The sequence below is a fragment of the Pleurodeles waltl genome, chromosome 5 (genome assembly GCF_031143425.1).
Source record: "Pleurodeles waltl isolate 20211129_DDA chromosome 5, aPleWal1.hap1.20221129, whole genome shotgun sequence".
In the NCBI taxonomy this organism is placed as follows: Eukaryota; Metazoa; Chordata; class Amphibia; order Caudata; family Salamandridae; genus Pleurodeles; species Pleurodeles waltl.
Genome location: NC_090444.1, coordinates 1,029,220,835 through 1,029,509,192, shown reverse-complemented (window position 1 = coordinate 1,029,509,192; position 288,358 = coordinate 1,029,220,835).

The window sequence follows — 288,358 nt, the reverse complement described above, 5'->3', positions numbered from 1 at the left end:
TTCACTGTAAGTGATCATAATTTTTCTCTTCAAAAGCAACACGTCCACACAAAAAGCAGTTACCCGTAGGGCGAGTACCATGGTATGACTACAATGGAATTGTGTGCTTTTTGAGACCAAAAAAACATTTTCCCCGGTGTTTTTTTTTACTGGTGAGGCCAGGCATCCTATACAAATGTTTAAAAAAAGCATGCAAAACAAAAACAAAAAAACACTGAAAAAACAAAAAGATGAAAGCCAATTCCTGACCAATTGTTTCTGCTAATGTGTGCTTGTTATCAAAGTTTTGATTACATGGGACTGGTGAGACAGCTAAATCTGTCTCTAAACTGAACCTAAGTATGGTTTACGAATTACACAAGGTTTTTGCCACAGGTAAACATGTCTGGCTCTTAGAAATTAAAAAAAAATACGTCAAATCTAAATGTTGAGTCCGAGTCAAAGACTGAAATGCTTTGTGAATCTTACCTGGATAGTCAAGAGTAATTTACATGTGAGACAAGAGCAAGGCTTAACTACTCAACGACAAACAGGCCTTGATATTTTGGTGTAAATCACATACACTACAGGAGTAACACAGAGCTACTCAGAGAAATCCCGTGTAAATCATTCTCCAGAACTCAGGCATGTTCTGACCTTGTCTTAAGCAACAGAGCAAGCAATATATTCTTGACCTAAACAAGCTAAAAACCTAAGTTCTGCACTTAGAACTTGACAACTGTCAGAAACATTTTCAGTTTCTGCTGTTCATGATTATTTTGATACCAGTTGAAAGCTTGTGTTATTTGCACATTTGCTCCACAGAAATATTAGCATGTGCATTATGAAGAGATTAAAATGCACAAACCTTTTGCTCTTTATGATTTGCACGTTCTGCACATTTTTCACTTTGATATTGCAGTTTTTATTGTGCATTGTTAGTTTTCATATGTACTGATATTTTTCACTAGCACTAAGGCAAATTTTGATATGCCTCATACTAGTGAAAGCTTACTTCAAAAAGACAGTTTTTGGTGTGCGTCTGACTGAGTTTGCAGGAAGAATAGCATGACTGAGGGGGTAAACTGCATCAATGACAGCGTCGCCATAATTCCCAAGGATGCACTTAATATGACCACCTCACTCCGGGTCAACCTGGACATCATCTTCAATCCTGAGATTTACCCCTACAAGTCATTGCTTTCAGGTGTGTTTGTCTAAGTAATTCACTGTAAACAAAACAAGACTACAACACACATGATGATTTTGGTTATCTAGAAAAAGTGCACTAATGGAAAGAGTGAGTGTACATTATTACCAGGAAGGAGGTACTCCCCCTAGATGCACTATGCAAACATGACATATTACTTTTCCTTGCACCAGGTCAGCTGCAGCATAAGTAACAGCTCAAACCACTGGACCTCATTGTATTGTATTCTGATTGCCTCTCTATATAACACTTACTACCCTGGAGAGGTGTTGAGCGTTAGTTGACTTTTCATATCAAAGTGCAACAGTCCCTCCACTCTGTGTTCGCACCCCCTTCTTTGACAACAAGTGAATCAAGTATGCTGTCAAAGATGAAATGACTGACAAGCTAACTTAAAGCACAAAACTCTCGATAGCACTGAGGAACTAAAAGTCAGGGTCGGCCCATCATTAAGGTGCTGGGACTCTGTGCCCCTCCTTTTTCTAAAGCATGATGAATGTCTGTCAGGCTGAGCAAAGGTCAGCCTGACAAACACTCACCATGTCAAGGTCAGGCTGCCAGGTGTTTTACATTTACGAATTTGCAGGCACCTGGCAGCTTGTCCTAGCTTTGTCAGGCTGATGATTTCACATCCATGAGGGCAGTGATCTTATCAGTATGATAAGCCCTGGGAGGTGCGGCTGGCTTCCGCGCAAGATGGTGGCTCCCTGCTAAGCTCGGTCGAGCCCACTGCATCCACAAACTCGCTTCCTGGCTCAGCAGGGTATACCAGTGTGCTCTCACGAGGATCTTTGTCCCAGCACGCTAGCTGATTGTTCCTGCTGCTTTTCTAACTTCGAGGGACCCTAGAAAACGGCCTCAAACAACCCGCTCAGGGACATGCATCCACATAAAACAGTGATACCTCTCTCTCTCTAATTGGAGGACGGACATGGGTTCTGTAAGAGCTCCCGCTCCTGGTCCCACTGAGTGGTTCCTTCACAGTGTTGTGGAACTGTTTGTGGTTCGTTGTGCCCACAGATCTTGAAACTGTAATGTGGTGAGATTTTCTGCCTAAGCAGTGCTGTGTTTGCAATATATGAGAAGTGCGTGCTGATTCTTTCCCTCCAAGTGGTCCCCTGTACTATCCCTGGGCCACGCTGCATACGGCGGACACAAATAAGGCACAGTTACTCAGGGCTGCAGTATCAAGGGGAACTGCGTCAGCGCAGCCCCAACTTTATTAAGTAAACTCGGTTCGTCCAGACACACGGAAACTGACGCAAAGAAAAGGGAGACTCTCTACATCCCTCCCACTTCACACAGAAGAGAAGAGAAATATATAGAAAACTAAAACGAAAAATGAGACAGAAATGCAAATAATAACAGAACAGAACAAAAGAATACAAAGTCTCAGGGGCAACGGCCCTCTGGCGAGCAGGCAGCGATGAACGAACATTTGCTTCCTAGGGATCCATGGTACAGACAAAGTCTCTGAGCTGGCTGTTCGGCACTGGGTTGGGGCGTAGACGATAATGTCCACCTCTGGGAATTGACTCTCCCCAGTCGGCATTTTCACCCAGAGGGTGTTGTACACTGGGCACCGTTACCTGAGCATCCTCGGTCTGTAACTCCGCAGCCGGGGGCTCAACCATCGAGTCATCGACCTCTCCTTCCTCCTCAGAGGGGACCAAAACCCCTGCTCTCCTGAAGTGTGATACGTTCCTGGTCACTCTCTGCCTGCCTCGTATGGCTGTTATCATGGTACCTCGCACACTGACGACCTGCCAGGGTTCAGGCTCAAATGGAGTTTAGAACTTTCCACCTGGCCGGCGGTTCTTCACTACCACCATATCTCTTTCCTGAAAGTCCCGATACCGACCTCGCCGTCGCTCAGTAGCTTTCCGATTCGTGCGTTCTCGGCGTTGTTGAGTGGCCTCGACATCCAGCTCTGGGGGTGTCCACTGAGGAACAGACGGGATGGAATCCTGAGGCGGAACTTTGAACATAAGTGCAGCCGGGGCACACCCTGTAGTACTGTGAGGTGTCTGGCGATAAGCACTCAAAAATTGTTGTAGACATTGTTCACTGTCTGCTCTTTGTTCAACACCTATTCTGAGGGCTCGGTTCAAAGTTTGCATGAACTTCTCGACATCCCCATTAGCCTGCAGCCAGTAGGGCATGACCTTGTGGTGATGTATGGCTAACCTTTCCAGGTAAGACTGAAATTCCTGTCCATTGAACGGTGGGCCATTGTCTATTCTGACTTCTTCAGGGAGCCCAAACATGGCAAAAGCCTTTTGAAGCACTGGCTTCACATTCTCGAACGCCGTAGACAACACAATGTCTACCACAGGGAACTTGGTGCAGGAGTCGATGAGGACGACGGTCAGCCTCCCATCCGGGAAACTCCCAAAGTCCATACTCACTTTGGTCCAGGGTTTCGTGCTAGCCAGTTCAGTGACTACTGGACAGCAGGGTGGTTCCCCTGATGTGATGATGCAGGAATGGCATTTTCCGACCAATTCGTCCACCTGATTGTCCATACCAGGGAACCACACTTTGGCCCGTAATCTTGCCTTGGTTTTCGCCGTGCCCTGATGGCCCTGATGTGCTAGTTCTACTACCCTGGTCCACAAGCTCTGAGGCAGTACAATTCTCCTTCCTCGAAGAACCAGTCCCTGACTATCCGTGGACAACTCATCTCGCACCCTCCACATCCCCTGCATTGCTAATTTGCATTCCTGATTGGCCACTTTAGTCTTTTTCAAGAAAAACTTCCACTTCCGGTGACCCAACGCTTCTTTTACCTGATTGAGTACCGTGTCCCCCTTGGTGGCATCAACAATGTCTCCTACCCCTAGGGCATTAGGACAGGCCGACTGTACCACCATGTTGCCGAACACCTTCGTGTTCTCCTCGTCGTTCTCTTGAGCGTCATCAGTCGTGATTGGGGATGGGTGGCGAGATAAGTAATCTGCAGGGTTGTTCTCTCCCGATTGATAGAGGACGGTAAACCGATAAGGTTGCAGCAGAACAGTTCACCGCTCTATTCTAGGGGGTGCCAACCGAGGGCACCCGGCAAACAGTGCAACTAGAGGCTTATGATCAGTCACCACCTGGAATTCTTGGCCATACAAATACAGGTGAAAATGCTTGCATGCCCACCGAATCACCAAAGCTTCTCGTTCTATCTGAGCATATCGTGTTTCAACAGAAGACAGTGCTCTACTGGCATATGCAACCGGAACCCACTCCTGCAGGTTCTGCTCCTGGAGAAGAACAGCGCCAAGACCTACTGGACTCGCTCCCACTACCACCTCAGTACGTCTTTGAGGGTTAAAATAAGCCATTATTGACTTGTCCAGTAGCGCCGTCTTGATGTCAGCAAACGCCCTGTTAGCCATTGGGCTCCACTCCCACCGATGACCTGGTTTGGTGAGCTGTCTGAGAGGCTCAGCCATGGTCTCAAGCTGCGGAATGAATCTTTCACAATAGGTTGCCATGCCCAGGAAGCTCCTTACTTCTGTGGGGGTTTTCGGAATCAGTGCTTGACGGATGGCATCAGCTTTACGAGGGTCCACCTGTAGACCATCTTTTGAAAAAACATAGCCAAAGAACTCTACCGACGTCTGATAGAACGCGCATTTCTTCTTGTGGAGTGTTAACCCTGCCTCCGACAACCTCTGCAGCGTAGCCCTAAGATGTCGGTGATGTTCTTCCTTGGTCTTGGAATAAATGAGGATGTCATCACTCTAATTGATCACCCCTTACAGATCTGACAGGGTCTCTCTAATCATGTTTTGATATACTTCGGCAGCTGAAGGTACCCCAAAGCTCAGTCGCTTGTATCGTCGAAGCCCCACATGTGTTGAAAAGGTGGTGATGTTCCTGCTGTCGGGTTCCAGCTCCAGCTGATTATACCCGTCATTAAGGTCCAATTTGGAGAACCACTGAGCCCTATTCAGATCCGCTATGATATCATCCATCGTAGGTGTTCTGTGCCTTTCCCTTTTAAATGCCTTGTTAGGAAGGTGCATGTCGACACAGAGACAGATGGCGCCAGGTTGCTTGGGCTTTGGCGCTATCACCAACGGTGACACCTATGGTGTAGGCCCTTCGACCTTCTCAATCACCCCTTGTTCTTCAAGTAGCTGTAGCTCCTTCTCCACCGTTGGTCGCAAATGGAATGTAACGCGTCGGTGTCTAAGGGCAACGGGCGTAACTCGGTGATCTATGTATAGCTTGACACGTTTACCTTTGAGGCGCCCCAACCCTTCAAATAGCTGCGGAAATTAGTTAATTAGGTGTTCAGCGTGAGAGTCATATACTTGTCGTGTGAAGAATACTAGTTCTAGCTCTTCTGCCGTGTGGCACCCCAACAGAGTGCCTCGGTCTCCAGTCACCACATAGAACTTTGCCTGTGTTGACACCTGCCCGCTAGACACTGCCACCTTCACTGCACCCTTTAGCGAAAGCGGATCCCGGCCCCCATAGTTGTATATCTTCATGGTAGTTGGGGTCAGAGAGGGTCTTGGGGTCAATTGCTTGAATAGAGCTTCATCCATCACATTCACCGATGCTCCTGTATCTTTGAGCACCGTCACTGACTTGCCACTGATTTGGATGTTGCTCAAGGTGGTGGTCGCCTTTTCTGCTATCTCCCACCGGTGAACGAGATCACAAAGATGTCTTCCTCCTCATCTTCCTCAAAGACTGGAGTTCTCTGCTCCGCGATTTCACCTGATTCATCAGTCTCTTTGGTTATGCTTCTGACCTTGTTGTCTCTTCCTTTCTGGTTTCCTTGCCAGCCTCTTCCTGATCTGCACACTTTCGCAAAATGATTGTCCTTGCCACACTTTTTGCACGTTTTCCCTTTTGCCGGGCACACCATAGGTGGTTTGTGTTCGTACCCACAGCTCCTGCAGGTGCGTATCCCTTGTCTGACAAAATTTGTCTTTCGTCCCGGCGGTTGAGGCGGCTGGATGGCGTCTATCTGCTCTTCTTTCACCTGGATTGGACGTGTGGTTGACGCAGCGGCCAGAGATTGTCCTCTTACTGCCGCCATGGCATCCGCCCGCACCGCGGATAGTTCGTGCGACCGTGCCAAAACCAAAATGTCGTCAAGGGGCATGCCCTGCTGGCATAGGATGAGCTTCCTTAGTGCGTTCGATCAGCATCCTTGAATAATTTGTGCTCTGATCTCCTCTTGTTGATTGAGGCCTACACATGAGCTTGCCAGTTTCCTTAGTCGTGCATAGAACATGTCCATTGACTCAACATCCGTCTGCTGAGCCTGCCGGAGTTTGAAACGCTCAAAATCTGAGTTCAGCTGTGGATCAAAATGCTTGTTCAGTGCTTCCACCGCCGCATTGAAATTCGACTTGTCACCTGTGTTTGGGAGTGCATCAAACAGTTCCTGCAGTTCATCACCTCCCATGAGTAGCATGAGCGATCTGCGCACGGCCCCGTCTGTCTCTCTTGTGGCGCAGAAGTAGTTTTCTAGTCGGTTTAACCATAGGCGCCATCTTGGCGAAGCTGTAGCCGGATCAATCAGTTGACTAAATGGAGCAGCTGGGGGTTTTCTTGCGGTGGGGCGCTCATGATGTCTCACGGTCTGCGGGCGCTTTGTTGTTGTATTGTATGTTCCTTTCTTACAGTTTCTCTTTAGACAACGGCCCCCGTCGGCCCCCTTCAGCCCAAAAAGCGGTCTACACAGTCTCTTAAGATTTAAACCCAAAATTGCACCTGATGGACTCATGAGCTCGGAGAGCAATCTGCACATGTAATGCAATGTCCCTACTCATTTAATTTGCACACTAACAACATTATTACTGCACTAATACAGTTCTAACTAATACATGTAGAAGGTATTGCAACTATAATCATCAGCAGTGTGACTACCAGCTGAACATAACTCTGTGTCAATCTTCATTAAATCAGCCCCAAAGCAGCTGTATAGATGCAGAGTGTACTGTTCAGTTCCTTTGCGATGACCCATTACACAGTCACCAGGGTCTATTAATCCAGACCAGCTCACTGCCTAACAGCTTAGTGCAATGGTGTAACTGGTCTCACTAAACCACTCTGCTCACCAATTCAACTGGCCATCGTATCCAGGGCAACCGCTAAACACAGATAACTGATCCGACAGCAGCAAGTGGGGATAAACAGGACTACATCCTTTCGCTCCAAAACACGCATAACGACTTATTCAGATACCTGTGCCCCCTACAGGGCTCACAGAGCACTCCCATGGTTCTTCGGTGCATTCACATCTTTTATAACCAAACCAGTAGACAACTGGTCAGAGCAGTTTAGTAGGGAACAAGGAACCTGACTCATTGGACAACAGGTATGAGCCATGTCCACTCTGGGAGTCTTCCATTCACATTTTGTACAGTATTGTCTAAGAAGGCTCTCAATTCAGTGGGTTCCATGAGTACATGAGTCTTGCCGTGATAGTTGAGTTGAAATTTGTACGTGCCAATAAAAGAATGCTGGATCGCTCAGTCAGTCAGTGATTTATGAGCTAAAAAGCCCTTCTTTTTGTTGATAGTGCCTTTGGTGTAGTCTTGAGAGATGGAGATCCAGGCACCCTACCAGGAAAGCAATTAAGCCTTCTTCATGTGTGAAAGAATGAGTTTTGCATTCTGGCATAGCGTTAAGGTCCGAAGATCATTGCACGTGGTGTTGAGGAATTATTGTCTTTTGTCTAAAGGAGGGCACTCTGGGCTCTCTTGAACTCAAAATATATTTGTAATGAGTTCCCAAGTGTCAAAGGTATCCAGGCTTCTAGAAAAGCAATTGTAGAAGAGGCTTTGTCTTCTGGTAGACCAATTATTCTGAAGTTGCCCCTCCTGTTGCGTCCCTCTTATTCAGTTATTTTGCACTTGAGAGATGTAAGTATATTGTCATTTTTAATTAAGGGGCACATTTATACTCTGTTTGCACCAAATTAACCCCCTTTTTTTTTTTCTCTAATTTGGTGCAAAACTTACTCCATATTTATACTTTGGCGCTAGACCCATCTAGCGCCAAATTTATGGAGTTAAAGTAATTTCTTGGAGGTGGAAACCTACCTTGCCTTAATGGGATGCAAGGTAGGTGTTCCCGTGCAAAAAATGACTCTATGGCCTTAACGCCATATTTATACTCCTGTGCAAAAATGGTGCACAGGAGGGAGGCGGGGTCAAAAAATGGTGCAAAGTTTGCTTTGCCCCATTTTTTAACGCCTGGGTCAGGGCAGGTGTTAGGGGACCTGTGGGCCTATTTCCATTTTGGAACCCCATTGAATAAGCCCACAGGGGCCCTCCTCAGGCACCAGGGACCCCTCCCCCAACACCAGAGGGACTGCAGAGGAAGGGGGACCCCATCCCAGATAAGTACAGGTAAGTATTGCATTTTATTTTTTTAAAGTGCCATGGGGGGCCTGAAATGTGCCCCCCTACATGGCACTGGGTGTAATGGCCATGCCCAGGGTACCCTGGTCCCCTGTGCTGGCCATTGGGGTGGTGGGCATTACTCCTGTCTTTTCAGGACAGGAGTCATGTAATATGGATGGTTTTGCGTCAGAAAATGACTATAGGTAGGTTAGAGTCATTTTTTTTACTCTAGCCTGCCTAACATCATTTTTTGGTGCAAAACCCCCTTCTTCCATAGCGCCAGCCCCACTCGACTAATGTCATTTTTTTTCACGCTAGCCCACCCTTTGCACCAGCTTGCACCATTCCATAAATATGGTGCCTGGCTGCTGCACAGAAATGGTGCAAGCCGGTGCTAAACTTTTTGCTGCAAAACTGCGTTAGTGCAGTTTTTCACCAAAAAGTATTAATCAGGGCCTTCGTTTTTTAAAGGGTCACCTCCAGGGTGGAATGGTTCTCGTGTTTTCCATTTTATAGGTGATTGAGGGATTGAGGATTTATGTTTAGATCTCTTCAGGACACTCTTGCTTTCCTTCTCTTTGAAGGTTTTATGTTCTTTTTGGTCTGTAATTTTCATAGCGTGTCAAGTTGATTATGTTGCGTGTGACTGAGTAATGACGCAAGTGTATGAGATGGACTTAGCCAAATGCTCGAGAGAGACACCATTACTGATTAACATACTTTGCTACCTGCCAATCCTCAGACCTGTGCATTGCACTGTTTTACCTTATACCGCAACTCATGTTCAACATAAAATAAATCCAGGATTTGTAAAGTGCGGCAAATCACAAATGAGTGTCTTAAGGTGCTGAAATGTGGTCACAGGGAGATTAAGTGATATGCCCAGAATCACAGAATGTTAAGCCGCTAACGCCAAGACTTAAACCTGTTACCCTCAAGTGCGAAGTCGGCAGCTCATGCTATTATGCCACATTCTCTCCGACATTTAACAGTTCACGTTATTATTGGAATGTTATGCTGCCAGTATCATGTTTTGTTACACAATCTTACATTTAGTATATTTTACCAACTTTGTGTAACAGATCCCCACACACCAGCTGCGATTACCAGGTCGCCAGGGTACCCCACCTCTACCGTGATCATCTCAATAGAGTCTATTTTTATCATGGTACAGCTATACCATTGGTTACATTACATATCCTATATATGTATACTGTCCCTTTTTGCAGACAGGACAATTGTATTAGGTTTTAAAATGTTTTCTCTATGCATCTGTCTCCCAACTGGGCCTTGTTTATTTATTTACTAATGATTTACTGATGTGGTGGGCTCGAGCCATCCTTATTATTCTGTTTCCCACTACTTGTGAATGACACCCGCTGCCCATTAGAACCAGTTCTTGATGGCAGATGGCTGATAATGCATCTCCAAAATAGCACTACAGAATTATTGCAGTAAACATTTATGCCCACACCAAAGATGACCCTAAATTCTGGTTCAACCTATCAGCTAAACCTGCACTTGTTCCCCCCAATGCACGGATTGCCCTTGGCGGTGATTTTAATTTGCCAGTGGACCCCATCTTAGACAGGCAATCTGCCTTTAAATATTGAATTCCCAAATCCCACAAAGCATTGCACACCCTCTGCACGGCCCATGAGCTATTTAATCTCTGGAGACTTCATTACTCCTCCGGTAGAGAGTTCAACTTTTTCTCTCCAACTCACAATACATTTTAGAGAATCGACTACCTCTTGGTTCATCTCTTCCTACTTCTTGACACCTGTTCAACCTCTATAGAACCCATTACATTTTCAGAACATGCAGCAATTTCAATAACACTTCAACTCCTTCCCACCCCACCGAAAACGAGAGCTTGGCATATGAACTTAGAAGTACTAGAAGATATCAACACGGTCGATGAGCTTCACAAAGAGATGTCACAATTCATTCAGGTAAATACAAACTCTACACCCTCTACATTAATACTCTGGGATACCCTGAAATGCGTTTTCAGGGGCCAAGCCATAAGACATATGTCTAGAAGAAATAAATAATGAAATCTTCTCTAGACAAACTAGTTTCTGAAATAAAATCTAAAGAACTGACCTATATACAAACTAATGAACCCGCTATCATGACAACATTAAAGCATCTTAAACACAAATTCTCCTCCATTATTAGTAAACAAGCACATTTATGGGTACACAACCAAAAGGGCAAAGAACTGTTTTATCTAAATACGGTTGTAAAGTCACTCACTAGCTGCCTTATTTAAAGTTTAAGTGCAACTCCAACCTTATTCAGACGATCAAAGATGATCAAGGAAAGTTATAGACCTCAACAGAGGCAAGACTCAAGGTGTTAAAAAGTTTCCAAACCAAATTATACATTCTCTTAGTCAATACTCCCAAAGACGATTGTCTGGAATTCCTTCATAACCTCCTGATTAAACAAATCTCTAATAACGAACAACAGTCCTTAACAAGTCCATTTACTAGAGAGGAAATCAGACTTGCCATAAAAGGTATATCATCTGATAAAGCACTAGTTCCAGACTGTCTTCCAATTGGCTTCTACAAAACCTTTCCCCTACAGTCATTGACCCACTGGAATCAGCCCTGTCCAACTTCATAACTTGTGGTTCTGTGTCCGGGTCTGCCTCTGAAGCAACCATCGTGGTCATTCCCAAGGATGGAGAAGACCACTAGGACCCTAAAAATGTCAGGACCACACCCCTTATAAACATGGAGGCAAAGATATACAAAAAAAAATCTGCACCAATCGCCTCCCCTTCTGATCCTTAAACTGGTCCATCCTTCCCAGGCTTTATCAATGGACACCTAGCAAGTGACAACGTTTGCCTCTTCTTTCATGTAATCGAGAAAAGCCTCCAGTCCACTCGTCCCTCCGGAAGCAGTAATATCCTTAAACGCAGAGAAGGCTTTTGACAAAGTCTTATGGCCATAACTTGAGGCTGTCCTCATACAATATAAATTAGGGGAATTGTTCACAAGATGCCCGCCATGGCTGCCCCTCTTGCCTCTATTATTCTTATAGGCCATTGACCCTCTCCTAATAATGTTTAATGAGTCTCCTTATAACCCAGGCATACCATCCAGGGATCCCATAGAAAATGCCTGCATATGCAGATGACATTTTGATATTCACAGAATCCCCAAACGTAGCCATTCCCACAATACTAAATACTATTGACCACTTTTCCCACTTCTATGGGTGCTTAAACAAAGACAAAACAGAGTTCCTGCCCCTCAAAGTTCATTAACTTTTTCGGCATCCGGTTCTGCCATGACCTCTCTGAATCCGTCTCAAATAATGAAAACAAGATGTTGAATAAAATAAAGGACTTGCTGTCTGCATGGTCACCCAACCATATTCCACGGTGGGGCAGACCCGAAACTATCAAAATGATGGCATCCTCTCTGATTAATTTTGTGTTTAGTATGCTCCCTTTCCGCCTAGCTCAAGAATTCTTCGTTAAGGCTTATGAAGTCACCTCAGAATTTCTTTGGACTAAAAAAAAAACTTTGAATCAGTCTTAAAATAACTGTGAGCCCCCCACAAGCTAGTGGTTGCAGTTTACCAAATTGGAATATCTATCAAACAGCATGCTTAGCTGCCCAAGGTTCATGCTGGTTCGAAAGTGATCCATCCAAAAAACCTGTGTGGTAAGACGTGGAATCTTCAATCAGCCACCCTTTCACTCTAATGGCCAATGTATGCCACACCATTCGTACACTCAGTCCAAGAAAATATTCACAGACACTGTTATAAGAAAACTGGGCTCTTTGCAGCTGAACGCTTCTTTTTGCACCCCATTTGAACTAATAGATGCTGGTTTAATGACTCTGAAAGTGCACTGCAACCTGCAAACCAGGTCACAGTGTCATTGTGCATTCCCTAAATTGGTAAACATGAAATTGTATCCACAATTGGCACGTACTTTACCTCCCTTATAAGTCCCTACTATAGGGTACCAGGGGTACCCAAGGCATAGGTGGTCAAGTGGTCTTGAGGGCCACAGCACCAGTCTGCGCCACCCTAGGCGACCCACATAAACTAATGATAGCAGGCCTGCCATTGCAGACTGTAGGAGCAGTGCAAACTGACCGAGTTTGTCTGTACCCTCACCACGAGTGGCACAGTCCAATGCACTGCCTTACATATAAGTCAGACACCCCTAAGGAGGGCTTCGCCAACCCAGAAGGCAGGGTACATTATATTTACAGCACAGTCATGTAAGCACGAGTCTATATGTCACTATAGTGTATTTTCCATTAAAATACAATATAAGGCTAGCCGGCCCATAGGACATCATGGGACTTTCACTAGGGCATACCTGGGTTGCAAGCTCCATTATGGTACCGCCTATATATGTCATGTTTGGTGTCAAACAACATGCCTTCTCTCCCCTGACAGGAATCTGATGTCAAGGGAAGCTGTCATGTACCCAGGTGGCACTTCAGAGGTTACCCATATGTTTACCCCAACTTCTTTTTGCTCTTGCCAGTCAGCCCGTGATTTTTCCTGACCCTGCTGCAACCAATACAGAGTTCAGCCCCCTGCCAAGTAATGTGAGGAGTTTCAGCAGTCAGATTCAAAGGTTGAGGCAGGAAGGAGGTCACACCTCCCACCCCCCAGCCGGCCTAGTGAGTAGGCACATTGTGGCAGTCAGCTTCAAAGGCTTCACTGCCCCTGACAGCCATCTGTTCTGTTCCCCAGAGGAGCAAACAGACCTCAACCTGCCTCCAGGCACATTTGCTCATGGTCATGCAGGAAATTAGACATGCAGGAGAGCGCACACCCAGATTAGACTGACAACATGTGTAGGATAAGCAGCCCGGTCTGTAAACTACATTTTGGTTTCTACCACTTTAGGAGTGGCAGATTAGAGGGTTATGGATAGCAAAAGGTGACCCACCCCACCCCACCGGATATGGTCACCTCAGCAGCGGATTATCTGAGACAGCTAGCTGTGCATTGTTTTTACAACCCTAACTTCCCAAGATCCAGGATTTAAGGGACACTCCTGACACCAGAACCTCAGATCTGATCAACCAACTTTGAAGAAGGAGTAAGTAAAGTCCTGTGTCACTGGCAACTAGACTTTGGCCACCACAACAAAGCAAAAGAGGGATACTCGGTCCCTGACGCAACAGACCGGGAACTGCATGAATGACTCATGTCCTTGCCTAAAACTCAGCACTCCTGAACAGAGGGACCCTTGTGGACACCAGATGCACCCTCAGTCTCCCTTGGACTAGTGGCACGAGTCCCCTGCAAATGACAGATAGAAGCGCATGCAAGATCCGAAGATTCACTGGCCATCAAGCTCCTCGTGGGATTGCCCAAGGTGGTCCAGTGTCTTCTGGGAGTTGTGGTCTCACCTGCCTTGAAGTTTCACGCTGCAACATCACTCCAATGGACCCCGTGAAGATCCCAAAGCTCTTTGTCTCTTTTACTGTTGTAAAGGATTGTTGGTGTCCAATCTGGTAACTGACCTGCACACTCAATGCTGTGACTGCAGGGCACACTGCACATGCTGCAGCTGACATCGCCAACCCAGCCCCAGCTGAGTTTTTGCATCTTCTTCACTGCATCGTCATGTAGGAGGTAAATCAGCACCAGCGGAAGACCCACTCAGCACTACAGACAGTCAGGACAATTGGGCACCCGGGCACCACGGGCCAGGTAAAACTGAACTGACTGGTGCGGCCTGGTCCTAGGATGTGCACAATCTTAACCCTGCAAGAGTTCCACGTAACTCGACCTCTAAGTGTTCTTTTGTCACAAGTGGTTTTCCCCAATTTACTTCAACGCAACTTTTAAATTCTATTCTTGCTGTGATTTAATGTTGCTTCAAAAATATATAGTTCCAGTTATACTTATGCAATTTTGTTTGTTTTGGTGTCTAAATTAAGATCAAAAAAAGCTCTATTTTTATAAATTGGTGTCTGATTTCTTTTGAGATGAGCCAATTACTTATGTCCATGTTGGTGCTCTGAAATGCTTAACACAATTTCCTCTAAGAAAAACCTGACTGCTCTTTGCCACACTACTAGGACTGAGCTAAGGATTTACTAGTGTGAATCCAAGGACCATCTTGCGTATTGTGAGAGTATTACACGGTGAGGACTAAGCCCCATACCACATAATATCACACTTTTCTACAACTATTTTTTCCTTATTGGCCCTGGATAAAACCCAGGAGACTAACATACATAAATCCTTTTTCATACCACTAGGAAACAATAACAAACTACAAACCACCAACTCAATGCCCATTGGCCCGATAAGGGTAGCCAAAGGCATTTCACTAATATCAAACCTTTACACAGACTCCGTACCACTCTAATTTGCTTCCTTACAAAATGAATTTGATCTTTCTACTATGGATGTCTAGGACTTCCTACAGATCAAAGCCAAAGTGTCCAAGCTAGGCCCCCTCCAGAACTCATATCCTCTCTGAAAATTGCATCTCATGTTTTTATGCGATCATGCTGCATCTAGGTTTGACAAAATTACTCACCAATTCAAAGACTTCAAGTCATACCCCACTACCATACAAACGGTGTTCGTATTTCTCTTCCAAAAAGTTCACACTCACCTAAACTATTTAGATTAAAACTCAAAGACTCTGACACGTGTTGGGCCTGCAATTCATCATCTGGTGATGAACACATGTTCTTCTCTTGCCCATGCCTGCCTTCCTTTTGACGAGACATCTCTTCCCAGCTACACAAAACTTTCAAGACCACCGATACAATATTGTTTCCACTAATCATTCTGGGCCCACACTTTGCAGATACTGTAATTGATCTCCCAAGTTCAGATCTTACTTTTACTTGATCTTCTACTCACCATTACCCCAAAAGTAATTTTGATCTACTGGAATTCCATCAACATTGTATCTTACCATACTTGGTGGGTTTGGGTTACCTCCTTGAGAAGCACATTTATAATTCAATCTCTCATTAAAAGCAATCTTATAACATTGCTATGCATATGGGAACCACTCACAGTAGGGGACTTGCTGATTGTTATTGCTTGTTCACAACAACCTGCCTGCATATATGATGAAATAAACTCTCCATCATCTCACACAAATCCCCCTCTCTTTACCCTTGCCCCTCAATTCCCTTAACCCTCTAACATGTTTGCACTTGTTATGAACATTATGTCATGTACACACTATCCAGGTCCATTCCCCAGGAGCCATCCATAAATCTAATCCCATTCACTAATCAATCATTCTTAACTCTCCTATGTTTTATTCTCCTCTTGTCACTTATGCAATCACCAATTATCATTCTAAAGTGACATATATTTGTTCTGTGACTTTTTCAATAATTAGAAGTTCTGTTTTATATGATCACCATGCTCCTATGTACCTTACTTACACATGTCTCAGTTTTTGTATTAATTTGTACCAAACTGTGTTTTTCTTTCATTTGTTTCTTGCTCTTTATTTAAAATGCCACTAAAATATTTAGAACTAACAAAATGACAAAGCCCTGTGAGGTCCTCCCTCTCATGACAAGGGGGAGTGTAAATAATAAACTCAGACCTGGGCTCTTCAGGTTTAAGCAATGAATTGGCCAGGGCTCACTCTCTAGTGATGTCGCATCACAGAGTGAGTTGGGGTCAGCAATCCTCACTGAGCCCACCCTACTCTGTAATGAGTTAGGAGGAGGCAGAGGAATGATCCATGAGCCCGTTCCCTCCCTGAAGTCTCCAGAAACCACAATGGCATTTCTGCTTCTCTCTCGTGCCACCTGCTGTCACTGCCACAGCCTGGTAAGTGTTTGTTGAATGTTGGCCGCATGTGTATATGTAAGAATATTTGTGTATGAGTGAGTGTATGCTGGGAATGGGTGATTGCTTATGAATATGCTTCTGAATGATCGGTGTATGGGTGCACTCTTGTGAATGGATGGGTGTGAGTGAGTATACATATGAAAGAGTGTGAGTAATAGTGTGCTTTTGTGAGCTGATGGGTGAAAAAGTGTGTGTCCGCCCCCTACTACTCACCCACAGTACGGGCTGCTGCTGATTAAAGTGGTGGGGCCGAGAATGAAAGAAAGGAAAACCTAGGAAAAGAAAGAACAGTAGCTTTAAAGGCAGTGTTGTAGAATCACTAAGTGAAAAAAATCAAAAAAATTGTTGCTGGCAAATCATATTGGACCTGTGATCGGCAATAGTCGACATTATATAAATAGCTCGTACTACCTAATTACATTGTCATCTCATATTTATGATCATAATCACTCCTTTGTTGCTCCAGCTGCTCTCCTCCGCTATGGCCGAGGAGCATCGCCCCCGTGAGCAGCAGAAGCTGCAAACCTTTTACCACGAAAGGATAATAAACTACGTCTATTATCCTTTAGTTGTGAAAGGGGTGGTCCATGTGGGATGATGGGGATGAGGAGTGTGTACTGTGCACTCCTCTCAGTGTGCATGTGTGTTTGACCGTCTGTCACGGGCCGGCCAAACACACATGAGCACTGTGCTGTCTCCAGCCCCGCACTGTGTTGCCGGGCTGGAGGGAGTAGGCACAGGCTCCAAGTGTGCTTGGGAGAGGCCTGGCTGGGCGCTCCCAGCCAATCTTAATGTTGCTCTGAGCACCGTCTGGATTGGCCGCAGGGCAGACTAGGAGCCTGTGCCTGCCTGCTGAGGAGACGGAAGAGCAGCGGCGCGACGCTGAGGTACATTTTTATTTTTTATTTTTTTTCCCCAAATGTAATGTTTTTGTCCCATCGCCAGCCCTTCACCGCTGTGCGTGCCGCCCCTTCAAAGCTTTCCATGCCACGACTGTGTTGCTCTCTACAAACACTAAACAAGGGCATAGATCACACGGCTCTGCTTTCATTTTACCTCCTGTTGGACCGGCCAATCACTTAAACAATAAACCAGTAAATGTTTAATACTTCAACAGCAGACCAGTTGCTTGATTGTAGAGGCTGGCTTGTTATACAAGGCCACACTTGAGAGCAGAAGATTTGCTCTTTGTGATTAATAAGGAACGAAGGTAAATGAGTGTAGCATTACAAAATCAACAGAACTGCTTAAAAGAGGCCATGTATCTGTCTATTCCACAACACATGTAAACCCAGACCATAGTCAGGTGCAGTCCTCTTTCTTATAGCAGGGCGTAGCTTCCATTGGTGCAGTAGGTTCAGTGACACGAGGCACAGAGGCCAGAGGAACCCACTGAACTCTCGTTATTGCTGTACTTTACAGTTCAAACAACAGACAGGGAGTCCATTTTCTTCTTTGTAGGAGGCCAATGACACACTGGAGACCATCAATACTTTAGTCACATACTGTTTGCACGGCCGTTATTCAAACTGACAGTAGGGGAACATATGCCAGCAGCAAGATATATTCTGGGTACTATTAATTACCAACCGTCATCTTTCCTGTTTTTAATCTTATTTGGCTTGCTTTTTTCCTCACACTTTTGGTGTACGGAAAGATTACATCTGGGTCAGAATTAACAACGTCTTTTTCTTGAAGGTGTGGTGGAGAAAATGAGTGACTGAATGAATATATTCCTATACAGCAACATACATTTGACAGGTAAGACATCTAAGGCACAGGTAAATTAAGTGCAGTGCCCAAGATAACACCATTTTTATCAGGTGGGATGTCATAAGAACCAAGGAATCATAATTCCATCGTTGACAATATAGTATCTAGGCCATATCAAAGCAACAGAAAGCAAATTAGACTAAAAATTAATATTACTTTAGTTTTACTATTGAATTATCAGTATCACAAACCCCATTGCATTTTAGTTTTAGTTTTTTTAAATTGCACATCGATTTGCTAAATCCTTTTTTTTGCACAGGGATGGTATTGTACGTTAGGCCATCCATGGCGTCACTTAAAACAATACAAGTGAGGTCATTGCTGTATCAAGAAGACAAGTGTGTAAGGACTTCATGTTTGTTTCTGGTGTCTGACAAGAGTACACCGAAAAGCACAATGCAATCAATGCAAGAACATACTGTTTAGCTAAAGAACAATGACCATGATGCTGGTCACAGTTGAGCTCTGCCAAGTCAAACATGCACTGTATCTGGAAAATAATTTCAATCTGTCGTGTTAGAAGTGTGTAGATAAATACATTGCATTCCCCGACTGCGGTGCAGTATTGGTGTTATGGGACACCGCATTAGAAGCAGTGGCTTAACATTAGCCCCTGTGGTGAGGGAGGGGCTGAGCTTCAGAGGGCCCCCTCGGAAGGGCCCAGTCACGCACTGGCAGGCACTGTGCACGGACCCCTGGCCTGAGAGCTCCTGACTAGGTCGGGGCCCCCAACCCCCTATGTACTTTGCAGGGGGGACCTTCAAGTTTTGTTATTCCACTGATTATAAGATTGGGCCACTGGTTCCATCTTGAGCAGTTGAAACACTTATTATTAGGGTCGGAAAGGTCCCTCACAGCTCCAGGCCCCTGTATCACTGCACCTGCTGTACTGTTGATAGCTACGCCCCTTTTCTGAGTCTTCATCACAGAATATTCTGTGCTTCCCCTCATTGGATCCATTAGCCTGTGTGTAGCGGCAAAAAGAAAAAACGTGTTCCAAACAGCACCAATTATTCACAAAGTGTTCATTATGCAACAACTCTTGAAATAAGAGTGTTTGCATGGACAAAAGTAGTGTGTGCCAATGATATCTACGTAGAATCTGTGTGTATGGAAGTATGTTTTAAGGTTTGTTGAGGACTTTCACAAAATAAAGAAATGTGTTTTCAGTTTTCTTTTTGCATGTAGAAGTGCAGGAGTGATCCAGAGATGTGATGAGATGTTGCTCCAGATTCTTGGTGCTGGTGCATGGATTGTGAAGGCTTGTTTCCAAGACTTAGGGCCTGATTTAGATTTTGGGACGTGGGTTACTCCATCACAACGGTAACAGATATCACGTACACCAAAATATAAATCCTATAGGTAATAATTGGATTTCTATTTCAGCAGACAGGATATCCGTCACTGTTGTGATGGAGTAACTCATCCACTGAAACCTAAATCAGGCTATTAGTGCCGGATTTACAAGGACCTTGCGCCCCTTAGCGCTACATTTGCAGCAACATTTTTACCACAAATGTGATGCTAACGGGCCACTACCATAGTGCCATATTTACAAGGTGGCGCAAACTAGGTTTGCACCACCTTGTAGACCTTTTGCACCACATTATGCATAATATATGCATGATGTATGCGAAGGGGGCGTTCTCTCATTAGAGGGTTGCTACAAATGGTGCAATGAAATCTACAAGATTCCATTGCACCATTTCTAGCATCATTTTTATTGCCTGCTTAAAGCAGGCATTAAAACGAGGCTCCTATTGATTTCAATGGGCCTCTTAACACTATACTGGATTAGCGTAATTTTTTTACACTAATCCAGTATAGCATTACAATAGCATCGAAAAAATGATGCTATTGCCCCTAACATGCGCCATGGTGTGCCGTATTGTAAATACAGCACTAATACAGCGCTATCATGGTGGTGTTAGGGGACGAAAGGGGGCCACAAGAAAACTTCCACATCACTTGTGGTGCGCCACTTTCTTGTAAATATGCCCCTTAGTCTTTTAAATCTGATTTGACAACTCAGCGATTTGCAAGATGTATTGTTACCATTTCTGTAAAATATACACAGGAATGACTTTAGATTCAGACAGAAAAGTGTTTCTCACTTACTCACGGGCTGTTGGTTGTTTGGTGTATCATTCCAGGGATGCTGTAACCGTAATGCATGATGAACTATTTTGCATCTAAAAACCACACCCAATCATTACACAGTCACATTCAGTTCATTATATCCTCTATGCATTCTGTGCAGAAAGCAAAACTTTTTTTAATGATCACCCAAGCCCCACAGGTTAAGCAAAGCCACTAGGTCTAGCTTTAAAATGCAAAACAGCATTTGCCATGCAACATATGCAAACAGCATTTCTGCTTGCTTATGGTGGTATGTGTTAGCGCATTCAAGTCAGACCTACTAGCTTTGCAAATGCCCTGAGCTTTTGATTTTGCTAAAAATATATGCAATATACTTCCTCATAGTGGATTTTAGCGAGCCCTCTTGATTCATTAGTCTGGTTCATTCACATATTTGTTCCAACTACAACAGCATAAAAGCATGGAGCATTGGGTAAGCCCACTTCAGCCTTTGGCTGCAAGTGATGGCATTATGCTGTTTCACAAGGAACCCATCTGCACACAAAGCGGTTCCCTTCAGTCACAAGGACTACGACAATATATGTTTTGGAAGCCCAGAAAATGCTTACTTTCAGCCAATGTTCATTCTTTAAGTTGGTGTCGCCCTGCAGACCACCCAATAAAACAGTTTTACAAATACCATGGCAAAGTAAGCGTTGGCAACACCAAAAGTGTGGCAGCAAACACCAGATTTCGTGGTTTTGCTTATGCCTGTTTTCCATTACAATTTATTATGTGTCCTAAAGCTCATGTATTGCCACGTAGAACTATGAGAAACAACATGTAACTGACCTACTGAAACTTCAACTATGATATTGATGTATAAAGCGGTGCCTAAGCCATAGACAACGCAATAAAGTAAATTGAACAGTCAGTATCAGGGTCACTGGAAATATGAGATTTTGTGGTCACAGCATTTTTGGCATAATTATGCACTCAATACATTCGCCACATTATCCAGCATCTGTAGTTTATCCTCAGATTTTACAAACAAATGTTTCTAGTTTGAACGGATCAAAAGTTATTACAAATACAGTGGCACGTTGCTGAGCAGTGGAAGGCCCTTGGCAAAGTTCACCGGTCACCTTTCCGTTGATTATTGCTTAATTTGGCTGTCATATTGTTAATAATGAGTTTAAACCTTTGTCTAGATAGTGTTGAGTTAAAGTGTAAAATGTTTAAATTAATGAGGTAATAGTAACACAAAACATGGCACATTATGCCAGATTAGTCAAACCTGCCGCATTAGTTGGTCTGCCCCTTCCTCATAGTTCCAAAGGTCCTGGCTAACATCTACAGCTAACACTAACACGAGTGACTGAACCACTGTATTGTGACATGATGACAAAGCAGACTTATACATTGGTGTTGTTTCACTTAAGCTCCAGTTCTTGGTCCAGTTTTCACTATTTTAGCTTGATGACAGGCTCTCTCAGGCACATAAATGCGGAAGACACTGTTCAACCAGACACTTTGAGAGACTTGTTCCATGTGAGACCCAAAGTGGCAGAGGTACTCTGAAAACTGAGACAGGCAGATGGCACTGAGAAAGACAAAGAACAGGCTGCATGTGCCCTCCACAGAAGTAACCAAAAATGTCAAATAACTACAAGTGGTAATAATAAGCATGACTATGAGACGTCCAAAAAAACAAGAGGGGGAGGCACATCATGTGAATCATGTGTAGGATTCTGACCAACCTCAGCAGAGCAAATGCTCCTTCTAACAGCTGGACCTTATTCCATGACATAACCAACTGCTGCTGTACCCCAATCAAGGTACACCACCACTTTCTCCACTTGCCTTGAAAATTAGCAGTTACAAGATGCGGAAATCCTAAATCCTTATAAACTGATAAAAGAAGTGGCTTTTCACATTTTTAATCCATTTAGTGAGTCACATTCTCTGATCCTAGCAGGCTAACAGTTCGATATATCTGTCCCCCAAATTGGGATACTGCTATCTCCATGGTTGATATCTTGTGAAGTGGATGAAGACATATTTTAGTGGAAGGATCTTAATGTTCGAGCAGTGGTTTGTAAAAACTACCAGATTTTCAAGACACCTTGGGATGTCCTCAGTTCTGCATTTCAAAGTCACTCAGATACAGTTCTATATTTTCTAGACCACTATTTTCACTGTGGGAGTTAGTCAGTCAGTCAGGAATACTTTACTCGGTTGTCATAATCATCAAAGCATACAAAAGTAAGATTGCAATTTAATCACATTATAAAACAATCACATAATAAATATATATAAAAAACATGTACAAATTAGTTATTGCTACTTAGTTATACAGTAAACTTTTCAGGTAGCACCCAGAAACTACTCTCTAAAACTTTAGTCAGTTATATATATATATATATATATATATATATATATATATATATATATATATATATATATATATATATATATATATAAATATATGCACTGTCAAGTGTTAAGACTAAAAACTATTTAAGATTCCTCAACTGCAATGATCCTCTTCATGTACAGAACAGTACACATTAAAGTGCTGGTCAATAGACCTTAAAAGAGGAGCCATTACAAACTTACTAAACTGCAGAATTACATAAACAACTTAGGTTTAATAGTCTTTCAGTGCAATAATAGCGGGTGGAAAATACACAGGGTATGAAATATCAAATCCACTCCAACATCCGACCACAAGCAGGGCCGAAGTAGATCTGTATACATCCAACCTACTATTCTAAGAGTTAACTAGGGTAAGAACATTGCACACTTTTACCATATTTTTGTCAAAATGTGGTTAACAGCAAACACAATTAAGGTTGACGTGTTGCTTTTTAGAACTCCCAGTACAATCAACTAACAGGTCACCCCCAGGTTCAATCGTACTAAGCATATCCATTTCCAGCGATAGCCAAGGTATTCCAGGTAGAAGAACAAAATGCACTCTTCTGCCTCAGAAGCCAGGCCACAAAGCAGACACAAATTGGAAGCCTGGTCCTTCTTCTAGCTGTTCATAATGGACCTCAATGGTAACTTTCCCAGTCATGAGCGCATGTCAGGCTATTGGCTAGCACAGGTGTGATAATATCTAAGAAGGGCTCATAGTAAGAAGTGATCTAAAACTCAAAAAATGATTTGTCAGCTGCTGATTACACCTGCTCACAATGTACTGTTCATGAATGTAAGCCCAATAGCAGGATTTCAAACCACCAGCTTCTGCTTTACGGATAGTTCCCAGGTCATCCAATAGTCTCTGCAGAACAAGTTGTTAGAGCTAAATTGATACAAACTGAAGCCAGGGAACCTGCATAGCAGTGTTCACGTTCATCAGTTCCCCCAGGGAATCCCTGTATTCAGTTAATTCCCCACTGACGGCTGCACAAGTGGCTGAGTATTGGTTTTTGGTACCTACAGCTGGTTGGGCTGAAGCATCAGTATAAATGATGACTCAATATTGCTCAAGAGGCAAGATGTCCGCGGCCACAGGGTATTCAAGTTCATATTGGAGAAATTCTTGGGTCTGAAGTTTTGGCTCAAAGACATAATCAACATCAGTGGCCTTCAGAGATGTTACCCATTGTGTCCACCGTGGATGCATTGTTTTTTTGATTTAGTGCAGTAGCTTTAGTAACAGCCTCAAGGGCTGGTACTGGGGTAACAACAATTAAGCATTTCCCACGGGCAAGACCTTTATGACCACCATCCAGACTGCAGTCAGTATTTTCTCTGTGGGTGCAAAATGCTGTACAGCGTTGGAGTACAAATGTATTTTGTATGCTATGGATACGGTGTCACCTTCATTGAATGTTACATAGGTGAACCCATTTGCACAAGGAATTACCCTGATGACCAAGTTTGTTTTGTTGTCACATGTTTAGCTACAAGCATGTCCTATTGTAATGCCCTAAGAATGTGTGTATGTTCAAGTGTCCAGTGTTTGCTTCACAATTCTGGACAAATTAAGTCATAGAGAGGTTATCTGTTGTGCATATTCTGGAATGTAAGTTCTGCCAAAGTTGAAAAAGCCCAGTAATGACTGTAGCTTTTTGACAGTGTTTGGAGGTTCTAATTGCACACATGTTTCTAGGAAGCGGGGTGCCAGGCTCTTTCCCTCATCTGATATCCTAAAAATAGGATGCTCCGAAAATCTATTTTTGTTTTCTCAAAATTGAATTTGCAGCCCAATTCAGTTAATCCTACAACAATGCAACCCACCCTGGCTAGGTGTGTTCTGAGGTTGTCATCTGTGTGGTAGATGTCATCTATTTAGGACAACACCTTAGGTCAGTATCATGTAATGTTGATGTTACACGGGTTGAGAACAATCCTGGACTGTTCTTATACCCTTGAGGGAGGCAACAAAATTTCCTTTCAGAGCCAAGCGCTCTGAAGGCCCTCAAATCCCTACTTTCAGGTGATAAAAGATATCCAAGGATGTTTTGTGTTTTTTACTCACTAAATTGTTATTAAGTGTTGTGCTATGTGCATTTTGTATTGAAAATGTGTGTGTGACACTTAAGATGTGTGTAAACTAAGTCTATTATATAAGAATGAATCGGTTTAGCTATGGTAAACAAAGGGTTATTCAATGGTGATACACATGGTTCAATTACTCCCTGGTACTCAAGTTGTGAGAGTATTTCTCTCACTGGTGCTTTAGCATCATGGTTAATGGGGTATTGCGGTTGAATCTGTGGAGTTGATCTAATAGGTTTAACATGGTTGGGGGACTTGCTATTTCACCCTACATGGCTGTGGTACAGTGCTGGAGCCAGCGCCAATGCCCAATCTACAGTGAAAGCTTCTTTTAGTGCATCTGAAACAAGGATTGAGAAAGAAAGCAAAATGTAATCTTCTCCTTGTGGGTAATCAAGGTCAAACTGAGGTGGCCAATCTTTTTCTGCCAGGACGATAGCATAACTAAACGTTAATCTCCCCCAAAATATAACTTAAATAGTGCGCTCTATGTCTCCCTCAATTTTGAATTTTTATTTTATAAACCCTGTTAAGTGGGGAAATGTGCCTCTACGCAGTTTCGACTTTAAGAAAATTGTTAGTTGCTGTCACATTCAGAAGCTCTTGGTGATTCTGGCGAACTATTGTGACCTTTGCTGCGATGTCTAGCAGAGTCACTGCCCATGTCCTGTCCATCAGCTTCAGCAAAGTTCTCAATAAGAGTGCCATTTTTTGCTGAAATGGCTGCAACCTTTTTTTTTTAATTAGTGTTTTTGTTGTGGAAGTTTCTCTTACTTTTTTATTGAAACTTCAGATAAGCGTTGTGAATCATTTCTTAGTTTCAGATACTCGTTTTGGTGTTCTGACCACCCTACTCTCTCACCTCATTTGTCAGATGAGTCCTGGAAGGAGCAAGATTGCTGAGTGTCAGTAAATTGGTAACTGTCAGGAGTTTTTAAAGTTTCACTATTTCTAAGAATATAGCATTTCTCAGAGGTCTCCAAATACAGAGAATCTCCGCTTTCTTTTTTTATTATCTTTGTTATGTTTTTGATTATCCCATTGTTTTTTAGAACCCTCTTGTACTTGTTTGGTAGAATCTTTATTGATTTTACCTTGTAATTCTGGTTTACCTGGTCTAGCTCCCAGACTATGTTTACCTATACTAGTATAGGTTTCTGCAACAATCTTAGGTAGCTTGCATTCTTGTTTCTATTGAGAAATGTCTCTGAGCTGCTGGCGTACTGCCAATGATACTGCTTCCCCTTTTAAGTTACTTAAAACAACAGAGAACACTGTGGCAAAATTGCCCATTAATTGCATCCCCAAGTACAGGGTTGGAGCTGCCCCATATTCATCCTGAATCTGTTTTAACACTTCCAGAAGATTTGCAAGTGTCGGTGTATTGTGTGCGGTAGTGTAGACTGCAGCAAAAACCGCATCCCAGGTGGCCCAGTTGTCCACTGAAGGAACCATCTCAAAGGGTAAGCACATTGTGAGAGTTCTATGTTTGTCTTGGGGGCCCATATTGGAAAACACTGCTTCCAGTGTGCTTATTTTTTGTGCTAGTCAAAACGGAAGTTCTTCACATTTGGTGGGTGTATGAAGTTGGCTCTGTATGTACTATTTCAAAGTAAGAAACAGCATGCACAAAGTCCAAGGGTTCCCCTTAGAGGTAAGATAGTGGCAAAAAGAGATAATTCTAATGCTCTATTTTGTGGGAGTGTTGTCGAGCAGTAGGCTCATCAGAGGGTAGTGTTAAGCATTTGTTGTACACACACAGGCAATAAATGGGGAACACACACTCAAAGACAATTCCAGGCCAATAGGTTTTTATATAGAAAAATATCTTTTCTTAGTTTATTTTAAGACCCACAGGCTCAAGATTTACAAACAATACTTTAAATGGAAGGTATTTCACTTAGGAACTTTGAATTAGCAAAATAGCATATACAGTTTTCACACAAATGGCAATAAGCTATATTAAAACTGGACACTAAATGCAATTTTCATCAGTTCCTGGGGGAGGTAAGTGTTTGTTAGTTTTGCAGGTAAGTAAACCACCTACAGGGTTCAAAGTTGGGTCCAAGGTAGCCCAACGTTGGGGGTTCAGAGCAACCCCAAAGTTACCACACCAGCAGCTCAGGGCCGGTCAGGTGCAGAGGTCAAAGTGGTGCCCAAAACGCATAGGCTTCAATGGAGAAGGGGGTGCCCGGTTCCAGTCTGCCAGCAGGTAACTACCCGCGTCTTCGGAGGACAGACCAGGGGGGTTTTGTAGGGCACCGGGGGGGACACAAGTCAGCACAAAATGTACACCCTCAGCGGCACGGGGGCGGCCGGGTGCAGTGTGCAAACAGGTGTCGGGTTTGCAATGGAATTCAATGGGAGACCTAGGGGTCTCTTCAGCGATGCAGGCAGGCAAGGTGGGGGCTCCTCGGGGTAGCCACCACCTGGGCAAGGGAGAGGGCCACCGGGGGGTCACTCCTGCACTGGAGGTCGGATCCTTCAGGTCCTGGGGGCTGCGGATGCAGTGTCCTTACCAGGCGTCGGGTTCTTAGAAGCAGGCAGTCGCGGTCAGGGGGAGCCTCTGGATTCCCTCTGCAGGCGTGGCTGTAGGAGCTCAGGGGGGTCAACTCTGGCTACTCACGGGCTTGCAGTCGCCGGGGAGTCCTCCCTGTAGCGTTGGTTCCCCACAAGTAGAGCCAGGGGCGTGGGGTGCAGAGTGCACAGTCTCACGCTTCCGGCGGTAAAAACGTGTGTTCTTTCAAAGTTGCTTCTTTGTTGCAAAGATGCTTCTTTCTTGGAGCAGAGCCGCTGTCCTCTGGAGTTCTTGGTCCTTTTAGATGCAGGGTAGTCCTCTGAGGCTTCAGAGGTTGCTCGACCCTGTGGAACGCGTCGCTGGAGCAGTTCTTTTGAAGTGGGGAGACAGGCCGGTAGAGCTGGGGCCAAAGCAGTTGGTATCTCCGTCTTCTCTGCAGGTTTTTCAGCCAGCAGTCCTTCTTCGTCTTAAGTTGCAGGAATCTAGTTTCCTAGGTTCTGGGGAGCCCCTAAATACTCGATTTAGGGGTGTGTTTAGGTCTGGGAGGTTAGTAGCCAATGGCTACTAGCCCTGAGGGTGGCTACACCCTCTTTGTGCCTCCTCCCTGAGGGGAGGGATGCACATCCCTAATCCTATTGCGGACTCCTCCATCTGCAAGATGGAGGATTTCTAAAAGTCAGAGTCACCTCAGCTCAGGACACCTTAGGGGCTGTCCTGACTGGCCAGTGACTCCTCCTTGTTTTTCTCATTATCTCCCCTGGACTTGCCGCCAAAAGTGGGGGCTGTGTCCAGGGGGCGGGCATCTGCACTAGCTGGAGTGCCCTGGGGCATTGTAACGCGAAGCCTGAGCCTTTGAGGCTCACTGCTAGGTGTTACAGGTCCTGCAGGGGGTAGGTGTGAAGCACCTCCACCCAGAGCAGGCTTTTGATTCTGTCCTCAGAGAGCACAAAGGCCCTCACCACATGGGGTCAGAAACTCGCCTCTCAGCAGCAAGCTGGCACAGACCAGTCAGTCCTGCAATGAACAATTGGGTAAAATACAGGGGGCATCTCTAAGATGCCCTCTGTGTGCATTTTTTAATAAATCCAACACTGGCATCAGTGTGGGTTTATTATTCTAAGAAGTTTGATACCAAACTTCCCAGTATTCAGTGTAGCCATTATGGAGCTGTGGAGTTCGTTTTTGACAGACTCCCAGACCATATACTCTTATGGCTACCCTGCACTTACAATATCTAAGGTTTTGCATAGACACTGTAGGGGCATAGTGCTCATGCACCTATGCCCTCACCTGTGGTATAGTGCACCCTGCCTTAGGGCTGTAAGGCCTGTTAGAGGTGTGACTTGCCTATGCCACAGGCAGTGTGGGGTTGGCATGGCACCCTGAGGGGAGTGCCATGTCGACTTAGTCATTTTCTCCCCACCAGCACACACAAGCTGGCAAGCAGTGTGTCTGTGCTGAGTGAGGGGTCGCTAGGGTGGCATAAGACATGCTGCAGCCCTTAGAGACCTGCCCTGGCATCAGGGCCCTTGGTACCAGAGGTACCAGTTACAAGGGACTTACCTGGGTGCCAGGGTTGTGCCAATTGTGGAGACAATGGTACATTTTAGGTGAAAGAACACTGGTGCTGGGGCCTGGTTAGCAGGGTCCCAGGACACTTCTCTGTCAAGTCAGCATCAGTATCAGGCAAAAAGTGGGGGGTAATTGCAACAGGGAGCCATTTCCTTAAACAAGCCCCCCCCAGCCCACAGGCCAGGAGACTCAGCCAAAGCTGGGAGTGTCTTCCTAGTCTGTCAGGCGAGGAAGAGTAGAGGAAATAGGCTGGTTTGTTGCAGGGCCTACTCTGCCTTACATCCCCCTGTTCAGGTCATTCCCTCTGGGGAACTGACCTACTTCCACAGTCATAGGACCTAGTCTGAATTGCCTCTTGTCTGTGTTTTTAATGTCTCCACCCATTCTCTCTATTTTGGGGTTAGAGGTATCCACCTCTGCTAATCTTATCTTAGCCAGGGTCACCCCTAGCTTACCCAAAGAGGTTACCCAGAGCTGGAGTAACCCCACCATGACCAACAGGGTCAGGGGGCCTAACTTGCTATTTGGCATGGGGTCAGACCACCATGCCAAGGATAGTGCAGCCATAAAGTCCAACACCCAGCAGAGGCCACTGACAGCTGTCAGTGCCCAGAACCACACGTTTAGCTCTTCACCTACAAGGGAAGGGGCTAAGTTACAGGTTTCTTTGGGTTCAGGGTGCCTGTCTGCTGTATTAGAGTGGGGGTTACCACATCTTGTAGTATACACCATTCTTCAACTCTTTCTTCTGTTAGCTGAGGAGCCACCCACTCAGGTTTAACAGTTGCCTGACTAGCCAGGACTTCTTGTAGGTCAGGTTGGACTTTACCAGTGCCACGTTTGGAGTTCTCCCCTACTGGAGCCGAATCTCCTTGGCTTGCTGGAACCTTGGCTAAAGGTTGTCCACCCTTCCTACACTGTTTTCCTTTCTTTTTCTTCTGGGGCCTACTTGCAGTTACTGCAGAGGCAGCACCTCCAGAATTCTTGGGAGAAGACTGGCACTGGACCAGTTCCTCTCTTGGGCTCTGACTAACCTCTGGGTAGTCATTTCCAAGGAGCCAATCAAGGGGGGGGGCTCTGTACTGACTACCACCCTTCTCCAGCTAAAAGTCCCACCCACTTCTATGGGCACAAAAGTCACAGGCCTATCAGTGACCCTGTCTGGGCTAACTCTTACTCTGGCAGTCTCACCTGGGATGTACTGGTTGGAGAACACCAGCCTGTCATGCACAATAGTGTGACTGGGACAAGTGTCTCTCAGGGCAGTGGCTGGGTTTCCATTCACCAGTAGGTGGTGGAAGTGTCTACTTCCCTCTGGAATCTCCAACTCACCTGTTGGGCCCTTTTTCCAGTTGAAGGCTATGAAGACCTCCTCATCTGAGGAGTCATCCCCAATGGCTACATTGGTTACCCCTGGGATTTTGTTAAGGGGTCAGTTTTTGGGACAAGAAGTGTCCTTGGTGTGGTGCCCTGTCTGTCTACAGTTTTGGCACCATGCCTTAGTGGCATCCCAGTTCTTACCCTGGTACCCACCTTTGTTTTAGGTTGTGTCTTGGGGCCCACCCACCTGGTCTGGTTTTTGGGGGCCTACAGAGGACTCTTTTTCTTTATTTCTAGTGTCACCCACTTTCTCCTGGGGAGGCTTTGTAACCCCTTTCTTTTGGTCACCCCCAGTGGAAGTTTTGGTTACCCTAGTCTTGACCCAGTGGTCTGCCTTCTTTCCCAATTCTTGGGGAGAAATTGGACCTAGGTCTACCAGATACTGATGCAACTTTTCATTGAAGCAGTTACTTAAATTGTGTTCTTTCATAAACAAATTATAAAGCCCAACATAGTCATGCACTTCATTTCCAGTTACCCAACCATCCAATGTTTTCACTGAGTAGTCTACAAAATCAACCCAGATCTGGCTCGAGGATTTTTGAGCCCCCCTGAACCTAATCCTGTACTCCTCAGTGGAGAATCCAAAGCCCTCAATCAGGGTAGCCTTCTTGAGGTCATAGGATTCTGCATCTTTACCAGAGAGTGTGAGGAGTCTATCCCTACACTTTCCAGTGAACATTTCCCAAAGGAGAGCACCCCAGTGAGATTTGTTTACTTTTTTGGTTGCACAAGCCCTCTCAAAAGCTGTGAACCATTTGGTGATATCATCACCATCTTAATATTTAGTTACAATCCCTTTGGGGATCTTTAGCATGTCAGTAGTTTCTCTGACCCTATTTATGTTGCTGCCACCATTGATGGGACTTATGCCCATCTCTTGCCTTTCCCTTTCTATGGCTAGGAGCTGTCTCTCCAAAGCCAATCTTTTGGCCATCCTGGCTAGCAGGAGGTCATCTTCATTAAGGCTGCCCTCAATGCTTCCAGAGTTGCTGGGCTCCCCTGTGGGAGAAGCAGTACCTCTGACTATCACTTGTGGAGTCAGGATTGGAGGAACCCTGGTCTCCCTAACTAGGACTGGAGGGGGGAAATTGTCTTCCACGTCACTAGTTTCCTCCTCTGTAAGGTTACCTTCAGAGGGGTTGTCGCTAGCAAACTCTGCCAAGGGCTCCTGGAGCTGTACTATGGTAGGGTTTGATCCAGTTTTTATCTTGTTAATTTTACAGAGGGTCCTTAACTCTGACATCCTAAGATGCAGGTAAAGAGTGAGGTTGAGCTCCCCCACTATCTCTTCTGTACTAGACATTATTTCTCTAAAAGTTGGGATACTTTTTAAGAATCTAAAACTATCTCTAGAACTTAATTCAAACTTTTACAAAACTTTTAAACTCTAAAAGAAATGTTAATAGGGAATAACACAAGGACCTAGCAGGACTTTTAAAAATTTGGAAAAATAGCTCAAATTTCAAAAATCAGTTTCTAATGACAATTTTTGGAATTTAGTTGTGTGATCAGGTATTGGCTGAGTAGACCAGCAAATGCAAAGTCTTGTTCCCCACCGCTGATCCACCAATGTAGGAAGTTGGCTCTGTATGTACTATTTCAAAGTAAGAAATAGCATGCACAGAGTCCAAGGGTTCCCCTTAGAGGTAAGATAGTGGCAAAAAGAGATAATTCTAATGCTTTATTTTGTGGTAGTGTGGTCGAGCAGTAGGCTTATCAGAGGGTAGTGTTAAGCATTTGTTGTACACACACAGGCAATAAATGGGGAACACACACTCAAAGACAATTCCAGGCCAATAGGTTTTTATATGGAAATATATCTTTTCATAGTTTATATTAAGAACCACAGGTTCAAGATTTACAAACAATACTTTAAATGGAAGGTATTTCACTTAGGAACTTTGAATTAGCAAAATAGCATATACAGTTTTCACACAAATGGCAATAAGCTATTTTAGAACTGGACACAGTGCAATTTTCAACAGTTCCTGGGGGAGGTAAGTGTTTGTTAGTTTTGGAAGTAAGTAAACCACCTACAGGGTTCAAAGTTGGGTCCAAGGTAGCCCACCGTTGGGGGTTCAGAGCAACCCCAAAGTTACCACACCAGCAGCTCAGGGCCGGTCAGGTGCAGAGGTCAAAGTGGTGCCCAAAACGCATAGGCTTCAATGGAGAAGGAAGTGCCCCGGTTCCAGTCTGCCAGCAGGTAAGTACCCGCGTCTTCGGAGGGCAGACCAGGGGGGTTTTGTAGGGCACCGGGGGGACACTAGTCAGCACAAAAAGTACACCCTCAGCGGCACGGGGGCGGCCGGGTGCAGTGTGCAAACAGGCGTCGGGTTTGCAATGGAATTCAATGGGAGACCTAGGGGTTTCTTCAGCGATGCAGGCAGGCAAGGGGGGGGCTCCTCAGGGTAGCCACCACCTGGGCAAGGGAGAGGGCCACCTGGGGGTCACTCCTGCACTGGAGGTCAGATACTTCAAAGTCCTGGGGGCTGCGGGTGCAGTGTCCTTACCAGGTGTCGGGTTCTTAGAAGCAGGCAGTCGCGGTCAGGGGGAGCCTCTTTCTTCCATCTGCAGGCGTCGCTGTGGGGGCTCAGGGAGGTCAACTCTGGCTACTCACGGGCTCGCAGTCGCCGGGGAGTCCTCCCTGTAGTGTTGGTTCTCCACAAGTCGAGCCAGGGGCGTCGGGTGCAGAGTGCAAAGTCTCACGCTTCCGGCGGGAAACGTGTGTTCTTTCAAAGTTGCTTCTTTGTTGCAATGATGCTTCTTTCTTGGAGCAGAGCCGCTGTCCTTTGGAGTTCTTGGTCCTTTTAGATGCAGGGTAGTCCTCTGAGGCTTCAGAGGTTGCTGGACCCTGTGGAACGCGTCGCTGGAGCAGTTCTTTTGAAGTGGGGAGACAGGCCGGTAGAGCTGGGGCCAAAGCAGTTGGTGTCTCCGTCTTCTCTGCAGGTTTTTCAGCTCAGCAGTCCTTCTTCGTCTTAGGTTGCAGGAATCTAGTTTCCTAGGTTCTGGGGAGCCACTAAATACTCGATTTAGGGGTGTGTTTAGGTCTGGGAGGTTAGTAGCCAATGGCTACTAGCCCTGAGGGTGGCTACACCCTCTTTGTGCCTCCTCCCTGAGGGGAGGGGGGCACATCCCTAATCCTATTGGGGGAATCCTCCATCTGCAAGATGGAGGATTTCTAAAAGTCAGAGTCACCTCAGCTCAGGACACCTTAGGGGCTGTCCCGACTGGCCAGTGACTCCTCCTTGTTTTTCTCATTATCTCCCCTGGACTTGCCGCTAAAAGTGGGGGCTGTGTCCAGGGGGCGGGCATCTCCACTAGCTGGAGTGCCCTGGGGCATTGTAACACGAAGCCTGAGCATTTGAGGCTCACTGCTAGGTGTTACAGGTCCTGCAGGGGGGAGGTGTGAAGCACCTCCACCCAGAGCAGGCTTTTGTTTCTGTCCTCAGAGAGCACAAAGGCCCTCACCACATGGGGTCAGAAACTCGTCTCTCAGCAGCAGGCTGGCAAAGACCAGTCAGTCCTGCAATGAACAATTGGGTAAAATACAAGGGGCATCTCTGAGATGCCCTCTGTGTGCATTTTTTTATAAATCCAACACTGGCATCAGTGTGGGTTTATTATTCTGAGAAGTTTGATACCAAACTTCCCAGTATTCAGTGTAGCCATTATGGAGCTGTGAAGTTCGTTTTTGACAGACTCCCAGACCATATACTCTTATGGCTACCCTGCACTTACAATGTATAAGGTTTTGCTTAGACACAGTAGGGGCATAGTGCTCATGCACCTATGCCCTCACCTGTGGTATAGTGCACCCTGCCTCAGGGCTGTAAGGCCTGTTAGAGGGGTGACTTACCTATGCCATAGGCAGTGTGAGGTTGGCATGGCACCCTGAGGGGAGTGCCATGTCGACTTAGTCATTTTCTCCCCACCAGCACACACAAGCTGGAAGCAGTGTGTCTGTGCTGAGTGAGGGGTCCCTAGGGTGGCATAAGACATGCTGCAGCCCTTAGAGACCTTCCCTGGCATCAGGGCCCTTGGTACCAGGGGTACCAGTTACAAAGGACTTACCTGGGTGCCAGGGTTGTGCCAATTGTGGAGACAATGGTACATTTTAGGTGAAAGAACACTGGTGCTGGGGCCTGGTTAGCAGGGTCCCAGCACACTTCTCAGTCAAGTCAGCATCAGTATCAGGCAAAAAGTGGGGGGTAATTGCAACAGGGAGCCATTTCCTTACAGTGGGTATTTTGCCCAATCCTGAATGCACAATCACAGGATTTAATCTGCTGTAGCCAAATGTGACTGCGCTGGAGCAGCCCTTTCTGGAGCGGTGTTCAAGGTCTGTATTACGAAATGTATTAAGCATCTATATACTTCTACTAAATGATTATCTAAGCGGCATATGTCTACTACTTTTAAGTTGCCTACATTAGGGTGTCGTGTATATGTGGCAAATTCCAGCCATGTAGGATCTTCATTATTTAAAGGAACTAATCTAAAGTTTTGTAGAATATGTGGTGGGTGCAATCAAGCCAATTTCGGTGTTCTTAAAAAGATAGTGGTATTTCTAAATATGCATGTGGTCTGTATTGTGCAGCTGTATTTGCTAGTGTGTAATTGTGAAATGTATGTGAATGTCCATCTACTGCTGGAAAGACGACCCAGGATTAGAAAATGATGGTTCTGTATGCATTGTATGCCTCAACCATGAACATAACTTCCAAGCCCTCATTAGTGAGCCCATGATTTAATAAAAGTTATGTGAGAGGTTGTCTTATGTTTGCTGCAGTTGCTACCTGGTGAGGGTCTGCCATTTTTAAAAACAGTTATTTCAGAGATGGAAACACCAATTCTGGAGAAATCATTGTTAAGGTTCAAGCTTGAACAACCTATAGTCTAAAATAGGTACTACCTATTTAGCTGAGGAGGCTATTGCCCTACTACCACAGATGTCTCCATTTAAGGTGATTAGGGTGCCTATAGCATGTAATGAGTCAGAGATACTCAGGGGATCTGTGAAGTTAGTGCCTAACCAACGTTGGTGGCGCTATGTCATAGGACTCTCAAAATAGAGATGAGACTGCTGATATTGGGTGCGTGTAGGGGACTGAGTCAAGCCCATACTGTTTGTCAGCTGTTAGCCTAACCCTTTCAGATAACTAGCAGCATCTCACTCAAACCTAGAAAGTAAAGGTGATTTGTGGCAGCCTAACACATGACTCTCGGACTCCTCACTGAAGTCGTGGAAGAACAGATCTTCCCCCTTTCTCTCATTAGCACACGGTCTCATACATGCAAGACAGACAAATGTAGGACAGGTTTCAATGTATTTTATTGAAGCAACTACATTCTATATAATGAAGCATGATCTGCAATTAGTAGGAAAATCAAACACCATACAACTATTATTGTGACCAAGAGTGTGAAACAAATAAAAGTCCCAGCATCCTGTCACACTAGTGAATCTAAATCCCTACCCATACTTCTAGCTTTTACAGGATAGGGTGGCAGTGTCAGCCCTTGTTTGCCCATACTAGTCTCTGAAGGGAAGTCCCAACCCCATACCTAACTAATAAGCAGGGATCATTTACCTGTTGTTTGCTGGCAGTCCTCCCAAGTGGGTGGAGCAACAAGGCCAAGTTCAGCAGAGCTGCGACAACATGGTACAGCATAAGATGGCTGGCTGGAATGTCCCTCTAACCTTATTTGTGCCAGTGTGGTGTTTTTAAAATAAAACATGTTGTTTTTTAAGAACTGGCCTGGTGTCTTTTCTGTATAAGGTACTCTTGGACAGGCAATACTTGATAGATTATCATATACAGCCTTGAGAAGAGCACAAGATGAGAATGCCACGCAGAAGGAACTAATAACAACCCATTTGTGTAAAGGCATCTGATAAAAATAATAAAACATCATAGCTAAAATGAAACCATGCTGCAATAATAAAAGGAATAAATGAAATGAATTAGGTAAAATAGGTGTGCCCAAGCATCGCGCTAAAATGGACCCACAACAGTGGCATCCCAACCCAGCTAAAGTTTGACAGGGACTACCAAAGTGGGTCACGTAAGGTAATAAATAAGTCATGGCCAAGTCAGAATGAATGTCTCTTTTAAAGGTAAGCAACTTTTACGATTTTGCCACTCTGTGCTCCAGCTAGTCCAGTGGTTTCACAAAGGCACTAGCACACAGACAGCTTTCTGTTCACTTGGGGAAATGTGCGAATGACTCCCAGGCCAGGAATAAAGGCTATTGTCACTGGAAGGTCTGACCTCCTTGTACACGATAGCTGCACATGGTGTTAAGCCAAAAGGTGAAGCCACGTTTGAAGGGCTTCTGTGACAACAGGTTCTGGCAGGGTACCTTTTGTTTCCGGCAAAAGGAGTACAGCCAGAGACATAGGATGGAAAACCAATTCACAAAGTGGTTTTCTGGGGCGTGCAGCCCCATGGTCGCCACACCTCTGGGGATTGGGCTACCAAGGCCTTAACCAGCTACCCAGGGTTGAGCTTATGGTTGAATAAATATACCTGGTTGGAGCCTAGATGGTATTTGCAGATATATTGCACGATAAGGCTACCTAGCCATATCTTATAGTACATCCGAATCCTCACAGACACAGCTCTATAGAAAATATATAACATTGACAGTTGGATAAAGTCTATATACATAAAAAAGAAAAACTGAAATTTGAGAATGTTTACCTGCTGTGTAAATGTAAATGATCTGGAAAAGGGAGGATAAGAATTAAGTTAGTATTCTTAATTTTCAATCATGGGAACATCACAGGCACAGAAAACAGAATCTAGCATGGATGGTTTATAGTCTCATTTAAAGCACCTAAAAAAAGGAAGCAGGCTTTAGGAGCAGAATGTACAAAGTGATAAACTGGAGTTTAGCATCTCGCGTCATCTATTAGAACTAGAATTTATTTTAAAAAGCTGCAATCTCCTCATTAAAATATTGATTTTTGCATACTTGTTTGTGATTTTTAATAAAGAATTTATAATTTGTGTCTTCTAGTTTGCCTGAATAGGAGGGTGTGGGATGTCCCTTTTGGTGATGGTGGACTTATTGCTCTTAAATTAATATCATATTCCTCGGAAACATAAACTGCCAAATAATTCAGCAACAATTCTGAGCAATGGCTATTATCGGTGCAACTAAGGCTACCTCTAACTGATATGGCCCTAAAAGGGGAAATGTCCTGGTTGGATTTGGCGTGGCCCAATGAATGTCTTAGGTCCAAGCACAGCTTTTAGAAAAACACATAACAGGGAAACGTGTCTCATTTCTCCCTTATTTGTTTTCAGTTTTAATTATTGGAGGTGTGGAATTCGAAAATGTTCTCTCGGGAACTGTGTAATTCTCAGAAGATTACAAATACTAGCCGTAGTTCGTGGATTTTGCCCCAGGAAAAATTGTCAATATCCATCCATTCTTAAAGTTGTGATACAAAGAGTTTTAAAGCTATCTCACAAGACAATAGCATATCCATTTCATGACCACATTACTTTCAATTAATGTTCATGAACTGCGTCAGGACATACAAGTAAGCAAAGCAGAAAACTCTATTTACTATGGGTAGGCTTGAATCATGTAATGAAGGACCACACACCCCTAGGATTACCTATCTTCGCCTCACGCATTTCAATTTCTTTCACTTCCACCTGTCAGTGTTGATTCTCACGGTACATAGGCATTTGTGATGCCACGGAATAAATTCTTAACTTTTCTGAGCTTTGCCTTACCAGTATGTTAGGGATGTCTATTTCAAATTGAGAACGAGGATGCTATAACGTCTGCTTGCTAAAGCAAGGTTGCAGAATGCCACGCCCACATTGTTTGAGTGCCTTTCTGATAACTGCTATGCTTTGGTTGAGCTGTCTCGTTATAACATGTTATCTTAATATACACTACAGTTTTCCCATGTCACCGTAAGTTCTAAAGGTCAAACCATCTCCTTGGTAGCAGTGTAAACAGTTTGCCTCCGAGCTGTGGCCTTCGGCCTTACTCAGCAGCGTGTGTCACCCATTTCCTTCAAGGTCAAGTCCTGTTAATCATCTCGGAGTTTAAAAGCTACTTCCCTCGTTGCTTCCCGAGCTCCAGCACTTTCCAGAGGAAGTATCACATATTTTATAACAAAATACTTAGAACCGCAGAACTTTCCCTAGTAAATGTGTAAGCAGTGTGGTATGTCACATCTGACCAAAGTGAAACAGAAGAAAATATCATTGCGTTTCCTTTCCCTTAAAGTAGTAGCTCTGACTGGACAATTTCACTTCTATCTTGAGCAAAGAACACTTTGGCTGCAAGCTAGCTTGAGAGGGAATGTTCCCACTAGAGATAATAAACAATAAATTGAATTATTTTCTAATTTGTATTCAATTTTCTCATTGGGTCTTCACAGGAAAAAAAATTATAATTAAAACTGCAAGGGGTGTTTTTTTTCAATACAAGCAGGCCACAGGAAAATACACCTCCAGAGAAAATGAGCTAGCTAAGACTCTATTTATTCCTAGGGTCCCTTTTGATGGAACGCTGAACAACATTTTATCATAGAATTACATAAAATACAGTGGCGGCTCCTCCGCTATAGCAGAGGAATGTCCTCCCCCACTCCCTCCAGCAGCAGCCGTCTCTGTGTTGCCAAACTGGAGAGAAAAGGCACAGGCTCCTAATCTGCCTGAGTTTTTCTTATTTTTTTACTATTCTTTATATTCCCCACCCCCTGCCCTGTTGCCACACGCCACCCTGTTGCTTGTAATATCTGCGAGCCGCGACTGGTAGAATAGTGTACCAAGGACGGATTGCAATCATTTTCACAGAATTTCCAGTTTAAAAAGCCCTTTGCACCAACAAGTTTTAGCAAAAAATGTCTCGTTCTCAAGTGGGTCGGCACAATGCTGTTTTTGCATAGGTTTGTTGGTGCAAATGTTGGAGAAAATCTGCCCAAGAAGGAAATTACTGGAAACTGGTTCCAGGATTTCATATACTTTGTTAGAAATGGGGTCTCTAGTCGGTAGTGGTTTACACCTTGTCCACATATGGACCCTTACTCTAGTCAGGGTAAGGCAGTCACATAGCTAAAATAACCACTGCTCACCCCCTTGGTAGCTTGGCTTGAGCAGTCAGGGTTATCTCACAGGCAATGTGTAAAGTATGTGTACACACACACAGTAACACAGTGAAAAAAACACAAGACCAAAACGACAAAAATCCATCATATACAAGTAGAGATGTCACTTTTTTAAGGTTTCAATGAGTCTTAATCCATAGGAATCAATGGTTCTATCCTTGTAACACATAGTACCTGGGATGCATAAAAAACAAAGACAATGTAGGTCACAGGGGAGGTGAGGCACTGGAAAAGTAAAACGATGTGTCAGTTCCTTACTACACAGGGAATCCTTACTTGCAGGGGAGGTGATGCATCAGTTCTCTCCATGCAGGAGAGGCGATGTATCGGTTCCTTACTGGCAGGGAAGGTGATGCCTCAGTTCCTTACTGGCAGGGGAGGTGATGTGTTAATTCTTTCCTCGCAGGAGAAGCGATGCGTCAGTTTCCGGTCACGCAGCCTTGGTTCCTGACTGCAGTGCGGGGTTGATCAGAAAGTGATGCCCAGGGATGATGCATGGAAAATCCAGATGCTCTGAGATGATGGAGCCACAGCGGAACCTACAGGTGTTGGGTCGATTCTTTCACCACAAGACAGATTTTTGGACACAGCAAGTTGATGCATGGATTTTCTTCCTCAGGACACCAATTTCCACTTCCAATGGCCAAGGGACTGGATTTGGAACCACTTGGCAAGTCAGGACTCTCACAGAAGAGCCCCGACACTGGTAGATGAAGTTTCTGATGTCCCTGAAACTTCTGAACAGGAAGCAAGCTCAGATCAAGCCCTTGAAGAACTTTGGAAAGCAGGATGTAGAAAGCATAGCCCAGCCCTTTCACTCCCAGAACAGAAGCAGCAAGCAGGAGGTCAGCACAGCAAAGCAACAGGCAGAGTGGTAGACCCTCCTATTGCAACCAGCTATTCTTTCTGGCAGAATGTCCTCAGACCAGAAGGATTCTAACTATGTGGTGTCAGAGGTCCAGTAACTATACCCATTTCTGTCTTTGAAGTAGGCAAACTTCAAAGAGAAGTCCTTGTAGTGCACAAGACCCTGCCTTTCCCTGCCCTGAATCCAGACACACTCCAGGGGGTTGGAGACGGATTTGTGTGAGGACAGGTAAGCCCTATTCTGGTGCAAGTGTCAGCACCTCCCACCACTCTAGCTCAGGAAGACCCATCAGGAAATACAGGGCACTCCTCAGCTCCCTTTGTGTGACTGTCTAGAGTGAATTCACAAATAGTCCAGATGACATCCTGACTCAGTCATGAATTCCACAGACATGCAGGGGCACAGAAAGGTTAAGCAAGAAAATGGCCACATTCCAAAAGTTGTATTTTTAAACTGTGAGTTCAGAGGCCCCAAACCCCACCTCTCTATCTGCTCCCAACGGGAAATTACACTTAAAAGATATTTCAAGGCAATCCCTATGGTACCCCATGGAAGAGATAGGCCTTGCAATACTGAAAGCCAAATGTAGCAGTATTTTACTATCAGGACATACAAAACACACCAGTACAGATCCAGCATTGTAAATACAATGCACCCTGCCAATGGGACTGCCTTGGGGCTATCTTAGGGGTGACTTACATGTAGTAAAGGGGAAGGTTTGCGCCTGGCAATTGGGTTCACCTGCCAGGTCGAAATAGCAGTTTAAAACTGAACACACAGACACTGCAGTGGCAGTTCTGAGACATTTTACAGGGCTACTCATGTGAATGCCACAATCAGTGCTGCAGGCTCACTAGTAGCATTTGATTTACAGGCCTTGGGCACACATAGTGCACTTTACTAGAGACTTACTGGTAAATCAAATACGCCAATCATGGGGAAGCCAATCACCAATTCAATTTAGACAGAGAGCACTTGCACTTTAGCCCTGATCAGCAGTCCCGAAACCAACATACCAAAACACAGCACAGAGTCAACACAGGATGTCAGAAGCAAAAGGTGTGTGGATAGCCCTGCAGAATGGGCCATTTCCAACACAACCCCCTCCCAGCCTAAAGCCAGGGTAGGCCACTCAGTACCTTGCTGGACTTCCCTGCTTAGAGCGAAAGGACCTGGACAATGGCCCACTACTGCAGGGGCTCTTGCCAGCTCTCAACCTCTTTGAACCCAGGTCGATCCTCTGTCTACACTCTCAGGGCCCACTGAACTAACCGAGGGGGAACACTTCTCCTCATCTGAGCACTCCATCAGTGCAGCACTTAACATTTGATCACAGATGCATCCCAGTGGGCAGACAGTAACACCAAGGCCAACACTGTGATGTTGCCCATTGCACCCCTGGGGTCTGACTTCGGTTCCCAACCTTGAGAAAACTCTGACACCAAGGACAACCAACAGAGGCCACTGATAGCTGTCACTGTCAAGAGTGAGGCCCCAGGCCATCCTGCTGTCTCCAGCCTCTGAGGTTTTGAAAAGTGGGGGGCAGTAGCCACAGGTGCCTTGTACCTTTTTTCCACTTAACCTCCCACCAGTAGAGGGGTGGTATCCAGAGACTGAACACTCAATTTAGGGTCTGTGCCCTCAGGCTGAGCAGGGGCAGGGCTGGGCTCTCCCTCCTCCTGTCACTCTTGCTGGAATCCTGTACCTTCCACTTTTGAGTGGTACCCCCAGAAAACTGAACTGTGAGAACGACTTTGGTAGCCTCTGCTCCCAGCTCCCCTGACACCGGGGGCAATTCATTCCCCAGAAGGCAGTCTATGAGCACCAGGGTTTGACCCTCCTCTGGGTCACCTACCAACCCCACTCTAGGGATACCAGGACCATTGGGTGAAAGAAGTCCTGCCCATGGACTGGTGTCCTCTTACACAGTACACATGTACTCCTCTGGGGAGATTAACCTGTCCACCTTCATGGTATGACTTGCCCCATTGTCCCTCAGAGCAGTGATTGGGACTCCATTTACTGTCAACAGGTGGAAGTGAGGGCTCCCACCCTCAGGGGTCACCGACTCACCCCACCTAGTTCACCACCCAACTAAGGGAGATCACAGAATGAACTATGACCTGCCCCTGGGAGCTACCTTCCCTTAAGGCTACATTGGCTATCCCTGTTGTACTTTCTATAAGTGGCATCTTCATACTTACAATTCAAAAACCAACCTCACCAAACTTTACATTTTTAAATTGTGAGTTCAGAGACCCCAAACTCCACATCTCTATTGGTTCCCAATGGGAAATGGCACTTAAAAGATATTTCAAGGCAATCCCCATGTTACTCTTTGGGAGAGATAGGCCTTCTAATAGTGAAACCCTATTTAGCAGTATTTCACTTTCAGGACATGTAAGACACAACAGTACATACCCTACCTTTTAAATACACTGTACCCTGCCCATGGGACTGCCTTGGGCCTAATTTAGGTTTGACCTATATGTAGTAAAGGGGAAGGTTTGGGTCTGGCAAGAGGATGCACTTGCCAGGTCGAAATGGCAGTTTAGAACTGCAAACACAGACACTGCAGTGGGAGGTTTGAGACATGTATACAAGGCTACTCATGTGGGTGGCACAGTCAGTGCTGCATGCCCACTAGCAGCATTTAATTTACTGGCCCTGGGAGCACAGTGCACTGTACTAGGGACTTACTAGGAAATCAAATGTGCCAATCATGGATAAATCAATCACCAATACACCAATACAATTTAGACAGAGAGCATTTGCACTTTAACGCTGGTCAGCAGTGAAAAGAGTGCCTAGAGTCCCAAAACCAGCAACAATGAAATGTAGCACACAGTTTAAAACAGGAGTTCATAAGCAAATGTTTGAGGATAACCCTGCATAAAGGGCCATTTCCAACACACTTTAACCTCATTTGTAAGATTAAATAAAGGGCTAAGGCATCATTCAGTGGTTCGCTGGTATTCGGCATTTGCTGAAAAATTGACAACTGACCCATCTGCCTGCCACTTGCATTCTCTGACTCATTTAGAAGTCAAGGAATTGCATTTCTCATGGCAGGTATATGTTACCAGTTCTGTCACAGAGAAAATCCTCAACTTTGCTCTACTGCTGGTGTAAATCGCCATGGAAAACTTGCCCAATGTAGGCGGATCTTCCAGTACCATGTTCAAGGTCTTTATTCCTGTCCAACCTTTCCATATGTAGCATAGTAGTACCGTAAAAGAAACAAACAAAAAGTTGACTCCACATTCTGGGATTAATCTCAAAGTATGTAGTATGTATGTACACTGTAGTTTTATTTTCTAAAGAAGGAGTAGCTCTTGACCTCCTGGGCAAAGAGCGCTCCCCCACTGCTGCATGATAGCTTACCAGGCACTGTGACTTGGCCACAGTGATTGAGTCCTCACTCAAACCCGCTTCCCGGATGATTGTTTTTCATTTTTCTGTGCTTTGTTGTTTGTTTCTGCCTGCATGGTTCATTTTTGTCATTGTCTTGCTAACTGCTTGTGCAGTTATCACTTTGTAATTGTTTTTGCTTTCTTTTTTCTTGTTTTCACCTGTTTTCACTTTGTAATTCTTGTTTCTGGCTGTTCTCACCTTTTTTCCTGCCACCCGTCCTCCCTCCTCTCTGTCATCCTCTTCCACCTCCCAGGAATACTAATGGAGGATGGTGTGCAGTTGCGTCGCTGACACACCAAAGGCCAGCTCATCTGTGCCTGTCCATGTCTGAACTGCTCTCAGTACAAGGAACCATGGATCTCCTACCATCCACTGCTACCCTGGAGCAGAACTCACCGCTCTCAACCCTGACCACCCAACAGATACCAGTGCCTCACCTTGCTCCACAGCAGGCCCTTCAACTTCTGATGATGCTGGGTCATCTGCAACACCAACTCTCCAGTGCACTTCACCACGGCAACACCCCCTGGTTACCATGACCACCCGCCAACTATGCTGCATCCTGCTCCACCTCCAGTCCCTGTGCAAGCACGCATTTAAAATATGGGACACTATCACCTGACTTTGTTTTCCTCAGAGAGAACTGGCTCAACACTACCTTGCTACCTTCGCACTCAACACCACTGAGGCTACGCCTGATAGATACACGATCATCCACCATGACAACACCGACAAATTCTGAGGCAGTATCACCATAATACACAAAGAATCCATTTACTGCACTACCACGACAGACAACAACACACCGTTCATAGAACACCTCAACTTTTAGCTCAATGTAGATTATAAAACTACCATCAAAAGGACTCTTACCTACAGACCCCCAGGACCCCGTCCCAGCTTCTGCAATGCCATTCCTGAACTCATCACCCCCCAAACCATCAACACTGAGTACTACATCTTCCTAAGAGACCTTAATTTCCACCTGGACAACCCCAATGACGCCATCATCACCAACCTCATATATAGCATGGAAATCATCAGCGTCAGGCAGATAGTCACCAACCCCACACAAACCGCAGGACACATACTAGACTTCCCCTTCACAGTCACACTGCAGAGCTCACTTGGACTGACCACTCCATGGTCCACTTCACTTACACTACAGCACCCAGCTGGAAAGCCAGGCCACCATGCACCTCACATTGTAGCTAAAGCAAGGTATCTGAAAATCAGTGGATGGACACCCTCAACTCCTACCACCCAAAAACCACACATCAAACACCAGACACCACATGGGATATCGAGAATGCTGTCAAAGATTTCCACACCTGGATATCTAACTGCACTGACATACTCACCCCGTGCAAACCTGCTAAACCCATCAGACCCTCCAAACAAGCCAGCTCGTACACACCGGATCCCAGAACAGCAAAACACAACTGCAAACAACTTGAGAGGAAATTGCGCACTTACAAACATCACAACAACGAACCACTTTCAAGAACACACTCAACCAATAACACAGACTTCTAAAATACACCAGAATACACACCCTAGCCACTCAGATACAAGTCAGTTCCAACTGCAGCAAATAACTCTTTAACATTGTCAAAGAGATTGCCAACCCTGCAGCAACTGAAAACATCACCTCCCCCTCCCAGGACCTAAGCAACTCCTTTGCCGACTGCTTCCACAACAAAATCTCAACCATCTAGAGAAATGTTGAACCACATCTCAAGGCAGCTGACACCATCCACCTCCCTAACCTCATAGACACTCCCACCAACTACAGAGTCACAAAATGGAACCAGCTCACCCCTCAAAACACCACCAACATCATGAACCCCATCCATTCAGGATACTCCATGGACCAATGCCCTCACCACATGTTTAACCATGGCAACAACACCATCCACAGCAAACTCACAGACATCCTTAACACATCCATCACCTAAGCTACCTACCCTGATGACTGGAAACACACTGGGGTCAAACCCCTCTTCAAGAAACCCCCCGCCGACCCCAACAAACTCAAGAACTACTGCCCAGTCTCCCTGCTCTCCTCCCCAGCAAAAGTACTTGAGAAAGCCATTAACCAACAGCTCACAACATACTTAGAGGACAACGATCTCCTGGACTCATCCCAATCTGGTCTACACTACAAACACAGCACTGAAACTGCCCTGATCGCCAGCACAGATGATATTAGAAACCTCCAGGACAAAGGAGACTCGGCTGCCCTCATCCTCCTCGAACTCTCAGCGGCCTTTGACACAGTGTCCCACCACACCCTGCACAAGAGACTACAACAGATTGGCATCAGAGAGAACAGAGAAATTAAATGCATCTTTCCTCAGTGGACAAAAGCAGAGAGTCCTCCTCCTTCCCTTCACCACAAAGCCCAAAGCCATCATCTTCGGCGTTCCCCAGGGATGATCCCTCAGCCCCGCCGTTTTTAACACCTTCATGACCTCCTTGGCCAACATTGTCAGAAACCACAGACGAAACATCATCTCCAATGCAGACAATACACTGCTCATCCTCTTCCTATCCTAAGACCCCTCCATGGCAAAAAACAACTTTCACCTCTGCATGAGCAACATCACGAAATGGATGAAGGACAACTGCCTGAAACGCAACACTAACAAAACAGAAGCCTTGGGCTTTCGGTTATTTGGGAACTTCATCTCACTGTGGGCCAACTCCTGGTAGCCTGCGACTTAGGTTCCTCCCCCACCCCAACAGTCCATGCCCGAAACTTAGGAGTCATCATTTCCAATAAACCAAACATGAAGAACCAGGTGAACCCAGCATCCTCTGCATGCCCTGTAAGATACTGATGTGGCTTCCCATTGACACCAGATGTACAGTCACACAGGCCCACATCTCCAGCTGCTTAGACTATGGTAACGCTCTCTACGCTGGACTCATGACACACCTCATGAAAAGACTTCAAATCATTCAGTTTGCAGCAGTCAGGCTCATTCTGGATCTTCCAAGACAAACCACATATCCCCCCACCTTAGGAACCTCCACTGACTACCTGTACACAAATGCTACTAAATCAAGCTGCTAACAGTCACTTACAAGGCCCTACACATTCAAGGACCTGCATGCCTCAACCACCGACTGAACTTCCACTGCCCCACCAGACACCTGTGCTCCACCTCTCTCTACCTCGCCCACACACCCCGCATCTGCCATAGAAACAGCACCTTCTCCTACTTGGTAGCAAAATCCTGGAAAAGACTCCTGACCCAGCTAAGGACTTCTTCCTCCATCCAGGATTTCAGAAAGAGGATCAAGACTGGGCTGTTCGATTAGGACCCTTGCAGCAGAATCCAGCGCCTGGATACGCTCATGGGTGATAAGTGCGCTCTACAAATCTGACTGATTGATTGATGGATTGAAAGAACAAACCCTTTCTTGGAGAGTTTGTCTTTGAAAAGCAAAAAAAGTGCCAATTGGTGTACCATGCTACTGAGCCATGGTATGTAAGTTGTCAGTCAGCTTTTTTGTCAAATGTGGTACTGCACAGCAGCATGAGCAGTTTCAGTGAAAAATATCAACTGAGTCAGAGCTTTTCTCTAAGTATGGTGAGTTAGACACTGCTGGGCTGGAAGAGCCAGCCATTTAGCATCTTGCTGTTTAGGCTGGAAATTAGACTTTGGGGGTTATTCTAACTTTGGAGGAGGTGTTAATCCGTCCCAAAAGTGACGGAAAAGTGACGGATTTACCACCAGCCGTATTACGAGTCCATTATATCCTATGGAACTCGTAATACGGCTGGTGGTATATCCGTCACTTTACCGTCACTTTTGGGACGGATTAACACTCCTCCAAAGTTAGAATAAGCCCCTTTATGTCTTTAGTCTTCAAACTTCATAATGATGAGAGCCCCAAAGGAAATTGTTTATGACTCAAGGGTACCCTCTCACAGTTATATTTGGCGGAGTGTGTTAGCTTTACAGGGTGAGGAACCTTTATCAAATGTATTCAAAATGGGGTTATGCAGGGTCATGTGAGGTACAGGGATGGGTCATGAAGCTGCCTCGAAAGGAGTTTCAAAACATCTTTTCTATTTTCAATTAGGTGTTTGTTCTTCGTGAAAACAGAAGGGGGCCCTGAATGACGTTTGTGAAATGGCCCATCTAAAGCCGGACTGTTACTGATCACCTACTCATTAAATTCTTGCCAAGACGGAAAGTGTCTACAGCTTTTCTGTGTTCAAGTCATTGTTGCACTCTTATCATGCATTCATGATAACAAAAAATCAGTTTATTAGCAAGATGCTTACGCAGTATGACTTCAGCAGGGTCCATACATCTTTATGATGGAAGATTTGCAGTGTCAGTGAAAACTACCTGTTCATGACCGTGGGTTTTTCTGTGCAGATTCCTTGTCATTAGTGGCTCAAATTGAGGTATACAGATTATACCAGGGGAGTAACACAGGCTCCTGCAGCCCTGTGTGGCTCAGGGCAGCCCCAACCCATCAGGGGTTCCACAACTCTTCAGCGGGGCCCTCATTCTTTTCAAGACCTATGAATATCGTTCAGATACGGAGACTCAGGGGCTCCTCATTACATACTGTAGGGGGACCATCAAATCTGGAAGTCTGAACTTGTCTCACATGTCTGCCCTGAGAAGATTGTGGAGTGGAAGTCATTAGAATTCATAGTCTACAGTTCCTTGCATTTGTGCTGTCATGCAGAACACAAATAGGGAATTAGATTGAACACTTTTCACCTTCACGAGACATTTGTATCCTCCACTGCTTACAATGTCTGTTTTTGCACTATCTGTCAATCTCTGCCATGTTAGATTTGAGCTGTCTTCCATACATCATCTAGGTACCAAGCCCATTGCAGCTGTCTTGATTAGTCCTACACATAAGGGTTCCACAGTTCAAAATCACTTGTTGGGAATGCTATGTTTATAAACAGGAACTTAAGCCCACACAAAATCATTTTTCATTAGCTTGACATCAGTAATCTGCAAAGTATGCAGTGGTGGCCTGTTCTTTAGGGCGGAGGGGCCACGCCCCCCCACCTTTTGCCCCCCATGAAGAGTGTCTGTCAGGCTGAACAAAGTTCAGCCTGACAGACACTCTTCGTGTTCAGGTCAGGCAGCCAGGAGCCGACATGCACGATTTGCGCAGACTCCTGGCTGCCTGAGCTGAACTTTGCTGGGCTGAGGAGATCACAGCTCCTATGGGCGTGACCTCCTCTGCCCAGCAAAGGTGCCTCGAGGCCCTTCTCTGGGTGACGAGGAAAGCATCACCAATTGACACTCTCCCTGGGTGCTTCAATTTAAGCCCTGAAGTTCCCAGGGCGAGTGTCAATCAGTGACACTTCGTCACAGAGTGGGGTGGGATCAGCAGTCTCACTGACCCCATCCCACTCTGTGACGAGGCTGGGACTGCTGCCTCAGGGAAGGCAGCAGTCCCAACCCTCCTGGGACCTGGCGGCCGAAAGTAAGTGTGTGTGTGTGTGTGTGTATGTGTGTGATTTTTCAAATTGAATGTTTGGTGCATGCGTGCATGTTTGAATGGTATGAATGTTGTTAATGGATGTGCGTGCGTGCATGTGTGAAAGAATGAGTGTGTGTGGTGTTTTAAAATGAATGTTTTGCGCATGCGTGCATGTTTGAATGGTATGAGTGTTGTTAATGGATGTGCGTGCGTGTCTGTGTGTGAAAGAGTGAGTGTGTGTGTGTGTGCCCCTCCCGCCCCCCTCCCTCCTAAAGCTGCCGGCCGCCACTGAAAGTATGAACGTTTTTCCTCTGAAACTTTGCATTTTTGTAAAACTTTTCAATCTTTGTGAACACGAAGACATTTACAATGTTTTAAACAAACTAGGAGAAAACTCCTACGGATAGAAACTTTGTCAGGAAAAGAACTCTGAAAAAATATCTTTTGCAGAAGAATTCTTCTGAATGGATTGCTTCTTAAAAAAAGGATTTTAAAATATATTTTTTTTCTCCAGACACTTTTCTCACAAGGGGAGTTGATTGAAGTTGAGAAATTACATCTTTAATTCAAACACCTTTCTATTAGAATGTCATTTTAAAAAAAATAAAAAAGTTAAATCCTTCTCAGACGCAACTCCTAAGATCTGGAATTGTATTTTTCCTTGGATTCATTTTTTGAATTGTTCAAAAATAGTTGTTACAGTTTCTTCTTTTTTCATTCTGCTCTATTGTCTAGCTTAAAATGAAAAGCAGAGAGAAAATGTTTGTTTTTCACACTCCTCAGATGGAGAAAAGCTAGAATCATTCTGCATGTTTCGACACATTCCAGGCTACTCTAGCTTTTTTATTTTCAAAACTGACTTTTATTGAACTGTTTTTAACAGCTGTTTGAAACACATATCTAACACAATGTTAATGTGTTAAATTTTGCGCTAGAGGTTTTATTTTTATTCTTCATGTTTTCCGAACATGCTTGCTCTTTCATATGAAAGATCTACCTGCCAAGGTTTTAAGTTTTTTGTGGGGAAGGTGAATGTGATCATCTGTTATATGGGGTAAGGTACCCCCAGCGTTCATGATGAGGATGTTGCAAGTCACGTTTTCCTCCATATGGTTATGGAACTCAGTGACATGCAATATCCTTATAATGTACGGCATGGGGTACTTCATCCTTTTTAATAAAACTTGAGAGCCTGCAATCCCGGTATAAAATCCTGTCTCTAATTTCTTTATTACAGTCAAGTTGTGACATTTCTGCTCATGTGTAATGAGAAAACAATATAACTGCTGAACTATAATATGGTATTCCTGTGGAGTTGTGGCATCATAATTCCAACTGCTAGAGCCAGGATGAAAGGAAAATCACAATCAACTGAAGTTTAAACAACAAAAAACGAGAAGTAGATTTTTTATCCTTCTGATAGGTTTTTTAATGAACTGTGATCAGCAGCAACATGGCAATGTGTTTATTTTTGGCATTCTATGGATAATTGTAGGAAAGATGGAATCTTCAGAGTGGTTACTAGCATTGCATAGTATGTGGGTACTATAAACTAGGCCACTGGAATTATGCAATAAGGGAGGGTCAAATTGTGGACAGGGTTTTCTAAATTATTAATCAAGAAAAGGCAAGTTATGTGGCGTGATGTGGGACATTCTCATTATTTTGACACTTTTATTACACTTGTCAACAGTGTCTTGGCAAACATTTCATCTCATTACTTACAGTTCATAAAAATGGGCGATCCAACAAATTAACTGGGAGAGCTGAGCCAGCGCTGAGCTGTTGTGTGTGTGTGTCTGAATGTGTGCATGAATGTGTGAGTGTGTGTGAATGTGTCTGTGTGTGTTGTGTTGTTTGCGTGTGAGTGAGTGTGTGTAAGAATGGTAAAGTGAGTGTGTGTCTGCATGTCAGTATGATTGTGTGTAAGAATGTGTGTGAGTATGCCCGGAAGTATGCTTGAATGAATGCATGTATGTCAGTGTGTGAATGAATGCATGTATGTCAGTGTAAGTGAAAGGGTGTATGTCTTATGCGTGTGGGTGTCTGTACGTGTGTATGCTGGGAGGGGGTGTGGGGTGAGGGGCGCTGTAACTGTAGTGGGGTGGGGGTTGATGTGTGCGGCTGTGGGGGTGGGGGGCCAGTTGTGTGGTGTGTGCGTGTATGGGGTGGAGGGGAGGGTTAGTTTGTGTATTGAATAGGTGGAGGGTATGAGTTTGGATGGAGGGGGTGGGGGGACATCAGGTGAGTGTTGGGGGAGCCGCCTGCCGGTGACAGGGAAGGAATTCCCTGCCACCGGTAGGGCCTACCGCCATGGTTTTCGTGCCATTTTGGTGGTTGGTGGGCACATAATGCCGTGGGTGGTAATATGTCGGTGGCCTGGGCTGGAGATAGACATCTCCGGCCCGGTGGCTCACACCGCCATGGCGGCATGAGTGGAGAAGTGGCAGGTTGGCTGCAGCCAACCCGCCAATCTCATAATGTGGCAGTATGTACCGTCAGTCGCTTGGGGGTTATACCACCACATTATACCTGGCGGTCAGAAGATCACCAGAGACATAATGACCACCAATATGTTTTTGTACAATTAGTATCCTGAACTCACATACTTGAAAGTTCTTTCCTACACCATAATGAAGAAAAAGGAGATTTGGTGAAATAAAATGTATATGGGCGGGGAAGCCGGGATTTATCCAGGTTTTTGGTTTCACTTGTACAAATCAGCAACAAAAGGGGTTGAGATGTGTCATTATATTTTGTGTTAAAGCTTTTTTTTATGTCTCTGTGCATTTTTTATATAGTGAAATCTCGAGTTTAGGGTTTTGGAGAGCTTTACACGAGTGCCAGTTACATTACAGTAAGCCACATGCATTTTTTTTTTAAAGGCACATAGAGATTAGGTGATTTACCCTGAATCACATGAAGTTGAGTGGACCCCGAGACCCGTACCTGGTTCTCTAATTCCAACATGTGCAGCTCGGGCCGTAACACCGTATCCTGCGTAGAAGGGCGGTGGCCGGCCGAAGCCACATGCAGCTCGCCTCATCATGGACTCGAGGTTCCAACAGGACCTCAAGCTGAGCCAGAGCCAAGTTTCAGGCTCAAGTCTGGCTCCAGCTTTCAGTAACTCGCCTTCCAGTTAAACACCCAAGTACAGCAATAAGCAGGTGAAAGAGAGCATGAACGTTGCAAAGGGCCTTCATTTCTGCGGCAACACGCGCCACCACATTGTTAGCAACTCTTGATCCATTTGAGCTACAAACATTTCTGGAAAATGCAGCAGATGACGTATTATGTAGCAAATGCAGCGAATCCATAACTGTTCACAAAATTAGATGGTCTCAAAAAACACACACTTCTAATTTCCTGATATTCACTAATCTTTACTCCTGAGAGCCAGGATTGGGTCTAATTGGTGCAAAAGTGTGGGAATCTTTGAACACCCACCTGAGTTAAATGATGTATTCTTCAGCTACGTCATTATCGGTTCCACAAAATCTCTGTTTTGTTTTTTTGTTTAATGCATATATCTCTGTAACAACTATAAAATGCGTCTTTCATCAGGGAGGGGAGAACTGCGTCCTTAAGTCTCTTTATATTTTGTATTCTCTGCTTCTCTGATGTCAGCAATGCTCTTGAATCACACGGGAATACATTAATCCGACTTGGAGAACGTAAGCAATACCCACACGTGCGAATCCGGGTTTAGCCTGACAGGGATATCATCCTGAAAATGAAAACAAAATCTCTTCATAGCGTGGGACCCTATTCAGCTAAACAGCTCTCATTTGAATGTAAACTTTGCTTTCGATAAAGGGCATTTCTTGCGTGCACGTCTACAGGCTGACTCAAGTCTCAGGCAGACTGCCAAACGAAAAAAAGGAGGTTATTATAATGCTAACCCCCAATGGCATGCAACTGACGTTGAAGAGAAACCACGGTCACGCCATTTCGCCTGTTGAAAGCGGACTCGGTTGGATAATTTAAAGAACCACAGGTCAACAGGAGAGCCCCTTACTTTGTGAGAAAGAACAAGGGGACATTATGTTCCTGGTGGTTATGTCACGAGCAAAGATTCCCCGAAAGTGCAATAAATTCATAACCAGTGCACATGTCCGATTAAGACATGAAAAAAAAAACGCAATGTCACTGAAAACAGTTTTAATTCCCTGGTGACACAAGATAACAGCCTACTCTCCAAAGTGCTCCAGAAATGCAAAGTCATGTACAGAAAGCACTTGGGCAAAAGGAGCCCAGAAATAAGCTGACCCCAAATTGTGTGTGCAAAAGGCCGCTTTATTGAAACAGGTGTCCATCACAATAAAGCCATTGGCATGCCGCCTTACAAAACTATATACCTCACTATACAATCAATATCCGCCTACCACCTACCCCCCGTCCCTAAAATATCAGCCTTCCCTTTAACCTTGCAAACTACCCCATGTACTACTAACTTCTGTTACTCATAACACTTGAACTTCCCCAGCGTTAACTTTAAACTCATGCACATTTCTACATGCCAACTTTGTGTGGAAATAACCTAAATACCTGCTCTCTTTCCCTTTAGAATGTGTTGAACTCCTCCTAGGGCCTGGTTCCCCTCTGTAAACTTCACTGACCTTCTGTAAAGACCCTTCCAACCTTCTGGCCATCCTCCTACTCTACACCTGTTTCAAGCGACAACCAATACAACTCCCTGCCCCCACGCACCTGTTCCGACAACACTGCCTTACCACAACCACACCATATCACCTACTCCTAACCCTTGGGGGTGGGTGGTACCTGGGCATTCCAACTCTATCACCTAGGATTTTGATGCAAAATCTAGATCTACAAAGATTGGCAGGCCCGGTGTTACATCAAAAAAGAAGGCCTCCTTGAGACAGGAGTTAAGTAAACAAAAATGTATTTAATTCTCTTAATATTTCACATTCTATGTTTGCTGCATTGTACCGAATGCATCCAATGTGTGACATGTTTTACATTGTGTCTACGCATAGGATTTTGTACTAGAAGGGTACTCCTTCAATCAGATCCTTATCACTACATTAAACTGCATTAGCAGGTGGGTGCCAACTAAGATGCCATATTTAGTAGCAAATAGCGGAGAATGGAAGGCCTTATGAAATTCTAGCACTTCTCATTCAGCTGCCAGCCCGGCCAGGTCACTTTGGTTAATCTTATTTTTGTCAGCTCTCACTATTGGAGAAGGACTGAACTTATCAAGGAACTTTGGGGCATATTTATACTCCGCCTGCGCCGAATGTGGGTCAAAATTTTTTACGCACAGTCAGCGCAAACGTTGCCCCGTATTTAATCTTTGACGTGTGCGTAAATTTTTGAATGCGGCAACCCACCTTGCGTTAATCATATGCAAGGTAGGCGTTCCCATCCAAAAAATTATATAAATGGCTGTGCGTCGTATTTATGCTTTTGGGCAAAAATGATGCACGGCCGGGAGGCGGAGCCGGAAAATGCAGCACAGCCCGATTTGAATCACAAATTAACGCCTGTGTCAGGGCAGGCGTTAAAATGGGGCAAACACACTTGTATTTAATCAGAACACACAGAAGCCACAGCAGAGCAGCAGAGCAGCAACAGGGAGACATGGAGGTGATTCTTATCCAGTGTGCACGCAGACGCAGAGCCCAGCAGCAACAACAGCAGCTACAACAACACCAGCAGGGACCCCAAAGGCAGCGCAGAAGGCAGGAGAGGATATTCCACCCCAGAACAACCCTTCATGGCCTCAGGGAACACAACATCATCCAGAGGTACAGGTTGAACTGGCAGGCCGTTCAGCAGCTGCTGCAAAACATTGAACCGCAGTTGGCCCCCACTTTGCTGACACCCCGCATAATCCCAACAGAAACCAAGCTGCTTGCCGTACTTCATATGCTGGCAAGTGGCTCTTTTCAAACAACGGGTGCCCTGGTTGCCGGAATATCACAACCATTATTCTCCGCCTTTTTGCCCAAAGTACTGGATGCCATCATTGGACTTACACCCGCCACACTGCAGAAGCAGCAGGAAACAAAACAGGGGTTCTACCTCATCAGTGGCTTCCCACACGTCCTTGGTGCAATCGACTGCACACATGTACGCCTTGTGCCACCTGCTGCAACTGAACACCTCTACTGCAACAGGAAGCACACACATTCCAGCAACGTGTAGGCCATAGTCAATCACCAGGGATTGATCACTAACACCGTGGCTAAATCTCCTGGGAGTGTACATGACTCATTCATCTTCCGTCACTGCACCATCAATGAACACTTCCAGGATGGACGGTATGGCAATGGACTACTTGTTGGTAAGTACAAAAACCTACTTGTATACACACTGCACAGCAACCCTCTAGGACACACATAACATACACCACAACAGCAACATGTGAACAGGAACACACTGAGGTCATGACATCGCTAGCCATGTTTCTTAGGTCTGCAGTGAACCTGTCAAACATCTGAAATTACTGTACAGCCTAATGTTAAGATGTCAAAGATCACAACGTGTGGAGTGGGTTGCCTAAATGTCACCTTGCAAAATGTAAGTGTCCCAATGACGTTTACATTAATCCATTGCATAAGTCTAAAGGTATGGAATGTCTAGGGTACATTGATTAGAACGTGTTAACAAAACTGTCAATTTTAACCTGGGTATGGAATTATCATCTCACCCCCAGTGAAGACACAGGGACACCTGTATCACAAGTCACAATGCTAGTGAGGGCACACTGTACTGCAAATCCCAAAACATACTGCTGACAACCGGTCAGCAGCCAAACACTCGTTCAGCCAAGGAAACAACACAATACAGATGGTACATCCTACAAGCATAGGATGCTACATTATAACACAAAAGAGTCACAGACAACACAAGACAACTACTGCCATGCAAGGTCATTTCAATAGGGCCAGCTAAATCAACATGATCCTATTCATTTTCCCTTGCAGCTGATCAGGGGTATGGCATCCAGCCATGGTTTATGACACCTATTGGCAACCCGAGTACTGCTGCAGAGCGTGCCTACAATGGTGCACATAGGAGGACACGCAGCATAGTCGAGAGGACCTTTGGCATCCTCAAGTCAAGGTTCCGGTGCCTCAACATCACTGGCGGTAGCCTTCCATATATTCCCCAGAGATGGTCTGTGAGATCATCCTAACATGTGCAATATTGCACAACATTTGCATCAAAAGGAACATTCCCCTCCTGGAACCAGAGCCACACATGCCTGAAGAGGAGGAAGAGGAGGATGCTGGCCTGCAACATGAGGGGGAACTACAGAACACGGCCGCTGGTATACGTAGGCAGCAACATATCGTCAACAATTTATTTTAAATATAATCACCTTCACCACCTTAGTTAACTAATTTAAATAAACACCTAAAATAATCACTATATCATGGTCTGGCTATTAATTTTTGCACACCTTTATCTCTACTTATCAGAATAAGAGTGTTGCCTCATGGAACATTACTGAGATACTGATTAGGACACTGAAAATCCCAGAGCTAATGTGATGCCTAACATACAATGGTCACATACACACACACTATAAATTACATCTATCATGTACATTTCTCCTTTGAAGGCCAATAGCAGAGGACCACACCTATTTCACACATACATGTTGAAATCAAGGTCCAACGCAGCATATGGCACACAACTAAGACACCATCACTCAATAAGGGGAAAACAAGCCTCATACATGAGGCAGTGGATGTGGTTTTGCATCAGTAACAGGAATGTCTGACCAGACCCTTGACAGCAGTAAGTCCAACTGCATCCAATATTTGCAAGGACTATCTGTGACCAGAGTTCCATAGAAGCAGAACATAGACAGAGCAAGTGCCACACATATGAGCAGCATTGCACACATGACATTCCATGTCAGCCCATTTCCTAACTCCTGACACACCCATGCACCTGGTCACAACCCACCTGTCGGAAGAGGTCCCTGGAATACTACGATGTGTACCCTGATATTACCTCCTCTACACACACAGACTAACAATAGCAATCCAGTGTGCTACACCCTTTCCTATGGTATGCCATTGTCATAGAACATCCGACTGCATGGACATCAGGTTAATTTATACACTGTCTACTAGTTTCAAAGCCCTGTTAGCATCTGTAGATTGCTTCCCGTGTGAAAATGTCTGTTGGCCCTTAGAATGCAAATCTCACCTACAGGACTGGTGAGAAACAGATGCAGCCCACACCTGTGATCACCTCCATGCACACGACCCATTTCAAAAAGCACTGCCCCTGCTGATGCCTGGAAAAGCATAGGAGTTGCCATTTTGTCAAATACACTGTTAAACATTGATACTAATTAAGCTGTGTAACACAGCCCTTGGGTTCATTTGTCACCTTCAAAAACTCAGGACATACACAGTTTGACATGTCAACTGTCTAGTTCGTCCTCCAAACAGTCTGAGTCAGACCACTGATTATGTAACTTGTCAAATTGCTGGATCCTGAATCACCCTGCATTCTGTCAGCCTGACTGGCATCTGTCTGTGCTTCACACTAAAGTATCCCTGTGTCTACATATGTACCGCACTTGCGTTAGCAAACCTTTCATTCATCAGGTGGTATTGGGCATGGGCTTCGTCAATGCATACCCAAATACATTGTATAGCATCATCTGCCTTTTAACTGTACCATTTGAGTAAAATCCTCTGGGAAAATAAAAATTCATGGCCCATCCCTTGTCTGGGTCTCATTTATGTATAAATGACAAAGTGTGACAGTGTCCCAGGGCCGTAGGCAGGGATTGGGTACGGGGCTTTCAGCAGAACCAGCAACCTCCGATAATGTCCATGAAAAATACACACTTGTCAGGACCATGACAGTTCACACACAGAATCGCAGTGCTCACAACATATTGATGGGCCGTGTGTGGTTAATAGCTGTGATAATAATCAGCACAGAGGCTATGATGTTCCCAGATGCAGTGGGAATTGCAGAGGCTAACCTGTGTACAAGTGTTGTAATGACACCTGCCGGAACATGACACCTGAGACATTATCTCACTCAGCACACCAAGGTTGCCCTGTTGACTGTATCATTACACGTCTTTAGTGACAGGGTGGGACCATCCCCATGTAGGTTCACATGTCCTCATCCACTTTACTCACATTGATCAACCAAGGATACTCAGTAGATACAGGAACAGCTGCCACTGACTCATGATGAGTCCTGGACCGAACTGTGACAAATTACACCCCAAACTATATACAGGATCATAATTGGACCACACACATGAACAAGACACCTATGTGCAATTGATCACTGGAAATATGTGGACACATGCTGTCTTTTATGCTGGTCCATCACAGCCACTTGATAGTTGGGGCTCACTTCTATGGCCTCAACTGTGGTGTCATCATAGATTTGAGATTCACCCTTGTCTGTCTGTGCAAACAACATGGTACCCACTTCCTCAATGCATGTGTATGACTCACTGTGGGATTCACCAACTAGTGCCTAGTAAACTGTTACCAATACTCTAGGACATAGGATGTTGAAAATGTGGACCATTGACATGAACAAGCGTCTGCCATCTATCTGGTGCATGCTTTGTCACATGTGGTGTCTACGTTACCCTAAATCTTGGGAGTCCACATTACGGATGTTGCTACATGTATGACTAACACATGCCCTCTCTCATTTCCACAATGACTTGCATCTAAGGATTGGACACATGGACGTCACATTCATACAAGCATATGTGCAATAATGCTTCATGTGATACACACACACTTGGTCAACAAATACATTAGTTGCCAAAACACACACTTTGAGCCAAAGACATTTAGGTATTGTACATATGTGCGTCACATTGCTATCCTCTCCTTATGCCAAACATGCCCAATTTGTGCAACACATATATGTAGCCACACTTATGACCATCTATTGCGTCAGCCAACCGTAAAAATACTGTGAAGGGAGTAGCGGATCATGGTCCGCTGAAGTATGATGTCACACATGTGAACATACACCATCAACACCATAGTGTGTTCAATCAGCCTATCTCTGATGTGTCCCAAATGTTACATAACAAAAAAACTGAAAAATTGCCCCAAACCAGTTAATGCACTGAAATTTTGATGTTCCTAGCATTATGCGTCATTTTTTGCCCACCAATACTGTATTTGCGTAATTTTTTTTGATGCACAGGAGTGAAAATTAGCCCTCCCCCAGATATTTGTACAGGCCATGTACTATTATTTGGATGCGGGCTAATTTTCACTCCTGTGCGTCAAAAAAAATTACGCAAATACAGTTTTGGTGGACAAAAAATTACGCATAACGCGAAAAAGGGCAGACATTTCATACAGGAAGTGATGTAATAGGATATCCTGTTTAGAGATCATGTACAGTGGGTGTACTTTCACTTTCACTTTGCAGTCTATGATCCTTCTAGACTGTGTGGCTGTGTAGAGAGTGGTGTCTTGAGATTTTGTGCTTTTTTGTCCTGAGTGCTATCTGTATTGTCCATTTGTGAAATAAATATTGTTGGTGTATACTGTACTACTGTGTTTTGTGTACATTTGTCCATTTATCTACTGTTTTTGTTGTTTGTGGGAGTCTGTTGTGGGTAGTGTTAGTTGGGGATAGTTGGGCTCTTTTGGTGGTTAAGTTTACTTTTCACCTATATTTGTATCCCTACTTTCCCCTTTTTCCCCTTTCTATTTCTTTTACCCCTATTCCCTTTCACATTTCCACCATGTCTGGTAGGCCACGTCTTGGCAGGATGGGTGAAGAGGAGTTGGGGGGGTTCATATGGCTTGTGTGCCATTTCTTGCCACTCATGATCGGGGCAGGGTGATACAGGGGTATCCAACAGAGGTGAGCAGAATCCGGTGGGGAAAGGTGCTGCATCACGTGCAGCATGTGTATGCCAGCCAGAGGAGTGACCACCAGCTGAAGCACCGGTGGGCTGACCTCATCACCAGGGAGCAGGATCTCTTGGACCACCTGGGAATTGTGATTGGTGGCACTGTTGGTGAGTACTAATCATGTAAATGTGCATGATTAAATGCTCTGTAGTGACATAAGAGGATTTGTACTATGTCTGCCAGCTAACTTGCTGACTGTGTGTAATGCTTGGGAAACATACAGGGATAATTGATGCACTATGGTAAGGATCAAAATTGCTAGCTGTCAGGTAGCACATGCTCACCAAACTTACAGTATACTTTTCCATGAAGTAAATTGGTGCGGCCTTTGTGTCAGACAACCAAACTAAATAGGAGCCAGTCATGATTATATAGGGTACTATTGGCAGAGAAGTAACGATGTACCAACAAATTGGCTAACTTTGCTGACGCAATAGCTAGACTGACTTTAGAATCACTACATGATGCAGAAAATGAGTGCTGCCTTCACGTCAATTGATAATAGCAAAGTGGTTCTGACATATGTCTCATGTGAGTCTGGTGAGTGTGGAAGGAAAGCGTTCACGGAAGTACTATGAACGTTTGGGATTATTGTGTTCCTTGATCTTTTTGGATACATGTCAGATCTAGATTTGAAAACATCGTTATATGGTGTAAGGTGCCCTAAGCTAACATCTTAGAATGTTTGTTGGAGTTAGTTTTGCCACATTCCAAATATGGATGGCAGTACAAAGGTATGCACATGGCTTCACATCTCCATGTTTGGTGCAAATCACCGTAGCTGGGCCACATCAATTGAATCAAATGTAACAACAGGAGGTCTTACAAAAGTCCCTGCCCCTCCCTCTGTACATCGTACATATGTGTAAGAACTGTGTCATGGCCACAAGGCATGTTTGTCTGGTAATGCAGTCCTCAAGTAACCAGGCTTTGGATGTCTCTCTTGGATGCACATTACACTCCATATTTTTTTCTGGTCACCAATTACGGGGCATGTTTGCAACCACATGATAGTTAGTGCCAATGTATGTGTGCAGATGTGTGTGTAACTGTCACAGGAGACCCATGCTATGTACAAGTTGGCCGTGATATATCAGACGCAGTATCATCATGTCTGAATGGCTGCCATTCCCTTATTCAGCCTACACATTGCATATGTTTATGAAATTGTTGCTCTGTGCACAGATTTTGAGCACATTTCTTCCTTCCATACCTTACAGGTGAACCAGCAACCTACACTGTGGGAGAGGTGGTGACATTTGAGGACCCCAACTACTCCAGTAAGTGTTGATATGTCTGTTATGTGTTGTGTTTGCTGTTTATGGACTCATGTGTGTTGAGCGCACAGCAAGGTGTGATGCGTTGGGCAATCATTTCTCTTGTTCCATGAGTGAGATTTCAGTTTCTCACATGTTTTGAGTTGGCCAATGCATATCCACTGGTATAATGTAGGGATTGTAGGCCATTCCTGTAGGCCCCACAGTGAGTACTGGGGTTAGTCATGTGAATGACACTTGTATCAACAAGAGTCGCACTGGAAGTCAGCTCCGATTTAGTCAGCCTGTCAGACCCACATTCTCCAAGATTGGTACAGCAAATTGCTTTCCAATAGACTTCTGCTTCCCTATTTACCAACGTAATTATGAAACTGTAGGTAGAACCTCCTAGCAGCATGTACTTCCACATGTAGTGCTACAAGTATGTGGAACTTGAGTGCAATGGCCTAGGTGTGCATGCAATTCATGATCATGGGTGTGCTTGCAACTCTGTGTCTGATGTGAGTCAGGCCTTACTGGAAGTATATGTTGTGTACCAAGTTCTTCATTTCCTGACATGTGTTGCCCTCTGGTTGGTCTAGGGTTTGCTGACTCCTAATTGTTGATAGACCTTACCTGTGGTGTGTGTGTAGAGCCAAACATGTGTGGAGTTTTCTATACACTCCTCGGTGTACATGTTGTTGGAAATTGATAGTTGTTTATCCACCCCCCCACCCTCAAACACAGGCATGGGTTTGTGAATGGGGTACCTAGTACTGATGCTACCAGTATGTTACACATACATGTGAATAAGTGACTGTTTGGTTGGAACCTAGCATACACACCTAGGTATGGCACTTGGTACTATACTGGCAAGTCCAGTTACAACTTGCAGACCATGTGGCTTTAGTTTTGCATTCCGTACACTGACATTTGTAGCCCAGGTCTTGGCGGAGGATATGCAGCATGATTCTTAGCTGATAACTGGCAGAACTCAGATGGCAAGTCAAAGCCAGTTGTTACCCATCTTGTAGGTTATGGATGTGCTATGTGTGATGTGACCTTTATAGGCTGGCCTGCCATGTACTTCCTCACGGACATTCAATGATCTGTATTTTGATATGAGCTGTTACAAGTACTGTAGATGTATTGTCTGATTACCTTCTTGTGCCATTACACACAATGCAGTTACTAATGTAGAATATTTGCATTTGTCTTTACAGCTGCAAACATGACTCCAGACCAGGTCCGTGAATTCCAGCGCCGGGCCATGAGATACCAGCACATCCTGCTGGTGGAGTTGGGGTTCAGGAGGACTGCCCAGCGATATCACCATGAACGGGCCTCTGGGGCATGGAGATCCTTCCCACAGGGTGGGCCTACTTTGAACACCACAGCCACCACCAGCACAACCACCACTTCAAGCCTGGTGGCCCCACCCACAGCTGGTACTGTTGTGCCTACATCTGCTGGACTTCCAGGCCCCAGCATTGCTAGAGGTGCAGGACAGCCCACTGGGCCTGGCTCCACACACACACATACCTCCTCCACCGGCACCCAGACTGCCACAGCTCCATCTGTTGACCCTAGAGCCTTCCACAACATGGAACAGAAGATGGACCGTGTGCTGCGCAAGTTGAGCCACCTGATCCGGGAATGTGCGCCACATTCACCGTCGTGTTAAGTCTATCAAGAGGATCCTCCGCAGGGCCAACCTCTAGACTGTATTTGAAATGGACATGATTCCCTCCCCTCCCTCCTCTTTCCTTGTTCTTATAGTTACTGGGCTTAGGGGGCTTAGTGTTAGGTTAGTATAGGCTGTTAGTTTAGTTAGTGTTGGTCGGGGGTGGGGCGTCCTGATTCTTTCTATTTTTACTTATTAAATGTGTGGGTGGGTGGGTGGGGGGCTATGTTGGGGTTCTTGTGTGTTAAAAAAACACAAAAAAAAATACACAAAAAAATACAAAAAATATATATTTGTTTAGGATAGTATAGTATTTGTTTAGGTTAGTATGTGTTGTCCTCCATGTGTCCAGTCTCATAAGGGGGGTGGGGGGCATATGTTTAGAATGTTTCGTTACATGTGATAAGTAAGTGTAGCTTAGGTTAGTTAGGGACAGTTGTGGGTAATGAGTAGTCAGGGTAGATTAGGGTAGGTAAGATTTTTCCCTCAGTTTCCTCTTCTGTGATTAGCATTTCATAAATATTTGGTTAACCCTTAATAGTATGTGTTAAATGGTACATGATCCTGGGTTTGTATTCACTGTACATAAATTTTGTACTATTACATTTGTGTCCTATGCTACAAACAAATCCCAGCTGAGCTGTACGATTGGCAGCTAGCCCAGAGCTACCTTGCAAAGTGTCCACCCTTCGTTGCAACCACCAATCACGGTTAATATGGATGACAATGTGTTTCTGTTGATAAATGTGTTTTCAAAGTCACAAACAGTGATTCCAAACTTGGTATTGGGGGAACAGTTTTAGGTCTGACTGCAGTGTGATGATCAAGGACACACTTATAAGATGAGTTCTCATTGGCACTCTTGTATTCTTGTCTTCATGACTCTCATACGTAATTTGTGACACAGTTCAGCATGACTACCTATTTGTATGTAAACTCAGACACCTTCATTTATGCAGTTTTTGTAGTGTTTGCTTAGATTAGTGTGCACTGTTATATGTGTTATTATTGCATGTTGACAACATTTTGCGGCCACTATTTGATGACTTGGATATCCCTTGAGGAAGCATTATTCTGTCCAACACAGCATGATGGTGTATGGTTTCTCACTTCATCTGATATGTCCCTCAGGATGGGCAGAGTACGATGCAATCATGGGCACTGTGCAGATTTCTCTGACTACATAATATCAGGACAGTTGTATTGACAAGCTACGTAATTTGACAGTAGGCTCATTTCAGTTATCTACTGCACAGTTGATATGTCACATTACCCAGAGACAGATTTGTTGTGTACGTGCTATTTATTGAAAAGTGCTGTAGTGCTATCTGTTCATTGTCCATGATTGTGAGTCCATTATAGTGGCATCTTACATTGTGATCCAACACAAGGGTTTACCGAAATGCTTTTGAAATGCTGGGATTGATGTTTCAGATAGTGCAGAGGGACAGAATTTGCCAATGAGTAGAAGAGAGACAATCACTGGGCTGGGTGACAAGATATACAGTGGTTTGCAGAACAGTGCTTGAGTACAGTTTTTGCAAGACTGGCAAGTTACAAAGCGCAGGACCTTGGTAATAGTTGGCCATGTGGCAGGGACTAGTGCTTCCGGGTCATTTTCCTTGTGAATGTGATCTGTCCCATGTCTTCTTCTTCTGATGTGTGTGTGTGTTGCCACCTCTGTCCTTGTTGTTGTTGGTTGTGAAGGGGCAACACACACCTCAGTGTTAGAAGACGTGGAGTCAGACATCCCGGTCGCTGCTCCCTGTGAAGGTCTTGAGGGCAGTACTGCAGCAAGGAGTATCTGCTGGTTCTTGAGAATAACAGCCAGGTCGGCCCTGAGGGGTTCAATGTTGCATTCGTGCATGCGTTGACAGGATTGCTGTTGTAGGTGTTGGGTCAACTGTATTACAGCTGTGCTGATTTCTGTCTGGGTTTTCTGCAGTTCCTGCAAGATAGATGTTACGGCTTGCATAGCTGCTGCCTGATCTGCAGATGACATCATGCACGAACGCACCCCCTCTAGGCTGGCTGCCATATTTTGCATCCCCACCCGCACCTCCTTGGCCAGCTCCCGCTCTACTCCAACTACAGTTCTCTCAAAGCTGGTGCCAGTGTCGTCTGAGTCCTCATCTGTATTGGAGCTGGCAGGTCTTACAATTGGGGTGGTGGGTGGATACTCTGCGATGGCTGCTTGTTCTGTGCTCATCCTTGTGACTGAAGGTGGGGTCCGGAGGGTTTCAAGGACCTTTTGGATAGTCTCCTGGGGAATGTTTATCGGCTCGTCATCCATGTCATCAGGGTAATCTGGGACAGGCATATCCACAGGAGATGCATCTTCCTCTGCACTGAAACAGAGTACAATTAGTGTGTCTGTGTTGTGGCAATTTTGATGTGACATGCCTGCCTTTTGATGAATTCACTTTGTGATCTTGTTTCCTGTTAATTGCTCCAGTCCTTCAGATGGGCATTCTTCCAGGCCTATGGCCCACCTGCATGTCACATGTATGTTATTGAGTTATTAGACTTGTCAGCATCATCGCCTCTAGGTGTTGGTTTAGGCCAAATAGAGAATTGCCACCTTCTTGTCCTACTCAAGCCTCCATCTAAATCCATTTTCATGGTGAGACCTTTCACTGGCTGTGGGTGTTCTAATGGCCCTGGCAGCACACTTAACAATCTGGACCTGCCCCAATCTCTGATCTTTCACATCCACTTAAATGTATTTGACATGTGGCATGGCAATGTTATGACACGATATGGATGTTGGCATTGGTAATGTGTACTGCTGATGTTGGGGAATGTGTGTTACATTGGATTGCCCTGATAATCGTATCAGTGTCCTATTTCCTCCTCTGACTGTTCAGGTGTATTTCAGTGACCAGTTACATGTGTCCCCCCCTCAATGCTGTTGTCTGAGCAGAATAAGATTTGGGATGTTGCATTGTTACCCATGCACAGGATGGACCCTGATATATGCAGCATGGGTGTGTCCTTAGTGCTGTGTAGCTCCTATTGTTGTTTACATTGGCTGATGTTTGCGACAACTATGGGCATTGACATTTGACAGTACTGGTGCCTTTGTCTTGTTTCTGGGGATTGTTGAAGTTGTCATCCTCACCCCCTAATTTAGGTATGTATGATCCATGGGGAGGTTACTGCCATTGGCTACTTGAGCTGCACACAGAGCGGAGGTGGTAGTGGCAACTGTTGTCAATGTCACATTCCAGGTGTCGGTATGGCTAGAGGTTGTTAAGAGGGCCCTAGTTAATGTAGGGGGTATGGTGGCTGACGTGTGACCGGATGTCAGTTTGACGTTGTGGCCTTCCCACCTGGCATGGCTTTCCCTTTGCTCCATCGTTGGCATGACAGCATGCCCCCATGGGACTGTTGTTGGTGTTGTGTAATGGTGTGCCCCAGGTCTTCTCAGAACGGGCCATGCCCCCATGCCGTGCCCCTTTACCCATGCCACTCCATGTATAGGATGACTTCCATGCATTTTGTGGTCGGTATCCCCCCCTGCTCACAGTTGACATTATTGCATTTTAATTCCCCATGCGACTTACCCTGCATGTGCGTTGTCTCCTAGTAGTCAGCACTGTCCTGTCCTTGAATCCCTGTAACGATTTCCTCAGGGAGGACGGCTGAGACCATCTCCTCCATGTCATCCAGGGCCTCCTGGTGTGCTGGACTCCCCCTCCAGTCTGCAGTGCTGCCTTCCTGTTCCTGGCCATCTTTTCCTTGGTCCTGCGCTTGCAGTCATGCCAGCGTTTCTTGCACTCGATGACTGTTCTGCGTACTTCAGCCACACTGTTAATCTTGTCGACAATTTGTTGCCATATAGCCTGTCTCCTACTAATTGGCAACTTTGAGGTGACAAACAGTTGGTGCTGGTGTTCCGTCACCTCTTTAACCAGAATTTCCTGCTCCTCTGCACTGAAGCGACACTTTCTTTTCTTCTTATAAGTGTCCTGGTTCTTGTGTGGGTCCTCCTGGCTGGTTCCTGGTCTGTTGTCATCTTCCTGGGGTCTGTAGTGGCATCTGGGATCCATTTTGGCTCTCCTCTGGTGAAATGGCAGTTTTCGCATTTTTTTTGTACGCTATTGCGTTATAAAACGGCGCATATCCGGTTTGCGGGGTCGTAAATCGACCCACAGTCATTTCCGCCGCGTTAACGTCATTTTGCTTTACGACTTGACGCTGCGGTGTGCGTAAAAAATAAGGACTCCCACCTGTGGTTGGCGTCGCCGTGCATCAAAGTATAAATTTGACGCCCGCACGGCGCACCAAAATGTCGTTAGCCGGCAGTAATATTTTTGACGCAAAACTGCGCCGGCGCAGTTTTGCGTCAAAAAGTATAAATATGGCCCTCTGTGTTGCTCAAATATGCCAGCACTGGTCAGTGTGTCAACGACCGCTGCTCATTCTGCCCTGATGTTCTTCATCAGGCCAGAGGTTGTTCGAGGTCATTGTTTGACTGGGCCCGAAATATCAAAGTACCTCTGAGTAAAAGTGCAAAGAGAGCACAGTTCTTTTTATTTTAAACATCTTATATGAACATTCCCTGGACATTCCCTTGTATTCCAATTTTAGATGTTCAGGAGCAAAGATATTAATGAATACATGAATTAGTAATTGATTAGCACTACTCCATGTACACAGAAATGCTTTTAAGAATCAGCCCTAAGTACCCGGTGACTTTAATTCACACGTAGTGGACAAAGGGGGAAGTTACTGACTTGAAACGCTTAAGAGTGGAAATAATGTTTTTGGAGGGAGGGTTATTTCCCTGTTTCGCTTAATGTTTAACAATGTAAAGTGCGAGCAACCCATCAGGCGAAGAAGCCCCTGTCATCAGACACTTCCTGGATTCCTTTCTTGGAACACCGCAGGCAGATATAGCAGCCCTTTGGCAGGAGATGGCAGCAGACATAAAAGACGTCAAGCGTGAAGTCAGGGAACTGGGCCGGAGTGTGGACAAACTTCAGCGGTCAAGTGACGCCCATGAAGAAGAATTGGACTCATATCGGCTTGAACTCCTGGAGCTGTGGGACTAGAATGTGGACCTACGTTGTCATCCAGAAGACCTTGAGAATTGCTTGAGGTGGTCCTACATTAGAGTCAAGTGTTTTCCTTTCGAATCAGATAACGGGAACCTGGCAGAATATGTCCGCTGACTTTTTCACCACCTAGTGCCGTACCTCGCACCTCAAGAAATCATACTGGACTGAACACAAAGAGCAGGTCACCCAACAAAGACTCCAGGGTTACCTCAGGACATTCTACCCTGCCTGCATCATTATAGGCAGGAAGAGACAATCATGACAGCAGTACGAGATTGCAATGCCATTGTGTTTGAGGGCTCTAAAATCTGGCTATACCAAGAGCTGTCTCCCATTACCCTTCCACGGTGGCGCCAGCTAAAGTAGCTCACAGACATGCTACATGAAAAAGAGATCAAATATTGATAGGGATACTCCTTCTGCCTGATTGTTCCTTGAAATAAAGAACTGCAGATCGTAGGCACCCTGGAAGATGCCTCGGACCTGTTGGAGGCTGACACTTAAGTGGATGAACCTCACCGCAAACCACCAACTTGCCATCCCGGAATAAAAGAAGTTCCAAGAAGCCAACTGTGGGGATGGCGCTTCACTCCACGGAACTGGAGAGCTGCAGGGAGAGATTGGTGCTCCTGAGCCAACTTTGCCATCGAGAACCCCACTCCGATCCAGACAATGAATCAGGATGAGTGTCACCACTCTGCCCCCATCAATGAGGTAGAATGCCACCCCGGTCAGCCATCTATTAGAGAATTCCCACTTACCTGAACAGCTGGGATCATATGGGTGGTGGAGCGCCATCTATGCTGACTGGATACACTCTTATATTTGGTGGCCATGATACAGACGCTACTCATACTATCAATCACACCAACTGGTAGGGTGTACAATGGTTATGTTTGTTATGAATGTTCTTATCAATGTTGCCTCCATTGACCTCCCATTCCTCTGTCCCCAGGCAACACTATTAAAGGTGTTTCCCACTCTTCCCGATGAGCACTTCCTGTTTACTATTTATGAGGGGGTCTGCATAATGGTAAGGGCGATTACGTCTCCCAGTCCATCCTACTTTAAATGTTCACAATAGTTAGCTATAATGTTAGTGGTCCTAATGCGCCATCTAAACACCTGGCACTGCTATCCATGCTGAAAGCCACACATTGTGACATTTGCCTGCTACAAGAAACGCAACTTTGCAAATAAGGCTGGGGATGTCTTAGATCCAGATGGTTCAATTGCCAGCATTTTTCATCCACTCAGGGGGGGGAGAAGGAGTGGCCATCTTATTGGCTTCCTAATTTCCGGGCAGGGTGGTATTCACACAAGCTGAAATACTAGGCAGGTTCCTGTCTCTCCGTATTGCATTACAGAACTATACTTTTACCCTTGCCCCTCTGAATGACCACCACGAATCCTTTATCTTAGAAAAGGTAGGGAGGGTCATGACATCTGGGGACAAGGATGATGTCCTACCGGGGGCGACTATAACCTATTAGTGGATACCGATATAGCTTGATCTGTGCAGAGGGTTGGTCAAGCGGGCTCCTTTACACCTCAAGGCCGCCATCAGCTGGAGGACTTCAGACTTGCAGATATATGGGGATGCCGCATCCGACTGACAGGGATTACACTTTTTGTAGCCGCCCACAACACATATGTAAGGATAGACTACTTCTTTGTAATCTCATACCCCTTAACAGTAGCAGACATAGAAACAGCAGCACTCTCAGGCCACCCGCCAATTAGTCTTACAGTACATCTACCCCATCTTATCCCACTACAGTGCGCCTGGCGACTCAACCACATGCTCTCAAAGCATGTACACATACTTGATGAAACATGGACCGCATCACAGATTTCTTAGCACTCTATGACACACCTGATATGCCAATAGCACTTCTTTGGGACACTTTTAAAGCGATCATTAGGGGACAGTTTAAAGCCAGTGCTGCTAACCTTAACCTTAAGCGACAGGAAAAGTGACTTGCCCTTGAGGACCAAGTGAGGAACCTGGAAAATGCCCATATATGGATAGGTTCATATAAGATCAACCATCAGCTCAACACAGCGCACAAACAGCTTATAACACTTGTTATGGATGGAGCGGAATTTGCTCTCTTACACAGCAGACAGAGGTACTACATGGGGGGGCAACAAAGCTGGCTGATTGTGCGGGGACAGGAAGTTCAACAAAGGATCCCTGAATTGGAGGGACTCTATGGTACAGCTGTCATACACAACACTCAGATTGTGCAGGCTTTTGAGAATTGTTATGCTATCCTCTACTTGGCTGAGTCCTTAAACAAGAATGAACGAAAGTCATGCATAGCCCAAGCCACAGTCATCCAGATCATGCCACAGGACAACTCCTATCTGGAATGAGACATCCAGATGGATGAAGTCCTATCAGCTATCTCCCACCTTCCAACAGGCAAATCTGTAAGCCAGGATGGCTTTACACCTGACTCATAACATTTTTGCAACCTCACTGGCCCCCATTCCCGCCCATCTCTATAACTCATTTAGTACTACTGGCTTCCTTATGGCCCCAATGAAGATGGCAACTATAACTGTCATACCTAAGCCCTAGACACTGCTCTTCCTATTACCTAATATCATTGCTCAAAGTAGACTCAAAGATCTTCAAATCATACTGGTGACCCGTCTTGCTCCACATGCACCAGAACGGAGATGTAGCAACAATACTAAGCGCCTCTGCCATTTAATAGATAAAACGCAGAGCTACCGCGTTCCCGCTATCCTACTGTCAGTTGGCGCCGAAAAAGCTTTTGACCGGGGACACTGGCCATATTAGCATCTAGTGCTAGATAGAGTGGGCCTCAGAAAACAGTTTGGAAGCTGGATCTGGTGTAGTTATGAGGGTCCCCAAGCAGTGGTCAGAGTTAATGGCTTAACATACTCTAAGTTCAACATTACATGGAGTACACAGCAGGGCTGCCTACTTTTGCCACTCCTCTTCCCTCTCTATATGGAGCCTTTTGCGGAACATATCCACAGGAACCCTGCGATAACAGGCGTTGCAATGGGCTGGTGAGATCATAAATTGTCACTCTGTGCTGATGACTTTATGCTGGCATTGTCACACCCAGTGCTATGACTACCACCATTTGTTGATGAGCTCACACTTTTCTGCAGAGCCCCAGGTTTCAAAGTTAATCTACAAAAATCACTAATTCTTAATATAACTGTCACCAAACTGGACCAACTATCTCTCAAGCGCCATGTTCCATTTGTATAGGCTAATCATGGGGTGCTCTACCTGGGTCTCCAGATTAATGCCAACATTGCTCACACAGCAGAAGCCAACTATAGCACCCTCCTTCTGGCTATTTATTCAATTATACATGCATGGAAGAGATATGCCCTTTCATGGTTGGGAAGCTTAGTAGCACTCAAATAACTCTGCTACTGTGCATTTTGTATGTCATGCAATCCCTCACTGCCGCCTCCACCATAAGCCCTGAATCACCTACAGAGCCTATAGATGACTATATATGGGCGGGCAAAAAGGCCAGGATAGCTAAAAACAATCTTACCTTCCTTCGGCGGAGGGTGGACCAGGAATTCTACACCTTGCATATTATTACCAAGCAGCAGAGCTTCAATATATGGTGGAGTGGCCAGGACCTACTCAGAGAGGCTGTGGTGCTTCATTGACCAGGCTGTAGCCGGCATAGATATTTGGAAACTGCCCTGGCTGCCTTAACCCCACAGGCCACCGGGGGTATATATTTCACCAATACTAAGAATCCTCATGGGAGCTTGGAACAAGGTTCAGATGACAAAGAGGTTGTCCACCCCTATTTCTCCACACACCACAATACTGAGGAATTCAGATATTCCTCCTACTTTGCAGGAAAACTCCTATATACTAAGGAAATAGGCTAACTGTAGGCTCATCGGATATTTCTTCGACCACACAGGAATCATGACATTTCCACAACTGCCACAGGCATATGGCCCTCCCTCCTCGGTATACTGGCAATATGTTGCAATCTGCCACTGGGTATTGTAAGCACACATACGTCCACATGCTAGCCACCCACTCCTGCCATTTGAAAAATGGCTGATCACCCAGCATATGGAAAAACATATACTATCTGACATTTATGCCTTCCTTCACAAATACACATTTTTTTAAAAACAGATTTTATTAAGTTTCAGATACAAACATTACAACTCACTCATTGGGTCCTCTTGTCAGTCATGCCCCACTGCAATAGGCTTTGTCAATGGCTTGTACAAGATGATGAGTAATTGACATAGCATTACATTTAACACTTAACATAGACACTGGCTACTTCATACCTAGTTTTTGCACAGTATCTCTAATTTACCTGATCTTGCTCGCCATTATATATGGTCCAGCGGGTAGTTCACTGTGACAGAAGCCCTTCAGAGTCTCAAACCCTCCTCCCCTCCCTCCTGTGCCTAGATGTCCCGACATATCAGGGTACGGTAGTTATCTCCGATTGCCATGCAGAAGAAGGTCCCTCATCAGTGCATGGTCTCCTCCCATGTCTCCATATGTGGCCATATGGGCCCATATTTATACTTTTTGACGCTAAACTGCGCTAACGCAGTTTAGCGTCAAAAGATTTTGCGCCGTCTAACGCCATTCTGAAGCGCCATGCGGGCGCCGTATTTATGGAATGGCGTTAGCCGGCGCAAGCGGACCGGCGCTGCCTGGTGTGCGTGGAAAAAAACCACGTAGACCAGGCAGCGCCGGCGTAGGGGGAAAATGGCGTATGGGCGTCTTAAAATGGGGCAAGTCAGGTTACGTCGAAAAAATCGTCGTAACCCGACTTGCGCCATGTTTTTTCGACGCCCATCCCCCATCAACATGACTCCTATCATTGTAAAGATAGGAGTCATGCCCCCTTGCCCAATGGCCATGCCCAGGGGACTTCTGTCCCCTGGGCATGGTCATTGGGCATAGTGGCATGTAGGGGGGCACAAATCAGGCCCCCCTATGCCACAAAAAAAAAAAAATATATATACTTACCTGAACTTACCTTAATGTCCATGGGATGGGTCCCTCCGTCCTTGGGTGTCCTCCTGGGGTGGGCAAGGGTGGCAGGGGGGGTCCCTGGGGGCAGGGGAGGGCACTCTGGGCTCATTTTGAGCCCACTTGTCCCTTAACGCCATGCCTGACCCAGGCGTTAAAAAGCGGCGCAAAAGCGCCGTTTTTGGCCACGCCCACTCCCGGGCGTCATTTTTGCCCGGGAGTATAAATACCACGTAAAGGCCTGGGAGTCATTTTTTAAGACGGGAACGCCTCCCTTGCATATCATTAACGCAAGGAAGGGGTTCACGCTAAAAAATGACGCACTCTCCGGGCACTTTGGCGCCCGAAGCGTCTAACGCCATAGTATAAATATGGCGTTAGTTGGCGTTAGTTTAGCGTCAAATTTGCGTCGAAAAAAACGACGCAAATTCGGCGCAAACGGAGTATAAATATGCCCCATGGTCTCTGTTGCTGCTCAGGTGGCAGGGTTCCATAGTGGGTGCCTGCATAGAACGCTCAGGGGGATGCCACCGCACCTTGTGGCCCCTCCTCCAAGTGCTCCAGCTCGCACACCAGTGTGCCCCAAGCCTGTGCCCTCTCCGGAGGTCCCTGGCCTCTCTGTGCTTCTCTGTGCCTAATTGCCTCCTCTGCCTTTTCCCATTTCAACACTTCGCTCCTCCATATATTCTCTCGGGGACCCTGTGTCACCTTCCAAGTGATTGCTATTTCTCTTTTAGCCAAAACCAAGGCCAAATCTTGGAACTAGTCTGTGATTTTGTGCTGCTTTTTCTGGCGATAGCCTCCAAGTAAACAGTATTTGGGATCAACAGGTATTTCTCGATCGATCGTGTCTGCGATGTGATGTGTAATCGATCTCCAGAACTCCTGTATGTTTGGACAGGACCAAATCATGTGGAGAAATTCTGCATCCTCCTCCCTGCATCTAGGACAACTGGTCTCTGCGATACCGAAGTGCCTCTTAATCCTGCCTGGGGTCAGGTATGCTCTATGCAGCATGTACATATTGATGAGCTTAAATCAGGCATTCCTAGAGACTCATGGGGTTTAAGCCAATATTCCCTCCCATTCATCATCTTCAATAGGGGCCCCCAAGTCTGTCTCCCATTTCTGTTTAAGGATTGTTAACACCTTACAGAACGCAGATCTGTTTTTCCTATCTAAGCATGTCACTTCCTTGTGTGTACCCGTGGTGCTTACCAGGTAGTGGGTCACTTCTGATAGTGGCGGCTCAATCTGTCCCACCCGCCAGTGTTGGATAATTGTTTCAGTGACTGCTCTAAAAAGCAAAAAGTGCACCACTGGAATCCAATATCAGGCGCAGAAGTCCTCAAATGGCAGGAACAAATCTGCCTCATATAGAGCCCCCACAGTGGTTGCCCCCACCGCCTCCCATTGTAAGAGTCACTTCCAGTCCCCTCTATGTGGTAACGCCAGCAAGCATTTCAGTGGTATGTCAGGTGCGTAAGGTGTGGCAGACTGTGATCTGCAGAGATGCCATAGCCAGCATCTATGCATCACCCTCAGCTCCTGGGAGCCAGTGGCAGGCAGGGGGTCCAGACGTAGTGTGACCCTAGTCAGTGAGTGAAGATCTAGCCCAAAAGGTGAAATAACCCTTTTGGGCATTGTCCGGCCAGCTAGCCATCTAGTCAGCCATTGCAGCTGACCTGCTAAGGACTATGCTTTGAAGTCAGGGACAGCCATCCCTCCTTCTTCAAGTGGGCATTGCAGAATCGTGAGCTCCAAGCGTCGTCTGCCTGTTCACCATAAGAAACCCACAATCATGGAGTTACATTTTTTGAAGAAGACTCTCGGAATCCATAGCGGGAGAGTGATGAAAAAGTACAACTGGGGTAGTGCTATTTTTTAGGAGTGCCACTCGTCCCGCTATGGATATTGGCAGTGAGGCCCAGAAAGACATATTCCCCCCAACTCCTTTCAGAGTCCGCTCCAAATTTCCCTCCAGCAGATCTAGGTTATTATAGTAGACTTGAACCACCAAATATGGCAAGCATTATGGTTCCCATTGTAGGCTCTCAAGATCCAAGGGGGCAGTCCTGCCTTCGAGGACAAGAAATAAGCTAGATGTTTGCCAATTTACTCTGAGGCCAGATATAGCCCGGAATCGCTCCAACAGACTGCAGGCCCCATACAGGGGCCCATATTTATACTTTTTGACGCTAAACTGCGCTAACGCAGTTTAGCGTCAAAAAATTTAGCGCCGTCTAACGCCATTCTGAAGCGCCATGCGGGCGCCGTATTTATGGAATGGCGTTAGCCGGCGCAAGCAGACCGGCGCTGCCTGGTGTGCGTGGAAAAAAAACACGTAGACCAGGCAGCGCCGGCGTTGGGAAAAAATGACGTTAGGGCGTCTTAAAATGGGGCAAGTCAGGTTGAGGCAAAAGAATCGCCTCAACCCGATTTGCGCCATTTTTTTACGACGCCCAGACGCCATTTCATGACTCCTGTCTTAGTAAAGACAGGAGTCATGCCCCCTTGCCCAATGGCCATGCCCAGGGGACTTGTGTCCCCTGGGCATGGTCATTGGGCATAGTGGCATGTAGGGGGGCACAAATAAGGCCCCCCTATGCCACCCCAAAAAAATTAAAAAATATATAAAATTATACTTACCTGAACTTAACTGAATGTCCCTGGGGTGGGTCCCTCCATCCTTGGGTGTCCTCCTGGAGTGGGCAGGGGTGGTCCCTGGGGGCAGGGGAGGGCACCTGTGGGCTCATTTTGAGCCCACAGGCCCCTTAACGCCTACCCTGACCCAGGCGTTAAATAGTGGCGCAAATGCGGGGTTTTTTGACCCGCCACCTCCCGGGCGTGATTTTTGCCCGGGAGTATAAATACGAAGCATTTGCGTCGCCGTCATTTTTTTAGACGGGAACGCCTTCCTTGCATCTCATTAACGCAAGGAAGGCGTTCACGCAAAAAAATGACGCTATTTGCCCATACTTTGGCGCTAGACGCGTCTAACGCCAAAGTATAAATATGGCGTTCGTTTTGCGCCGAATTTGCGTCGAAAAAAACGACGCAAATTCGGCGCAAACGGAGTATAAATACGGGCCAGGGTGTCTTCCTCATCCTGCAGGAAGAGCAGTAGATCATCTGCATACAGGGCAATGTGGTGTGTTTGTCCCACCACCGTTATGTACGCGTAAGCTCTTCCCGCCCAGACGACACAAGCCAGTGGTTCAATAGCTAAAGCAAAAAGCAATGGAGAGAGTGGACAACCCTGTCTAGTCCCCTTGTCCACTCGATAGCTCTCTGATATTGTAGTGCCCATGCAGACTCTGGCTGTCGGATTAGTATACAGCAGCTTCGTCCATGCGATGAACTGGTCTCCCAGGCTAAATCTACGGAGAACTTCATATAAATATTGCCACTCAAGGCTATCGAAGGCCTTTTCGAAATTGATTGCTAATATCACCGCCTTTTGTTTCTCGTAAGCTTCACTATGAAGTAGAGAGAAGATACTCCTTATATTCAGTGCAGTTTGACGCCCTGGGATGAACCCAGCATGGTCCACATGGACCAGATGAGGCATTTGCCGCAAAAGACGAGTGGCCAAAATTTTGCTCAGTATCTTATAATCCACGGGTAGCATCAACAGGGGCCGATATGAGGCAATGTCTGTGGGCGGTTTCCTTAACTTCAGCAGAGGAATGATCAAGGCCTCCAGGGTTGATGCCGGAAGAGTATGCTATTCTCTAGCTTCTTCATATACCTCAACAAGTCTCGGGCCCAATTTATCCATATATGTTGAGTAAAATTCGACCGAAGTCCTCACCATGCTGCTAACGGCCGCCTTCACTTCAGCCAGGGTAACCGCTGCCCCCAGCTCTGTCGCCTCGAGTTCAGAGACTGTTGGGACCACCATTAGTGATAAGAAACTGTGAATCTCTGCTGCCGTTGGTCGGACTTTGTTTTATAGAGGTCGGCATAGTAGTTATACAATTCATCATTAATCTCGGTCTGGGTGCAGACGGTATGCCCCATGGGGTTGGTTAATTCAACTATAGCTGTGTTTATATGCGCATGATTTGCTAACCGTGCTAGTAGTGAACTGGCACGATCTCCCTCTGAACACGCACACGCTATATATGCTTTGTTGTCATAACAGCGCAATTGTTAAATCGTTGCTGCTATCTTTTCTCGTGCTGTGAGGAGAGCTGTTTGTAATTCTGGGGCATCAGGGCGTTGCTGTTAAAGCGTGCACTGCGCTTGTTCTGCTTTCTGTATGTCATGTAGCAGCATACGACGTGCACCAGCCACTACTGAAATGCAGTTCCCTCTAGTGACCACCTTGAATGCGTCCCATTCAGTCAATTTGGAGCGTGTTGAGCCTCTGTTAACCTCAAAGTAAGCATCTATTGCTGCGCTAATGGTATGTGTAAAAGCTTGATCCTCCAACAAAGCCGGTTGGAGTCGCCAGGTGGGGACAGGATCACGATGTTGTGACCACCCCAGCTTAATTAACAGTGGCTTATGATCGGATAGTGTCCGGGTTAGATACTCGGTCAGGTGCGTTTGTGTATGTAGATCTGGTGAGCATGGGAATGTTTCCAGCTGTACGTGTAGATCATACACTGGTGAAAAAAAGGAGTATCCCTGCAATCTGGGTGTTGGATGCGCCATGAGTCAACCAGGCCCCAATCCCTCTGCCAACTGTGGTAACCCTGAGCTGTTCTATTAACCGGTGAAGAGGGTAGGGGGGATGCAATCTAGCCAGCATTGTATCTGCTACGCAATTGAAGTCTCCCCCCCAGTAGTACCGATCCTGTTACATGCATTGCTAGTTGTTCAGAGAGGGAGGCGAGGAATCCCACTTGGTCTGTACTAGGACCATAAATGCTGCCCAGTACTATTGCCCGCCCATCTAATTTTCCAGTGAATATAGTCCAGCGCCCAAACGGATTTGTAACAGTCGCCGTGTGTTGTAATGGTACCCCATGTTTGACCCATATTCATGTTCCTCTGGCATCAGCCGAATATGTGGCACAATAGACTTGACCGCTCCATCTTCTCTGGAGGGCACGGCTCTCTACCGCATCAAGGTGCATCTCCTGAAGCATCGCAGTTTGGACACCCTTTCTTTTGAGATATGAAAATACCTTGTGTCTTTGAGCCATGGATTCCTCTAACATTCCACGTGAGGAACTTAAAACACAGTGTGGCCTCCATGAGCTATATAGCAAAGAACCCATTGATGCATTTCGGGATCCCAAGCCCACCCCAGAAGAGCCCCATGTACATCAATATGCATATGTGACACATCCAGGCAACACAACTTAAACTGTTCTGTAACTCAAGAAGATTTTCCCCAACTCCGCCTCCCCAGGGAAAAAACAGCATGTTCTCACCCAAACAATCAAAGAACTGGAAGTCAACAATACTCATGCCCTCTAACGTTCAGGCTACGGTGTGAGTGGGGGGGTAGTTCCAGTGGGTTCCGGCAGGGTGCTCCGGGTGCCCCAGGCTCCAATTCCCCCAGCTTGCTATCAGCTCTGGAGAGTGGGTATACCTGCGCGAGAAGGGCGCCGCTGCCGAGTCCACAGGGGCAGGGCACGCCACTATCAATGGCTCCTGGTGGTAGCCAGCCGGCTGGCCGACCAGTGTGTGGAGGTCCCAGTCGAGCACCTCGCACCGCCGTGGCGCTGCGTTAATTATCTATAAGAGTTCATCTGCAGTATTAGTGACCACTGGTAGAACTACACTCGAACAAGTTGAAATTGTGGTCTCAAGCCAGGTCCACGCCTTTTGGGGCATATTAAAGAATTCCACCCCTGTCCGAGGGACCACCCGGAGCCGGGCTGGAAATTGCATGGTGTATGAGATCTCCAACTCTCTGAGTTTTTGTTTCATGGATATGAAAGCTGCCCTCAGGCACTGAACCTTGTGAGAGAAGTCAGGGAATACTGATACTTTGCTGTTGTCAACTTTCAGATCTTCCCAGAGTCGCGCCTGGCGCAGTATTGTGTCTCAATCTCTATAGTAGAGTAATCACGCTTGCATTGTTCTGGGTGGTGCTCCCAGAGGGGGTGCCATGGCAGGCACTCCATGGGCTCTCTCCAGTGCAAAGAAGGGCGAAAGTCCCTCTGGTGTCACAGCCAATTTGAGCCTTTCCTCCAGATAGCCCACCATGTTTGATTTTTTTCTGGGAGTCCAATCACCCTAATGTTATTGCACTTTGCTCCATTCTCGGCATCCTCTGCCCCATGCACTTTTAGCCGGGCTTCGATGGCCGTCATGCGCCCATCCGCGGATGCCGATGTAGGAGTCGCTGCTGAAAGTTCACTCTTCGTCTCAGTGACTCTCTCTGCTAAGCACCGATTGTCGTTGCGAAGGACGTCCAAGTCTATGCTTAGAGTGTCTATTTTTACCTGGAGTGCTGTCCGTGAGGCTGCTATGGCCTGCAGCACGTCTTGTAGGGTTGGCGTGGTAGTCGGCAACTCCGTTACCGTGGATTGTATGAGCTCCGCCATCTCGTTGGATAGTTGTGGCCGTGAGGGTCCCCCCTGTTCCCCACCCCTCTTCTTGGTCGCTTTCCCCATTTGCCTCTGCATGAGGGAATAGATTCTCTTTTTCAGGGGTTTCCTTGACGCCACAAAATGATGCCCTGTCTGAAATCTTCGCAGTGAGGCTGAACATTGCAGGCTAATGAAATTGGAGTCCTGACCCAATAGGAAGTGGGTGTAAGCTGCAGTTGTGTCCCTATTAATTGGCAATGTGCTGGCTATTTCATGGGGCGGAGCCTGTCCAGCCAGCAATTTCACGTTTGTCCCTCTTCCCATATTCCGCTCGGGATGGACTGGGATATTTCACCTTTCACAGTGCAGGTGAGAGCATGGCCTCGGATCGCCTTGTTACGTCTCTTACTCCTCTGCCACTGGGGATCACTCTCCACAATACTCTCAATATCACTAGTCTCTTTGCCAGGCATGACTCCCTTGCCAGATGTGATTCCCTAATTTGCGCTCTATCCACAGATGTTCACAGTAGTATCTATTGTCTCCGTGGCCCCTCCCCTTCAACCAGTCCAGGCCTCTCAGTGGGTCCTCCGGGGCCTCCTTGTGTTACATGCTACTGTTTGAGTTCACTTTAATTTGCCATGCAGCGATCACTGCAGCCAGGGCCCACTGTAGTTGGCCGTCTCTTCTCCAGCCAGGTTGTCCGGGTGGCCCCCCCAGGGGCTGCTCTTCCTCCGCCCTACACGACCGGGTGGCTGCCGTCACAAGCCCCCTCCATGGCGGCCCGCTTTCATGCTCCGCAGCAGGACTTCACGCTCCGTCACTTCGGCCTCTCGGAACAGCAGTTGCTGCCTCAGGAGCGCCCGTGTCCAGGGGCGGTCCGCCTCCACTCGGGCAGGGCCCCTCACCGCCACCGGAGGTTGACTGATCGCCCCAAGCGAACGATAACCCATGCGTGTACCGCCCACCGAGCCAGAACGCCCCATGGCCCAGAAGGAGGCCGGGTGCCTGGACCCGGCTGGGCCTAGCCTCCTCCTCCTCTCAGCGGTGATCAGGCTCATGCCCTCCAAATCAGCCCAAGAAGCACGGCCGATCTGACCAGCCACCATCTTGCACCGGCCGCACCGCTCCACTCCAGTCCTAAGTTTCAGCCGGTTGCCGGGTGCAGGGGACCCAATCACTGAGCCCCCGATCTCCTCGGGGGTTTAGTGCACATGCTCCGCACTTCGCCCTCTTTCAGGATCATCTGTGGGGGTTCTGATGCAGCCATGGGTCCCGGAGCTCCGGTACCCCGCCGCTTACACCATTCGCTGCTGAGCCACCCCGTCACAAACACACATACCCACGAAGTCCAAGGCACAGCTTCACTATGGATGAGAATACAAGCGTTCTTTCTCCACCAAGAACGTGCAAATATTCAGAAGAGGGCAAAACTATTGGCACATAGTGCAGCTGGTAAAGAAAGGCTCCTTAAGTTACTGCATTACGGGGACGCCTCGTATTGCAGGGGATGTGTGCAACCCGGAACACTAACTCATCTCCTGTGCCACTGCCCCAAGTTTCATCAATATTGGGCAGACATAATGATGTCAGTGGACCACATTTTTGACACCAAACTCCCCCATTCCCAAGTTACATATTACGAGGGCTTCCAAACGTGCTTACTTACTTACCCCTTGAAATCTGTGAAAGGGCATGTCATTTCACTAGCTTCTATGCAGCAAAGTAAGTCCTCTTGCCCAAATGGACCTCATAGGCCCGAAAAACCAAGGTCTGATCAAAGGCTTCTGCAATTTGCTAAAATGTGGGAACCCTGCCTATGCTACCTATTTCAAGAATTTCGGGAACTTACCTGCCCCACCTACCTATGTGTTTTGTATCTCCCCCTTGCCAGTGCCACAGGATGCCAGAACTAGATGACAGACAACATCTAACTACATCAATCCCTGTATGACACTACTCACCCTCCCCTGGGCTACACGGGTCAGAGCACTGGGTCTCACCACTGCCCATTATAGACATACACAAGATACATTTTCCTCTCTCCCTCCACTCGTTCTCTATGCTTTGTTATTTCCTCACAGAACGATGGATGCAGGTGAGTACTTTTTTATTGTCTTTATTTACAATTCAAACAATAAAAAGATTTAAACCATAAAAATGGTATTCTGAAACATATGTGAAAAATGTGATCCTTAGCCAATGTAATATACTATTTATTCTTTATGGAGGATGTGTTCCTGAGTGTAAAAATGTACGTTTTTTTGCAAGTTTTTGGTATTTTAGGGGGCTTCAACAAAGAATGCTGTTGTTGTCTACTTCAGTATTGATGGTTGCAAGTGATCCCACATGTAAAAAAGCGTGGGCTTGGAGAGGAATGGCCTTGTTATATCTCAAATGAGTGTAGGTCTAGCTGTGATTGTTATCTTCTGCAGCGTGTCACTGAGTATGTCATGAAGGACTGTGTTGGAAGATGCAGAGAGGCTGATGATGGTCAGCGTATGGTGAGTGAATTATGGGCAGATACTACTAAAATTTTATCACAATTTGTCTTGAAGAGGACACTGTAATATGTCTTGGAATGTAGTCTGATTTGAGGGATCAAAGTGGCAACAGTTTTGTATAATTGTGGCACCTGAACCTTCCCTGGAGTTCCAGAGAAGGCAGATAATAGGTCAGTGATTACCAAGAGTTGTAAAAGGGATATTTCTCTTTACAGCCTGGAATGATTGGCCTGGTTGACTGCTTTGGTAATGGACCATGCTGTGAGGGAGCAATTAAAATGCTGTTCACAGCTGTAGCAAATATGTGAGTGCATTTTCTGGCGAAAGATATTTGTTATGGCATCCTATGAAACCTAAGACAACTTGAGGGATGGAGAAAGGCTTCATCTTGGGTTGGGTTGATAAGTGATGAAGTTAATGGGAGGCAGTTGGGGATTTCAAAACAAATGGGTGGAGAAGACAGGCAACTCTCTAGTGGAGATGCTATTTTAATGTCTATTACTTACATCTTAAAAAGCGGCCTAGTCAAAGCATAGGTCTTAAATGTAGGTAATAAATGATTCATTGTGTGTGGCTTTCAGTAGAATCTGTATGTTCAGCTAGAGCCTCCTCTGCTTGTTTAGAACACTTTGGAATTTGATAACTAAAATGTCTGTTGGCAGTTAAGGGTAGTTTGCTCTAAGTTTAACATGGATTTAAGGCATACTGCCTTGCGGTGGTTTCAAAACTGCAGATGTTTGAAAGGGTTGGCTTGGGTTGAAAGTTCTCAGTTTAACTCCCCACTGCTTACACATTACATATGAAATAAAGTACCCTGCTATATATTGTAAGGATATTGCAAGTCTCAGAGGAGTTCCATGACCGGATCAGGAACGAGGCCGAAGTGTCTTGCAATATCCTTATCACATACAATATATTTTCACAATCACTTTTGCCTCAAACCACTTAAACCCTTGGTGCTTAGCTATTTCATATGAAAGAAAGAACATGTTTGCAAACACAAAGAATACAAATAGAATTTCTAGTGCAAAATTAAACATAAAAAACTGTTAGATGTTTGTTTTAATGTATGCAAAGAGGGTGTTTCCCTAACAGATTTATTTCCAACATTTTTTTCGGCACTTTTAACGCCCGCTCAGAGCAGGCATTAAAAGGAGGGACACCACTGACTACAATGGGCCTCAATGGGCTTTGCAGGATTATCGTCAACATTTTTTACGCTAATCCTGCAAAGCTCCGGACTGGCATAAAACATTATGGCGCTAGTTCCCTAACTACTGCCATTGTGTGCTGTATTTTAAATACAGTGCACAAATGGTGCTGTTAAGGGGGTGCTAAGGGGAATAAGAAAAGTGGCTCTGTGCTGAATATTTATGAAATATGCCCCAAAGTGTGTAAAGCATTCACACCATAAAACAGTAATTAAATAAAACACCAGAAACAGTTTAAAAATCCAAAACTAATTTATTTTTTTATCTTTAATTTGATACTAACGTGATTAAAATTGGAGATGGAGGTCCGGAGATATTAATTTTTAAAGAATAAATGTTCTTTAATGCATAGAAACTAAAGATGCCAATCTGGTCATCTGGTCGCACTCAACTGAGGCAAAGTCAAAATTTGAGGCTGACCGTGATGGAGCCCAGTTCGGCTAAAGCAAGCGGGAGGGCTTGGTCAAAAGTTTACCTTCAGACTTGTTTTTTTTCTTCAAGATTTTCTTTACCAGGACGAAGTCGCAGATTTGATCCGACCTACCTGGAGCCCTCTTCGAATACGCGTTGCAGTAGATCTTGGTGAAGAATTCTACCTTCGGACTTAGTTGATTTTTCAGAATGGAAATCTTTGTCCAGGCCGAACTTGAAATTGGATCCAATGTCCCTGGAGCTCTTCCCGGATACACTGTGCGGGAATCCTGGGTCAACTTTTTATGTTCAGAATTTGTCACTTTTCTGGAGCTTTTTTCTCTACGACATCAGATGACCCTCCAGAGAAAACCAATTTCAAGTCAACATCATCTGATTGCCTTTCCAAGAGCCCCTGGTGAAATCCTGGATGTTTGGGGCTCTGGAGGTTTTTAACGAGACAAATATGCAAGTAAGGCCAGGTCACGGTCACCGTCAGCTGGCTTGACTCACGACTTTGGGTCAGTCCCTTTATCAAGCTTTTTGCCAAAAGTTCTCCAATCTTTCCAAACTTCTGGATCTTCTTCCACAAGGTCTTTGAAGTTCCATTAGGAGTCCACAACTCACCCCCATGTTACTGAAGTTGTCTAGTTGCTCCTTGAAGGTTAAGACTCCAACTCCCAGAATGCACCTGGCTCAAACTCAAAAATGACCACTGGACAGTAATCAACTGGTCAGTTTCTTCAGGCTTTGATGCAGGGGACCCTGGTCAGCTATTTTCTACCTGTAGAAGGGAGTCCCTTCTTGAAGCAGTTGAAGACAGACAAATACCTTTTAGTGGTGAAGCCCAAGTATGCAGTTGGTACAGTCCTTCAGAGTGCAGTGTGCAGGTCTGGGGGCCAGCAGGGCAGTCCTTCTTCTTGTCTTGTTCCTTGTAGGGATCTGAGGTGTGGGTACAGCTCTGCCATATTTATCCTTGTACCTGGGGTGGAAAGCAGGAGGCAGCTGTCCATTCACAGGCAGGCCACAACCCTCTTGGATGACCACTTCCTGCGAAGTGTGTCAAAAATCAATCCCAGAGAGAAACATTCCTCAAAAATCCAACATGGCTGAAATTCATTCTTAGAAGTTTGGTCTGGCTGAGCCCACCCACTGGAGTGACTAAGTTCCCTTAACACACTCCTCTCCAGCCCTCTTATAATCTAATCAAGGGGGTACCTGGTTGTCTGGGTTTGCAGGAAATGGGAGAGGTCCAGAGCTGCCCCAGATGTTCTTCCCTTCTTTGAAGTCCAGTTTGGCTGCTCTCCCCCATCATGTTTCACCATCTGCTGAGGCATATCTCCTTCCCAAGCCCTTCATTTGACTTCAGCCCAGGCCACGTCACATCTCATCAAGGCAGCCTGGCCAGGCTGCCAGAGGCTGGCTAATCAAAGAAGGGCACTACAGGGCTGAAGATGGCAAATATCAGGTAGAGTTCTAAATCTCTTTACCTGGGTTAGTTATATTAAACTCAACACTGGCAAGCTGCTGGATTTATTATAACAATCAGTTTGAAACTTGAAATAGTTAGCTCTTTTTGAGACTTTATTAATTAAAAATAAAGTCTCCCCATGTTAGCCTATGGAGACCATTCACTAAAATGAAGGTAAACACATTTTCCTATTTTCTCCTTCACCAGGGCATATGAAACAACTTTTATAAGGTCCCTCCTTATAGGGACACACACTGCACTCAACTCTGGAGGCACCTAGGACACATCTGAGGGGTGATTTATATGTGAAAATAAGGTAGTTTAGGACGTTGGAAGTACTTTTAATTCCAAAGTCGAATTTGAAGGTAACTTTAATTTAAAAGCAGCCAACAAGGCAGGCCTGTCTTAAAAATTACTCTGGGCACCTCAGCAGTGCAGAGTGCACTACCTATGTTGGGGTCCCTAAACATGCATGCCCTACCGTTTTCTGGATTAAATCCTGTCAAACATCAAAACCGTGAATTAAATCTGGTTAGTGACGTTATAAAAGACCTGGGTAAAGGGAATCTGTGTGGTGTAAAAATGATCTCACTTTTATGTATGAATGTGTTATTTTATTTACTGCAAATCAGGTGGCAGGGGTGCAATAGTGTTGGCTTTGTAGATGATGCAGCAGATTTTGAAGATGGTGAGGACTGGCAAACGCAGCTATTTGAGTTTCATCAGTGTGTGACTGTCCAGTCTTTTCTTTATTTGATCACGGAATATTAAAATTAGATTTAGCTATAGAGGCCTGATGATTTGGTGAAGGAAGCCTGAAAAAATAATTCCTGGGCTTGATAAAGATGAGTTTGTAGAAGTAGTTTGAGGAATCATTCAAGAATTTTGGTTTAGCTGCCCGTATAATTTACATACTGAGAAAACAAAAGGCCACTTTGTTAATATCTAATATTCATATGGACTGCTCTCTTTTTTTTTGGGTGAACATCTTGATTCTCATATGCTAAGGGGGCTCCATTGCAGGGTTTTGGAAGCCCCAGACAAGTTACATTTTGTTGTTTGGGTGCTCCTTAACCTGTACCAATAAGGTAATTGTGAGGCCATTCCATGCAATTTGGCCTGTTCTTGTGGTAATTTATTGTGATCTCATCAGGCCATATGTGAGTGTCTTTTGGGGATTTTTGCAGTAGTATGTGAAGTGACATCTTTCGTCCCTTGTTGTCAGTTCAAATCTTGCTGTTTGTAATAGGAATCTGGACCCATTTCCTATATGGGAGACTGGTTCACCAGATTACTGGTGGGACCTATGGATGCTCTTATGAGCTGGTACATCGAGACTAGGACCCAGATTTATTATTTTTCACGCAAAACTGCGCTAACGCAGTTTTGCGTGAAAAAGTTTATCATGGCTAGCGCCATTCCAAGGCGCCAGCTGGGCATCATATTTATGTAAAGACAGTAGCCGGTGGTAAGGCTCGGCTAGCATCATAAAAAAGGACGCTAGCCGGGTGGGCGAGGCGTAGGGAGAACAGGAGGTTGTGCGTCAAAGGATGACGCTAGTCTGGTTAGAGGCATAAAAATGGGTCCCCCCATCCTCTGGTGTCCCCCTGGCGTGGGTGGGGTTGTCCCTGGGGCTAGGGAATGGCACCTGTAGGCCCATTCCATGGTCTCTGTCCATGGAAATAGGCTAAAAGGTCCCCTAATGCCTTCCCCGACCGATGCGTTAAATAATGGCGCTAAGTAATCTTAGCACAAGGGAATAAATATGGTGCTAAGGCCATATTGTCATTTTTTGCACAGGAATGCCTACTTACGCATCTCATTGACACAAGCTAGTTTCCTGCAAGCAAAAAAATCGCATTAACTCCAAAACAAAAGGCGCTAGACGGTTCTAGTGCCAAAGTATTAATATGGAGTTAGCTTTGGGCCAAATTTGCGTAAAAAAAATGAATCACATTTGATGCAAACAAGGTATAAATCTGGGCCTAGGTGCTCTGTATGGCCACAGGGCACTGTCACAACACTATAAAAAACAGTCTAATAAGAATGGGTCACTTTTCTAATCCGAGCCTGGGTTCAAGCTTCGCTATATCCAACATGTTTAGCTTCAAGTTTGTGCAGATCCATAGGTGGCACAAATAACAGAAGGGGACTGAAAGTGTTAATTGTGTAACAACTGTGATGCTATTTGATGAATATGTGGGAAATATGATAAACCTTTAGCACGTTGTGTTTTATGTCGGTGTGTCACTTTTCATGCAGATCCATCTGAGCAAAGTTAAAGGAGCATCAAACACCCGCCCGCCAAAGTAACCCCGTCGGAAGACCGCTCTGCAGTCAAAAGACCGCGAGGGTCATTCCGACTTTCCCGCTGGGCCGGCGGGCGACTGCCAAAAGGGCGCCCGCCGGCCCAGCAGGAAAGACCCTGCAACAAGGAAGCCGGCTCCGAATGGAGCCGGCGGAGTTGCAAGGGTGCGTCGGGTGCAGTGGCACCCGTCGCGATTTTCACTGTCTGCAAAGCAGAGAGTGAAAATCTTAATGGGGCCCTGTTAGGGGGCCCCTGCACTGTCCATGCCAGTGGCATGGGCAGTGCAGGGGCCCCCAGGGGCCCCACGACCCCCGTTCCCGCCATCCTGTTTCTGGCGGTGAAAACCGCCAGAAACAGGGTGGCGGGAAGGGGGTCGGAATCCCCATGGCGGCGCTGCAAGCAGCGCCGCCATGGAGGATTCCCTGGGCCAGGGGAAAACCAGCGGGAAACCGCCGGTTCCCCTTTTCTGACCGCGGCTTTACCGCTGCGGTTAGAATGGCCCTGGAAGCACAGCCAGCCTGTTGGCGGTGCTTCCGTGGTCGGAATGACCCCCATAGTAATTTGCAATGCAGTTTTGCATCAAAAAGCTTAGCACCGGCTTGCACCATTTCTTAGCACCAGCTGGGCACCATATTTATGGAATGATGCAAGCGGGTGCAAAGGGTAGACTAGCGTTAAAAAAAAATTACGTTAGCCGGGTGGGGGCAGTGATATGGGAGAAGGGGGTTTTGCACCAAAAAATGACATTAGGCAGGTTAGAGTAAAAAAAAAAAAAGACTCTAACCAGCCTAGTGTCAATTTCTGATGCAACACCATCCATACCACATTACTCTTGACTTAGAAAAGACAGGAGTCGTGCCCACCACCCCAATGGCCAGCACAGGTGACCAGGGTCCCCTGGGCATGGCCATTGCACACTGTGCCATGTAGTGGGGGCCTTTCAGGCCCCCCAATGGAACTTAAAAAGAAAAAATACTTACTTGTACTTAGGTATACTTACCTGGAATGGGGTCCCCCATCCTCCGCTGTCCATCTGGTGTGGGTGGGGGTTTCCCTGGGGCCTGGGGGAGGCACCTGTGGGCATATTCCATGGTGTTCCACCATGGAAATAGGCACACAGGTCCCCTAACGTCTGCCCTGACCCAGGCATTAAATAATGGTGCAAAGCATGGTGCACCATTATTTGACCCCTCCTCCCAGTGCGTGATTTTAGCATGGGAGGGATAAATCTAGCACCAAGGCCCTGATTTATAGTTTTTGATGCAAACGTGCGTTAGCACCGCTTTGTGTCAAAAAGTATACCGCCGGCTAGCGCCATTCCTGGACGCCAGCCGGGCGTCATATTTAAGCTATGACTCTAGGCCCAGTTAGCGTAAATATTAATAACACTAACCGGGTGGGGGAGGCGTAGGGGAAACTGGAGGTTGTGCGTGAAAGAATTGCGCTAGTCAGGTTAGAGTAACAAAAAATGACTCTAACCTGATTAGTGTCATTGTTTCCACACACAACCCCCATGGACATAACTGCTGTCTAAGTAAAGACAGAGGTCATGCCCCCCAGCGGCCATGTAGGGGCCCAAGTTAGGCCCCCCTATGGCACTTTGTAAAAAAAAAAAATACTTACCAGGACTTACCTGGGATGGGTGCCCCCATCCGTAGGTGTCCTCCAGGTGTGGGTGTGGGTGGGCAGGGTGTCTCTGGGGGCAGGGAAGGGCACCTGTAGGCTGTTTCAATGGTCTGTGACCATGAAAAAAGGCCCATAGGTCCCCTGACACCTGCCATGACCCAGGCGTTAAATAATGGTGCTAAGCAGGCTTAGCACCATTATTTAAGTCTCTCTTCCTCCCGTGTGTGATTTTTGCATGAGAGGTTAAATAAGGCGCTAGGGCCTTTGAGTAATTTTTTGCCCGTGAACGCCTACCTTGCATCTCATTGATGCAAGGTAGTTTTCTGCAGGCAAAAAATGACTTTAACTCCAATATTTTGGCGCTAGACATGTCTACTGTCAAAATATAAATATGGAGTTAAGTTTGCGTTGGATTTGCATAAAAAAAATGATGCAAATCCGGCACAAACAGAGTATAAATATGCCTCTAAGGCCATAAAGTCATTTTTTGCACCGGAACACCTACTTTGCATCTTATTGATGCAAAGGCCCTTATTTATACTTTTTGGTGCAAAACAGCACTAACGCAGTTTTGCACCAAAATGTTTAGCACTGGCTTGCACCATTTCTGTGAAAAGCCAGGCACCATATTTATGGAATGGTACAAGCTAGTGCAAAGGGTGGGCAAGCATTAAAAAAAATGACATTAGGTGTGTGGGGCTGGCGCTATGGAAGAAGGGGGTTTTGCACCAAAAATTGACGTTAGGCATGTTAAAGTAAAAAAAAAAATACTCTAACCCACCTAGAGTCATTTTCTGACACAAAACCATCCATACCACATGACTCCTGTCTTAGAAAAGACAGGAGTCATGCCCAACACCTCAATGGCCAGCACAGAGGACTAGGGTCCCCTGGGCATGACCATTGCCCCCAGTGCAATGTAGGGGGCCCATTTCAGGGCCCCATATGGCACTTTAAAAAATAAAATGCAATACTTACCTGTACTTACCTGGGATGTGGTCCCTCATCCTCCGCAGACCCTCTGGTATTGGGGGGGTGTCCCTTGGGCTTGGTGAGTGCATCTGTGGGCTTATTCCATGGTGTTCCACCATGGAAATAGGCCCACAGGTCCCCTAACGCCTGCCCTGACCCAGGCGTTAAAAAATGGGGCAAAGCAAGCTTTGCCCCATTTTTTTACCCCTACTCCCTCCCGTGCACCATTTTTGCATGGGAGTATGAATGTGGTGTTAAGGCCATAGAGTCACTTTTTGCACGGGAACGCCTATCTTGCATCCCATTAACGCAAGGTAGGTTTCCACTTTCAAAAAATTACTTTGGTGCTAGACGGGCCAAAGTATAAATATGGAGTTAGTTTTGCACCGAATTACAGTTAAAAAAAATGACGCTAATTCGGTGCAAACAGAGTATTAATATGCCCCAAAGTAGGTTTCCACATCCACAAAATGACTTTAACTCCATAAATTTGGCGCTAGATGGGTCTAATGCCAAAGTATAAATATGGAGTTAGTTTTGCACCGAATTTGCGTTAAACAAAATTATGTAAATTCAGTGCAAAACAAGTATAAATATGCCCCCGAGTTTTAGGAAAATCTATCAAGGTGAGGCAGTGCTAAAAAGGAGTACTGTGGGGAGTCAAAGGGCATTTATTTGCTTATAATTCGCACACCAAAAGCACTGCTCATGACCTTATCCCTGGTTTAATAGATAGACTCACAAATGTTGTAAATCATATTATTAAAGATGTGATTACATATCACAGTATCCCTAACTCTATGAAAGAGGTGACTATGAATGAATATTATTTAATGGTTTGAATGTGTTGTTATTTAATTATGTAGCACATTCTCTTGCAGCCTTATTTGAGAAAGAAATATTGTTGTTAAATCTACACATTATGCAGCAAATTAATTATATGGCAATGCTGTAATTTCTTAATTATGCAGCCACAAAACTGTATAAATCGATTGGCCCTCACCATTGTCGTATGAACAATTTATTCACGCAACATGAATAAAATCAAGCATTCTAATTCCAGTCAGGGCCCACTGATTTTTTCAAGCTAGTTACGCCAAAATAAACAAGTATTATAAAAAATGTGTAACATACTCTTGTATTGCCAGTGCGGATTCCTAGTGACCTGCATAAACCACTCAACCTGAGGCCTCATGGCTTATGATGCCACCAGAACCACTTGAGGGCAAAATTTTGACCATGTTACATAGTTATCCATTATGTATCCTCCTTCTTTTGCACTCTTTCTCTTATTAGACTTAAATATAACTTGCGTGTTATGTAAATGAAGGATACTGACTTTGGTTATCAATCTCTCCTCATTTACATTTATTTAGATGCCCTTTGGTACTTGTGGTATAGTTGTTCCCACGATAACCCCCCATATTAGTCTAGACTGTCTCTTCATCTAGTCTGACCTCTGGCCCATAATTGTGGATGTAAGAAGTGACGTCCACTTTTCAGTGTCAGTGGCAGTGTTTCTAAAGCCTAAAATCGTCTAACAATAGAGAGTGCTAAAAATGCACCCATTTAGGACACTTTAGCCCATATTTATACTTTTTTAGCGCCGCATTTGCTAAACTTACAAAATACAATTGTGCAAACTTACAAACTACAACTGTATTTTGAAAGTTTGCGCCGCTTTTGCGTAAAAAAAAATGACGCAAATGCGGTGCTAAAAAAGTATAAATATGGGCCTTTATTTTTTTAAAGATTTGCCCATCATGATGGTGGAATCAAAGTGATTGTGGTTCTTTTCTCAAGAAAAGACAGTTGTATTTTCAGGACAAAAGTAGATCAGGGGAACTACCTTTGATTCTTCTTATATACATTTTTACAATTAGAATTAACAATTAAAAATTCTTCTGCTTCAAGGTGATTCTGAATAATTTTGACTAATATTACAAAAACGAATTATATACGTTAATAAAATGTTGCTATCTTTCACAGTGCCAGGAAACTGGCATTTATTAAGCTAATCTGACATTTGCAGAACTTGACTGCCTTTATTATCAAACGATGCCTCACACTGTTCTGATTTTCTTGGACAGGATAAAATGCCCTTCTGTTCATACTTTGTTTACAACTAATTTTTTAGAGCTTAATTTGAGAGATTTGGCCCTTTTGTTACACCGTAAAAGCCAGATGGTACTTATTTTAAAAAGCTCAGATGGACAAAAGAATGAGTTCGCCAAGAAGCTTTTCAGGCTCGGAGCCCCTAGGTTTCACAAAAATCTCAGCCACCAGCTCTTGACTCATTGCCATGTGTCGCATGAGGGAGTCTGACAAATGACGGAAAACACATTAAAGTAAGTGATTTGGCCCTTTGTTTAATCAAATCTAGGTTACATTGAACCAAAACTGAAGTACTGACAATACAGTCGTTATAGCTATCGCAGCTGCAAAATAATCGAATTAATGAGCAAAGCTTTCTCTGTACTCTGCTAGCACTAAAAGGAAATGGTTGGAGTTCCATCTACAAAGAGTAACGAATCTACTGAAAGACAGGCAACCCACACGCATATATTAGGGCATGCATGCCACTGTGTACAAGGGACATCAAGGCAGTTCTTCGTGAACAGTGGTCCAGTCAAACAGAAACTATTACCTGGGAGGTCAGCTTGGGGTAGCTGGGGGGTGTTTGGGGTGCTATGCCCCTAATAAACGAATTTTCTGGCAATCAGTTGGGCCCAGGTGCTTTCAGTTCGGTATGGGGAGGTGTCTGTCGCATTTGGCCACAAATGTTTATATATACACAGACAAAAACGCACTTAGTACCCCTGCCATTCTGCATTCCTCTTCCTTTCCACTACATCTTCAACCCCTCTCATGCGTCCTGCCCCCGTATAGAGTATTTTTTACATTATATGACAGACCGATTGTTGCGAAAGTCTGAAGCCGACCCCCGCCCAAATTTACTCACCAAGCTATGCCTGGTTTTAAGAGGGAAAATGTCTTGCCCACTGTTGTGTTTTTTTTTTTGGATGCGATGTACCTAATGAGTGAAATCAGGTAGAACTGAGAGTCGAAAGCCCCTATGTGAATTCACACACCTGCCTCGTCCACAATGTGCTGCTGTCCGTGACTTTATATGCTCACATTTCACGAATTCCCAATGGGGGAGGCCGTTTCGGCCTTCTCAAACGCCCATTAAGGAAACAGATACATTGTTTCATGCACATGCACTTGGTTATGTTATGTTGTTTAATATGTTATGTTACTGCCATCGGTAGAGTGCCCATTCTGACTATGGTAGTTTGTAGTCAAGTGACTTTCCACTTTCCTTCTGGGGTTACCACCCCAGGCCGCAGGCTGATTTGATGTGTGATTATGTGTGTTGGGTACTGGAATCGATTTCTGTCAAGTGACTATGGGTTATTCAGTGATCTTTAGTGTATGATTTTGGTGTTTGAGGATTAGTCCAAGAGTGCTTTGCTTGTTCATCTGGTCATTAAACAGACATGCTGATTGCCTGGTAGGAAGTGGGGGTGGGAGATGCATAGAAAAGTGGTGTGAAGGGGAGGGCAGTAACGAATGAGTAAGTCCACAGGCCATTAGCCCTTCCAAAGGCCTTAGTAATGCTTAATTCACAGAAACACATTTTCAAGTTTTGTAACAGTTTAAATTCAAGTGGTTTACAACATTATCATTGTTATTTCTCATTTATCTGACGCACCAGACACTGCTGAGAAGAATTGGCAGTAGGTCAAGCTTGTTTTCTGTATTTGTTCATTGTTGGCAATAAAAGAAACTTCACACTCCTAAATACCCATCATGCCCTGTCAACAATAGAATTCTATTTCAATTTTTTAATGCAACAACTGTAATTAAAAAGGCTATGGCCAGTGGTGTAATAAAGGCCCCTGCAGCCCCTGTGGTGCCCCTGAGCTTCATGGGGCCCCCTCAGCACAGTACACTGTGCACGGTCTTCAGGCCCCGGACTGGATCCAGAGGGGGAGGCCTCCTCTAGGGACTTTGTAGTGGGCCCCCTCAAGTTGTGTTATACCACTGGCTACGGCTCATGAAAAGGATTCCTAGTTATTCTTCTATGGCCACACACTTTTTAGAAACACCCTCACATTTTTCATCTTGCTTAAAGCTCTTCCCATTACCCTCAATGTCTAGCAAAAATGGGGCTCAAAATAATTGTGTGTAGGTGTGTGTGGGGGTGTGTTTGTATAGCTTGGGTGGAGAATATTGTTGAGTGCCAGCAGCCAACTATATAGCCTAAATGCCTTTTGTTGAGTGTTTGATAGGAAATAAGTCTAGGGTACTCTGTGGGAGTCAGTGTGTTGCGTATTGTGGGGTAAGAGTTGTTACGAGTGGGGAGATAGCCAAAAATACGTTATTTTTGTGCTGTGTTGGATGGATGCATGGCACGTTAAAGTATGTGGTGCAAATTCTACAGTCGTGTGTGTTCAGACTATTCAAATAGGGTACCTGCAACAGCAATAAAGACATCCAGCCTTCTCAGATTAGCAGATATTATTTTTTTGCACCTCATTCAACAAACATGCAGTGAATGTCTTTAATTACTGCAGGCCCAGCTGCCAATCTTGTGTCTACAACAGCACTGCAAATATCCAGTCGTGTCAGCGTGGAAGGGTGCAGATTTCTCTTCTGATCCCCATTCAACACACAGGCAGTGCATGTCTATAAATTACTGTAAGCCTGTCTGCCAAGCTTGTGTCAGCAAAAACAATGCAAACATCCTGTCATACCAGCTTGGCAGCTGCAAAATTCATTTTTGCGCCCCATCCACGCACTTCCATTGCATGTCTATAATTTACTGTAGGGCTATCTGGCCAGCTTGCGTCCTAGTCATTGTTAAATGGCCATGTGATTATCAACTGTGAACTGTACATTAAAAGTTGCACAGGTTGTTCTCTGCCATCCGACGGTCTGACTCTGAATAACCAGTGTTTTTTCTTTCAAAGGGGTCAGCAGTGTTTTCACCAATTTTCCCATGGAGATAGATATGACCCGAGTGAGGGAGGACTTCCATTGGCTGTTTGAGCTAGCAGTTCTCAGTTAGGAAGAAAATCTTATTTTGTCCACTGAGCTTTTCGTTCTTTTATTGAGAATGGTTGTGCTGTTTGAGGATGACACAAAAGCCTTAAAAGATAATACTATGTGGAGAATAAACGTATACAGTCTGTCACAGATGACACAGACACTAGCTTCTACCCTTTCTATAAGGCAGTAAAGATTAACTAATATTCTACCTTGCATATATATTTGATACTTTCTAAAGTTGTCATTTTATTGCACGGTTATGTTAAACTGTACACGTCTTGCGTTGTTGGCTTATGAGAATGTACATTTACAGTGTGCACCTTGAATATTGACATCTGAATACCGATAGGACAGAATATCAAGGACAAAGTATTGAGAACAAAAATATTGACAGGTCAGTAAATCTAGATTTTCTATATCTTTCTCCATATATATGTACCTACGTAGTACATATATCTTCAAGGTACGTAGATGTGGAGTTAGGCATAGTTAATCTATACTTCCCTATATGGACTTACTTATTGATATTTTGTCCCTCGATATTCTGCCCTCAATATTCTTAAATGACGATATTCTGGTGGCTGATATTTAGTAGTGCAATCTAAGTTTACCAAATAATCCTGAGCTTTTCTTTTATAGAAGGTCTCTGCCTAGAGAAATTGAAATTAACATCAGTTTTCGATCAATAGCTCCTAAAAGACCTCAATGAGGATAAATGTGGTGTCTACACGTATGCCCGTTATATGTTGTATATGTTACACGTTTAGTTGAAAGCTAATAAAAAGTACTGCAATTGTGACAATATTGTGTTCAACTATGGGGACATGTATAATTTGTCAAGGATCTATCAACAAAAGAAAAACATATCCATTTTAACATTCTTGGTGGTGTTTAGATCACTTGTACTTATTTGTAATTGTTCATAGGTAGTAGAATTATTGCCACGACAATACTGAGTTATGAAAGTTTAAACAAATTTTAAAACCAAAATTGATTCATAAGTTTAAAGAAACTCCACATTAAGTTCTGTGAAATATTTTAAGGGTGAAAGAGACAGAAGTGTGCCCATTGTACAATAAAATCAATTATATACATGTGCAAAACCAAAAAATTTTTGATCTGCACATGCGCAGGAGTAAGGCCGGCTTTAGCACTGGTGGCACCCAGTGCAACAGTCTTTTTTTCCGCCCCCTTTTTCATGACCTCCTTCTCCATAAATTCCCTCACTACCATTCTTCAACAGTGCCCCTCATCTTTCCACAGTCCCTCTCTGACATCATTTTTTTTAAAGCACTACTTATGGTTCACGTACACTAATTTTTGTCTTCTGCCTGGTAGACCTTCCATGCAGCAGGCACATTATCCCTCTGCGCAACTTTATGATGAGTCAAAACTGCCACTAGACAAAATTTAAATCTCTCACCAGCAGTAACATTAATCACCAGAGATATCTTGACAATTTAATTGTTGCTTGAAACTGCTGGACACAAGAAAGTTCACAGGCTTTTAAACCCATAAGTTATTTTTAAACACGGCCTGGTGCAGCTGCACAGTCGCACCATCCTAATCCCAGCCCTGCCCAGGAGTGTGACATAGTAGAGCTTCATGGATTAAACACCATTCTATAGTCCATCCCGACATAACACGAAAAACCTTGTGGCAAAGTAGGATGAAATCTTGCCCATTACCGTTCTGGTAACAAGGACTTGCAAATGAGCATCAGACCAGCAGATAATGCATCTTTAAGTCAGGCAGGCCCTCCAGTTTCATTATTAACTGCTGACATGACGGTGTTTGTCTATGCATCTTAAAGCTCGCCATCATGGCACTTTAATTTCAGGTTTTGAACAACTGGCCTCATATTCATGACTCAGTGTGCTAAAATCAGCTAAATGTGCACAAGAGAAGCAGAAATATCAGAAATTGAGTATTTGCTAAGTAGATCCGCTGCAACGTGGGGGTAATTGAAAAAACATCGACCAGCAGCAACATGATCTGCAAATATTCCATTAAAGGAAAAGGAAAATTGAATTGACATATTACACTATGACTCATCAATTATAAATAGAAACAATGAAGTGGGTGAGGATTTTTAACACGGTGCTTAATAGTCCAAAATCATTATTTTAAATGTTATCCAAGCACATTTCTTTTTACAAATGTGTCCATGCAGTTTCCAATGCATGTCAGAAACACAGAAACATAATATGTTTAATTTCTCAGCCAGGTCCATGCTATTGAATAATGCAACTTTATTGAATAATTCAACTTTATAATACCAGACATAGGGGCTGATTTAAGAGACCCTAGTGCCTCCTTGTGCCACATTAGTGTCATTTTTTTTACACTAATGTGGCCCAAAGAGGCCATAATTGACACGCCAGAATTACAAAGTGGTGCAATATATGCATTGTGCCACTGTGTAACCCTTTGCGCTACATTATGCCCGCAGCAGGCATAATGTATGCAAAGGGGGCGTTCCCCCATTAGGGAGGCCACAAAAATGGTGCAAAGAAATCATTTTTTTGGCATTTTTAACACCTACTCAGAGCAGGCGTTAAAAGGAAACAATGGCCCTCAAAGGGCTTTGCAGGATTAGGGTCAACATTTTTGACGCTAGTCGTGCACAGCTCCTAACTAACATCAAAAATGTTGATGCTAGTTTCCCTAACTATCCCCATGGTGCACCGTATCTAAGTTACTGTGTACACATGGTGGAGTTAGGGGGCACTAATGGGAGCAATGAAAGTGGCACTGCACTGGGTACAGCGCTACTTTCCTGAAGTCAGGCCCTAAGAGATTTCTTCGCGGCATATATTTTGGCACACTATTGTTCACAATGGGCCTTAATGGGCTTTGCAGAATTAGCGTCAGAATTTTTTACGCTAATCCAGCAAAGCTCCGACTAGCGTCAAAAATGTTGACGTTAGTCCCCTAACTACCCACCATGGTGCATCGTATCTTAGATACGGCGCACACATGGTGGTGTTAGGGGGGCTCTAAGGGGCGCAAGAAAAGTGGCATGTTCCTTTAATGCCACTCATGCAGCACTTTAAAGAGGGCAACATCATAAACAAACCATTCCAGAACACTCAGTATGCATATCTACTGCTTGAAGACAGTATTCTGCCTCTTTCAAATGCTGAAGAAACTTGTCCAGGTAAGTAGTTCAACAGAAAGACAACAGAAAGAACGTCAGTGTAAGAAATCCTCGAGTAGTGTATCCATGAGATATTCTCTTCCTTCTTCCATTCTCCAAACAAGTAGTACACCGGCTCTATCATGCCAGCCACCATAGTAGACTGTATTACTGTGAATTATCTGCAAACAATGAAAATTGTTATCGGTTTTACACTAATAATATACAAACTAGACAAACAAATAATTCACTGTTGGGTAAGACATATTTTATATATAAACTATTTATTTATTTGTTTATTTTTTAATCAAATAAACCACCCATAAGGGAGGGGTAGGGAGGGATAATGTTAGCCTCTGTGTCTTTAATAAAATTCAGATTTTCTTTGCATTTCATTGGGAGAATGGCTATTTCATTACAAGACCAGAGGCTACCATTTATGCATGTTGATAGCCCCTGAGAACTACATTAGACATTTGCTTGATTGGTTTACAATAGTGTTTAGCAAAGGTTGAGGAGTTAGACCAATCGGCCACTCTCTGACCTGCCGCCTTTATAAAAGGACTGGCTTGCCATAGCACCAATGCCAGCTGATTGCATTGTCCATTTAACCCATTCAGCAATCGTGGCCATAGTAACCATCTTAAAAGGTTTAATAAAAGAAATCAATAGTTGGTTAGTACCATCTGGATAAAATCCAGATGAAATGCACTCATTCTGCAATCATATTCTTTCATGCAATCTACCACACAAAGCTTTTTACAGGAATCAAAATATGGATAGAAAATTTGTTTCAGACCATAATTTTTGTTCTTTTTGTAATCTTGAAGGTATCCCCAAAGGCATTATAAACTCTGTTACGTACCTCCAAGGCTTTAACATCTGACACTATTCAACAATAAATTAAGCAAAGAAAAGAGGTCAACTTCATAGAAAGTCTTTTGAGGTCCAAATACTTATTGCACGGCCAAGAGGTAAACATGGAGAGAACCAAATTAACATCCCATAGAGAACTATACCTAGATCTAGCAGGCCTTGTAAGTCTAATGCTTTTAAGCACCCTACAAGCCAAAACATCCTTGCCAACAGATCTGCCATTGATCAGACTGTGTCCCCCAGAAATCGCAGGCCTATAGCAGTTTATTGTCCTATAACTAAGACCCTTAAAGAACTGTTCTTCTAAAACATTCACTACCTCTACTATAGGTGCCTCCACTGGATCAACGTCCCTTTCCAAGCACCAACATACCCCAAACTTCCAGATTCCCCTATACCTATGGTGTGTACCCAGTGCCCGTGATTACTCCAAGTGTTTTTCTACCCCAAAGACCTAACATTAGTCTAGATCTCCTGACACTTTCCACGCAAGAACGTTCAAAGTCCCATTCAGAACCAGAGGATGTTCTTCTCCATCCGTGTTTATTAAAAGACCTTGCATGACAGACATCAAGAAGGGGGTGTTGCAAGATAGTTCAAGGCACATTGGGAACCCTGCCTGAGACATCCAAAATGGAGTTATCAAAACAAAGGATCATCTCTCTTGTCTGACCTTCCATAGAACTCTTGGGATAATTGTGAAAGGAGGAAATTCATTCATAAGGTATTTGTTTCCTTCCAAGTCTGGAGGAAGGCATTCACTGCCAGAGCACCCAGATCTGGCTTCCAAATGAAGTATCTCTGCAGCTGAAATATCAGTCTGCCTAAAAACAGGTCTAAATGTAGAGGGCCCCAGACTTGGGAAAGTCTTCTGAAAAAAATCTGTATTGAGTTCTCAATTGCTGAAATCCTGTAAAAACATTGAATTACAGCCTGTATTGACATTCGCCTTCCCAAGAAAATATTCTGCCTATATATCCATCTTTTTTCCAAACAAAATGACCAAAGCTTTTTTGCTAATGATGACAGGTCTGAAGATTTTGGTCAACCTGATCAATTGATATAAGCAATTGCACAAACATTGTCCATCTTTAGCAGTACTGCTCTGCCCTTCAAACAATCTTTGGAAATCATAAAGGCATAGGACCCTGCTGTCAACTCTAAATTGTTTATATGGTGTGACCTCTCTACATGTGACCACAAACCACCACTGTCCTATGTACCAAGATGTGCACCTCAACCAACAGAGCTCACGTCTGACACCAAAAAGAATTATGAAGAACAACTAAAAATTGTCCTTCCATTCCATGCATCTAAATACTCCAGCCACCAAGAAGTCCTATTCTGTCTTCTCCATCTAAGACTATCCTATCTCCATACCACAAACCTTCCTGAAGAGCTTTTCCCTTTATCCTCTGCAGCACCTGGTAATGTAAAAGGCCTGGGAAGGTCACCTGAATAGAGGAAGATAAAAGATCTAAGAGCCTGGCTAGTTCTTTCAGTGTAATATAATCTTGCTTGAGAGCGTTTCACAATTTGTTTGGTATTTTGGTGATCTTTTTTAAGGGTAGTTGGAGCACTAGGTTCACAGTATATAATGTGAAAACTCTAGACTCCTGGAAGGGGTAAGGACAGACTTCTCTTTGTTTACAATAAAGCCTAAATTCTGTAACAGGGAAATAGTCATATCTAAGTCCTCCAAAATCTGCGATTGGCATTGAGACATGATGAGGATGTCATCCACATAAATGATCATACGTATGCCTCTCTCTCTGTGGTAGGATGCTACTGTCCTCAGTACTTTGGTGAAACACCAGGATGCCACGGACAGGCCAAAAGGAAGTGCACAGAATTGGTAAAGTCGACCCTTACAGGTGAACTGAAGGTAAAGTTGATGCTTCCTGGCCTTTGGGATCGTAAAATAAGCATACTTCAGATCTAATTTCATGAGCCAGTCTTCTTTCAACAACATATCCCTTAGAAGATGGAGACCCTCCATCTTGTAGTGTCTGTAGACTAGGAATGTGTTTACATTTCTTAGATTTATTACAGGTCTCCATCTCTTGTCCTTCTTCTCCTCTAGGAACAGAGTACTTACAAACAACTTGTTTTCTAGAGGTACCTCTAGGATGGCTCCTTTTTGTAACATGGTAACTGCTGCTTGTTCTACGATAACCTCTTCAGTAGCTGTTAAATTCAGTGCTCATTGAGAACAGGATTGGAAGGGTTTGTCCCAGAACTCTATTTTGAACCCTTGAATGATTTCTAAAACCCATAAATCTTTTGTAACTGTTTTCCAAACATGGAAAAAGAAACTGAGAAGCTCTCCCACCTTTACCAGTAAAGACGATAAATTTGTTGTACTGACCCTGGTATCTTGATGAGGGTTGACCCCGTGCTCTGTTGCCTCTTTCATGGAAGGGACGTCCTCTTTGAGAGAAATTTCTGCCTTGATAGGCTCTGTTGAATCCCTTTCATTGTCTATAGGTTAGAAAGTGGGGCCATTGTGTGCCCTGGTTGGCAGAAAGTCCCCTTCTGTCAGCCTGTCCAAAAACACCTGTACTGAACACTTTGAGCATGTTGGTTTGTGCCTTGTCTACGGCTGTATAGGTAGCAACATACTTATTTAGCATTTTGCTCATGTCCTCTTAGAAGAGCATGCCTTTAGGGTTCTCAGAGGGTTCACGTTCTGCAAGATCCATCCTCTTAGTAAGTCAATATCCACAGGGGCTTCATTGATATGGGCTCCCTCTAACATATCAATAATCCTTGCCAGAGGTCCAATCACATCAAGGAGATGATCATGGCAAGATTTGAGAGATCCCTCAAGACCTCTCCTTGGGTCTATACCCAGTTTAAAGAGAAAGGCTATTAATTCTGGGTCAAGGCAGGGCATTAAGCAAATCCTGTCTTGAATGACAGGCTGAGAACATTCAGCACTTAAAATGTTCCTAACTCTCTTCTCAAGACAATTACAAATCCATCTCTTAATTAATTTTACCATGTGTTTCTGTGGGCACCATTCTCCATTCCTTGGGTGATTGATATTATCAGGGGAGAACATTTCTTCACCCAATGGATCTCTAATTACATCCTTTGAGAAGGATGGGAGGTCTTCCTCCATAAGAAATTCATCTTGATCAAATATGTCATTATTTAAATCTAAAACATATTCATCTAGGGGATTCTCATTAAAAGATTCAACATTGTTTGCAGCAAGGTCTTGGATGTCACCGGGAACATAAGAGTCCACTGTGGAACACTTTTCAATTTAGTGTCATGTAGGGCTCCCAATCTCTGTGAGGTGCTTAGACCTCCAATTCGTCTTGAGGTGCTTAAGACCTCCATTCTGTGTGAGATGCTTAGCCCTTCTATTTGTTTTATAGGCCATAGCCTCTTTTTCATTGTTATCAATATGCTTAGCTTTTCTTTTTCACTTACTCCATTGTCACTTTGAGCCGTCTTCTCCAAAGTATTAGGAAGAAGATCCCAACCATTATCATCTGAATCAGTACCAAACATGAACTGGTCTAGTGTCTCTTTGACACAAGAGCGCATTTCATGTTGGATCCATTTGTTTATTAAATCCTCATTAATTCTACGCTGCCAATTTTCAAATGCCTGGTCATCCCTTTCAGACATTTTACAAACTTTTAATAAGCTTGGCTAGGCTTAAAATAAGTTTGGCTCTAGCAAAGCAGTACTAAAAGGCAGATTTCAGTTGTAAAATGCCCTTATTGCCAGTTTGATAATCAGTGTAGTATTATTCAATTAAATTAGATCTGGGAAATGCCTATTTCACTAAGGGATCTGCTCAGTAGGTTGATACAGCTGCCCATGCAAAGCAGAGATTGAAACTGTCAACTGTCAAGTTGACACGTCAAGAGTTCCGCATGTCCCCGTGTCCTAACTTTAATGGGAGGACCGGAGCTCAAAGGAAAATGGAGACTAGAGTATCACGTTGGGATGGGAGACCATTGCCCAACGCATTCCTATAGCCACAATGGGGACACAAAGGAAAGAGGAAAGGGAGTCGGGCCACTTCTGAAAAATGCGGCCTGCTCGCATAAAGAACTGCTTAAGAGAGGAGCTGCTCAGGGACAAAAGCACAGTTCTTTGCAACAGTTTGGGTAAAAAGATGAGAAGTGACCTCGGAGCCCGCCCTTAGTTAGCAGCCTTGGAGGTCATTTTCGGCAGTCTGAAGTTTGAAGTGATCCTGCCACACCACTTCCTCGAAGAGGTGCAGAAGGACAAGGCTGTGAAGCTGCTGAGGTGGCACCATCAGACACGGGATGAAGAGCTCCCAGTAAGGTGCAAACTCCTTACAAAAAAGGCCAACATTCATCAAGAAAGAGGTTCTGTAAATTGGAACTTCAAACATAAAGGCATAAAAGGCCCCAAATTAGCAAGATACATGCAAGTAGTCATTGAGAGTAGTCTCTATGGAAAATACTGTCTGCATAGAGTTGAAGTGTATACTGAGTGTTCTGTTCTGGAATGTTTTGTTTATGATGTTATCCTCTTTAAAGTGCTGCATGAAGTGGCATTAAAGGAGCAAATGCATAGTGGTAGCCTCTGGATTTGTAATGAAATGTTGTGCTTCTAAATCATGTGTAATAACTTCCAAAGATTTTACACCATATGCCAGCCCATCACAAAGAGTCCTAATTATCTTATTGTATATATGAGTTCAAACAATCAACACTTTCTTATCTGTTTTGAGTCTATTATAAATAATAGCCCCAACCCCCAACCCCTGCAGACAGCCAACCCCATGCTACACACAGACATGTGGCGGGGTCGATGCCCACTCACAAAAGTAGCGGGGCAATCAAGGCATGATTCTTGACATAATCTAAACCCAGTTTGTTGTGCACAGACTTGGTGGCTGCGTACGACCCACTCCTAACAACTACCTACAAAAACAGTTCTCTCCCTGGTACCCACAATTGCCACACGGTACAACAGCACAGGTCGGCACTTCATATTACAAACCTGCAACAGAGGCTTGATAGGTTTCCTGCTCACAGCAGCAGCAAATCTAAAGAGGGAACGACAAGCTTGGTTAAATTGAAAGCAACGGTTAGCGAGACAAGGGAACCAGTTAGTAAGATGATTAAAGGTAACCCTTAAATAAGGGAAGGAGGCAAACCATTGCCATGGGCTTTCCCTTAACTAAAATGGGTCTTGGCTTAACTGATTGTTTCCCACAAACCATATAATGTGTTTTCCCAATATTCGTATCAAGTTCACGATTATCCATGAACTCTACGAAAAGACCAACCAAGCATTTAAGCCCATAAGGGGTGCGGGATAGGAGGATACCATTGTCTGCATACATCAAGGATGGTGCTGGTGATGATTTAATTTTGGGCAAATCTCTCCTATTGTCTGCCAAAAGGGAAAACAGGAAGAGAATTTGCACTAGTACACAACCCTGCCAAACCCCCCTTGGAATGGAGAAGGAATCTGTGCATTCCTCACCCTGCCAGTACATAACACACACATTAACATCACAAAAAAGGGACAGCAAAAAAATTGCCAATGGTTGCAGCAACCCAAGAGTGGGCAATGTGCCCCAAAGTATAGACCCGTTCGCCCGGTGAAAGGCGCTACTCAGGTCCATAAATGCCAAATACAGCTCTCCCTTTTTTAGCAACCACATATTTACCAATTATTAAATTTAGGTTCAGGCATTGTTCAATTGTTCCTCTCCCTTCCCTGAACCCATACAGGGCTGGACATAAAATATTGTTGTATTACACCCAGTCTTCTATGCCAGTAGATCTCAACCTTTTGACTTCTGTGAAGCCCCAGTTTATCATTGCTGGCAATCAGGGACCCCCATTGAATCATTATTGGAATCACGGGACCCCCAAGTGAGTCATTAGTGGGAGCCAGGGACCCCCGCCTAAAAATTGTCAATGATTTGATCTGAAAAACTATAAACAAAAATACAGGAACAAGGTTTCATCAAACACATACAAAAATGATAATACATTCTATTTTATTTGTGCACAAATATAAATAGAAAAAAAAAAATGTTAATATGAAGTTTGGAGCTTTTCTAAATTTAATTGAAGCTACACATCATCCATACTATATTCTGTTTGATGCACCTGCACTGCTCCCACAAATCAATTTGAGGATGCTAATTTAATTTTTAGCCTCCAATTTAAAAGTTCTTGACATTTACATTATGTTTTAAAATGTTCAATTGTACATTTAACCACTTTTTTATATACACATTATTAATCTATATTATTTAGTTTTCTAAGCAGTTGCAGACCCCTTGAGGAGGCTTCAGAGACCCCCAGGGATCCCTGGACCTGAGGTTGGGAGCCATTGCTTTATGTGATGCAAAACAAATACATAATACAATGTTTATTATTATTATTGATTACTTAAAAATGTTTAATAAAGGTTTATTAAACTATATGTCCGTGACTCTTTCATTTTACATAGTTGTTATTATTTCACTTTTGGGGTGAATAATGCGAAAATAAGTAGATAGAGAGATATATTAGTTTTTATTAAAACAAAAAAATCAGCATGTCTATGGGTCTTCCTTTTAACATCCACAGAAAGTCCATACGTGTGCTAACAATAATGCTGTGTCTGGCTACCCACAATCTGAGAGGAAAGCTGTGGCTGCCATGTTGTGCATTTTGTGGGATTCGGTTTCCAGGGGGGTGAAAGAAGGGGTCAGGGTAGAGGTACCCTGACTCCATGGGACTGCTGGGGGTCAATGAAGGACCGCTCATGGGTGGGCAAGATATTGTCCACATATGCATTTTTTTAGCATACTAGGATCCGCAGATCAACTGTGGTGCTCATCACGGCCTCTGTGTGCTCCACGCAGATCCACCGATCCATACCCCAATTAAATACACCCACTCACAGACCCACACATCTACTTACACTGACAAGCCCACTTACAAACCCACATGACCACTCACACACCCAAACAGCCACTGACACACCCATTCACAGACCCACACAGATACTCACACGCCCACACACACACAACCACTTACATGCCCAGGAAACCAATGACACGCCCACACAGCCACTTATACACCCACTTACAGACCCACAAAACTAGTCACAAATTGACTCACACACTAATGCACCTCATACACTCCCACACAACCACTCATACACCCAATCACACACCCATACAGCCATTCACACACCCACTCACAGACCCACAAAACCACTCAAACACCCACTCACCGATCCACACAATCACTAATTCATCCACTCACACTCACAAAACCACTTACACAACCACTCACACACCCACTCACACAGCCATTTACAGACCAACATAAACACTGACACATCCAGTCACAGACCTACTTAGCCACTCACACGGCCACTGACATGCCCACTCACACACCCACTTACACACCTAAATAACCATTCAAACACACACACTCACTCTCCCAGGCAGCCAGTCACACACCCACTCATTAGCAGTGATATGCTTATATAAATAGGAATAGCATATGCTTTTATTAAACATGTTATTTTAGTATTTAATGTGTGTTTTTTGTTGGAAATGGATTTGGGGTTTGTAAAATATATAAAAAAGGAAGTCTTGGTGCCTTGCATTTATAGAAATACTATATAAGTTACCTTCATTTTTTAATTTTTAGTTTTTAAATATGTACTAAGATTGAATGTGTGAATATAATGTATTTATAAACTTGTAAAAATCTATATTAGTGAACTGAATATATGGGTCAAATTGTAGTACAAATTAAATTTAAAATGGTGAAAGTCACTGAAAACCCCAAAGGTTACAGGTCGAGCTTGAAGTCTCTTTACTCCCTGGAAATCACGTAACCAAAAATGCTCACATTTTCCTCCATACTGACCACTGGGAACATTATTTAAATGTAGAAAACCTGTTCGAAAAATTCAATTTTAATAAGCTACCCCTGGCATTTTTAGACTTCAGACTACGCAGCCTGCAGAGCTGATTTAGCCACAGCTTGGAACACTGCAAAGCATGAAGGGCTTAATCATCAGCCACAGGAGTGCAAATGGGTTGTCACTGTGACCGGTACCTTCGATTTATGAGTGTTTTGACCTACTCCAAAATCAGTATCTTTTCAATAACTGAAGGTAAAAGGCAGATGAGAATCTAACACTTGTGACAGCTCAAAATGAGAATCTATAGTAACTTCCAGATTCTGTAATAAGTGTTTTATAAGAGAACTGTTCCGTCTATTACAGATGAGAAGACCTAGCAATGGTTGCTAAAAGAAGCATGAGTGCAGAGGAATCTCAGTTTTTATACAGTTACGCTGCTATCAGTACCATCTATGGCCCTCATTACGAGCTGGCCAGAATATAATGTAGTGATGGGGAGGGAAGATTTTGTTTTCCAGTTTGAAAGAATACATCAAGGGGTATATTTACAACAGTTTTACGCCATGTTGAATCACAAATGTGATGCAAATAAATGGTGAATCTTTTTGTATCTATTTACTTTCCAGCGCAAAACTTGTTTTGCACTGGAAAATCACTTACAAGCAATGCAAAGCAGTGCATAGAGCTGCTTTGAATTACTTAGCACCAAGGGGGCATTCCATAGGTGGTGCATGGCTGTTCCCATGCTACCACACAAGGTTTTTGAAGCAAACAGGGTTTTGTGTAAAAAAATAGCACCCATTCTAACTAGACGCTATCACGGACTTTGCATTTGTGCTGCACTGCACAGCATACAAAGAAAGTGGGAAAAGCTTTGAAATTAGTCTAAGCAGTATTTTGTACTGGAGGGGTATTTTTCCAGTACAAAGCCTATTCTAGACTAACGCAGACACCCTAGAACTACGGCGTAAAGGTGTGTGTGTGGTGCATAGCAGCACATTTTGGCATCGGTGCTAGGGAGAGGGGAGGAGCGTGCCATATTTCTGTGCAGCATTTTTCACTACCACATGGCACTGTTAGTAAATCTGAGCCTGAGTCTCCTATTAACATGGCTTGGTACTGCATCATCACGAGTCCACATTTATCATCTGTTATGTCCTGTCCCTTGAGGTCCTATGAGCTGTGCTGCACTCACAATTTAAGAGCTTTGTGGCATGCATGATGTCATGAGGAATTTGTGCTAATATTCAAGCAGTGTCTTTTGGCATTCCCTGATTAGGTTAGGCTGAACTACCATAAACGTTGCTCCTTATGAGATGCTACATCATTATTTAACTTGTCACTCTACTAGATCTTATTTAAATAAACCTATTTTAGATAGTTTATCTGAGTGGACATTGAAGCCTTCTTACTACTTTTCCCAAACACATTTGCTGATATAGTGCAACAATCTAGCAACATTTCTATAATTTCCAATTATGCTTGAGATATATATTTCCCAAAGTTATGCTATTACTCCATGTTGAGTAATTACGTGCCACTTGAGGCAAGAAAAGAAGCACCAGTGCCGGGGAACAATATGTACAAGCAGAAAGTCAGTGCTTGTGTTTGGTGCTTTTTTCAGTATGAAAAACACCCCTGCATCTGAAAAAGGAGAGGATGGATTTTGTACTAAAAGATAGTGCCAAATGCCAGTTTTGTATTTCATATAGTGTTTGTAAAATTTTGCATGATTATGCACATGCAACTTAGGCGAATTTTGCACATCCCCAGTTCTTACCATCCAAGGCCTGATCCCGAGTTATTCTTTGATATATTGTGGGTACTGTGCTCTGGCCTACCTGTGGTTGGGTGACAGTGCCATGCTCAATGAGCTGTCTGTGTTTAATTTTTATGTCTGATAGACTGGATGGAATATGTCTAAAGAATAAGCTCCTGTACAGGTATAAAGTTTACAAAATTACACATTGTTTCTGCTTTTACCCTGATCTGTTAGATTTGGTTCCTATTACTTTTTAGGTCTCACATAGGCAGCGCATGTACTGTCTCTCTGAGACATGCGGCATCTACTCTATGGGCTTTTAGCACATCCATCACTTTCATTGGTTCCTTCATGTGTTTTTAGAAAAATCCAGGCTTTTTAGTGGTGAATCTTGGCCATTTATACCTCCTTTTGGGCTGTTTGTCACACCATGGAGACTGGCCCTGTTGCATGGATCGTTTCACTTGAGGCCATTTATCCTACTTTCAGTGTACTAGTTTTCTCGCTGGTTCTTGGATGGAACACAAGCGATCATGTTTTGAAGTGGTGTTGGTTTCTGGCTGTAACAGGAGCGCTCATGCTTTTAGCACTCCACTGCCACCATTTTAATCTTTGGATTGGGATGCCATTGATACAAGAATTCAACTGGAGAAAGGCAATGTTATGCTTATAAATTTAGTACATTGTGGATCGTAGCCACTTCAATAAGGATACAGGCTATAGACCACTTCAAATTTCTCAAGTGGGATGAACATTTTTAAAAGGGGTTATGCTCAGTTGAAAGCATCACTGTCTTTCTAGTCTGGTGGGACTCTCTGTAGCTGCATTTCACACTCTCTTAGCTGCTGCAGTCTTATATCAAGGGGATGCATGCATCTCCCTTGCCTTGAAACTTTTGTCGAGCATTGGTGGCCCTTTTCTTTGTGAGGCCGTTGGAGCTGCAAGGACTTCACAGGCACCAAGCACCTCAGAGCATAGCCCTTCCAGTGGACGCATACTGGGCAGCCCTTCCAGTTGAAGCGCAAAGAGATAGGACTCACCCGGTAACAGGAGTGGTGCACTGTGCACAGTGTCAGGCTGTCGGCCCTCCAGATGCAGGTGAAGCAGATGCATGTGCTCCAGCTTTGTGGCAGACATGGTGGGCCTTAAACTAACAGCCTTAACACTGGACCACTGACTGAGATGAGCAGGTCCACTCCAGCAAGTGAGGAGGCACCTGTGACACTTCCTCCTTGCCAGATGTGATGTCCTCTAAGGGCTGGCAGGAACAACCTGGACTCACTTGTGGGTGATCAAATCTCTTTATTTTACTATGGCTCCTTACAAGCATCCAATACATGTTCCTCACTATCCCATTCTTACGTCACTTTCCCATTCCCCCACCTCTCCAAGCCTCTTTTACCTTGACTCAGGCTGGTCGCAGCTTTTTGGGGGTCCTAGTGCCCGACTCCAAAAAAAACTGAATAAATTGCTGCTTCTCCCACTTAAATTGAATGATCGGAAACAAATATTTTTTTCACCAAAACTTTTTTCTTCATTATCGCATTTCAAAGCACTTTCAAATATGTGAGTTCGGACTAACAATTGTACAACACTATCACTTTTAATATCTTCTTCTCAGTGCATCGCTGTAATGTTTTTGTATGACTTCAGTAGGAAACCACCACTGGATTCAAAACCTAGTTATTCACTGGTCTGACATTGAAGTGAAAATGGAGCTTCAAACAAGTGTTGAAGCGGATGATGATCTATCTGCCTTCTTTCCCGAGAACTCCAGAGACACCATTGAGCTAGTTCAATGGGAGTTGAATCCATTGAATGCCAACTCCTTCGTCCACTTCATCCCCTCTCGAGTCACCACAGAGGTAAGGAAGACTGGGGAACACAAATGCTGCTTTGGCACAGCTAATTGCTTCTTCTAGAGTTGCTACCTTTTCAAAAGAAAAATACAGGCCATTTGTTCACATTTTAAGAGTCAATAAAATAATGGTCATGGAGCTAAAAACCCAGCCAGGTGGCAAACCAACTTTTCAGCTGTCAAAGCAAGTGTCTTTAGGACCAGGCTGACAGTGATTACTGTTTGTGCAGATGAGCAGCTTTCACACAGTTGTTCTCAGCATGGCTTGGTTCTCTGCTCAAATCAAGAGAAGAGAGCACAACTTTGAACATGGAAAGTGACGGGTGATGCAGAGTTTTGCAAGATGCTGACAGGTGTTATTTTTCTCTTTGGGTGGGGTACGCTACTGCTGGGGTGACAAGGACGGTGGAAGGGTGCCAAGTACGTTTTGTACTTTGGGCACTTGAAGGAAGGGTAGCATGGAAGTGGGGCAGGGTAGCTAGTGCCATGTATTTTAGGTATGTTACATTAATAAAGTATATAAACCATCCTATCGCCCATCGCGGGTATCCTGATGATAGAAAAATGTTTTTGCCAACTGAAATGTTGTAACTATTAATTAGAAAAAACAAGACTGAAAAGCCAAAGCAAAATGATATGTTTTCATCACTTTTTGAAATGCTAAATGATTATGGAGCTTGGGAAGATGTGACAGTAGATCAATCCAAGATGTAGCGGTCTCAAAAGAAAAGGAACAACAACCAATATAGTGCAACTTACTTTGGGAATAATTTATTTTTCTAAAATATTAATAGGGAAAGGGAGAAGAGATGTAGCTGATTAGTGAAGTGCAGGAAATTAACAAGCACTGTGGTGAGGATGGCATGGTTTATATTTTCTAATTAATTGGCAGTGGAATTGCCAGAAAATGGTGCACATGGATGTTAGGACACCAAGTATGGAAGCACATGGTGGTGGGTTGAGACATATAGGGGGTCATTCCAACCCTGGCGGTCGGTGTTAAAGTGGCGGTCAAACCGCCAACAGGCTGGTGGTAAAAAAAATGCAATTCCGACCCTGGCGGAAACCGCCAACAGAGACCGCCACTTTAACACACCGCCTGCCACGGCGGGACAAACAAACAGCGCGGCGGTCACCACCAACAGACAGGCGGGAGACAATGTACCGCCCACCCTATCACAACCCACCAATCCGCCACCTTTTCCGGGGCGGTAGCCCGCCGATAAAAACACGTCGGAAACAGACATTTCAAACGGAAAACGCTCACCTCCATACACCCCACGAGGAAACTGGACAGCATGGAACCCGAACTACACATCCTACCAGCCATTGTCTTCCTGCTCCTCTACCAGGAGCACGAACGCCGGCGCAGAAGACAACGGTGAGTACTGCACCTACGACACAGGGGAGGGGGAGGCAAAAATTACGGGGACACACATATGCGACACACCCACCCTCACCCTCAACCACTACAACACACACATCAATGCATTGCAACACATCACAGTTACACCCCCAAACCCCCTGGAAGAATGCAAAGGCAAAAGGAAATGATTATAAATATAGAATTATATTGTAAGACTGAGTATAAAATATTTCACACATCTATAACTTTATATACATAAATTGTCCAGTCCGATATGTCTATCAGCCATTGTTCGTGGGCCACTGGGCCAAAACACATGGGCAAAGCCTACACAGGATACCTGCCTCCAACGGAGAGAACACTGCAGGGGCATCAGATAGGAAAACCACAGGCACCTCAGGGGGAAGGGAAGGGGGGGCACCTCAGCCAGATGAGTCCACGACGCCAGATCCACGAGGGGCCTCCATGGCCACTGTGCCATCCTGGGGAGTGCAAAGCCACAGTCTCACAAGTCTCTACAGTGGGTGGGTTGCCCACTGTGCCATCCTGGGGAGTGCAACGCCACAGTCTCTCAAGTCTCTACAGTGGGTGGCTTGCCCACTGCCATATCCTGGGGAGTGCAAAGCCACAGTCTCTCAAGTCTCTACAGTGGGTGGGTGGGTTGCCCACTGTGCCATCCTGGGGAGTGCAAAGCCACAGTCTCTCAAGTCTCTACAGTGGGTGGGTTGCCCACTGTTCAATCCTGGGGAGTGCAAAGCCACAGTCTCTCAAGTGGATAACAGTCTCCACTGGTACTGGAGGGGGACTAGTGCCCAGAGTGCTTCGTGCAGGCCTGCCCGACACAGATGCGGGCCTGCCCCTTCCGCCAATGGGCCAGCGGTGCTTGAGATGAAGGGCCCAGTTCAGCGGTGCTTGAGATGAAGGGCCCAGTTCTGCGGTGCTTGAGATGAAGGGCCCAGTTCAGCAGTGCTTGAGATGAAGGGCCCAGTTCAGCGGTGCTTGAGATGAAGGGCCCAGTTCAGCGGTTCTTGAGATGAAGGGCCCAGTTCAGCGGTGCTTGAGACGGCGGTGCCCAGCGGAGCGGTGCTTGAGATGAAGGGCCCAGTTCAGCGGTGCTTGAGATGAAGGGCCCAGTTCAGCGGTTCTTGAGATGAAGGGCCCAGTTCAGCGGTGCTTGAGACGGCGGTGCCCAGCGGAGTGGTGCTTGAGATGAAGGGCCCAGTTCAGCGGTGCTTGAGACGGCGGTGCCCAGCGGAGCGGTGCTTGAGATGAAGGGCCCAGTTCAGCGGTGCTTGAGATGAAGGGCCCAGTTCAGCGGTTCTTGAGACGGCGGTGCCCAGCGGAGCGGTGCTTGAGATGAAGGGCCCATTTCATCGGTTCTTGAGACAGCGGTGCCCAGCGGAGCGGTGTTTGAGATGAAGGGCCCAGTTCAGCGGTGCTTGAGATGAAGGGCCCAGTTCAGCGGTGCTTGAGACGGCGGTGCCCAGCGGAGCGGTGCTTGAGATGAAGGGCCCAGTTCAGCGATTCTTGAGACGGCGGTGCCCAGTGGAGCGGTGCTTGAGATGAAGGGCCCAGTTCAGCGGTGCTTGAGATGGCGGTGCCCAGCGGAGCGGTGCTTGAGATGAAGGGCCCAGTTCAGCGGTTCTTGAGACGGCGGTGCCCAGCGGAGCAGTGCTTGAGATGAAAGGCCCAGTTCAGCGGTGCTTGAGATGAAGGGCCCAGTTCAGCGGTTCTTGAGACGGCGGTGCCCAGCGGAGCGGTGCTTGAGATGAAGGGCCCAGTTCAGCGGTTCTTGAGACGGCGGTGCCCAGCGGAGCGGTGCTTGAGATGAAGGGCCCAGTTCAGCGGTGCTTGAGATGAAGGGCCCAGTTCAGCAGTGCTTGAGACAGCGTGCCCAGCGGAGCGGTGTTTGAGATGAAGGACCCAGTTCAGCGGTGCTTGAGATGAAGGGCACAGTTCAGCGGTTCTTGAGACGGCGGTGCCCAGCGGAGCGGTGCTTGAGATGAAGGGCCCAGTTCAATGGTTCTTGAGACGGCAGTGCCCAGCGGAGCGGTGCTTGAGATGAAGGGCCCAGTTCAGCGGTGCTTGAGACGGCGGGGCCCAGCGGAGCGGTGCTTGAGATGAAGGGCCCAGTTCAGCGGTTCTTGAGACGGCGGTGCCCAGCGGAGCGGTGCTTGAGATGAAGGGCCCAGTTCAGCGGTGCTTGAGATGAAGAGCCCAGTTCAGCGGTTCTTGAGACGGCGGTGCCCAGCGGAGCGGTGCTTGAGATGAAGGGCCCAGTTCAGCGGTGCTTGAGACGGCGGTGCCCAGCGGAGCGGTGCTTGAGATGAAGGGCCCAGTTCAGCTGTTCTTGAGACGGCGGTGCCCAGCGGAGCGGTGCTTGAGATGAAGGGCCCAGTTCAGCGTTTCTTGAGACGGCGGTTCCCAGTGGAGCGGTGCTTGAGATGAAGGGCCCAGTTCAGCGGTGCTTGAGATGAAGGGCCCAGTTCAGCGGTGCTTGAGACGGCGGTGCCCAGCGGAGCGGTGCTTGAGATGAAGGGCCCAGTTCAGCGGTGCTTGAGACGGCGGTACCCAGCGGAGCGGTGCTTGAGATGAGTGTCCTGGTCAGCGGATCCGGCCCAGGCATGGATGTCACTCGCCACCTGACCTGTGGCTGGCGGGGCCTTCCTGCCCATCTGTCTGGTGGCTTGCGGGGCCCTCCTGGGCTGCAGTTCTCGGCCTGTGGGTGTCCTCCTGCACACCTGGGACGTGGCTTGCGGGGCCCTCCTGGGCTGCAGTACCGGGCCTGTGTGTGTCCTCCTGCACACATGGGATGGGGCTGGTGGGGCCCTCCTGGCCAGCTGGTCTGCTGCCGGACTTGTCGGGCGTGCTGCCCTTCCCACCCTTCCCTGCAAGCTTGTGGCCCTTTCCCACCTTTGGCGGTATGCCAGGTGGCACCCCACTTCCTGACGGAGCCAATGTAGGGATTTTGGTCCCTGGGGTCTTTGGTCGCTCACGCCGGCCACTGGCAATCTTAGGATGCTTTTCCGGTGGTGGGCTGGCCGTGCCTTGGCTCCTAGCTGAACTGGATGCCCTTGAGGGTGGGGGACTCCACAGTCCATGGACAACAGTCTTCACAGGTCCCGGTTTTGTGGTGGCTGAGGTGCTGATTGGAGTCTTATGAGATGGAGGGGGTGGGGGAGTTGTTGGAAAGAGGTTAAGGTTGGCAAGGAAAAGCAATTTGGAAAGAGAGGGACTGGTAGGTGTAGTGGATATGGGAGTGGAGGAAGAGGATGTGGTTGTAGGAGTGTGAAGTCTGGTGTCTTTGGGTGCAGGTGCTTGGGCTGGAGGCTGTCGTGAGGTGGATGGCTGTTGGGTGGGTGGCTGCCTGCCTGCGTTTGTGTAGTTTGGAGGAGGGGGTGACAGACACACTTGGAGAGGACACAGGGGACGTGTAAATGGTAGTGGGGGTGGTGACTGCACGTGTGCGGAGTGTTCTGGTAGGTGTGCTGGTGATGGACGTAGTGGCTGAAGATGTTGTGCATGCAAGTGTGAGTGGAGACGTCACAGGGAGGGAGGAGGGAGACGAGGAGGAGGGGGACACAGTGGAGGCAGTGGCTGTTGGTATGTCTGCATGTGGATGTTGCTTGTGTGAATGCTTGTGTGATGTGTGGTGCTTATGTCTGGATGAGCTTCCCTTGGGTGTTGAGGTGTGTGCAGACTGGTCTGTAGGTGTGTCTGGGATAGGCAGAAGTACAGGGGATTGGGTCTCGGCGGAGGAAGTTGGAGGGGGGAGGCTAGAGACAGGGACAATTGCTACCGTCAGTGCTGAGGCCAGAGCGTTGAGCGATCGCTGATGGGCAGCCTGACCCGAATGAATGCCCTCCAGGTATGCATTACTCTGATGCACCTCTCTTTGTACACCCTGGATGGCATTCAAAAGGGTAGACTGCCCAACAATGATGGTCCTTCGGAGGTCAATGACCTCCTCACTGAGGGCAGCAGGGGTGACAGGGGCAGGGCCTGAGGTGCCTGGGGCGAAGGAGATGCCCACATTCCTGGGTGAGCGGGCACGGGCAAACGCTGAGGGGCTGCTGGGAGGGCGGTGCTGGTGCGCTGGGTGGCGGCTGTACCTGTTGTTGCGGGGGGCACGGATGTTGCTGCCACCACAAGGGAGCTCCCTTCAGAGGACGAGTCGCTGTCACTGACATCAGCACGAGTCCCCGCTGTGGAGCTCCCCTCGCCCTCCGTCTCACTGGTGAAATCCGAGTCAGTTGCATGGCCCGCCATGGCCATGTGAGATGCAGCTCCCTCATGCTCCGATGCCACTTCTCCTCCGCCTGATGATGCTAATGCACACATGAACAGGAAGACCACAAAAAAGGGGGGGAGTAGAAATAAAGACATGTTGAGTGCATGGATTACAGCTACCGTTGGCGGACAAGACAGACACAGAAGCCCCCTGCACTACGCCGCGCACTTGGGGTCCACTACGCAATCCGTGGGACATGGCCTACAAGCCTATGGACGACAACAGCACACATAGATGACACAGGGCCATGGATACCTGTACTTGGCACCCTACAGAGGTGGGGGGTGGGGGCACAGGGCCATGCCTTACGGAGGGGCCTAGCCTACAGAAATCGCCCTGGCCTAGGGATACCCACAGCCCTCCTCCCCCACCCAGACACCTCCACTGCGCGCAAAGTCAGCAGAATGTATTTGTACTCACCCCCTTGTGTCTGCTGTGATGTCATCACGCGCCCATCCAAATCGGGGTAGGCCACCGCCAGGATCCGGGATATCAGGGGGGTCAATTGACGACTGGCACCCCTCCTACGTTGGGAGGCCATCCCCAGCAAAGCCTCCGCCGTCTTCCTGCTCCCGCGTCGGATGTCCTCCCACCTCTTCCGGCAGTGGGTGCCCCGTCTGTTGTGGACCCCCAGGGTCCGGACGTCCTTGGCGATGGCATGCCAAATCACGACTTTCTGGTGGGCGCTGACCTATGTGACATGTACAGGGAGAGAAAAATTGTCATCACCTTCTGCATGCTCGATGTGAGTGGCCCCACATCCCCACCCTTGCCATGTGGCACATGCTCTCATCTGTCGTTTGATGCATGCCTCAATCGCTCCCCTCCCCACCATCTTTCATCCACCCGACTCAACCCAGGCATTGCCCACTAAGCATTGTCCCAGTGTACTTACCTGTTGGTCTGGAGGACCGTACAGTAGCGCATACTGGGGGAGGACCCCATCCATAAGTTTCTCCAACTCCTCCGCAGTGAAGGCAGGGGCCCTTTCCCCAGTCGCATGAGCCATTGTCTCTTCCAGACCGAGGTCACAGCAGCACTTGCAGTGTAGGTCCTTTCCTGTCGAAGATCAGGTATCGAGTGATTAAGCAGATAGAAAATGGCGGTCACGCCCGCGGCGGTGCGTACCGCGGCGGTGCGTACCGCGACCGCCGGCGCACATCGTCATTGGCTCCTGAAACCCATAGGGTTCAATGTTAACCAATGCGGCTTAGCGCCACGGTCTTCGACCGCCTACCGCCGCGGTGTGCCACGCCAGCGCATTGACCTCACATCCCACAGTCGCACTTCACAGGTCAGGCAGCTGCCATTTCAAGGGTCCACATGGCCTAATTACCAACTGCGTCACACATACCTAGGCCATGCACCAACACTCATACAAGCCATTCAATGCATTGGGAATCGTGCTATGTGCAAGCTGGGGTTACGTACCTGTGGGTTGCTTGACTCTGTGCTCGCTGTTGTCCTTCATAGGCACCGTCCGCTGGGACATGCGAGGAGATGGAGGAATCTTCCCGTGTACAGACCGCTGGTGGACCTGTCGACAATGGAGGAACGACATGTCATACTGACATACAGGCTTGACCGAGCCACTATACAGGAACTGTGTGCCCAGCTGGAGCCAGACCTGATGTCACCCATCCGCAAACCCACAGGGATCCCCCTCTAGTGCAGGTGCTGTCAGTACTCCATTTCTTAGCAAGTGGGTCATTTCAAACAACAGTGGCCATATCATCAGGGCTGTCCCAGCCTATGTTTTCCAAGGTGTTGTCCAGAGTGTTGTCTGTCCTGCTGAAACACATGCGGAGCTACATCGTTTTCCCTGAGGTGGGGGATTTGCCTACAGTGAAGGGTGATTTCTATGCACTTGGACATATCCCCAACATCATAGGTGCCATTGATGGGACACATGTTGCTTTGGTCCCCCCCAGAAGGAGTGAACAGGTGTACAGGAACCAGAAGAGTTATCGTTCGATGAATGTACAGATGGTGTGTTTGGCTGACCAGTACATCTCCCATGTTAATGCCAAGTTCCCTGGGTCAGTGCATGATGCCTACATCCTGCGGAATAGCAGCATCCCGTATGTGATGGGTCAACTCCAGAGGCACCGGGTGTGGCTATTAGGGGACTCTGGTTACCCCAACCTGTCCTGGCTACTGACCCCAGTGAGGAATCCCAGGACAAGGGCAGAGGAACGGTACAATGAGGTCCATGGGCGGATTAGGAGGGTGATCGAGCGAACCTTTGGCCTCCTGAAGGCCAGGTTCAGGTGCCTCCATATGACAGGTGGATCCCTAATGTACTCACCAAAGAAGGTGTGCCAGATCATCGTGGCCTGCTGTATGCTTCACAACCTGGCTTTGCGCCGCCAGCTGCCTTTTCTGCAGGAGGATGGTCCAGATGGTGGTGTTGTAGCAGTTGTGGAGCCTGTGGAGAGTGAAGAGGAGGAAGCCGAAGAGGATGACATAGAGAACAGGAACACAGTAATATATCAGTATTTTCAGTGACACCCAGTTAAGAGTAGACACCGGCATATTACATTTACTTAAAGACTCCTACCTCTCTACTGTCTGACTTTTTCCCCCAGTGTATGCTAACTGTGTTGTGACTTTCCCTTCCGTTATCAGAGCTGTGGGCCCCACTGCGTGACATCTGCTTTGTTTCCCCATGGACTACAGCTGTGTGACAGCGGTTTGTTACCATCACAAAGTGAATGAACATTTTGGCACGGTCATGTCTAATACATTTGTTCTAAATCACAGCCAGACTCCAGATTGTTTTGTGCAATAAGTGTTTTTATTCAAGTGCTCTAAATTGGATGGGTGGTTTCAAATCGGTGAGGGGTGATGGTGGAGGATTGTCCATGGCAGAGTCCAGACTATCAGTTTCACAGGTGCATTGTCCAAATGCCTGTGGGAAGTGGAGCAGGGGCAGTTTAAGGTTGGACAGGGTGACAATGTGGGACAGTGGGTTGACAATCAGGGCGGTATCCTTTGCTGGCGGGGGTCTTGACATCTTACTCTGTCTTCTTCCTGGATCTCAGGACCCGCTTGCGGGGTGGTTCTCCTTCTGCAGGGGGTGGGGTTCTGGTGGCCTGTTGGTCTTGTGTCGGGGCCTCCTGTCCACTAGCGCCGGCGGAAGTGGTAGGCAGTTCTTGGTGCATGCTAGTGTCAGGGGCCCTTTGAGGTGCCACAGTGTCCCGCAATGTTGTGACTACCTCATTCAGGGCCACTACGATGGTACCCATGGCGGAACTGATGTTTCTTAGTTCCTCCCTGAACCCCATATACTGTTCCTCTTGCCGAAGCTGGATCTCCTGAAACCTGGCCAGGACCGTCGCCATCGTCTCCTGAGAGCAGTGGTATGCTCCCATGATGGAGGAGAGGGCCTCGTGGAGAGTGGGTTCCCTGGGCCTGTCCCCCCCCTGTCGCACAGCAGCCCTCCCAGTTCCCCTGTTTCCCTGGGCCTCTGTCCCCTGGACCGTGTGCCCACTACCACTGCCCCCAGGTCCCTGTTGTTGTTGGGGTGGTGGGTTAGCCTGTGTTCCCTGTAGTGGTGGACACACCGCTGATTGACGTGTCCTGGGGACAGAGATATGGGCCCGCTGGGTGGGTGCTGTGCTGGTGTTCCCAGAGTGGGGAAGGTCTACTGTGGCCTGTGGCTGTGTGAGGGGAACCGACTGTTCCGAGGTCCCCGATGGACCGGGCTGGTCATCTAGAACCAGGGAGACAGAGCTGCTGTCCTCACTGTGGGCCTCTTCTGGGGGTGGAGGGGACATTTGTGGACCCTCCTGCGCGGTGACATGGCGTTCGGGTCCTGCAGGGGTATAAAAGCATGGTTATTGCTTCTGTGCGTGTCATAGCGTGCAATGGGTGGGTGCCCGTGTACCCCAGTGCTGGCATTACTTTGTGTGGGCTGTTGTGACGGTGGTTGGGGGGGGATTGTATGTGTATGTGCAGTGGGCATGCTTAGGTGATGGGTGTCCATGCTTTGTGGACGCATGCAGGGCTAGGTGTTGGGATGGGTGGGTTGTGATGGTGAGACAGTTGCAAGGAGTAGGATGTGATGGGGGTGAGGGTGGGGGTATGAGTTGGCATGCAGGTGGGGTGGGGGGGAGAAGTAGTTAAGATTTGCCTTACCAGAGTTCATTCTTCCGCCTACTCCTGCGAGGCCCTCAGGATGCAGGATGTTCAAGACTTGCTCCTCCCATGTTGTAAATTCTGCGGGAGGAGGTGGGGGTCCGCCGCCAGTCTTCTGCACCGCGATGTTGTGCCTGGATACCATGGAACGCACCTTCCCCCGTAGGTCGTTCCACCTCTTCCTGATGTCGTCCCGATTTCTTGGGTGCTGTCCCACAGCGTTGACCCTGTCGACTATTCTGCTCCATAGCTCCATCTTCCTGGCAATGGTGGTGTGCTTCACCTGTGCCCCGAACACTGTGGCTCTACTCGTACAATTTCCTCCACCATGACCCTGAGTTCTCATCGGAGAACCTGGGGTGTCTTTGCGGTGCCATGGGGTGGTGTGGGTGATGTGTAGGGTGGATTGTGAGGTGCTAAGTGTGGTGATGTGTATTGTTGTGTTGTGTGAAGTGCGTGCAAATATTGCTGGGTGACAGTGAATTGGGCGTCTGGGTGCTCGGATGTCTTTTCTCGGTGCGTGTTCACGAATCTCTAGGAGTGGAGGTTTGTGGGTGATGTGGGTGTGTGTTTTATATTTAATTGGGTGTGTGGGAGTGGTGTGTGTATGTGTCTCAGGTGTGTGTATTTTGAATTGTCCAATGTGGTTGTATTTTGTAAGTGTGTGTGTATTTTGAGCGCGGCGGTGTGTACCGCCAATGGAATACCGCGGTTGAAAGACCGCCGCGTGGATTCGTGTGTCGTGATAGTGTGGGCGTATTTCTGTTGGCGTGACGGTGGAGGTTTGGTCATCGCCAGTTTCTCGCTGCCCTTTGGTGTGGCGGACTTTTGTGGATGTCTGTATTTTGGCGGTTTGCCTGTTGTGGGTCAGAATGACTGTGGCGGTTTACAGCGGCCGCGGCGGTGTTATGGCGGTCTTCTGAACGGCGGTAAGCGCCTTTTACCACCGAGGTTGGAATGACCCCCATAATGCCATGTTGTGCATAATTCCCAAGATTCATCTACTCCTGCATTGCTCATCTGCTTGGGGAAGAGGACATTCATACAAAAATAACATTGTAGATGGTTAGCTGTCAATAGCATCGAGAAGTGCACACTGGGGATCCAGAGGCCATTTCTTGCTATCTTTTTAATGTCACTTGGACCCCTAAATGGAAAGCATTCCACTTTTGTGAATGTTACCCATCATTTTTGTACATATTCAGCATGGCAATTGGGCTGATGTTGCATGGCAGGCTGACTGCTGACCCCAAATGCAACTATATATTTCACATTTAGGAAAAGGCCTCAATGATTATTCTAGGGGAACATCAGTAGACTTCACACGGATTACAGTTTGTCTAAATGTAAGAGATTTATAAAGTGACACAGACGTGTTATTTTTTATCTTAGCACATCACATATCAGATGACAATGCTGAAGATTTTTCAGAAACACAGTGAAGGATGATGAAAATGTTCCCCTTCTTAGAAATATTTACAGTAACTATAACAAAATCTAGAATATACGTGAATACTTATATGTTAACAATGGTTAATGACAATAAAGTCTTGGTCACCCCAGTGGCATTGTGTGACTGTTATTTATGTAGCTTGTTTCTTGCAGGTCCAGATTCAGATATTTATTTGGTTGACATTCAAGCTTTTAGTTTGTAGGTGAGCTCTAAACTGGTCATCTACAGTGTTGGGAAGCCTAATAGGAGACAATGAGAACACGTATTGCTGAGAGACATTCTCTGCTTGAACCGGACTCCTCTTAGTATAACAACCACCTACTCAGTGAAGGTTTCTCATAGATGAGGAGCATGCTCTTATAATTAGTGTGGATTAACTAATTTGCTGAAGAAATCCTTACTGAATCTATAGATTACAGACTAAAATAACAAACGTTACAACACTGCTTTTATACTAAGGAGTATCTAAAAAAGAGCACCGTTCAGCTTAGTTGCATAGTGGTAACACTGGCCTTACTTAGATATGTCATTATGTCTGGATAAGCAATGGCTTTTGTAGGGAGGGGAAGTTTGTAATATTTTCATTGGCACATTTCAACTGGAAAAGCATGTTGAAGGCAGCAGGAGACAGGGGTCGTGGAAGACAGAGCATGTGTAGTTTCTACATTGCACCTAGCATTTACATATGCTTATTTATAGGTGTACTATGAACTTCCACACTTTAGAAGTTCTTAGATAAAAACATGACCAAAGCCCAACAATAATCTTTTTTGAAGCTGCAAGTACTTTCTGGAACTCTCTTCCAATGGATTTAAGGGCCCAACATTTTTGTCTGTTGGTCAAACTCTGCTGCTGGTACGGGCCAGGGCACGACTAGAAGAAATGCCAGTGGAGCGTGAAGCGAGACTGTAGCCGAGAGATTCTGTCCGACCCCGATTTTTAGAGCCATAAAGTGTGTTTTTCTCATCAATAATTTAAGTAACGGCGGACGCCTGCATGGGGAGAGTTGTATACCCCTCTTACTCACAGATGTTCTCCATGCCTTGTGTGAGAAAGTAACACACGCTCCTTATACTGTCCTGAAGCAGGTAATATTCACCAGGCCAAAACATGTCTTGATTATAAGGAGTCTCCACCAAAAAGCCAAGATATTGTAAAAAGAGATTACAGACTAGAAGCCACAATCCAAAGTGTGTGTGAGACAATTGGGACATCTGGGGATAAGGTCTTTAAAATATGAATTAACTTACAGATGGACCAAATAAGTTAGACTGTATATATTTGGCTGTCAATTTTGAATTTTTTTAATATAAGTAACTGCGTGTAAAAGTGTATGATTTTAACATATGCCTGTTGTACAAATAAGTGGTGTTTTCTGGTCTATAGTACTTGCTTAAGATAGCAAGGGTTTAATTTTTTTCCATACAGGGGCTTGGATTATCTTGGTAAATACAATTTAAATATAAACAGATAATAAAAATTAATTTGATCCAATAATAATTTAGATATTATTGTTGATGAAAAGATTGGGGTATTTATCCCTCTTTGGTCAGTATTATAGTTATTACATTGTTAGTTACCCACGACTTTAGATGGGTAAATTGGGTGGCCCTTAATGTTTCTACATAAAGCAGACCTCAGCAACTACCACCTATGCATCAAGGAAGCTAAGAAAGCAGCCATCACAGCCCTCATCTGCAGCCAACCACATGAAGGAGCTCTTTCCAATAGTCAAGAAATTCTCCAACCTGACAGCCACAGAGAACACCATCCACCCCTCCCAAGAACTCTGTGACTCCCTCTCAGAATACTTTCACACCAAGGTCACCTCCATCCACAACAATTTTGACCCCTAACCCTCATCTCTCAAACTCAACCACGTCAATTAACCAACTCACACAAGCCAAATTATCACCACCTGGTCTCCACTCACCACTCAGACCTCCACTGCCTTCATGTCTTTCATCCACTCCTGTGTGCCACAACCCATGCCCTGACTGACTCTTCATCCTCGGAACCATCCCAATTAGCGCCAAACTCACCGGCATCATCAACGCCTCCATCGTAATGGCAGCCTTCCTGGACAGATGGAAACACGCAGTGGTTAGACCCCCTCCCAAAAAAAAAAAACACCACCAACCACAGCGATCTCAAAACATAGCAACTGATTTCCCTTCTCCCCAACCTGGCCAAAGTACTGAAGAAAGCCATCAACCAACAACTCAAATAACACTTGCAACAAAAACACCTAATTGACACCTCACAATCATGTTTCTGAACCAACCACAGCGCTGAGAACAAGTTGATCACTGCCACAGGCTACATCAGATCTCTCCTTGACCGCAGAGAAACTGCGGCCCTGATCCTCTTTAACCTCTCTGCTGCATTTGACACACCCTCATCAACAGACTACTACAACATCAGCATACAGCAAAATGCCCTCGAGTGGATCGCCTCTTTTTTTTACAAGTTGCATTCAGAGTATTCGGCTGCCTCCCATCATCTCCAAACCCCAGGACAGCATAAGCAATATACCACAAGGATCATCTCTCAGCCCCACCCTGTTCAACACCTACATGACTCACAGACATTGTCAGATCTCACCGACTCAACATAGTGTCCTATGCTGATGGCACTCAACTAATCATATTGCTCACTGAGGACCCCTCCAACACCAATACCAACTTCTGCAATACCATGACCGATGGAGCCAACTGGATGAGAGACAACTGGCCCTGAGACTCAACTCCGACAAGAAGGAAGTCCTCATCTTTGGGAAGAGCACCTCCTCTTGGTACCACAGCTGGTGGCCAGCAGAACTTGGACCAACACGCACACCCACATACCATGCACCCAACCGAGGCATCATCCTCGACAACACGCTGAACATGAAATGACAAGTCAATGCACTTGCCTTCTCCCGTTGCCACACTCTTCGCATGCTACACATAATCTTCAGATGGATCCCAGTCAACACCAGGAAAATCGTGACCCAGGCCCTTGTCATCAATCGCCTCGACTACCGCAATGCTCTCTACTCAGGCATCTCCTGGCAGCTCCTCAAAAGACTTCAGATAATACAGAATGCGGCAGCCAGACTCATGCTGGATGTCCCCAAATTAACCCACATCACCATCCACCTCAGAATCCTCCATCCAGAAGAGATGCCAGTTCAAGATCCTCATGCAAGATTTACACAATCAAGGACCATCCTAAATCAACTGTCGACTGAACTTCCATCTACCCTCTAGACACCTGTGCTCCTCCTCTCTTTCCCTCATGCACACTCCACTGCATTCATTGTAGCCACAGGGGGGGCGTTCCTTCTCCTACATCGCCGCAAAGACCTGGAAAGACATGCCCTCCCCCCCCCAACTCAGAACAGCACCCTCTCTGGCTGAGTTTGCAAAGAACCTCAAGACCTGGTTGTTCGACAGAGACTTGCCACCCTCAGTGCCCAGATACCAGTGGAGGTATGTTGTTTGGGGTAACTGATTGCTTGCTGACATGAAGTAAAAAAATGTGTATTCATCAGCTCAAGTTTGGATCAAACGATTTTGGGCTTCGTTTAAGAGCTGGAGTTTGATTGCACTTTTGGATTTAAAATGACGTCACAAGGTTGGATGTGACTGTGTGTTTGGAAAACTATTTGTTTACCTGTTGTTGCCTATTGCCAGGTACGCCTAACAACCCTAAGCCCTGTATGTTGACCGCTGAACCTTTTTAAACATTTAACTTAACTATTTTCTTTTTAATTCACAGAACGTATTGTTTGTTGTGAAAATTACCGCCGTTTAACCTGGTGTCTTCTGCAGTGCCCACTCAGTTTGCATCAAAAAACACAAACGTACACCAGAAGAAATCTAACATTTGGTCGCTGCTTTTAGAAGCCAGGGTTTAACAATTACACTAACAGCTGGTAAATTATTTCTATTAAAAAATAATGTTGTACGTGTTTTATTGTATTTCTACTGTGTTTTACAGCAGGGTATGCAACCGACTACTTCATTTTTAGGAAGCTATACAGGCACATAGTAAGGTCGTTTTAGGTCATATTAAAGGTAACCGATTGCCTTTCCATACAGGGAATTCAGAAATGGCTGTTCTAGTTTGCATGGTATGGGTGGGCCAGGGCTGCATGCTGGCACTTGTCGCAGTTTAGGCATGTAACACTCTGCTGAAGTCGAACTCGAACATTGGGAACTGCAAAAGTGAAAACGTCTTTCCTATTTTTAGCGCTGCTAACGAGACAAGGTGTCTAAAAAAGCCAATTTGTGTGTAAAGAAATGCCCAGTTATGCATTTACAACGCAGATTGTCCTAACGCAAGCAAATGCGAGGCCTAATGCATGCAAATACTTGTTTTTATTTTTAATCTAGCAATCCTTAAGAGTGGATGTTTTTACAAGCCCACTCTACCCCTACCCACCCACCCACTTGCCACCCTTGCTATTTGAACTGTCCCTCCCACCTGCTCCTGCTTTGGTGTTGTCATCATATATAAAACATTGACAAGGTCAATACATTTCACATAGGGGAAACCTATTGGATTTGCCAATGCTTATTTCTATGTATGTGCAAGCTAACAATTCTTACCTCTGTGCAGCCCTTGCTCAAAAGACAGTGCTTCTTTTTCATTACATTTTTGTGGTAACGTAGTGGATTCGTGAACATTTGGTACAAAGAACCTCTCATGTCTGAGTACTAACATTCAACAGTGACTCTATTTTTCTTCTGTCTATTGATATTCAGGAAAAATATAAATGATGACAGGGCCACAACGGCGCATGTGATTTTCTCTGTTGCCATACAAAAAGACTCTATAGGCACAAGTCAACCCTGATCTCTTCGAACACTACTCCTTGCTCAGCTGGTTGTGTGTTCATCCTGCTGCTATGAATGAATGTAATGTTGAACAGTTCTTGCTCAAGGAACCCAGGCCCAGATGTCCTAACTTTTTTAATGCAATGCAAAGCCACATTCAATTTTGCTGCGTTGCCCAAGAGAGACAGCGGCCCAATTGCTTAAAAACAAAACTGTCCTGCAGGTGGTGTCATCCAGTGCACTGGTTTACTAACTAAATGGTGACTAACTAACTAACTAAAGTGTGACACAACCTTACACCATGGTGCAGAGGTGAGTGTGTGGTGTCCAGCATAGGAGTTGTCCTGAAGGCAAATTCCTATGCCTAGACAAACTCAGAGCTCACCATTAAAAGCCTACCCTTGGACATCCTAAGTGAGGCCAGGTCGCATTTTAGAATGATTCAGTCTTTCCTCCACACAAGGCAGATAAAATGAGCCCAAGAACGGGAGCGCTGAGTAATAATAATAACTCTTGTTATTTGCAGCACCACGAAACACAGAAAGTGTAGTTTAAGATGCCACTCTGAAGATGTATTTTGATTATTTGCCAATTGTTTATTTAGCTGTCCATAGTAATTCAAAACTAGAACTCCCTATAGTGCTTCAATGTGCACAAAAGGGGCCATAAGAGAGACCATATCACCTACAACCTAAAACTGTACATATTGTGTGTTTACTCAATGCATCGATAAATAGTAAAGTGCTGCTTCGGACAGACCCAAAATACAAGACCACTGCCGTTGGTGTACCTATCATTAGAGCAGTAGGTGCAGTGCTACAAGGCTCAGGGCTGCCCGTAGCACACGCCTGTGCCCTGTGCGTCAATGATTGTGGGCGCCCCCCAGTGACCACCTCCGCCACAGATTCCCTCATTACTACTCTTCAACAGTGCACTTCAAGTCTCCATAGCCACTCTCTCTGAGATGCATTTAATTAGTTTTGTAGTGCCACTCATTCCAGTGTAGGGTATCAGAGTTCTTTACATCACATACACATTACACAGGGGCAATCAATCATGAGTGTGTAAATCAGTGTAGGAGTAATTTTCAAAAGACAGAGCACTGCAAGATGTGAGAGTCACATGTCATTCTCACTGTTAGGCTGCCTGGTTTAAGAGTGTTTGGCCTGGAGAAGCACAAACTTAGAATTTGAAATGTAACACAATGGTTGGGGGTTTTCTTTAATCAAAAGAACTGATTTATACCCAATTAAACCATTTTTGCAATATTAGAATAACGAAAGATTGGGGAAAAAATAACACCATAATCTATACCTTGAGGAATGCATGCCGTTCTTTGATGACAGTTAATAGTTTACTGTTCTATATTAGTATGTTAACTTATAAACTTTAAGTAACAAAAGAATCTCTGACAAAAGCAGTAACCCACTTTGCGTTATATGCACTTTGTGAACTGCATGGTACACTTTCTTTGCAGGAGGCATGTTAACACCCTGCACTACCTTAAAACTTCCACTAGAGAAAACTCGGAAAACTCTCCAGGCAAAACATTTATCAACAGAGCTATATTGACATTTTTATTGTTGTCTGAAAATTACTGTAGGCAAGGAATGCTGCAGTAGGTGGTTTAAAACTATAATATACTCGTAAACAAGGCACCCCCTCCCAAAGTCAGCACCCTGTGCGGTGGCATCAGTTGCACCACCCTAGAGCTGGCCCTGACAAGGCACATAGGTGGGAAGGTCCCAGTATACTCTAAATATGGCTGCCTTCTACTACCCAACTTCGGGGCAGGAGTCCAATTTCCTTGCTTTCATTAGCACCAATATTAAATAATGGGTAAGGGCTGCACAAATGAGCCAAGGGAAAGCTGGGTAATTATTGCTTATTGATACAAATCAGTTCTAGTTTCTGTAACAATTTAATGTGAGTAAATCACACTTCGACTACTTAGTATAGCTTGTAAGTATGGCGTATAACAAACAATAGGTGCTACATAAAGTAAGCAGTTTATTAATTTACTCTCCAAGTGCTGGAGAAATTACTCAGTGCCTAAAATGGGGTAGTTCACACGCAGAGCGTTGAGGAAAATACATCAACAAATATGGAAATAGGTGATAAATCACGTTGCAAACATGAAAAGAGCATAATGGTAATTTTATGAAGACCCTCTTTCAAAGTAATATGTGGATTACTGATATCGTGAGTGGCTTTTTAAGTGACTGTTCACCTCGTGTAAGCAGTGGGAAAGTGCCAAAGTGCCAAAGCCAGCAAAAACAAAGTCCAGCACACAGTCAAATAATAGGAACCAGAGGTAAAAAAGACAGGGGAGACCAGGCCAAGGACGCCGGGTCTAACAGTCTAACAGCCATGTTTGAGTGCATCAGGCCTTTACACTCATGGACACTGGTGCCAATGCACCTGCTGTTACTTAAACCTCCTGAATGTACACAGGCCCTGTGATTTTAAAAGCCAGAGTAGAAGTTGCACCATAGTTTACATATATCAAGTAGTATACCAAAGTAAAATGCCATGAGTACTGGAAGTGAACTCAGGCACACTTTAACTTCCTATTACCACCCTTTTGGTTTGAACAGTCACCTATTAGCTGGTGACGGACTAAGGGAGGGCAAGGGGTAAAACGAATAAAAAGCAGACTGGTTTTTACGGCCCTGTTTACTCTTTATTCCTGTCGCTGCCTTGCTGCCCTCCAAGATCATAGGTTGGAAAAGCAGTGGCAGGGGTGCCGTCTGTGTGTGTGTGTGCATGTGTGTGTGTGTATTGGTGGGGGCAAAGAGCAAGCCATGGGGCAGCAGCTGTTATCTTCGCTGTCCCTAATTGTGTTCCGTGTGTAAACTCTTACATAATTACATTAAATTCATAGTCTGGGTTACAATTCAATTGAAGTCGTTTTTGCAAAACATGTTTTGTCACTTGAGGTGCAATATTTCGCATACAAATGCCAGCTGTTCCCAGACGGGTAATTTTCTTCTTTCACATTGGTGTTAGGATGAGAGGTCTGCAGAGAGGGTGTACCGTTCAGGGCGCCCTTCTGACCTTTCAAGACACCGATCGAAAAGCCAGTGTTAGCAGAAGACTGACCTGCTGCCCTCAACTCCATCACATGACATCCTATTAATACAGTGCTAACTAGGTCTAGCCCAGCTGAGCCCACTTAAGAGCTTGAATCCTGACTGGACAAGACATAACTTTCCAGCCAGTCAGAAAGTAGTTCCTGTTCTCTGCTCTAGGTAACATGATGAGAACGTTCTCCTTTAATGAGAACTTTCCTTTGTTCTTCTAGTGGTATGAAATAGTTTCCGTCTCTCGTCTGCTCTGCATTTAGGTTTCCATTAAATACCAAAGCACTCCGCATCACGCGTGGAAATATACACCTTCCACATTCCTATGGTGTTCTGTGTCTCGCCAGAGATCATAAGGCAGTAAGATAGGTCAGTGGGTACTGTACTTGCTCAGTTTTAGAAGCACAGCTTTGAATCCTTGCAGCCCCATCGAACATTTCTATACCTCTTTTATTCGATCACGTAATTATCGTAAGGATGAACCCGCAACTGACAGGGTATTTGCCTCCCTGCTGCTGGTGCCTCCTTTAGAGCTGCGATCTGTTACCATGGTGCCAGCTCCCAACTTTCTCACAGAGGGACATATTTACATGCCCCTAGCGCTATCAGAGAGCCACTTTCAGCGACGCTCCAGTGGCGCTGTGCACAGTGCCATATTTACAAGGTATTGCTAAGCCACTTTTTGTGGTTTAAAGCCGCCTTGTAAATATGGGCTACTCTTACGCAGTTTTCTGCAGCAGAGGGGTGTGCAATGGGTGTTGCTGTTGGTATTCCACAGCAACACCCATTGCTTTTGACACTGCCCAAGATTTACAAGGAATCGTAAATCTGAGGCAGCACCAAAAACCAACAACACCCAAGGGGTGGTGGTAGCATGGAGCAACAAGGAGAAATACTTTTATTCTCCTTGTTTTTGCTTTTTCTATGTGTGCTGCAAGTTGCAGCACACATAGAAAGAGCAAATGGTGTCCCGTCCTGCACATAAACAATAATTCATTTCAACGTAGACACCCTTGTGCTATAGTGCAAGGATGCCTGGTTTGGCTCTGGCAGCTAAATTTAGCGCTAGCTCTAGGGGAAATCAGAGGGGTGCGCTGTATTTTTGTAAATACAGCACATCCTTGCATTTCAGAACTGACGCAGGGAGGGGCTACCAATTTTGGCACAGTGCTGCACCAGTTCCATGTAAATATGCCCCACAGTGCAGAAAAACATAGGGCAAGAGGTGGAGGGAAGGCATTGAAGGGTGGGAGGAGGGTTTCAGGATGTCACATGTTGATGAAAAAATATTAAAGGGCGGGTGAGTAAGAGTGGCAGTGTGGCAGGATACCACAGTTGCCTTTGTATGTATTGGTTGGTGGAGGGTGCAAATGAGATATTTGCACATTAGGGGGACCCAGGTAGTGCATGATCCCTAATTACTCTTTTGTAAGCTCATCACCTAGGACATGGAAGAAGGTGGAGTTTGCTTTTGTTGAGGACGAGGTAGATTGCATAGTATGTGGTGAAGCTGTGAATAACAGTGTTTCTTGTCCATTGGTCAACTTGTCACATGATACACCTCAGAGGGAAACAACCTTCTTATTGACAATAACCGATCTATATATAATTCTGTGTGCATTCACCACAAGATTCTAATCCTGATTAATTACTGTGCTGAAGGGAGTTGAACAACTAACCATCTAGTTCACTGCTTTTTCACTAGAGTGCTGGGAACAGGTTGTGTTGCTTTTCATTTATCACCTCACGTTGATTGTCAGAAACCAAATTAAGACGGTAAAATAGTGGGCGATGCTTTGTTGTCACCACCCACTAGTTCCCCTGACTCGCCCAGGCATGGATGAGCCACAGGAGCCCTATGATCTCAGTCATGCTCAGCAAAGGCTAAATATGACAGCCCCTACTGTGCTTAGTGTCTGCTGCGTGGGATGTCAGGGCAAAGGAAAGCCATACAGCACACTGAATTATTCTTAAAGTATGTGTGGGGGCGAAGAGGCTAATGGAGTAGGATGGCAAGACTTCCTGGGTTCCTTTAATATTTTTTCCTTTCTTTTTCAGATTTTTTAAATACTGTGAACTCAACCCCAAAGGTAATGTAGTACTTTTCACAAGTTTTACATTACACAAGGACACTTTTTTTTTGTTTTATTTAGGCATGGGGAGATTACATGATTTGCCCAGAATCATAGGATGCTGAGCCGATGCTGAGAATCGAACTTGGGGCCATATGTACAAAGCATTTTTGGGGTCGGAAATGGCCTGATTCGCAGAATCAGACTGTTTGCAACTGCAAAAATGTTTTTTTGAATATATGAAAGTATTAATTGTCATTTTGTAACACGTTACCTAATCACAATTTCTGTTGGAGATTCGGTATTTGGAAGGGGCGTGTTCAAGGCGTCTCTTACAAATACCAACTTGCAGTGCCTTGTATGAATGTTCTGTGACTGAATTATGGTTGTAAAGTATTCATTTTTTACATGCACCTCAAAGGAGGTGGTAACCCTTCACAAATGAGAAGGGGTCCCCAATGGACCCCTTCCACTTTGAGAATGTAGAAAAACAGTTTTCTAAGAGCAGGCAGTGGTCCCAAGGACCACTGCCTGCTCTTGAATAATGAAATTCCAGAGTTTCAGTTTTTCTTTTTAAACACATCCCGTTTAAGGAAAATGGGCTACATTTTTAGAAAAATAAAATTGCTTTATTGAAAAGCAATCACAGATAAGGTGGTCTGCTGATCTCAGCAGGCCACCATGCCTTTGATGGCTGCAATTCCTAAGGGGTTGCAAACTGTGACCTACCTTCTTAATATTCATGAGGTAGGTCGATTTGCGACCCACTAATAATAGCTATTTGAGAGATATACATTTTTGTAGTTTAGGAAATTGCAATCTCCAAATTTTGTAAAAATGGCCGTCGGTTCCTCAGTTTCAAAGTCGGTAGCCTTGGCCCTTCCACTACATCCTCTCCCAATTCCAAAGTAAACAGGGCGAGAGAGACGGCCTCAGGAATGTTGGAGGGTAGACACCACAACAGGTATTCATTTATACGTTTAGTTGAATCAGTGCAGTGATAGTGTGACGGTCACATGATGGTCATGTAAGGGGAGACACCTTTTGTATGAGTTCTTCCTCATCTGGCCCAGTGGATCATCTGGGGCGTGGGGAATTTTGAGTAAGAGGCATAAAAGTACATGAGTTAGGGTCAACAAAGAGGAGTTTTCCATCTCTGATTTTAACATCATGCTTATTGTAAGTGATTCCACTATTAGCCTGTCTGTGAAGGATAATCCCTTTATTGATATCCACTCATCAGGGCTTCATTTCTATACTGGAGCTACAACCAGAGAAAGTTATCAAAGTCATTCACTTCTACAATGTCACAATGATGAGGAGTGGTGCTGCTCTGTCCCAACCCCGTTCCTAAGGGATCCAAGGGAAGCAAATATGGTGAAATTAGATTTGTCAACTTTGCAGCATCTTCACATACTTCAATGATGTGCTAAAAAGACGCATGGTGATTCTCTGCCTTTGCCTCCCTCTGTTGGAGCTCCTTGAATTGGAGAGAAGTAATGAAAGGGAGATGTTCTCCAGGACTTCCACCCGCAGTCTCCATTGTTTTCGGTGGACTGCACATATGCACGGGAGACAACAGATGTCTGCCCTGCTCAGCAGGAGGTCCTTGTGACAGACTGCTGCTTAGAACATCTGTCCTGAATAGGAGAGGGCTGGGAACAGAGGATTCAGAAAGCGAGCAAGGAGGGTGAGCTAGGTGACATGATTTCAAGAATTTCTAGGTCTGGCATTAGCCATGACTTTTTGAGTACACTAGGATTGTATGCATAATATAGGGGTTTCAGGCAGCAATCTTTGTCCATTGATCTGTTATTGTGTCATTCACACTTTTCAGCTCCCCACTACAGCATGCAGCATGGGGGAGCCCAAATCAGCTATTGGCAGAGTCACTGTGACTTATGGCATTCTGGGCCTAATTACAACTTTGGAGGACGGTGTTAAACCGTCCCAAAAGTGGCGGATATACCACCTACCGTATTGCGAGTCCATTATATCCTATGGAACTCGTAATACGGTAGTCCATTATATCCTATGGAACTCGTAATACGGTAGGTGGTATATGTGAGAAAGTAGCCTCTTTCTAGCCTTGGTACCCCCACTTTTGGCCTGTTTGTGGGTGTATTTTCACTGTCTCACTGGGATCCTGTTAGCCAGGGCCCAGTGCCCATAGTGGAAAACCCTATGTTTTCAGTATGTTTGTTATGTGTCACTGGGACCCTGCTAGTCAGGACCCCAGTGCTCATAAGTTTGTGGCCTATATGTATGTGTTCCCTGTGTGGTGCCTAACTGTCTCACTGAGGCTCTGCTAACCAGAACCTCAGTGGTTATGCTCTCTCATTTCTTTCCAAATTGTCACTAACAGGCTAGTGACTAATTTTACCAATTTACATTGGCTTACTGGAACACCCTTATAATTCCCTAGTATATGGTACTAAGGTACCCAGGGTATTGGGGTTCCAGGAGATCCCTATGGGCTGCAGCATTTCTTTTGCCACCCATAGGGAGCTCTGACAATTCTTACACAGGCCTGCCACTGCAGCCTGAGTGAAATAACGTCCACGTTATTTCACAGCCATTTTACACTGCACTTAAGTAACTTATAAGTCACCTATATGTCTAACCTTTACCTGGTAAAGGTTAGGTGCAAAGTTACTTAGTGTGAGGGCACCCTGGCACTAGCCAAGGTGCCCCCACATTGTTCAGAGCCAATTCCCTGAACTTTGTGAGTGCAGGGACACCATTACACGCGTGCACTACATATAGGTCAATACCTATATGTAGCTTCACAATGGTAACTCCGAATATGGCCATGTAACATGTCTAAGATCATGGAATTTCCCCCTCTATGCCATCCTGGCATAGTTGGCACAATCCCATGATCCCAGTGGTCTGTAGCACAGACCCTGGTACTGCCAAACTGCCCTTCCTGGGGTGTCGCTGCTGCTGCTGCCAACCCCTCAGACAGGCATCTGCCCTCCTGGGGTCCAGCCAGGCCAGGCCTAGGATGGCAGAACAAAGGACTTCCTCTGAGAGAGGGTGTTACACCCTCTCCCTTTGGAAAATGGTGTGAAGGCAGGGGAGGAGTAGCCTCCCCCAGCCTCTGGAAATGCTTTCTTGGGCACAGATGTGCCCAATTCTGCATAAGCCAGTCTACACCGGTTCAGGGGACCCCTTAGCCCTGCTCTGGCGCGAAACTGGACAAAGGAAAGGGGAGTGACCACTCCCCTGACCTGCACCTCCCCTGGGAGGTGTCCAGAGCTCCTCCAGTGTGCTCCAGACCTCTGCCATCTTGGAAACAGAGGTGCTGCTGGCACACTGGACTGCTCTGAGTGGCCAGTGCCACCAGGTGACGTCAGAGACTCCTTGTGATAGGCTCCTTCAGGTGTTGCTAGCCTATCCTCTCTCCTAAGTAGCCAAACCCTCTTTTCTGGCTATTTAGGGTCTCTGTCTCTAGGGAAATTTTAGATAACGAATGCAAGAGCTCATCCGAGTTCCTCTGCATCTCTCTCTTCACCTTCTGCCAAGGAATCGACTGCTGACCGCGCTGGAAGCCTGCAAAACTGCAACATAGTAGCAAAGACGACTACTGCAACTCTGTAACGCTGATCCTGCCGCCTTCTCGACTGTTTTCCTGGTGGTGCATGCTGTGGGGGTAGTCTGCCTCCTCTCTGCACTAGAAGCTCCGAAGAAATCTCCCGTGGGTCGACGGAATCTTCCCCCTGCAACCGCAGGCACCAAAAAGCTGCATTACCGGTCCCTTGGGTCTCCTCTCAGCACAACGAGCGAGGTCCCTCGAATCCAGCAACTCTGTCCAAGTGGCCCCCACAGTCCAGTGACTCTTCAGTCCAAGTTTGGTGGAGGTAAGTCCTTGCCTAACCTCGCTGGACTGCATTGCTGGGAACTGCGACTTTTGCAGCTACTCCGGCCTCCGTGCACTTCCGGCGGAAATCCTTTGTGCACAGTCCAGCCTGGGTCCACGGCATTCTAACCTGCATTGTACGACTTTCTAAGTTGGTCTCCGGCGACGTGGGACTCCTTTGTGTAACTTCGGGTGAGCACCATTTCACGCATCCTTGTAGTGCCTGTTTCTGGCAGTTCTTCAGGTGCTACCTGCTGCTAAGAGGGCTCCTTGTCTTGCTCGACGTCCCCTCTACCTCCTGGTCTAATTTGCAACCTCCTGGTCCCTCCTGGGCCACAGCAGCATCCAAAAACGTTAACCGCACGATTTGCAGCTAGCAAGGCTTGTTGGCATTCTTTCGGCGGGAAAATACTTTTGCACGACTCTACAAGGCGAGCTGGATCCGTCCTCCAAAGGGGAAGTCTCTAGCCCTTTGCGTTCCTGCAGAAACCGCAGCTTCTTCTGTCCAGTAGAAGCTTCTTTGCACCCGCAGCTGGCATTTCCTGGGCATCTGCCCATCTTCGACTTGCTTGTGACTTTTGGACTTGGTCCCCTTGTTCCACAGGTACCCTAGATTGGAAATCCACAGTTGTTGCATTGTTGGTTTGTGTCTTTCCTGCATTATTCCTCTAACACGACTTCTTTGTCCTTAGGGGAACTTTAGTGCACTTTGCACTCACTTTTCAGGGTCTTGGGGAGGGTTATTTTTCTAACTCTCACTATTTTCTAATAGTCCCAGCGACCCTCTACAAGGTCACATAGGTTTGGGGTCCATTCGTGGTTCGCATTCCACTTTTGGAGTATATGGTTTGTGTTGCCCCTATCCCTATGTTTCCCCATTGCATCCTATTGTAACTATACATTGTTTGCACTGTTTTCTAAGACTATACTGCATATTTTTGCTATTGTGTATATATATCTTGTGTATATTTCCTATCCTCTCACTGAGGGTACACTCTAAGATACTTTGGCATATTGTCATAAAAATAAAGTACCTTTATTTTTAGTATAACTGTGTATTGTGTTTTCTTATGATATTGTGCATATGACACTAAGTGGTACTGTAGTAGCTTCACCCGTCTCCTAGTTCAGCCTGAGCTGCTCTGCTAAGCTACCATTATCTATCAGCCTAAGCTGCTAGACACCCTATACACTAATAAGGGATAACTGGGCCTGGTGCAAGGTGCAAGTACCCCTTGGTACTCACTACAAGCCAGTCCAGCCTCCTACATTGGTTGTGCAGTGGTGGGATAAGTGCTTTGAGACTACTTACCACTCTTGTCATTGTACTTTTCATAAGAGAAAAATATACAAAACAAGGTCAGTGTATATACACATAGCCAAAAAGTTTTGCATTTCCTCTTTTCACTCTTTTCTAAGTGCTGAAAAGTACTTCTAAACTTTCAAAAAGTTCTTAAAAGTTAAAAAAGTTTTTTTTCTGTCTTTCTAAAAAGTTCTGAAAACTTTTTTCTCTTTTTCTATCACTTTAACTCTCTCTAAAAATGTCTGGCACAGGCCAAAATGTTGATCTGTCCAAACTTGCATATGACCACCTTAGCTGGAAAGGAGCAAGGAGTCTCTGTGTAGAGAGAGGTTTGAGTGTAGGGAAGAATCCTTCCTTGGAATTGTTACTTAACATGCTTAGAGAACCAGATAAGGCTATAAGTGCCCCATCTGTTGAAAAAGTACCTAATAGTTCCCAATCTGATTCAGGGACTCCCCCAGGAAAAGATTCAGGAAATAAACTTCCTAGCCTGCCCATTACTAGACAGTCTAGTATAGTTGGTAATGATGATGAGCCACACCATACAAATAGTGTTGTCTCACATCATAGCAAAAGCATTTATTCTCACCATACTGGTAGTAATGTTTCTGTTAGCCAAGCTGTTAGGGTGGCTTCTGTAAGGGACAGGTCTCCTTCTGTTCATTCCCATCATACCTCTGTATCTAGGAATGTCCCTCCCACCAACCCTGATGACAGAATGTTAGAGAGGGAACTCAATAAGTTGAGGGTGGAACAAACCAGACTGAAGCTTAAAAAGCAACAGCTGGATTTGGATAGACAGTCTTTTGAACTAGAGAAGGAAAGACAGAAGTTGGGTTTAGATACCCATGGTGGCAGCAGCAGTATTCCCCATAGTCATCCTGCAAAAGAGCATGATTCCAGGAATCTGCACAAGATAGTTCCCCCTTATAAGGAGGGGGATGACATTAACAAGTGGTTTGCTGCACTTGAGAGGGCCTGTGTTGTACAGGATGTCCCTCAAAGGCAGTGGGCTGCTATCCTATGGCTATCATTTAGTGGAAAAGGTAGGGATAGGCTCCTTACTGTGAAAGAAAATGATGCCAATAATTTCCAAGTTCTTAAGAATGCACTCCTGGATGGTTATGGCTTAACCACTGAACAATACAGGATGAAGTTCAGAGAGACCAAAAAGGAGTCTTCACAAGACTGGGTTGATTTCATTGACCATTCAGTGAAGGCCTTGGAGGGGTGGTTACATGGCAGTAAAGTTACTGATTATGACAGCCTGTATAACTTAATCCTGAGAGAGCATATTCTTAATAATTGTGTGTCTGATTTGTTGCACCAGTACCTGGTAGACTCTGATCTGACCTCTCCCCAAGAATTGGGAAAGAAGGCAGACAAATGGGTCAGAACAAGGGTGAACAGAAAAGTTCATACAGGGGGTGACAAAGATGGCAATAAGAAGAAAGATGGTGAAAAATCTCAAGATAAGCATGGGGATAAGGGTAAAACCAAATATCCCACTTCAAATCTTAAACACTCTTCAGAGGGTGGGGATAAAACTAATTCTTCCTCTTCTTCTCAACCTGCACACATTAAAAAGCCTTGGTGCTTTGTGTGTAAAAACAGAGGCCATAGGCCAGGGGATAAGTCCTTTCCAGGTAAACCCCCTGAGCCTACCACCACTAATACATCAAGCTCTAGTGCCCCTAGCAGTAGTGGTACTAGTGGTGGGACTGCTGGCAACAGTCAAGTTAAGGGTGTAGTTGGGTTCACTTATGGGTCCATAGTAGAAACTGGGGTAGTTAGTCCCAAGACAGTTTCTGTCACACCTAGTGGCATTGGCCTTGCCACACTGGCTGCTTGTCCCCTTACAATGGATAAGTACAGGCAGACAGTTTCAATAAATGGTGTTGAGGCCTTGGCCTACAGGGACACAGGTGCCAGTATCACTTTGGTGACTGAAAACCTAGTGCACCCTGATCAACACATCATTGGACAACAGTATAAGATTATTGATGTCCATAACTCCACTAAGTTTCTTCCCTTAGCTATAATTCAGTTTAGTTGGGGTGGAGTTACTGGCCCTAAGCAGGTGGTGGTATCACCTAGCTTACCTGTAGACTGTCTCTTAGGTAATGACCTAGAGGCCTCAGGTTGGGCTGATGTAGAGTTTTATGCTCATGCAGCCATGCTGGGCATCCCTGAGGAATTGTTCCCTCTCATTTCTACTGAAATGAAAAAGCAAAGGAGAGAAGGCCTGAAAACTCAGGATCCCTCTCCAACAACAGGTAAAAGGGGTATCACAGTATCCCCTAACCACCCTACCATTCAGGATACCATTCTTGTGGTGGGAGAAACCTCTCCTGGGGTGGCACCTGTTCCAAGGGAGTCATTAGTTGGCAAAACTGTACTCCCTGAGGTAGAAGTACCTCTCTGTGGGATAACTAACATTGGTGACAAAAAGAGCACCATTTTAGTTAACATGGAGCATCCCTCCAACCCTCCCAGAGAAACTTTAGTGCAGAAACCCTGCACTGCCTCATAACACTTAGGACAGCATCCCTGCCCTAGTGTGGAGCTCATAGGACAGCATCCCTGCCCTGCTCCAACTCAAGAGAAACAGCATCCCTGTTCTCTCTTCCAGCCATATGGACAAAGTTTTTGCCCAGCTATGGCTTTTCTGAGACAGCATCCCTGTCTGGCATTTCCATCACTACAAATATGTTCAGTGGACAATTCCCACTGCTCTAAACTAAAACTTACTGATAGAAATTCTGAAAATACATCTTCACATTGTTGCTTAGCTAAAAAACTTCAAACAGGGTGGTTTACATCCCCACAGGGAAGTAACCATATAGTGGATGATAAAGGGAGTAACCAGTTTATTGCAGAGCTACTCTCTACTTATCACCACTTAGACAATAAAGTCTCAACTGGCCAAGGTTAGCCTTATTGTCCTTCGTTTGGGGGGGGGTTGTGTGAGAAAGTAGCCTCTTTCTAGCCTTGGTACCCCCACTTTTGGCCTGATTGTGAGTGTATGTCAGGGTGTTTTCACTGTCTCACTGGGATCCTGCTAGCCAGGGCCCAGTGCCCATAGTGGAAAACCCTATGTTTTCAGTATGTTTGTTATGTGTCACTGGGACCCTGCTAGTCAGGACCCCAGTGCTCATAAGTTTGTGGCCTATATTTATGTGTTCCCTGTGTGGTGCCTAACTGTCTCACTGAGGCTCTGCTAACCAGAACCTCAGTGGTTATGCTCTCTCATTTCTTTCCAAATTGTCACTAACAGGCTAGTGACTAATTTTACCAATTTACATTGGCTTACTGGAACACCCTTATAATTCCCTAGTATATGGTACTAAGGTACCCAGGGTATTGGGGTTTCAGGAGATCCCTATGGGCTGCAGCATTTCTTTTGCCACCCATAGGGAGCTCTGACAATTCTTACACAGGCCTGCCACTGCAGCCTGAGTGAAATAACGTCCACGTTATTTCACAGCCATTTTACACTGCACTTAAGTAACTTATAAGTCACCTATATGTCTAACCTTTACCTGGTAAAGGTTAGGTGCAAAGTTACTTAGTGTGAGGGCACCCTGGCACTAGCCAAGGTGCCCCCACATTGTTCAGAGCCAATTCCCTGAACTTTGTTAGTGCGGCGACACCATTACACGTGTGCACTACATATAGGTCAATACCTATATGTAGCTTCACAATGGTAACTCCGAATATGGCCATGTAACATGTCTAAGATCATGGAATTGCCCCCTCTATGCCATCCTGGCATAGTTGGCACAATCCCATGATCCCAGTGGTCTGTAGCACAGACCCTGGTACTGCCAAACTGCCCTTCCTGGGGTGTCACTGCAGCTGCTGCAGCTGCCAACCCCTCAGACAGGCATCTGCCCTCCTGGGGTCCAGCCAGGTCTGGCCCAGGATGGCAGAACAAAGGACTTCCTCTGAGAGAGGGTGTTACACCCTCTCCCTTTGGAAAATGGTGTGAAGGCAGGGGAGGAGTAGCCTCCCCCAGCCTCTGGAAATGCTTTCTTGGGCACAGATGTGCCCAATTCTGCATAAGCCTGTCTACACCGGTTCAGGGGACCCCTTAGCCCTGCTCTGGCGCGAAACTGGACAAAGGAAAGGGGAGTGACCACTCCCCTGACCTGCACCTCCCCTGGGAGGTGTCCAGAGCTCCTCCAGTGTGCTCCAGACCTCTGCCATCTGAAACAGAGGTGCTGCTGGCACACTGGACTGCTCTGAGTGGCCAGTGCCACCAGGTGATGTCAGAGACTCCTTGTGATAGGCTCCTTCAGGTGTTGCTAGCCTATCCTCTCTCCTAAGTAGCCAAACCCTCTTTTCTGGTTATTTAGGGTCTCTGTCTCTGGGGAAACTTTAGATAACGAATGCAAGAGCTCATCCGAGTTCCTCTGCATCTCTCTCTTCACCTTCTGCCAAGGAATCGACTGCTGACCGCGCTGGAAGCCTGCAAAACTGCAACATAGTAGCAAAGACGACTACTGCAACTCTGTAACGCTGATCCTGCCGCCTTCTCGACTGTTTTCCTGGTGGTGCATGCTGTGGGGGTAGTCTGCCTCCTCTCTGCACTAGAAGCTCAGAAGAAATCTCCCGTGGGTCGACGGAATCTTCCCCCTGCAACCGCAGGCACCAAAAAGCTGCATTACCGGTTCCTTGGGTCTCCTCTCAGCCTGACGAGCGAGGTCCCTCGAATCCAGCAACTCTGTCCAAGTGGCCCCCACAGTCCAGTGACTCTTCAGTCCAAGTTTGGTGGAGGTAAGTCCTTGCCTCACCTTGCTGGACTGCATTGCTGGGAACCACGACTTTTGCAGCTACTCCGGCCTCCGTGCACTTCCGGCGGAAATCCTTTGTGCACAGTCCAGCCTGGGTCCACGGCACTCTAACCTGCATTGCACGACTTTCTAAGTTGGTCTCCGGCGACGTGGAACTCCTTTGTGTAACTTCGGGTGAGCACCGTTTCACACATCCTTGTAGTGCGTGTTTCTGGCACTTCTCTGGGTGCTACCTGCTGCTAAGAGGGCTCCTTGTCTTGCTCGACGTCTCCTCTACCTTCTGGTCTAATTTGCGACCTCCTGGTCCCTCCTGGGCCACAGCAGCATCCAAAAACGCTAACCGCACAATTTGCAGCTAGCAAGGCTTGTTTGCGTTCTTTCGGTGGGAAATCACTTTTACACAACTCTACAAGGCGAGAGGGATTTGTCCTCCAAAGGGGAAGTCTCTAGCCCTTTGCGTTCCTGCAGAAATCGCAGCTTCTTCTGTCCAGTAGAAGCTTCTTTGCACCCGCAGCTGGCATTTCCTGGGCATCTGCCCATCTCCGACTTGCTTGTGACTTTTGGACTTGGTCCCCTTGTTCCACAGGTACCCTAGATTGGAAATCCACAGTTGTTGCATTGTTGGTTTGTGTCTTTCCTGCATTATTCCTCTAACACAACTTCTTTGTCCTTAGGGGAACTTTAGTGCACTTTGCACTCACTTTTCAGGGTCTTGGGGAGGGTTATTTTTCTAACTCTCACTATTTTCTAATAGTCCCAGCGACCCTCTACAAGGTCACATAGGTTTGGGGTCCATTCGTGGTTCGCATTCCACTTTTGGAGTATATGGTTTGTGTTGCCCCTATCCCTATGTTTCCCCATTGCATCCTATTGTAACTATACATTGTTTGCACTGTTTTCTAAGACTATACTGCATATTTTTGTTATTGTGTATATATATCTTGTGTATATTTCCTATCCTCTCACTGAGGGTACACTCTAAGATACTTTGGCATATTGTCCTAAAAATAAAGTACCTTTATTTTTAGTATAACTGTGTATTGTGTTTTCTTATGATATTGTGCATATGACACTAAGTGGTACTGTAGTAGCTTCACCCGTCTCCTAGTTCAGCCTAAGCTGCTCTGCTAAGCTACCATTATCTATCAGCCTTAGCTGCTATACACCCCATACACTAATAAGGGATAACTGGGCCTGGTGCAAGGTGCAAGTACCCCTTGGTACTCACTACAAGCCAGTCCAGCCTCCTACAGTATATCCGTCACTTTTGGGACGGTTTAACACCGTCCTCCAAAGTTGTAATCAGGCCCTCTGTCTTGTGAGAAGCAGCGCATCCACAAAGTAGTTCCCTTCAAAGCCTGGTGCTACTACGTCAATGTATACTTTTTGGTAGAATTAGTTTTGCTGTAGTCATTTGTTTCTAAATTGATGATGGCCCACAATAACGTTTTGCTAAAAATCTATAACATTTCGCTAAAAACTATGGCAAAAACACAAACACAGCCAAAATACTGACACTTAGCAGCAGACGTTATGGCTTTGCCAATGCTTATTTATATTTATGGCAAGAGTAGGGTGAGGAACACCTGAACGAGGTGGTGGAAGGCGGTAAAACAACAAGCATCACCATTATAAATAGGCTGAGTCAGAAGACATCAATCATGGTTGATCACATCAGTGCATAAGATACTCTGTACCTGGGTGAGAGAGAGAGAGAGAGAGAGATAGAGAGAGAGAGAGAGAGATAGAGAGAGAGAGAGAGCGGGAGAGAGAGAGACACACAAACGGGTCACTCTGCCATTGCTGTTCCACATGGGGAACACTCCTTTACAGATTCCACCCAGAAGAAAGGAGTTGCTTCTCTCTGTGGCAATATGACTGCAGGGTCTCACGTATCACGATTTTCCATTGTTAGCAACATTTTATTAGGATAAAATGGGCCCTAACGCACACAAGGAAATGGGGTCCTCTACCTCCTACTCCAGTTTGTATTTGGAGTTGCGTAGGCCCCGGTACAACTGCACCTATTGGGGTATTGATAACAATATCCTGCATGACAGATTAATATTAGATAGATAGATAGATAGATAGATAGATAGATAGATAGATAGATAGATAGATAGATAGATAGATAGATAGATAGATAGATAGATAGATAGATAGATTTATATATGAAGCATACGCACATTCAGTTGATAATAGCTTAGAGCTGTGCGGACAAACTGAAAACAAACTGTTTAATATGTTTATGTTTAGAGTTTTGTGTTATGTTGGCATTATACATGTTCATTTCAAAGGAGAAAAGGGCCTTCTGTGAAGCGAGTGTGGCACAATAAAACACAGCTACAAATGGAAGAAGTTCAATAAGGATGAGAAGAAAGAAGAAAAAATGAAAGTAGTGAAAATTTATTATTTTAATAAATGGGGGTTGACAAACAGCTATTATGTCAGCCACCTGCATAGATTGTCCACAGGGGTATATGTAACTTTGCTGGTTTTCTAACATTCATCACAACACTGAGAAAAAACAATAGTGGTCTCTATCTCTCTGGAATGAAGCATGAAACAAATAAGTGTTTGCTTTGTTGTGTGACTTGGCATGCCTGTCCCCCGACAGTCTCACATGTTCTACTGAGACCTCAGTGGCTCTCGCACCTACCACATCTCATGAACTAAAAGGTATATTAGGCAAAGGCAAAGATGCATGGGTAAGTAAGAGGGTCTAAACCTTTTGCATGTCTCAAGAGTCAATCAAAAATCAGGATCTCCTTTGTTCCTGTGGTAAGAGCTATGAGTTGTTTTAGGTGGCCTTAAACCCCTGGACCACAGACCAGACTTCCACCTATATCCAATATCTCTGACAAGAATTGTCGCATCAATAGTAGTGGCTCGCTCTGCATCACCAACCTATTGCCTCGAGCGGAGCCCAGAAAATGAAAGCTCTAATTACATCTCATCCACTCTAAACAAGTCCTTGGCTGCAGAGAAGAATGTGTGGAACCAGAGAGGCACTAAGTCATCTGGCTTCCAGTGGCATAACTCAGGCTACTGCTTCTCTTTTTTGCCAATAGATCTAGAAGTGGCCTGTCCCTTCCTCTTTGTGGCCTGCACCAGGCTATCACATCCTGCCACATCAGTTGTGTATGCAACGTTGATGGATTCCCAGTTCAGCAGAACTGCAATGCATGGAGCCTCCTGGCAAAAATTGCTACTCCTGTTTTTACATTTTCTCTTCGAGACATGTTCATCCACACCCCTAAACACAATAAGCAACTTGCATTCACTGTGACTCACACCAGACTGAACATAGCCAGGACTCTCATCTTATCTCATGTGGTCAGCTTACAGCATACACTAGCAATGGCACTCTACAACTGAACTGCAGAAATGATGCACTCCTGTCACCATGCATAAGACCTACCTCCAGAAACAATTTCTCTTACACTCTACGGTGCAAACTCCTCAAACAATGGGCATAGAAGATGCAAACCACTGTGATCAGGGAATCTGTAGGAAAATATCCATTTATTTTGAATAACAGATTCTTAACTGAGGAAACCAGTGGAAGACAGGTCAACCGCCCCCATCATGATGTCAATTCTTACCAGAATTTACTCTGGATACTATTGATAATGAGTACAAGAAGATCGTGGCACACTAATATCAAACTGGATTCAAGCTAGCCTGGCTGATGAATGGTGATACCCTAAACCGGTCCCAGGATGCTTGTTTCCGATCCAGGGAGGACCTGGTCTGGCAGTTTGTGCTGGACTGTTCCCATGAGGAACAGTGTCAAGACTGATTTGCATATAGCTGGGTCCAAACTGGGGTGGCATGGTGAGCAAAAGAACGATGGATTAAACCCAGATCTGTGACTGGGGGTGAATGTTTGCATTGTTCAGCACTTCGTCCATCATCCATTTGTGTTGCTAAAGTTGCCCTTAGTGGGAACGGTATGCCCAGACGTGGGCCCTGTTCTCACTGTGTCAGTGGATTCAAGGTAGCCTGGTTGATGAAGGGTGATACCCTAAAACTCGTCCCAGTATGCTTGTTTCTAGTCCAGCGAGGACCTGGCCTGGCAGTTCAGGCTGGACTGTTTCCATGAGGAATAGGGCCAAGACTGGTTTACATACGGCTGGATCCAGACTGGGGTGGCATGGTGAGCAAAAAAACAATGGATTAAACCTAGGTCTGTGACTGGAGGTAAGTGTTTGCATTGTTCAGCACTACATCCATCATCCTTTTTGTGACACTAGAATCATAACCAAAACATCAAGGGACAAAATATTGAAAAGTGCATACAGGGAAGTACTATTTTAACTTCACAACTATGTACCTTAGCGTTATGCATTTCATCAAGGTACATAGATATGGAGTTAAAGAAAATCTATACAAATGTGCCATTTCATATTTTGTTCCTCTTAATTTGTCCCCCATATTTGTGTCCCACAATAACTTGTATTCGAAATTCAGGATCCTAACCATGTTGCCTGAGAAATGCTTGAGCCAGTTTTAACTCATTTAACACCAAATAGCTAGCATGCAGTATCACAACTGTTTTGTAAAAATGAAATCCAAAATGCAGGAGAACCAGACCAAAGACTGAAGATAAAGTTTAAAATAGCTGTTGAGAGCACAACAGATCGAAGGACACTGCAAGACAAGAAATCAAATTATGAAAGAAAAAGTGGAATTCAGGCTACCTAAAAGTAAAAGTAGTTTTGTTGAAAGGATGAAATCACCTCAGAGATACTGTTAATTAGAATGGAGTTGACAGTGGTATCAATGTGACTAATAGAAAGAGGAATAGCAGGATAATTTCACCTGCCTTTCAGGGGTTGTCTAGGGCAGACAAGAGAACCCACTCAACCTCTTTGACTGATTGATAGCATTGAAATCTGCTTAACAAAAAGGTAGTTGTAACATTCAACAAGATGGTGCTGATTTGCCACATGGTGTTAATTCCATGAATATGGGAGCCCATTAATTATTTCTGATGCTTGGGGCTGCCACATTCTACAAGGGGCCCGGGTCACAACATAATGCTCCAGAAGGCTGACCCTAAATATGGACGGTCTTCTGATGCACCGTTGCAGATATACAGCTGTGAAATAGATTTCTTATGGCAGAGCCAGCTGAGATTTTACTGTGGGACATCTAGAGTTTCACTTACCCAAAATGATTCCAGTGGAACCATGTCTTTAAAAGGGCAGAGGGCCTGATGATTTTAGGATGGTATCCTTTTGCTTTGGCCTGTGAAGCTACTGGTAAGTCTGTCTCATTGCAGTGTACAGGCATTCCTTTCAGAAGTTCCAGGTCAGACGACAGTAGACTAGGGAGAATGGCATTGAATGTTTCTATACAGGAGATTTCCACTTACAGGACCACAGTTATGAAGTCAGAGTTATGAAATGAGGGTACCGTTTCCCTAAAGGAAAATGTTGGAAGTTGGCTGATTGCTCACGTTGATTTGCCCACTATCTGTACTTCAGGAATTAGTTAGATGCAGTAAGTAGGACAGGATAACCTAAGCACAATATGTAGTTCAGGACAAAGTTATGTACAAACCATAGTGATATAGGACAAACTTCAATCAAAGGGAAGGGCTATCTGTGGCTAGAATATTGATCCATCACTCATTATTTGTGAGTTGAGTTCAATGCTTTCTAAACAAGCCAAGAGTAAGTTTGTGCTATTCATTGCTGTAGACGGTAACCATCTTTTAAGGAAGTCAGTTTTGCCAGAGCATTTTTTTCCTTTGCAGTATTCAATGCCCGACAAGGTCAATGGATCTTTGGACCCAGCATAAGGGTGTGGTAAAAACAATCAACAAATTTCAATACAGCCCACTTTCATTACACAGAATGACCCATGTGGCAATGTAAGGAAAACTTAAGTTGGGAATAAAGCAAGGGGTTTTTATTACAAACGTAAGCTCAAAGTCATGTAGGTAATTCTCAAGACAAAGTTATAAAGATATAGTATCGTCCAGGGTTGACCAAAGCAAAAAAATAAGTTCAGCCAAACTAACATTAAGAGAAGTAAATACTCAACAAATGCGACACGAACATTAGTAAAATTATCTGATGAACAGAAAACAAATGTTGCTCAGTTTTAATAAGCATTAAGGCAATTCAAATCATCAAGGTTCATCCAGTGTGGGCATGGGGAAAACACTATAGCTTAACCAATCAGGGAATAACATGTGCTGGGCGGAACACATGCAGACAAAAGACAAAAAGGACAAAAATAATTTGGAAAAGGGTAATCTCGGGCAACAGGTCACTAACTAAAATGGGCAAAAAATAAGTAAAAAGGGAAAGCGTCAGTATATCCGAACCTCGGTCAAGAGTCTTCTTCTTTGGGTTAGGGAGAAATCTCTAAGTCTCAGCAAGGTATTTCAAAGAGGCAAGAGGACAATACCTCCTAAGTGCAAAGGATTCAGCATGAAGTATATAAGGCAAAAGGATAATGCTTCTTCTTTTCAAGGATTCTGCTTGGATCTCCATGGATTTTTCTCTTGGTTCTGAACAAAGTCCAGCTGTGCATATAAATAATAAAGTTCATGGGTCAAGATGATTCATCAGTTTATCACTCCACCTGACATTGAAGGGGTAACATCCAATAGAAATCGATCATGCGACTCCAACTTGAAACATTGGTATGGTTTCCCAGGTGTGTCATGAGAACGGTGTCCATCTCTACTCTTCTATGCAAGAATGAAAAAAATATATAAACCATGGGTACTCACAACCATTTTCTCAAGGGCCCCAAGTTTGGTCTGAGATGTGACTGAGGGCCACATTAATGGCAGCAGGGTAGCAGTCAAAGGCATTCATGGGCAGTTATGACACTATGGTGGGGCTAGAGGGCAGCAAAGCATACACACCTAGTGGTTGAACTGCACAATGTGAAACTAGATAACCTGTGATTAATCCTAGCTTCCAAACTTTACCTAATTGTGTGATCCAAGACAATTGGTCTATTTCACTTTCTCCCCATTTTCTTCATTATCGTATCTAAGAGGACCTCACAATACCTGATGTCAAGATGTGCACTGTACAAAGACTTCTCCTTTGTTTGATTTAACTTTAATGTTATTCATGTATAAGAGGTAGCCAGGTCACCCAAAAAGTGCACATAACAACTGGCTTGCTTCTGTTATATGGTGGGGAATAAATGTTTCTGAATTCATGTTTGAAAACTATCACTTTAAAAAAATACTTCTCAATGCCCTGGTATAATGTGATGTACTAATTTGAAGTGGTTCTGCATGTTAATTAAATATACTTTTTGAGGTTTTAAGAGACCTTGTCATATCTTTACAGTTTTACTGCAAGATAAGAATGAAGGTGTTCCTACAGTTAAGCAGTGCAGGACAATCTAGTTAGTTCCTTTCTTTCCATTAACATTTAAATAAAGGACTGCCTGTTTATTTAACATTTTTTAGTGTTAGTGCTGAGTCAAGTAAACAGCAGCCCAGTGCTGCTGCTGTCCTGGGGGCTGGACGTAAAGGTTAGGAGGGCTGCATGCAGCCCCCGGGCCACGCTTTGAGTATCACTGGCATCAACTGTCACTTTACAGTCTTGGATGATCCATCCTCACATACATTTTCTCATTCTCTCTATGTGGAAAACAATAGGTGTCTATTACCTAGCTGGCATTCTCGAAGGAACGAAATCTGGAAGAAAGGTACACGTTAGCAAGTCACGAATACAGGGCCTAGCAGGCCTCACTGAGATTCATGCAAATGAATTAAAACATCACATGAATCATTCAAATAAAACATATTTTAATACTCAAACTACAAATTCAGCATTATTAAACTTTCATACGCATTCATGTTACAGTTACTTTAAAAGAAAATGAATTTGTCAATATACTTCCATTACTGTGGTACAGAACTGCATTTCACTATTTTAGCATACACATTTAAAACACTTATCTTCAAATGTCTAATCTCATTTTAATGAAAACTATTAATTTGAACACCAAAATGTAACATGATGATAGATTAATTCTCCAAACATGTAATTACTCTCTGTACCACCTAGGCTTCTGTGACTAGTCTAAGGTTGATGCACACTAACATGGCTTCTCAGTGCATGACATTACAATCAATCTATTAGTACTTTGATTAACAATGCATAAACTGTCACGTCTAGATAATCGCCGTGACATGAAGGACACTACTAAAATTACTGCTACATGAGTTTCATAGAAGGTTGTGTGGCATCTGCGAGATGATGGATACAGTTACCAAGGGTCTATGTTATGGCTCCCAGTGGATCCATTCACTTGTTAAATTGGAAAGGGAGAACACTGAACCCTGAGAGGTACCACATTAAATTGAACAAGTCAGGATGGGTTGGGAGGATGTCCATCCAACCTCAGCAAATTTTGTAGATTGATAGAGAATGAAGGGAATATTCATTTGAAACACTTTGATCCTCTCAGTGCCATAGCTGATGAGTTTGATGCATTTTTCTTTGGTTGGGGGTATATACTTCGAACACACAATTGGCATCTTTAATTATTTCAGCTATGGTAATGGGCTTAGAAAGTACAATGTACACTTGATCTTATCGAGAACTAGATTTGGTCTGGTGGTTGTAATTCGTGCAGGCGCTTATAGACAATCAGAGATAGTAGAAAGGAACAGGTGTTGGCTTAGATCTCTATTGTCGCATTCATCTTTTATTGATATTTTTGTTTGTTCCAAAGCTAAAAATGTAGTCGTTTCATATTTTAGTATTTGCAGGAATGAGAAGGGGGCCCTGCATTATCTTGAGGTTTATTTTTTACTAACAGTTTGTTTTTATCCAGCACCTCTTAGTCAGTGCTTAATTTGTAAATGAAAACGTGCTGGTGGCCAAAGCCCTCCTCTTGAACACACAGCTGCTGCTTTTAAATGTGCAGCACGGAATACTGAGGCAGCGTAATCCTGAAGCCATTTTAGGCCTCTTCAATCCATTTAAAGGACACTCCCGGCCCCTTTAGCTGACTCTGGCAGCTTTCTGTTTTCTACCTTAGTGGCTCTTCTTTTCCTCTTCTTCCGTCTTTCCCAAATGTGTCTTTTGCTCGCAGCAAATGCTTGAGGCAGAAGAATAAGCCCCGGTCCTCAAAAATAAGTGCCGGTGCTCAGCACCGGAAACAACAAGCACAAATTAAGCACTGCTCCTACCGAAGTTTCACTACTTCTGTGAATACGAGGCGTTAGTGTTACTGAATTTAACTGTGCAAAGCATGCCGACCACTAGAGATCGGAGCTGCTGGGATCTGACCTTGTGACCTGCATGTTATGGCAGACATCATCAGGGAGTATTTTAACCCCTCAGCCACTTTAGTGACCCCCATTAATTTATACAGTCACAATCAGGTGGTCAAGGCAGTGAAATTATGTCAGGCGACTGCATAGTTTAGATATCCATCCCTACTTGATCCCTGCTCGCCACCTCCACTGGTAGATTGGTCAACTATTCACCTGTGCTGGTGAGTGGGCATGGCTCTCCCTGACTCATTGCAGTGCACCATCAATAACCCTATTACTTATGCTCGTGAAGAATGAGAATTCAATATGTCATATCTTGTTCCAGAGGTGTCATTGCAAAAAAATCTGACAGTTATTGTTTATGTCTTACAGCTGAAGGAGACAAACAAAAGATACATGAAAGGCGAGACTGGCCGACTAACCTTCTGGAATAACAAATAAACCGGTAATACTTGAAAAACAGTGCCATGTTGTTTTAATTCGCGTGCTTCGTCATAAAAGAATGCTTGATTTTCAAGCCTCCTACAACACCATGTTATCGGGTTCTTCTTTGTTTACGTTTCCTGATGGAGCCTTCTTTCAATCCTGAACATTGAATTCTCTTGTTACAATGCTACAGGGCCGCCCTTGTATTTTAATACTACAGTATAATGCTATACCAAGCATAAATCCCTTTCATTTCTCTCCTCGCAAGCGTGACACAGCAAAAAAAACAAAAAAAACAAAACACATCAGTTAGTTCCAGTATGGAAACCCGAGCTTACTTTCACCATAAAGGTGGAACAAATTACTATGTGAGTTTCCTGATAAAAAAGCAAAGCCTCCACATCCTAGTTGAACCACAAATTATTGAAATTTGCGGATGTTTTTGATCTCCGAACCTTGCGCTATTTCTTTTTTTTTATTTCAAGAGTGTTTTATAGGGATTTTATACAATAGGAACATGAAATGACATAAATGACAAGAAATTACATTGTATGGTACTATCAAATCAAATGTAAACAGTAGTTTGGGTATATAGCATGAGGAGTCGGTCCACATTTATAAAAGTAGAGGGTAGAGATAAGTGTATTTGTTTGCAATGGTGAGGTTAATCACTGTATGTATTGTGATAGAGTGGTTTTTGATGTTGTGGTGAATGATTAAGGTCCCTCAGTTGTAGATGAATAAGTCAGAGTAAAAGAGTGGAGACGAGAGAAGAGAAGAAGAAAGTGATGCGGTGAAAAGTATGGAGTACACGGGGTAGGGGGATGGGTATGGAGAGGAGGAGGTGGGAGAGTGAGTGAATGCATGAAAGATTGAGTGATCAGATGATCATGGTTACACAGTCAAGTGAGACATAAAGTTACCTAGTTTGTACAAGAGTTTAACATTCTTCATTGGAGTTGTCATCAAGTATAAGTTTAGTGAGTTACAGGCAGTTTTGGTGAATTGGACCCATTCCCACCATGTGATGGGGGAATAGTCTGGATGAGTCTTTCCATTCATTGAAGATAACTTTAAAGGCTAGTTGTGACTAGAATGTTCTATTGGAGACGGTCCTCTTTGTTTAATGCCTGTTTAATGTCAGTGGGGAGGATGCTCAGTGTAATAGAGGCTAAAGTAGGAATCCATTTTGTATTACGTATCTGAAATACTGTTTTACTGATGTCCTGCCAGAACTTTTTGGTGGAGGTGCCCTCCATTAACATGCTTTTTAAGTCTCCTGTTTCCATCTCACAGTTCCAGCATGCGTCAGAGGATCGGAGGCTTAGTTTATAAAGTTTGGCCAGAGTCCAGTGGGCATGTTGGCAATCCTGTATCTACTTTGTGCTAGTGATGGAGTTATTATGCTGGACGTGAAGTTATGCCAGGTAGATGGTCAGTCCGGTGAAATCTTCAGAGTGTTGTTGGAGTCTGATAGTAGAATTTCCCACTTGTTTTGTGTTGGTTTATTTAGTGAGTTTTTTGTGGGGGGATATGAGGGAGTACAGTTTGGAAGCTAAGTGACTGCCTATGGTAAACTTTTCTAATGTATTGGGTGGGTCGGGGGTTGGAGGTTTATGCTTGGCTATAAATTATTTTATTTTAAGGAAATGGTAAAGGTCTAGGTTGTTTAAGTCAAATTTGTCAAGAGAATGATATATGTTCTAAGGGGGTTCCGATATCACTCATCAGGAGAATATATTTTTCTGCCCATATCTGTATATACATGATTCCCACTTCTAGTTTTAAGTTTTCATTATGCCATAGTGAGGCTAGTCATAAGTGTTTACTTTTGTTGGGTAGTTTGTTGTCAATTTTTCAGAGTGCCTGTGATTTGCTGGATAGAATGGTTATAGAGTGGTGTGTTTAAATATTTTTGACAGTTAGAAGTGAAGTGAGGGATAAGGGGTTAGCGAGAGTGAATTTAAAAGCATGCCATGGTGGCGAGCGGTTGGTGGTAGTTAGGAACCAGTGACACCCCTGTTTTACTAGGTGGGCATGTTGGTATCTCTGGTAGTTGGGTAAGTTTAGGTCACTAAGTTTTTTAGGAAGCCTCAGTTTCTTTAGGGCAATTCTGGGCTTTTAGACTTCCAGAGGAATTCAGTAAGTAAGGTGCAGATTTTAGTAAAAAAAAAGGTGCCTGAGAGGTATATGGGGGACATGCTAATGAAAAAGTTAATGGGGGAGGTAATCATCATTTTGATAGACTCTATTTGTAGGAAGTTGGCTCTGTATGTGCTATTTCAAAGTAAGGAATAGCATGCACAGAGTCCAAGGGTTCCCCTTAGAGGTAAGATAGTGGCAAAAAGAGATAATACTAATGCTCTATTTTGTGGTAGTGTGGTCGAGCAGTAGGCTTATCAAAGGAGTAGTGTTAAGCATTTGTTGTACATACACACAGGCAATAAATGAGGAACACACACTCAGAGACAAATCCAGCCAATAGGTTTTGTTATAGAAAAATATATTTTCTTAGTTTATTTTAAGAACCACAGGTTCAAATTCTACATGTAATATCTCATTTGAAAGGTATTGCAGGTAAGTACTTTAGGAACTTTGAGTCATTTCATTAGCATGTATACTTTTTACATAAAACACAATAAGCTGTTTTAAAAGTGGACACAGTGCAATTTTCACAGTTCCTGGGGGAGATAAGTTTTTGTTAGTTTTGTCAGGTAAGTACTTCACTTACAAGTCTCAGGTTTGGGTCCAAGGTAGCCCACCGTTGGGGGTTCAGAGCAACCCCAAAGTTATCACACCAGCAGCTCAGGGCCGGTCAGGTGCAAAGGTCAAAGAGGTCCTCAAAACACATAGGCTTCAATGGAGAGAAGGGGGTGCCCCGGTTCCAGTCTGCCAGCAGGTAAGTACCCGCGTCTTCGGAGGGCAGACCAGGGGGGTTTTGTAGGGCACTGGGGGGGACACAAGTCAGCACAGAAGGTACACCCTCAGCAGCGCGGGCGCGGCCGGGTGCAGTGTGCAAACACGCGTCGGGTTTGTAATGGTTTTCAATGAGAGACCTAGGGGTCTCTTCAGCGATGCAGGCAGGCAAGGGGGGGGGCTCCTCGGGGTATCCACCACCTGGGCAAGGGAGAGGGCCTCCTGGGGGTCACTCCTGCACAGAAGTTCCGATCCTTCAGGTGCTGGGGGCTGCGGGTGCAGGGTCTTTTCCAGCCGTCGGGAAATGGAGTTCAGACAGTCGCGGTCAGGGGGAGCCTGGGGATTCCCTCTGCAGGCGTCGCTGTGGGGGCTCAGGGGGGAAAACTTTGGCTACTCACAGTCGTAGAGTCGCCGGAGGGTCCTCCCTGAAGCGTTGTTTCTCCACCAGTCGAGTCGGGGTCGCCGGGTGCAGTGTTACAAGTCTCACGCTTCTTGCGGGGAGTTGCAGGGGTCTTTAAATCTGCTACTTGAAGCAAAGTTGCAGTTCTTTTGGAGCAGGGCCGCTGTCCTCAGGAGTTTCTTGTCTTTCTCGAAGTCGGGCAGTCCTCAGAGGATTCAGAGGTCGCTGGTCCCTTGGAAAGCGTCGCTGGAGCAGGTTTCTTTGGAAGGCAGGAGACAGGCCGGTAGGACTGGGGCCAAAGCAGTTGGTGTCTTCTGTTCTTCCTCTGCAGGGGTTTTTCAGCTCAGCAGTCTTCTTCTTCAGGTAGTTTCAGGAATCTAAATTCTTAGGTTCAGGGAAGCCCTTAAATACTAAATTTAAGGGCGTGTTTAGGTCTGGGGGGTTAGTAGCAAATGGCTACTAGCCCTGAGGGTGAGTACACCCTCTTTGTGCCTCCTCCCAAGGGGAGGGGGTCACATCCCTAATCCTATTGGGGGAATCCTCCATCTGCAAGATGGAGGATTTCTAAAAGTTAGAGTCACTTCAGCTCAGGACACCTTAGGGGCTGTCCTGACTGGCCAGTGACTCCTCCTTGTTGTTCTCATTATTTTCTCCGGCCTTGCCGCCAAAAGTGGGGGCCGTGGCCGGAGGGGGCGGGCAACTCCACTAGCTGAAGTGTCCTGCGGTACTGGCACAAAGGGGTGAGCCTTTGAGGCTCACCGCCAGGTGTGACAGCTCCTGCCTGGGGGAGGTGTTAGCATCTCCACCCAGTGCAGGCTTTGTTACTGGCCTCAGAGTGACAAAGGCACTCTCCCCATGGGGCCAGCAACATGTCTCTAGTGTGGCAGGCTGCTGGAACCAATCAGCCTACACAGATAGTTGGATACAGTTTCAGGGGGCACCTCTAAGGTGCCCTCTGGGGTGTGTTTCACAATAAAATGTACACTGGCATCAGGGTGCATTTATTGTGCTGAGAAGTTTGATACCAAACTTCCCAGTTTTCAGTGTAGCCATTATGGTGCTGTGGAGTTCGTGTTTGACAGACTCCCAGACCATAGACTCTTATGACTACCCTGCACTTACAATGTCTAAGGTTTGGCTTAGACACTGTAGGGGCACAGTGCTCAGGCACTGGTGCCCTCACCTATGGTATAGTGCACCCTGCCTTAGGGCTGTAAGGCCTGCTCGAGGGGTGTCTTACCTATACTGCATAGGCAGTGAGAGGCTGGCATGGCACCCTGAGGGGAGTGCCATGTCGACTTACTCATTTTGTTCTCACTAGCACACACAAGCTGGTAAGCAGTGTGTCTGTGCTGAGTGAGGGGTCTCCAGGGTGGCATAAGACATGCTGCAGCCCTTAGAGACCTTCCCTGGCATCAGGGCCCTTGGTACCAGAGGTACCAGTTACAAGGGACTTACCTGGATGCCAGGGTGTGCCAATTGTGGATACAAAAGTACAGGTTAGGGAAAGAACACTGGTGCTGGTGCCTGGTTAGCAGGCCTCAGCACACTTTCAATTCAAAACATAGCATCAGAAAAGGCAAAAAGTCAGGGGGTAACCATGCCAAGGAGGCATTTCCTTACACCACACCCCCCCCCCAAACGAAAGAGGATGAGACTAACCTTTCCCAAGAGAGTCTTCATTTTCTAAGTGGAAGAACCTGGAAAGGCCATCTGCATTGGCATGGGCAGTCCCAGGTCTGTGTTCCACTATAAAGTCCATTCCCTGTAGGGAGATGGACCACCTCAACAGTTTTGGATATTCACCTTTCATTTGCATCAGCCATCTGAGAGGTCTGTGGTCAGTTTGAACTAGGAAGTGAGTACCAAAAAAGGTATGGTCTCAACTTCTTCAGGGACCAAACCACAGCAAAGGCCTCCCTCTCAATGGCACTCCAACGCTGGTCCCTGGGGAGTAACCTCCTGCTAATGAAAGCAACAGGCTGGTCAAGGCCATCATCATTTGTTTGGGACAAAACTGCCCCTATCCCATTTTCAGAGGCATCTGTTTGCACAATGAATTGCTTGGAGTAATCTGGAGCTTTTAGAACTGGTGCTGTGCACATAGCTTGCTTCAGGGTGTCAAAGGCCTGTTGGCATTCTACAGTCCAGTTTACTTTCTTGGGCATTTTCTTGGAGGTGAGTTCTGTGAGGGCTGTCACAATGGATCCATATCCCTTCACAAACCTCCTATAGTACCCAGTCAAGCCAAGGAAGGCCCTGACTTGAGTCTGGGTTTTTGGAGCTGCCCAGTCCAGAATAGTCTGGATCTTAGGCTGGAGTGGCTGAACTTGGCCTCCACCTACAAGGTGTCCCAAGTAAACCACAGTTCCCTGCTCTATCTGGCATTTGGATGCCTTGATAGAGAGGCCTGCAGATTGCAGAGCCTTCAAAACCTTCTTCAGGTGGACCAGGTGATCCTGCCAGGTGGAGCTGAAGACAGCAATATCATCAAGATAAGCTGCACTAAAGGATTCCAACCCAGCAAGGACTTGATTCACCAACCTTTGGAAGGTGGCGGGGGCATTCTTTAAACCAAAGGGCATAACAGTGAACTGATAATGCCCATCAGGTGTGGAGAATGCTGTCTTTTCTTTTGCTCCAGGGGCCATTTTGATTTGCCAGTACCCAGCTGTTAAGTCAAAGGTACTTAAGAATTTGGCAGCCCCTAATTTGTCTATCAGCTCATCAGCTCTAGGAATGGGATGGGCATCTGTCTTGGTGACAGAATTGAGACCTCTGTAGTCCACACAAAACCTCATCTCTCTCTTTCCATCTTTGGTGTGAGGTTTGGGGACTAAGACCACTGGGCTAGCCCAGGGGCTGTCAGAGTACTCAATTACTCCCAATTCCAGCATCTTGTGGACTTCCACCTTGATGCTTTCCTTAACTTGGTCAGACTGTCTGAATATTTTGTTTTTGACAGGCATGCTGTCCCCTGTGTCCACATCATGGGTACACAGGTGTGTCTGACCAGGGGTTAGGGAAAAGAGTTCAGCAAACTGCTGTAGGACCTTCCTACAGTCAGACTGCTGTTCGCTAGAGAGGGTGTCTGAATAGATCACTCCATCCACTGAGCCATCTTTAGGTTCTGATGAGAGGAGATCAGGGAGAGGCTCACTCTCAGCTTCCTGGTCCTCATCTGTTACCATCAACAGATTTACATCAGCCCTGTCATGGAAGAGCTTAAGGCGGTTCACATGGATCACCCTCGTGGGGCTCCTGCTTGTGCCCAGGTCCACCAGGTAGGTGACCTGACTCTTCCTCTCTAGTACTGGGTAAGGGCCACTCCATTTGTCCTGAAGTGCCCTGGGAGCCACAGGCTCCAGAACCCAGACTTTCTGCCCTGGTTGAAATTCAACCAGTGCAGCCTTTTGGTCATACCACAACTTCTGGAGTTGTTGGTTGGCCTCAAGGTTTTTACTTGCCTTTTCCATGTACTCTGCCATCCTTGAGCGAAGGCCAAGTACATAGTCCACTATGTCTTGTTTAGGCTCATGAAGAGGTCTCTCCCAGCCTTCTTTAACAAGAGCAAGTGGTCCCCTTACAGGGTGGCCAAACAGAAGTTCAAAGGGTGAGAATCCTACTCCCTTCTGAGGCACCTCTCTGTAAGCGAAAAGCAGACATGGCAAGAGGACATCCCATCTCCTTTTGAGTTTTTCTGGGAGCCCCATGATCATGCCCTTTAATGTCTTGTTGAATCTCTCAACAAGGCCATTAGTTTGTGGATGATATGGTGTAGTGAATTTATAAGTCACTCCACACTCATTCCACATGTGTTTTAGGTATGCTGACAAGAAGTTGGTACCTCTGTCAGACACCACCTCCTTAGGGAAGCCCACTCTGGTAAAGATACCAATGAGGGCCTTGGCTACTGCAGGGGCAGTAGTCGACCTAAGGGGAATAGCTTCAGGATACCTAGTAGCATGATCCACTACTACTAGGATGTACGTATTTCCTGAGGCTGTGGGAGGTTCTAGTGGACCAACTATGTCCACACCCACTCTTTCAAAGGGGACCCCCACCACTGGAAGTGGAATGAGGGGGGCCTTTGGGTGCCCACCTGTCTTACCACTGGCTTGACAGGTGGGGCAGGAGAGGCAAAACTCCTTAACCTTCTGGGACATATTGGGCCAGTAGAAGTGGTTGACTAACCTCTCCCACGTCTTGGTTTGCCCCAAATGCCCAGCAAGGGGAATATCATGGGCTAAGGTCAGAATAAACTCTCTGAAACCCTGAGGCACTACCACTCTCCTAGTGGCACCAGGTTTGGGATCTCTTGCCTCAGTGTACAGGAGTCCATCTTCCCAATAGACCCTATGTGTTCCATTTTTCTTGCCTTTGGACTCTTCAGCAGCTTGCTGCCTAAGGCCTTCAAGAGAGGGACAGGTTTCTTGTCCCTTACACAACTCTTTCCTTGAGGGTCCCCCTGGGCCCAAGAGCTCAACCTGATAAGGTTCTAGCTCCATAGGCTCAGTTCCCTCTGAGGGCAGAACTTCTTCCTGAGAAGAGAGGTTCTCTTTTTCTTGCTGTGTTGCAGCTGGTTTCCCAGCTGACTTTCCTTTTCTCTTGGTAGGCTGGGCCTTTCTTCCAGACTCCAGCTCTACTTTTTCACCCTGTGCCTTGCACTGGGCCCTTGTCTTGACACACACCAGTTCAGGGATACCCAGCATGGCTGCATGGGTTTTCAGTTCTACCTCAGCCCATGCTGAGGACTCCAGGTCATTTCCAAGCAAACAGTCTACTGGGATATTTGAGGAGACCACCACCTGTTCCAGGCCATTGACCCCTCCCCACTCTAAAGTTACCATACCCATGGGATGTACTTTAGTCTGATTGTCAGCGTTGGTGACTGGATAAGTTTGTCCAGCCAGGTATCGGCCAGGGGAAACCAGTTTCTCTGTCACCATAGTGACACTGGCATCTGTATCCCTCAGGCCCTCTACACTTGTCCCATTAATTAAGAGCTGCTGCCTGTATTTTTGCATGTTAGGGGGCCAGGCAGCCAGTGTGGCTAAATCCACCCCACCCTCAGAGACTAATGTAGCTTCAGTGTGACACCTGATTTGCTCTGGGCACACTGTTGATCCCACTTGGAGACTGGCCATTCCAGTTTTAGCTGGATGGGAGTTAGAAGTGGTATCTTTCTTGGGACAGGCCTTGTCTCCAGTTTGGTGTCCAGACTGACTACAGCTACGACACCAGGCCTTTTTGGGATCAAAGTTTTTACCCTTGTACCCAGAATTGTTTTGTGAAGAGGCTCTGGGCCCACCCTCCTGTGCAGGTTTTTGGGGGCCTGTAGAAGACTCTTTACTATTTTTGTTTTTGGTTGTCTCACCACCTTTCCCCTGGGGAGGTTTTGTGACCCCTTTCTTTTGGTCACCCCCTGTGGAAGTTTTGGACACCCTAGTCTTGACCCAATGGTCCGCCTTCTTTCCCAATTCTTGGGGAGAAATTGGTCCTAGGTCTACCAGATGCTGATGCAGTTTGTCATTGAAACAATTACTTAACAGGTGTTCTTTCACAAATAAATTGCACAGCCCATCATAATTACTTACACCACTGCCTTGAATCCAACCATCTAGTGTTTTTACTGAGTAGTCTACAAAGTCAACCCAGGTCTGGCTCGAGGATTTTTGTGCCCCCCTGAATCTAATCCTATACTCCTCAGTGGAGAATCCAAAGCCCTCAATCAGGGTACCCTTCATGAGGTCATAAGATTCTGCATCTTTCCCAGAGAGTGTGAGGAGTCTATCCCTACACTTTCCTGTGAACATTTCCCAAAGGAGAGCACCCCAGTGAGATTTGTTCACTTTTCTGGTTACACAAGCCCTCTCAAAAGCTGTGAACCATTTGGTGATGTCATCACCATCTTCATATTTAGTTACAATCCCTTTAGGGATTTTCAACATGTCAGGAGAATCTCTGACCCTATTTATGTTGCTGCCACCATTGATGGGTCCTAGGCCCATCACTTGTCTTTCCCTTTCTATGGCTAGGATCTGTCTTTCCAAAGCCAATCTTTTGGCCATCCTGGCTAACTGAATGTCCCCTTCACTGGAGTTATCCTCAGTGATTTCAGAGTTGTTGGTCCCTCCTGTGAGGGAACCAGCATCTCTGACTATTATTTGTGGAGTCAGGGCTTGAGGGGCCCTGTTCTCCCTAGATAGGACTGGTGGGGGGGAATCACCCTCCAAGTCACTATCATCATCCTCTGTGTTGCCATCCTCAGAGGGGTTGGCTCTTTTAAACTCTGCCAACAGCTCCTGGAGCTGTAGTTTGGAAGGTCTGGAGCCCATTGCTATTTTCTTTATTCTACAGAGTGACCTTAGCTCTCTCATCTGTAGATGGAGGTAAGGTGTGGTGTCGAGTTCCACCACATTCACATCTGTATTAGACATTATGCTTCTAAAAGTTGGAATACTTTTTAAGAATCTAAAACTAGTTCTAGGTTCTAATTCAAACTTTCACAAAACTTTTAAACTCTAAAAGGAAATGCTAACAGGGACTAACACAAGGCCCTAGCAGGACTTTTAAGAATTTAGAAAAATTTCAAATTGTAAAAATCAATTTCTAATGACAATTTTTGGAATTTGTCGTGTGATCAGGTATTGGCTGAGTAGTCCAGCAAATGCAAAGTCTTGTACCCCACCGCTGATCCACCAATGTAGGAAGTTGGCTCTGTATGTGCTATTTCAAAGTAAGGAATAGCATGCACAGAGTCCAAGGGTTCCCCTTAGAGGTAAGATTGTGGCAAAAAGAGATAATGCTAATGCTCTATTTTGTGGTAGTGTGGTCAAGCAGTAGACTTATCAAAGGAGTAGTGTTAAGCATTTGTTGTACATACACACAGGCAATAAATGAGGAACACACACTCAGAGACAAATCCAGCCAATAGGTTTTGTTATAGAAAAATATATTTTCTTAGTTTATTTTAAGAACCACAGGTTCAAATTCTACATGTAATATCTCATTTGAAAGGTATTGCAGGTAAGTACTTTAGGAACTTTGAGTCATTTCATTAGCATGTATACTTTTTACATAAAACACAATAAGCTGTTTTAAAAGTGGACACAGTGCAATTTTCACAGTTCCTGGGGGAGGTAAGTTTTTGTTAGTTTTGTCAGGTAAGTACTTCACTTAGAAGTCTCAGGTTTGGGTCCAAGGTAGCCCACCGTTGGGGGTTCAGAGCAACCCCAAAGTTATCACACCAGCAGCTCTAGGCCGGTCATGTGCAAAGGTCAAAGAGGTGCCCAAAACACATAGGCTTCAATGGAGAGAAGGGGGTGCCCCGGTTCCAGTCTGCCAGCAGGTAAGTACCCGCGTCTTCGGAGGGCAGACCAGGGGGGTTTTGTAGGGCACCGGGGGGGACACAAGTCAGCACAGAAGGTACACCCTCAGCAGCGCGGGGGCGGCCGGGTGCAGTGTGCAAACACGCGTCGGGTTTGTAATGGTTTTCAATGAGAGACCTAGGGGTCTCTTCAGCAATGCAGGCAGGCAAGGGGGGGGGCTCCTCGGGGTAGCCACCACCTGGGCAAGGGAGAGGGCCTCCTGGGGGTCACTCCTGCACAGAAGTTCCGATCCTTCAGGTGCTGAGGGCTGCGGCTGCAGGGTCTTTTCCAGCCGTCGGGAAATGGAGTTCAGACAGTCGCGGTCAGGGGGAGCCTGGGGATTCCCTCTGCAGGCATCGCTGTGGGGGCTCAGGGGGGACAACTTTGGTTACTCACAGTCGTAGAGTCGCTGGAGGGTCCTCCCTGAAGCGTTGTTTCTCCACCAGTCGAGTCGGGGTCGCCGGGTGCAGTGTTGCAAGTCTCACGCTTCTTGCGGGGAGTTGCAGGGGTCTTTAAATCTGCTACTTGAAACAAAGTTGCAGTTCTTTTGGAGCAGGGCCGCTGTCCTCGGGAGTTTCTTGTCTTTCTCGAAGTCGGGCAGTCCTCAGAGGATTCAGAGGTCGCTGGTCCCTTGGAAAGCGTCGCTGGAGCAGGTTTCTTTGGAAGGCAGGAGAAAGGCCGGTAGGACTGGGGCCAAAGCAGTTGGTGTCTTCTGTTCTTCCTCTGCAGGGGTTTTTCAGCTCAGCAGTCTTCTTCTTCAGGTAGTTTCAGGAATCTAAATTCTTAGGTTCAGGGAAGCCCTTAAATACTAAATTTAAGGGCGTGCTTAGGTCTGGGGGGTTAGTAGCCAATGGCTACTAGCCCTGAGGGTGAGTACACCCTCTTTGTGCCTCCTCCCAAGGGGAGGGGGTCACATCCCTAATCCTATTGGGGGAATCCTCCATCTGCAAGATGGAGGATTTCTAAAAGTTAGAGTCACTTCAGCTCAGGACACCTTAGGGGCTGTCCTGACTGGCCAGTGACTCCTCCTTGTTGTTCTCATTATTTTCTCCGGCCTTGCCGCCAAAAGTGGGGGCCGTGGCCGGAGGGGGCGGGCAACTCCACTAGCTGGAGTGTCCTGCGGTGCTGGCACAAAGGGGTGAGCCTTTGAGGCTCACCGCCAGGTGTGACAGCTCCTGCCTGGGGGAGGTGTTAGCATCTCCACCCAGTGCAGGCTTTGTTACTGGCCTCAGAGTGACAAAGGCACTCTCCCCATGGGGCCAGCAACATGTCTCTAGTGTGGCAGGCTGCTGGAACCAGTCAGCCTACACAGATAGTTGGATACAGTTTCAGGGGGCACCTCTAAGGTGCCCTCTGGGGTGTGTTTCACAATAAAATGTACACTGGCATCAGGGTGCATTTATTGTGCTGAGAAGTTTGATACCAAACATCCCAGTTTTCAGTGTAGCCATTATGGTGCTGTGGAGTTCGTGTTTGACAGACTCCCAGACCATATACACTTATGGCTACCCTGCACTTACAATGTCTAAGGTTTGGCTTAGACACTGTAGGGGCACAGTGCTCATGCACTGGTGCCCTCACCTATGGTATAGTGCACCCTGCCTTAGGGCTGTAAGGCCTGCTCGAGGGGTGTCTTACCTATACTGCATAGGCAGTGAGAGGCTGGCATGGCACCCTGAGGGGAGTGCCATGTCGACTTACTCATTTTGTTCTCACTAGCACACACAAGCTGGTAAGCAGTGTGTCTGTGCTGAGTGAGGGGTCTCCAGGGTGGCATAAGACATGCTGCAGCCCTTAGAGACCTTCCCTGGCATCAGGGCCCTTGGTACCAGAGGTACCAGTTACAAGGGACTTACCTGGATGCCAGGGTGTGCCAATTGTGGATACAAAAGTACAGGTTAGGGAAAGAACACTGGTGCTGGGGCCTGGTTAGCAGGCCTCAGCACACTTTCAATTCAAAACATAGCATCAGAAAAGGCAAAAAGTCAGGGGGTAACCATGCCAAGGAGGCATTTCCTTACACTATTCTACCCCACTAAGTAATGAACCTGGTTGACCATTTGCCTAAGCTATCTTTGATGTTATCTAGTGTCTTTTTCTCGTTGAGATTGATGGAGTCTTTAAGGTTATGGGTGAACCATTTACCCAGGTATTTTATCTTATCTGGGGCCCATTTGAGTCCACAGGGGCTGATGTGTAAACTGTTGCAGTGCAGATTGGGAGGAAGAACTTCTCTCTTCTCCTTGTTGTGACAGTAGCCTGACATCTTAGAGTAGTCATTGATGGTAGATATGATACGCGGCAAGGCTGAGTCTGTCTGAGTGGTAAAAAGGAGAGAGTCATCCGCGTAGGCAGCTAGTTTTTGTGGGTCTGATGAGAAAGGGATACCAGGGATGAATGGATTTTCTCTGATCAATGTAATTAGGGGTTCTAGCGTTAGTAGAAATAGTAGGGGGAAGGAGGGCATCCTTATCAGATTCTTTATTGGAGGTAAAAGGGATTAGACAACTTTCCATTGATGTTTATTCCAGCTTTCAGTTCTTTCTATAGAGTAAGGATAATTATTGAGCGAGCAGGGCCAAAGTTGAAGGGGGTGAGTGAGGCTTGGAGGAAGGTCCACAATACCTTATCAAAGGCCTTTTCTGCATCTACTGCTATTGTGCAGGTTGGTTGGTACAGGTGTTTGCCTATTTCAATCGCATGACTAAAAAGTCTGATATTATCTGCTCTGAATCTCCGTTTGGGCCTTCCTGGCTTTCATTGTTTTGATCACTTTTAGGATTTCTTTGCAAGAAATCATCTGTTCTAGTGATTCTTTTTTTTACTCATCTAGCTGTGTTACATTAATTGTGTTGAGGTAGTTCAAGAATGTCATAAGATGTATTACTTTTGACGTAGAGGGCTTGGCAAGGCTTGGTAATATTTTTTCTAAAGTATTTAGGATGCCCTTCTCTTTTGTTAATGTGACACCACGTTTGTTGGTTATAGAAGATATTCTTGTTTTCTGACGATTCTGTGTTAAATAAGACACAAGTATTTTTCCAGCTTTTTTATGTCCACAGTGCCTTTGTATTTTTGGACTATTTGGTGGGCTTTGTTACTCAAAATCGTGTTGTATTCATACTTGCGTTTAATTTGATTGTTTAACTGCGTTTGAGATCTTTCTCAAATGCTTTTATTTCTAGTTCTAGTTGGTCTAAGGTTTTGATGCCTTTCCTGTTTTTTTTTTGACATAAGTTTAATCATGTGCCTGAACATAGTGTATTTCAGGGCATCCCAGATGATTTGTGCATTTGGAACAGAAGACCTATTGAGTTCTATGTATTCATTGATTTCTTGTTTGATTATTTCCTATAAGGAGGGTTCCTTCGTGAGGAGGCCGTTCACTCTCCATATTTTTGTTGCTGATGCATTGCAAGCGATATCGTAGAGAGACAAAATACAGGCATGGTCTGAGGCTAGGATTGGTTCAGTGAATGGTGAAGAGGTTGCTGGGACATGATTTTTGTCAATTAATATATAATCGATGCAAAGAATGCATTGTGCGGATGGGCGAAAAATTAGTAATCTTTCCCTGTGGGATTGAATACTCTCCATATGTTTTCAAGTTTAAATGAATTGCATATGTTTAGCATTTGTTTATGGGGTTTGTTGGATTTAAATTGACATGCAGAATTCCTGTCAAGGGTGGCGTCCCAGGGTAAATTTAAATCTTTTCCTAGAATCATTCTGCAATTGGGAGGTAAAGTTGAGAATTTTTTATTGAGATTAATCCAAAAGGTAGGGTTGTCGGTATTGAGAGCATAGACGTTCATGGCTATGATGTCAGTGTTGTCCCTCTGTAATTTAGGAAGAAGCCATCTGCCTTTGGTGACTACTTCTGAGGACATGATAGTGAGGCCAGAGGATTTCGAGATAAGGGTGATCAGCCCATTTTTTATTTGTGGCTGGGGCACTTGATAAGACACTAATCCATGCTTTTTTTAGGAGGATAGCCTCTTTAATGGCCACCTTGGTTTCTTGAAGGAGAATGAGGTCTCCCTTAAGTTAATTTGTATAGGCTAGGATTTTCTGTCATTTGGTTTCATGATTTAGACCGTTGACATTAAAAGAGAGTATTATATGTTCTGCATTTTCGTGGGAGGTGAGTCTTCTCATCGATGTAACTAGCTAAATGCCACTTATGTTTGCTGATGAGGTTAGGGTAGGAGGGAGGGTTGGCAGGTGAGTTTGAAGGGATGGCATGGGCGAAGGGAAATAGAGTGGGTGAAAGAGGAATGGGAGGTGTAGGGATGAGGAAAGGAGATAGTAGAGTAGCACAGTACAGGTAAAAAAAAGAAGATACGAAAGGTAAAAAGAAAATGGAGAAGAAAATGATAGTATAGTGATTGTTTAAATATTTGTGATGAGAATCTAGATCCCATGGAGAGGTATCTGACAAAATCTAACTGAGGAGAGGCAATGGAGGCCACAAGTGGTCAAGTGTATGTCTGGAGTACAGTCTTAACTCGCCCTGCATAGAATAGGGGGTGTGTTAAGAGTCATGGCATTGTCTAAGTATGGCATGTTTACCTATATTGTATGGTGGCTGGAGTGCCTGGCATGAGAAACAGCCTTAGCAATGTGGCTCAAACCACCCTGTGCCTTCACAACGCGGGCCAAATCAGGAACGCATCTTTACAACACATTACAATGACTTGCCTTAGGGAAAGCATTGCTTGACTGATGTTGGACATTAGGTCCAACACATTCCCTACTGTGGCGCAGACTGGAGTTGAAATAGTAAATTATACTGTTCCAAAGTCCAGCATTTTCCACAAGGCAAGTCATTGTAATGACTTGATTGGTAAAGAAATGCTTTGTAGAGACGCATTTGTTGTTCTGACCATGTTCTTAGGACAGACGTGGTAAATGCCTGCGTTGTTCCGATACACAACCGCCTGGCATTGTTTCCATAGTGGTGCCTAGTGAGTTAGTTGCCATTTAGTGGGAGTGGATAATAAAGTTTATTCTCTTGTATTAATGTATTTGCAAGTATAGCAGTTGTAGTATATAGAGAAAGTGTCATATTTGTAGGGAGTGAGGGTGGGTGTTAGTTGATGACGTGTCATTATTTCTGCTGAGTTACGTTTTTGTGTCAACAGTTAGGGTAGTTTAAAATGGTACCCAATGTGTTTCATAATTATAGACTACAATGTATAGTTTGCAGTAAATTCTCCACTTACTGCCATTGTAGTGCAAACATAATATCAACATAGTGTCAACGTAGAGCCAACAGAGTTTCAACAAGTTATTAGTAAGGTGTCTACCTAGAACAAACATTATCAACCTAGTTCCAGCATAATGTTCACCTAGTGCCAGCATATTCTCAACATAGATTCAACACATACTAAAGTGAGTCGGTCAAGTGACCCCAGGTTACTGTATTGCAGATAGTGTGGGCAAGCGTTAGTGATTTTTGTATGGTTCAACCTGTAGGTCAAAACGCAGTTTCGATAGCAATTGGACAACATCTAAGTACCCATTGAGTGGCACTAGATTTATATGATATCATTATCAATGTGAGGCTGGTATCAATATTAAATAATGCTAATATGAGATTTGATAAATCGAAATTATGCTGAAAGTGAGAAGATGGAACATTGCAATAAATCTGTCATCGGGTTGAAGGCAATTATAAAACATCAAATTTAACCAGAGCAGGTTGAAGGTCATTATAGAGATACAGTACCAGTCATTGAAGAAGAGAAGAGAACTCTTACCATTGGTTAGGGTTAACAGTAGGTTGTTAGGTTTATTATTAGGCTATTAGTAGGCTAGTAGGCATTGGTTAGTTAGTTTAGTTAAGGTTTTGTAGGTTGCTGACCACTCTATTTATTTTGTCTTGGTTTGAAGAAATGGAAGCAACTCAAACAAATATTTTGGCCTGTTATTGTTATTATGGAAGAATGAGCTTGTACGCCTATGTGTTGATCCCATGGGTCGCTCACACTTTTGCAGCATTATGGGAAGAAAGTGAATTGGGTTCTGTTTAGGCCATTTGTGGGCAGCCTTGACTATCTTATGTTACTAGGGGCCAGATTTATACTTTTTGCCGCAAAATTGTGCAACGCAGTTTTGCGACAAAAAGTATATTGCTGGCTTGCGCCATTCCATAGTGCCAGCCTGGCGCCTTCTTAAAAGAATGGTGCAAGCCGGTGCTAAACTTGGTCTAGCGCCTTAAAAAAGGATGCTAGGTGGGTGGCAGTAGGGAAATAGGGAGTTGTGCGTCAAAAATTGATGCTAGCCTGGTTAGAGGCAAAAAAAATGCCTCTTACCAGACAGCCGCCATTTCCTTGCTCACAACCACCAAAAACATGACTCCTGTTTTAGGAAAGACAGGAGTCATGGCCACCACCCCCAATGAACCAGCACAGGCTTCAAGTGTCCCTTGGGCATGGCCATTGCACCCTGTGACCTGCACGGGCCCCAAGTTAGGGCTCCCAATGGCAAAAAATAAAAAAATAAAAAAATACTTACCCTTCTTACCTGGGATGGGGTTCCCCCCTCCTCCGGTGTCCCTTTGGTGGGGGTGTCCCTGGGGCTTGGGGTGGGCAACTGTGGGCCCACTCCATGGTGTTTAGCCATAGAAATGGGCCCACAGGTCCCCTAAAGTCTGGTCTGACCGAGGTGTTAAATAATGCAAGCTTTGCACCGTTGTTTAGCCCCTCCTCACACCCATGCGCCATTTTAGCACGGGGATAAATATGGGGCTATGGGGATAGCACCATTTTTTAGATAGGAATGCCTACCTTGCTTCTCATTCACGCAATGTAGGTTCACGCATCCCAAAAATTGTGCAAACTCTAATATTTTGATGCTTGACCTGTCTAGCATCAAAATATAAATATGGAGTTAAGTTTGCAACACATTTGCATTAAAAAATTATGCAAATTCGGCGCAAACAGAGTATAAGTATGCCCCTACGTGAGTAGAAAGTTAGTGAAAGTTAGTAGGAAGGATTCACATTAAGTGTTAGCCATTCCTTTTGAGTTTTTAGGAAGTCATTTTCAGGTCTTGGATTTCCGCAACGAAGGAGCACAGTTCCTTAGGGTCTTCAAATATGATGGTTTTGTCGTTGTAAGTTGTTTTTATTCATGCAGGACCAATAAACGAAAATTGTATTGACAGATATTCCAGAGATTTCCTTTGGAAAAGGAACGCCTTTTGTTTCTTTTCGGTGTCTTTGGAGTAATCTTGAGCGATCCCAAGAGGGGCCTTGCCACTTAATTCCCTATATTTTCTTCATCTGTCTGAGGATGGCTTCAGTATGTGAGTAGGGTAGGGGTCTGAAAATGAGGGCTCTTGGAGTTTAGCTTTTTGCAGGCTTATCTGTGGGCATTCTGTGCGCTCAGGTTATTTCAAAGTCCTTGTTTAAGTTGATATTGAGTAGTTGGCAAATTAATTTTTCAATGAAGTTGCACAGGAAGGAGCTTGTTTTTCATTACCTTTAAGAAGTACAAGAATGCCCAAGTTGCCTCTTCTATTTCTGTCTTTGAGCTCAGTGATGTTTCTTTCCAGTCGACCCATTCTTGTGGTTGATAACGTTTTGGAAGAGTTGTGTTTGTGGTCTTCAGGAGGTTTATCCGTGATTCTTTTTCAGAGATTCTGCCATCCAGTTGTATAATTTCCTGTTTCAAAGATGCCAGGTCGCCGTGTACAGTTTCTTTGGTTGATTTTGTTGATTGAGCAACACGTGTAGCATGTCGAGTAGCTGCATAATTAGGTCTATAGTTATGAAGTCCTCAGATTTAGACTTTATAGAGCTGCCTGGGGTCAGGGGGATCCTGCTTGTGTCTCTTTTCTGCTGGTTTGGTGTCTTTCAAACCGCCCCTCATTTTTTTGTTGTGGTCATGAAGTTTGGAGTCTGTGATTCTGAAAGCAGACCTTACTGTATTCTTCACATTGAGTGCACCTAGTGGGGTTTCGGTAGTCCTTGAGATGTTTGATAGTGGTGCTGGGTGTTGGGATGTAGGGTGCGGTGCAGATGTTGGTCTCCTTCCTGGGTTGGTAACACTCAAATAATTTTATATAGCACTGCAATGCAGATTGTTGAATAGCAAAGTACAGCAGTTTGGAGTGTAAGGGATTAGTCTCAGCACCCGGCTGCCTGCAATTTTGGTTGCTGTTGAGGTGAAGAAATTCAGGATCCCAATGTGTGTAGTATAGAAGTAAGAAGGTTCTGGAACATGCTATAAAGTGAGTTTTATTAAATGGAGGTGGCTAACTTAGGGTGAGGCATATAATGGGAGAGCCCATGCCATATTTGCTCTGATCAGTAGGCTAGTTTGATATATTATAGGTTACTACCCTTATAGAGAATTGTAGAGTATTGACACTAAGGGCCTGATTATGACCTTGGTGGATGGAATACTCTGTTACAAATGGAACTTATAAAACTGCGGGCGGAATGTCCGCCATGTTTGTGATGGAGTATCCCATCCTCTATGGTCGTAATCAGGCCCTAAGTGATGACCTCTAGGGGTAGGATGTTCATAGTGACGCTGGCGTAGTCAAGTACAGATTCATCCACGTGGAGTCTTGATGTGGGCCATTTTAGGGTCAGGCATTTTGAGGTAGCTTCTGGAGCACTTGGTTATAAGAGATGTTTCTCTTTTTTCCCCAAAAGTGGGTCGCTGAAAGCACCACACGTTTCTATATGTTGGGCACTGTTTAAAGTGTCCGTGGAGGTAGTGTATCACCCAGTGCGGGCTGTTTTTGACCCTCAGCATGGCAGAGTTCTCCGATTATGCAGCCATTTTACTCAGGCCGTAGCCATTCCCCCCTTGCGCTGTTATTTCTAACAGATTTTGGAATTAAAACAAGACCACTCTGGAATGCTGTTTTACTGATTCTGTTTCCTTTATTATCCAAGTAAACTGCATTCTAAATTTGGGTTTCAATTTGTGTGTAGATTAGAACATTTGCAAGTGCGCCTTCTTAAAATCTTCCAGTTTTGTCACTAGGTGGCAAACAAGCTGAATGTATTTAATCCCAAGAAAAAACTTTAGGTGGGTAACATGAATTTGTAAACTGTATTGAAATTTAGTTTCTAGTTAACATAAAATGGCTGGCTATGAGAACTTGTGGAAAATGTGTTCTAGTGTGAAAGTGGAATGTGTCAGTTTTCACAAATGCAGTCTGGACTTCTGAGCCTAAAGTCCTTGGGGCCGGCCATTGGGATTGTACCTAAAGCCACCAGTGGCTTTTGCCACCTCACAATTTAAGATTGTCAGCTCTACACAAGATAGTACCCCCTTATCACATTAGTGTGCCAAGTACCTTTTCAACAGAACAGGCAGGATGTTCAAGCGGACCCAGATAGTAATTTGGCAGAGTCAGTATGCAATGTCACCACAGCTGTTTGTATTCTTAATTTTAATTATTAGTTTTCATGACTTTATAAGAAACATAGCCAGTATAAGCATAGGATAAATTTCTGCATTGCACATGTAATATTTCCTTATTTAAGAAATATGTATCTTGCTTACTAAGCACAAAATTAATCATTGTTCTTCACCCTATGGGTACCTAATGGAATATAGCATAGGGGTGTATTCCAGTTATCAGCTGGTGCCAGGGGAGGCAGGTCTATCCTGCTATCAGGAGACATCAAGGAATTGGGGCAAGGGACCCCACCGTTGGATGGCGCAGCCCATTCCACCAGGCTAACATGTCTCTAATTCAATAAAGCTAACTACCACCTACATCCACTGGTCCATCAAGGGTTTTATGCATAGGCCCCGGTGTTCCTCCATGTGCCACACAGCTCACTCTTAGGTGCTTTAAATACAGACAATCCTTAGTAAATTGTATGCAATGAAAATACATTGCTATCTGCATCTTTTCAGGAGTAATATTTTATTTGAAAACTAACAGGCCCCAGTTTTAAAATTTTTCATTTTCTTGCTCCAGTTAGTGAGAAAGTGTGGCAATAACAAAACTGACCTTATTCAAAGTTGTAAATATCTTAGACTATCCCTTGATCCACACTTCTCTAAGAAAAAACGAATTGTTATTTCTGTGAAAATACTTCTCATGCTACAGAGACTGGAAATGTGGATGTGTGACTGTCTAGGGAACCTTAAAGCTGACACAGCAGTGGCCCCAAATCGGTTAGTGACACTGATGCTGTAATAGATAGAAGCAGATCTGTTATTTTAAATTAAGATTTCACCATTAGAGGGTCATAGCCTTGGAAGGTGGACACTTGTGAAGAGAACTACCCAAAAGGCACTTTTAACTTCAGCCCCACCAACATCCCCTTAAAAAAAAAAAACTTGCTCAGGCTGATGGCCAATATCCTGGGGGTGTTTTCACACCTCTTAATACAAGTCGGCTGTTCACTGTCTCCAAACTGGAGGTGGAAATCCCCTCTAGGCAGTGTTTTTCAGCTTTCCTTCCCTGCTGCCATATGATATTGGCTCCTCACCAGGTGACAGTGTGAAGGAAGCATATATTGTATGACACACAGTGGCACTGTGTGAGTTGGCAGGTCTATAGAAGGAACTGTGGGATTGTAGTAGTTATCTTTTTTTTGCACGCTTACTGATCAGTAGTTCTAACCTGTCTCCAGTGGAAGACATGCCATGAACTTGTTGTGCGAACCGATAAGTCTCTAAGGGCCAGGTGTATCATTTATCCCAATAGCGATTATCTAATTGCAATTTTCTGTGAATCACAATTACATAATCGCTATTTGAATGTATGGAAATCTAGGAGTTTCATTTAGCAATTCCCATTGGCTCGCAAATCGAACCACCTCATTAATATTCATGAGGGAGGTCACAATTTGCGACCCCTTGTGAATGGCTATAATCACAGGGATGGTGGCCTGCTGGGCTCGCCAGACCACCATGTCTGTGATTGCTTTTAAATAAAGCATTTTTTTTAAATGCGGCCCATTTTCCTTATAGAAAAACGGGATGCGTTTAAAAAAGAAAAATGAAAATTTTTCTTTTCATTTTTAAGAGTATGCATTGGTCCGTGGGACAACTGCCTGCTCTTAAAAAAAAAATTCACATGCATTCCCAAAGGCTAATGGGTTACCACCTACTTTAAGTAGGTGGTAAAATGCGAATGTTTTGTGATCGCATTTTGGTCACAAAACATTCCTTTAATACTGCTGCGATTCCGTATTAGAAAGGGACACCCTTGATACGCCCCTTGCTAATACCGAATCGGTATGCAGTCGCAGTTCCAATTTTCCATTCGGTATTAAGTTACCGAATCGCAAATTGGAATTCATACATACCAAAATGCATTTTTGCGATCGCAAAAATGCATGATACATCTGGCCCTAAGTCATGATAAAGTATCCCCGATTCTGGAAATTAACATCAGTACCTGCTGTGCAGAATGTAAAGAATAAAAGACTGTTACTTGTTATGTTACGATTGGGGGAAATGGCTGTATGTCACAATACTAAGGTCACGAAGGAGAATTGTAAACACAAGATTATGACCAATTTACGCCTGGCAGAAATTAACAAACTGCTTTAAAGGGGTTGCATTTTCACTCCAACCTAATGCTTGTGTAAAGCATTTTTCAAGTTAGGAATGGGAATGAAACACAAGAAGATTTAGTGAGGGAAATGCTTTTTTTTTTATCTCTGTGACAACAATATTTTCTGTGTGGAAGAAAAAAAGTATATTTGCAAATGGCCTCCTATTTCCCTGTGTGGCGTTCTCCACACAACGTGAAAGGAATCTTTACTGACATATTACATGACCTGCCAAAAAATCTGATTTAATCCTACGCCCGGTGTAGCTTTCTGTGCTATTTTCTACACATTTTTTTGAATTCCAGAAAGTAGTAATACTGCACTAGAACATAGGTGTAAATCTACAAGCATAGGTTTTCGCTTCTTATTGTGAATCACTACCATTTTTATCATAAAATAATTTTCACCGAGAGTCGCAATATCAAAACTAGATAGTAATAAGAAAATTATGCACAGGTTTTTATAGAGGTACTGCAGGCTATCCACATAGCAATAATATTGAAATTACAATGTAACCGTCCTAAAGTGGTACAAGATAGAAAAGTCATCCTAAGAACGATACAGTGTGTTTGTTCACTGCGGAGAGCATGTGTACACGAACTAGACAACATTTGTCTATGACATAGCCAAAAAAATACCTTAGGCCGTTATCATGTGAAGCGTTACAAGCAACTAAATTAATAGCAGGTAATAAATATAATTTCCACTTATTTTACCCATTTTCGTTGTCATTTCTGGGCCAGATTCACAACGTTTCTTTTCTGTACATGTCAGACGTTTACAAGGGGAAAGTCAAAATTTCGTAAGTAAAATCAGCAGGTGATTGTTGTTATTTATTAGTTTTTGCAAAGCCTTACCTCCACTTCTGAACTTAAATCTGAATGAACTTGAAGTGCGTGGAGTTGAATGTGATGGAACCTGTGTTGAATAACTCCGATATGTGTTTAGAAAGGAAAGAAAAAAAGTTTGTTAAATTTCCCACATTTTCTCATTTAAGATTTCATATCTTCCTCAGTCAGAGGCCGCACAGAAAGTCATACGGTTAAGTAAAAAAGTGAATGTCAGGAAAATTCTCCAAATCATAATTTGTCTAACCTAACAATGCATTGCCAGTACAGAGATTTAACTTTTTTCTAATCTGGCCTAAGACTCTTCCTAACCTTGCATTATTTCGTCGTCTTCCATGTTTTAAAAATACTTGTTTTTATTTGTGCCACCAGTCATAGTCCCAGGTAGATGCCCATTCTCTTCCTTTTCAGGAAGCCTATATCTACTTGAATTGGTCATGAGGCTCCCATTTAACCAGCTCCTGAATTGATGGGTGGCGCTAGAATCCTAAAGAGTGCCACACTCTGGTGACAGGGTCCATGAACTGAGGATTCAAAACTCTTTACCGTACCAAATTTGTCACCAGTCCTAGACATATTGAATCTCAGTTATGTAAGCAGTTTTTGCTGGTTTTCAGTTATCTTCCAACTGAGAGCAACCAAGCTGACCTCAGTTTGCTGCGCGTCACTCGTCATTTATTTGTTGCTGCTGGAGGAGGAGTCCAAAGGAGGAGGAGATGGCGTGCTGAATGTTGTGCTGCCCATCTGGTGTTTGGCTCTCCAGCTTCTTGGCTTTCTGCTCCATCTCCTGGCTCCCAATGAGGGGCTGACTCCCGACTGATTCAGCCCCCCAGCATCTCCCCAGTTACTTTGGTTTCTACTTCAATCAGGCCACTGCACCATCACAGAGGTACAGAGGTGGGGGCACCACTGAACCATCTTGAGGGTGATAGTTGTGATTGGCCTTCTCGTCCATTGACATACCCCACACATAGACAGTGGAAAATCATGGGGCATTGAGGACAATGGCCTGGACCAGCAAGAAAGCAGCAAGAAAGTGGTGAGTCAGCATATTGGGCTGCAGGAACGTGCTGCTCCAGACCATCAGGGCATCAGTACGCTTGTGACCCCCATGACATTATACAAGGGACAGGAAGCGCCTGTGGGGGCGGTGAGGCAGCATTGAGGGGGAATGTGGGGTGGGGCGTGATTTGGGGATGGCTTGACGATTTGAAAAAGAAGCAGTACAACCCCCCCATTTACTGAACAATGTGAGCACTGTGAGTACATGGGACTGGGGAACATTGGATGCCCATGGCCTCATAGTGTCAATCTTAGCCTCAGGTATTTCGTTGCTCCAAGCTTCTGGCTACTCCCGGCCTCCGGCCCCAGGATGTTTGTGCCCCTTTAATGGAATTCTGACAATCAGACACTATAAGGCCTTAAAGCCTCAAAGCTGCTAAGAAAGTCTGGGGCAGATTTAGGAGCCCCTAGCGCCTCCTTGTGCCACAATAGCTTTAGTTTCTTTACGTTAATGTGGCCCAACGAGGCCAAAATCTCTGTGCCAGATTTACAAAGTGGTGCTATCTTAATGCGTCCACCCCTCCAAAGAGGAAGAGGTCACTATAGATTGCTCTGCCTCACCTGCGGCTCAGATCAAAACAGTAGAGCCAGGGTCAATAGAGTCTGGTCCCACATCAGTAAGCGAGGCAACAATGCAAACCAATAAGGGATAGGAGATAGGTCTCATACTAGTAAGTGGGGTAGTAACCCAAGGCAATAACGAAAAGGAGGGTGAAGGTCCGTCAGTGGCAGTAAAGGAGATAATTAATCCAAATTAATAACAAAGGATCCAGTTAAATCAACCTCTGTTCTGTAAGGCGCTGGGGGAAGGGGGCAAGCCATTGGCTGTGCAATCAGCAAGCCTTGCAAATCACCACAGGCCTACCATACACATAAACAGAGATAGTGCACTCATAGAATGGCAAAGGATAATAAGGTCCCAGGAAGTTCAAGATGGCTGGGATTGGCTGTCTTCTGCGTTATCCATGACATGCCCAAGGGACTAAATAGTGACTCAAACTAGTATTAAGGAGTGGGGTGGTCTACTGGTTTGCTTGTGGAAAATGGGAGGTTTGCAGTCAAACATTGAAGATTCTATCCTTGAGATATACTTGAGTGCTTTTGTCCCCCTCATATTCTTTGCTGAGTTCAGTAAACCAGTGCAGAAAAACCATCACTTTGGAAGGGCAAGGGGTGGCCTGGCAGTCTATGTCAACTCAAACTTGTCTATAAAAGCCACAGAACTACCCATGAATGACCATTGGTTCATGGCTCTCTACTTGGATAGTTGAGCGTGCCATTCAGGGCAGTCATTGTTATTGGTCAATGTCTACATTAATCCAAAAAAGAAAGTCACCACAGTGGTCAGGTTTATTACAAACATGTTGCAGCTAAAAACTGTTTACCATTCAGCAAACTGCCCAATCTCAGGAGATTTTCATTTGAATCTGTTCCATCTGGCCCACAATAACTGGGTGTCTCCCTGATCAAAGCCTCCCCTACTTCAATTGAGGGTTGGTGAGAAGCTGGTAAGAGCATGTGAGCAGGCTGGACTCGGTGTTAAATGCCTGCCTATTTAGCCTTTTGGTACCCTACTTAGTTTGCTCTGTTTTAGCACAATTATTTAATTATATTTCTCCAAAATGGCTGCATTGTTTTTAGTTAGGCCAATGTTTTAGTTTCATGTTATCAGTGCCACTGTGCTAAGGTATCACTATCAGCGCCAAAGATAAACAAACTGTAAGTGTTCATATCAGGTACTCTACTTCTTTGCGCTTTCGAGGGAATTGTCTATGTAATTGCCGCCCCAAGCATGTCTTGTTATCTATTGTTTGGGAACAGACCTATGTCAGGAGTGCGATCAGTTCTGTATAAATACACCTTACACAGACAGCTAGTTAGAGGGATTCCTACCAGATGTCATCGACACTATCCATGTTACACGTCACCTTGATGCTGACCCAGTCTTCGTGTCCCCATGGAGTCTGATATAGAGACCTCATTCCAAGGTAACAGGGGTTTGGCGGCTCTTCTCACAGACATAGCATTGGCAGATAAGGTTTATCACACCTAGCTCTCTTTAGAGTAGGGATTAGGTTCATCATGTTAGGGTATTAGGACATAATTCACATCTCATGTTATTTTATGTTATTGCAAGATGGTGGCAATCTTTGTATTAATGACTCTAGTGTTCACTATTCTGTTTCGTACACTGTTAATTATCCTAATCATTGCAGCCCATGCAATTTACTGTAGATTGCAGTATTGTTAACAAAAACCTATTAAGACTTTACTGCATCTCTTTCATTGCCTATGTGTTTGACTGAGACATGTTGTTCATGTGAGAAAGGGGTAATCTCCGGTTAACCACAACACTCCCTGAGATGTTGCACTCTTGAGTCCATGCGTAAAGGCTGCAAAAAATCACCTTTTACTGTTTGGGTTTTGCAGACGGGTGCATTCTCCCACCTGACTGGGTTTATGATTTAAATATCCAAATTGAGGGAGACATAGAGCGCTCTATTGGCCGAAAGGGACTGGGCACCTGAGCACGTCTGTAAGCTCCCACATTGGGAAGATGTCATTTTGCCGTCTCTCTCTGATCTTGTTCCAGAAGTGATAAAACAAGCCTATGCCGTCAGTTGGGCTTTAGTGCAGCCATCTGCGTTATACCGCAATCATGTAGGTTGGGACAAGGATCAACCTTGCCATGTAATACCTATCAGGTCTTCAACACACTCTAGCTACAATATCTTGTTAAACACGAAGATGAAGCTTCAGTGAGGGAGATCCTCACTCAGCTCAAGAACCAGGGAGTAAATGAGCCCTGTGTCTCTGCAATGAATAATCCATTATTCCGCGTTGCAAAACCCGACCATTCATACAGAATAGTCTTAGATTACAGACATTTAAACAATCATAGATGAACATTCTCTGCACTGCTCTGATATACTCTTCACTGCACTGACCTCCTGGTCAGCATCTGCTGCCCTCCCCAGCTCCTCTGGCTGCTGCTGCCTCTGCCCTTTGCTGGGACGAACTGAGAGTCTCCTGGCTTACACACCCATGACAACAAAATAAATTTGGTCATCAGAATGATTGCTGGTGCCATTGGGTTCACTTATGTCACCTTTAATGAAGGCAATACTATGCCCATCGCACATAAATCACACTTATACTCCAATGCAGAACAACGTTTGCACCCACAGAAAAGATTCTAACTGCAGTTCAGATGGCTGTCATTAGGAGAGGCCACTTGCCCAAGGGAAACACATTATTGTTGTTACCCTGGTGCCGGCCTTAGAGGCTGTCATCAAAGCAAGCGTTCCTAATGCTAAAGCATTACATCCATGCTGGATTCAGTGGGCAACCTCCCTCCAACCCTCCACTCCCTCAACCCAGGCCCCCACCCCACATGCACCACATCTAGCTCCACACACACTCATGGCCCCTTCGCCTGCTACACCTGCCACTTCTCCTGCTCGTCATCCCTCACACCACACACCAGCCACAGCGACCCCACCCTCAACAAACACAACACCCCCAACAGAAAACTTACCCACCCTGCCCCCACCAACCAACCCCGCAGCACACCAGCCCACAACCAGAACACACCCCGCAACAACACCCTCACGCACCACACCAACGCCACCCACCACAACCACCTGAACTGCCTGCTACTCAACATCCGCTCCCTTCACAAACATGCCATAGAACTCTGGGACCTCATCACTACACACTCACCTGACATCGCCTTCCTCACGGAATCCTGGACCAACCCCTCCTCAGAACCCGACATAGCCATAGCCACCCCCAAGGGATACAAACTCCAACGCAAAGACCGCCTAAATAAGCCAGGCGGAGGCATCACCATCCTACACAGACACACCATCAAAGTCACCACCAACTCCCAAGACACTATCGGCAACACTGAACACATGCACTTCCTCGTCCACATCAACAACAACTCCACCCTCAGAGGTACACTAGTCTACAGACCACCCGGACCACGCCCCGCCTTCTGCGACACCATCGCAGACAGCATCAGCCCGTACGCCCTCACCTCCACAGACTACATCATCCTCGGTGATTTCAACTTTCACTTAGAAAACCCACTCGAGTGGGTGGCGTGTCACCCGAGTTTTGCTCGTTGGAGAGATCAGTTAAATATAAGACGGAAGGGCTGTGAGATTTGAAAGCTATGTGAAGGATGCCCTGAGATATTTTCACTATAGAAATTACCTTGGAGTCATTTGTGAATGGATGTTGGAATCAGAACTGAGTCTTTTTCTCACCGGGATCTTGGAAATCCATCTACACCTGTGTATGGATATGTATCAACGGGAAAGACAATAGAATTGATGAAACTTATGGTATTTAATATATCAAATTCTGAAAAGGAACTGCCCTGATGAAGGAGGCCTGATAAATTAGAAGGTCACTGCCGAAACGCGCGTAGGCTTGGTTCCTACTGTTTGTTTGATGGACTATGAACATATGGTGCCAAAATGATCTTATTTATGGGATTAAGTAAGATGTAGACACAATTAGGATTTGTACATTAGAATGACATCATTGTGACCATTAACAAGTTTTCAAAAGAAGAAAATTGTATATGTTAGTTTGCATTTAGATATATTTATGAAATTTAGAGTTATATATTTTTTTGTTAATTGTTATGGTTTGACTATTTTCACTGTCTTGTCTTGTGTGGCACCTTGTTTTTGTGTATCAATTTTTTTGTATATGTGTTTGTATTTATTGAGCTTTTTTATATTAATACTTGTCCTCTTTTCCCGTTTGGATATTTGTATTATTGTATAAATTTAGATATTTGTGTTTGTTTTTTGGATGTACATACATTTGTAATAAATATCATTTTTTGAATTTGTTATCGTTCGTGTTTTGAGTTTATTGTTTTGGATAGTACTTAATATTGGTTGTAGCTCATTTTTCCTTTTCTTGTATTCAAGTATTTCTCCCTGGATGGGCAACTTATCATACCAGGGACCCTCAATAGTCTATTTCCCACACAACACTACCTCCCTCATAGACAACCTCAACAACCTCGGACTCAAACAACTGGTCACCGCACCCACCCACTCAGCAGGACACACGCTGGACGCAATCTTCACCTCAAGCCAACACATAGCCTACACCCACACCACCAAACTCCTCTGGACAGACCACCGCTGCGTCTACTTCTCCTTCACCAAACCCCCCACACACTACCATCAACACACCACACCCTACCGCATGTGGGACAAGATCCCCACAGAACGGCTAAACTCCCAACTGGCCCATAACCCCCCCCACACCAACTACCCCAACGCAGGAGCACACAACCTCTGCAAATGGATCACTACCTGCGCAGACACACTAGCACCCCTCAGAAGACACATCACCACCCGCAACATCAAGAACGCCCCATGGTTCACCCCTGAACTCCAAGACTCCAAGCGCAAAGGCCGCCAAGCTGAGAAAATATGGAGACTAGAACCCTCCTTAACCAACTTCTCCACACTCAAAACCAACATTCGCACCCATCACCAACTCATACGCACTGCTAAAAGAGTTCACTACAAGACACGTCTTGACAACAACTCCCAAAACATCAAAGAACTCTTCACCATCATCAACGAACTTGCCAAACCCAAAGCCAGCAACATAGACCCCACACACACACAGTCCCTATGTGACGCCCTTTCCAAACACTTCCTCCACAAAATCCTGGACATCCATAACAGCTTCACATCACACACACCCACCACACATACCCCTCTCCCACCGAACTCAACCCCCCCTCAAGACCCCTCCCACCACACTATCCACATGGACCCCTACCACACACGAAGAAACAGAAAAAAACATGAACTCCATCCATTCCGGTTCTCCCTCCGACCCCTGTCCACACCGCATCTACAACAAAGCTAGCCCTACCATCGCCCCCACACTTTACAACATAATCAAGTCCTCTTTTGACTCCGCCACCTACCCAGACCCCTGAAAGCACGCAGAAATTACAGCTCTCCTAAAAAAAAAACAAGCCGACCCGGAGATCCTCTCCAACTACCGCCCCATCTCCCTCCTCCCGTTCCCCGCCAAGGTTGCAGAGAAATTAGTCAACACTCGCCTATCCCACTTCCTCGAAGAAACCAACACCCTTGACCCCTCACAATCTGTGTTCCGCAAGAACCACAGCACAGAAACCGCCCTCATCGCATGCATTGACGACATCAGGACCAAAGTCGACAACGGCGAGACCGTCGCACTCATCCTCCTAGACCTCTCTGCAGCTTTTGACACCGTCTGCCATCACACACTCCGCACACGCCTCCACAACATAGGAATCCGCCACAAAGCCTTAGACTGGCTCTCCTCCTTCCTCACCGACCGAACCCAGAAAGTCCGCCTCCCGCCCTTCCACTCCAACACTACCAAGATCACCTGCGGAGTCCCCCAAGGGTCCTCTCTCAGCCCCACACTCTTTAACATCTACATGATCCCCCTAGCCAACATTCTCCGAGCACACAGAATCACCATCCTCTCATATGCAGATGACACCCAACTCATCCTCTCCCTCACCCGCAACCCCACCACCGCCAAAACCAACCTGCACGCCGCTCTCCTAGACACCGCCAACTGGATGACCACTAACCATCTCAAGCTCAACTCAAACAAAACCGAAGTCATCATCTTCGGCCCCAACAAAACCACATGGGACGCCTCCTGATGGCCCACTGCCCTAGGCCCCTCACCCAACCCCGCAACCCACGCACGCAACCTCAGCATCATCCTCGACCCTGCCCTCTCCATGACACAGCAAATCAATGCTCTAACCTCCTCCTGCTTCCACACACTCCGCACCCTAAAAAAATCCTTCAAATGGATCCTCCCAGAGACCAGAATGACAGTCACCCACTCACTCATCAGCAGCAGACTGGACTATGGCAACACCCTCTACGCCGGCACCACACTCAAACTCAAACGCAAACTCCAAAGAATACAGAACACAGCCGCGCGCCTCGTCCTTGGCCTCCCCTGACATGAACGAATCTCACCACACCTCAAATCCCTACACTGGCTCCCCATAGACAAGAGAATCACATTCAAGATCCTCATCCACGCACACAAATCCCTCCACAACACCGGTCCAACCTACCTCAATGAAAGAGTAAACGTCCACACTCCCACACGCAACCTCCGGTCAGCCGACCTCGACCTCGCCCTAGCCACAGTCCCCCGCATCCAGCACACCACCACAGGAGGCAGGTCTTTCTCCTACCTCGCCCCCAAAACCTGGAACTCCCTCCCCACCGACCTTCGCAAAACCAAAGACCTACCAGTCTTCAGAAAGAACCTCAAGACTTGGCTGTTCGACCAGTGACCCTCCCTGGCCCGTCCCCCTATCCCTCCCCCCCCAGCGCCTTGAGACCCTCACGGGTGAGTAGCGCGCTCTACAAATTTCTTTGATTGATTGATTGACCTCCCTGACTACTACTGATGTTGATTACATCTTTGATCCAAAACTTCAGACACAAGAATTTCTCCAATACGAACAGGAGTACCCTGCACCTCTAGACATTTTGCCACTTCACAGATACCATGCTGTCATTTACACTGATGGTTCAGCACAAATCCAGCTGTAGGTGCCAAACATCAATACTCAGACGCTTGCGCAGCTGTGAGCGGAGTGATGAAGGATGGTATATTATACCATCACAATATTTACACGCTGACCCTAGGGGACTGCACAGCCCAGCTAGCTGAACTCAAAGCCCTTATTCTAGCACTAGAACACACAGAGCCAGGACTACTTACATTGATTGTCTGTGATTCACACTACTGTGTTCAATCATACAAGGATTATCTTAATCATTTGAAGTTGAACAGTGTTGAAAATAGCCTCTCTGCAGGGTCACCCTCAAATATTTTGCCTTCCTCGTTCTCTTTTTCTGAGCTCATTTTTGCTGGCTTTAGGACTCTGTGCATTTTACCACTGCTAATCAGTGCTAATGTGCATATGTTCTCTCCCTTAAACATGGTAACATTGTCTCATACCCAATTGGCATATTTAATTTACTTGTAAGTTCCTAGTAAAGATCACTACATGTGCCCAGGGCCTATAAATTGAATGGTACTAGTGGGCCTGCAGCATGGGTTGTGCTACCCACATAAGTAACCCCGTTACCATGTCTCAGGCCTGCCATTGCAAGGCCTGTGTGCACAGCTTCACTGCTACTTCGACTTGGCATTTAAAACTACTTGCAAACCAATAAACTCCCATTTTTCTTCACATAAGTTACCCCTAAGGTAGGCCCTAGTTATTCCATAGGGCAGGGTGCTATGTAGGTAAAAGGCAGGACATATACCTGTGTGTTTTATATGTCCTGGTAGAGGAAAACTCCTAAATTAGTTTTCCACTACTGTGAGGCCTGCTCCTTTCATAGGCTGGTGTTAGGGCTACTCTCATACTCTGTTTGAGTGGTAGATTCTGATCAGAAAGGGGTAAACAGGTCATGTTTAGTATGACCAGAATGGTAATAGAAAATCCTGCTTATTGGTGAGGTTGGATTTTATATTACAATTTTAGAAATACCACTTTTAGAACATGAGCATTTCTCTGCACTTAAAACCCATATGTGCCTCGCAGCCTGTCTCCACTCCACGTCTGGCTGGTCTGCTTGACAACTCCATTGTGCATTTCACCCAGACAACCACAAACATGTGATACTCAGTCACACCTGCACTCATCTGCATACTGAATGGGTCTTCCTGGGATGGAAGGGTGGAGGAGCCTGACACATTTCAAAGGCTAGTGGCCTGCCCCCACACAATGTACTGCCAAACCCCCTACTGAGACCCTGGCAGACAGACCTGTACTGAAAGTGCACCTTGTGTACTTCAAAACCACTCTTTGAAGTTTTCCCCTCTTCAAAGGCATTTTTGGGTATATAAACGGGGTCCCTGACCCAACAAAATCAGACACTTCTGGACCCAATCCTGCAACCAGTCAAGAGGAGCTGCCTGGCTTCCCAAAGGACTCACCTGGACTGCTTTGCTGTGAAGGACTGCTGCCTTGCTGTTGCCCTGCTGCCTTGCTGCCTTGCTCGCCTCTGACTTTCCTGAAAAGTGCTCTCCAAGGGCTTGGATTGAGCTTGCCTCCTGTTTCTGAAGTCTCAGGGCCAAAAAGACTTCCTCTCTTCAAGGAAACTCTTTGTGCGCTGAAAATCGACACACAGCCTGCTGGAAATGGTGCCCAGCCTACCCTACGACAAGAAAATCGCTGCATCGCCGAGCCAGAATGACGTAGGCCAACTTCCCGAGTGGAGATCAACACAGCGCCTGCGTTGTTACCGGAACTTCGACACACAAGCCATACCGGATCGATGCACAGCTGAGCCGGAACGACACAGCCCAACTTCCTGAGTGAGGAATCGAGGCAGGGCCTGCGAGTGACAGAACTTCTGATGCATCGTCCACCAGATTGATGCAGCACTTGTGACTTTGCCCCGCATGCCCAGGATTCCCAAGCATCGTCCCTGAGCGTCAAAAGAACCTAGCATCACAGTGAGGACCCAAAACTGCATGCCAGAAATCGGTGCAAAGCCCTTGCAGCGTGGGAAGAAACAATGCATTGTCTGTGCTGCGTCGGGAAGTCACAAGCGCACCTTCCTTTTTCCATGCATCTCCTCCTCTGTGGTCTCAGTGCACATAATTTTGGATTTTTAAAGATTTAAGAGTCTTCTTAACATTGCAAAAGTGATATTCCAACTTGTGCTTATCGAACCTTTATCATTTTGACCTTAATATAACCCGATAATTTTTTTTATTTTTCTAACCCTGTGTGGTGTATGTTTGGGGTGTTTTCACTGTCCTATTGCATGGTTTATTACACAAATACTTTACACATTGCCTTCTAAGTTAAACCTGACTGCTCAGTGCCAAGCTACTAGAGTGTGGGTACAGGACAATTTGGATTGTGTGTGACTTACCCTGACTAGGATTGTGGTCCCTACTAGGACAAGGGTGTATACCTCTGCCACCTAGAGACTCCATTTCAAACAAACAGATTCAGAGATTCCAATGGGAAGATCATAAAACACAGAACTCTGTGGGGAGGGTGGGGAATCTTAAGGATAAGCTACCTTGTGTCCATGTAGTGCATACCTTGGGCCACCAACGTGTAAGAGTACACGTTATTGGCAACACTTTGCTTGATGAAGCAGCCAAATCTGCAGTAGCTATGGCTTCTGTGACTGCAGTGACTCGTTCTCAGATGAGATTGGATAATGAAATAATGCCTGCCGTGAAAGCTTCACTGAAGGCAAGCCTCTCCCAAAAGCATACCCTTCAAAATACTCATACCACATCAGTGCACAGAATGTTGCTTATGCAACAATTCCTGGGGTTGGAGACTGAACAATTCCCAACCAAGGCCATAGACTGGTACATATAACTCTTCACTTTCCAGTCGGGGGGTGGCTAGTACTTGAAAATAGACACAAATGGGTATCAGGCACGTTCTGTGAATTCCTCAGGGGGTTTCAAAATTAGCCAGCCAAACCCTTGCTTCGTCTCAGGTCAGGACATGGATATACTTACAAAGTACAATGTGGGTAAACTGTGCTAGCAGTGGTTACAGACTAACACGTTAGCCGCAGTTAAGGAACATCTTAACACTCTTTCTGAAGATACTGGGCCTGATTACAACTTTGGCAGAGGGGGTTAATCCGTCCCAAATGTGACGGATATCCTGCCCACCGTATTACGAGTTCCATAGGATATAATGGACTCGTAATACGGCGGGTGGGATATCCGTCACATTTGGGACGGATTAACCCCCTCCACCAAAGTTGTAATCAGGCCCATAGACTTACAGGACTTCTTGTTAGGTCCAAGAAAGCCACGCTCTAAAAGGTTCATTTATGCCATATATAATGAGATCTGGAAACTTTCTCAGATAAAAGCTGCTGCGCGTTTAAGGCAGATAGACAAAGAAAATCTGGAAAAGCCTTTAGCTGTTGTCGACAACGGCATGAACACTCTGTCCGACAGGATTTATTCCCTTAACAACATTGGCCCTCATTCTGACCCTGGCGGTCTTTGACCGCCAGGGCGGAGGACCGCGGGAGCACCGTCGACAGGCCGGCGGTGCTCCAATGGGGATTCCGACCGCGGCGGTAAAGCCGCGGTCGGACCGGCACCACTGGCGGGCTCCCGCCAGTGTACCGCCGCCCCATTGAATCCTCCACGGCGGCGCAGCTTGCTGCACCGCCGCGGGGATTCCGACCCCCCCCTACCGCCATCCAGATCCCGGCGGTCCGACCGCTGGGATCCGGATGGCGGTAGGGGGGGGTCGCGGGGCCCCTGGGGGCCCCTGCAGTGCCCATGCCACTGGCATGGGCATTGCAGGGGCCCCCGTAAGAGGGCCCCTACATGTATTTCACTGTCTGCTGTGCAGACAGTGAAATACGCGACGGGTGCAACTGCACCCGTCGCACAGCTTCCACTCCGCCGGCTCGATTCCGAGCCGGCTTCATCGTGGAAGCCTCTTTCCCGCTGGGCTGGCGGGCGGTCTGAAGGCGACCGCCCGCCAGCCCAGCGGGAAAGTCAGAATTACCGCCGCGGTCTTTCGACCGCGGAACGGTAATCTGACGGCGGGACTTTGGCGGGCGGCCTCCGCCGCCCGCCAAGGTCAGAATGAGGGCCATAGTGTCATCTGTGATTGACATTATTCAGACAGACATGTCCCATTAATAGAATGGACAAAGTCAGTCGCGTTCTATCATGCAGTTAGGTTGGACACTACAGGCTTTGAAAAATTGGCCACGTTCCATGGAATTATAATAATGGTAGTGACTTGTTTCCTACTTTTAATTTGTTAGGGAACAACAGACAATGGCTAAAAGGGAAGAGGGTTTCACCATGCTTCACATAGAAACATTAAAGAGGTTACCTTTCACAGTTGCAGAAAGTCCATCGACTGTACGGCCCCTACATGGCATTATAAATCTCCCCATTTCCATGTTTTGTTTTTTCAAAATGCTTGAAACATCTTGCGGTGGGCAGATATGAGCAGTTAGGCAACAGCTATCTTAAAGCGGAGTAGGAGTTGCCCTTTGAATACAAGTGTATGAACGGCGAAGCAGAGGTCTTTCTTAGCGGAAGTGAATGTGAGACTACTGTTAGTTATTCAATGATCTGCAAACAGGTGTCCCTTCATGGCCTTTGCAATGCAGGGGTTGAAAACTTGGCCTGTTTTTTGAAGGGTACTCCCGTCCCTTTGATTCGATCAGCATTTCATGCACTTTCAAATGGAAGTTACGTGGTGCTGAGCGACCAAAGATGTTGCGGTATGCGACCAGGAATTGCCTACATCATTTCTGTCTCTAAGGTCGTTACAAGTTGCAGACATGTTTTATTCCCCCCAAATGAGAGATAAGAGTAGCAGAAATGTGGCCTCACATTGATACTACTAATGTAAATTATGACAAGCTGAGCAGACTAAAGGCGCTACTGTTTCAAAAGCAAGTTGCGTTTACATAGGCTAGAGAGACGTATGCTCTCCAGATAGCAAGATCATCAGCCGAGACACAATCCCTATTAAATACCAACTTCCCCAAGCACTTTGGAGAGCTGGTATGCAGAATTTGCAATACTTCAAGCATAACAGGGATTGTCCATTTCTTTAAGGCTCTCAAGTCTGCAATTGTGTCTATCTTCCAAACTGTCTTTGGAGTAATTCCTTTAGCCATCCACTCACTCTTTTCAAGTTTGTTTGGTGGTTTTCCTATAACTTTGGTGTTATTAGGCAGAATACTGCTGTTATTGATTCTGCTTCGCAGTGGTTGTGCCTTTCCAGCTAAGCAGAGTGATGGAGCTACTGCCACCAGCCCAGCTGTGCCGTGAATGCATAGTTAATTTCTTTAATTCTCCGTTGCTGGGAGATATGGAGCGAGACTTGTCATTTCATTCAGAACTGTCCTATGGTGTGTGCAGCCAGTCTTTTGCTGCATGTGGTGCCTCTTCGAACATTTGCCTACAGTGTGCCTTGCTGTTCTACCAGTGCCTCCTGTGGACCAAGAACTGCTGATATCCCCGATGAGGATTCATTCACAGTCGTGCCCCTTGAGACTAAGGCTGATTCGCAGGGACACTTATGAGCCGCCCTTGGTGAATGATCTGGCTCTGTGGAGAGTGCCACTCCTGCAGGTGGACCTGCACATGAGACTGCCATGCACTACTGCTCCATGGATCCTTCTGCCATCCTGTCATCGATCTAACATCTGACGATGTGGCCTCTTTTCTGAGGGACTTTCCATTTAACGGCTTCGAAGACGCTCTTCAAGATCATCACTACTGTTAAAATGATTTGATGATTGGCTTATCTCACCAAATTTAAAGTTTGCATCTGTTGCCTTTTTACTTTGGCCTGCTGTGCTTGTCATGGTCGACATTATGGGCCTGATTCTAACTTTGGAGGACGGTGTTAAACCGTCCCAAAAGTGGCGGATATACCACCTACCGTATTACGAGTCCATTATATCCTATGGAACTCGTAATACGGTAGGTGGTATATCCGCCACTTTTGGGACGGTTTAACACCGTCCTCCAAAGTTAGAATCAGGCCCTATGTCTCTTTGGGGGTGATTCTAATTCTGGCGGGCGGCGGAGGCCGCCCGCCAGAATTCTGCCCCCATTATACCGCTCCGCGGTCAGAAGACCGCGGAGGGTATTATGAGTTTTTCCCTGGGCTGGCGGGCGGTCTCCAAAAGACCGCCCGCCAGCCCAGGGAAAAACTCCCTTCCCACGAGGATGCCGGCTCGTAATCGAGCCGGCGGAGTGGGAAGGTGCGACGGGTGCAGTAGCACCCGTCGCGTATTTCAGTGTCTGCAAGGCAGACACTGAAATACCTTGCGGGGCCCTCTTACGGGGGCCCCTGCCGTGCCCATGCCATTGGCATGGGCACGGCAGGGGCCCCCAGGGGCCCCGCGACCCCCCCTACCGCCATCCTGTTCATGGCGGCTTTCCCGCCATGAACAGGATGGCGGTAGGGGGGGTCAGAATCCTCATGGCTGCGGAGCGCGCTCCGCAGCCATGGAGGATTCAAACGAGCAGCGGAAAGTCAGCGGGAGCCCGCTGACTTTCCGCTTCTGACCGCGGCTGAACCGCCGCGGTCAGAATGCTCGTTGGAGCACCGCCAGCCTGTTGGCGGTGCTCCCGTGGTCGGTGGCCCTGGCGGCCACCGGCCGCCAGGGTCAGAATGACCCCCTTTGTATGTTTTAGCTATTTTTTAACATGTTTCTAAATAAAAAATTTAACTAATTTTTAATGATTTTAGCTTGTTTTAGTTCAATTTTTAGCTTGAATTAATTCGCCTTCGGTGGCGTCATCTTATGGCGTCATACTTGGTCTGGATATGGGGAGGGTGTAGTGAATCCTATCTTGTTTTAATGGGAAACAGGAGTTAGCTTAGCCCTCTGGCTTGCACACTTATGCGTCCATCACCCAGTGACTTTTACCCTACTTAGTTTGCTCTGTTTTAGCGCAATTATCTAATTATATCTCTCCAAGATGGCTGCATTGTTTTTAGTTAGGCCAATGTTTTAGTTTCATGTTATCAGTGCCACTGTGCTAAGGCATCACTATGAGCTCCAAAGATAAAAAAAAACTGTAGGTATTCATATCAAGTACTTTCCCACTTTGTGCTTTTGAGGGAATTGTTTATGTAATTGGCGCCCCAAGCATGTCTTCTTATCTATTGTTTGGAACAGACCTACGACAAGAGTCTGATCAGATCTGTATAAATACACCTTACAGAGACAGATAGAGGGATTCCTACCAGATCTCATTGACACTATCCATGCTACATGTCGCCTTGATACTGGCTCAGTCTTCGTGTCCCCATGGAGTCTGATATAGAGACCTCAATCCAAGGTAACAAGGATTGGGAGACTCCTCTCATGGACATGGCATTGGCAGATTCGTTTTTTTTACACCTAGCTCTCTTTAGGTTAGGGGTTAGCTTCAGCATTGTATGGTATTAGGGCATATATTTATATCGCATGTCATTTTATGTTATTGTAAGATGGTAGGGGTCACTGTATGAATGACTCTTGTGTTCACAATTCAGTTTCTTGCACTATTCATTATCCTAATCATTGCAGCCCATGCAATTTATTATAGATTGCAGTATTGTTTATAAAAATCTATTAAGACTTTATTGCATCTCTTTCATTGCCTACGTGTTCGACTGAGTCATGTTGTTCATGTGAGAAAGGGGTAATCTCTGTTTAACCACGACACTCCCTGAGATGTCACACACTTGAGTCCATGGGTAAAGACTGCCACAAATCACCTTTTATTGTTTGGGTCTTTGGTGAGGTGCTGCTTGTGAGCCGGAAGGTTTGGGACGACAGTTGCGACTTGTTGTAGTATAGGCTTAGACGCCTACAAACATAAGTACTGTCCTCCTTAAACCAGCAGTCTTTCCTAGAGCAAGAGTCAAACTACGACGCTATCAGGCGACACACTGCCAAATTGGACCTGGTCATCAAACAAATCAGTCTCTTATATAGAGTATACAATGGTAAATTATAACTTGTATAGTTGCTTGATGGATTTTTGCATTTCCCTTAGGCCAGAGAGTGACACCAACATCCACAAATAATATCCATTGGAATAAAGAAAAACAAGCACGAGCCCACAGGGGTCCTCCTGGAAAATGCTCACCCTGAAAATCTAAAGAGGCTGAAGTGGAGTTTAACTATCATTAAAAATCTGCCAGAGGATGCCAGATAATGCCATAGAAACCATAAAGCTTTTCATTGAAAGAGAGGCCAATTCAACAACAGCATGGGAAATCTTTACTGACTATTTGACATTTAAATGGTCTGCGAAAACAAGGGTCATGTATTAGGTCCTGCAACACCCCAGTGATGCCAAGCTGCATCCACATGCTGAAAACTAAAATCGGCTTAATGCTCAGGCAGTTGTGACACACTCTGGTGGACCTAGACCTTTTACACTCTTTGCATAAAGAGAGAAGGACCTTAAAAAGAGAGGTATGGGCCTATAAAAGAAACAGTGAGGAAGTTTTATGGGCTAAGCTTCTGCATGTCTCAAAATTAAAAGATTCAACAAAATTTTGGAAGCAGCTGAACAACATTGAAAAAGGATAGCCTATAATGCAAGTATCAGTGAGAATGATTGGGTCATTCATTTGGAGTCACATGTAAGTGGAAGCATAAAAAAGGCATCTGTGCTAGGGTCTCCTGTGTTACACACTTCCGTTGAACCATGGAGTATGCAGATTTGGCAATTACTAAAATTACTGAGAAATCTCACCTCGACTGTGCCCCCAGGCCAAATGGAATTCCCCAAGCAGTTTTTAAACAAAATGAATTGCTCTGGGCTAAGTATTTGGCTGTACTGCTTAACAAGATCCTATTGACGGGTTCCACCCAAGGGAGCTGGAAAGGTTCAAATATTCATCCAATTTTAAAAGGAGGAGCTGCTTTGTTGCCAACAAACTACAGTCTAATATCCTTTTTGGATGTAGACCTCAAATACTTCTTGACGCTACTGCTTCAAAACCTAGAGGCGTGGGCACTGGACACAAACAGGCTGCCATTTAACCAGACGGTGTTCATAAAAAGGCAGGAAATCTTTACCAACCGCATGGCAGTAGGTCTAATCCTGAGCAGCGCAAAGGCCATCAATACTTTACTGTACTTGTGTTTTTGTGGATTTTAAACCTGTGTTTGACTGCGGTCTAGGTGACAATCTGTGGGCAAAACTACTTCAGTGGGGAATCCCACATAACCTTTTGAAGGCAATTATGATGCTATATATGGACACCTGCGTCAAAATCAAGGTTGGGTATGGTACCCCTCTGTCAAGAGAAGTGATGTCATTGATGGGTCTAAAACAGGATTGCGTCTTGGCACCTATTTTATTTAATTTATACATCTTGGATCACTCCCCAGCATTTGCTTAGCAGCACCAGAATAGGTCTCCAGAGATTAATTACCCACCTGGCAACGTTTGCAGTCTATAAAGGGTTGTAGATCAACCTAAAGTAAAGTAAAGTAATCTCTTTAAACCATTGCATCATGAATCAATGCAAATGATGCCTAAATGGAGCTAAGATTGCAGAAACTTCAAAATATGTCTATCGGGGGGTCATGACTGGTTTGAGAGCCACCTTTGCTCTGCAAAGGGAAGGGATTATAGAAAAGGCATTGGTGTTAAATTTTGCATTTTCAACACTAGCAAAAACCATTCAAGGGCACAGCCTCCAACCAATTGCCACAATACTGAAGGCAAAATCGATCTCTGCACTTTCATACTGGGGTGAAGTGATGATGGGCATGGATGCCCCTTTGTTGGACAAACTTGTAATAATATCTTACAAGCAAGTATTCCGTCTGCCAAGATCTTCTCCTGCACAGGAGAGGTTGGAGTTTTCATTGACAAAGCAGTCCCTTGCCAGACCCGGAGCTTTTGTAAAGTACTGACATAAGCTGAGATCTGCCACTATGGGCACACTAGTCAATCTGGTTTGGTCTGAAATTAACCTCCAAAGAGGAAAGTGTCGTTTATAAATTGTACTTGTAAGAAAGTATAGAAAAACGTGGGTTGAGCGAGCTATGGTATCTGGTCATAAGTGCACAAGCATTTAAGAGGTTGATAAATGAGAGTATCAAGATGCAAAGCTGGATAGAGGATAAAAGAGCAGTGGCCAACGCTCCCATCAGTGGCTGGTTTTGAATTCTTATAACGATCACAAGGAGCAGCCTCTTCTAGCAGCTAGATTCTTGGTAAAAGTTAAACATATACTTCTATCACAGAGACTGGGAGAGCTCACTTCCCGGACTTAACACCAAAGTGGGAGGAAACAACACAATGGGGGATATGCAATGTCGCTTGCGTCACCAGTCCAATGAGATGCTCCATGTATTCTCTGTGTCTGTGCACGATTAGGTCATCACAGGAGGTCCCTGCTGAGTAAGGAGTTTAAGACACTGGGGATTAGAAAATGTCGATCAGCAGTGATAAAGTCACTGGATTCAAGGAACATGATGCTCAAAATCCGCTTGGTGCAGAACTTAGATATTTTTAAGGATCTTGTTAATCGGACCTCAGTGAGCCAACTAGGGATTAAAGACGCTGGTTAGGATGAGCCCCTTGAAGAGGATACAGTTGTTAAAGCCTGTCACAGCAGGCTGCTAGGGAAATGCAGGAAACATCAATTTTTTATCCTATCCTGTCTGTGGGCAATCGTTTGGTTCAGGCAGTCACAGCAGGCTGCTAGGGAAACGTAGGCATCATCAATTCCCTATCCTGTCTGTGGCAATGGTTTGGTTTAGGTTCATTTCATTTTTCATCAAATTGATACAAGCTGTACGCTACTCAAAGAGTTGGACTAAAGCCTGGCATAAGACCCATTTTGCATGTACTGTACACTGATGTTGCTAGGGTGGCACACGCTCTTATATCCCCTTTTTTTAGTCAATCCAATGTGATGGTAGGCTGCCGGAGTGGCACAGGATTCATCGTCCCCCTAACTGATATTTGCACCATGGCACGTTATTTTTTTATTTTTATTGATGTATGTATGTATGATGGCACTTCATGCAGGAGCTTTCACGGAGCTTGTGCAAATTATCAGTGTGAAATGTTCTGATATGTCCTTTGATGTGGAATCCTTTTGGGAACTTGTTGCACTACAACACTTTATTTTTCCTCTTTTATCGATGCGTGTATGTATCATGGCACTTTATCCAGGAGTCATTCTGTCATCAATGGCCTTTAGTATCACAGAGTAAAGTGAAAATTAGCAAAGGTGCAGTTGGATCAAGTGATGTTTACCCCCTAGATTCAAGACTCTTTGTTTAGGTATTGTTGAGTAGTCGGGTAGGTATGCACTGAGAAGTCCTCTACTGCCATGAGCCTTGGTCTTGGCATTTTGCAGGATGTGATCTCAGTCCCTTTATGTAAGGAGGCAGGCCACCACCTGGGGAGGCAGAACCCCAGGCAGAAGTGCATATCCAGGGACTCTGTGGGCCCTTTCCACTGAGAAATCAGTGGAGCATTTACCAGCAAGTACTGTGATCACCAGACATTGCTTCAAATTAAGTTCTATTCTGCAGTTCTCCAAATTTGCTTGTAGACCTACAATATGTATAACGTTCCTGCGGAACTGACCTAAAATGCCATTGGCCTTGATTTTCAGGAAGTACACTTAAATTTGAAGATTCTGTAGCTTTGTTTGCATTTCCCTCATGGTTGGCCACTCAGAGAGGACCCATGTCTATGGCCATTGCATTCATCTTGGGTTCTAGGATGGTTTTTACATCTAGTGCAGCTAGCAGGACAGCATTGAATTTACCAGTATGTTCACTGAGTGTGGCTTTCATTGTCTTCAGGTTTTATAGGGATGGTTCTCCAGGAGGGTCACCTTGATCACTATGCTCAAGGGCCGTGTTATGCTTTGTTTCCCCACTGTTGGATACTGCTCAGGCTGATGTGAAGGCATTTTATCTATTAACACTGTGATCAACTGGGGGTTAGGCAGAGGAAGAGGAGGTGAGTAATCAACAGCTGTCTGAGAGGCTCCCTAGTGTGTTATGTGCAGCCATGACCTGAAGTAGATCAACACAGGAGAAGCAAGGTTGTCTGAGTGTTGGTGGAAGGTGCGAGATAGTAGTCCATAGGTGATCACATCAGCAAGTCCACTTGCAATGTCACCCTCCATGCTCAGGAGAACATTATGACTTTTGCATCACACTATACTTTAAGGGGCAGAGTGCCTTGTTGGGTGCTAAAAATGTGTTTGCATCGAGGGGAGTTACCTAGGTCCCAGTTTCTTTCTTAGCCTCTGCATTGCAGGCACCAATCGTAGTGTCCAGTGCCCAGTAGTATGGGTCTGAAGCCTCTCTGGCTCCCTCCGGCAAATACCAGGCACACCTGAAGACTCCCAGCACCAAACTTGATGGGGTTCCAGTCCATTTGCAGTCTGAGACCTCTTCTCAGTAGTTGATCATAGCCCCAGGAGAGTATGAGTCATTCTCCGTCAATGGTGCAGAAGGTCAGTCTGAAGCTCCTCAAAGGATATACGAGGCAGAGAGGCAGTACTCAGTACCCCCAACCATCAACAGGACCCGAGCGCTGCCCCTCCACCTCTCGTACCTCTGTTGTCATTCGGTTGTCCGTGTCTCAGCTCTGGAGCTCAGGGACACCACCCTTGTCTCAGCGTGGGCCTGTCTCTCCTTTCAGGCTGCAGTGCAACCAAAGGCCGGGATCGAACCACAGTGCGGGTGTGTAGTTCCCTTAACAGGCCACTGGTAGTTGCCTGCTCTTTCTCCTCACATCCCTCACCTCAGTTCGACCAGGATTGGGGACCTAAAGATTAAAGAATTACAGGTACTGTCGATGGAGCCCGAGAGCATCATGTCTCACATGGATGCTTGCCTGGCCACACCCTGTGTCCAGCCTTAGTAATAGAGCACAATATCCAAAAAGTGACATCCAAGTCATATGTAACACAAGTATCCTCCTGGATCTTAAGCTGTGTTTTACGAATAGCTATTGAATTTACAAACACAGAAAATCTGCCACTGTTGCAGATTTTCCAGTATCGAAAATGTAAAGTAGTAGTGGGATCTTAGAGATTTTCCAGCAAGGAGAAGGAGTGGCCCTTGGCAATTATGTAAAAAACACAGACAGAACTTTGTAGGTGTTTACAAAAAATCCGTTGGGTTTCTCCAGTCATTTTACAGAACTACAACCGCTATAAAGAAGAGCTAGAGTTAGAGAGTGAATGTACTATAAAACATTTTATGCACTTCCATATATAAATGAAGTATCTTCAAATTTCAAATGTTTTGCCAGGGGTGAAGCAAAGGACGATATGAATGACATTAAACAGATTGATTTTTCACAGGCATGTGATCTGCTTGTTTCGAGTTACGTTTAGGGTTAAACATAGTGCATGAACCCGTGATTTTGAAAGGCTTAATTAGGCATGCTTTGGACATTTCTTGAAATCACATGAACATTATTAAACTTCTCAAATCGCATATGGAAATACACGTTGAACAACTTTGCTAATTTGTTTTTTTATTTGAATCACACTTTCAAATGTTAGAACACAATCTGAAATAATTGCTCTTGATCATTGAACAGTCCTCGGGAATTATGAGAAATGGGTGCTCACATTATTTCGTCCTTATCAAGTCCTGAGTTTCAGACATCAGTGGTCAGAGTTTTCACACGAACCACTCCTTCAAGTGGCATGCCATTGGCTAGGCTCTTGGGGTTATCATTATCTTTCCGGCAACATCCCTCAATTAAAACAAAACTCAAGAGCCGAAGTACTGCACTTCTTCCGCGCCATATCACTGCCCTTCAGTGGATCAGAGTACCGTGCTAAACCCTGTAACCTGGAAGTTGTCGCTTAGATGGATTAAGCGAAGAAATGTGGGAGAAGGATCCCATCCACAGAAGAAGAGAGCAATGAAGTCGACAGTCGAGTAAACAAAGTTCTGCCAGCCAAGAGAAGAATTAAAATGCACGGAAATGCCAACATTTATTGTCCTCATTTTAAACCTTCTGATTGGCAAAACAGAAAATTCAATTAGGGGTGCAAATAGTATTAATGCATTCTATGACTTCTGATGGGACTAAAGAGAAACACTGAAACTCGTCGCAATGCTGAGTAAAACTACTGTTGTGGACAAGCTCGATGCAAAAGAAGAAAACATCTTTACTATAAATGTTTTTAAATTTTATGTAATGCTATATTTTTATTTATCAAGTTAAATGTGCATCCAGGGTTTCATACTGCCCTCAAGAAGTACACCTGCTAAAAATGTACCAATCATCTGGCATAGTCACCCTAGAAAGAGAATAGGAAAAGGGCATGGATAAGAGAAGGAATAGTGAAATATTACTGATTGAAGAGCTAAGGGCCAGGTTTAGAGTTAATAGGATGGTGTTACTCCATCACAAACGTGATAGGTATCCCGTCCGCCGTATTACAATGCCATTCTATCCTAATGACATTGTATTACAGTGGGCAGGATATCCATCACGTCTGTGACAGAGTAACTTGTCTGCCAAACTCTAAATCAGGCCACAAGTCTTCAAACCCTGATAGGAGGGCAGAGTCCATATGCAGGCTGTAGCCACAACCATCAAGAATACAAAGGTGAAAACATGGCTATTTTTGTTTTTAGTACTTTCGACAAGGTAAAGAGAGCAGAGAGCAGAGCGCAGAAAACATTTGTAACATCAGGCTAATCATATTCTGGTTGGTAATGATCTGAATATATGCTCATTTCTGGTCACTGTGGCCACTTATTGAGTGCCCAAAAAACTAAACAGTAATCTCGGTGCTTAATTTCAGCTGCTGGTTTCCGGTGCTTGGCACTGACTCTTAATTGTCAACATCGGCGCTTATGACTATGTCTGCAACATGGTGGCACTGTTTGCATAATTTAGAGACAAGCTTAACAAATATTAAAAATGACTAATACTTGCTGCCAACGGTATTTTTATAGCTTTGGAGTCCTGGCATAGTTAGAATTGTCATACTTGTAGTAGTGCTATGGTTAGCAGTTGTGTGTTTTTTGACTGTAATTGTCAATGGTAACAGAGGCAATGGAATGTGCAAGTTGAAGTGGCCTCCTGATGAGGGTGTTGGTACTTATTTTTTGCAAATTGGTTGGCTCTAATCAGAGTGCAAGATGCACAGATCCTGATTTTCCAACAAAAGATTTGAGCAAAATCAGTGCATGGACATTTCTCTGATAGATTCCTGAACATATGGTTAGCCACATTAATAGCTTGGTGACAGAAAGAATATGCAGGAAAGCTGGTAGAAAAGTGTAATAGCCAGAGCTGTCGACCTTGGAACTGGGTAACCATTTTACAATCTGCTCAACATGCTGTGATTCTGGGCAAATCAAAAAATCTCCACGTGCCTTAAAAAAAGGAAAAACAAAACAATTTGACCTTGTGTAATGTAGTCGTGCTCTTGTAAAGCATTCCAATGTCTTTGGGGCAAGTTTACACTAAATAAAACGAATAAATAAAAAAATATATATATGATATAGTTCTCGTAGAACATCTCTGAATCAGGCATATTTTTATGCACCTTCATGATCTAAGCTTTATCAAGTCTACTCCGCGCTGACATATGCTAATGCAAATGTCTTAACCGATGCCCTCTAAATAAATTAATGAATATGGCATGATTTTAAAGGGGCCTTACAAGAAGTAATTCAGAATATCTTATCTGATATTCACACACAATGCATCTTCTGTTTTGGAGAAGATAATATATATGAGTTTTATACAAAGCAATACGATTGGCAGGCACTGTGATGCCTGAATGAAAACTGAGATGGCACAAGTAAGCACATAATTAAATCAATCATAGACTGTGAAGGCATTGTTTTTTATTTTCACTGCACTGTTAAAGTGTACATTATTATGAAAATACCAAAGAATATATGAAATCTATCATTTCTTGATCTAATTTTTATTAAATTGGGCAGGATGTCAGCACTGAAAGAAAATGAGAAATTGACGAAGAAAAGGATCAGTAATATTGTCATTGGAAATCTTGATAGTAACAAGTCCTGAGATTGCTGCAATAGAAAAGATAAAGGTGTGAAACATTTCAGCTCATAATGCCTGCAACTATGTGGCAGTCAGATGATGTTTGAGAACTAATGTCCACATATTCCATAACATTGTCTGTGCTGAATAACTTACGTGACCAATTCTCCACTAAGGTCCATATTTATACTTTTTTAGCGTCACATTTGCGTCATTTTTTGATGCAAAAGCAGTGCAGATTTACAAAATCTAATTGTATTTTGTAATTTTGTGCCACTTTTGCGTCAAAAAATGATGCAAATGCGGCGCAAAAAAGTATAAACATGGGCCTAAATGCGTAAGAAACGAGTTGCTCCTTCTGTTCTGTACCCACCTACTTGGGTCAGATGAGGATTAGCCAAATTACCCTTGAAAGACAGGACGTTCAGCTCAGGGTAGGGTGACAGAATCTGAAAGCTTACACATGGCCCTGGTTGGATCCGGAAAGACCCAAGACTTGAATCGCTGCACCTCAGTCACCTCACCATTCCCATCTTCTAGTTCAAGGGTTCCCCACACCTATACCTACCTTGCACTCAGAGATACAGGAATCAGACCAGGAGATTGGCCAGAAGGTTCATCCACTTGCACAACGAATTTCCCTTACATATATTTACTTGAGGATATTGTTCAGTTGGCTTTGAACAAATGAGGGATCAGTGTGACACTATCAAAGCACCAAACTGCAGTGCACAACAGTATGTCATATAATATTACACCTTATTTGACACCATTTCACTTCACATGAGAGAGTTCAAAGTCACATAATAACACTATTCCACATCATATGGCACAACAACACACCTTGCACAACAAAATTCTACATCACATCAAAACAAATACTACATTTTAATATGTTGTACCACGTCTCAGTGCACCATATTAAAGTACACCACCCAACGTAATACACCACGAACAGTTAGCTGATATGTTACCACACTACACTATAGCATGAAACACTGAATAAAGCCAGACCAAACCATAGATTACCTCACCTAAAAATTAAACTCTACCTTGCTTGACACAAAATTAAAATAAGTCATCTCGCACTATAGAATACTAAATTTTAGCATGCTATGGTAGAATGTCCGCAACACTCCACACCATATCACATCATCAAATAAAATATCAAATCATTTTACCTTCAAACCATCTACCATCACAGTGCATTACACAGCACTACACATAACATTAAACCACATGATTTATACCATACAGCCTAACACCACATTATGCCTTCCACTACCACAGGTCAACACTAAGCATTTTTTTAAACTCTTGATCACACATCTAACACTAGATAATTCCAGAACACCCTATACAACACTGAAAGCATTACATCATAATATATTGTATCATTCCACTATACGCCATCCAACCCAACATAAAATCATACTCTCATCACATCCAAATGCATCACACCTCACATTGTTACACCACTTCACACCACATAATATGACACCATACAACACCACATTAAACTGTACAATAGCACAGTTTGCAAGACAAAATACCACTCAATACTGGACCACTCAATACAGTGTTGCATAATACAATGAAACACTGCAGCATCCTCTACTATATCACACTGTATGCCACAGTGCCCCTCCACACATCGTATCACACTTGGTCAGAATATGTATATGATAACATACTATGATTTACTGCCTTGCTCTATACTACAAAACATCACTTTTTGCCACTTTAATTGAATTTCACACCACATATCATGTCAACATTAAGCCTTGTTAAGACAGCCGGAACTATAGTTTTTCAGGCCTGGGGTAGAAAGGAAGGAGTGCAAGGCCTCTCTCATTTGCATAAGGTCTGCCATCACAGGAAGTATCATCATGGTTAGTGACCACTTGATTATTATTCCTCTTTAGCATCATTGAACCAACTTAGCTAATTGTACCTTTCCTGGTGGGATAGCAAGCAATGGATAGAACAAGGGTAAATAAAAAAATAATTACAATACACATCTATATTCTAAAGTTCTATTAAGTAGTCTCACTTGATGGAAAAGCTACCCCTTAGAATCATGATTTCCAACGCTGGCCTGTTACAGGTGATCAGTAGAACAACCACCTCTGTTATATAAAGGTAGGCTGAATAGTGGTAAAGAAGGAGATTGTTTTGTTCAAGTATAATATTTCTTGTAAATAAATTACCATTTTTAAGCATCACCTCATAATCCAGCTCAAAGTGTGGTGCATTCCCTAACTAAATTGAAAGCATATGATTGGACTGAGTTCAGCTTAGAGGGGCATTTCTCCTTTCCCTGTGGGACGTTTTTCCCTGTGTCCATATAGACGGTGCTGGGATTGAACCCTATGACTTGGTTTTAGATGGTTCTGAACACAAAATCCATAGTAACATAAGAAACAAAGGGCCAGATGTAGTAAAGGTTTTTACCCATTCTGTGTCTATGGGAAAATGTGTTTGTACATATGGCCTAAATTCTTTCAACAACATCATCACATCCTCAAAGAGTTATACCAATGAATGCCTTTTCGTATGTGAACTAGGCTGCAGTAGATGAGTCCTGATGAGCACTGGTATGTGGGTGTGTGAGTGGTATTACACAAAGTAGCCAAGAACTCTAGTTAAACATATATTGATATCCAAGGGTCATGAGCACATCGAATGCACACATTTTATTGTCTTTTAAATATACATCCACATTAAATCAAAAGACACTCTTTGTAGTTAAGTAGATAGAATTACATCAACAAATTAGTTTAATGTGGTACATAGTTCTTGGAATAAGTGATGTCAATTTTTGTCAATAAAAATATAAAAGCTCTGATCTGTATCGATGTTCTTAATCAAGTCAAGAATTCAGCTGACTTTTTCAGGGCTGATAACAGAAACAATGATTCAGTCTAGAGCTAAAATCCACAAAGTAAACTGATCTTAACGTACCACAACCAATGAGTATCCTTCCTTAAAATTACACTTATTATATTTAATACATACCAGAAATGTTGGATATTTTGTGATCAAAAAGCCAACAAATAACCATCATTAAAATCCACATAGTGACAGATCACTAACAAGTGACACCACAAAAGTTTGTTCACCAAAGAATGTGCCAAAACAAAGAGAAAGGAGATAAAACTTGTTGGCGTGCCACATAGATCTACTCCACCTATGTAAGAGTGCATATCATTAGTCACACCACATGCTCCCAGATAGTGAAAAGAATAGTAATAAGAAACACTCCAGTGCAAGGAAATAATAGACAAACCCATGAGAAAAAGGGGTAGAAAAGGTGAAAATGTGCTTCAAATGGCCTAGATAAGTAAAGAACGCAAGCCTTACCAAAAAAGTACCACACGTAATTTCTTTCAAAGATGCCAACAATGGATAATGGGCCTGATAACATCCTCCTCCACGGTGAGTATTTTAGAACAACTAAAACAACATCACAAAAAGATGAGTATATGTTCCTCCTAAAAACACCATATAATCTTTATTCAATATGTATAAAAACTAACCTCCAAGTGATGAGGTATATCAGTCAAAAGCTGCCATAAGAAGGGTGAAAAGGTTTGGATTTTGAGGAACAAGCAAAGATTGTATCCCAGATCAGTAATAGTCAATTCGCTGAGACTTCTGAAATCCTATTCGGCAAGATGGGCTACTTAATAAAGTGAGATGTAATTTGGTATAAGATGAAGAACCTTGATAAGTCTTCTATATAAAAGTTCTGCGAATAATAAACAATAAGGCATACATCAACCCGAATTTGCTTAACTGGCAAGACCCAAACCTTAAAGGGGAGGAACATATTTAGAGGAGGCAAGCATGTTTATAGAAAAACACACGTGTTCTACCCTATTTTATTTAATGAAATACATTTTAAAAATATCTTAACTTGTCTTGATCACTCGTGAAATGAATACATTAAAACTGGGTAAGGGTCCCAACTATAAACACCACTTAAGCACATAAACCATTACATGATACTGACTTACGATGAAAATGTCCCATGCAATGTCCGGCGACTTAAGATTTATCTTCAGCCAGTCCCGATATGCACATGTGTCCTAGCCTGTTTTATTTTCAGGAATAACTTTGAAGAAATAACTTAACTCGTTTCAATCAGTCATGAAATGAATACATTAGAACTGGGTAAAAGTCCAGACCATAAATACCACTTAAGCACACAAATCATTATATGATACAAACTTACAACGACAAAGTCTGTGCAATGTCCAGTGACTCAACCAGTCCAGATTAATCAAATGCTACTTACTAGCAAATCCGGTGTGTCCCTTGGCTAAGACGGCATGCTATGTGAGTTCCATCAGCAAAAATGCGCATCATAAGTTCTTAACTGACGCCAGGAATGTACGTGTGTCACGTAAGACGTCAGACAAAGAAATTTAAAAAATAATAATAGACATGATTTCAAGTAACTGAAAAAAATAAATGACTCCCTATTCAAATCCCATCCATCAAATTCCATCCAAGCGCTACAATGAAGGTTATCTGTGCCATGAGCCACATATTTCCCAAATTGTAAGCTAGCCTAGTCAGCGGCTCAAAAAACATGAATCCCTATATGCAACATTGAAATTGCACATCAAAGTCCACAAAACGCAACGTTCGTCCTGAAGGGTCAAAGGGCAGTCAAACACAACAACACAAACTCTCCTGACCAACATAAATTTTACTGTAACCAAGCTTAGACACACAAATACCTAATAAAAATTACAAAGACGTGAATCACAAAAATGTTGTTGCCATATACGAACATAAACAACACACAAAAATCAAATATTATAGAAAATTATTTAAAAAGGAGAGAAAAATATAAAAAAGAGGATACAATACAAAAAAAAAACATTGTGATCACCATTTGTAAGATGGTACCCTAAAACGTGAAAGAAAATTAAGAGGGAAGAATGTTAAAGGTAGAGATTCGTTTTAACCCAAAATAGAGGTCACTAAGGAAAACATATGAAGTGATAAACATTGTTACTTATATACTAACAATCATAGCGTGTATAGTAAACTATTTGGGGATAATCTACCATCAGCAAACATAAATAATGATTCATTCTCATGAAAAACCCTCAAAAAAGGCGAAAATGAAACTCATCTGATTAAAAAAATAAAATGACTATTTCTATGTATAATTATTAATTGCATCATTCAAGATATATTGAGATCTAAAACTTTCATATACATGAATTTCAACATAATAAATGCACCTTGCTATTAGCCCCAAAAAAATTAAATATCTAGCCACACAGATTCAATATTCAAAAGGTATGTGATGAAAACAAATCTTATTATAATAATCAGGTCTCATAAAAAAGTGATATACCTCACTGTCCTGATTCATACCTTTATCTGTGTCCCATAATTTAACAATCCATCAGGCTTCATTTTTCTCAATTCTATCATACGATCCCCTCCTTTAAGGGGTGGTCTTACATGGTTAATCCCCAAAAATGTAACAGTAGTAAACTCAGTAGTAGAGTGTACCTCATTCATGTGTCTAACCAATGGAGATGTTTGGTCACTGTTACGCATTGCTCTCATGTGTTCTTGTGAGCGTTCCTCAAGGGCTTGAATTGTGCTACCTACATGAATCGCCCCACAGGCACATACAAGTACATACACAGGATCTCTGTCACTTTTTTGTCTATACACATTAAGCACACTGTGTTTTAAGAGTGAGACAATAGGCCCGGTTTGAGTACATTTACACTTGAAGTAAGTTTACTACTTTCAGTGTATGACTATCACTTGGTCTTTGATAATGTAAAGTGCAATAAGCTTCTGGTAAAACTTGCCAAATAGAGTACTCGTACACATTTACAGGTCTATCTTTTTATGTGTGGAGTTCTCAGCTCCGACTGCAGGCCACTGTAGTCGTAAAATTACTACTAAATTGTTTGTTTGTGAATAACTGAAAGAGAAAACTTACACAAAATCATATGTTTCTTTTGTGAAAACTCTCCAGATGGGGTATTGAAGCACCTTTACTTAGGGCTATTCAATCTTTTTACTGGATCACGTGGGAAAATATTAAATTGGCTCACAATAACCATGTTACAAAGAAGTTGATGACAAACAGAGACATACGGGAGGAGAGCTTCTTTAGGAAGAAACTGGCCAGAAAACCCTCCTGCCTTTTGGCCAAATCTATGACATTGCGATTTCATTATATTTCTGTTTCATGCTCTCCCTTAATTGAGTTCAGCCATGCACAGGTATCTTATTAAGACCTTTCAAAGCAATGTCGCCTGTGTAGTTACAAACTAGAATCACAGTCATGCATTGTTTGCATTAGCCCAGCGCTCCTATTGGAGTGAGGAAGCTAACTAAGACCGATTTAAAAGAATAATGTAAGCTGTAATTGTCTTTTAGAGGATCACATATCGTTTAATTTAAATTAATGTTACAACAAAATGTGTGTCTGTCTGCCACTAAGAAAGCTCAAAGATGAGATACTACGAGTTGGGTTTCACCTATAAAAAAACACTGAAAGGTTATACCATGCATCTTTAGCGCACAGTTGACATATAGATTTTTTGAGTCTTTTTGGATACTCTCTCGATAAAGGAGCAACAAACAGATCGAGCATCTGGCAGCAATATTGCATCTCGGTCAGTCATTTCAGGTATTATATTCCCTTTCTTTTGTGGTGAAATTGATTAATTCACCAAATCAGAAAAAAAGCATTTAAAGCTTTGTAACAAAAAACAGATCACATGGAAAGTACCCACAGGCATTCTGCCTGAAAGACTCAAAGAACATTCACAAAGTCAACTGCTCCATTCATAGAAAAAAAGCATTGGCGATGCCAACAGGTTTCGCCTGTGCGAAATTTCTGTCTAGTTGCTGTTGGCGTTACGTACTAATTTCAGTAATGAACTACACACACAAAAGGCTCTATGGGCAATATCTCAAACTGGGGGCAGGGGAGGTGATTGTTTAGCGCTGATCTCTGAGTCATTGTCTGCAAAAGAGCTGCTAGGACATTGTTTCTGTAATACAGTGCACTGTCGTCGTCTGCCTGGCACACCGACTGAAGCTTGCTATTACTATATTCAGGCACCCAGAAGTCTAACCTCGCTTCAAAGGGCACCGCCAACTGCTAGAATGAATTAAGTGTTAATTATACCACTCAGCACAACATTGTAAATAACCAAATTAATGTTTTTAACTAAGCATAGAAACCCACATAGATAATCAGCTGACCTCACAGTCGTAGGATATATAAAGTCTGTTATTCACAGAGGTAAAAAGGCCTAAGACTGCATAATGTTAATAACACAGTTATTTTTCGTATCCTCTACATTATTGTAGTTTTTACAAAGCAAGTTTTTCTCACCTTGTTTCTTTCATTGTGGTGATCAAACCAGCACAGTGAGAGTTAAATAGGGGTTTGTTTACTCTAGCCATGCAGCCTCCATATGTTGATTTCCGTTGAGCAGGACTGACCTGGAATGGCACACACACAACATCCTCCATCCCACAAGACTGACAGGAAGAGCCGTCTCCTGAGGTTAATACCAGTGAAGAGGCACAAACCCACTGTTAATTGGCTCCCTCACCCTTCTCGCAGAGAGCAGGTTGTGGTGGTATAGAGTATTGTTCCACAGCAAGGGTTGTACATGCCTCAGGCCGTCTTGGCGCCTAAAAACGGGTCTGTGTGTGACCAATTAATCACACCACTTTTTGTCAATAAGAGTGATACACTGGCAATCCATATGGTGCGTGCATTATGTTTTGGTGTGTAACAATAATACATGGTAGTATCAGAAGTGCAATTGATATATGAAACTGCCAAAAGCAGGGCCATATTTATACTTTTTGACGCAAAACTGCGCTAACGCAGTTTTGCGTCAAAAAAATTAGCACCGGCTAACGCCATTCTGAAGCACCATGCGGGCGCCGTATTTAATCAATGACGTTAGCCGGCGTTAGCCGCCGGCGCTGCCTGGTGTGCGTGGAAAAAAACGACGTACACCAGGCAGCGCCGGCGTAGGGGGATATGGAGCTTGGGCGCCAAAAAATGGGGCAAGTCAGGCTGAGGCAAATTTTTTGCCTCAACCCGATTTGCGCCATTTTTTTCGACTCCCAACCCCCATAGAAATGACTCCTGTCTTAGCAAAGACAGGAGTCATGCCCCCTTGCCCAATGGCCATGCCCAGGGGACTTCTGTCCCCTGGGCATGGTCATTGGGCATAGTGGCATGTAGGGGGGCACAAATCAGGCCCCCCTATGCCACAAAACAAAAAAAAAAAAAATACTTACCGGAACTTACCTTAATGTCCCTGGGATGGGTCCCTCCAGCCTTGGGTGTCCTCCTGGGGTGGGCAAGGGTGACAGGGGGTGTCCCTGGGGGCATGGGAGGGCACCTCTGGGCTCCTTCCGAGCCCACAGGTCCCTTAACGCCTGCCTTGTCCAGGCGCTAAAAAACGGCGCAAAAGCGGCCGTACGTCATTTTTTTTGACCCACTCACTCCCGGGCGTGAATTTTGCCCGGGAGTGTAAATACGGCGCACATGCCTCGGAGTAAATTTTTTAGACGGGAACGCCTACCTTGCATATCATTTACGCAAAGTAGGTGTCCACGCTAAAAAATGATGCAAACTCCATGGACTTTGGCGCTAGACGCGTCTAACGCCAAAGTATAAATATGGAGTTAGTTTTGCGTCGGAATTGTGTCAAAAAAAACGACTCAATTGCGGCGCAAACAGAGTATAAATATACCCCCAAGTTTGGCAGACGGAAGAGACAGAAGTGTGTGTGGGGGATAATGTACAGCAGGAGGGGAGAGTAGGGCAAGCAAGGAAAGTAATACGAGATCAGACGGATTGCAGATGTGCATTCCTAAAAAGTGCATTTATAAAAGTTTTAAAAAAAGTATCTTGCAAAGCATATGGAAAAACACTGGGAAAAATCCAGTAAGAAGCGACTAGAAGGAGTTCTTGGTCCAATGGTATGCACAGCAAAGGAGAGAACAGAAAGTGTAAGTAGATGAAGTAGACGACAGAAGGGCCAATAAGAGACACGTAATCAAGAGCGACGTTGAACTAGGCCAATTTTAAGTTCAGGTGAGTAAGGGGTGGGCTCTGACCCCCTTTTAAGGTTTTTACTATCCACAAAAGATTTTGCAAACATGGCGCAAAACCTACAAAGGGTCCTCATTGGCTGCTGAGATACAGGGTTATCAAAGTTTTGGCCCAATCAGCTTCTTGCGAATGTTTATCTGCAAGACTAACTGCCTCGACGCACACCAAATTATTCCCTTCCATTACTCGATGCAAGCAGGGTCAGACTGGGACACAAATTCTGCCCAGGCACTAAAATAAAAGTGTCCCCCATTAATGAACCAAATAACTAAAAAGGTGGCCCACATTCCAAATAAGGCCAGTTTTGAACTTGTAGGGACACACTCTATGGGTGTAAGGACACACTCTAAGGTGTAGGATTCTGTATGCATTTGTGTTTACTGTAGGCAATATTTGTAGAAAAATCGGGATAATCGACATTGAAAACTGACCTACTTGACCACAAAACAGGCACACAAACTGGGCCACACACTGATCTTTCAGACCAGCCCTTCGGGCACTGCCTGTTTGCCAGCTGCACCTTGGATGCAAGTACCAAAGGAAGTGACAAATCCAAGGGTAAAAGAACAAGAGAACTAGGTGGTCAAATTAAAAAAAATAGTAGCAATGCAGGAAAATAAGCAAGAAATTGTGAAAAAAAATTCACCTATATAAGCTTTTAACCACTGCCACCATTACTACTATTTTATGTTTCTTTTGTTGTTCTGTAACCACTCTCATGTCTTTTTTTAATTTGATTTTTGATTGTTTTCGAAATCATAAGATCAACAAGGTATAGGACAATGACATAGATCACACATTGTACAGCAATAGAATCTTTATTCTGCTTTCCTTATCTTATAGCAATAGATATCTTTACCCACCCAGAGGTTTCAGCAGTTACATTTCATATTTACAAATTCTCCTCCATTCCCAGGACTCAAAGGTCAACATGGGAACACAGTTTGGCCATCCTGTGGCCCACCTCTTACATAGCAAGACCGTCTAATTGAAGTTTCTGTAGTGAAAATGGGGTTACCCGCCACAATTTAAACCCATATTTTAACCAACATTGTGTCCAGGTATCCTCCACCGCTTTCAGGCACTCCATCATCTGTACTCACGTCAATCCATATACTGACCTTTCATGAGCAGTGTGAATTAAAGAGATCTGAAGGGGGCTCCAAATGTCCTTTGGCTGAGATGAGGATGCTATTAGCGCTGCATAAAGTTCACTTTTTCCTTGAGATTTTATTAAGGAGTCCAGCCATTGATTGCATTTGGATGGTCTCCCTCTTCCCCAACAACATGCCACAAGTCTCTTTGCCAGCAATAAGGCTAAGGCAGTGTATCGTCTGAATGAGACCAGAATTTGCCACACCCATCCCAGAAAGACCACTTACAGGTTGTTCAGTAGTTACAACCCAATAATTTCAGTTATTGTACTGAGTATCTCCCTCCAGTAGGTCTGAACAGCACCCTACGCCCATGCCAAATGTAAAAAGCCTGTTCCCTCAAGGCCTCATTGAGCACAATTATAATTGCCCTGTGAACCAAATCTTTGTGGTGATTTGGGAGTGCAGTACACCCGCTGTAGGAGCTTATAGTATATAATGTAAACTGGCTGCTAGCTGATTTCATGCTGGTTTGGGTCCAGCATAATTCCACATGGCTTCTGGCATCTTTAAGGCTATCCTTTTCTCCCAGTTTAAACGCATGGGATTCACTGGCATTGACATCTTCTCCAACAGTGATTTATACAAGTTTGAGATTAGTGTTTTAGTTGAAGAAGCCCCAAGTAGCTTTCCTACCGAGTCACAACTCCTGGGCTCCGCAGGAAAATCAGGAGTGGTGACCTTCAGTGCCCCACACAGTCTATAGTACAGGAATATGTCTAGGGAGGAACATGGAATAATTCCAGTAAAAGCATCAACGGATATAAAGATCTTATGTTCGTAAAGACTTCCCCATGTCTGTGATCCTCGACTAGCCAACTGAGAGATGGCTTTGGGCTCCTGTGGCTCTGGGAGTAGCAGGTGATGGCTGAGAGGCAGGGAGGGTGAGTACAGGAACTCCAAACCCATTGGTTTACCCAGCTCATTCCAGGCTCTGGACATGCACACCTCAGTAGGCATATGAACAGATTAGTGTGGGGGAGGCGTCACGATTAATGCCTTCAGACAACACACACTCATTGCATCGGCCTCAAAAGCTATGTGTGGAAGAACGGGGACCTGGTGAAGCCAGTAGTGTGCAAAATGTGCCTGGGCACATAGGTAGTAAAGTTCTGGACCCAGGAAAAGTGTAAAAGGGCAATATGAGAGTTTCCTATTTGATCCTGGATCTCTTGCCTGCCCATACTAAGCTGTTAAGTAGTGTACGGATCTACATAAGTAAATGTTTTAAGAGTAACAGCAAAATATTAATAAACATATATATCTTTGGGAGTATCACCATTTTCAAAAGGCCTGTACTGGCAGCTAACAGTGTGTACCCTGGTTCGACATTTTCTGGAACACTTGGCCATAGTTTTCTCTCAGAACGGTGGTCATATCCTGATTTATCCACATATCTAAGTGCCTGACCACGTCACCACACCACTCTAAAGGGGAGTCTAATCTAAAATCCACTGCTCCGTCTGTGACTGGAAAACTTTGCAATTTACTCCAGTTAATAATAACATCTGACAAGGCCCCAAATCTCAAATATTCACAGACGATTTCATTCAAACTGTCCCTAGAGAAGCTGAGATATAAGGTAGTGTCATCAGTGTATAAAGAAATGAGGATATGTCTAGCATGGAATCTCATGTCTTAAGGTAAATAGTGTTCATGCAGTTTGGCTGTGGGGGACTTGAAAACCAGAATAACCAAAATCAGAGATCAGAGTCATTCTTGCCTCGTACCCCTAGACATGCAGATCAGGGATGACAGTTGATAACTGATGCAAACCCTGATGCTAGGTGCTGTAAAGTAGGCTAATTCATGCAGTAAATGCAGTTGGCAATCCCATCCTAGTGAGGAAAGAGAACATGTATTCCCACCACAGTGTGTCAACAACCTTAGAGGCATTCCCTCTCTGTCTTCTTTCCAGGTACACTTTTTTTGCCTGATCCCTGGCCTCTGCTTGATCCAGAAAAGCCTTCTTTATGTTTTCTTTGAGTGAGATGGCACAACCAAAGAACGGCTGACTGCTTAATAATGTGTAGAAGGCCGCTTTAATGAGACAGGTGCATCCTTAAGCACAAAACCCCAAACCCTGGCTATATGCATTGCAGACTAATGTCAATATGCTTCACTACTAACTCAAATAACTACCATGAAACTCCCCCACCTCCCCTAAGACAATAACTCCTCCCAAGCAACCAAGCAAATCCACACTCACTTCACTCAACCCCACATCCAAAACCTTGTGCATTCACCATTAAATGCTGTCCCTTTCCCCATAGCCTCCCCTCCTCCCCCACAAAACTTCAAATGACTTCCAGATACCAAAACATTTGTTGTGACAACTTTAAAACGTGTTCCCCTAAAACCGCCTGCACCTGCTCAAAGCGAAAGACATTCCTCCGACATAACATATAGCCATCCTTACCTTTGCTCTAACAATGTAGCTGCGTCATTAAAGCCATTGTAAAGGGAGGGCAGGTGGTGAAAAAACACAACTTTCCTAAGTCAGCCGGGGTGTACCCACACTAAAATGGCAACCACTCCTAACAGTCCCAAAGTTAAATTTAAAAAATTCCTTCCGCCCCCTAGACCAATCCTGGCTGTCCCTCATCTAAGAACCCTACCACATGCCCAAAGACTCTGGGGGGGTAGGGCATTCTGCCCACTCTTCCTCCCCACCCCCCACCCACGCAAGATGGCATAGCCAAAGAGCAACTGACTGCTTAATAGCGTGTAGAAGGCCGCTTTAATGAGACAGGTACATCCTTAAGCACAAACCCCAAGACTCTGGCTATACGCCTCACAGACTAATATCAATATGCCTCGCTAATACATTCAAATAACTATCATAAAACTCCTCCCCCTCCACTAAAACAAAAACCCCTCCCAAGCAACCAAGCAAATCCACACTCACTTCACTCAAACCCCACATCCGAAACCTTGTGCTTTCACCATTAAATGCTATCCCCTTCCCCATAGCCTACCCCCTCCTCAATAAAACTTCAAATAACCTTCCAGATACCAAAAGAGTGTTGTTGTAGCTCTTAAACATGTTCCCTCAAAACCGCCACCAGAAAACCATAGAGTATTTTTGTCCCCCCTTCCCCCCACTTTAGAATCTATATCCTCACTGGGAAGTGAAGCATCTCCGCCAAGATATTATGTATCTGCATTAAGTATAGCTCCACCCCAAATATAGATAAGTGAACTCCATCCAGGTGAAAAAAACTCCACTGATTCATACCTGATATCTGAATGTTCCAGAAACAAAAATCTTCCTGTTTGCAAAATTTTCTCAGTTTCCCGTTGTCCTTCTGACATGCCCTGTCAATTGCCCCTTTTTTTTTTTAGCCCCACGCCAAATTCTTCTGGGCGTAAGTTCAGTGAACGCTACAGTTGTCACTGCTCATGACCTTTTGATGAATGCCAAATCTGTTTTAATAGTCTTTACAAGATCCAAACCTTTCATTTTAACCAAATCATTCTCTCCCAGGTGTAGAATGAGAATGCTCGGGGCAGCTTATTACCAATGCGTCCAACTTAGGTACCAATTCATGCCAACACATACCACCCTGTCCAAACCATTTTATCTGTACCACTGTATCAAGAAACCCCAGCTGACGCCTGCCCTTCTAGTGTCCTCATGCTTTGCTGCCCATTTTACAAAAGAGTGGCTGCAGATCCACACCTTAATATGCCCTCTTTCAGGGCCAGCAATGCAACCTGGGAGAAAAGGAATTAAAACCCAGCCGAGATGCAAATAGCGCTGATAGCAGTTAAAATGCCAACGCCCCATGCGCTTAATCTCCGCATCCTTCCAGCCCCTATGTTCTGCTTCAGTTGCCATTCCAATCCGGAAGGAGTGGGTCCCAAAATCCTGTGACTTGTATCCTTCCAACCTAAGGGCTCTCCTCAGGACCCACAAAACTTGTGAGCGTAAAAAATCTAAACCGTTCTGATGTCGGAGAATCTCCCCCTGTCCCCCCTCCCTGTTTGGCCAAGGCTATCCACCATTCTCTGGGGCAAACCCTCTAATCAGGATATGCTCATATGGTAACACAACAACCGCTTCCGGAGTGATCTGTTTTCGACCAGAGGATCTATACCTGACGGCTTCATCCAATGTCTGCACATCTTGCTAACAAACCCCAGCATGCACCTTGCCCCGACGACCTTGGTGACCTGAAATGCCCCAGAAAATAGCCATGTCATTATGATAGAAAACACATGGACTCCCACTAATCCCGACATACCTGTGGCAGAACTGCAATCACCTCTTTGAGGATGCTTAGTGTAATAGGGCAGTGAACCCTGGCTCCCTGGCCCAACCCTCCAGACTCTGCGCTCCCAGTTCCCCTGTGGTTGGTTGATAACCCCACAATAGCTTCCCATAGAAAGCAACCCCATGATCGACACTGCAGATAGCCCTCTCTCTTTAATATTTCCATACTCTCCTTTATTGTGTGAAACTTCATCGCTTTGAACAATACGGTTAAGAGCCCCCCTCTTCGGGGAGGCCGTTAGGCATTGCAGCACCGGCCTAATGAGGAGCTGTCCCGATGATGAAGCCAGTCATCCAATGTGATGCTTGAGGGCTCTTGCTCCTGTTGATATCAGGTATTTCGCTGCCCTAATTATTGGAACAGTGTACCTTTAATTTCTATCAACTTCATATGGGAGACTGTACACTGGACCACTAACCTCCCGGTCCCCCCTCCTTTGTTCCTTGACATAATAAAGTGCACCATATCATTATGATGCGTGCCCCTTTCTGCAGCAGAACACCACATGCACCCGAATGAACAAACTCATCCATGCCAAACCATATGCTTTGCGCGTGGACTCCGATAAATACCCCATGACGAGTTGCATCACGGACTCTCTCCCACAGCCCACAAGTGGTCTGTAATCTCTGTATTCTTCTTGCCTGCCCATGGCACAAGCCAACAGAATTTCATCCACTGAAAACGAGAAAGGGCATCAGCAACCTCATTTTCGATCCAGCAATATGTCATGCTCTGTAAATAACATTCAAACGTAAACATTCCTGAACAAACACCTGCAGCAGTTGCCAAACCTTTTTGTCCTGGGCCGTTCGCAGGTTGACCCTGTTCACCATGGACAGATTGTTCACACAGAAAAAAAACTGTCTTATTCGCAAACTACCATAAACACAAACTGCCACCACCAGAGGGAAAAATTCTAAAAAGGCGATGCTTTAGCACCCTCTTTTCCACCCCTCTTGCCATTCTTCCGCACACCACCGGCCTTGCCAGAATAAGCCAAAACCATGTCCGCCAACTGCGTCAGAAAACAGCTTGACAGATCATTCCATCTGTTCCCCCAGTCCCAACATGAGAACGCCATTGCATTCACACAAGAAAAACCTTCACAGTCTCAAATCCTCCTGAACTCCCTCTTTGAGGTTCACCAAATGGTGTGGAAGGGATGTGCCTGCCAAAGCCCATCCTAACTTCCTGCTCTGCCTGCCCTACATACAAAGTTCAAGTGGCCCAGGAGAAACTGTGGGGGTTATTCCAACTTTGGAGGAGGTGGTAATCCGTCCCAAATGTGACGGATTTACCACCAGCCGTATTACGAGTTCCATAGGATATAATGGACTTGTAATACGGCTGGTGGTATATCCGTCACTTTACCGTCACTTTTGGGACGGATTACCACTTCCTCCAAAGTTGGAATAACCCCCTGTATGTCTTTGACCTCTGCCTTCTCTTTTGACAACATCTTGTCTAACAATTCAATGCATCGTCTTTTCTTTTCCTCAGGAAGATGGATTTCCATCTTAACGGATTCTAACTCAATACCGAGAAAGATGATAACCTGGTCTGGGCAAACCGTCTTATCTGGGGCCAAACGAAAACCCAGGACCTCCATCAACTCCTGAATAAAGCATACGCTTTTGTGAAAATCATCAGACTGCCCTGCACCCACCATGAAGAAATCAGCTAGATAGCGTGTCATCACCCCTTTCCCTGCCCTGTGCGAGGATAACTTTTGTAAGAACATGCTGAAAGTCTCAAACAATGAACATGAAACTGAACAACCTATAGGAAGTGCCTTATACACAAAAACCTTACCCCCAAACTGTATACCCCAAAACACATGGTCATCTGAATGCACTGGCAGTAAACTAAAAGTGGACTTAATATCACACTTCACCATCCAGGTTCCAGGGCCTATGACATTCACCAAATGCACCGCTGTATCAATAGACATGTATTGCACCCTCCGGCCACGAGAGTTGATGGATCAAACAAGACTCACCAGGCTCCTTTTTGGGCACTACCCCAATCGGGGACACTCTCAGGTTTTCCAACAGCCAATCCTCAAATGGTCCCTCCATCCTCCCCTCCCATACGTCCTTCAGCAGTTTGTCCCGAACCAGATCCTCATGCCTTCGGACAGACTTCAAGTTCTCCACCCATTGTTGAACTCTCTGCCCTTCATAGCATAAACAAAAACCATATTGAGCACCTGATAATAACAACTGTGTCTCATGTGGGGACCCCATCACTTGAAGCACAACCTTTCAAGCTTAACTGGAGTATGCGCTTTTTCCCAGTAAATGCTGACCTCCCGTGCCCCACCCTTTCTCCCCTGATCCCCTATTGACCTGTATGACCCTGCTGTCCGAAACCAGTTCTGTTTGTGCTACACTGAATTAGCATGTGTCTCCCCTACATTTTGAACTTTTGTTGCAATACTTACAGTATTATTGTACACATTGTCCTCTGTTGTACGACCAGCATGGACCTCAACTCCCTTGCCCCCTGCCTGCTGCACCCAGCCCTGTCAGAGTGGGATGCCCCTGGAAGGCCCTGTAGAGGACTGGCCAGCCACTCACTGTATCAGTCGATAGGGCTAGCCGCTCAGGAGTCATGGTCTGCAAGAACATTTAATTGTCAAGCTGTCCCAACACCTCATCTTCTTCCTTGGCCAAATGGGCTTGAAACCCCTCATCATATTGAACTCATGCTCAACCCCCAAGGGTCACCTGTGCTTTCTGTACCACATCCAAATATTTAAAGAGCCCCACACATCGCTCTGGATACCTTTTACAGCTTGTGTAAATTAAGAATGCTGCTATCCAATTCTCTATATTGACCAGCACCTTAGACTGGCGGGACAGCTCATATTCCTCTTCTTTCCATCCCTCCTTAGCCTCCATCTCCCTGTGCAACAGCTTGAAAAGCTCTACATATTCCCCTATGCGCTCCAGATGCGCTCTTTTGTAGCCAACATAAAATGAGCCCCCAAAGGATTAGTGATGCCCATCAAAGACAGCTTCTTGTGTCTTACCTCTTTGCTCTCTTTTTTCCCCCTATTTCTTGCTCCCCCAAATTTACTACCTCAGAATCCGAACCCATCTCTGAAACTTCTGCATCCATGCCTTGGTCCTGCAAATGCTTGCTTTTTACTAAGCAAAGTGCCCCTATTGACAATGCCATAGCATCCCCCATTTGTACCCCACCTCCACCTCTCCTGTCGCACAGGCAGTGTTGTGCATCTCACCTTTTCTTAATGTTGGTGCCCACGCAGAAGCCGTTCGTCCCTCTGCCTCAGGTGTCCTACGATTCTCAGATGCCCCAGATGCCCCATGTGTGGCTTCAGAGCTCTGTAAAACACAAAACTCCACTCCTTCTGTTATCAACCCCCCCACCATAATGAGTCAATTGCGACCTTGTCCAGCACTCTTTCTTGCCGCCATTCAAAATCTCCCCCTCCTCCAGCTCTCTCTCCTCATTTTCAGGCTCCCAACCAGCCTCTGCATCCAATGATTCACATTTCCTTCTCATACCTGGCACTTCTCCATCACCCACACCCCTATCCCCACACTGGGCATTATACAAGTCCTGTGGCAATTCAATGTCCTGCATGGTGGGCACACTACCCAATCCATGCTTCCCTAGGTGTCGGTCCAACATTGTCACAGAGCCAGCCTCACAGACCTATGCTATGTGTTCCGCCTGAGGTTGGCAGGCCATACTAGACCTTCCCGGCTGTACATATGCCATCCCTGCGTGTAGCCCCTAGCTGATGCTCAGCTGCTCCTGCTCTACCTGCCCTGTACTGCTTGACGGGCCTCCCGCACCCTGAGGGAAGTGAAATGTCCCCTGGCCATGAGGCATCACTGTGCTCTCGGGCCTACACTCTGCCAGCGTCTGCAGAACCAGCAAGCCTGTTCCCATGGTCCTGCATGTTGGCCCCCCCTCCTCATGTACCCCCAGTGCCAGGTAAGGCCACTGGTTATTTGCCCCCTCTTCCAGCCAGCACAAGCCCCATATGCCTTGTCACCTCCCTCATGCCTTCAGCCCTGGGAGATGATGTAGCCCATCTGTGGCCCCCCCATCCCATGCTTTGCCACTCGAGCCCCGCTGGGGAAGGCACTGCTAACGCCTCTCCCTGAACCACTTCTGAACCCGCTAAGGGTCCTTGTGCCCCCTTTTTTCCCTGCCAGGCCACTTTCGCACCTGTCGCCGGTGCCCTTGAGGGCTTGTCATCCCTGCCCCAATTCACCAATGTCTTCATGACCTTGCACAATGGCGAGGAACAAGCTGTTACGGCCACGGTCATCCCACCCACAACCCTATGCTTCGGGAGCAGCTCACTTTGCCCTGGCCACTTTGCCTAGCCCCGTGGGCAGCATGTCCAACCTGCCCCCCTTCGTTAACATATTGTTAGCCTGTGCTATGCTGCCCTCCATAACTTGACCTGTAATCCTGAAAAAAATACTACTGTCCCAAAGTCAGTCACGGTGTACCTACACTAAAATGTCACCCACTCCTAACTGTCCCTAGGCTATATTTCAAAAATCCTCCCTGACCCGCTACCTAGACCATTCCTGGCTGCCCCTCGCCTTAGAACCCTACTACTCACCTGAAGATTCCGGGGGGGGTAGGGCATTCTGCCCAACCCCCAAAAACCTCATTATCGTCTCTTGAAAAAAACATATGCCCTCATCAGGCAGTTGAAGCCCACTGATGCAGATGAAGATAAAGCCATGATTCTGTTTATGTTCTTAGGAACCACAAGGAACTCTTCTATTCTTATCTCTCACCACTAAAACCATGTTTGAAGCCAATGTTCTCATCTGTCTAATAGATGCAATGGTAATCTCATTTATTGAGAAATCCAGTTTGGATCACTTAATTCTGCTCAGTATTTGCATTGTTATTAAGTGCAAGATACATTGCATTTCACTTCTGCATGGAATCATTTAAATACCTTTATAATCAAGCTTTAGACGCGGCCATGGCTGTGAAACTGCTTGTTCTATGGAAAGAAGCTCTCAGATTAACTGTTGAGGACCATGGAGAATTACTCATACTTACAAATTACTCCATCACCAGGGTGAAGCATTTTATACATATAGAAAGACTTTTGACTGGTCTACTGTTGTGAATGTAACAGAAGATACAAGGAGATAACAGATTGATATGCCTTCATAGTTGACAGGACACAACTAATCAAATTAGTTCCCTTCTTCTTCAATAAGTTTCACCTTAATGGGAATAAAATCGAACTCATTATGTTTGTGTGTAAAATCTGAAGGCTGCTTGAGATATTAACCTCCCTCTCCTGTTTAATTCACACTTCTATTCTCAAATAATGCTGAAAGATCAAGGCTTCATTCTGGATTTCAGTGTTTCATTGATACGCAAGTGTGAGTTAAGTTAACAAACTGCTTTTCAAACTATACCATTGAGGTTTTTCAGTCATATGGGAACTGTGCGGTCACTTTTCGTACTGCAAACCGTTATAGTCTCCATTGCTGTAATGCTTTCTATACAGGCCTGCCAGCTTATGTAATTTACAAACTCCAGCTCGACCCGAAGGCCTCATTAGTTCCAAAAGGTATGCCCCCTCAAATCTAAAATATCGTGGTAAACAAATATCTAGGACAAAATATTACATTAAAAAAAAAATCATAAGGTAGGTTAGAATAGATTTATTATACCTAAATCCATTATATGTACCTTGACAAAATGTATATGTTGAAACCATATAAATGTGCATTTAGGAATAGTACATCTATACATCCTCTACATACACTTATTTTCGATATTTTGGTATTCAATATTTTTTCCACAATATTCCTGTATTTTTTATATTCTTAGCCTGGATATTCTGTAGTACAGTCCTGCCAAGAATATTATGAATACCACATCACACACCAAAGCTCAGAGGTGCGTCAGCTTCCTCCTGGGTTGCCCTCCTCCATCTTCAAAATTATATTTAATGACTCAGTTTACTCAAGTTGTGCCATGCCCATCTTTGGGCTCCACCATGTTTCACTTGCTAGGTAGGCTATTATAGATCCACATCTGCATTGGTGGTTTCCTCTGAAATAAATTTGAAGTCTACTATGATGTTGATACCCTACCAAGTTCTAGAATCGAATAATTGTCTTCAGTTAGAAACACAAACTTAAAATAGAAACAGGGTTTGATAGAAAGATTGGAATAGGGGACTAAAATGGGTGAATTAATGAGATGCAGTAAAACGCCAGCTTCACATTGAGAAGAGAATGAAGAAACCAGTCATAGAATAGATGAGACAGAAAAATGCAGAAATGTGAATGATGTTGCTAGCACGCCTGGTCCTTAGTAAGTAAACTTCCAAGGGAACGCTTCTAGGCCGATGAACCTTTTGGATCACATGGAGTATTCTAGCTATGTGGTAATCGATAAACATCAATTATCATGCAATCAATCAATTATCACTAAGAGAATCATTAAGCATGAGACAAATATATCAACGTTTCATGAATAACCACAACTCAATTATACGTTTTATCAGTTTATTTCCCTATTGGTTACAATGCCAAGTCATCAATTTAGATCAAGCATTATTCAATCAGCTCAGAATTAGCTCATTAGTGACAACCAATAACATAATCTAATCAGAACTTAAAAAAACAGATGCTCGAATGCTTCGGCATAAGCCAACGAAGATGAATATAACAGCATTAATAGCAGAGTTTAGCAATCAGTTCGTCAATTATTTGTCAGTGCTAATGTCACCCAAATGAAGCCTTACCTAGCCCAAATTAGCATTAGCATGTGAGACTTCATGCGAAAATAATTTAGAACATTAATTTAGGGTACATCTAGCTAAAAGTAAAAATGTATTCAATCAGCGCAGTTGGTACCTAGAAAGAAAAGGCACAAACAGTTAACAGTCACATTGCCATAGCTACCTATCCACAGAATGGATCAGCAACAAAGTCAGTCTTCGTCTTCAGGTCATCGATCGATCAGCAACGCATCAGGCTCTCAAATGCGTAAGCCCAGTGACAGAATCTCGAATCGTGTCTCTTGACGTCATCAATTCTCCTTTCACATCTGAAGTTTTAGCCCCTTGTCATGACTTTTTATTAGAGTTTTTCAGTCCATCCCCTTAATTCCTAATTGGTCAATTAATCACCAGTTATGACTCTATCCAGTAATAATATTTTTTGCAAATCTCTGAATTCTAATATTTCACCATTCTCAGTTCATTGATTGGTTCACTGTACAATGTCCTCATCATCCGGCTCATCAGGTATAAAAAATGTCTCAACTTCTCCAGTCATTGCTTCTATTGTTCAAGTCCTGGGAAAGTACATTGAGTCTGTCTTACACCAAAGTTGTTACATATCCTAGTCCCTCATCTCCTGTTCGTCGGTACATTGCAGAAAATTCTAGCTAAGCAGATTTTACTAACGTGAGTGGTCAAGGTTAGTTCAACACGTTTGCTTTCCTTCAGTATGCTTTAATAATTCAGCTTCTGCATGAGGCCTGGCAACTAGGCCACAACTTCGGCTAAGTTAACTTCTATAATATAATAAAAAACATAAGTTATACATCTTAATATGACATACTACTAGATTATTTTTGTTCAGTTTCAATATTTTATGCATTTTTAATAATTTTTGTACAAATTTGTATAAACTGTCTGTCAATCTCTGTGGACACATTTTCAAACGTTCACATATAATTTTATATGCTTTCATTTTCTATCAATTTCTTGTTACTCAAAACACATAAACATTCATTAATAATTTTGTGCTCTTTTGCACTTAGAAAAAATCATCTTGGGGTGATTTTTCTAAATTGCACATGTTTACTATCAACTTCAAGTCGATGAGGATTGCATTTCCTAAATGCCCAAATCTCATTTATAGAAATGCTTTGTACATCAGAACAGGAGTCGCAAACAGGTAATATCTATTTGACATTTCCTATTCAGGGGATTACAAATTACATTTTCTACAGCGTAGAAATTGCAATTTGCAATTTCCTAAAGGCCGTTGTACATCAGAAAAAGCTGTTTTGCATTTCTTAACAGCCCGAAATATAAATTCGGACCATTAAGAAGTGCATAAGGGGTTTGTATATCTGGTCTCACATCTCTGGGCCACCTGCAAGGTAGTTTTACTGTTGTCATCCTTTTTCAAACAACATCAAATACCCATTTCAGCACAGATTCCTTGTCATTCAGTCATATTTTGTGGTGCTGTGCCAATCTTTTGCATTTTTAGGGAGTTAGAATTAGGGCCAACATAATTTGTCACAGTTGGTTATAGTGCTGAGGCTCTTTTTATCCTTTTTTCAACAAAGGTATGTTCTGCTTTATGAGCCAAAGAAATTATGATCTATTCCACTGTGTTGAATAGTCTGCGAAGAATATTTTTCTTGAAGAGTCATTTTCAAGTTAAAACGTACTTCTCTGAAAATTGAACCAACTCTAGACATTCGTGATGGTCAGTGAACCAAGAATCTCAAAAATATGTTCTTTAGGAAGTGATGGGAAGGCGTTGGTGTGTACACACTCATTTGTGAGCTCCAGTTGCTGCACGATGCAAGTGCAGCTTGCAGTATCTTCTTTGCTACAACTCTGTGCTCTGGCACTTTTATGGATCCTGCATGCCGGTGTCAGTATTCAATGCACTTTGGCGCAAGTCTTCCTAACGAGTTCATTTTGTTAGCAGTGCCTGGTTGATATACACAGAACCTGGAAAGGCTGGTAGATTCATGGATACTGATTTAAATGAAACAGATTTTATTGATTTTCATTAACACAAGCCATTCAGCATGTCTGATGAATTCGAAGCACGTTATCATATAGTTTTCATCACAATTCAACCAGCATAGCTGTAAATGACCATTTTTATCCCAGCTTTACCACCCATCCCTTCACATCGTGCCTCCTGATATTTGTGTCTCTTGATAGTGTATGCTAGGCGTGGTCCAATATTCCTTATTCATCTCAGTGGTCAAGAGGGGGCATTACGTGCAACTAGGAGATAGCCCATGTGTAGAGACCTTGTCCATTGTCGTAAAGAGACATGCAGAATCTATGATATGAGTACTTACTATTGGGGGGGTTAAGAGTCGGGGTCCCTGAAGGTAAGGGATCTGAGTGTTTCATTACATCTACTATTCTTTCCAAGGCTCTGGCCAGGTTCATAGAGCTCCGGCCCCCCAAGCCTCACCCAGCAGCACCTCTCACTCATTGCCATCCCATTCCTCAAGTTTCCAACATACTCCTACCCCCGGGGCCTCTCTGAGCTTTCTAGTTTCAGGCAATCTCTCATTTTGCTAGCAGGAATGCCAGCTCCTGGAATCTACTTGTGGATTTGTTTTTAGCTGTATGCGGGAACCAACTAAGGAAGCAATGCTGTGGGGTACTTGGGACCTACCTCCGTCTCAATAATGGCAGTGAGTGTAGCAATTAAAACCCCCCAGTAGGGTGTGAGTGTCATGCAAGCCCAGAACATATAAATAAACATATGAATAAAGGCAGCACCTGCATGACAGCTGGCATTTGAGATTTTGAAGTGTTGAAATATTGATTGAGGTGTCCCTGTGTCAAGTATGCTGTATGGAGCATATAAAAGCTTATCAACTTGAAACAGGCATTTCTTGGCACTTTGGGTCTCCTTTCTAGAATTTCTGTCCAATGTCTATCTGGTATGGGCACCCTAGACCTGTCTCCCAATTACATCGAAGAGTGGCCAGCGGTAGCAGCATATTTCCCCACATTGTCCTATACACAGAGGTGACAGCTTTAAAAGTGCCAGCTGATGTGCTAATGTATTTGCAGGTAATGTGTTGCCCCCAGTGCTTACCCACCACTTTCATCACTACTCTGAGCAAAAAGAAGTGCCCTCTGGGCAGATCACATGTCGTTCGGGAATCTTCAAAGGAGAGGAGTGGCTTATTTTTTAATAAGTCACCTAACCTAGTTGCACCTGCCTCCACTCATTGTGCCAAACCTCTCAAACTCCCACCACGAGGCAGTACATCAAGATGTCATAGGTGTGCTCGGGCACATTAACAGTGTTTGTCTTAGTCTTCTGTAAGCAACGAGCCCAACATTGGTTCTGTACACTAAACTCCTTTGAGTCAACTGTGTATGAGCGCTTGGGAGTTATGCGCACCGTGAGGAGTTTACAGGCGTCTGGTATTTCGGGTCTCGTGATACGGCCAGGTGTCAGTGCACCTGCCACCCACTTTGTCAGCCACTGAAGCTGCACTGCTAGACAGTAATTCTCAAAGTCTGGCACTGCTAGGCCTCCGTCAGTCACTTGCCTCTGTAAGGTGTGAAGAGCGACTCATCGGCAGCTCGTCCCCTAGAGGAAGGCTGTAGTGATGGAGTCTATATCCTGCAACATAGTCGGGCATCCATATTGGCAATATCATAAAGTAATTGAGAAGCCACAGAAGCACTATCATTTTCTATATTGGAACCTTACCCGCTACCGAGAGGGGGAGTGTTCCCCAGAACTCACTGCTCTTTTCAAAATCCCTAATCGCCTTACCTATGTTGCCTTTCAAAATGTCTCTTTAATCATGGAATATATTGACACCTAGGATTTAGAAATAGCACGATTCCCACTGCATTACTAACACATTTGGTGGCTGGCAATGGTCCACTGTAGTCAGGTACAATTGCGTTTTTTGCCAATTAACCCTCAGTCCTAAATGCTGCCCAAAGTGATTTAGGAGCTCTCGGGTGACCACCAACACTGTTGATGTGTTCTGCAAGAATATCAGGAGGTCGTAAGCATATAAGGTGATGTGATGCATCTATCCTCCACTGGCAATGCCCTTATAGGCGCCTCTCGGTCTAGAGTGGGCAGCGAATGGTTCAATCGCCAAGGCAAATAGTAAGATTGAGAGAGGACGACCGTGTCTGGTCCCCCTACTCTAATGATAACACTCTGAAACATAGCCCAACCTGTGTGCACCCTATCTGTAGGATTCATATACAGGAACTTAGTCTAGGCTATGAAGCTATCCCCCAGCTGAAAGTGTCTCATGACTGTCTAGGAACAGGCTCATTCCAGGCTTTCAGAGGCTTTCTCTATATCTACCGCAAATATCACCATCTGTGTATGGTCATATGTGTCATCATCTAGTAGTGTGAGCAGTCTTCATATATTAGTCACAGTGCTCCGGCTAGGAATGAAACCCACCTGCATGTATTAGCTTGGACATGTGGGTAAGGAGCCTAGTAGCACGTATCCTACTGGGTATCTTTTTAATCCACTTTACCATTGCAAGGGGGTGACAGGGTACCTTTTCATGTGCAAGTATCCCGGGCTTCAGTAGCAAGACTATCAGGACTTCACAAGTGGAAGGTGGCAATAGGTCTGCATCATTGGCAGTGCTATAAAGGCCCACCAGCTTGGGAGCAAGTTTGTCCAAGTAAGTAGCACATAGCGTCACTGGAAGGCCATCGCTTTTTTTGCAGCTCGGACCTCCGACAACATAATTTCCCCTACCAGGGCCTCTGTCAGGGTTGTCAAAAATTGTCTATGTCTGCCACTGAGCAAGTTAATGAGCTGTGATAGAGCGCGAAATAAGAATCTTGGACATCTTTGTAATGTCTACTTATTTGTGACCTATATCAGATTTGATTTCTAAAATTACCAAGCCTTGTTTAGCAGGGTTTGCTAGCTAGGCCAGCAGCGTACTGGTATGGTCTCACTCTGCATGAGCTCTAGTTATATCGTTCTTGTATTCAAAACACCAAAGGTGCTCCACTTGCTCCACCACTTTTCCTCTAGCTGCTAACAGTTTCTGTTACACCTCTGAGTCGCCTGGTCTTCTCAGCTCAATCCTATGCAATGCTTCTTCAGAGGCAAACAGTTCCTTGAGTAAGGTGTGTCTTATTCCCATTGATTCGGCTATGCACCTTCTCTAGAGCACCACCTTAAAGGCATCCAACTCTATGGGCCACATACACAAAAATGAAATTTTGCATTTCTTAAATAGCGACTTCCTAGAAATTGCTATTTAAGAAATGCAAAATGCTATGTACAGAGATAACGATTTCCTAATAGCGATTCCTACAAAAGTAGGAATCGCTATTAGGAAATCGGTATTAAGAAATCCCATTGCATTTGAGTCAATGGGACGGTTGTGCATTTCCTAAATAACGATTTCTTATTAAGAAATCACTATCTAGGAAATGCAAATCCAGGGATAGCAATGGGAAAAAGGTCCCCTTTGATGCACCCCAAAAATAGGGGTGCACCTGTAGAGCACACGTATGCCTAAGGGGCATGTGTGTGCTCCATTGCACTTAAAAAAGCACCTTGGGTTGTTTTTTTTAAATTGCACCTGGTTACCACCGACTTCAAGTTGGTGGGAATTGCATCTCCAAAATCTTCAAATCGCATTTTAGAAATGCATGGTACATCAGAATAGGAAATGCAAATAGGAAATCTCTATTTGCATTTCCTATTCTGGGAATCGCAAATTGCGATTTCTGCAGTGTAGAAATCGCAATTTGTGATCCCTTAAAGGGCTACGAACATAAGAAATGCCCAGTTTGCATTTCTTAATGGCCACAAATACCAATTCAGACCGTTAAGAAATGCAAACAGGGTTCGTCCATCTGGCCCTATGTGTGCAGAGGAGGAAGTGCCTTCATTATCAGTGAAGTAGTTTTTAATGTGATTCCCTACGCTCGCACGATACACTGGATCCTCATGGGCTACAGGCTTCAGTTTCCACCATGGGATGCAATGCTTAGTTTTTTCCCACGTCAGCACCAGTAAGATTGGGTTATGATCAGACACTGTGCAGGAAAGGTATTCCACCGTCTTCACAGAGTTCTGAACAACTGCTGTGCAAATAAATGTGTCTAATCGTAAATGAAGATCATGCAATGTTGAAAAGAAAGAATACTCTCTATCCTGTGGGTGTAATGAGTGTCAGGAATCAACTAGTCCACATTCCATCTGCCAATCAGTGAATGCTTGAGCTAATTTGGTAACAGAGGAATTGTGCAGTGGGGGGTCGGAGCAGTCCAAGTCTGGATGAGCAATACAGTTAAAGTATCCTCCCATTTTAACGGAGTCCACCAGATGAGGAGCAAGGACACGTGATAACTTGGCAAAAAATGCCCTTTGATCTACATTTGGGACATAGATGCTAATTAGTGTGATATCCCTACCATTTAATCACCCCATAACCACCCCATATCTACCCCCTTGGTCTATGATGTTTCTGGTATGTTGGAATGGAGTCCCAGGTTTGATCCATATTAATGTGCTTCTTGCATATGCTGAGTAAGTGGTGTAGTATGTCTATCCCGTCCCTCTATGTTGCAGCTCTGCACCTTCTAGAGCCGTTAGATGTGTCTCCTGGAGGAGCACTGTCTAAGTCCCCCGTCTATTGAGGTACTTAAATACTTTGGCCCATATTTATACTTTTTTAGCGCAGCATTTGCGTCATTTTTTTACGCAAAATTGGCCCAAACTTACAAAATACAATTGTATTTTGTAAGTTTGCACTCCTTTTGCGTCAAAAAAGGATGCAAATGCAGCACTAAAAATGTATAAAAATGGACCCTTGTACTTCTTGGTTAAAGTGTGCATTCCCCTAATGTTCCAGGACATGATTTTATGTGATCCATCCTAAATGGGTGAAAACACTGAACATTTTCAGTAGTGTCTCAAACAGGACCACATTCAGCAATGTCCATTTGCAAAACAGAATGGGGGGCACAATCAGGGTGCAGGCCTTTTTAGAATCCCCAAAAAACAAACAGCAAACGTCCCAACTTCCACACCCCAGGACAAGCAGGCAAACTTCCCCCATCCAAACAGTTACTCAAAACTCAAACTTTTGTGAGTGTTCCTGCATCAACTACAATCAAGGGCGGGTCATGAAATCACAAGGACTCTACCCACATCCTAAAGAATAGTGTGAATCTCAGATTCAGGACCGAGGGGCCAGTCAAGCAACATCAAAAGGACTGCTCCCCGATTTCCACCTCCCACTGATCCCCGATAGCGGGAACAATGAAATGGGGGAAGTAAATAGCAAAGAAGAGGGAAGAAAAGTAAGAGGACAATCTTCCCCAAAGGATACATCACCATACCCACCTTATATGAGTTTGTCAGCATTAACAGGCGTCACCAAGTACATTTCAATGTCAGACACAGTGAGTGAGTTGGATTCTCTGTTGGACTCCGAGGGATGGTCAGCATCATCTATTCCAGTTGAGTCTGGGCTCGCTGCTTTGCCGCTCATCGCCGCTGCCATCTCCAAAGGTCCTCTCCCGAGAGGGCACTCCCGTGGAAGTTTTTGTTCTTTAGACTCAAACCCGGCCGTCTTCACTTTCTCTTGGAGGAACTCCAACTGGGACAGACCTGTGGGTGTTGGTGAATTCAGTCCCAAACTTCCTGCGGGGAACTGTGCTACATCCAGTGTCTCGATTCTAAGTCCATCAGGGAACAACATGACATACGCCATTCTCATTTATCGGAGGCATCTCTTAGCTTCTAGAAATGCAGTTTGCTGCTTTTGTACTTCTTTGGTGAAGTATAGGAAGATCATTATTTTGTTGTTTTCAAATTTAAACTCTCCCTTTTATCTGACTTGAGCCAGTATGTGAACCTGGACCCTGTAATGGAGGAGCCTGGCAACCACAGGTTAAGAATTGGGAGAGTCCATCAGGAGCTACTTTGTTCCTCAGCCATTTCTCCAGGAATGTCAGCATGTTGTTCCCCTCAATTCACTAGGGTAGTCCCAGAACGTGAATATTGTTCCTCCTGAATCTGTTTTCAGCATCCTCTGCCTGAAGTTCTAATGTCTGGACCTTCCTCTCCATAGCAGTGAGATTTTAGCCAAGGGCCGTCAGATCTGCAGGGATCTCCGTAATTGTTCATTCAGCTATTGTGACATGTTCTGCCAGTCATTGGTGATCTTGTTTGAGGATACCTAGGTCAGCACCCAGTGTGTACATTTTATACCTGAAGGATTCTCTCGAGGCTGTGATTGCCTGGAGGATGGCCTGCAGGATAGGCCCTTCTGTAGGACCTAGGGCCTGGACGGTCAGCCCATCATCCTTGGTGGCCAGGGCAATGCCACTTAAGAGAATACCAGCAGTATATTGTTTCCTGGTGACTTTGCCCATTGAAAAGCAAGGGCTAAGAAGGGAGCACAACGCTTTCTTTTTATGACTTCTGGGGGGAGCTCTGGGCATTCTTTTAGCCATTGCCATTAAACTCAGGCCTCTCTCTCCACTTGTCATAGCCATAAGAAATATAGGATCCTGTGGGCAAGCCTTCTGCTGCTGATCACAATTATGCCCTCAAAATCAATAAGAATTCAGTAGGATGGGCCAGAAGAAGTTCAAAATGCTAGTCTTTGAGCTCAGTGTCCCTCTGGTGGTCTGACCAGCAGGGAAGCACACCAGTGCCCTCAGTAGTGTGCAAGCATTCCAAGGACTATTCCACCAGTTTTACACTCCAGGTTTAAGCAAGGGTGCCCATAGTAGCTGACAGAAGGCTCCTAGCTCAAGCGGGGCAGCAGTGACAATTATGCATTGCTAGTTAGTGAATTGAGGTCCTGGGGCCCCACTAATCCTGTAGTCAGTTTATTTATGAAAGAATGGCATAAATGACACTATGGGGCAGCAACATCCGGCTCCCAACACTGTGCCAATGTCCAAGTTACTTCTGGTCCCCCAGGCAGGAGGTGCTATGGTTTGAAGGTCAGGGCAGAGAGGGCAGGCAGTAGTCACTGTATCATGCACTGGATGTGAGTTAACGACCCCTACTCGGTCCTCTGTCTATGTCGTTAGAGGGTTGCTCTCCCCCATTTATGCAACCTCCTGGGGATGCTCAATCTGCAGTGCAGGGCTAAAACCCCTTCTTTGGGGTCAATCACACTGCCTTTGTTTGGCCAAGTCTCCCCAGGACTGGACCAGCTGGCCGCCTCCACTCAGTTCCCTGCAGCAATCAGGCTAATGAGCAGTACCTGCAGTATTGAAGTATTGGGGCTCCAGTCTTCGTTGAAGTTCACAGTTGTAGGGACCCTGGTGCCCAGTGACATCCGTAAGGGAGACTGTGGATAGCAGCACTGTCGGACAGGCAGAGGAAAGCACACCACTTGCAAGCCTCACAGCTTGGTGGCTCCCCCAGTGGAATGCAGGCAGTCCTGTCATGCCAAGAGCAGTGCTATCACTCTGCACTGCAGCGTCCTTCAGCTATGTGGCCCTCCACCTGTCAGCTCTTCGCCCCTGGGCACCAGAGTGAAAGCTGCAGCCCACAAGTACTCAAAGTGGCTGCACTAGTCCTCTGCTGTGCACCCCCTCTCATCTCCTCCACTGCAGGTACCACCGAGCCTTTAGAGGTGGCCTGCGCCTGCCATCTTCACCACCACAAGGCTCAGGCAATGTGGTCTCTGGGTCAGTGTATTTGTTGGCCAGAGTGTCTCCTCAGCAGTGCTGGCACAAAGCAGTGGCTGGTTGCCCCCCAGGCCTTACATCGACAACAAGTTGGACTAAGATGGGAAAGGTGCAGCAGGATCCATGGAAAAGCGCTCCTCACTCCATCAATGCATAGCCACGTCCCCCCTCACGGGTACTGATAGAGGGCAAACAACTGAGAGAGACATTGTCGCTCTAGCAAAATGCAAAAGTGGCAAAATTAAATAGTGCCTAGAGCTATGTATTGTGATGCATTGCCAACTCCATGGGGTGTACTGCTGTTGTATTTCAATGCCATTTTCTTGTCTTTGACTCATACTCTAATGTATTTGATGCTTTGCAACATTCTGCATTATCCCTTTTCCTTTCTAAGCTAGGATTAACCAAGCACGTGAGGGCTATAAGACTGTTCTCAGAGGACCTCAAAAAGGTGTGATGGGGTTGCCTGACACTGTGCAATACTAGGGGAGACATTAAATTACATCACTCTTATTTATAACTCCGGAGATGTCCTTTGAAAAGGAAATAAAGGGGCAAGAGAAACAAGTGGCAATTTTTGGGAAGTGAGACAGTCTTCCAATCCTGCTCTTCCGTTCCAGCATCCAGTAAAGCAGGTTGCTTATTGCTTACCTCCTCAGATGCCAGTATGGCATTATGATCAAGGCAGGGATTGAAAGAGGGACAAAGGACAATCCATTGTTGTTTACATATAAAGTGTTCAACATGAAGATAATTGCTGTATCACTCAATCATAAAAGACCATTGACCACAAATGCCCTGTTAAAAGAACTAGAAAAAAATCCCTAACTGTTCACACAATGCTGCATGTTTGAAGAAACTCTAAGATTTGTGTTCGCTGAGACCTCACTCAAAAGCCCTCCATAAATTCAATCCAAACTAGTCTATACTCCATTCTGGTCCAACAATGACACTCTCTACAATGGGTGCCTGCTGGCATTACCAGGAGTTTTGTGGCTGGATACTATTCAATATATAATTGCCAGACACACAAGAAGAAGGAGGAGACTTGATTCAGGGAAAGTTAAGGGAGGCGCAGGTGAAAGGGGCAAACTTGATGGCCTTAAAAGTCAACACATTATCTTCTTGCATACGTATAATAGAACCCAGCCAAGAGCTAAACACAACTCTTTGTCTCTGAGCCCAAACACCAATTACACTGCTAATGTTTTGGATACAAAAATAGGAAACATCCATGTGCAGAGAGAGCAGCCACCATCAAAGAAGGAGCAATCCGTAACAATTTAGATGTGTTCTTATTGAACATTTGTAACTCTCCAGTAAGGTCACTGGATATGACCTTTGTTACTTTGAAGAAGATGATCCTGGCAGGGCATGGTATTCAGATTACATAAAGGATGGACATATTTACAGATGAGCAAAACAAATCAAAAGTTTTATTCAAATAGTCCAATAACAAAATATTGAGGGTCAATTTGGACATTTCTGTCAGACATAATTCCATATGTCATACAACCCTTGGGTGTCACAGACTGTTTAGAATTGTTGGAAATATTAATTAGGAAATAATAATCAGGAACCCTAATTCATGCAGCATGATGGAAAAAAAATCTGCCTTGGACTTGAAAAGGTAAGTTTAGAGGGCCTTTAGGACAAGGTCCCATACCACGATCCCAAATGTGTAACAAGGTTTTCAAGCAATTTATTTTCATCATGAGATAATGGACATGGAATTTCTGTAATTCACTTTCTTAAAGGTAAACTAGACCTGCCAACTTAAAATAAAATTTCTGCATGTGAAGAGGTGGTAGGGCCTTAGAAGGTATGGGGCTTTATGTCGAGAAATTCCTGTGAGACACTATTGCTGTCCAATCACACACACTATTGCTGTCCAACCTACCCATATCTCCAAATAAAACACAAGCTTGCTGAGGCTGCCAAAGGCGTAATGAGTTAGTTCTACGTCCCTTAATGGACATAGGCTGCAAAGAGCCTCCTAAGATTTGGAATCCAATTCACGGTTTCAAGCTGCCCACGCTGCCTCCATGTGAAATCAGCTCTCCTTGTGGTGATGGTGTGAAGAGAGCCAATATGGCATGACAAATGCCTGACACTATAGGGCATATTTAAGAGCCCCTAGTGCCACCAAAGTGGCTTTTTCCATGAACCATACTTACAAAGTGACACAATGCATGCATTGCTTCACTTTGTAAACCCTTGCACCACATTATGCCTGCACCAGGCCTAATGTATGCAAGGGGAGGGGGCATTCCGGTGCTAGGAGGCCCTAAAAGAAATGAGACTCCCATAGAATACGGCCGGTAGGGGGAGTGTAGAAAAGGGGCACATCAGCTCTGATGCCACACTTTTTCATAAAAATGGGCCAATGAGTGTTGGTAAGTCTGAACAGAAAAAATGGATTAGTCACAAGTATTTAAATTTGGGAGGATTTCAGTAACTCAGACGATGACACAAAGACAATGGTTAATGAGAAGGCATATACATGTTACTTTTCTGTCAGAAAACATATCCATGTATATTTGGTCACATATACATATTTTTCAAAGGAAAATATTTGTGGGCCTTTTTTAAAAACTCTAACGAGTGACACCAACGTTTCTTGGTCTAATAATTGAGGCTCCGTTGTTTGCTGAGATTTGATAATTAATTCGCTGTCAGCAACCCAGCTAAATGCCAGATCGCCGATGTATTCCACTCGCAAGGTACTAGGTAGACGTTTCAGTCAAGTTTGGCACTTGAACCGCATTCCAGAAGACATTGTTTGTTTAGAGATTGGAGAACAAGGGAAACAGCCGGCTGAGGTTTCTTTGTTAAATGTATTGACGCACTTTGAAAGGAGTTCCATCAAGGAATGGCTGATAATAAAGCGTGACTCACCGATAGCGGATATTATGCGTTTCTATTCCAATCAGTTGAAGTTGTCTGCTTTATTCTGAAGAACAATAATAAGAGAATATAACATAATACCACTCGTTTCTCATAAAACCTTTTAACACTCAAGGCTGTCGTGACCTTTTTGCACTTTGTGGTGTGTGTTAGTGAAGCATAACAGAGGGATAAATTAGAAAGTTGCTGGTGCTCCTCAAGACAATGAAGAGAGGAGAAAATGCATATGTAATTAAAAAGAGGAGTGCCTCATTATCCTCTATGAGTTGTTTCATAAACACAAGGCTTCTTATTAACCCCGTGTAAAGATCCTTGGCAGCTAGAATTTGAACATTCTCCTGCTCAATGCCCCCATGTGTCATTCAATTGCTCATTTCAAAAGTGCTTACAGTCTCAGACACACTTGATACCAATTTTCCCTTAATTCCTCCAGACTCCGCATTACAGAAGCATTGATCGCACTCTGTGCTCCCAGGCTGGAGTCCTTCTGCTCTGCCAAAACTGTAAAGATCCACATTAAAGCATAATAAAGAGTTTTAAGTCAAGCTCGGGTGGCCACATTGTGTAAATTTACTCACTTGCAAAGTTACCTTTGTGAATACCCTCCTACAGTCTCATTTCTAGGAATACTTCACCAACAAACTATGGATTTTATAATGTGTTTCTTTTCAGTCTCCATTATATTTTGACCATCTGAAAATGTGTCTCTTTGAGTCTCATTTAATATATTTTTTTATTTTGTCTTCCAGAGGTAAGACAGCTTTATCATTGCTGATGGCTACATCATAGCACACCCGAACAAATGTTTGGGGGGCTATTCACAAAACTAACTTTCCACGTTAGTAAAGCTGCACCTTCATACTTTTAAGTAAATTTACTAATTTTGGCTAGTCACCATTTACGAGTGTGAATTTACTCAAAAGCATAGAATTACATGTCCAGACCTCCCGAAACCATCAAATATGGACATCAAGTTACTACTAGTAGTGATTTTACAACAATATTTGACATACCGCACTCTTTGCAGAAACTTCCACAATTTGGACAGAAATCCCCTTTGGTCAAGTACAGAAAAATTAATAAAAGTAAAAAACAAATACACATTTTTCCTATGTTAAATTTCAATATTATATCACTTAAATATGCTTTTAAGTGTAGGTTTTTAAATAATACTGAACCATTAATGAATTTTAAGTAAGATAATTACATTTACATTATTGTTAAACAAGTTTTCATTGATTTTAATGTTAATGACTTTCATAAAAGTTTGCCATTTTTAAATTTAAAAAAGTCATTTAATTATTTTATAATAAATTAGTATTGATTAATCATTAATATTTAATTTTTTCCACATTAAAAACAGTATAAATATATTTAAAAAAAGTAAAAATTAATTTATTTGAGTTCCTAGGGGAATAGAAGGATTTTTCAGTGCCTGCGAGTGACCATGAGTGGTACTGGATTTACTTTAGTTCTGAGATGTAGTACATATACAACTGTTTTGGGTCCTTTTTGGCTGTAGTAACTTCAAAAGTGCAGTTTGCGAAAATGAATTCCCTCTGCAGCCCTACCTTAACCCCTCCTTACACTTCTGAAAACCCTCCCATTTAGTCATATATATTTTCCATTTTCCAGCCACTCTTCTGCCCCTCCCACATTTACTGCAAAAACATAAACCGTTGTGTGCAGAAATCTTTGCTGTTGTGATTGGGACCTTGGGGATAGTGTCAGGGGAGGGAGTGTCTGTCAGGATATTTCAATCTGCATCGTATAGACAGCAGAAGCCATTCACCATCTATGGTGGTCTATGATCTGTTTTAGCCTCAACTTTCTCCAGATAAGTCTGCCAGTCTGGGGCTCTGGTTGGCATTGACCGTCCCAGTCCTCCTGACTTCAGTGCATGCTGCTCCGCAAGGATGCTGGATTGTAGATCTGAGAGCCATAGGTGGTACACTGGAGGCATAGCTGACTTCCAGAACATGGCTATTCTCTGCATCACCAACACTGAGACGAGATCTATGAATTTATAAATTAGCTTCCATGCAGCTGAGTGGGAGGTGAGCCCCAGTAAGCAATGCACACCCTCTCTCTGGAACTCTTTGAGAAACTCCATAATGTCTTTCTAAAAAGGGACTAGTTGAGGGCAGCACCACACCATGTGCTTGAAATCTGCAGGTGCGAATCGGCAGCTGGGGCAGGCGTCTGCAGTCCATGGGTACATTCGTGCCAAGCGCTATGAGGTGAGGTATGTGTGTTGTAGATATTTAAACTGTGTGTATTCCAACCTAGCCTTCGTGGATATTATTTTCGGTGCTTCTACACATTGTGGCCAGTGTTTGTCTGTTAGCGTGATGTCTAGTGCATCCCCCCAATAAGCGTTTTAGAGGTGCAGTGTAGATGGAACCATAGAGGTGTATAATTGCTTTGCATCCTCCCCCATGTGTCAGGAATGTCTGAAAGAGCAGCAAGGTCTCGGCTCACGTTTTTTTTTGTGCCAGATTGGGTATAGCTATCGCATAATTGTGGCATATAGTAGGAAAGAGCCCCGAAAGTCATCTACCAGACTGTCAAACATGATGAGTATCTCGTCTGTAAATAGGTCACCCCAGACAGCAATGTCTGCCTCGATCTTGCCCACTACCTCTGGACATGTTTGCAATGCCTGACAACATAGTAGCGCCCACAGTGATAATTCTAGAGAGTATATGGTAGGCAGTTGTACGGATTAGTCACATACTTTAACCAGCATTTCCTAGCCACTCGCTTGACGGCTTTCCCATCTTTCCCAGGTACCTCTGTTTCTGAGCCCCGTAGCCACTGTAGTACCGGGTGAGATAGTGTTCCTCCAAACAAGTGTCCCAGCTCAATTGTGTTTTGGTCCGCTAAACATTGCATGGGTCATTGTACTTGGGTAGCTGGTAACAGTATTGATAGTTAGGGGCACCCAGCCCACCATGGTCCAGGGGGGCATATAATTTAGTTTGTTCCACTTGCCAACTGCCTTTTCCCCATATTAATGCAGTGAGGAGTGTACATAGGTCTACAAACAGTTGTTGCGGCAGCATCACTGGTAAAATGGAAAAAAAGTATAGTAACCTAGGGAGGATTAGCATCTTGGAGATGACTATTCGTCCCACTGGCGCAAGCAGAAGGGACTTCTAGAGCAGGAAGGGGAATCTCACATTTGCAAGAGACCTTGCCCATGTTACCCTCTAGAGATCTTTTTCGGAGTGATACACCTTGATACCTAAGTATTTAATAGTTCTACAAGGCCATGGAAATGGTGTGTCTGTTTAGTCTCAGACAGAACTTTCATTGGAAACAGCTGTGATTTTTCCCAGTTAACTCTTAAGCCGGATACCTCCACGATTGTCAGAGGAGTTCCATGACCTGAGCTAGCACTGCAACATTGTTTCCCAAGTAAACTAGTACATCATCGGCATACAGCGATATTATATGCCAGCACCCATCGCCCTGAATTCCCAACTTTGGGGCACATACTCTGAGTGCATGCGCAAGAGGTTCAATCACTAATGTAAGATTATCGGGAATAGTGGGCAATTCTGTCGGGTGCTGCATTCTATATCCAATAGATCAGAAATGAGTCACCCAGTTTTTACTCACGTTAGCAGTGTGTCATAAAGCAGAGCTACCCAGTGGAGAAATTTGGAGCTATCCCAATCCTTGCAAGGACCGCCTTCAGATATTCCCAGCCCAGGATGTCAAACGACTCGTTTATGTCCAGCAATTCCACCCAGGGGTTTGTATCTGTGGATCGTGCCCAATACATCAGCATGAACAGGTGGTGTAAATTTAGGAAAGTTTTCCTCCCAGGTATAAACCTGTTCTGGTCTCGGTGTACTATAGATTGTGCTTGTCGATCAGTTGGTTAGTTAACACTTTCCCTAATCTCATATATTCAGTGTTAAGTAAGGAGAGGTGTCGATGTGGCCCCAGAAGCAGGAGGTCTCTCTCTGGCTTAGGTAAAACCACCAAGGTTGCCTCTCAAAGTTAGTATCTTTTTGAGAAGGCTGAATTGCACAGTTTTAGCAGATGAATTCCACCGGCCAGCCGTCTGCTCCTGGGGTCCTGCCACATGCCATTTGCTTGATCGCATCTGAAATCTCGGTTTCGGTTAATGGGGCTTTGAGATCTATCTGTTGTGACACCTGTAGGTGTGGCAGGCATAGTGTGTCTAGGAAAAAACTGATTTGAGTGGTGTCGGCCTGTTGTTGGGCAGCATGTTATGAGAGAAATTCTTTATTAATAGCTTCCTGGGTATTGAGCCTGATGCATGTCCCGTTACGTAGAGTGGTAATGGAAACTCCCAGGGATTCGGCGAGGAGAAGCCAAAAGCCTGCCCGCCTTGTCCCCCTCCATGTGTTTCAGGGTTTGGTATTCCTTGTAGTCTAGCTTGCTCAGTTGTTCTAATGCTGAGGTGTGCACCAGTTGCACTCTTGACAATGGGCCAGTGGCTGTCTGGTCTTTTGGTAGACTCTGCTCATGACAACAGATGTCTGATTCTAGTGTGTGCAATTGCCTACGCAACACCAACTTAGTACTATACACTGTCTTTATTGCGTGCTCTCGTGCGAACACTTTAAAGGCATCCCACTCTGCACCAGGGTCAGATGCTGTTCCCTCGTTGTCTGAAAAGTAGGAGGTGATATGTTCAGATAGGGTGTTAAGAAAAGTTTCACATTGTAGGGTGTCAGCTGGAAGGTGCCAATTCGGTATGCAGGGGCGTCCATGGCCCAATGTCAGCTGCAGTTACAAAGGGCAGTGGTCTGACGCGGTGCAGCCTCTTGTGAGAGCCTCATTGCTGCAGTAATAGAGTTCAATCCTGGTTTGGAGATCGTGCAGTCCTGAATAGAAAGAATATTCTCTTAGAAGGGGGTGGAGGCTGTGTCGTGCATCTATTACCTGATTGTGAGATACCCAGTGTGCAAGATGTTGGGTGAGAAGTGTTGAGTGTGCTACCTGTCCAGGTGGGAAGGAGTGGTCCCCTTAAAAGTCTGGAACATAATTAAAGTCTCCGCCCCAGTAACAAGGAGCTAGCTCATTGCTGAGCAGGGCGATGTGAGGGACTGTAAAAAGTGGGCTTCATTAGAGTTTGGATCATACAAAGAAATGAAGGATACTGGAAGCCCGTTTAAGATCCCTTCCAGTGCCTCATATGTCCCCTCTGGGTCCACTTTTGTGTGTAACACCTCTAGTGGAGTTCCTGGTGCCATCCAAGTATGTGCACCCATGGCATATCAGGAATACGTAGTGCCTACCAGTTTGCCACACCAGCGTCTGTGCATGCTCTCCAGGTCTGGTGTAGTCCGATGTGTCTCTTGTAGGAGTGCGATATGAACTTTGCGCCTGTGTAGGTATTGGTGCAACAAATAATGCTTCACATAGCTCGCCAGCCCCCTTACGTTCCAGGTCAGTAATAGGTATTGCATTCCCATATCTTACATGGCCATCCAGCGGAGCACAATGATTATTATGCCTTCTCCCCATCCTTCATGCAACCAGCCAATCCCGCCATCCTGAAGTCCGCTCACCCGTGTCTTTAGGCATTGAGTGAGAAATAAAAAACAAACCTGCACCGGAAGTGCATAACAGTTAACAGCACTCTCTTTCCAGGCTAGCACGCCAATGGGCGACCAGCCTACCATACAAATATGCAAAAAAAAAGAACTTGTAAGATAGTCAGAGTCTGTGATAGAGTGCATGCCTGTGGCAGCATCAGTAAATCAGCACCCAGTGTCAGTAGTCTGGGCTGCCACAGTCCTCGGCCATAAAGGCTATTTGTCGGACTTCATCTGTCTCTCCTTTGCCAAGAGCCAAGAGAGGGTTGTCCAATTACACTTGTCTACATCACATCCTCCGATGTCTGAGGGGTGACTGTTGGGGCCCTCCCAAAGTAGTTGAGCAATCAGTTTTGATGGGATGCCTTGTGTATCCTCATCCTGATTGCTTCCCATAGACCCGCCGGTGGTAAGGTTGTCACTCTTTGTTCCACCTCCACAACCATCTGTGCTCTTTCCTCGGCCACCTGTTCCTTTGAGGGGCCCATCGTAGGGCATGCTTTGCAGGAGCAGTGGCATCTTTGCACTTTAAATGTTCAGGGGGTGTCTGCGGACCCTTTGGGTGGAGGTACTATGCCCTTGCATTCCTGCCAATGACAGATCTTTTTCTGGAGTTTTGCAAAAGGTGGTATTGCCTTCCTGTGTAATCTTGAGTGTGGCCGAGAATTGTAAAGTGTGCCTGATATCATGTTCGCTGAGGCACCATTTCACAGGCAGGAAGGAGGATCACCATCTTTGCACTTCCAAAGTGTAATCCGGGTCAAATGTTGACCTGTGTGTTCTCCACCATCCATGGAGCACTGGGCTGGGTCACCTGCAGGATGTGGTCCCTGTAGTTGAAGAGGCATTCCACCATTGGGTGTGGTGGGGCTCCTGGGGGCAGGGGTCACCCTGGGACTCTGTGGACCCGTTCCACGGAAAAGAAGGAAGAGTGTTTGTCCTGCATGATCGTTGTGGAAAAACCATTTCTCGAGGTGAAGTTCCATACTGGGCCTTTCGTCTCGCTCTGAAAGGCCTGTGATCTTAACATTGTTTCGTCGTGACCTGCCTTCTGGATCCTTGGCTCGTCGTCTGAGATAGTCCACCTCATCCTGCAGTGCCTTGATTTGCACGGAGGTGTCTGAGACGGTTGGCCTAAGGGAGGCTAGAGCAGACTCTGTGGTCTCAACATGTTCCTTCACCTTTGTGTGGTCTTCCCTCAAGAAGCTCATATCTATCCTTAAGGCATCCATTTTTGGCTCTAGTGTACTTTTAATTTCCAGCACAGAAGCTAGAATTTCATCAAATCTGTGTGAGTGGGCGACCGGTGTGCTCTTGAGTGTTTCCCCTGCTGAGCATTGTAGGGCTCCATCAGCTGTGCCTCCTTGGGCTTTGTCCTGATTTATGCAAAACATATTGACTTCTTTATGTTGTGGTAGGGTGCAACAGGAGACTTATCCTTAGGGGGCCTCACTTCCAGACACAGTGGCTCTCTGTGCAATTAGCATTCTTGTCTTTTTTTGTTTTGTTTGCCAAGGGGTGGGCAAATCATCACAGTGGCATAAGGGGACGCAGTTCTATGCACTAACCCTAGAAGGGTCATGAGGAAGCAGCAGCCCTGTGCAGATGTGTGTAATTGTGCTCCCGAACATCAGTTTAAGGGTGTTGGGGCAGCAAGTGCTTGATTGTAAGCACATCTCGAATTAATTGCTTGGCCCCCGCCACCCTTTATTGGTGCCCTGAGTCTGCTAGGAGAGAACACCTGAGGCCCTAGACACAGTACCTTATGAAAGCCGTGTCCCAGCTGTATTATTGTCCAGGTTGCCCGGTGCCAGACGGAGAGGTGATCAATGACTGATGTTGAATTGGAACGATGAGCGGCTCTGTCGCCATCCCATCTGCTTTGGAAGGAGGACCCAGCACTCTCTCTAAAAGGTTCCAGTGCTCCCTGATGGCTGCCGGGGGGAGGGGAGCGCCACCTTATGTTATGTAGTGCGAGGTGCCCACAGCATAGGATGGAGTAATTCAGGCCTTAGAAAGTAGGAGCAGACCACGGCCCGGCCTCTTCCTCATGCAAATCTGCCACTACACGGGCATGCCCTTTGTGTGCTGTGAGCACCACCGAGTACGGTGATAGTGGTTTTGGGTGTCTGGTGGGGGCCGCCTGTGTGGTTGCCTCTCTTGTGCCTTGCTGAACTGGGTAAGCAGGAATGTCTCTGAGTGCACCGTTGCTCCGGATCATGCCGTCTGTCCCCGCTAGGCTGCATCTGTTGCCGGAGCGCATGCTTGACGGCGGCTGCTGCCCCACAGCACCTCAAGCCCCCAGAGAAAGGAAAGGCTTCTCCAGCCTATCACCTGGTGTCTGGGGGGCCTCCACCAGCTCCAGCTGTGGCCAGGAGGTATTTTCAGTGAGTCAGGATTATTTTGTGCACCGCGTTGTGTGACCTACATCATTGCCATCTTAGCCATGCCCTGATTGCGTGATCCATATATACCTAGGTTCACTAAATTTTGCAGAAAAAAATGAAAAACACCTACTTGACACCCACAATCTTATGAAACTCCATTTTCAAGAATATATAATATGAAGAAAGCCCATTTAGTCAAAGCAAACTTGTGGGCATTTGACAACAAACAGCAAATAAAGTGACAAGAAAGCAGCACAAGAAACCACGTATGTAGAAAAGGTGTCAGGAGTAATGGGGAGGGAATAGTAAGAGATACTACTTTGTAACTAGGGATAGAGGTTTTAGGGTAAAAGTAGAGTTACTAGGGCAAAGGCAGGGGCTAAGCTACTGTGAAATAGGTAGAAGCTAGAGAATCTATGGTGTAATGAAGAGCAGACATCGGTGGTATAGGCACTGTAAAGATATTAAGTGTAAGCAGAAGTTGAAATGCTGGGTGTTGGTAGGCAGAGGTGGAGATAATATGATGCAATATTGGGCCATTTGAGACTGCAAAAAAACATTTTTAAATGTATAAGAGCCAATCATGTTCAGGTAACTTGTTACTGAATCACAATTAAGGTTTGTGTTTTGATATTTGGAAGGAGATCACTTGGGGCATCCCTTCCAAATACATTAATGGAGACCCCTGCAAATCAGTAATTAGAAGGTACACCTTAAACATGCCCTTTCCACATAGTGATTTGCAGTGGTATATCTTAATGTTTGTGCCTGAATTACTGAATTACGGTTGCAAAACATTAATATTTTACTGACTACTGAAAGGTAGTAGTAACCTTTCGCAAATTAGAAGGGGTATCTAAGTGACCCCTTCTTTCAGAAGTTAAAAAAATATAAATTTTTCAAGAGCAGGAAGTGATCCTACCTATCACTTTCTACTCTTAAAAAATGAAAGTTAAAGTTTCAATTTTCTTTTGAAACATATCTTGTTTTCCTTAAGAACTAAGTGCATTTCAAAGATGAATGTTTGCTTCATTAAAAAGTGATCACAGACATTGTCTTCTGTTGATGCAAGCAGACTACCATCCCTGTGATTGCTGTGATTCCTAGTGGGTCACAAATTGTCCCCGGCCTCATTAATATTCATGAGGTAGGTCGATTTGTGACCATACTTGGAATCGCTGTTTTAAAATATATTATTTAGTACTTTAGGAATTACAATTTCCAAACTGCGATTCTGTAAGAATCGCAATTTGGAAATTGCTTTTCTACTTTTTGTACCGATGGCCCTAATTTGTGTATAGAAAGACAGATGAAGTCCATGAGAGAAACAAGCATTTGCAATGCAGTGGGTCTCGCATCTGCTTGAGTTAGAGCTATTAGTGTTGTAAACTCCTAACCCAACTTTTCTTGCCACATAAATTGAAATTTTAAAGTTAAACAGTTTCACTTAAGGGAGCCGATTCACAGTGCCATGGCCGACATGAGCATCAGCGTGAAAAGACACACAAAAAGAAAAAAAGTTTGCTTGCAGTAAAACTAATCGGCAAAAGTGCAATTAGCCATGTAACAGGGCGGATGGCCAAGGCCGTTTTTGAAGGGCAAGCCCACGAACGAGTGGTAGTGATGGGTGTGAGGTGGGCGTTGTTAAAAGCCCAGATACATACCAACACATCGGAAAAGCAGCGCTTGCACGCTGCAATGCTCGACCTAAAAAGGGGAGCTGCTTCACATACAAGGCCGATCACTGACATGGAAGAGGCAGAAGGGCAGTACAGATTCCTTCCCCTCTACAAAAGGGACGCACATGATCTGTGTGAAATGTGGAAAACACAGCACCACAGGATATTTATCTATATGAGAGACATTCATCGGAATGTAATCAACATCTTGGAATTGCCATTCATTTGGAAGAATTAGAGGAAACATATTCGTAGACATAGATTATTCAGAACCGGTGTCTACAAGTTTGTTTTTCTCGAGAATTACATCCGATTTTTGTAGATATTCCCCTATATGTGGCAAATTACAAGACCACCCTACTTCAACTGAGAGTAGGATTCAGATAATGAGAAGAAAGAAAGACAACCATGGTGGAATGACTGATGTCAAGGTCTCCAACTTGGAAAGCAACAGCTAATATATCAGCCATGGCTTCTAGCTGTCAACAGAGCACTGCATGGTTTGACTCACTTCCAAGACCATAAAGCTGTTTGGAAAGAGACATCCTCAATTTAAAATGAAGAAGGCGGGGTAAAATAGTATGATCCTTTAAGTTTTTACCCGTGTAAGTCTTTTTCGTTCAACATTTTCGAATTATTATTATTAAATACACCTCACCAAGTATATACCTAAATATGATAGTATTAAAATTGTCTACAACTGAAGCCAAGTTTGTTTTTCAGTAAGTATTAAAATGCATCTAGTTAGAATAATTGGTGAATCCTATATTACATTAGCTTCTATCATAATGAATTAAAATAAGGTCTTACAGTGATGTATCCATACAGTTTAATAAAAGTCCAGGTAACATTGATGACTCTAATGGGCCAATTCACACACTATGACTATTTTTATATACATTACTAATAGGTCTGTGTGAAATTTTATTTACGCTAGAGTAATTGGTGTAATTTTGTTTAATGTTTGTAGCAAAATGCATGCAAAATTACCAAGGTCACATCATAACACCACATTGAATGATTTTGGGGGGAAATTTTAACATGAGTTGCATCATTCTGACAATTTTTGAATGCGAGCAGCATTTCAGGTAGATTTTCTTACCCTACCAGGCCATTCGGCTATTTTTTTAGCGTAAAAGTACAATACACACAGCTCCTTTAATGTTGACAGTCAACAAACATTTCAGGTAGATTTCTTACCTGAGCGAACCGTTTGGCTAATTTTTAAGTGCAAAACTACAAACTCGAGCAGCAGCCTTTCTAAACTCAAATTTACATTTTTAACTAGATTTTTTACCCGAAAGGACTGTTTGGATATTTTTTTTCTGTGTAGGATGCATTATTCATAATTATGTGTAATTTGACATATTGTTAGTCGAGTTCCTCCCACCCCTAACTGATACCGTATGTCTTATGTTAAATTTACCTCTCACCTTTTCACTTTCATCTATAGCCTTTCGCATCTGTTTTTCAGCAACCAAAATCTTTCTGTTTATAGTTATCCTTCTTCTGTTCATCTGCCTCTCCTTTTGTACTTCACATCCCACAGGACATTAAGACATTTTAATTTGTAGTTGTTGTAGGCTATCATCTTTAGCCATATGGTAAGAATCTGTTTCAAATCGACGAGAGACATTATTGCATGTTCAAATGTACTCTGCAGGTTGAGCGTATGCTATAAAAATGCAAACATAAGTAAATGAACACATTGAAACTGCTTAAAATTATGCGTTTATTATTATAAGCCTCTCAAAAAGCATTACAAATGAAAACTGTGCACTAATGGCACTATTTAAATTGATGCATGGAGCAAAGTGGCAGGTGGAAGGCACATTCACTATGCACTCCTTCATAGATCTGTGCTGGACGAAGAATAAATGAGACCACACTAACAAATTAGAGGATCCATAATCAATAACGACAAAATATTCAAACAGCATACAATTATCATGACAAGTAGTTTGTGACAATGATTTCCAAGAGGAACACCATGCTTTACTCTCATTGCCCTAGGCCTAACATTAATATTAAACCCAAACCTCAATACCACACGTTTACCTGAGCCTAATATTGTTCACTTGTCACTTTTACCTACAAGCCTAGTCTAACCTTAATTTAATCCTTTTTTTCTAACCTTTATTCTATTATTTTCCATTACTTCTGTTGTTCATATTTTTGTAGCCCTTAATGTTAATCCAGTACGTGTTATACCTTGCCTTAACGGTTACCTGAAAGACAACCCCTTAACCTCAGCCTATCACTTGTCATGACATGTTCGCCTCCATCATATAAATGATTGCGAGTATGACACTACCAGCCCTCTGGCCTCTGAATCTAACTGCTGTAATCAGGCACACTTAATCTTACTTCATGCAAATCAACAGTTGTGCCATTGCAAACTAATAAAAAATCAGTCAGTGAGTCTGAAGAAACCAGCAACCATTAGATATTTTCACTGCACGAAACATATGGCCATGAGAAACAAGGACTTGGAGACGTTTCTTTTGGGAAATAGACAACAAGAGGTCAGGGAGACATGGGTACAAGCACATAGGCACTGAGGGACGCTCGCCACTGAGCAACATTGGGCCAGAAAACATCAGACTCAACAGCGCACCAATATTGCAATCAAGAGCAACAGAGGAAGTGGAAGATGGGAGTAGATGTGTTAGAATTACAGGAAGAGAAAGAGAAACAAAAGTCCAGGTTGGGCCTATTTCACTAACACAACAGGACAGAGGAAGACCCACTAACACTGCTTTAGAACGACTGCGACTTGTAACCACCTAAGGCATCTGGAAGGGAATAAGCTATATTGTCCATATGTGAGAATTCTGCTATTGCAGATACAGGGGGTCATTACGACCCTGGCGGAAGGTGGAGAACCGGCGGTAAGACCGCCAACAGGCTAGCGGTCTCCCTTCATGGAATTATGACCATGGCGGTTACCGCTATGGTCATCCGCCGGTTCTCCGTTCCGTCTGCCAGGGCGGAGACGACCGCCGGGCTGGAGACCTGGGTCTCCAGCCCGGCGGCCGTCACTATACCACCGGCGGTATTTGGACCCAGCTTACCACCGTGGATTTCCTGCGGTTTGAACCGCCATGAAATCCATGGCGGTAAGCACTATCAGTGCCATGGAATTCCTTCCCAGGCACTGATAGGGGTCTCCCCCACCCCCCACCCCGACTCCCTCCCCTACACCCCCCACCACCCCTGCCACCCCCAAAGGTGGCAGGGCCCCCTCCCCACCCTGACCCCCAACATCACATCACTCATACACACACGGCACGCATGCAGGCACCACCTACACACTCAAACGCACACACGCCAACATACATGCCTACATACACACACACACAGGCAGACACACACACCCACATTCAAACATTCACGCACACATCCATACTGACATACCCACAGACATACACGCACTCATTCGCAAACATGCATCGCCCCCACAAGCATACACGCACTCACACCCCCTTCACATACACACATGCATACCCCTATGCACGCACACAACACCCAACACCCCCCCATCCCCCTCCCCTCACGGACGATCGACTTACTTGGTCCGACGATCCTCCGGGAGGGGACGGGAGCCATGGGGGCAGCTCCGCCGACACCACACCGCCAACAGAACACCGCCACGGCGAATCACAGGACGTGATTCGCTGGGCAGTGTTCTGTTGGCGTGGTGGTGGAGGTGGAGCAGCCTCCACTTCCCCGCCGCCCGCCAGTATGGCTGTTGGCGGCTCTCCGTCCGAAAAAGGACGGAGAGCTGCCAACGGTCATAATAGGCCGAGCGGAAAACCGCCACCACTGGCGGTCTTCCGCACGGCGGTCCCTCGGCGGTCTTTTAATAAAGACCGCTGAGGTCAAAATGACCCCCACAGATTAGAAAGAGGGCCTCAGGACCAGAGCACCCTCTGGACCACCACACAGAGTCAACCCGTTAGTCTCTTGACAGTCGCGTGAGTTAGAGTGGACAGTTATAAAACACATTCCCCACTTATAGAACACTTCTGTGAGGATAACACACAACCTCTAAATCATCCACCCACACCAATGGGGTTACTCAACAAAATCACAGAGTGAAGAATCTTTGCTGGGTAAATCACAACTGCAGACTAATTTTTCACAAAGTGCGCAGGGGGTAGTTATTGGTTAATATTGTGCTCATCAAATACCCATTAACATAACATAGCAAAGTCCTCAGAAGGTTAAGGAAGACACCATCTGCATTTCTGAGTCACTGATTTGCGAGGAAGATCAATAAAGCCCTCAAAACATATTGGATATGCTTAAAAACAGCACTGGGATTGAACACCTCCAGTACAGAACTGTTGTGTGATACAGGTTTGTGCTTCTCTGTACATTTGAAGAAGGTTACGGGATTCTAGAAATGGCACTGTCACATTCCAGGCTAGTCAGCTAGCAAATATGGAAATACCTGGAGAGGTACATAATCGGATATGGTGTATTTGGTATAAGTGAAAAGAGGAAGGCTCAACCCAAATCAAGTAATTTCAACCACACATCACTGAACTGACAATCTACCGAAGTTGATAATGGTGGATTTCCTGCTTCACTATGATTCAGATCACATGAACCAGCATACAAACAGCCACAAACATTGAGCCAATAAGAGAGTAAAATACGTTCTCATAATAAGCTTCGTGTTCCTGTGATATGTAATAATCAAATACAAAATTCATCCTTATTCTATTGTGACCGATGTAGTACAACTTGACCATCAACAACACCTATCCTATTATGGAAGAGCGAAGCTTGCAAAGGGTGGCCACATCTAGACATACAATGATAAATGAAAATAAAAAAATGGTGTGCTGTCAAAATCAGTATTCAGCAAGCATTCATCATCCTGATGACTTACTACTAATTGCATGGACGCAGTGCACCACTGTTCTTGTTTCCCTGGCACTCATTAAGTCACACGCTTCCTTCAGTTCAGACAGTGTCACTTTGCAAACCCTACAATTGTCCTAAGATACTTGAGTTCACCTGCAACATTTGCTCTTCTGCTTCATCGACCTGACATTCCTAATCCTGTATTGTAAAACATCCTGTGCTACCAGTGCATCACAAATCTGCACTTCCGCATTACCCATGAATCTGACAGACCTACCTAGCCTGCAATACGTGCTTATGTATAGTTTCTGCGTCTCCCGTATGGTTGTTGGAGATCAACCAGCCCTGATCCAGGACAAGTGCCACTTGCCATTGAAGCACTTCAAGTGTCTGCTCCTATGTATGGATTCTCTGTCACTTTCACTTCCTACTGACCCAAAGGCCTCCATCCGTGTATTCTGTCCCCAACGGATGGTCCTTCCTATGTAGACAAATTGACGATGGCCGATAAAGTCATAATTGCACAGTATTACCATTGGGCCCAGGCTAAATTTCATTTATGGTGGGTGTAACCTCATGTAATTTCTGGCATTTCACGTACCAATTGTTACCGAAAACGCCTGAGATTACACCATTGCAGCACATCAGGTAATTGAGATTTTGAATAAAAACCTTTTGCAGGAGCAGGGAAGAAAGAATACAAAAAAACTGAACTTGAGTAGTTGTTGGTCGGGTCACGCCCAATTTTTAAATATATCTTTTTTTACCGTGAAATGCGTCCTCGATCCAAAAACATGAAACGAAGAAGCATTTTCCTCTAAAAAAAATATATAATGCAAAATGCAGTCGTGCCATGTCATTTTGTGTAATTTTAAGGCTTTTTGGGCGAATTTCCCACAGGCCTACCACAAAGGTAGCATAAAATGAAGAATGAATTGCAGAAATTGTGTTCTGTAGATTTTTCAGTATTCGAAAGTCCAAAATTAGTACCACAGTTTTGCTGATGCTAATAGGCATGGCTGTCCAATGCAGTAGTGAGACATTATCAAATTAGATTTACAGTATTTTTACAGTCGGGACCAGTGCTATCTTCATAAATGCCATTCCAAATCAATTCAGTTTCAAGTTATGTTATGCAATATTAGTGTAAATCTGAAAAAATGTTACATGTGCCGCAATAGGTTATTCACACATTGGTTTTTCACAGTTCTCATTTTCTCTACAAGGATCTTTGTTAATTACATTGTAAGCTTAGCTGAATGTAAAGGGCGCATCAAGGCTACCACAATGGTGAATTAAACCACGTAAAACCCCTTTCAAAGGAGAGGCAAAGAGTATACATATGGAAATCTTGTTTATATGCTACTGTCTGCAGGTACAAACGTCAGTATTCAAAGCATGTAAAAAAGAAAAGAGAATTCTCGTTTTTGTACAGAGCATGCCATGTGTCAACACGCAAGAAAGGGAAAGTCACTTTTAAATGTGTGATCTGTGGAATAGGCCCTTTTTGTAACAGCAAGGTGCTTTCCGTGCACAGCAAAAGGCATTCAGTGCAGTTTGTGCAGAATATACGAATATAACGTTTGGGTCATATTTCAGAAATGTTGGACTGGTGCAAAAAAACTGGGCAAAATAATTTTACACTATTTTGATGCTTGAGTGATACAGAAAGGAGAAAACGCCTTTCCCCAATGACACATTAGATAAAGGTTTTTTTGCACCAGCACAAAAATGGGGAAAATGTGTAGTTAGACAACTGCTAAACACATAGAAAATATTATTTTGCATGTATTGAATTCATGCATATGAACGATTTTAGTGAATAAACGCTAATCCAATAATGAATTTGAAAAAATAGAGCAAGCAGATTTTGCAAAATCTTCACAAGTGAAAATGGAACTCATTCACTTTGTCCAGAGCTTAGTTAAATCCTTCACATTTCCAGAGTCTGAAACTATTTTCTCCATTTCTTAATACAGAAACAAAGAAAACAAGTCATTCCTGCAAGATGTTTTTACAAGTCAATCGCTTAATTCCAAATTATCGTGAACACTTCCCATAGCTTTTGGATGCCGTGGAGACCTTTGAATAAGGGGACTGAAACTTCAATCAGTATATGAACGTGTTGATAAATAACACGTCTCCCATTGAGGGACCATGCATCCGAAATTTAACTTGCAGATAAGATGCAAGTTAATCACCTTGTTGATTTGCATGGTTTTGTAAATCCACTGAAAAAGCATGGTCCCGACTCCTGATACAATCAAACTATAATAATGTTTAGGACAACTTTACCTGAAACATTTAGCAGTGAGCTCTGCTCCTAGATGTATCAAGAACTGATTTTCGTTGTAGTATTTCTTTTTATTTATTTTGACGTTTTTACAGTGCAGTCAAGACGCAGTGCTCATCTGAGCTGTTTAGGTACGATCAAGTTACGTGTACAGCACACAGACATATAATATACAGTGTTATAGTTAATAATGGAAGAGTGCACTAAAGATTCGATAAATCAACCTCAAAATCAATAGGATATAAAGATACATACATTTACAGGAGCTTATCAGGAGTTTATTAAGGGGGTTAATAAGGCAACTTTTGGGACAAGAATGTCCCCGCCATGGTATAATATGGGAATGCACCCCTGTCCTGAGTGACCCAAATGCATGAGAAACCGATATCCTTAATGACCCAGCTAAAATGCCAATCTAGCATGTGGTGCAACCTAGGTCTGTTGCCACGGTTGTGAACTGATGTAGAGACCCGGAAAGTATCATTAAGCGTGTCCTCTTTTTCTGACAAGGGATAACTGTCCATGACCTGAGTTGTTGGCATAAAGTGTATCGTACCAGTTGTTGCAAATAGATAGTCCTGGACAGACCTTTTTATGTGTTACAGAAGGTTGCAGCCTACCAGGCCCATTCGGACAGAAGTTCCACTTCAATGTGATACACAGACCCTTGCACAACATTCCTTTTGCATGTCGAGTGCATGTATAACTGTGTATGTGTAGCATTTACAGGACAGCAAGACAATGCCAAAGTAAGCATGTTTTCTGGGACGAGTGGTGTCAATTTTCAATGCCTTTTAGTTTTGCATGGCAAAAAACGAACGGTCAATACAGCTTCCCCAGATGGTGGAAATGTATTACTTGCATTCCTGTGGTGCTGCAGTGAGGGAGGATTGAAAAAGGGTTATCATCAGAACTTTTAAGAGGACCTTTTAGCAAGGGGTTGCCAATCAGTCCTTCCTGAGCACTGTCATTTGGCTGATGGTGAGGGGATGGGTGAGTCAGCAGATCCTGTTGTTAAAGGTGAGGAAGTGTCTAGGCAGGGCCTGCCTTTTATTTGCCCTTTATTAATGCTTCAGGAAGGCTTTTTACAGCCTGGTGCAGATTCATCACACTTCATGATGCCCATGTTTCTGATACCCCTGCATGAAGCAAGCATCATTACTGCCTGCTGTAAGAGACATCTCCTCGAAAAAGACTAGGGGCCTGATTTAGAACTCATCTGATGGGTTATTCCGTCACAACGGTGGTGGATATCCTGTCTGTCAAAATCGAAATCCCATTATGTTCTATGGAATTTAGATTTTGGTGGATGGGCTATCCTTCACCATTGTGATGAAGTAACCCATCTGGTTAGTTCTAAATCAGGTAATATGTCTGAACTGCAGAAAATTACATTTAAAACGGAACCATCCCAAATAAATTCCAGAATCTTAGAAACTGGATCCAAATCCCATGTCTGGAAAATGAGTGTAAAAGTGGAAAACAACTACTCCACTTTGTTCCAGTTCTACATTTTGTCACTGATCAAGGAAGGGAGTGCTCTGTAGAGCATGTGATGCACTTCTGTGAGACCACGTGACAGTCAGTCTCTCAAAGGTGAGGGGACATCATCTGAAGTCTGCATGATTTGCAGGAGAAGCTGGATGACTACTTAGCAACTAGAAGCCTGCCTACCAGCTCAGAAAGATAAAAAGAATGCTGGGGTCTGCAGGAGACAACACTGTTGGACACAGTGGAGCACTTTAGGTGCTCCACTGTTCTCAGCATGTGCAGCACCTAAAGGAAGTTGACTACCAAGTGGGAACATCACCGGCCATGACCTGAATCGTGATGGGTCACCTGGTCTCCGCAAAAAATAATTAATGTAGTGAATAGCATAAACGAACGTTAAGCCAAAAAAATAAATAACATTGTGCTATAATGTGCCCTTGCAGAATGTCCAAGTAACTGGTGCTGTTATTTATGAGTGTGATGCATTCAGCAGAGGAACCATTGTCGAAGCCACAGCACAAGGCCTGTCCCTGGCCAGAGGCTGCAAGTGCCCAAGATGACCACCTGTCAATTTACCATTCTGCTCTTACCCCTTCAGTGGCCTGAGTGGGGAATAAGGCTACCACCTTGGTCAACCAATACCAACTTTATCTGTGTGAGCCCAATGAACACACTATCTCTGCTGAGAAGGTAACACAAGGCCTGACCCCAAAATACTGAAAAACTAGATTATGAACACTTGAAGACAATCTTGCCATTGAGAACCCTTTAGGCTTGAAAACTTTTCAAAATAACTTACAAGTTGCCAATGTGGTGTTGGCTAAGTGCACTTGCACCTATACCTAATGTTGCTCAAAACAAATCACAGGGATGTCACCAAAGACTTTGGAGCACAGCATGAAGTTGGGTGCAGGGCACCACAAAGGGTGTAGTGGTTAACTAAGAGCCTCTGGGTGAGACCATTAACCTTGTAGTTGTATCCCTGTCTAATTATGTATAATGCTGTTTTGCTTTTATATAAAAGTACTTTTGGTTTTCTAGCAGCTCACTTTCTAATACTAAAGCAAATGATTGGGTTTACCCTTGAAGATGATTATATCATCTGCACGAGACAATATTGAACAGCACATCATTTATTTTCAGAGGATGCAGTTGCAAGGACAATTACACATACTGTAAATAAGGTTTGATGTACAAGGCAAAACGCAAAGGAGAAAGAGGACTGCCCTGCCGGGTCTGTCTCCCAATATTTCCACTCTAGTTTAATATCCGAGCATGTGATTTATTATACAGTAAGTTAATCCTACCGCACATTTTTGGCCCAAAGTCTTTTATAGAGAGGGTCTCCCATAAAAAAAAGTCCAGGAGACCCTGTCTAAGCCTTCTCCACATCTAGCATTATCATCTGAGATTGTATGCCTAGATTTACCACTACGCCAAAAATCATGATTTATTTAATCGTCCAAGGATCTGTTGTGTCCAGATGATGGGTAGAATCCCAATTGTAATAATATTGCTTCCTACGCAGTAGATCAGGTTACTTAAAATATATCACGTGTCCATAAGTAACATGCAGTTTGAAAAAGGCATTCAACTACAGCACTTTTCTTAATTTTTATTACAACGTACCCACTCAATGTAGCATCATAATATGGTACTAAGGACCACATACACCTTCTACTGGCCTATTGGCAGGTACTGAGGCTGAGTATTGTAATAGACAGCTGCTAGTGTTTTAGTCCTTGAAGGCCTATGTGTTTTAAAAATAAATGTTTCAGGTATGAGTAACCTTTAAACATAGTTACCAATAAGCTAGACAATGTGACAACTTTGGACATAAACAGACTCAACCGGCCAGAAAATGGCATTTTCCATCCACCAGCCCTCCATTGCTCTTCAAATAGCTTGACTGAAGCTTCAACTTGCAAATATTAATTTCAAATAATTCTCAGATTTAGGATTTGATGTAATAAGAGCATAATAGATTTATGCTTTTTCACAGATCATAAAAAAATGTTGCAATGAATACTAGCTTTTTAATATGAGATCCATTTTCAGATGTACGTCCTACATACAATAGGTTCTGTTGTTTTTAGTGGTACTGCTTTCGAGGTGGTTGCTAACTTGCAGAAAACGTTCTTGGAACTATGAGTCATTTTCTTTCTCAAAACAAATGCATCTTAATTTCAGCTTTTGATTCAAACCAAATAGCTGACTCAAAACCATTACATGTAATGTTATTTTTTATTTCAATCCGTTGAAAATCAATCAGTTCTATATCTCTCAGTATACGATAGCCTGACTGGTGAGATCCTTATTAACATAACAATATTATAAGTTGCTTGTGTGTATCGGTTTTGCATTGTTTGATACTTGGATGAAATGTGCAATCATTCAGATCACCTTTAAAGCATACACTGTGGTACAGATACATAGTCTTTTCTGTGGTTTAAAGTATTATTTTGATGTGCAAACAAGCACTTTAGAAAAATAAATTGTGTTTCCTGATTAAAAGACTCAGGATTGGGAAACTTCATATTCGGAAGGTAAAATTAGAAATGAAGAGAATACACGGATTAACTACATTTACAAACTCAAAGGTAGACAAGAGTTTATGGGGTTTCCGATTGGGCACACCTCTGAAGTAATGTGAACACTCACCAATCTCTAGGTCTGTTTGTCTTAAATGAGAATTGCAAGTCGTTTCTAACCCTGGCAATGCATGTAAATTGACCACCCATTTTCCAGTGAGGTATAAGTGCCTTTGGAAACTGTGAAAGGAGTGGTAACACTCCCGTAGTTAAAGGTAATGTTGAGTAATAGCTTTCTCCTTGGGGAAAATAAATTTGCACCTAAAGATAATCAGCGTTACATGTTCTAATACCCAGCCGTGCATCAATTATTGATGTAGAATTTTTCACTTGTTGGAAGCTCTGCATTGGTAAATTGAATGTATTGGAGAACTCCAGGAAATCTACAGCTTTGACATGGAGGATGGATAAGTAGAATCAATCAATCACAGTATTTATAGAGCGCACTACGTACCCGTTAGGGTTTCAAGGCGCTGGGGGGGGGCTGCTGCTATTGGTCGAAGAGCCAGGTCTTGAGGAGTCTCCTGAAGGTGAGGAGGTCCTGGGTCTGTCGCAGGGAGGTCGGGAGGGCGTTCCAGGCCTTGGCGACGAGACAGGAGAAGGATCTGCCGCCGGCGGTCTTGCGTTGGAAGCGGGGTATGATGGCGCGGGAGAGGTTGGCGGAGCGGAGTTGGCGGGAGGGGACGTAGAAGTTGAGTCTGTTGTTCAGGTAGCTTGGTCCGGGGTTGTGGAGTGCCTTGTGAGTGTGGGTGAGGAGTTTGAAGGTGATCCTCTTGTCCACGGGGAGCCAGTGGAGGTTTTTCAGGTGGTGGGAGATGTGGCATCGGCGGGGGACGTCAAGGACCAGTCGGGCGGAGGCGTTTTGGATACGTTGGAGGCGGCGGATGTCTTTTGCTGGGATGCCTGTGTAGAGTGCATTGCCGTAGTCTAGTCTACTGCTGACGAGGGCCTGGGTCACCGTATTTCTGGTTTCCGTCGGGATCCATTTGTAGATTCTACGGAGCATGCGGAGGGTGTTGTAGCAGGAGGAAGAGACTGCGTTGACCTGTTCGGACATCGTGAGGGTGGAGTCGAGGATGAAGCCCAGGTTGCGTGCGTGGTTGGTTGGTGTTGGAGGGGGTCCCAGTGCGGTGGGCCACCAGGAGTCGTCCCAGGCCGAGGGGGTGCGTCCGAGGATGAGGACCTCCGTCTTGTCGGAGTTCAACTTCAGGCGGCTTTTTCTCATCCATTCGGCGATGGACCTCATTCCCTCGTGGAGGTTGGCTTTGGCGGTGTGTGGGTCTTTGGTGAGGGAGAGGATGAGCTGGGTGTCGTCGAATAAATTGTCTGAATAAATCCTCACTGTTGAGATATCATCTGATCTGCACACCACCTTTTTAAATCCAAGCAAGCCTAATGCAGCCTTTCATTCTTCTGAGGTCCATAAATGACTATCATTAAGTTACATAATAATAACATGTTATTTACAGTGCTTACATACAGTGGAGGTGTGAATCAAACCACTATATAAAAACAAATTGTTATAATTAATATGACTCTGTGAATCCCTAAAAGGTAAGGCATTTGCAGCAACCATAAGAGTAACCATATGCAAGAAGATTTCTTAATTTTTATCTCATAGTTTGGTCCATTGAGTACCTTAAGTACAGGCTTAAAGTTTTGAATCTCAATAAAATGTCCAATTTGTCCAGTCTTGTTATGGACATAGTTGCTATTGCACATGTATTTGTAACACTGCAATTCCAATACAGCTTTTTGGTGAAGTTACTATTAGCGTTTGTATTTCTGCTTTAAATTTATAAGGTGTTATTTGAGAAGTTAATCTGTCCTTGTTTAATGTATGATTTTATGGGATTGATTCACAAAGCTTTTTCCTCCGATAGATGTGATGGTAATCTGGCAAAGGTTATATGCATTTTGGGAACACTAAATGACAGCCCTGCATCTTACAAACATTAACTCTTAACACTGCACCATGCATACACTAGCACACCACACTGCTTTGTAATGGTTTGATCCTATATCTCAACTGCAACTAAGCCTTTGATATTGCTCTGCATTCTAGGGTCACAAAGACCCACAACTACACTTTCTTTTAAGAGTGAGATGCATCCTACGTACACTCACCCTTCAGTTTATGCTGCATAGAAGGAAACCCAACCCACAACACTACCCACCCTAACTGTATCCAATATACAGTAACCAGAAACTCATTTTCAGGAACACTCGCCATTGGTCACAACAACCCTTAACGCAAGACATCATAGGGTCCAACACCCTCGAGTCTGTACCACCAACCACCAAACTGCACCCTAGGACTTTTAACACTAACCTACCACACTGCGTTGCATCAATTGGACAACAATTAGCCTTGATTCACTGCATCATAATGGCACTAACTATCCTTGGAATGTTACCTACCATAAAGTATGCCATCTTCAACACACATTCCTACCACACTAGACTGCTTCCCACAGTGATGTATCGCAAAATGACACAGCCCCTGCAGAATGTGATGAGGGACCATTGAGATTCCCATATCTCATAGATACTCATTGGCATTGGGCTGAATGGGGGGCCATCTGACACCACTGTGTCTTGTGCTTGCTGACCAATACCGTTAGATCATATGAACAACTACGCACAACTCAGTACTGCTAATCACCAAACTGCATGTTTAACCCATCTCACTGCACTTGACCCAACAGACACTAATCTACCACACTGCACTGCATCAGTGGGACAATAAGTAGTCATTCACTGTGTCATATTTACACTCCTTCCTCCTTCTGAGGGTATTGATGTACACCACTCCACACCTTTCACGATCACCAACTCAACTACTCTGTGTTGCATGATATTGACTGTAACCGACAAAACTGCATTCCATTTTAGGAGTACTAACCCTGACCCGGTCCCGAATTACAGGAACACTATCCCACCACACTACACTGCTTCCTAAGTAATTTAACCAATTAGATGTGATTGTATCCTACAAACACTAAATGACACAATTGCACTGCAACTTATGCACTTCAGTTTACTATCCTGCAATGCCCTCTTTGATCCCAATACTGTAGCCAGCATTGCATCATCAGGGCATCCAACCATACTGCGGTGCATTCCACGGAGGGAGAACTTGGTGCCTCTTCTGTGTTACTTGCATTCCGTTTTCTATTCTATTCGTATTGAGACTTGGATTTGAATAATTTTATTCATAGTAATTACAACTCTTTTGTGTTGCTCTTCCTTGTCACCTTGTTTTTTTCCTTCTGTCTGTTTCTTACTTCCTTATATGGTCTTTACTTTGCAAACATTTAAAAAATATTTATGCCATCTCAATAATTAGCGTACAGTGCTTTGGTTAAAGGTGCTAGAGCAAACCAAATTAACAAAATTAATACAAATACTTGTGGTTTGCACTGCATTGTAGTTGCATTAACCTTCGCTACCCTGCAGTTCAGGGATGCTAAAGCACCACATTTTGTCGGCATTCTCAAGAAACTAATCACCACACTACATTCAATCCCAGGGAAACTAACACACACTGCACTTCGTCCTTGGGGCACTAAACCAGCGTACACTAATGCATTGTAAGGAAATTCCCCTGTCATGCTTCAATGTGAACTATGTACTCTGGAAGAAAACACCCTCTCTGCATTGCACAATAGGTAAGCCAAACCACCACATCATTCTCCACGCTACTGCACACTTTGACAGTTATCCACAGTGCAGTGCGTGCTAGGGAACCTAACACTGCCTACTGCATTGCACCCTAGATACACCAAATCTGCATACTGCCCTTTGCCCTAGGGACTGCATACTAGAGGCACCAATTTGACACTACACTGCACCGTAGGGTCACTAATTCAGCATACAGCACTGCATCCCCATTGCACTGCGGCACAAGGACACTAGCTCCTGGCACAACACACAGGAGTCACTATACAACCACTGTACAGTAGAGGCAATAATATACCACATTGCATTATATTTTATCAGCTTTGTCCGCGCACCACACTATGGGCCAGATGTAGCAAAAAAAAAAATGGAGACTTGCAAATTGCGAGTCCCTGCGACTCGCAATTTGCAAGTCGCAAATTGGTATGCAGTACGGTGTCTCAGACACCGTCTGCGACTCGCTATGGGGTCGCAATGACCCACCTCATTAATATTCATGAGGTGGGTCGCAAATTGCGGCCCCATAGCGAGTCTAGGCACTCGCAAACATGGAGGCCTGCTGTCGTCAGCAGACCTCCATGTTCGTGACTGCTTTTAAATAAAGCATTTTATTTTTTTTAAGTGTAGCCCGTTTTCCTTAAAGGAAAACGAGCTGCACTTAAAAAAAAATCCGAAACCTTTTGTTTCGGTTTTTTTCAGGGCAGGTAGTGGTCCCTTGGACCACTACCTGCCCTGAAAAAATGTTTGTGGGTCCATTCGCAAAGGGGAAGGGGTCCCATGGGGACCCCTTCCAATTTGCGAGTGGGTTACCATCCACTTGAAGTGGATGGTAACTGCGACTTCATTTGCGAACGCATATGCGGTCGCAAATGGAATTGCATACCACTCAGAATCGCAAATAGGAAGGGAACACCCCTTCCTATTTGCGATTCTGAAATGCATATTGCGAGTCGGTCCCGACTCGCAATATGCATTTCTGCATAGGGAAATGCGTTTAGCGAGTCGCAAACGGCAAATTTTGCCGTTTGCGAGTCGCTAAACGTTTCCTGCATCTGGCCCTTAGTTCCCTGGATGCTAGCCTTTCACACTGTTTTGCATAATAGCCACCCAAACCCACCACAATGAACTGCATCCTATAGTCATTTTGTGAGTGGCAGCACCTACATAAATTGGCCGAGCTCTTAGTCCATCTAACTTCCGATTCCGCACATGGAAAACTGTTAATTGACTACTAGTGAACCCCTGTGACTCTGCTGGTAGGCAATCATTAGTAAGAGGCCATCCGCCACAGGCCGGTCACCACTGAGGATCCATAGATCCCCACCCTAAAAAGAGTGGACCTTCCAACACAGATCTTTCCTCTGCAAATCTTCAATGACAAACAGGATAGGCTATTTTGTGCTTTCTCCTATTTTCTCACATTTTGGCCTTGTAAAATTGAACATGCTTCCTTGCTTATGAGGAGGCTCCTGCGTGCCTTATTTTTGTCCCTCTACCATCCACTGTCTTTTACGAAGAAACATGCTGGAGCATCTTTTTACTGGGCTATCATTTGCTCCTCTAAGTAGTGCTACCTTACACGGGATGGTACCAGAACATTGTTAATAGATATCATATAACACAAGTAGTGTACTATATTTAGACGTCGATTTATAAGTGAGCAGATGTTGTTATGTCTGAGGTGCAACCATTTTGGTGGAAAAAGATCATGTCTCTCTTTGTATTTGAATAAATGGTGTTAACGGGTCCATTTCGGCGAACGAGAGTTGTTTTAGTAAGATCAGAGCATAATAGTTTTTGAACACTACCTTCTAAGAATTGTGGACGTCGCTCCATGCCAAGATGTATGCACTTCTCTTCGTGTTCAACAGCAAATTAAAATTCTGCGAAAAAATAATGCCTTTGAAATCACAAACCATGACAGAGCAGTGAGTTTCTGTGATGTGAAAGGAACCAAAATGACAAGCTAGCAAGAAGCAGAAATCACATGGGTTCTGTGAAAATGAGAGGGGCAGAGGGAGAAGATTACTAGGAATGAGGGATAAAGGCTGCAAACATTGTTCTGGTGTCTGCTTATTGAAACAGAGAGACAAAACCATGGTGTGTTCAATCGGTCAATCAATGCAATCCTTCAAAAGAGTGAAGCTCAGACAGTGAATTGTGACCGAAAGCAATGGCTTCCATTCTTTTAAGCTGAACGCTACAATTCCTGGGGTAACGTTTACACAGGACGCCCACTGCAACTTGGACCATCCATTGATCTTACCAGCGTTGTCAAATGCAAGTACAAACGCTACCCACATCACACTCTTAAAAATGTGATACTTCAGACTATTCTAAATCGGTGAAAGAGGTAAAGGTGGCCTGAAATGCACTGGTATTACTGTTTTTTAAAGGTATATTTAAAGCTTCAACAAACTTCTTATGTTCTTCACTCAAAAATCGGCAGACATATCCTCAATGTGCTGAGCAGTCATAATAAGTGCTGGTGTTAAGCACCAATGCCAAGCACTGGCAAACACCAGCACAAATTAAGCACTGGAGAAGAGGGTTTGTAGCATATGCTAGTAGCTAGAACAACAGTTTAGGCGATTCGAAGTACTAGTGTTGAAAAACAGATTTGCGACAGATGTCATCTGTGCAACGCAAATGTACAGATTATAGTATGGGCATTCTTTCCAATAATTTGTGGCCTCCTTGCTGCTGAACTCTTGTGGAGCACCTACATCATTCTGTATGGTATCTAGGCCTGAACAGAACTTGCAGAGTTTAACTCTTTGGCATCCCCTACTGTAATTTTGGGTCACTAAAAGGCACCCAGCGAGATTTGTCCAATGCAGGTGGTCATCGGAGGTCACAAACATTTGCAGTCAGAAAGTTGTCGCTCAAGTAGAAAATCTACTCGAGCAGCAGCAAAATCAACTCGAGAAGCTGCACTCTCTGGCATGTCGCTTGGTGACGCTTGCACTAATTTTTCAGTGTGGAACAAGCTCCCAGAGATAAATCACAGCCATTTTCAGAATCCTGCAGAATCTCGCAGAGTTTTTTTGTAACTCCGCAGAATTCCATGGAATTAAACTAAGCGAGTTCTGCGCAGGCCTACAATTGTTTCTGTATTGGAGAGCAAAGTTTCCTTTGGGAATTAATATGAGAAATTACATTTTGGGATTGCCCTCCTTTTTTAGAATGTGGAATTCACTATTCTGATTTGGGCAAACACACAATGCATCACTCAGTTCCTCATACAGATATCATTGTAATTCTGACTAACTAATGTTTGCACTGGCTATTTTTGACATTCCAGTAAAAGAATATCCTCAATAAATTATTTTGTGGACACCGTTGATTCAACATTCTCCAACCAAGTTGTCAGAGATTCCATCTGACATATTTATCTAACTTATAGCACAAAAACCACATGGAAAAAGTTAATTATTTCAAATTGTTATGAATATACCTTTACTCATTAACTTACTTTGTAAGAGCGATGAGCTGGCAGCTCAAAGTTCTAATTACTCTGGAATGTTACATCTGTTACAAGGTACTGTGGTTTCTGTACTGTGTCTCATTTTGATTGCTGCATATGAGGAAATGTACCTAGGAGAATCTTTTCAGAGGGGCCTTATCAGGGATGGATCTTACTTTCACACTGTTTTGCTCTTGTTTTAAATTGACCTTGGATTTCAGTAAAATGTATGCCCCTGCAATTAATCAGTAACAGGCAGCATGCTGTTTCATAGGTCCTAAAATAAATTGCAAATATAATTTTTTATGCACATATAAATTGTCAGAAATTGGGTTGTTGGTTGACTGTGGTGTGAGCCCTGGTCAAGCAACAGCCACAAACCCATCAGGGTAAACAACTAAAAGTCATTAAAATAACCTGTGCTTAACCCTCTGTAGCTTGGCACAAAAAAATCAGACTTAACTTAGAGGCAATGTGTAAAGCATTATTGCAGAACACAAACAGCAATAATGCAAAAACACAACAGCAAAAAATAAATTTAGACAAATACAGTAATTTGTAACAAATTATTTGACACCAAAATGAAAAAAATCGGAGTTATGAATTTTAAGGTTGAAAATAGTGCCTACAAGATAAAAGTGCCAACCGCTGACATTTGCTCACGCAAGATTGGTTCAAAGTCGAAAATGAAGGCTGACTATGACAGAGCATGGTTCAGATACAAGAAGTGGATTGGGCCTGGTCTGCACTTACCTTCGAACTTATAAAACCTTTGAACAGAAACGGTCTGAGAAGTTAGAAGTTGAGCGGGGAAAGGCTGCAGGAGTCTCTGAGGAGTGAGCATTGTTGAATAAATGTGGAACGCAGCTGCAGTAAATATTTTTACCTTTCAACCTAGTTGCCAAAATGGTAGTCAAACATCTCCAGCAGGATGAAGCAGAGGCTGTAGCCAAGGACAATTCCACGTGGTTGGATACACCTTAGGCGAAGAACCCCTGAAACAGGTTTGCTGCTGCAGAGAAGCCACAAAATCAATCCGCCCAGGGATGCACTTCAGGCGGATAGGCGAGTAGGTTGGTCCTGGTCTCCTCCTGGTTCCCAGAGAACATTTTGGGCTAAATCTTGTCCTCAGTTTATGAAAATGGTCATCTGACACATTTAGCACCACAACCACAGGTCCAGGAAAGGATGGAGAATTCTTGGGGGTTTAAGACTTACTCAGGCTAGTTCCAGGTGCAGGCTCAATATGGTGGGAGTCTGTTAGGCCCCTGTGGCTCTGAACAGGGGGCCACCAAAATAGCTCCTGGAGTCACTTCTGGAGGTCCTTGGTGCAGATGTAGATGTAGGTCTCAACAGCAGGGCTGGGCTCTGAAAGTTCCAGGCAGGCTCCAGGCAGCAAAGAAATAAAGTACAACAGCAGTCTGGCAGGGTGCACAGCAGGCAGTCCTCTGAGAGTCCTCTGCAGGTATAGTAGCAAACTGAAGAGTGGGTTTGAAAGTCCTACTTTTGTACCCAGGTGCCTTGCTCCAAGGAGGAAGGATACATTTCTGGAAAGGGTCTTTGAAGTTCTGGGAGATTTCTGCCTCTCCTACCCAGGCTCCAAGCTGGCTGTATAGACAATACAAGGTGGTTAGGCCTGTTGTGAGGTGACATGACACAGCCTATTCAGGTGCAAGTGGGGATGTGCTCAGCTCCACCCCCCAAGCTGCCAGTTAATGGCCCATTAAGACTCAGCTAATCTCACTATTGTGTAACTTTTGGGCCTAAACAGTTTGTGGCACGCAGTCAAGCAAGGTATTGTCCGTCACCTTGGGTCACACTGAAGAAGTCTTTTTAACTTTCCACCACAAAATGATCGAGGAGAACTGGGAAGACTATCTGCTTCCTGATGTGCAATAAACATCAAAACAGGCGCCCAATGCCCCCTGCCAAATACTTGTTCAATGCCCAACATGGTTGAAACAGTTAAAATTCAGAAATCCAACAAGATGATCAAATCTCATGAGATCTGATGGCAATCTTGGGTGTGGATGGTTATTTAAACTGCATCAAAACCTAAGAAGCCACTTGTCACCCTGAATCCTCACCCAACAGGATCTCTGCGCTGCTCTGGCTCTCGAGACTGCCTCGTAGGGTTCAAGAATTCACCATCCAGTTCCAAGATGGGAAAAAACTAGAATAAAGAACAGCAGTTCAAGGCAGTAATGCACTGGCTAGAACTTTTGCTGTTAAGACAAACTTACTTTGTTAACGGCGAATGTCCTTCCCTGAGCCGCAGCATGCACTCTCCCCGAGACTTTGGTATCTGGAAAGGAAACACAACAGTTTTCAAAACTGGTGTGAATGCTATAGGCTTAATCAAGATTGGAGTGCATACTATTCACAAATCAAATTGCAAAGAATGAGAGACATTGTGTGCAACAAACATGCACGTTTAACGGAATACAGAGTTAACCTTGACTGCGCATAACATAGACATTGCACGCATGATTAACATTGTGGGGTTTCACATGTTTATTTTGATTGGCCTAAGTTGTGTTCTTTTTTCTCTGACTCATTAGTGAGAGAAATTGTGTGTATATGTGTGACTCACACGTTGCTAAAGTTTGGACAATAGCATATGTTCATTTGATGTCAGTAATCCATTTGATTGCAGCCAATCTGACATCTGAGCATTAAGTTGTTTATAATGGGATTCCATTGATGTAGACACTGTGCAATAACTGTGGTATGTAAAACATTCATGGTGAATAAGAAGTGAAACTTTAAATCAAGCAATTGAAATCACTTTAGTAATTCTTCTGTATTACTTGTTATATTTAAAGCATGACATTCAGTTCTCCACAGTGAACTCCATTAGTTAAGCAACTAGGAAAACTGGTTGAAAAGGGGCAATAACAAGGTTCTATTAATGCTGGGGAGCCAAGAAATAGAGTAGGGAACTACATCAACACCAGCTAATATATTGCCATTTCTTCATATACAGAATCCTGGGAGCCACACTAAGCCGCAACATTCCACTACGTATTGGAGTCTTCCCAAGGAGAACAGCTCAAAGTGAGAAGGCATCTAGAGCAGTATATCTCTCTCTCATCTCATTACCCTTTCCCCTACTAGACTCTAGCAATCTTAGATACTTTCAGTTTCTGGAGCATTGAGCACAGTGGAGGCATTGGGACACAGAAACTCAGATTCCAGCTCATTCTTGCACGAAAGCTCAGGTTATACATTGATAGTGACTGTTAGTGAGGATTTCACAAAGTCTGTTAGCTTCACCCAGTTGTGTGACCCAAGACAGGCCTAAGGCACAAAGGTCGGGCAAAAAGGCAAATTTCTAAAAATGCAATTTTTTAAAAATTGTAATGAAAAATCAGACTTTACTATGAAAGTGGGTTTATCATTACAATTCCATAGGTAGGGAACATGACATATCTACGGAATCCCCAATTTTATTTTACGGGAGGAGTAGGTCTCACAGTAATGAAAAATAAATTTGGGAGATTTTCACTACCAGGACACGTAAAATTCAAAAGTACATGACCTACCTTTTCAGTACAGATCATCTTCTCCTATGGGCTACCTAGGGCCTACCTTAGAGGTGACATATATAATAAAAGGGGAGTTTAAGACTAGGGCAGGGGGTTTAAATGACCTGTTGACTTGGCAGTGTGACACTTCATTCAGGCTGCAATGTCAGGTCTGGGACAATTTTTAGAAAGCTACTTAGGTAGGTGGAACAATTAGTGCTGCAGGCCCACAGGTAACATTTAATTTACAGTATATAGTATACCACTGTACAGGGGACTTACAAGTAAATCAAATATGCAGGTCAAGGATATGCCAGTCAAACCATGTTTTAGGGAAACAACAGAAGCACCTTAGCAATGGTTAGCAGTGGTAAAGTGCACAGAAACCTAAGGACAAGAAAGACAATCTCAGCAAAAAGGACAAGGAGGAAAACAACGCGTTTAGGGATGACCCTTCAGACATGGCCATATCCAACAGAAATTCTATAGGTCATGATCATCTCTCAGCACTTAAGACTATGGACTTGAGGCATTGCCCACTAACAGGGATGCCCTGGCAAAAATGCTCAAACCCCTCTCTCTTTGTCTCTTCACGCAAACTCTCTTTCCATCTATGCTTTGTCTCACTCTCTCTGCTTCTCTCCTCTCTATCTTTTCCCTCTCTGATAGTTTTCTCTCCAACTTTCCCTCCCTCCTTCTCTTTCTCTTGATTACTCCTTTCTCTCTCTTTTTGATATTCAAGGTGCTAGGATTGGTCAGGATACATTGGAAAGCTAGACTGATAAGTACCTCTGTGAGACGCTTTTGCAAACATAATGAAGCAAATTCTATGACATCCACTCCTCCCTTCCTCCCCTGCCTGTCACCCTGGTGCATTAGGGGACTTTTGATAGTTACATTTGCTGAATTAAAGCCTAGTTGGAAGTATCTAGTGTGGATCTTCTTACATAGAACACTGTAACATAAAAAGAAATGTTAACATTCTGAGTTGTTGTTTTAATAGCAAGTATCTCAGCAAGTCATACCATGATACTATTGTTTATTAATTCATGGTCATTTTTTTTAATTGTGGAAATCTGTAGTTTTTCTCCTTATATTTTATACTTCTACATGAATTTATCTGCAAGGGGGGTGGCTCGTCTAAATATTAGAAATCAAGGAGGACAGTTACATAATTAGGGTGCAGTGGTCTCTCAATTGGGGTGTAGTGGGCTCTAATGACAATGCACTGGTGAGATTAATTGATAGCTACATCCCTGGTTCGCTAAATAAATAAACATTTGCAAGAAAGCCACCCAAGGCACCTCATTCAACCACCTAGTGACTTATATCTCCATTACTAAAAAATGTAGCAAGCCCATGTGCCCTGTTAAGTGTACAAACATACAAAGTAGCCCGAGGAGAGGTGTGTGATGGTGGAGATATTCTGGCCTAAGGGCACAAAAAGGCTACTAGGAGATGTGTGTGGAAAGGAGTTGTCTGATAGGATAAAAACCTTGACATCAGGACTCAGAAAATGTAGCACAGAGGAAATGAAAGCTTATCACTTTTCAGTGTTCATGCTTTTAAAGATTCAGGAATGTTGGAAAAAATATTGTAAGTTTTGTTTGATGTAGTCACTTGCTCTGGTCTAAAAAACATTAACATGGTTTCTGCTATTGCTTCACCAGATTTTACCCGTAGTTTAAAAAGAAAAATATATATTTTCTAGAGGGTTTCATGGATTATTTTTTTTTGCATATTTGGACTGGTATGGAGAGAGCAGATGGAGAATCTGGCTGTCCTCTGTGTTCTGAAGGACTAGGAACATAGGTTGTAAAGGTTGCCACCGAAACCTTACCATCAATATTGTATGCAGCTTTGTTGTGCCATTATGGGTACTGTGAGAAAAGACTTGACCACTTCCGCGTGATATTTTGTACCTATAGCCAAGGACATTAAAATACTGTGTAAACTAAAGTATTAATCCCAGACTTGTCTGTCAACAAATGCTTCTGGTATTTAAGCAATGGTTGTATATCACATACTACTCTGCATTCTCCCAAATGCAATTCACTAAGGTCCAGATAGAGGTCTATTCTTAGAACTAATGCTTAAAATATGCATGTGTCTCCCTTCCCTCACAAACTCCTTCTACCAGTGAGAAATCTTAACCGGAGTTGCTAAACTGCCTCGATGCAGAGATTTCTGTTAAGATGTAGGTGGAACTTTACATGTGTGGAGATCTCCACATGTACTTGAACTTGAGACAAAAATATTAAAAATTAACAATATGTCTGTGATCATTGCTGGAAGGTAGGGGATCCCACTGGATCCAGTTCCAGTAGCTATTCAGGACTGAATCTCAGTTCTGGCTGACCCAGGAAAATGTTGAATTGGTCCTGGTTTCATTTTTCGACACTGGGACTTAATTCAACAGTGCCTGAATTCTGTCAGCATTTCATTTGGAGCAGCAACCACAAGGATGTGCAAAACAATGGCCTGATTTATGAGCCCATCAGCCCTTCTTTTGTTCAAGTATCTTCTTGGCTAGGTGCCATCTGAAACCTAACACCTAGATGCCAATACAATGGAAGGAAACAAAGGAGCACAGCTTATCACTTCGCAAGTACTTGTCAACACCAGAGCAGTACGCGCTCTATTGGCGAAAAAAATGCAAAAACCCAGCACCCTCAAAACAACGTAATTTATGCATTGTGCTGATATGTTGTGGTTTAAGCTTTTGCATTGCAGAGTTCAATCCTGAAAACTTATTTTTAATATGCTTACAAATACTGTTCCTTTGCAATGTATTGCTGCAGGTTTTCAGAGTGTGTTAGGGTGTGGCCCCTTTCCAGGACCTTCCAGAGACTTTCCCTGCAACATGCCTGGGCGTGATTCTGGGCTGGGCCAAGACTCTATAAAAGAGAGCCAGCCCAACTCCCAGTGCTCACTATTCAGAGGTCCCGGTGCAGAGCAGCAGCTTCTTCCTGAGCTCCTGTCCCGGCGGCCTATTTGGATCTTCCAGTCTTCTGCCCTCATCCTTCATTGGTGATCATTGTTCCAGGCGGTAAGACGGTGGTTTGACATTTCCCAACACCGTTATTGAGAATTTTCATATTCTTGGTTTTAATTCTTAAATGAATGACAGATTACTTGCGCGCTGCCATTTTTTGACATTTATATGGTGGTTTGCAGATAGGCAAGACGCGCAATTCGTTTTATGGTGTTTGGACATTGTTGTCCATTGCGCGCTGATATTTCTTGACATTTACATGATGTTTTACGAGTTGGCAAGATGCGCAACTCGTTTCATGAGCATTTAACTTTGTTGTTCATTGCCCGCTACCATTTCTTGACATTTACATGGTGGCTTAAGAATCGGCAAAAGAAGCGCGATTTGTTTCACTGTACTTTGATCTTGTTACTTATTGTGAGCTGTTAATCCTTGACATTTATATCGTGTTTTACGAATCGGCAAGACGCGCGATTCGATTAATGAGGATTTGACTTTGATATTCATTGCATGTTACCATTTCTTGGTATTCTACAAGGTAACACTCGAATTGGCAAGATGCACGATTCTCTCCTCGAGTTTAATTCATGTTGTTTATTGTATGCCACTATTCTAAGATATTTATTATGTAATATTTGAGTTGACAAGTTATGTGATTTGTTTCCTGAATCCTTATTGTGTTATTCATGGTGCACAATCCTTTTATGGTGTTTACTATATATATGTATATCTGCAATATTCGCAATTTGTGTTGAAACATTTTTAAGAGTACATAGAAGGCCATAGTTTCTAGATGCAATATTGTATGGTCCTAGTATACATTTTCAAAACAGGGTTTATATGACTGGTTTAAAATTTAGTCAGAATGTTTTTTCTGATTCTCATGTAAAGGAAAGTACTTGAATAAGAAAGTTTTCATTTAATTCATCTTGATTCCCCTACAGGTATCCGGCCATCTTGAAACGTAGTCATTTTAAACTTAACTCTTAGATTGTTCATGTTTTCAGAGTGACTAGGCTTAGAATCATAGTTCAGCATTGATTTCAGGAGATATAATTTTCATATTGTGTGTTCTAACCTTTTTCTTACAGGTCTCCTTCCCAGCCGTTCCCTTCCTAATCCCCTCTTCCCCTCTTGAACTCTCTCAGTCTCTTTGATTTATCTATCAGAGTCTTGGAGCTGTTCAGTGGTGGACGTGTTGGGAACGTGCACAGACCCCGAGGATCTGGTGACTCTGACAGTACTTAAGAGAAACTGTGATTTGGAGGCAGCTTTTCAACTTTGTTCAACTCCCTATATAAAAGATGTGTTGGCATTGTAACAATGCAACATCTATCCATCTATATGGGAAATTGCACAATGATTGATTCAAATGGCATCTACTATGTTTTAAATGTATTTCTTTCCAAGACCTACTCATCCCAGTGTAGGGTGTCAGAGCACTTTACATCGGACACAGACGCGTGACAAATCATACACATGCGTAAATCAATGTATAGGAAATGATGAACAAAACAATGAGGGCTATAAGCTGTAGGAATTACATCTCTTCTATACTTGTAGACATTATTTATTAAGAGTGAATGGTTGAGAGATACACAAAGTCAGGACATAAAACGTAAAACAGTGATTGTTGTTGTCTGTACTAATAAGACTTTATTACTCCCCAAAGGAACCCTTATTTGCAATTTTAGAATAAAATTTGATTGAGAAAAAACAATGAGGGGCATATATTCAGCGGTAGCTTCTCCGGTATGGTGGAGGAGTGTTGCCCCCGCCAGCAACCTCAAAAGTTGAAAAATGAAACTCTAATGAGAAAGGTTTATAATCAGTTTATTTTTCAAGTTGGGCTGGGCTGAGTCTTGGGGATGGGGCCATTTTGGTGAGGGGATGGAGGGGGAGTGGTGTGCACTACCATCAGTGTGCATGTGTTTTTGGCCGGCCATCTCAGGATAGCCAAACCGACATGAGCACTGAGCTGTCTCCAACCCGAGCTGCGTTGCCGGGTTAGAGACAACAGGCACTGGCTTCCAGACTGTCTGGGAAGGCAAATCAAGGGCACTCCGGCTAATCCTGATGCTGCTCTCACGCTATCAGAAGCATGAGAGCAGCATTAGGATTGGCTGCAGGGCAGTCTTGGAGCCTGTGCCTGCTGTGAAGAGGAGCAGAAGAGAGTCAATGCGGTGGGCAGCAAGTAAGTAATTTCATGTTTTTTTTGTTTCCTCCATTTGATGTGTTTTTCTGTTCTTGTTGTCCTACCCCCTCCGCCTTGCCACTCGGCCACAACACCAGACACTACTGCATATATTATTAAGTAGTTGTGTCACTCTTGCGCTACATAAATGGGTGCAAGGGTGACACAACTACTAAGTTAGATTTATCAAGAAATATCTTTATTTCTCATTGGTTTTTTCCATAGAAAGAGGAAAATGCCTCTGAGGATTGTTTTTGTGCAGGAAGGTGCCCCTTCCTGCACAAATACAATCCTGACTGTAATGAAGGCACCCCGGCGCAAGGGTGCCTGCATTGGCACTAGGCAGCCAAAATGGTGCCAGCTCAAGGAAAGGACAGGAATGCACCATATTGTATTAAATACTGCGCATTCCTGCCCTTTTCCTTTCACATAGTGCAACGCAGCAAGGTGACTTCAAGGAAAATCAATTGATAAATTTGGGTTTCCTTTCTTTTATTATTCCAAGCTGATGAACACTTCACTAAACATTCTTTATGGCCAAAACATCGCTTCTCAGCTGAAGAGATTTCTCTCTGCCAAGGTAACCAGGAGACTGCTTTCAGGAAAGAATATACCTTCACTGAATAAACCCCACAACCGTGGGATGGTTCTGCTTCATAACGGGAGTCATGATTTTGCTGTGCCTCCTGCAAGCAAAGAGGTTGGAAGCATCAGAGATCAGTGTTTGGTAGTAGTGGTAACTTGGCCCCTCTAGCTGTAAAGTAAGGGATAAATTGACAGCTCAGCCTGAGAGGGCCCAAGGAGAGACAAGAAGAAGAGCTTCATTAAGCTGTGAAACATTGCCTTTAAGTGATGAAATTCGTACTCATAAGGGCAACGTATTGCCATCAATAACATTGGCTCCAAGAATGGATAGTTTATGAACTTTGCAAAGAAATGCTAAATCTGAAAATATGTTGTCAAAAAGAATCAACAGGACTAATCTGGCATATTCGTCAGATGACCTTAGAGCTTGCTTTCTGCATTTCAGAAAATATATTTTCAGTATCATACATCCTCACTGAGAGCACTCACAGAACATATTTGAGGCCATAGACGTCTCCTCTTGCACTGCATGAGACACATACTTCCCCATCTGAAGGTTAATTCTAAAATCAGTCTGGAAGTGAACTGATGTGCAGAAACTCACTGCATCGATCCAATGGCCAAGTATCTCACTTCAATGGATGGAAACAACATGCCACTCCCTTTGAGATCTCCTTAAGATACAGTCTGGAATCCACTCCCATTAGCTTAGTAGAGCAAAGTCTGCTTTTCTAAGTATGAAAGAAACGTTTATCTGTGAGCCAAACTTCAACCACACACTGCACAGGTCATCTTTTGGCTCTGGTTGGACCTTACAACCTGTCCCAGTTGAAAGACATATGAAGACACATAAACATTTCAGTCATATGGATTATAATGGGCCCCAGCAATACACCAATAATAGAAAACACTGACCCAAGGGAGTGGAGGGATGTAACAGTCAGATAACTGACTTTGGAATTGTGGAACTGGGATGAGTCCTGGTATCGGCTCATGATCCAGTGAATAGGGGTACATTTCTCCATGCCCAACAAAATATCTGTACAATCTAGTGCCTTTGGCCCATGTTCACACTATATGGAAATGTAATTATTATTTTAAGTTTAGTATCTTTCACCGTATTTTCACCCTGCCCTTGCAGAGATGTCCACCTGACAAATATTTCTAATTTCCATTTATATATTTGACTGGATTTTGTGCCCTTTATCTGTTGATGATTTTGCACTGTGCTTGCATGTTAGCATATCTTAGAGGGTTGAGCTTTAGGACTGACCAAGGAGTCTTTGGCTTGCCCGTCTCTGTGACTCGCTAGAAATTACCTTTGCATTATCTTAAATGTAAATGTAAAGTAATTGTCATTATTTAATGATTGTTTATGTGCAGGAAGGGACACCGTCCCACACATAAACCATCATTCATGGTGTTTTGCACTTTATTTGTGTGCTGCAGAATGCAACACACATAGAAAAAGTAAAAACGAGGAGAAGTAAAAGTATTTTCCCTCTGTGCGCCATGCTAACGCCACCCCTGGGGTGGCATTAGTATTTGGCGCTGCCTCAGGTTTACGATTCCTCGTAAATCTGAGGCAGCGACAAAATGCAATGAGTGTTGCAGTGGAATGCCCACGCCTCTTCCATGCTAAGTGATGCATGTAAAGAGGCTGTATGCCACCTTCTAAATACAACGCAAGGCATTGTGCCACCAGAGCATCGCTAAAAGTGACGGTCCGGTGGTGCAAGGGCCTCGTAAATGAGGCACATAGTGACAAAAAAGAATATGATTTGCATTGTTATTACTGTAAAGATGTTACTTCATTAGACACCTTTAGTTCTTCCTCTCCTTCCCTCTCATACTCGACCTCAGTGGTGGCTGGTAAAATATGAAACTGGTGTGGTGTAAAAATTGGTCCTAAGATTCAGCAAGCAAGCAAAGTTAGCAAGCCTAATTAATGAAGGAGGAGAGTGGGTAACCATTTTCCAAATCAAACTAAGACCTTAAGTCCTTCAATGTTTGTTACACTTCTTGCCTTTCTAGTTATTGACATTATGACAAAAATATACATATTTCTATATTAAAAGTGGTGCATTGTGATCCATTTTTTGGTGCTGGTATAGTTTCAGTGCCATTGATGACAGAGTCACCTGGTAGTCCTACTATTATGGGTGACTTGGGTTTGTGCGGTTGCTTACCTGTTTATTTGTAACTCGCTCATCTCTCATCAGCTTCTTGGTGAAAGCCTACATTTTGAATATTTTTGTGAATCTAATAATGAATGCTGAAGTAATAAGCTCCCAAAATTAAACGTTATATGTTCCTTACTTGTTTTCCTGCAGCTTGACCATTGTAAAATCGAGAGAGAGTTTAGAAAATCATATATAAAGCACAAAACACCCAACTGGCCCATATGCACTGACAACATTTAACACAGGATCATGGTTATTGCCATACTAAAGTGGTTTGCATTTCCTAAAAGGATGCTGCTCTAGGGGTCCTCAAAGGTCTATTCTCCTTTCTTTTCTCAGCCTGCTGGCAATCGCTTGAAATGATTCAATCCCCCCCCACGCTCCCCCTCCTTAGCTGAAAATTTTTGTAGGTCTGGGCGGAGTTAACAGAGTCTGGCTCAATGGAATTCCACGGAGTTGAATAAAAAACTCAGTGGAATTCCGTGGAGGCAGAGTTCTGTGATCCGCAGAGTCCTGAATGCGCCCGATCTCGGAAGCGCTAAGCAGGGTCGGGTCTGCTTAGTGCTTCCGAGATCAGGCACATTCAGGAGGGGGCCGGAGTCAGAGAAAGCTGCTGTTTCAGGCCTCTTGTGCACCGGACTGTCCTGGGCCAAAGGCAGCAAAGGCTGACGTTTCAATCCTTCATTGTGCACCACTGTGCACAAACAACAAAAAAGAAGAGACGAGGACTTACCTGGGTCTTACAGGAGGTCCTCCTCGTCCTACGACGAGTCCGTCTGCAGTGGCTACCTCCCTCTGGCCTCTGCTCCCTGCTCCCAGGTCTCAGCACGCACTGCAGCCCAGTAATGGGCTGCTCAGCGCAACCACAGACTGTCTGTGCTTGCGCTGTGCAGCCCATAACTGGCCTGCAGTGCACACCGGGTGAGCTCCGCACTGCTTCAAGCGTAACGTGGAGTTCCAAAAACTCTGTCAGCTCCACCAGAGGAGCAGAGCTCCCCACACACCCCTAAAATTTAGGATACAACAATACATCTATCTGGGTATTAGGGATCTTGGAGGGCAGTGCTGAACCAGGTCACGGTCAATTCTGTTTGCGGGCGTGCTGAGTTGATTCTAACTTGACATCGAGTTACTACGGGCTCTGTGTCAGTACCCGTTAAACACATGCTTTTTTTTCTTCCAACATATTTTGTGCCTTTTCTTGTACCTCCCCCTCGCTCCCCCCCCCCCCCCCCCCCCCCCGCTCCCCCCGCAGCAGCCGTTTGACTCGCCCGGTGATCTCTCCAGAGTTTACATGACTGGACAAAATTAATACACCTGCCTTGTTAACGATTGGCAAGTACACACAATATGTGGCCTTAGCCTTTAAGATTTGCAGGAACTCAGGCCTTCGTCTGCTGTGGATCTGAATACGCAAAAGTCACGTAACGTGACGTATTATTCCAGTCCCCATACATCCAATGCCCGGCTTCCTAATCAAAATTCCTAAGGTGCACTTTCATAAGGTACAGTCTTTATAGACAATCCATCAATATGTCAGTTTGTCAGTCTTTCAGTGTTTCACATATGAATCTCCGGACACGACGGCCGATACCTGCTGCATCCACCAACCACATCTCTCATCAACACGCATCTCTATATGGACAAAGAATGCGCTCTATCTGTGTACCTATATTTATGGACTTTGTGGAATGAAAGCAGCACCGCACAGGAAGAGCGAAAGGAAACGAGAAAGTAAATCATCACAAACAAGGAAATGTTTCAGTAATTATTAGAAGGCAAGCATCTGATCTCTAAAATATAAGCAAAGTGTGCAGTTTTAAGATTTAGTAATAACTCTTCATTACTCACATTTTTCAACAACTTGACAATTTCACAGGGAGATGGAGAACCGTGACTTCTGCATGCTTGCTTAGTCTGGAGTCAATCTGCCTATTCTCTGCGTCCTTGTGCGTAGGGCAAGAGCGTCACTGTGGAGGTAGCAAAGAGCTGTGGCCGCTTACATACATAACCAATCACTATGCGGATTTAAAATGAGCCCACACAGTAATTGGTCATGTTTTAGTTAACGCCGCCCCAACCCCGAGCTAATAATCCTTTTTTAAACACGGACCTTGGAGGGTCTTGCTTCTGTCATAGAGCCCGACCCACCCGATCACAACGTTGCTCTCATGCTCTGTATAACAACACAAAGCTTGAAAGCAGCATCAGCACTGGCTCAGCAGGCCAACCCAGTGCTTCTTGAAGTACAGGGGTACTGGGTCTCAGTCCCCATAGCTCCGACACATCTTGGATTCGGAAGGCTAATGTATGCATGTCAGGCTGGCCGCATTGAAGGAAACAGTCAGTCTGACATGCACACTTCAATTCATAGCAGCAGGAGACTGTCAGGAGGATGTCACTCTAGTGCCCTGTGACAGTGCCACGCCTCCTCCCCCTAAACTATAGCACTCACAGTACTGAGGCCTGTCCCTCTCCACACAAAACTCATTAAAAATGGGTCTAAAATACATACAGTGTATGATGACCCACATTGGAGTGAGGGGGACCACCCTAATGGCCATTAAGAGGACCCTCCCCGCCGCTTGACATGTTGAAGAACAATAGTAGTTTAGAGAAAATATTCACAAATCATCAGCTGCATTACTTTTCTACTTGCCCCTGACTGGGTAACAAAAATGGTAAGGGCCTCATTTGGATATTGGCGGATGAGTTACTCCACCAAAACAGTGATGGATATCCCATCTGCTGAAATCTAAATCCCATTATATCCTACGGGATTTAGATTTTGGCAGACAAGATATCCGTCACTGTTGTGACGGAGTAACCCATCAACCAATATCTTGCTGAGCACCGGCACTTATTATTGAGGGCCACGGATATTCTTCTGTCCCAAGCACTTACTGCGAGCAAAAGACACATATGGGAAAGACGGAGGAAGGGAAAAACGAAAAAGCGTCACAAAGGGAGAAAGTAGAAAGCTACTAGAGTGAGCTGAAGGGGCAGGAAGTGGCTTTGTATGGTTTGAGGAGGCCCGAGATGACTTCAGGATTACGCCGCCTCAGTAATCCGTGTTTCCACATTTAATTGCCGCTGCAGCGTGTTTAAGAAGAGTGCTTTGGTCACTGGCACGTTTTTATTTACAAATTAAGCACTGGAAATAATTAATTGAGGGATATTTGAACCCTGGTGATCAGATGTGCTTGTAAGGAGATTGAATTGTTGTAAAATCAGACAAAACCTAATGCTTGTCATTTTGGTATCATCCATAGGAGGAATCGTCTACACCAACTGTGAGCCCTGAATAAGCAGTTTGTTTACCGTGAAACATGTTGGCTGTGGGTGTATTGCACATGAAAGGTTTGTTTTTAATTAACTGGAGGTATGGACTATATTAGAACATCATCTACAGATGATGAAAATTGCTATTTGTTCATGTAAACAATTTTATAAATAGGCCTATATAGATTTTGTGGAAGGGACAGATTTTGTAACTTTCAAACTGAAGGATTTCCTCTGTTGAGGTGCAATGATTTCTGTTTTCAGTCTATAAATTCATGGTGCTAATGGGAGTCTGACATGAATGGTTTAGGCACGTCCATTTTTCGAGAGGAACAAGTTTGTTGAAAACTATGGAACACTATTTGTAGAGATTTGTCACTTCTAGTCTTTAGTTATGGGGTGAGATTGCTAAAATATAAAAGTCGAGTGCAGACAAATTGAGTCTGTTCGACTGTCTATGGGTGGCTGAATTCAAGGTTGCTATGTTTTTTCCTGTAGAAATATTAAATCCAGTGTGTGGCTGGCTGTTTGTGCTCATCCACTGATGAGTCGAGTGAAGTTAAGTGCCTCCAGTTTTGTTGTGATGGTTTGTGTTTGTGTCTGTGTTTATGAGGGAGAAAAGACTGGTCAAGCCAGATGTTTAGATCACTCAGTATACGGAGGTGGGGATAGTTTATTTTTGGTTGTTGTTGTATTTTTTTATTAATAAAATGCAACATTATACAATTACATTGAACATTTTTCCTTTTCTTTTCTTCGACATTTAGCATGTAAAGGACATTCGTAATGGTTCTGCTGAGTCTAAAGGAAGGAAGGGCAGGTGGGAGGGGGAAGGGTATGGAGGGAAATGTCTAGACACAGAGAGGAATTAGGACGTAGTTGTCTATACACTAAAGTAAAGCAGGGAAACAAATGTTAAATAGAGCTATGCACCACATCTAGAGGACACCGATGATTGGTTTGCAAATGACGCCATTTCCTGCAGCATTCAAGTGGTTCAGAAAACACCTTGTTTTTTGACAAACCAGTGGCATATGCTACATCTGATGACTCAGGGGGACTAAGCAGGTAATTTGACTTGTCACCTCATATCTCGTAGGCCCCTAATGTAGGGGTGCTATTTGTCTCTTGATCGTCCAACCACAGCTGTGGGGGGGGGGAGGCAGGTGTACTTATTATTGGGTAGTGGACCGTATCTCAGAGTCACCTATTACGCTGCATACACGTGACCCATTGATCTTGATCAAGGGACCTGTAGGGAGGAACCCTAATGGGACTTGGGACGTTTCAGATGTACCCTCTGGACAAACAGGGGGGACAGTGACAAAAGGTCGCACTTACCAGCGGTGGGTATAGTATCAGAGTGCTGTATTTCATAGGTCCGAGGAATGCAGAGAAGGGGCTGATATAAGGGAGTGTGTCTTTAGGAGGTAGTCAGAAGAAAGGCAAAGTAGGCTTCCATACAAGTGGTGGAGGTGGGTTATAAAGACATGGAAAGAAAGGTGGTAAGTCAAAGATGTGATGTTGTTTAGGTCAAAGAATAAAAGTCTGGAAGGTAGAAGAAGGCAAGGTGCTAATGGTAAGGGCTAGGGTGGAGATAGGTGGTCCGGAGAGCTATGAGAAACTAAACTGAACCAGGCTGAAGTAGGATTAGATGAGGGGGGAGGGGGAGGAGGTGAGACAATGAGAAGGTGAGAAGGGCACCCAGCACCCTATTTGGGGTATTGCATGTGGAAACAGGGGGAGAGTGGGAGGTAAGAGGAAAGGGAAGAGGGCTATGGAGGGGGGTCCTGAGCGATTAGTGTTAGTAACAGGGAGGGGCAAATAGATAAATTAGTGAGCAAGTATTGAACTCACTGTGTGGCATTGGTGTAAAAAGGTGCTCACGTTTGCTGAAATAGGGCGGCTTGATCCTGCATATTATATATGGGACGTTCAAAGGTTGCAATCCGAAACATTGATACCATCCATTCTTTCGGGGTGGGGGGTTTAGGGGATCTCCAGTGATGGAGCACACATATCTTGACTGTCGCCAGGGCCGTGTGCAGCAGTTGGCGTTACGGCCGAGATCGGCCAGGTAGCTGCTCCATGTCATGAAGAAAGATGAGAGAAGGGGAGAGTGGTGTTTGTAATGTCATTGAGGTTGCAAGAGTAGCACCCACTGCAGTCCATAAGGGTCAGACCGATTGACATTTGCAAAGGATATGTCGCAAATCACACCTAGGCTCTGGGCAACACCAGCACTCCGCATGCCATAGTATGCCCACTCTGTAATTTTGTAGGGGTCCAACACCAGTCATTAATTATTTTAAAAAGACAAAACTGCAGTCGGGCTTCCTGAGCACCTCTATCTAGGGATAGCAATGTCTCTGTCCAACTCTCTACTTCGAGTTCTGTTTGTAGGCATACTTGCCATTTGAGGCGTAATGCTTCAAGGAGGGTTGTGAATAGAGGTGTTGTGTGAGCACATCATATGAGCCTGCCATCAAGCCTTTGAGGTGGCCCCAAGTTTTAAGATAGGAGATGATGGGAGATATCTGAAGTGCCCATGGAGAAGCTCCCATACTACTGTGCAGGCAGTGTTTACATTGTAGACACTGCCATGCCTTATTGTAGTTGCTCAAACAATTTTATCTCACAGTTCGCGATGATCTGGTTTACTGTTTCTATGCTCGTTGTACTCCAGCACACCCAATATACGGGACGCCCTTCAATCCGTATTCCATCATTTCCCCAAAGGGGAGCTCGAGAGTAGAAAAGCGGATTGATGCCTAGTAGGCGATGCGCCTTTCGTCAAGCTGCATGTATGGTTTTCAGCATTGGATTGGTAGGCTGTGAATCAGAGTGGGTGTGCAAGGTACAAGTATTATATAGGCCTCTACGCCACCTGGTGAGAGTAGTAGACGTTCTGCTGTGACCCACTGCGGTGGGTCAGGTGTTACGGGTAGCATAGACGCTAGATGGGAGAGGTGGCGAGCAAGGGTATAATGTTCTATCGATGTTAGCCCCAATCCTCCACAGGAGCGGCGTGCCAGGAGTTTTGCCGAGGATAGGTGGGGTGAGAGGTACCCCATACAAAGGCTCTGATTGCGGCGCCTATTGGTCTTAAAGTTGATGACAGTACTTGGATAGAAAGCACGCCTAACACATAAGTGAAGCGCGGTAAGGTGACCATCTGTACTGCCTGTACCCTGCCCACACTGAGGGTCCCAGTTGGGACCACTTCTCAAAGTCCAGTTTCATGCGTGCAATGAGTGGGTCAAGGTTATGGGCCACCATGTTCTCCAACCCTCGGTTTACAAGGATCCCTAGATATTTAAGACAGAGTGACGTCCATCGGCCATGTAGCGCTACACTTGTGGTGACGAGGGAGCGGGATAACGCTTCGCATTAGTCCCAGTTTACTCAGTAACCAGATAGGGCTGCAAAGTGTTCAATAATCTCCAGTAATGCCAGGAGGAACTGATCGAAGTCTGTCAGGGTGAGTAGAATGTCATCTGCATAGAGATAAAGGCGGTCATTCTGACCGCGGCGGGCGGCGGTAGCTGCCCGCCATGCGGTCACTGCCATTTGGACGCTCCGCGGTCAAAAGACGGCGGAGGCCATTCTGGCTTTCCCGCTGGGCCGGCGGGCGCCCGCCAAAGGAGCGCCCGCCGGCCCAGCGGGAAAGGCCCTGCAACATAGAAGCCGGCTCCGAATGGAGCCGGTGGTGTTGCAGGGGTGCGACGGGTGCAGTTGCACCCGTCGCGATTTTCATTGTCTGCTAAGCACAGTGAAAATCATGCTGGGGCCCTGTTAGGGGGCCCCTGCACTGCCCATGCCAGTGGCATGGGCAGTGCAGGGGCCCCCAGGGGCCCCACGACACCCGTTCCCGCCATCCTGTTTCTGGCGGTAAAAACCGCCAGAAACAGGGTGGCGCGAAGGGGGTCGGAATCTCCATGGCGGCGCTGCTTGCAGTGCCGCCATGGAGATTCAGCCCAGACAGGGGAAATCCGGCGGGAAACCGCCGGATCCCCTTTTCTGACCGCGGCTTTACCGCTGCGGTCAGAATGGGCAGGGATGCACCGCCAGCCTGTTGGCGGTGCTTCCGTGGTCATCCACTCTGGCGGTCGATGACCGCCAGGGTTGGAATGACCCCCAAAGTTTGGAAAGTCCCCCTCATATTGATGTACCAGTAAGTAGTGGAGAGTGACGTATAATGGCCGCTAGCGGTCCCAGAGCTCGTAGGAATAGCATCCCTGCCTCGTTCCTCTGCGTATGGGGAAAGGATCTGAAAGGAAGCCCCAGCAATTAACCATGGCTGATGGACAATCATACAATAGGCGTACTTTTGTAATAAATTGGTCGCCCAATCCGAATTTTCGCAAGGCCATAAACAGGTATCCCCATTCTAAACGGTCAAACACTTTTTCAGTATCTAAAGATAAGGCTATAGCGTCTTTTGGCTTATTCCTGGCTTCCCACAGGGCATGAGAGAGAGTACGTAGGTGGTTTCTATAGGTGAGTCCTCGGACAAATCCTACCTGTGTTTAGTATATTAAGGACGGGAGAACTTTGCGCAGCCGGGCCACTAAGACACTGGCTAGTACTATATTATCCCCGTTTAAGAGAGAGATTGGTCAGTAATTGCCACAGTGGAGGGGGTCCCGTCCGAGCTTAAGTATTACCGCGATCATTGCCTGGTTCAAGATTGCGCCCACTGACCCTTCCCAGTCTGCTTCCAGGAAGGCTTCGTACAGGGAATCGACCGCTACCTCGCCTGCCTATTTATAAAGTTCTGCGGGGAACCCGTCTTCCCCCAGTGATTTATGATAAGGGAGGTTAGAGATGGCTTGTGCTATTTCCACCTTACTGATCTCCCCTACTAGCAGGGCCTGGCCCTTGGCTGAGAGGCGGGGAAGAAGTGCTTTTTTTCCAGAAGGCGTCCACTCTTTCGTAGCTGGCTACCTCTTCCGGGGTACAGAGACGTTGGTAATAATCTGCAAACTCATTCACAATGTCCTGTGGCCGGGTGAGGATTTCCCAGGTGGCAGATGTAATAGCAGGAATAGCCTGAGCTGCCTCTCTCTGTCTAAGCTGAGCCACCAAGAGTCAGACAGCTATTTCCGCCATGTTCGTAGTGCCTTCCTTGAATATGTTCCAGGGCATATTCGGCCTGGCAAGTGTAGTGCTCATTGAGGGCCATTTGGGCCTGTTCTAAGCGGTGACAGGCTGGCACAGAGGGCTGCGCCATGTACAGTTGGGTGAGGTGTTAGATACTGTGCTCTAGCTCTACTTGGCATGCTAAGCATTGTTTGTTGGCCTGTGTAGCATCTCTCATCAATTGTCAGTACAGGGTCACCTTTGCCGCTGCCCACATGATCCTCTGGGAGAAGACCACATCTTTATTATCCGGCATTTAAGTGGAAACGTGTGCCTTCAGTTGTGTTTTGCCCAGGGGAGTGAGATGTTGATGTACAGCAAAGCGCCAGGGTTTGTGGTCTGAAGAGGTAAGTCCTGCATTAACTGACAAAAGTATCGGAGAGTGATCTGCTGAACCGCCCTCCAGTATACAGGAGTCCTGTATCTGGGCCACTATGCTATGTGTCATGAGGAAGTAGTCCAATCAGGATTGAGTCCCATGTACTGGTGACAAGAATGTGTACTCCTTATTGGCTGGTTGTGTTAGCCTCCAGTGATCCACTAGTCCATGATCTGAGGACACATCTGCTAGAATATATCTGTCCTGGTTGTTACATATGTCCATGGGACCAGTTCTGTCTAGCACTGCATCTCAGGTCAGGTTCCAGTCACCTCCTATGGTATTGCATGTGGCTTCTATCTCCATTAGAAGTCGGTTAATATGAAGGAAGAACAATCTCTTGGGGCCTGTGGGTGCATATATGGAGCCAACGCATATCGAGGAATCCCCTATTTTCAGTTTTGCCGAAGACATATCTCCCCTCCGGGTCCGACCACATTTTAATCAGTGTCACAGGGAGTGTCTTATGAATGAGAATCACCACTCTCTATTTCCTAAGTGTCCCGCTGCCTTGGGGCCTCGGTGTTGCACAGCAACTGAATATTGCCCTCCACACCCAGTCACGGCGTAACTTGCTGGATTCCGTCACATCTAGGTGCATCTTCTGGAGGAGAGCCACATCCTCTTTTTTTGACTGTCGGTAGGATAGCACCTTCTTTCTTTTCACATAATGGGATAAACCATTAACATTCTAGGAAATAAGCCGGAGTGGTCGGATATGGTTTAAGTCCATGCGACTTATAACCGCAGCGGATGTGCGCGACACTCCAAGGTGCAGGGTTGACGATCAGGGGTGGGCAGCAGTTGTGAAAGTGATTAGTGTATCAGATGTGGGGGGAGGGGCCTCTGATCGGTGTAGGGATAGAGTGTCAGGGTGGAGGTGTTTCTGACGAACGTCTGATCCTAGAGGACGGTACCTCGCATGGGTCTGAGACTGTCTGGGGGGAAACCGGGTGCCTTCTTGGAAAAGTTAATAAGAGGTATGATTTATTAGGGTAAAGAAGATGAGAGAGAGGAGATAGTTGGGGTATTGATAAGTAATAAAAAGGGAGAAGAGAATGGTTAGTAGAGGAAAGAGAAAGAGAGGGGGTTTGAAAAATAGGGAGAGGAGAAGGAGGGAGGGAAGTGGGTAGGAAGCAGAGGAAGCAATCAGGGGTCAGGGAAGAAGAAGAAGAAAAGAAAAAAGGAAAAAAGGAAAAAAGGGAGGGATATGGACACTGGGATTCCTGCTTAGGGCAGGAGCAAGCCCCTAGGAATTCTGTGGACTGCCGATCCAAACCTGCAGAGCCGTCGTACGGAGAGGGGCCACGGGTGGAGGCGCGCTGCCAAAGGGGGGACGATCCCTGGAGGGCAAATAGGAGCAAGCGTCAAATGTTGAATGTCGATCGTAATTGGGACCAGTCAGAGTTAGGGGTAGAGGAGGGTTAGGGGGTGAGGGGAGGGTGTATTGTGGGAAGGGTTGGCTCCTTAATCCTCCCATTGGGAAGGAAAGAAGAGGGTCATATCTCTTATGTCTCCACCTACTGGTACTGATCCCTATTTCATTCTATCCCCTCCCCTCCTCAGGTGTTGGGGGGAGGGAGAAGGTGAGCCCACCTATCCTAAACTGTCTAGTACATGAAGAAGGTGATAGCGGTGAGTGGTCGGAGGCATCACACGCGCATCCAAGATAGGCAATTCTGGCAAAATTGAGCTACTATGGTAACATTATAACTTTTACAGAGGGTCTCTATTGCTAGTGACCTTTACAGCAATACAAAAATATTGAACACATTTAACTCTAAACAGAGGACGTTAGGTATAGCTTATATGAGCCCATCATTTGTTTGCAACGATTTATCTTGTCATATAACTGTGGGCCAGTAACTATTAGCTATGAGCTATAAACTATTTAAAGCTAGTGACAGTTATATCTCACTCATTCCATTTTACAGTTCACAGTTTTCAGTGTCTCATTTTAATGAGAACATATAGCTGGTGTACCATTCAGGCGGCAAGTTAGGGAGAAAGAAAGAGAGGTGGGATAAGGTGAATAGAAGCAGAAGGGGAGAAGAGGAAAGACTGAGTGGGCCACTGTCTTTTTTGCTGGAAGATGCATGGTTGTTTTCCAGGAGCTAAATCAGGCTCTTCTATGCAGTGTTACTCGACCCATCCTACTACTGTGCCAGCACAACAATCTCAGTGTAGCGTTACTGTACAGTACATTACATTACTCAGCCATAACAGTCAAAAACAGGTTGTAGGGTACCCATCTGTCCTTGGTAATCTCCGGAGTGTAGTCCTCACTGTTCATGTTTGTCTCGAGGTTCAGGCAATCGCCTCTCGACTTCTGTAGCCTCATGAGCTGATGGTTTGGGTGTTAAGGTTTCAAAAGGGGCGTGACTTGCCTCTTTCCAATGTTTGGGTATGGCGCGCCATTGCTTGCAGTGCATGGTCTCCATTGTGTCGAGCTTGTGCTGATCTCCTGGAGTTCCTGTCCCTCGGGTGGGGTTCGGAGTTATTCTGTTTCTGTAGTTCTGATGCAACAAAGGAGGGTAAGCAGTCCTGCCATTCTGTGGCTTGCTCTGGGTGTATGGCTAGGGAGGTTGTGTCCATTGTTTGGGCCGATAGTTCATCCAAGTAAAGACGTAGGTCCTCCGGTTCATAAAAGTCTTGTGACTTGCCATCTTTGGTAATCCACATTCATGCGGGTTCAAACAAGCCATATTTCACCTCTAGTTGGTGAATTCAGGGCCAGAGGGACAAGAATGCTTCGCGGCGGTCATTGGTCTCCTTTGAAAAGTCTGCGGTTATTCTGACCTCATATCGCTAAGCCTTGAAGTGAGCTTCTAGGAGAAGTTGATGGGCCAGTCTGTGCCGCAGGAGACATGCGATGATCGGGCGAGGGCGGGTTGTGCAGCCCATCCATTTAGAGCCTAGGCAATGGGCTCTCTGGAATTCCAGCGATGAGTCAAAGGAGAGCCCTGTAAGTGTGGGGAGAGTATTTTGTAAATAGGTTTGGATGTCCACCCCTTCTGTTTGTTCCGGGATCCCGAAAAATCTGACACTGTCCCTACGACTTCTGTCTTCCAAGTCTATAAGCTTGCTTTGTAGGCACAGTATTTGCTGGTCCCTGTCCAGCGTGATGTTTAGTTGATCCTCTATGGCTGAGACACGCTGTTCTAGTCCCAGAACTCAGGTTTGAAAAACCGCTGTGTCTGTTCGTGTAGATTTCATCTCTTCCGCTAATGAGGATATATTTGAGTCGATTCCTTCTAGTCTGCGACCAACTGCCGATATTTCTTGGAGTATGCGCTTTATTGTGGTGTCCTGCTTCGGACGTCAGTGGTATTAGGTAGGGCCTCTGGCTGTGTTTCCTTTGCAGCAGCCATTGGTCCCGAATGCTGGAGGGCTTCAGAGAAGAGAAGTTGTCTCGCTGGTTTACTAGCGGCATTACCAGTAGATTTACAGTTGGGCATCCCCAGGCCGAGTATCCGGCGTAGGTGCTGCTTGTCTCTGATCTGAATGTCTATATTCTTTGGTTAGATTCGATTCAACAATGGGGAAGGTTGTAGGGTCCGTCCCAGGGCGTATAGTGATGGAGGTCGCACTGAGGCCTGCATCTCTCGTCTCTCCCACCTCTATGAAGTTAGGAAACTATAGACAACAAGGTTGGTGGTGGGGAGTGACTGTTGAATTAGCCGCTTAGTGCTCGCTCTGAGGTCTCGCCAGTCTCTTTTCTTGTGTTGCCAGGTTGGTGAGTGTTCTGAAGGGGTAATTTAGTGCCGTTGGCCCTGGGACTTTGAGTCTGGAAGGGGCCCTTCCAGTGTATGCTGCAGCTTGGAGCTCCATTCCTGTGCCACTGTGAACCCTCTCTGGTCTCGTGGGAAGCTGTCTGTGTTTGTAGATGCAAAGGCAGATGGGGGATCCTTTCCTTTTGGGTGCTCCGTTTCGTGTTCTGGTCTGTGCCTTCCCTCCCGCAATCCGGGCTCATGCTCTCCTGTTAGAGATGGTGTTAGGGATGGGTGGAAGTGACCCCTCAGGTCTTCTTACTGGTTAGAAATCGCTTTGGACCATTAGGCATAGCTGGATCCTAGGAGGGACTGGCAGAAGAAGAGTATGTAGATGTACATGTACAATGGTCCACTATAGAACTGCTTCAGACCCGTCCCCCGTGTAGAAGTATGTGACAATCTATAGCTTCTCCCTCGCTCAGAGTGCGCTGCTTTACAGTCCAGGAAAAGTGGGGATGTGGTCGAGCAAGGGGAGGGGTGGGGGATGACCCCTACTTCAGGTGTCGTGGAGCAGTAGAGGAAAGTAAAGGGGGCATATCTAGTCTGAAGCATGTTGCAATCTCGCATCCTCATATGGGTGATCATTGCTGTCCCTCAATAGTTGTGTAGCGACCCCTCTCGACTGTCTGGGCTCTGTAGCAGGGGTAAAGAGTCTCCCCCATGATGCTTGTGGGGGAAATGAGCGGTACACTCTGGCCTTAATTCAGTATGGGGGGGAGAGGCCCCCGCTGCGCCCTCCTCAGTGGCACTGGTAAAAACTGGTGAAAATGGTGAGAAAAGGTGAATAAAGGTGAAAAAAGAGGGGGGAAAGGACTCAGTCTCTGTGCCTCATACCCCCATCCTTCCCACCACTGAGATGTCACTGCGCTTGGCGTGTGCGCTCCTCCTCACCGTATCGCGGTGTGTAGGTTTTGGGCCTCTTCACTGGGGCAGCTGCAGGTGTACTACCGCCCCGTGATGGTTTCCGTAGGTCAGTCAGGGTCTCTTTTAGGGCCGCTCGTGGTGCCAGAGCAGTCTTTCATTGTTGCCAGGGCAGGGGAAGGTGCTGGGTCTGAAGCGCACACTTCCCCTCCCCTCAGCCCGGACCGACTGGCACTCTATGCCGGTGCGTGCGTCCTGCTGCTAGGCCTCTGACACATCTCCCCAGGTCACTGCAGGATTCCTCAATGCGGGGGAAAGGGTCTGTCTATCAGGCCCCCATCCAGTCCACAACGTCTGCGGGATCCAACTACGCTCCGTTTGGGGTCCTGCTTCCACCTCCGCCCAGGGCCCACCCTCACACAGAGCTCCCTAGTCAGGTGGCCATCTCAGATCATGGCCAGACCACGCCCCCGAGGTGGGAATAGTTTAAAGAGATGGCCACAGTTTAAGGAGATTTCTAAGGTCATATCTAGTAAGGTTTCTGAGAAAGTGCTGTTATTCACCAGTGGACTTTACACATGTATGTATGCCGTATTTACTGTATAAAGCACATTACTACTCACGAAGAGCATCGAAGCGCTAAAGCAGAAAAGAGAGAACAGAGGGAGAAAGCAACAATGCAAAGACCCCACCCAGGAAACCGATAGTGATAAGAGAAAGAGCAGAAAATTATCTAAAAGCACAAAACGAGGTACAAGAAGTACAAGAAAGAAGTTATCGGGGAAAAAGCCATGTTTTAACCAATTTCCTAAATCGCAGGTGGCAGGATTCTTGCCTAATGTTCAAGGGAAGAGAGTTCCAATTTTTGGCAGCAGCCACAGTGAAGGCTTTATTGCCCATTTGACTTTATAAGTTCGGGGCACCTGAATTCGGTAAGCTTTAAAAGACCTCAAGTTTCTCTTTGGCACATGTTAACAAAGCCTGGTGGTGAGATAGCGTGGACCAATCCTATGAGCTGCCTTATATGTTAGATAAAGCGATTTGAAAATAATACACTGAGCCACCGGCAGCCAATGTAATTGTTTGAGGCTCTCTCTGACTGATACCCGCTGTGGGAGATTAAGAACTGCTCTGTAGGCAGCGTTCTGAACCAATTGTAATTTGTTAATCAGAGCCTTATCCGAATTAAGCAATAGGGCATTGCAATAATCTACCTTTGACATCACCAGCGCTAAGGTAGCAGAGACTCTCCATTCATGCAAAAGATAAGGAAAAAAATTTCTAAGCATTTTGATAAACCAGAGGCAAGTCTTTGAAGTATGGTTAACCTGTTGCTTAAAGGATAAGTGATCATCAAACAGGATGCCCAGGTTCCTGCTAACAGTGGTGGGCACAGGAAGCGTGCCACATTCTGGAGGCCACCAACGTGAGCTCCATAACTCTTTTCCTAGTCCGAAACAGACAATTTCGGTTTTGGTGGCGTTCATTTTAAGCCAATTAGTATTCATCCAGTTGCTCACTGCTAGCATGCAATTGCTGAACTGGTCCGCAACCTCCTCCCAAGGCTTTTTAATTGGGATGATAAGCTGAGAGTCATCTTCATAGGAGGACGGAATGAATCTAAAAGATCGAATCAGACTCGCCAGCGGGGCAACATACACATTGAACAAAGCGGGACTTAGGGAAGATCCCTGAGGAATTCCACAAGGTAATAAATAAGGTGTGGATCTAAAATCGCCACATCTAACATTAGTCCATCTATTGGTAAGAAAAGATTCCAAGAGCTTAAGCGCTCGCTCTCTAATCCCCACTTGATAAAGGCGGGACGTTAAAAGGTGAGGGGAGATTGTATCGAACGCCACCAATAAGTGTAGAAGAACTAGGGTAGCCCCTTGGCCTTCATCTACCAGTCTCCAGATAGCATCAGAAGATGAGATCAGGGCCGTCTCCGTGCTGTGCGCTTTCCTGAAACCATGATGGGAGATGTCAAGGGCTTCCGCTTCTACTAAGAAATCAGCCAGTTGCAAATTCAAAATTTTCTCTAAAATCTTTGCCAGATAGGGAAGAAGTGCTATTGGCCGTAAATTGTTTAGGTCCTGACTATCACCACCTGGCTTTTTCTTAAGGGGTACCACTATAGTTTCTTTCCATAGGGAAGGCTACATCACAGATATCAGGACCTCTTGATAAAAGGGAGCTAACGCCCGAGCCATCAGG